Below are 288,358 nucleotides of genomic sequence, written 5' to 3' on the forward strand. Positions count from 1 at the left end.
TTCACTCCATTTTACAGGAGAATCTGAGGCACAGAGAGGTTAAGTTCCTTGCCTGAGGCCACACAGCTAGCAGGTGGCTGAGTCAGCAATCATTCCATATAATCTTTCAACATCAAAGAGGGCATGTGCCAGGGTTATATCAGGCAGCCAACCTTTGGTGTGATGATGATGTTTAAGAAGATGAAGAAAATGAAGACGCACTTACCAGGCACAAAGCTAGCTCAGAAAAGAGACACATGATAGGTAGCTAGCCGGCACATCATAAGCACCCAAAAAATCGTGGTTATTGTTCTTGCGCCAACAAACCTTAATCGTGCATGCCAGGCCCAGTACAAGCTTCTGGGGACACATACAAGAAGCAGGCTGATCTCTGCCACAGAAGGTGACAGCTACAAATGATGCCTTCCGCTCACATGGGACAAGAAGGTAAGAGTGATCTCATTAGCTAGGGCAAGCAACTCATTTAATAGTCCTTGAAAAGTTCAGAGAAGACCAGACCACCAAGGATCAAGCTTACCAGCCAGTCTCCTCTCCACACTGCTCGCTTGGCTGTTTATCTGTATTTCCTGAAGATGTGCCTGTTGACTGCACTGTATACCCAAATATTCATGTATGGCATCTGTCCAGCAATGTTGGCCAAATTAACTGAATAAATCACAGCATTGTGTATCCCTGGAATTTTTTTTTTTAAAGTATTATTGCTAAATGGTGGTGTATTTCCCAACATCTTGATAGGAGAGATTTATCGGACCAGATATACTAGTATTTGGGGTATGCAAATTTGGACATTTTACTGAAATTTATAAAGTCAGGGAATCTCGGGGTTGACCGGTACCTTCAAGTTGTTCTGGGTCAACAGTCGTCCAGGGGTCTGGATGTCCCCTACCTTGTTCCCGCTAAGTTCTAGAGAGCCTTGCTCTTAGTAAAGCTACACGTACTGTTTTCCGTATCAGCCACTTATTACTGCTGCTGTGAACTTCAGCTGTACATCTTGTGCTCTATCTTATCTAGAAAACTGGGAAGCTGCAGGAGATGACTCCAGGCTACAAAGTGAACATTGATCACATTCTCTTAAGATATGTATACTTTTCTAGCTAAAGTTTGTCAGTTTCGTTAATCTTTTCAAAGAACCACTTTGGTTTTATTGATTTTCTTCATTGTTTTTCTGTTCTCCATTTTATGTATTTCCACTCTAACCTTTATTATTTCCTTCTTTCTGCCTGCTTTAGGTTTAGATTGCTGTTCTTTTTTCAGTGCCTCAAGCTGGGGCGTTAGGCTGTTAATTTGAGATCTTTCTTCTCATATTATGTTTGGCATTTACGGCTATGCATTTATCTCTAAGCACGGCTTTAGCTGCATTCCATACATTTTGGTATGTTATGTGATTTCCTCATGACTCATTGCTTATTAAGGAGTATGTTGTTTGATTTCCACATAGTTTTTGATTTCCCAAATTTCTTTGTGTTATTGATTCCTAATTGTATTCCACTGTGGTGGTCAGAAAGCAGACATTGTATTACTTCAATCATTTTAACTGAACGAAGGTCGTTTTGTGATCTAGTGTATGGTTAATATTTGAGAAGGTCTTTTCTATATTCTGAAAAAAAATGCATATTCTTCTCTTGTTGGGTGCAACGTTCTACAGATGTCTATTAATTCTGACAGTTTTTACTTCATATGTTTTGGGGCTCTGTTTGCTCAGTGCTTATATTTATAATCGTTGTATCCTCCAGATGGACTGATCCTTTTATTGTTATAAAATGTTCCCCTTTATCTTTAATAACGTGTTTTTTTCAAGTTGTTTATTTTGAGAGCAAAAGAAAGAGAGAGAGAGAGAGCTCTGCATGTACAGGGGAAGGGCAGAGAGAGGGGGGTGGCGGAGAGAGAATCCCAAGCAGGCTCCGTGCTCAGCACAGAGCCTGATGTGGGGCTTGATCCCACCAAACGTGAGATCACGACCTAAGCCAAAATCCTAAGTGGGACGCTTTACTGACTGAGCCACCCAGGTGCCCTTGGTTTTTGTTTTAAAGTATTTTTTGTCCAACAGGAGCAAGGCTTCTGCAGTTCTCTTACGGTTACTGTCCGCATGGCACATCTCCCCCTCCTTCTACTTGCAGCCTATTTGTATCTGAATCTACGGGTTTTCTCCTAGAGACGAACGTACTTGGAGCTTGTATTTTCATCCAGCACAGTGATGTGTCCCTTGAATGAATTGTCGTCCAATGAAGATCCACTTGCATTTAATGTTAGCATAGAGATAATTGTATTCCTATGTGACAGTTTGCTTTTGTCTATTGCCTCATGTGCTTTTTGGTCCCCTGTTCCTCCTTCCTGCTTTCCTTTTGCAGTAAGTGAATATCAACTAGTATAACATTGGCACTCCTTCAATGATTTTTTCACTGTATTTTTTGAGTTGGTTTCTTAGTGGTTACTTTATTATTTTTTTGAATGTATGAAAACAAGTTTACTTATGACTATAGGTGGAAATTCTAGTAATATCCAGAAAACTGACCGTGAAATGGGACGGAAATACACCATGCCTTTCTGACTTCAGAGCCCATAATGCCTTCACCCCATTGGTTATGCAGAAATGGGTAGTAAGAGTATCACACACGCAGACACACACACACACACACACACACACACACACACACTTTGCCTTAGACCCATCCTGTTGTGACACTGATTAACATAGATCCATAAATACATTTCTCTAGTGCAAATGACATGAACGTGCAGGGGAAACAACAAGACTCTTAACACATTATCTCCAGCAAGTTCCCTAAGAAATTATTTAGATGGCGCATACCCACATTGAACTACATAGGACTCGATCTCCATTCAGCTCCTTTTCAATCCTTGTGATATTATCAAAGCAAAAGCCAGTTTAGTGCTATGAGTCTTTAACACCCTCTAACACTTGTTATAATCTCCCTTTAACAAAGACATAAGCTTGGAGCTTTGAAAGACATCTACCTGGACTTTTAAGCATTGTTTTGTTTTCCTTTCAATTATTTTGACAGTTACCTTGTATTTGTGATCAATAACACTGGTCTTAGTGGTTACTTTAGACTTTAGGTGCCTTATCAGTATCTTCTTCAGATTTATACCAACTTACTTCCAGTGAGATATAGACGCATGACTCCTGAATAGTTTTATTACTTTCCCTCCTTTTTTGATCTACAGTTATCACACATACTACGTATAGACATAGGTTAAAAATTCAATATTACAGGTGCACCTGGGTGGCTCAGTTTGTTAAGCATCAGACTTCAGCTCAGCTCATGATCTCGCAGTTCACGAGTTCGAGACCCACATCAAGCTCTGTGTTGACAACTCAGAGCCTACAGCCTGCTTCAGATTCTGTGTCTCCCTCTCTCTCTTCCCCTTCTCCCCTCACACACTCTCTCTCTCTCTATTAAAAATAAATAAACATGAAAAAAAATTTAAAGGAATTCAATATTACATGGCAAAATTACTGCTTTATAGGATTTCATGTTTTTTGAAGGAGCTGAGAGAAGCTGTGGTTCAAATGCCACAAACACTGTTCTTACAGATTTTTTTTTTTTAATTTATTTTTGGGACAGAGAGAGACAGAGCATGAACGGGGGAGGGGCAGAGAGAGAGGGAGACACAGAATCGGAAACAGGCTCCAGGCTCCGAGCCATCAGCCCAGAGCCTGACGCGGGGCTCGAACTCACGGACCGTGAGATCATGACCTGGCTGAAGTCGGACGCTTAACCGACTGCGCCACCCAGGCGCCCCCAGATTTTTTTAATTAAAGCTTATTTATTTGAGAGAGAGAGAGCATGAGTGGGGGAGGGACAGAGAGAGAGAGGGAGAGACAGAGAGTAGCCCAAGCAGGTTCCACGCTGTCAGCGCAAATCCTGACGCCAGACTCCATCCCACCAACTGTGAGATCATGACCTGAGCCGAAATCAAAAGTCAGATGCTTAACCAACTGAGCCACCCAGGCGCCCCGGTTCTTACAGATTTTTGATGGATTTTCTTGATTAAATTTTCTTCATTTGCTGCATGCCCTTGGAAGTATTTCAGAGATTTTAAATGGCTTGTGTTGTTCTTTATCCTTTTTTCCAGGTGTCCTTGTTCTGCAGAGGAACGAGCCCGTGCAGCTCCTCTGTGGCTGGCCTTGATGCGGAATGCTGAAGTCTATATGCTTTAATTTTTCATTTCTTTTTAAGGTATGCTTTCTATACACAAAGGACATCTTTCACGAGTGTTTAAATGGCCTGTGGCAGGGGGAAAGACTTTTCTTTATATTCACGGTGTCGCTGAACACGTGTGGAATGTGCATTTTGAGTTTGGTTGGTTAAGTGCTTGTATACAGCCTCCCCCTACATCAGGCAAGATCGGAGAGGATTCAACTGCTGCTTACACTATGGCAAGAAAAGTAAAAATTAACCAAGGGGAGCAAGGCAAAGGGAAAGTAAGAACTACTCAGAGGTACTTCCAATAATGGGATGAATTTTGTTAAGTGTTTCTACTTTCTTGACCGCTCTCCAGCGTAACGAGAAGCAGATACAAGTTTTTGAAGTGCCTGGTATCCATATGGGGACAAAACCTTATCCCCATGCCTGAGACTCACAACCTGAGGAGCACTTGGGTTCTCTGGGCTGTATTTCCCTGCAGCACTTAACCTATGCGATGAGCCATTCATTAGAGCAGTTTTTCAAGCCCTTTGTTTCTATGCAAATGTTCCTCCTGTCTTGTGCCAATATGTAGAAGTCTCCACACTTACAAATTCATGACCTATCTTGTTCTCAGAAATGTGGCACTAAAATTTATCATTGCATTATCCTGTGAGGATAATAACCAAAGTTGAAAATGTATGAGTAATTCATTTGGATTAATTTGGAAGAGCTTGTTCATGGCTGTGAACATATAGAAATATTTGATAGACCACTGAATCCCCTTCAGTCTAAATATTGTTGGTCCATAACACCAATCCTATGTCTTTTACTCTTGTTTTAAATTCTGTTGGGGTGCCTGGGTGGCTCCGTCGGTTAAGCATCCAGCTTCGGCTCAGGTCATGATCTCACGGTCCGTAGGTTCGAGCACCAGATCAGAGCCTGGAGCCTGCTTCAGATTCTGTGTCTCCCTCTCTCTCTGCCCCTCCTCTGTTCATGCTCTGTCTCTCAAAGATAAATAAACATTAATTTTTTTTTAATAAATAAGTAAATAAATTCTGTTGTTAAGAAAAAAATATTAAGTTCCCTCGCAAGGATCAGCTCTTTGGGACAGAGAGTTTACTTGTAGCCAAGTAAAGGTGATTACATCTCCAATGGGATTAAAAACCTTAGAGCTGCATTGTTCAGTTGTGGTAAAAGCTTCTGTCTACCAATATTTATTTCCAGCCCTCCCCCTTGCTAACAAAACTATGATTTTATTCAGGGTGGCAATTTGACCAGCTCCAGACAATGATTCATGATTGGTTTAGGCCAATTATGACAATCATTCATCTCTCCCACGTACCCTTTTTCCCAGACTCTTTTGCAACTATTTGACCCAGGTCTGGCCATGAGATGGTAGAGGGAAGGTACGGGAGGGCCCTTTAGGAAAGATTTTCCTCTGCTGTAAATGGAAATCCCTTTTTTCCTCAGGCTTCTTTTTCTTCCTATATCAAATGAAACTTTGACAGTTATTTTGCAACACTGAGGTATAAGCCTAAGGACAAAAAGCCGGCACCGCGAGGATTGGAAAGACAAGAGTCTGCATCCTTAATGACATTTTTTGAGCTTCTGTGCTAAACCTGGACCTTTATCTTTGCACTTATTATGTGAGCTGATTAAACCATTTTAGGGTTTAAGCCTCTTTTAGTCAGGTATTCTGTTGCTTGGAGCTTATAGCATTCCGAAGTAATACAGTGGTCCTACCAAGTGGTTACTAAAGTTTCGTGGTATACAGACAATTTTGCAAAGAAGTCAGAAGAATTAGAACCTAACCCCAATGTAGAATAGAATTGAAATAAAATGCTTGAGTGATTTAATCAGAGAGCTGTGTCACTAGTACTTTTCAGAATACAAGAACTGCATCGATGGTTCATTGAAACTCCAAATGCAGCCGTGCCATTGGGTTCCTACCCCCCCGGTTGCATCTAAATAGATGTGGCTGGGGCTCTGCAGGAGACCCCTGTCAGATTTGCTAGACACCTGCAAGAACCCCCATCCTGAGTGGATGTCACCAAATATTGATTGCTTTTAGAATGCGTAGCCTGCAATCCCTACTTAAAGCTCATCGGGAAGCATTTTCAGGCTCTTTCCTATCTCATTTTTGGAAGCAGGGGTCTACCCACTAAAACCCTTCACCCTGCATTTCCAGCCTTTCCTGGGCTCTGGGCTAGTCCACACCAAAGTAGTAAGAACCTGTGTGTGGACCTTGTGCCACCAGGGTTGTGTTGGTACACGCTTCACTTCTGTTTCTACCATAACAACCCATTAGGGGAGGCTAACCGAATGTATCTTTGTTACTATTTATAAACTAGTGGGTCTGTTCTCCATTTCCTTTTCCTAAATTCATCCGCTCACTCTTCTGCTCTTATTTAAATATAAGAGCAGAGCCCTCCAGAAGTTATTGGGCTCCTGTCTCCTATCAGGCTGACACCAAACCCTTATTAAGTAAGACACGTGGTTGTCTATTTTTATCCTATATGGTAACTGCGTTTAATTAGCATAGCACGTATTATATTGGTATATGGCTTAGAGTTTACCAGATGCTTTTATAATAAACTTTTTGTCATTTAGTGTCCTCGCAACTTTATGTGTTGGGTATTTTATTTTATTCCTCTGTTTAAAAACAGGGAAGTTGAGATCACGAGAGATTAAGTGACTTGGGTCACATGGTGATTCACAAAGAGACGTTCTCCAGGGAGGCTGAGTGGGATCAGGGAGGGAGCTATTCTGAAGACCAGAAGCAAATAGCAGCCAAGAAAGAACAGTATCGAATCCTGAGTTTCCACAGCCAGCGCACGATGGCAAAGGGACAGGGCAAGAGGCTGAGTGCCAAGGGGAGCAGGACAAGGCTGGGAAGCAAGATAACAGGGGGTAAAATAACATGATCTAGCTCTTGATGTGAACTGTAACTACAGAAAAGCATCTTGAGTGGTTCTGCATTCATCTATCTTGGGTTTTCAGTTCTGGAAGACAGGACCTTTGGGGTTTTTGATGCAAAAAGTTTCCAGAGATGAATATCACGTCTCACGTGGATTTTAGTCCCTTGGGTAGATCGCAAAAGCAAGAATGTTCCATGAAGGAAATCAAAGATGATTCTAAATAAACCCTGGAACTATAGTCATTCTTTTGGCAGTGTTGATACAGATGTAGTACAGGAAAACTATTTTGACCCCCACGTTTCAGACTAAGAAATCTAGACTCAGTTGACTAAGATTTTGCCTAAGTTCGTATGCCTTCTAATAGATACCTGGGTCAAATCCCAGACCTATGCTTTCCTATTCCATATGGAAGTGTATCTCAGTGATGGGGAATTTCTAGTGGCTTCCTTCCCTGCCCTACACTGTCCTTGGTACACTGATGGTTTGGTAGATGCAAATATGTGTAAACCCTAATCCCACCATTTATCAGCTGCCTGACTTGAGCAAATTATTTAACCACTCCGAGTCACAATTGGCCATTTAAAAAATGAGCATGTGAATCCTTGTCTTGCAAGGCTGTTGTGAGATTTCATAAGACAATGTGCAAAAAGAGCCTTGGGTAGTCTTTGGCACATGGGAATTGCTCAATAAATGCAACTTTAAGGTAGTGAACCCACATAAGATAACACTCTAAGGGTAAACTTCTTTTCTGTAAAAACTGTCATTGTCATATATCGAATTAACGTGTGCTAAGTAGCGAAGCAATTTGAGCCATCAACCCCACTCATAAGTGTTCGTTAAATCTCTGCTCTGTCTGGGGCTGTGTGTGTGTGTGTGTGCACATGCCTGGGTGGGTGTGGATGTGTGTGTACATGAGGGGATTGCAATATACAGCAGGTTTTAAGTAAATGATAACCATTCAAGGAGTTTCCAGCCTTGCTGAAGAGATAAAATTTGGACCTAAAAATTAGCAACAACAGGATCAGATATTTTTTAAATGAAAGATAAAAAGAATGAGAGTTGCAGGGGTGGGGGTGGGGGGTCAGCCCCAACTAGAGTGGTCCAGAAAAGCTTAACTGAAGATGTGGATTTGCACTCACTCTGGAAAGGAGGAAACTCAATAGGCAGAGAAGGGACAGAGAGTTACAATCATACCCTTTCAAAAAAGAGAAAAGGAATCCTAGATATCATTTTTCCTGCTGACTTTGGCAATCACTAATCCAGAAGCCAGGAAGTAAGGAGTGCCCGTGTCAGAGAGCTCGGAGACCTGTGTCAGCTCCACACTCTGCTGGCGGCTCTGTCCCCCCAGGCAAGAAAAGGATAGAGTCACAAGCAGCGGGGACCAGGGTGGAGGTTCTGCTGCCAGAGGCACCAGGTTGGCTGTGGCTCTGGGGCCAGTGACCCCATCAGTTGATGGCTGGCAGGCACCTTTCATAACGTGGACACCCAGGAAGCCTTAAAGGGCCTCCCTTCTGCAGAGAGCTGCGCCGCAGTGGGTGCCCTGGCCTCAATGCAGAAAGAGTTTCTAGCAGAAAGAGGGCTTGCCACTGCCTCTCCGTCAGAGCTCCTCTTGCCCCACAGTGTGAATGGCACGTGTGAGGGAGCAAACAAGAGGCAGATTTTCACACTCCCACAGTCTGGCTGCACAGTGATAACGACCCGTTGATGACATTATCCTTCTAGCCCTCAATCATCCTTATTGTATACTTTCAGTGCTCTAGAATTTGGAAATTTTACTAAAATTTCAACACAGGAAAATGACATTTATTCCAACTTTGAGAAACGGTATTAATAACGTTACTCCACACACGCATCTCTTTCCGTGGGCTCCCGTGGGCTCTCGGCGGAGCTCAGCCAAGTGTGGCTGTGGGGACCTGATTCCCTTGGGAATTCAAGAGTTCTGGAATGCTTTTGAGACACATACAAGGTGTGAGGGGCGCCTGGGTGGCTCAGTCGGCTGAGCGTCCGACTTAGGCTCAGGTCACGATCTCACGGTTCATGGGTTCAAGCCCCGCGTTGGGCTCCAGAGCCTCGAGCCTGGAGCCAGTTTCGGATTCTGTGTCTCCCTCTCTGTTTCCCCCTCCCCTGCTTGTGCTCTCTCTCTCTCTCTCTCTCTCTCAAAAATAAGTAAACATTAAAAAAATTTAAAAAAAAATAAAAGAAACAGATACAAGGTGTGATGGTTAGTTTTATGGGTCAACTTGGCTAGTCTACGGTGCCCAGTTGTTTGACCAAACACTAGTCTAGATGTCGCTGCGAAGGTATTTTGTAGATGTGGTCTAGATCTATAATCGGTTGAGTTTAAGTAAAGATGACCCTCAATGGTGTGGATGGGGCTCATCCAATCAGTTAAAGGCCTTAAGAGCAAAAACGGACATTTTCCTAAAGTGAAGGAATTCTGCCTCAAGGCTGCAAACTAAAAACTCTGCTTGCGTTTCCAGTCTGCTGCTCTACTCTACAGATTTTGGACTTGCTGGTCCCATAATCACCATTACCTAAAATATCATATATATGTATATGTGTATGTAGGTTCTGTTTCTCCAGAGTACCCTGACTTGTGACCTGGTAAATAATCTCCTGGGACCCAGGGAAAGGATAACCAGGAAAGATGAAAGGAGTCTGTGAGGAGGGGTGGCTGAGTCAGGTAAGAGAACTTCTGTTCTGCTCAGAGCACCTGGGCCTGGTGGTCTCCAAGCGCCCACAGCAAGAGAGGCTGAGACACGTCTACAAATGTTACACATCTGTGATCTTTTCACAAAAGATCGTTGATTTCTCATTTAATTGAGTTTTCCACTTTACGATATGACTGCCATGTCTATTTATGGTAACAAGTAGTAGGTAATGAAACGTTTCTTAGTTTCCATTCTACTAAACTGGATACTCAAAGCCATCATGGAAGTAGGTCCCTTCCCAAATTCTTACACCTGATTCTTCCACTTTGACAGGAACTGAGCTGCTAATCTGTCCCATGGGTTTCGGGCTGCCTCTCAATTTGAATATAATCTCCCCGATCCAACTCAGGACCAACTCTTTCCTCTCCTTCCTCCAACCTGCTGCGTGATTAATGAAAGGTCTTTATCTTTCTAATTCCAACTAATGGCTCACTGTTCATTTCTGTAGCGTTAGCCAAAAGAAACTACTGGTTGTGAAGGCTGCTCTGATATGCATCATCAGCCATTTCTCTTACATTTGAAATGTCTTCATTCCTGTAATAGTTTTGTGGCTGTAGCAGCTGTTGGACATTTTCTAGTTTTTGCAGAGCTTTGCAGCTGTGGAAAAATCTCCACTGAAGGTTCTACAGTTTAGTTTAATGCAGATGTCTGGACCTGGTGTGGTTAGTATAAAAATTCAATAGCAGGAGTAATTATTTTTTATTATTGCAATATACGGGAAGAAGATCCTGGCTTCCAAATTGGAAAGTCCCACAGTGAACCAATAAAGTTTCTACCTCTGACCTCCTCAAAGGCTGGGACAGGAAGGCTTGTGGTTTGGGGCCAAGGTCTGGGGGACTCAGAGTGCATGGTCTTGTCAAGATAAAGGCCCTGAAACCCCATGACCTGGGCTGGGAGAGGGAAGGGGAGCAGAGCTGAGGTCACCGTTGGCCTCCTCGTTCATGACTCCTGCGTGTCATCTGGGGCTGGCAACGGAGCCTCACACACAGCCCCGGCAGAGATGGTTATGTTTTTTCCTTTGTTTTTCCAGCCCCAACAAAAACATCTTCTGATCGAGACACTTGAGAGAGCTCCTTCACTTAGGAAATTTGTGACATCACACAGAGATTCATGTCTTGACCTCTTAAAAGGAATTAAAAATGTCCCAGGGTATTTTCACTAAATTGGCCTGGTTCAGGGACTTCCCATGCATCGGCCATTGGGGTGAACGGTGAGGGATGCCAAAGTCAGTGCTACCTTTCCTCCGGCCTCTCAGAGTTTTTCCGCAACAAATTGATAGGCTCTCACTGCCATGACTGGATGGCTCCATCACCTTTCACTCCCTGAGTGATGCAATCATGTGAAATGAGTTTTGACAGACAAGGTGTTGTCTCTGCCCCCAAGCTCACCTTTCCCCAGGTCTCCAGGTCAATAAGAGGTTGCCTTGAAATTTTCTTTTTTCTACTTTCTAAAATACTCTATGAAAAGCACAATTTTGTGTATATGACACCACGTGATAGTTAAACATTTTCTCGTCTTGCAACCACGACTCAGGGTGTGAAATGGCAATAGACTGAGGAACATGGTGGACACTCAGTGGGTCCCAGTAAATACTTGGTGACTGAAGGGTGGTTTTAGATATAAAGTCAAGGGCATCATGACATGGTATCATAGCAAAATGTGTCCTCACACCCAGGGGAAGAATGGGGTAGGGTCAAGGGAACCTGTGACCTGATGATCTGAGGACCCAACCTGAGGGAGTAACGAGACACTTAAGAGAAGAGATGACTGAGAGCATTTAGACCTTATACAACTTTCATGACAATTCCTCCAAGGAGTGACCACAGTGTTGCTTTTTCATAGAAACACCAAATTTGGAAAACAAACAAACGCAAAACCCTGCTGGGTTTTATGTGGTACCTCAGTATTCTCCTTTCTTATTTTTCTGTGAGACCAGTGAGAAGGAGGGACCTGGATTCTCCCAGTCCTGAGTGGCCACACTCAGCCTCTCCCACCATTCCTCCCCCCTTAAAGGGTTCCCTGGGTGCTTGGGACTAGAGACCACACGGCACACCCTTTGAGAAGCATGACACTGTCTTCACACACCCACTAAGATTGGGTGGGCAGCACCTGTCCTCCCCCTCGGGTTCCTGGTGAACGGCAGCTCCCTTACCCAGAGGAGTCCAGGCAGCTGCAGGGGACAGTGCAGTGGCTCCCTGTTCCCCACCAGTCCCGTGGTGATATCACACTGAGGGACATCAGTGTGGCTGGGAGTCGTGGCCAGTGTGGGGTTGAGAAGCAGGGGGAGAGGGAAGAGGAAACGGCATCTTTCTGCTGGACTTTTCCTCTTCACCTCTCTATTTCTCCTGGACCCTGAATGGCCTCTTCCTGGCTCAGGCCCTTAGCCCATGGATGCAGCCCCACAGAGGTCACCCATGCTGAAGCCCACAGTGCAGAGGGCCAGTTATAGATTCTAGGGCCTAGAATTCTTCTTCAAAGCTTGTGCTTCCCCATCATCCCCTGTTAGGCTGAATATGGGGTACAATTTGAGGGACCCCAAAAAGTTACCACCACCACCCAAGCTCCCTCTATAAATCACTGTACCTGTCTGAGGAAAGATAGTCATTACTTTGGAATAAGGCTTCTCTGTGGGTCGTCCCCCTTAAAATAGGACTACATTTTGTGAGGCAGGGCAGATAATTCATTGAACTACTTATACTTCATTTACCACAGATGAGCTGCTTAGAAACCTCGCAAAATGCCGAGAGGGGGCCTAAGGACAACAAAATTTTGGAAAGGGGAGTAAAGAGGAATAGCTCACAATATGGAGGATGGGTGCAGGGAAATGCCAAAACCAGAGTGATCCCAGGGAAGTGAGATTATTGGTTGCCTTGAAGGAGGGAGAATGAAGTAGGAGCAAGGATGTCTTTCAAGAAGGAGGGAGCATAGAAGAAGACAAAACAAACACCCCATCACACTTGTCCAGCACAGACCCCTTGGGAAAACTGACAATGGATAAAAACAATTCTGACCAGTCTACTTTCTTTGGGTCACTGTTAATGACCTTCGAGTCAACCCCCCTGAGGCCAACCCCTTCCCTTTCTTCACTGCCCTGAAAAGTCAGCCAGCAGATACAATTACTTTTGTTGAGTTTATATGAACAAAATAATTAAACAGACAGTTGATAAATGACTAATAAAAGTCATTGTCCCTGGATTTTATGTTTATTCATGCAGACAAATTCCAATCATTAAAACCAGCCTTTCCAACATCCCACTTTCCAGAAAGCATCCTTTGAGCTAGTAGACCACTAAAACAATTGACCAGGGTGGTCCCTTCTCCAGCCTAACAAAGCTTTGCCCACCCAATACAATTCCAGGATGAATCAACTGTGCTTTGCCCTTATCCGAGAGAGTGTGTGCAAATATCTGGTTAATGTCACAACATAAGCATTTTGAAATAACATTGACAGACCCTAGCTAGTTACTGGATGAATGTGAGGTTCCCCAGTTACTGCGGAGAACAAAGATCTTCTGAAGGCACAGGGGTGGGGGAGAAACAGAGAAAGAGAGAGAGAATACTTGTTCATATCTAACCTATGATCCACTAGCATGTCAACACAATGCAGAAACCACAGCACTTGGCTTTATCTTGTTAGTAATGTGAAGACTTACAGAGAAACCATGGGACACACATGTTCATAATGACCTCTACCATCTACTGAGCATTGTTATCTTCAAGATCTATGCTCAGGAGCTTACAAACACAATCTCGTTGAAGCATTGCTTGGATTCTGAACAGCCAATGCAATTATGACCAACGTTCTACAGATGAGGAAACTCCTTTCAGAGAGGCCAAGTTAATTTGCCCAGAGTCAGGATTGTAATTTGGGTGGGTCTGATTCCAAAATCTCAGCCTCCACCACCACCTCACACAACCTTTAACAATCTCTGTCAGTCACACATTCTCCCACATCCACCCTTGCCTTAGGGTAGCCCTAATAAGTCTCCAGCCCAAGTTAGGGTCTGCCTTTCCTAGTTACCAAGTAGCCCTCAGGGTTCGTTGCTTTAACACATCCTGTCGGTACCAAAAGTCTTAGGTGATTTTAATAGAAAACAATAAGACACTGAAAATTTACCTGCAATTGAATTAAACATAGAGAGCTGACATTTCCTTTCATTTATGTCAAGGATCAGACTTTCTTAAGTGTACTTGGCGACATAAGCACATCTTTTTTATTAGTCCTTTGAATCTGAACTCATTTAAAGTTTTAAAGTTTCATTGCATTTATTAGGTTTTAGCTTGAAATGTTGCTGGCCCATTAATCTGTCCCTAGAGTCCAGGTTTGACCACTGAAGCAAAAAGAACATTTAATAAAGAGCTTCCTGGAGGGCTTATGTGTGACTCACAGTGGTTGGATGATGGTTGTATAGTATTCTTGGATGTCAGTCACACTTTTGCCCCCATACCATTTGAGCTGCTAAATAAATGCTGTCTCCTCTTTGAATCACACTTCATTTAGTATCTAAAGTGTAACAGCAGCTTCATCTTATGTCTGTACCTTAAACTCTCATTCTATTTAAGTAATATCTCTTCAAATCATTATTAATTTTATGGTAGTCCAGCTTCTCGGGTCTGGCCAACCTATGATCTAGTGTTAGGACTAAGGGAAACATTCACCTCATCCTTGGAAACTCTATCAATGGGAAAATGAGGTCCTTCAGCTCATGCTAAAATCTCCACGGGAGCTGTTAGCAACACAAGGACTTTCTTGCCTGCCACACCCAAGAACAAAAACCCTAATAGATATATTTTATATCTATATCATGTTTAAAATCAACATTTACATATCATCTGTACATACTTGCAGAGTGTTTTCAACTCAGATTGGCTTTAAACTAATAGAGTTGCTTTAAAAGGACTACTTCTTGATTTTTTTTTTATTACATGCATTTCAAACATACACATAGAGGAACTTCTGTTTCTCGTCACACGAGAGTAAATGGTGCCAAACTTACCCTTTCACCATAAACAGTCATAATTCTGGACCAATATATGAGGACATTGATTTTAGGCACTGGACAGCCCGTACTGCAGAACTGGGATCCCTGAGAGAAGGAAAATACATGAGGTGAGCCCTACATTCATCACAGCTCTTTGAGGACAATTTCTTGACTAAAGTATCAGAAGGTAGAACTCAAACAGAGTAGGGCAGTCCTGCTGAGCTGAGAAAGCATAGTTTTGAGTGCAGGGCTCAGGATATCAAAGGGTAGGGGATTGCACTAAAGGAGGGGACAGATAGAAGCAGCAAGGGACAGAGGATTTGTGATGCTTCTCTGTGGGTCCTTAGTCAAAGGCTTACTGCACTTTTCTTCAAAGGGCCTAGTAGAGAGATCTAAACGTTTGAGAAAGGAACAGAGATACTAAAGATGTGCAGTTCTGGAAGATAGTGAAATTCTAGCCCAGGCAGTATAGACAATCCTCACTGATATCCCAGGTATTCAGTTGAGGCACCAGAGAGCCCATTCCTTAGGTGTAAGTACAACTCCAGAAATTAAAGGCCCCCTGTGCTGTATCACCCAAAATGTCCAGCATATTAACAAAAATTTTAAATATGTGAGAAGCAGAAAACTTTGACCCATAATCAAGAACAAAAATAGTAAACAGAAACAGACCCTGAAAAGACCCAGATGTTAGAATTAGCATAGAAGAACTTTACAACAGGCATTATAAATATGTTCAAAGTCTTCAAGGAAAATACAGTCTTAATGAGAAAGCAAATAGGGATTCTCAGCAGAGAAATTAAAGCTGTAAGAAAAAAACAAATGGAAATCCCAGAAATAAAAAACACAAAATCTAAAGTGAAAAAATTAATTTGATCAGATTAGATATGGCAGAAGAAATGGTGAGTGAACTCAAAAACAGATCTGTATAAATGATCCAATCTGAAAAACAGAGAAATGAGATCTAACCAAAACAAATGTTTTGGGACATTTGTCCCATCAAATGTGGGACATTGAGTAACAGTTCCTTGTTGTGTGTTACTTGTATGTAGTCAAGTCTCAGAAGAAGAGAAGAATGAAAATGGGAGCAGGAAAAGCATATTTGAAGAAAGTGTGATCAAAAGTTCCCCAGATTTGGCAAAAATACACCAACTTATGGAACTACCAAGTCCCAAAAACCAAACCATGGCAGATCATAGCCAAAATTCTGAAAATCAGGAGCTCCTAGGTAGCTCAGTTGGTTAAGCGTCCGACTTTAGCTCAGGTCATGTTCTCACAGCTCATTAGTTACATCCCTGCATCCAGTTCTCTGCTCTCAGCATACAGCCCACTTTGAATCCTCTGTCTCCCCTCTCTCTACCCCTCCCCACTATCTCTCAAAAATAAACATTTTTTTAAATTCTGAAAATCAAAGATAAAGAGAAAATTTTTAAATGGAGGGGAAAATAAAAGTGGAGCAAGAAAAAATGATCTATTGTATTCAGAGGAACAATAATTCAAATGATGGCTGCCTCATCACCAGAAATAATGAAGGCCAGAAGACAATGTGATCAAATCTTTAGATTTCTGAAACTTAGAAGAAGGAGGAGGAGGAGGGAGAGGAGAAGGAGGGGGAGGGGAAGAGGAAGGAGGAGGAGGAAGCATTTTCAAGTAATTGAAAGCTGAGGAAAATGTATTACCAGCAGACCTTCGTTACAATAAATAGCAAAAGGAGTTATTTAGTATGATGGGAATAATACCAGATGGAAACTCAGATCTACAAAAAATAGCTGAAGAACACAAGAAAGTTAAATACATGGATGAATACAAAAGATGGTTTTCTTTTCTTTTCTTAAGTTTTGTAACAGATAAATAACTGTTAAAGTACTAACATTGTAGGATGGGATTTATAACATATGTAAAGTAAAATATATGACTTAAACCCAATCGTATCAATAGTTACATCGAGTAAAAAGGACTAGACACTCCAATTAAAAGGCAGAAACTATAAAGTGAAACCCAGCTATCTTCTATTTGTAAGAGACATATTTTATTTATTTTTTACATTTATTTATTTATTTATTTTGAGAGACAGAGAGAGTGCGAGCAGGGGAGGGGCAGAAAAAGAGGAACAATCTCTGTGCTGACAGCGCAGGGCCATGTAGGGCCTCAAACTCATGAAACTGTAAGATCATGACCTGAGCCAAAATCAAGAGTTGGACGTTTGACTGAGCCACCCAGGTGCCCCAAGACACATTTTTAATATAAAGGCACAAAAGATGGAAAGGTAGACCAAGCAAATGGTAAGCACACAAAAAATTAGTATGGCTGTATTAATATTAGACAAAACGGACCTTAAGACAAGGAATATTAGCAAAACTAAAGAGCGACATTTCATGAAAATAAGAGTCCATTCAAAAGGAAGACACGCAAATACACACGTAAGCTATCTGTGCGTATATATGCATGTTTTTCCCTTTTAATTCCTAATTCCTTCTCCATTCCACCCTGCTTCAGAACCCTCATCTGCACTCCAGAGTGTGGAGATCTACAGTCTACATTTCTCAGACGCTCTTGCATCCAGGGTCCTTGCGGTGACCAAGGATTAGAACAATCTGATGTTCCTGAGTGACATTTGGAAGGCAGAAGTGAGGCTGAAGCTGTACATCAGTTGATACTGATAGTGAACTGCTAGTCAAAGAGGCACTTGGGTTTTTTAACACCCAAGTCACTAGACGTCGTAGTGTCTAGTGATTATCTTGAGTGTCCCCTGAAAAGGAATGAGACATCCCCTTTGCTACTGTGGATCCTGACAAGTACCGGAGGCAGTATACACATCACGTTTTCTGATTATGGTGGCCTCCTCCTCACAGTGACTCTTTATTGTGGAGCCCGTGGCTTCCTAATCATTGAAAAGTCGGTGCTGCGTTATGCCTTTGGGACACGTGCCTAAAAACTGAACATAAAATCTGTTTCTTCAGCACTCCCAGTGATTCTCTAAGCCAACTGCGGACCAGTAATAAGTTCGGTCCCATGTAAACCAACTAGCGAGGGGTCTATGTTCAGCAACCCAACCCTGACAGATACAGGTATGAACTTCTGGCCATGGTTATTGTGTTCATTCACTAAAATATTAGGGTTTGTTTGCTGCCACAGCATGCCCTATCTTTCTTATCCTGATAAATGCAGTGACTAAGCTGGCCTTGTAACCCATATCTGTCTAACGCTAAAGGTCTGCTCTTAACTACCCTCTAATGCTTACGGTTCTCTTGGAAGGACAGGATGCATATATAGTCATGAGAGATCGGATCACCATGCAAGATGGGAAGGAAGGGCTCAGATGGATGGTATGGACAGGGAGGCTATAGAAACACACACAAGCCACTCACAAGGAGTGGGGATGGTGAGGAGGGGCAAAGCAAGGACTGGGACTTCACACATCACGCAGGGAGGAGAGAAGCTAGAGCTCTGTGGTTCTGATGGAGTCCGATTTCCTGATCCGCCCCCGCCATCTCCCTGTGTGACAGTGACAAAGGACAAGCTGCATTCTACCAGAGCCACCGTTTGCAGCAGAAATCCAGGGACTGCTTGGCTCCTGCAGACCAATAAGTGGGTTATTGAGGGAAGATTGGGTGGGTGATCTCTGTGCACACCCACGGATGTGGTACACGGTTGCTGGAGCAGTTTTGTCTGGGGTCTCTTCTGGCAAATGAGTGTTAGCACATGTTACCCGCCTGTGCCCCCTCTGTTCCTTGAAGCTGCTTAGTCAGACCCATTAATGTACTAAATGATGGAGCCTCTGAGAAGAAATTACTTGGAAATACCAGTGTTTAGAAGGAAGGAGAATATTCGTTCAAAAGTATGCCTCTAGCGTTTTGTAGAATTGCTGCTCTTGTGAATTTCACTGTCACTAATTACTATCACTGGTGTGTTTCAGATGCTTGGAATAGAATCATCTTTTATTTTTAAAAAATCACGATAGGGGTGCCTAGGTGGCTCAGCCGGTTCAGCCTCTGACTTCAGTTCAGGTCATGATCTCATGGTCCGTGAGTTCGAGCCCCGCGTCAGGCTCTGTGCTGACTGCCCAGAGCCTGGAGCCCGCTTCGGATTCTGTGTCTCCCTCTCTGCCCCACCTCTGCTCGTGCTGTCTCTCTGTCTCTCAAAAATAAATAAACGTTAAAAAAAAATTTTTTTTAATCACAGTATATCATTGTTTGAAATAAATTATCAGTTTGCTGGTTCCTAGCTACTTATATTGAACAGTCATATAACCTATAAAAGATTCTGTTTCCTCAATGAGGGCATGGGAACAATATCTGATGATCAAGCCAGTTTATTTCTTCTATTTACATTCATTGAGGATCTACTCAATATTGTGAGACCCAGGAAATGTAAACACTGGTCCAAAGCAAATATTTGGCATTTTGCTTAGTGAACATAAACACCTGCTCTAACCCAAGGTAACTGTATCTATGATGGCCATTCCCAGTGGTGAGAAGGGTGAAGCCCATCCCTGGGCTGCTCCATGAACCAGGAGCCCAGGGGGCAGAAATAACTTCTCAGGAGCTCATCCCTTTCAGGGGAGAGAGGGATTCAGATCCTCAGAGGGGATAAATCCTCCATTTTTCAAGCTCTGTGCCTTACTCTTGCTCCATTTCAAAGGTTCGGATGGAAACCATGGGTAGTTTCAAGCAACTGGGCTTCAAGTCCTGCCAAAGACAAAGCATATTTACCCAGGAGAGGAAATAGGGGAGAAGTACAAGGAGCCAGCAAGATCAAATAAATCCCTCCTCTGCCCCTCATTTGTTTTGTGATTGCTTAAACAATCTCACTCAGCTTCAGCTTCCCCACCCATCAATTGAGCCTGATAAGAATTCTCGCCTCTGGGGAGTTTTTATGAGGCTTTGTGATAAAACATGCCGAAGTGCTTAGGGAGTTGCTAGTATGCAGCAAGTGCTCAATAAATCATTATTATTTTCATCATAAACTTTCATATAATTACCCACGTTTCACAGGTCCCTCCCATCTCGGCAAATTGCTATATTTCTGTGCCTGCTTCCTCATGCATATGCTGTTTCACTTTCCTTTAACCCCATAGATGGATTGTTCTCTGATGGGTCATGTGCTGTGGAGGACCCTGACATGGGCTTTCCGGAAGCGGTGCTGATTGCTCCTACCCCCCCTCACCCAGAGGCTTCTCCAGTAATCCCATAGCTACACACCAGCCCTCCTCTTGTGACTTGCCATCCCCGGCATCTCCAGCAACCTCCCACTGGCAATTTCAACACCAAGGGGTCCAGGACCACCTGGGCATCTCCACAGACTTCCCAAAGAGCCAGGGCTCCAGAAATGGAAGCTGCTCCTGGATGGCCATGGATGTTGCCAGAAGTTCAAGTGACTTACAGAGAGGCTACATCCTTCAGCCTACTTGCCCTCCAAGAATGATCATGATGAGTCAAAATGGGAGTGTAGGAGTCAGAGGACTGAGGCCACAGACACACCGTGCGCCGATAGGCAAGGGTTTGCCTTGGTTGAGCATCACACCTTTACCTGTACAGTGAAGGGCTGAACCTTTTGACTTGTAACTCATGGCCTAAAGTCAGCAACTTAGCCTCGGTCTGTCTATCTCTGTCTCTCCATGTTGCTTTGTCTCTCTCTTTTTCCCTCTCTCGGTTCTTTTTCCCATCTCTCTCTCTCTCTCTCTGCCTCCACCTCCCTCTTTCTTTCTGTATCAAAGTTCCTATAATTGTCAGGCCGTTGGGTGAAGACTGAAGTGGAGGCCTTGCCTACTTCTCAGGGTTAATCTGGAGTATTCCAGGCTCAGGGCAGTGGAGACAGAACAACTACTCAAGTATTTTGGCCTCTTGTCATTGAACCTCCAGACAGCATTTTGAAACCACTCTGACCCATCCGATCTTACTGCCATTCTGCCTACTTGAATGTGTTCATCTCCAGGGAACTGAGTTACAGAGTGGGGACTGTGACCGTGGAAATCTCTTTGCTGCCAATGGAGAGGCTTCTATTTGGAAAATCTTACTTATTCAACAGGAGATCTAGTTCAAAGTCAAGGGTATGAGAAAACACTCCGCAGGCAGGAGCGACTTCCTGGGAAGTCATAGGCTTTCAACCCTCCTCCTCCAGGTATCCAAGGCTGAGTGAGGGTTGGGGGGATAGCTAGGGGATCACCCTCGGCCCATACCTGGACCCTATCACATACACTCCCTATGTTGCTTCTCTCCAGGAAAAGAGGGCACAAGGCACCCCAAGGTAGCTTTGAGAGAAAGAAAGGTAACACCGTTGGTGGGGCTGCATGGGGGGGGACAGGTGCACAGAGTGAAGATGGTCATGTGACTTGGGCTATTTCAGAGTCACACAGAACCACCAACCCCACGTACTCCAGGTGTCTCCAACATCAGAGCTCAGACCCAGCTGCAGAACGCACCCAGGAAATGTGGAGTGGCCCCCTTCACGGCCTCCCAGGGCTAGACGATGGGCAGGATGACCCGTGGCCCTGCCGCAGGAATCTGCACAGCCTTGAGGAGATGTGTATTTCCTCCTTTATGCAGTTGGTTGAGCACACGGAGAGGCTAGGATGCAGGATGGGGTGCCACTCACCACCCCAAGGTGCACCCATGCCAATGCGTCCCTGGGGTTGTGTTTTCCTGGTTGAAGAATTCTTTCCCCTGGATCAGTGCTCACGGAAGATGCTCACAGCTTACAACAAAGGACAGTTCCTCTATAACTTGTGCACAGATCAAGAGAGAGAAACTTAGAAAAAAGAACGCAGTTCTGAACTAACTGGACTGAGACATCGCCAAGACAGAGAATGAATGCTGACCAGCCCAGGCCCAACTGAAAAACAACCTTGAGTCCTACGTGTCTGCCCTCATGCTGTATGTGAGATTCGAATGGAAATTATTGAGAATCTATGCAATCAATTGATCCTTGAATTTATGATTAAGACAAAACTGATAAAGGGGCGCCTGGGTGGCTCAGTTGGTTAAGCGTCCAACTTTGGCTCAGTTCGTGAGTTCCAGCCCCATGTCAGGCTCTGCGCTGACAGCTCGGAGCCTGGAGCCTATTTTGGCTTCTGTGTCTCCCTCTCTCTCTGCCCCTCCCCTGCTCATGCTCTGTCTCAAAAATAAATATTAAAAAAAAAAATTTAAAAAAAAAAGACAAAATTGATCGATATCAAAGAGAAGAAATACAGGGAAGTTCAAGAGCTCAGAATTTGGAGGCAATAAGGTACACCGGGACCTGTCCTCCTGCCCCCAGCCGCTGGGCTGGGGAGTGCAGCCTGGGGTAGATCTCTGCTCTGCATCTTTGTTGTGTGGATGTAAGAACATTACCTAACCTCACAGAGGCTGTGCATGGGACACAGCTCTCTAAAAATGTGCCAAGTCACAGTGAAAGCATTTGTAAAAACTGATACTTCACCAGATAATGTGGGGATAGTTTTGTCTTTATAACCACTAATTCCTTGAAGATACGTTTTTATAAGTTTTATGGATGAACTTAAGCAATGTTTATAAGTTATAGCAACAAACTTCCAAGGCAACCATGGTAAAATAAAATAATCCTATAAACTGCTATTTGCCATCATCTATCAGCTAAAATAATGGAATTTACAGCTGTCCTGAGTCTAACTACAGACTTTCCGTGTCCCCGTGCCTTTGTGAGAGAAAACATGGAAATGGCCAGGACAGAACCCGAGCTGGGTCTCAGCAGCACTAGGTAGGGTGGCCAATGGTCATCTGCATGGAGGTGTTCCACGGCCCAACGACTGCAAGTATCCGCTGGCCAGGATGAAGAACCCAACGTGTGCCAGGCCCTGTACCGACTCTTTTGTCCTGAATTCTTACACTCTCCTTAGAAGCCAACACTATTATTATGTTCATTTTACAGAGGAGAACACTGAAGCCCAGAAAGAATACGGGCCTTTCCCAAAGTCAGAGAACCCAGAGAACCCAGAGAAATGTGCCTGGCTGACCGCAGCCCGTGTTCCCAACCACGTCATCCGATACTCACAGGCCATGAGTGGAACTGAGATGCACCCAGACATTAGCATGAGAACCTGAGAGACGAGATGAAGACTCAGCCCATGGCTAGATCACCCACTCCCCTGCCTCTGGCCCGGACTTGACCATGGCCCCTTGTCAGCCCCCTCACTCTATCTGTATCATTGACCCCAAACCATCTTCTTAGTGCATTGAACTCAATGCTCCCCATTCGAGTTGTCTCCATGGACAGAGAGGGTTCATTTAATTAAGTCATGTTCTTGATTAGTTGGTCTCAGAACCCAGTCATGAACTTCAGCATTCATCAGTTGCTGAGTTATTCAGTTGGAAGTTGGAAGTTGCCCACACCTTCACCAGCAGCCTTTGAAGGAGCACTGAGTCCCACCTGCTTTGTTTGAAAAGCACTCACACAGTATTAACTTCTGCCCTAACCAGCAGCTGGGAAAGATCCTGATGCTAATTTTGCCAGTGACTGTGATGGATGGTGGCCTCAGCTCTCTCGATGGCAGGTGTCAAAATGACCCAATCCCGGCATGGCGGTGGGGTCGCTGGCCATGAAATCTTTCTGCTGTCCATCCCTATGTTCTTCTGTATATATTTCTGACTTACATTTCCAGTGGGTTTCATTAAGTATGTATCTCAGTGGCCTCGCAGAGTCTGTTAATATGATCACAGAAGTCATTTAAGGAAAGAAAAATGGAGGCAGAGAGAGAAAGCGAGTCCACAAAGCTGACGAGGGGCAGAGGCGAGAGGGCAGGCAGGCCCCCCACACCAGCTCAGCCAGGGCTTTTGGTTCAGATGAGCCCCGTGAAGCCCACCAACACTCCTATAAAAGGGTGTGGGGATCACTCCAACCATGGAGCATTGTGACAGTCATCCTTCTGAGAAGGAAGGATAATGCCATGGGGGTGACAGGAGAGTCTCTTAAGGAGACATCTGTTCATACAATGTTTCTCCCAACAGTCAGCAGGGCCTTGGATTTGGGGGAGGCTGGGCAGAGAGAAGGGGTGTTGAATGGAGGGAACGGTGGATACTTTCCAACCAAAAGAGTTCGCAGAGTCACAATGGCCTGGCGCATGATCTGCCTGGTGACCGTCCAGATGCTGAGAAGTCCCACAGGAAATAAGAATGGAAACATGAAGATAAATGCAAGCAGAAAATGAGGTCTAAAACTTGGAATATGACCAACAAGTGACTGGATGATTTGGGACTGTGTCCTAAATTCAGTGGGTTTTCTGGGAAGTGGATTAAGCAAAGGTGTGGAGATGTGGGCCGGCTCCAAGATGGCCCAGTGATCCCCCAACCCCCCCCCCCCCTGCCTCCCATGATATTCACACCCTGGCTCAATCCCCTCCCTTTGAGTGTGGGCTGGATTTAGTGAGTTCCTTCTAATGAATAGACTACAGCAAAAGTAATAGGAGGTCATTTCTGAGGTTAGGGTATAAAAAGACTGCGGTTTCCATGTCAGTTTCTCTGTCTCTCTTCTCTCCCTCCCTGAGAGAAGAGGAATAAGTTGCCATGCTGTAAACTGCCCTACGGAGAGACCCACATGGTAAGGACTGATGTGTTCCACCTCGGATGACTGTGGCCTCAGGAGAGACCCAGAGCCAGAACCACCTAGCTAAGCTGCTTCAGGATTTCTGACCCTCAGAAGCTATGAAATAATACATGTTTATTGTTTTCAACTGCTAGCTTTGGGGGTCATTTGTTATGCATCAGTAGAAAATACATGTCTATTACTTGTATGTTAAAAAAATGGCCCCGGCACGCTGTAACAAATGGAAACCACTGAGATGGTCACCTGGATGTGGCACGTGATGGTTAGCCTAGTAAGGAGGGGCGCCTGGGTGGCTCAGTCGGTTAAGCATCCGACTCTTACCTTCAGCTCAGGTCATGATCTCATGGTTGTAGGATAGAGCCCTGCTGTCCACGCAGAGCCTACTTGAGATTCTTTCCCCACCCTCCCATCGCTCTCTGCCCCTCCCCCGCTCTCTCTTTCTTTTTCAAAACAAATAATTAAAAACTTTCTTTTTTAAATTTTTTTTAAAGTTTATTTTTGAGAGAGAGAGAGACACACACAGAGCAGGGGAGGGGCAGAGAGACAGGGGCGGGGGGGAGACACAGAATCCGAAGCAGGCTCCAGGCTCTGAGCTGTCACCACAGAGCCCCATGAGGGGCTCAAACCCATGAACCGTGAGACCATGACTTGAGCGGAAGTCGGACGCCCAACCAAGTCACTCAGGTGCCCCTTTTGGTTTGTTTTTAATTTTTTTTAATGTTTAATAAATAAAAACTTTTAAAAAAATTAATGCTTGAAAAAAAAGCATCGCAAGAAGGAGGCATTCTAGAATAGTTAGGAGGAAGGGCAAAGCAAGCAGTGAGTTGCTTGCATGTGAGGAGTGAGGTAGGGAGAGGAGGCAGAGGTGGTGCCCTGGTTTCTGGCTTGAGCACCCCCCGTGGGCAGAGAGACCACTCACTGAGGCAGGGGCCCCGGCCAACCAGCAGGAGTGGGGCCGGGGGGCAGATGATGCACTCTGGCTGGGAAAGGTGGATTTGAAGATGCCTTAGGACATCCAGGTGGAGACACCGCAGAGGCAGCTGGAGATGGAAGCCAGTTATTCCAAAGGGATAACGGATACCTGGAGCGGTGGCCTTTGCCGTCGATGGCGTTTCGGCAGGAAGGGGGAGAGGGCCAGAGTACGGGCTCCGCGAAAGTTACTTCCTGTGCCTCCGGTCCCCAGTCTGAAAACAACAAATTTGTTGAGCGTGTAAGTTGGCTACCCTGTAAAGCACCTAGAACAGCACCAGGCATGTCATAAATATGCAAGAATGGCTATTGTCAACAGACATCCTTGGAGAAGAGCGAATGGCAGGATGGCCCAGGAACTGAACATAAGTCAGTTTCAGGCACATTCATTTTGTATTCGGTTTTCTCTCCTACAACATAGCTGTCCAGCTGTCAAGGGAAATCTGTGTCAGAAAACCTCAGATCTGTCTATGAAAGGACAATGTGAATGAACGATGCTAGAGCTTAGGCTTCAGGATCTAAGATGAATTCAATTCATTAGGAAAAAAAAAAAATCTCATCATGCTTTCCCTTCCAGAATGAAAAGTTCATTTTTTAAGGAGCTGTGAGTGAAGACCGGGGTGGGGGGAGTGGGGGGGGGGAGAGTTAACTGCCCTTGAAGCTTTCAGAGCAGTGCATTCAGGAACCTGAGATAAGACATTTTGACAGAGTCAGGCTGAGACCAGGACATTGCCTCACACACACCAAGTCCCAGAATGGAGCCTGCCTTCCTTCTTTTCTTCCTAATTAAGATGTGTCCAACGAGAGGCGGAGGGGCACGAATCCTGTCTCCAGCCACTCATGAATAGTACAAGCTGACACCAAACAAAATCTCAGTTGTGTTACCCAATTGTAATATCCTTTCTGCTTGCCTGTTGATCAGATCACCATCCCCGTAAGGGGCTCTTGGCCAAGCTGATGGATAACACAACAGCTTAATTACTCAACGTGGGGTTCCTTCAGAAACGTCTGCTTTGGGGCGCCTGGGTGGCTTAGTCGGTTAAGCATCGGACTACAACTCAGGTCATGATCTCACGGTTCAGGAGTTCAAGCCCCGCGTCGGACTCTGCACTGACAGCTCAGAGCCTGGAGCCTGCTTCCGATTCTGTGTCTCCCCCTCTCTTTGCCCCTCCCATGCTCATGCTCTGCCTCTCTCTGTCTCTCAATAATAAACGTTACAAAAAATTTTTTAAAAAAAGAAGGAAAAAAGAACCGTGTGCTTTGCTAAGCAGTAATGATGTCTCAAGGCTGGGAGTGGCACGAGTGAATGAATAAAGGAATAAAAGAGGTACTGTTGACCATGAAGGACGAAGCTGCCACAAGCCATCAGGACCATCCCCGAGGATCCCAAAGCGGACACACAGCGGCAGTCACTTTGAGATCATGCTGCTCGCTTGTCAGGATTCTTCTTTCGCATTCAGCAGATAACGCCCCAGCCCATCTGTCCGTGGGGGCACACAGAGTGCCTCCTTCGGGTTGGGTCCTGCGTTAGGGCCACAGAGACAAAGCAGAGCGTGACCGCCTCTACCCTCACAGAGCTCGGCTCCCACTTGCCGGTGGATTATTCAAATAACAGAGAAGAGGGAAACTGAAATGAAATATTATCACGAGGTAAAAGGAGCACATTAAGTTAAGCAGAAGTGGACGTGAGTGAGTGTTGTGGCCACACGGAGAAAGTTCTCCATGTGGAAGAGTGTGGGTTCTCCAGAAACAAAGCCAAGAGGATGTATATACACATACTACAGATTCCTTTTATTTATTTATTTTTACATTTTTGAAATACTCATTTCTTTTTGAGGGCGAGGGGTGGGGCAGAGAGAGAGGGAGACCCAGAATCCGAAGCAGGCTCCAGGCTCCGAGCTGTCGGCACAGAGCCCGACGTGGGGCTCGAACCCGCAAACCATGAGATCATGACTTGAGCCAAAACGGCTGCTTAACCCACTGAGCCACCCAGGTGCCCAGTACAGATTCATTTTAAGGAACTGGCCTACATACTCACGGGGCGGGTGGCAGGTCTGAAGTCAGCAGAATGGGCTGGCGGGCTGGAAACTCAGGCAAGGTTTCTGTGCTCCAGTCTTGAGACAGAATTGCTTCTTCTGGGCCCTCAGTCTTCACTCTTAAGGCCTTCAACTTGTTGGACAAGGCCCACCACGTTAGGGAGGGTAATTGGCTTACTAGAAGTCTGTTGATTACAAAATTTTAATCGCATCTAAGAAATAAATACCTTTGCGGCAATAGCAAAGATGTTTGACCAACATCTGGGCACTGTGGCCCGGCCACATACTATTCGACCTCCACAGTCGGGGAAGGCTTCCCAGAGAAGGTGCTTCTTCATCTTTGGGTGGGTGGCTTTGAGAGGGGATCCCAGGAAACACAGAGGAGGGAGGGAGAAGGCTCTTGAGGAAAGGGACAAGAGGCAATCAGGTGTGGTTGGTGAGCAGGCTGTCGCTGTGGGCAACTGGCTTGCAGTCCTGCTCGGGACCTTCCGTGGCTTCGGCCCCTGGAATTACAGCAAACTGGCAAGAGAGCGTGCGCAGCAAGACTCGGGGCCTCATCCTAAGCCTGAGCTCTGAGACAGGACTCCCAGGTGTCCACTGGAAAGACATATGGGGATGACGTTCCTGCCGAAGCATGTAAGTCCAACCTGGTGACATCCCCAGACCGCAGCTCCATAACTGTCCCGATCTGCCTGGCCTGCCCCGTGTGTGGGCAGAGCAAGGCCCCAGCGGGACTGGAGGAAGGGCCGGGCAGGGAGGCGGGAAGAGCCCGCACTCACAGGGGGGGCCCAGCAGCCCCCACAAGTGGGCCAAGGAGGTGGGCAAAGCTCTGGCATCACCAGCCAGCCACGCCCAGCTCTGCCATTGTGACCTTGGCAAACTAACCAACCTCTCTGAGCCTCGCTTTCTTTGTTCGTACGTGGGTGGATTTGAAAAATTAAGGAGCTCATGCATTTCAAGGGCTCAGAACACAGCTGAACTTCCAGCTGACCTTTGCCCTCCCACCGGCCCCGGCCACGCTGAGCAGTCTGGATTTGCTCCGTTTCCAAGGCAGAGACGCTCTGCTTTCTTTTCACAGGCTGTTAAGCATTCCAGCAGAGGAAGGAGGTCTGCACCGAGGGGTCGCGGCGACACAGCTGTGGGTCGCCAGAGCTGCCTCCCGCTCATGACTCACTTTCTCAAAGAAGACACGCCGGGGATGCCGACACTAAGGGGGAGGGTTTCTTCAATTCTCTAGAGTCAAGTGTTCTTGATGTAAATGTCTCGTAGCCCATTTCCCACATGATCAACCCACACAGTCTTATCTTCGAATGACTCAGGCCGTGGGTCCAGGAGCTGGCAGGCGTTTTTACAGTAACCTTCTCATGACCCCCATGTCCACTCTGTTGTCCGGGGACCGTACAGCTGCGTCTGGGCGCAGGAGGCGCCTCCGTCCGTCTGCAGCGACCACTGAGTCCTGTGCTCCGTACCCCCCCCCCCAGCCACGGCTTGCACACCGATCGTGCCCATCACAGGGCTCACACTGTCCCCGGGTTTGGCCTCTGCAGGGAATGCCCTGGCCAGCTGCCCCGCTCTGGAGCCATTAGCACACTTTTCTAGGAACTGCCGTCCTTCCTCGGTCGAGGCGGTGGCAGGGGTCTCCTACGAGTTGTAGTAATAATTTTAGCTAATATTTACTGAGAACTTACTCTGTGCCAGTCACAGTATATTCAGTAGCCCATCTAATCCCAGAAACTCTATGGGGTAGGTGCTATTCTTGGCCCCACCCGGCAGATGAGGAAACTGAGGCGGGATGGGTTTCGTAACATGGTAATGTATCATCAGGACGTGTTGGGCTCAGGGTCGGAGCCGGGAAGTCTCTCGTATCTGCCTCGCTATCTTTCCTCCTCTGTGTCTGCACATCCTGAACTCTCTCCAGCTGAAGTTCATTAAAGGTCAGTGGTGGGTCTGACCCAGCAGGGAAGGACGCCTCTGTCTGCATATTTAGAATTAAAACAAAGTGTGGGGTGGGGGGCAGAGACACCACCTGGCAGAATCGTGCTGTGCAGACAGGGACACGCATCTTCTCTACTCCCCGCTGAGTAGCTGAGGAAGTCCGCCTACCGGACAGTTGTGCAGACATGCGACCCCCACGGGGAAGAGCCCACATGGGAAGGCCAGTGGTGCTGGCTGCCGCCCTCCCTGGCCCAGCTGCACTGCCAGTCTCAGTCCCACGGGAGCCCCAGGATCGGGGCCACACGAATACCTTGACGGGCCCGAACCGGAGAAGACTGAGTACTCCCTGACTCTGCACTTAAGACACGAATAGTGCTCAAGTACTGGGGCGCCTGGGTGGCTCGGTCATTTAAGAGTCCAACTCGTGGTTTTGGCTCAGGCCATGATCTCACGGTTCATGAGTTCAAGCCCCACTTCGGGCTTTGTGCTGATGGTGTTGAGCCTGCTTGGGATTCTCACTCTCTCCCTCTCTCTCTCTGCCCCTCCCCTGCTCTCCTTCTCTCAAAATAAATAAATAAACTTAAAAAGAAAAAAAAAAAGAATACTCCTCAACTATAAACCAAGCACAAAGAAGTCCTGCAAAGTCATTATCCCACTAACTACTCTACCTTTTTTTTTTTTTTCAACGTTTATTTATTTTTGGGACAGAGAGAGACAGAGCATGAACGGGCGAGGGGCAGAGAGAGAGGGAGACACAGAATCGGAAACAGGCTCCAGGCTCTGAGCCATCAGCCCAGAGCCCGACGCGGGGCTCGAACCCACAGACCGCGAGATCGTGACCTGGCTGAAGTCGGACGCTTAACCGACTGCGCCACCCAGGCGCCCCTACCTTTTTTTTTTAATGTTTTCTTCTATTTATTTTGAGAGAGGGCGTGAGTGGGAGACGGGCGGAGAGAGGAGAGAGAGAATCCCAAGCAGGCTCCGTGCTGTCAGCGTGGAGCCTGACGTGGGGTTCCATCTCAGGAACCCTGGGATCGTGACCTGGGCCGAAATCAAGAGTCAGACGCTTAAGGGACTGAGCCACCCGGGCGCCCCACTACTTTACTTCTAAAAAATTGCATGTTAGATTTTTTTTTTTTAATTCTGTCTCTGCTTTGCTCATGCTGTTAGCACCTTCTTGCTCTTGGGCAGTTTTTCTCTGCTTGTATATTTGATAACAAATTCCGCTGCTTCTCTTAACGCAGCCCTTACTGCTTTTGGCCTCTTGTCTGAACTTCACGGGAGCCACTCAGCTACCACGGAAGGAGCGGACAGGCTGCTGTGTAGGCCCCCGTGCCAAGCTGGCTGTTATGCCCAGAATTCGTGATCCCCAAAGACCACCAGGGAGCTGAGTCCAATGCAAAAGCAAAGAGCCTTTATTCGAGCTAGCTCGAGCTCAATCCCCTACCTGCACCGACACAGCGGTGAGCTGCCGCGGAGAGAGAGCGAGTTTCAAAAGCACAAAGGTTTTATAGGGGTCTAGGGGCAGTTGGTGAGGTAATGGCTGTGGCCTCAGCAGATTGGCTGGGGAAGGATCAGAGTCCTGTTATGCAGGTCGCCAGGGCGTGTTTTGATCGGAAATTTGAACGGGTGAGCGGGAGGTTACTCAAGGGTAGGAGGCGTGGTCTGAGGTTTCTGCGATTTTCCCAGAAAGGGGGCATGTTGGGGACATAGTCACTCAAGGTGGAGGACACAGAACAAGATGGAGTCGGCCGGCGTAGGTCCGCTCTTTCACTGGCAAACACAGCAGCCATTTGCCAGGGTTATAAACGCATTTTGGGCTATGTTTTGGTCCATTACGGTGAGTCTCATTCCTTTTAGATGAACGTAGATCTTTTAAAAATGTGTTTTCCTTGGGACGCCTGGGTGGCTCAGTCAGTTGACTGTCAGACTTCCGGCTCGGGTCATGATCTTGTGGTTCATGAGTTCAAGCCCAGCATCAGGCTCGGTGCTGACAGCTCAGAGCCTGGAGTCTGCTCCAGATTCTCTCTCTCTCTCTCTCTCTCTCTCTCTCTCTCAAAAATAAATAAACATTAAAAAAAGTTTCAAAAATGTGTTTTTCTTAAGACCTATTCAATGGGAGTTTTTCATTATATTCGCATAGAAACTGGGAAAGAGAATGTAAACAGGAAGACGTTGTAAAGCAGAAACACCATCTATGCACATGTATGCGATTTCTCACAGATACTCTGAGGAAAGAGCAGGAAATGTCATGGCCATCCTTGCCTCCTGAGCAAATTTGCTGGTGCTACCAAAGGTACCAGTGAGGATTTTCTGCGGGGGCAGGACGGTGTGCCCATGTCACTTGACATGCACAGAGCATGAGGCTAGCCCTGTTTCAAAGGGATGAACTCAACCAGCGTCTCTGCATTCCTCTCCTGGGACCACTGTAACAAAGTGCCACAGCCTGGCTGGCAGACACAACAGAAATGTGTTCTCTCACTGGCCTGGAGGCCACAAGTGTGGAATCAAGGTGAGCTCAGGGCCATGCTCTCTTGAAATCTCCAGGGGAGAATCTGTCCCGTGCCTCTCTCTTGGCCTCTAGTGTTACCAGCAATCTTTGGTGGCCTTGGCTTGTAGACACATCGCTGCAACCGGTCATCATATCGTATTCACCCCTGTGTGTCCTCACGGTCTTCCTTCTGTGCATGTCTGTCTCTGTGTCTCTTCTCTTCTTATAAGGACATCAGTCACGTTGGATGAGAGCCCTTGCTAATGATCTCGTCTTAACGTAATCGCTTCTGCAAATCAGGTCACTTCACAGGTACAGGGGATTAGGACCTCAGTGTATCTCTTGGGGGGACAAAATTTAATTCATAGTAGTGTCCAAACAGCCCTCACCTTGCCCCCCAACTCCTACTGGAGCCCCAAGCCCCTCCTGTCCTGTTCTTGCATGGCTGTTCCCGCTGCCCTCACTCACCCGGCTGAACCAGTTAATGCCCAGGTTCTGTGGTCCCAGGCTCTGTCCTTTGAGCTTCTACCCATCCCAGACTCCACCCACTAGCCTTCAAGATGCTATGAGGGATGCTGGAAATCTCTTAAGGCTCAGTCTCACCGCTGGGTCATGCACTACCACTTTCCATACTTAATTTTTGTTGGTAAAGGTGGTCAGTGAGGGAGCCCCCACAGCCTTTTTTGTTGGTAAAGGTGGTCGGTGAGCGAGCCCCCACAGCCTGTGCGAGGCAGACCTCTTTGTTGGGGAGCATCTTCCCCAGGTGCAGACCCACTGTGCGTTCTTCCGTCCTGCACGGGTGTGCGCGCCAGCGGCCCCAGGCACGCCCCGGTTTTCTGTATTTCAGACAGACCTACAGGGGAGGTGTTGGGTCCTCAGCATGATCACGTGTGCACAGACCACGGACCCACGTCGGCTGAGGTTGGGTCTGCAATGTCTCAGCATCGTCCATCCAGGTCCTGTGTGAGCTGTGCCTTTCTCAGCCACCCTGAACCACGGAGGGGGTTGACATCTGTGACCCTGCTCCTGGCAGAGTAGACGCCTCCCCTTGAGGTGCCAGTGGCTGTCACTTGCTTGACAATGTTCTTGTCTGGCCTCTGAACCTTGAAGCGCATCAAAGGTACGGGATCTTTAACGGGACCTCGCAAAAGGTGCACAAGGACATATGTAGGTCCTGAAGTGTTTACTGGATCAATGAACAAGTGAATTGTTTCTCTGGGTGACATATCATACAATTTGATTTAATGCTCTCACTCAATGAACTATTTGGGCATCTTAGAGCCCATGGGTCTAGACTTCATTTTGCAAAAGGATTCCCTCAGGATTCATTGAACTTCAGATTTCCGGGTCTCACGTCGGAGAGTCTGGAGAAGCAGGGAGGGGGAGCCCAGGAAATGCCTTTAACAAGCTTCTGCACCGCCCCCCCTCCCAACCCCGCTCCCCCTCCCCCCTCCCAGGCAACACTCTGAGAGGCAGCCGTGCCGTACAGCCTGGGGAAGGTGAGCACATTTTGAACGTGTGACTTTACACACACACGCACACACACCACATTACACACACTTATACACATATATACACATACCACACACATGCACACACACAACGCTCATACATATACACATACACACACAACACACACACACACACCTCCTCTGTCAGTTTTGACAAAGTTGATTGACCCCTTCTTCTTTGAACATGTTCTGGCGTGTGTTACAATAATGGTTACTCTGTCCAAGTGTCCCAACGTGTCAGGGTGCTCGCAGTATTGAGACGTGCACATCATCACCAGTTCTGGAAGCTTGGCCTTACGACCACGGGGAACTCAGCTGCTTGGCTTTGGAGCAAGAAGAGAAAGCCAGGACGCCGAGGAAACGGCGCAGGGAAGATGAGCCTTGAAGATCTGCCCTGGAGGGGGCGTCCAGCCTCCCACACGGTGTCCACAGGCAGGTGGTGGTGCCAGCCTGGCCTCCACAGGTGGATGGTGACTGAGAAAAGGACAGCCACACGCCTTAGCATGAGTCACAGCACCGCGGCCACCAGGCCCAGAATTGCACGAGTCAAGATAGCACCACAGTCCATTTGAACAGCCCCTGAGGCCAGACAGTTGCTGGCCACACACACCTGCTTGTTCCTTTTCCCCTCACACTGACCAGGTCCGAAGACTTGCCCTGCTCATTGAGTTCTTCTTGGTGGGCGTCACTTTGGGGTAAAAATATATCCAGGAGCCCCCTGCAGTCTTCCCTGCAGTGAGTCCTGAAGACGACTGATGCCCTGGGCGCTGGGCGGGGGCCAGGCCACAGTGAAAGGAGCCACGCCTGCGTGTATATGGTGCATCCACACACACGTACACATATCCAGCTAGCACAGCTGTGAGATCAAATTTTCACGAGGGGAGCAGTTAGGAAGGAAAAATATCCCATGGTGAAAATAAGGTTGGAAATACTCTATTAATTCAGTTGATTCTCACAGCACCTCTATAAAGAGGGTACCGTTTGAACCTTCATCTGATAAATAAAAAAGCATCAGCACAGAGGAGTTAAGAACCTCACCGAGAGCCCGGCGAAACATCCCAGATGCAGACGCAGCCTGTGGGCCCCTGTGCGTCTCACCATGCTGGTGAGCGGTGGAGGGAACAGCAGGGTCACTGGAAGGCCCCCCGTGCTGCTCCAGCATCCGGGGGCCTAGTGTGCCTCTTTCTGATTTTATTCTTCCTTCACTCTGACACTCAGCAGATGCTGGGGCGTTTGGGGGGCTCAGTCCGTTAAGCGCCCGACTCTTGATTTCAGCTCAGGTGATGATCTCACGGTCCGTGGGTTTGAGCCCCACACGGGGCTCTGTGCTAACAGCTTGGAGCCTGCTTGGGATTCTCTCTGTCTCCCTCCCTGTCTTCCCTTACCCCGCTCGCACTCTCTGTCTCTCAAAATAAATACATACACATTTTGAAAAAAAGCCCGCATCACTTAGCACGAAGCTTTCTGCTCAGCACACCATTGCCTCCATCCGAGCTGCAGTGAACTTTTCCATTTTTGAACTACTGTCTCCAGTTTTGTCCCTGGTATGGGGAGCGAGGGTATTATAATTGGAATTGCTACCAAACTCTGTTTCTTTTTTTCCCTTCTGGGAAGGTTTCCTGCATAAATGATGTCTCAGAAAGTTCGTTTCCAGGGGCTTGTTTTCTTTAAAAAAAAAAAAAAAAAGCCTAGAGATTTTTCTGTGCAGACTTAACGTCTGAAACACACCCAGTCCCCTCTCCCGAATAGTTTCCTCTGTACGTTTCTCCATGTGGGTTTTATTTCCAGTGGAGCCAGTGTTGCCACAGGCCAGACGGGGCCCCTTCGGAGCCCATCCTAGAGGCCAGTGGTGTTTCTACAGGTTACAGACGCAGAGAGAAAGCACGTTCCCCACCCCAACCCTCGCTAGAGCTTTCTCCTTTCTCAGACAAATGAGGTTTTTACAGGTTCCCCCTCTTGCAAAAGACTTCTTGGATTCTCTGCTGCACACATGGAAGCTTCTGCACACAGCATGCATTTGCATCAGATCAAGCCCTGGGTCCCATGGAGCACAGCCACTGCGTGCCCACTGCTCTCCACTGACCTCCCTTCCCTGGGCTTCTTACCCGGCAGAAGAACCAGGTATGCTGTGTCAGCAAGAAAATGAACCTGGAATACGGGATGTAGAAAGCTTAATATGGGAGGCTGGAAGGAACAAGCACTTTATTTGCTTAAGGCAGCTTAGTTGCACCTGATATTAATAAATGAAATCAGGGCTGAACAGTATTTAAAACAACCATACAAATTGGAACATGTTCATCTAGTCAACAGAACACGAAGAAAATCCAGAAGTCGGCCGTAAATACACTGAGTAAACTCGGGCAGTTATTTCAATTCTCTTTTTGTAAGATATTCATGAAAATCAGATTTTTGGAGCATCTCCATGAGGTTTTACTTCTCGCATAGAACTTGTATTCCTTCTTCTGCGTCGTATCAGAAAATGACAGAAGGGCGGACCTCTCAAACAGAATTGGGTCTAAATTTTGCTTCCTGCTAAAAACTCTCGAGACTCCCAAAATGTATGCAAAGACCTCATTTACTAAAATAACAATAACTAACATTGTTTGAGTACGGGCCAGGCACTGGGCTAAGTGTTTAACGTAAATTATCTCCTCTAACCCTCACTTTATATTCTATCATCATATGTTATGATTTCCATTTTATGTGTGGGAAAACTGAGACCTGGAGAGGCCCCAGAACTTGCCAGGGTCACTCACGTGGTAGCTGGTGACACAGTTCAGCCTCAGCCTGGCAGTTGACTCCACAGCCTGTGATCCTATTTGCTAAGATAATCGGGTAACCCTCAGTTATCCAGGGGCTGATCATCTGGTGTCATCTTTTCTTTTTGTTCCGGATTTATTGATATGTAATTGACACACAACAGTGTCAGTTCAAGGCATACAACATGTTGGTTGACACACTTACATGTTGTAAAATGATTCCCACTATAATATTAGCCCCACGGACATCACTTCACATAATCACCATTTCTTTTGTATATTGAGAACACTGAAGACAACTTTCAGCTGGTATTAACTGTATTATTAACAGTATTATTAACTATAGTTACCGTGGTGTACATTAGAGACCCAGAACTTATTCCTCTCACAAATGGAACTTTGTACTCTTTGACCAACATCTCATTTCCCCACCTCCCAGCTCCTGGAAACTACTGCTCTCCTCTCCCTGTTTCTATGAATTCAGCTTGTTCAGATTCCACGTAAAAATGATGTCATACAGGGGCGCCTGGGTGGCTTAGTCGGTTAAGTGTCTGACTTAGGCTCAGGTCATGATCTCGCGGTCTGTGAGGTCAAGCCCCACGTTGGGCGCTGTGCTGACAGCTCAGAGCCTGAAGCCTGCTTCGGGTTCTCTGTCTCCCTCTTTCTCTGCCCCTCCCCTGCTCACACACTGTGTCTATCGTTCAATAATAAATAAACATTAAAACAAAAGTGATGTCATACAGCATGGTATCCATGTTGTCACAAGTGGCATGATTTTCTTCTTTTTGGTGGCTTAATACTCTTCCATTGTCTATATTTATATCTATATCCATATCTATATCTATACACACACACAGTATACTTCTTCATTCACTCATCTGTCGACAGACACTTAGGTCATTTCCAAGTCTTATTGTGAATAATGTTCCACTGAACATGATGGTACAACTATTTCTTTGCGCCCCTGGTTTCATTTCCTTTGCATCTGTGCCTGGTATTATCACTTATTATATGAGAAGCACATGCCAACAGTTTACACAAAGCAGAGACCGTAAAATCAGCTGTATTACAATTTCCTGTGAAAGGCACAGAAGTCATGTAGCATGAGGTCTTGGCCTCTCAGAAATCTTTAATCAGTTTGTATACAGTCAAGGCAGACAATTAATTAAACTGAGTTACAATTCAAGGTAGTGGATAATCTTCGTTGAAATCATGGCGTATTTTATCAAAGCTCAGAATTTTATCATAAAAGGACCAACATGAGTAATCACCATCTCAACACCCCCAAATCTCTTGTGTGATGAAGTCGTGCGGCTATTGCACGGAAGCTTCTATTTGAGCGTCTCGGGATCTTTGGAATTCTAGAGGAAAGGTGGGGACTAGCGGAGGGCACAGGGCAGGTGGACAGGGGCAGGAGGGGTCAAAGGTCAGGGAAGAAACATAAAGAGCCCCTGGCTGGTCCCAGCTTCCTCTGATCATGCCCCTCATCCGTGAACACCTTTACCACCCTTATATTTTTTTTTGCTTATTGAGGAAGGAGAGGTGGGAGAGGAGAAACTAGAAGGAAGTGAAAAAAGTATTAAGGAATAGATGAAGGGGAATTGACTGGAAGAGAAAAGGATTTAAATGGCCTTTGGCTCTCTGAAGGTGAGAAAGTGAAATAAAAACCACCGAAGAAGCCCCCTTCACTCTTAGCAATTTCAGGCAATGGCTTTATGACATTTGCTTCTGTGGAACAGAGAAAACAGGCAGAAGGAAATGAATAGATATTCCAAGGAATGCGATACGATGACCTCATATAATGAGGGCTGTGTGCTTTCCGACAATATGACACGTGCAAGATTAATCCATTTGGCCTCCCATTATTCCCATCAGGGATTCTCAGCACGGGATGTGCAGGCCTCAGATGGATCCAGAAACCTGAAAATTTTGCAAATTATTAAGTTGCTGTGATTTTTCTGGGGAATGGTTCTGGCATTTCCTTCAGCAGCTCAAGAGACTTCCCAACCCTGCCGATGAAGGCAGATTAAGAACTACAGATTCCAGCAGATCCATTTTAAAAGCTTGAGCTTTAAAGTTCTCACTTGGAAGGCGATTGTGATTCTGTCCTCAGGGTGCTTTGTCTATTAGAATAAAATGGTGATTTTATCCAACTTTCCAGAAGCCCCGATAAGGTATAGAGTCTTTTCCAGGCAAACATCCACACTCTTTAACGATCTCTCTTACGATAAGGTTTCAAGCTTTGTCACCATTCCCCGGTTGCTTCTGTATAGGCACTGGTCTGTCATACATATGGCGCCCACAAAGCGAGCATTATATTCTAGGACAAGTCTGACAAGCATAGGAAAGAGGATTACCAGACTGATTTTGGAAGCTGTGCTTCTGCTGATGCAACCTAAGATCACACAAACTTTTTCCATAGGTATACAACCCTTTGTCTTGCATCAAGTCTCTTTCACAAGTAAAACTTCTCTCTCTTTCCACGTGCAACCTCCGGACTCAATCACTTTCATGTCTCTTGGATTCACACAGCTGATTTTGAGACGACTAAAGGGCAGGATGTTGTGTTTATCTCTTTTAAAATGTATCTTCTTGTATTCAGTGATTGTTTAGAATATCAATATACTTCAGGATAATGATTTCTCATCCAGGGTATGGAGCTGTCCCTCCCAGCTTCATGCCCCTCGTGGGCTTGTTTGTCACAATCTCAGTGGCCTGTCCAAGTTCCTGGTTTCACATAAACCCAGAGAAGGAGACCAGGGACTAGCGGCAACTCCTATCCGATGCTGATTTAGTTTGATCAGTGAATCAGGGCTCTTTAGGTAGAACATGTTCAACCAGTCGACAATCCAGCTGACCATTAAAGCATCCTTCCTGCCCACATCTCTTCATCCTGGCAATTGGAATATCATAAAATCCTTTCCTAAGGATGTTGCTGGGTGCAGAGAGGGGGAATGGAGAAAGATGTCAAAAGATACAAAGCACCAGTTGTAATACAAATAAGCACTAGGGATGTCAATTACAACAAGATGACCACAGCTAATAGTGTTGTGTGATGATGTATGGAAGTTTTGAGAGAGTGACTCCCAAGAGTTCTCATCACAAGGAAAAACTTTTTTTTTTTTTTTGCTTTTTCTTCTTATGTGAGATGATGGATGTTCATTAAGCTCGTTGTGATCATCATTTCACAATATGTGTAAGTCCAACCATTATGCTGCACACTGGAAGCTTATACAGTGATGTATGTCGATTATATCTCAATAAAACTAGAAAAATAAAAATTGAAAAAGGAACTTACTGAGCCTTACTTACTCTTCTAACGTAACAGCATTCTTAGACTTTCCGGTTTGCCTTGTGAAAACTGTTACACGGAGAGAGACTCGGCTCAACAGGTAAAGCTGCTTGCTGGTGGAATGGAGGCTCCAGGGGGGTGATCTCTCTGCCATTGGAGGGTTTTTAATGTCTGACTGGTCATGGATCAGGAATAAAACAGGAAAGATTCAGGTATCACACAGGGATCTAATTCTGTAATCTGAGTTTTTTTAAGTCTATTTATTTATTTTGAGAAAGAGCGATTGGGGGAGAGGCAGAGAGAGAGAGGGAAAGAGAGAGAATCTCAAGTGGGCTCTGTGCTGACAGTGTGGGGCTCTATCCCATGATCCATGAGATCGTGACCTGAGCTGAAATCAAGAGTCAGATGCTTAACTGACTGAGCCACCCAGGCACCCCTAATTCTGTAAGCTGTATAGTAACTTGTAATTCTGAAATTTTTTACTGTAGACGACTTCTAGAGACGACTTCCAGCTTCAGGTGCAGCTCGCTTCAGGGCCCAGTGATGTCATTATGAGCTGTCTGCTTGTTTTGTGTGTTGGTCTCATGCTCGGCCCGTCTCTCCTTGCTATCATCAGAGGGCTATACCATCTGACCGAGCCTGTGTGCTCATACCCGCCACCCCAGAGGAGAAGAAAACCGCTGTGTTCCATCATTGCTAGCAAACAGCTTAACGCTTACACTGATTACACTGGACTGGGTCACATGTCCATCCCACAACATTCACTATGACCAAAGAGATGAGATATACTGTTCTGGTTATCTATTGTTATAGAACAAATCACTCCAAGCTTTGGGAACTAAAACAATTATCTCACTATTCTCATGATTTCAGTGGGTTAGGAATTTGGGTAAGCACAGCTGGGTGACTCTGGCTTGGGGTCACCGGTGGACTTGTAGTTGGATGTGCTAGAAGCTAGAACAGTGAGAGGAGGGGGCAGGGGTTCTGGGAGCTATCTGGGTATGCGTCTCTCTTTACGTGGTCTTGGAGCCTCTCTCCTGGGCCAGTTGGGCTTCCCCACATCATGGAGGTCTCAGGACTGTCTGACTGCTTACGCATCAATGTCCCAGGAAAATAATATGTATTTTCCCTTTCTATGGCCCAGCCTCAGAAATCACATAGTGTCACTTCACCCTCCACTGGTTGAAACACAAAAACCCTCCCAGGTTTAAGAGAAGGGCACATAGACTCAACCTCTTGATGGAAGGATGGCAAGGTTCCAGAACATCTAGAAGAACAGCCATCTCTGGAAAATAAAATTTGCCACATATACAGACAAGCTTAATCCAATCAAAACCCAGTCTTGAGCCGAGAACCCCATGGGTTTTGTTTTTGTTTTTGTTTTGAGTAGCTACAAAGACTTTATCAGACTATTTAAAATGTTGATATTTACACATCCGCATGTATAGATAAAATCGTTACATGGAATCCTCAGGTCATGGGGTACTAACATGGTCCACACATAAGCCTGGCAGGGCAACAAACAAGACCAGGCTTGGAGCCCTGGCGCTTTAAGGAACTGGATGTCCTCCCAAGGGCCTGAGAGGAGTAGGGCAAAGAGGAAAGGGTCACCTCAGGGGTTTGGTTTAACCCCACCCTCGCAGATCTCTAACTGAATCTCCTTTCCCACTCTCAGGGGAAACAGACCCATTTCCAGACCATATCCCTACTACATAATAGGCCCCCTCCCTAAAATCAATGTGGCAAACATACCCAATAATCTGCTGGAATAAGTCCTTATAAATATATTCATATCAGAGAAAACAAGGCACTCTGAGGGCATTGTAGCCCACTCTCCCACATGGACATCGTTCTAGACAGAAAGTAAAAATTGGCTAATTTCTCAAGTGAGTTAACTGAGTCACGTTAATGACATGGTCAGCAGTCGCCAAAGTAAACCTGGGTGTTATTGATAGAAAAGACGGACATGGACAGTGGCGAGGGACAGAAGAATCCCTCCCTTCTCAGTGACTGGGTGCTAAATAAAGGACAGGTAAGGAAGGGAGGAGGTCACCGTTGTCTGCATCCTTAATGTTCTCATGTATATATTTCTATAATTACTCTCTCATATGACTTAAATTTTGCAGAAAATATATTTTTAGCCAAAACTAAACACAAAAAGCTTACTTGTAAAAGGAAGACCTACACGTAATTAACTACAGCCACTCATTTAGCAGCAGTCCAACACATTAGGCTGAATTTCCTTTGTGCTGATTATAAAACAGATCAACAGTGGGGCGCCTGGGTGGCTCAGTCAGTTAAGCATCCAACTTCAGCTCAGGTCATGATCTCCCAGTTCGGTCCGTGAGTTCGAGCCCCACATTGGACTCTGTGCTGACAGCTCGGAGCCTGGAGCCTGCTTCAGATTCTGTGTCTCCTTCTCTCTCTGCGCCTCCTCAGCTCATCCTCTGTCTCTCTCCCAAAAATAAATACACATTAAAAAAAATAAAAATAAATAAAAAATAAATAAAACAGATCAACAGTGTTAACAGAGGTGAAAGCCAATTATCTATTTTTAGGGACATACACAAACAGTTTTAATGTTGTTGAGGGGCGAGGTGCTAATTACGAATATCTCTGAGAATCTGTTCAGTTGGCACTTTTGAGATTATAAAAGTTCTTTCCTCATCTTGTTGTAATATTATTAAATTCAAGTAAGGATTTAGTACATACATGAAAAATGTGTAGAAAATAAAGCCTTATTTCTCTTAAAATAGTCAATAACTCAGTATTTTTATGCTTTTGCCAAAGAGACATTGACCCTCTCCTATTAGAGCCAGGTTTTATATTGGTTCTAGTTGGGGAAACGTCTACCAAAACAATATGAAATTTATTACTATAAATTCACAACGGAAAGGTAAAAAAAAAAAAAAAAAAACTACTGTGTGTATATACAATTGTTGGTTTAAAGATTTCCTTTCATCCCACCCAGATTGGCGGAGGCCTTAATTAGAGCATTTCTGCTGTGAACCTCTCTTCTCTTTCTGAATAAATGCATTAAAAGCTTATTAAAATGAATTTCCCCCACCCTCTGACTCTGAGGGATGGCCAACTTCAGATAATCACCTGTTGATGGCTGCGGAATGTACAAGTCGGTGTTTCTCCCCTACATCTGCAGCCTGCCAGGACCAGCGATGGGGCTGAGCCCCTAAAAGGGGAGGATGCTCCTGCCCCTCCCCCCACCCCACCCCACCCCCGTCTGCACTCCCTGCACCCACCCCCTCACTTTCAAAGGCACTGTGCTCAGCTATCTGAAGGATCTGCCCCACCGTTCTGCTGTTGACGGCTCTGTGAGATTTCTGAGCAGCTCTCCTCACTCAGGCCCGCGCCAAGCCAACAACCCAACAAAGGAACGAGTTAAAAAGTTCAGTGTTCAGACAGTGATCCATTGTTTGGTCTGTTTGAATTCAAACAGCAGGCTTGCCTAATTCCCTTTTTTTTTTTTTTTTCCTAACTCATTGACCAAATTAGTCTATTATTTTAACATTGGATAGAATTTTTTGAGTCACCAAAACCTACTCCCGTTTTTAATTTTTTACTAGATACACTCATTCTTTGCCTATGAGCAGTATTTTACCAGCTTTCGATAACACGGCTTGTGCCCCGTTACCTGCAAAGGACGAGGGGAATATAGGAGCCTTGAGGACTGGCCCTGGCTCTCCTGCTCCCTCCCTTCTCCAACATCATGAGAGGGGCCAGCTTTGCCCGTTGCACCTCCCCCCACTCCCCATGCTCCATTGACCCGGGGAAACCTCACCCTGGCAAGCTTCCCTTCTCGCTCACCTTTTCTGACCTCTCCAGCTACCTGGGGGTTCCCAGTCCCTCCACTTCCCCCAAGTAATACACATACACATACATCCGGGTGACCACCCGACACAACTATCACCTGCACACCAGAGAGCTTTTTCGAGGCAGCTGGGGGCAGCTCAGTCCTGGGCTCCCCTCCCTGTACCTGGCCACTCTAACCCTTCGTTGCAGACCAGGCGCGGCTACTTACAAAAGACTGTCATATTGATGGCCGTGCTTGGACTTCACGGCGACCTTGTGAGATTGGCACGGCCAGAACCACTCTTCCATTTTACAGGACCCAAAATTGAGCCTCATCAAGATTAAGTGATTCGCCCCAAGGCGACCTACTGGGAAACGGCACAGGCCAGCCTCAAACCCAGGTCTTTCCATTAGGGCAAAGCTGTTCTGAAGGTGTGAGTAGCTCATGGCGTTTCACAAACCCGACCGTAAAGACCACCTCTGCTCCTCTGGTAGGAGATAGGGTCCCATAAACCTTAACCCCAGAGCAATTTCAAAGTTTAATCAAATGAAATATCACTGAGGCCATGTGCGTAAGGGATGGAACGTTGTGTCTGGAACGAACTGAGCTGACCTCTGCTTTGAGCTCTGCCGCAGATTAGCTGTGTGAGCTTGGCCGATCATTCACTCATTCATTCAACGAACACTTTTTTAATACCTTCCATGTGCCAGGCACAGTGCCAGGCTCGGAGGAAACAGGCGTCACATGTGATCAGGAGGACCCCAGTCTAGCGCAAGGAACAGACGGATGCCATGCAACGTGGCAAGAGGATCCCTAAATCTTTTTCAAATGCAGGAGCTGGGTTCGCTGGGCTCCAGGTATCTTTCTGCCCTCATCATTCTTCAGTTCTGTAATCACCCAGCCCGGCAAAACTTTCACGATTCTGAGGGGGTGAACGACACAGAAGATCGACCTTCATAAATAACCTAGATATTTCCCCTAAACTTCTCAATTAAAATACCACGATTGAGCAATTTACATTCCCTCTTTTATCTGCCCATTCAGTACTTTGGAGAAGGCTGATAAAGAACAGAAAAGTGACTCAAAGTCAGGTGACAGAAAGGCAACTAGACAGCATTTGGGGCCCAAGTGGCAAGCCGTAAGCATGGCCCTCGCGGCTTGGGAGGCTGTGACTTGATGGGAACCGCGCTTGGGCTCAGGGCCGCCTCCCAGCCACGCTCTCCCCTCGTGTTGTTGGCCTCGTCGTCAGCTCTGCTGTGTCTCCCTAGAAAGAAAAAGTCATAATTTCTGATTAGGCTCTAGATCCGCCCCCCACCTCATGCCCAAACATGCACACACACTAAGTTGAAAGGAATCACTGGCATGGGAACTGGCCCCATCTGTCCCTAAACCTTGACATTCAGTGGAGAGAGCAGGAAGGTGTCAGAAGCAAGGGATCAGCAGGTGGCTTGCTGCTGGGATGCAGGGCTGCGGGGCGGGGCCCTAACCCAGGGGACCACACGAGCTTCTCCCATCACACGGCACCCCTCCGCCAGAGCAGCAGTGAGTGGGGCAGAGGCTGGAGTAGCGGCCAGAGCCGCTCTGTGGGGAATGCACGAGGGAGTTTCACAGTCTCACTTGGGTCCCATGAGGTTGGCGTTTGTTCAAGGCCTCCAAGTCTGGATTCCCCAAATAGCTGGGAATATGCCGATTGACAGTTCACACGGGATGCCCTGAGTCCCCTCGCGGGTGCCGAGGTTTACATCACTGGGGTAAGACACTCACGTTCACCTGATAGGTGCCCCCCACCCCAACCCCCATCCCCACTGTACCAACCCCGCAGTCTGCTCCTCCCAGCCTATTCCTAGAAACAGTCTATTCCTGTACCTCGCCTGTGAATGCACCTGTCATATGCAAACTAACCAGTCCAGAACCTACCCTCACCTCACGTCCTCTGGCAGGTCTCACCTCCAGGGCCACTGTACCCCTGTTCTAATCAGCCCAGGGCCAGGTACCAGACAGCTAGGGAGAGCTCTGACACTCCAGAGCCTACTGAAATTATTTATTTTACTTTTCTTTTTATTAACTTTATTATTTTTTTTTTTAATTCAAACCAGTTAACATACCATGCAGTATTGGTTTCAGGAGTAGAACCCAGTGATTCATCACTTACATACAATACCCAGTGCTCAGCCCAACAAGTGCCCGCCTCAGTGCCCATCACCCATTTAGCTCATCCCCCCCACTCCCCACCCCCATCAACCCTCAGTTTGTTCTCTATATTTAAGAGTCTCTTATGGTTTGCCTCCCTCTCTGTTTTTATTTTTCTTTCCCTTCAATTATGTTCATCTGTTTACTTTCTTAAATTCCACATATGAGTGAAATCATATGATATTCGTCTTTCTCTGACTTATTTCACTTAGCATAATACAGTCTACTTCCATCCATGTTCTTGCAAATGGCAAGATTTCATTCTTTTTGATCGCCAAGTTGTATCCCATTGTGTGTGTGTGTATGTATATATGTGTGTGTGTGTGTGTGTGTGTGTGTGTGTGTGTATACACACATATATATACCACATCTTCTTTATCCATTCATCAGTCGATGGACATCGGGCTCTTTCCATAATTTGGCTATTGCTGATAGCACTGCTATAAACATTGGGGCGCATGTGCCCCTTTGAATCAGCATTTTTGTATCCTTTGGATAAATACCTAGTAGTGCAATTGCTGGGTCATAGGGTAGCTCTATTTTTTGTTTTTGGAGGAACCTCCATACCGTTTTCCAGAGTGGCTGCACCAGTTTGCATTCCCACCAGCAGTGCAAAAGTGTTCCCCTTTCTTTCCCACTGGAATTACTTTAACTGGCCAATCCTAAGCCTGCTTGCCCTACCTCACCCATTCGTTCCCACAGAAACTGCAGTAAAGTCTCCTGTCTGTGATTCCTTCACCCACTCTGCCTCCCGGCCGCCCCCCGGTGTTTCCCTGTGTGGCCCTCAGCAGCACAGCAAGCCTCTTGGGGACTATGAGCATAATGAACTATCTTGTTGGTGACAATCGTCTCCTTATCCGTGGCCTGACCATTCCCGGATAACAATAAAACCTACATGTTAAAATACCCTTTCTCATGGATAATCTCCGCCAGCAAAATCTTTCCTGATCTTTCCCCTAGCCAGCTTGTATGTATCTGTATCACAGCCGTTATGCTCACAGTCATCAACTCGCCCTGTCTGTGCAAAGGAGACAATAACAGAATGTGCTAGCACACGGTGGTGGTTACACAGATACACGCTGCAGGCCCTGGGCCCAGGGTTTGGCACGTGGTGAGCGTTCAGCGCATCTTAGGTCTGGTTGTCATTGTGATGAATGCGGCTTCCGTCTAAGTGACAGGCCACTTCTTACTCCAACCGCCACTAAATTTTCTGCCGCTGCTTTGAGCAATCCTCACTTCTGGGAATCCTCAGGCCTAAAGACAGGTGGGGAAGGAGCTGGCAGGGTCTAGTTTCCTGGGAGCTCAGGGAGCCTCAGGAGAAAGGACTCATCCTTCCTGGAGGAAGACACAGAAGACAAGCCTGTCCAGTAGCCGTATCTTGGCTGCTGAAGAGAAAAGGTGATTCTTTCCCTTTGCTTTGTCTCTGGCCCAACGTCCCATGGACTTACATCTGAATCCTGAGGAGAGAGGCTGTGGTAAAACCAAAATGAGCTGCCTTCTCCTAAAACTTCATACAACATCAGCACCCAGGGCAGCGAGCCTGACAGCTTACAGACAGTCGTAAACAGACATTGAACTCCAGCTGACGGTGTGCAGAGGGAGAAAGGGCGCTGGTGTTTGCAGCTGACTTTGAAATGCAAAGAGCCAGGTGGACTGGTGAACAGGTAGATGGAAAGAGAGGGAGAAAATGGTGAGGCCGAGTGGCACTGGGTGGACGTGCTCCTGAACTCCCTGGAGACCTGCCCCCTGCCTCATTTGGGGGACTTGGCAGATGTCCTGAATCTGCATTAAGAGAGCCACTGGGGGGCGCCGGGGGGCTCAGTGGGTTAAGCGTCTGACTTCGGCTGAGGTCATGATCTCACGGTTCATGAGTTTGAGCCCCGCGTCAGGCTCTGTGCTGACAGCTCACAGCCTGGAGCCTGTTCTGGATTCTGTCTCCCTTCTCTCTGCCCCTTCCCCGCTCACGCTCTGTCTCTGTCTCTCTCAAAAATAAATAAATATTTTTAAAAATTTTTGTTTTTTATTTTTTAAAAAAAAATTTTTTTTCAATGTTTTTATTTATTTTTGGGACAGAGAGAGACAGAGCATGAACGGGCGAGGGGCAGAGAGAGAGGGAGACACAGAATCGGAAACAGGCTCCAGGCTCTGAGCCATCAGCCCAGAGCCTGACGCGGGGCTCGAACTCACGGACCACGAGATCGTGACCTGGCTGAAGTCGGACGCTTAACCGACTGCACCACCCAGGCGCCCCCAAAATTTTTGTTTTTTAAAAGAGAGAGCCACCGGGGAGCGCCTGGGGGACTCAGTCAGTTAAGCATCTGACTCATGACTTCAGCTCAGGTCATGATCTCATTGTTTGTGAGATCAAACCCCATGTCAGGCTACGTGCTTACACTGCAGAACCTGCTTGGGATTCTCTCTCTCTCTCTCTCTCTCTCTCTCTCTTTCTCTCTCTCTCCTTCTCTCTCTGCCCCTCCCCTGCTCATGCTCTCCTCTCAAAATAAATAATAATAATAAATAATAAACAAACAAACAACAAAAAAAGAGAGAGAGAACCAATGGAACACTAGGTACAGCTGGAGATGCATGTAATTTTTAAACTATTATACAGATTTGTTTTGATCAGGAAATTTCAGATCCTGAACTATAATTACACGTGCAATTTTTCAAGATTATTCTCCCTTTTGTAAACTATTGCTTCCTCTGAGATAGCAGGGCTCAATAGTCTTCCTTTTTTTTAAGTTTATTCATTTATTTTGAGAGAGAGAGTAGGGGAGGGGCAGAGACAAAGACAGAGAATCCCAAGCAGGCTCCACACTACCAGCACAGAGCCAAACGTGGGGCTTGAATTCATGAACCATGAGATCACGATTTGAGCCAAAACCAAGAGCAGAACCCTTAACTGACTGAGCCCCTCAGGTGTCGCAGGGCTCATATTGTTTAACAAACATTTAGCAAAGGCAGAAAACACTGTAAGTTAAATGTTATCAAAGTTCTCTCCCAAACCAATAGCTATGATATCCTCCATGTTTTCAGTGATGAATGGGTTCCTACCCCAGGTAGCCCAACAATCTACGAAACTCCCCCAAACTGGGCCTTAGTCACTACACAACCGAGAAGCCACGTTTTAAACATGAAAGTGAGAACGACAGGGTGTGTTTTGCCAAATTACTGCCACGTAATCCCAGTTTTGTCTCCTAGCGGAAGCCAAGGAGTATGAAGTGGACCCCAAGAAGTCTGCTCACCCTACTCCCCATCCACGAGCAAAACCGCTCTGACGGTTTATGGAACCATCAGAATGTTTTCCAGATATTAAGTCTTCTTCTAACTTCTTTTTTCAAATCCAGGTGTGAGAGAGTCAGGAACATTAATGGAATCATCCCCACCCAGAACCACGCTTTTTTTTTTTTTTTTTTTAAAGATACCATTTAACGTTTATTTATTTTTGAGACAGAGAGAGACAGAGCATGAGCAGGGGAGGGGCAGAGAGAGAGGGAGACACAGAATCTGAAATGGGCTCCAGACTCTGAGCTGTCAGCACAAAGCCCGACGCGGGGCTCGAACTCACGGACCACGGACCGTGAGATCATGACCTGAGCTGAAGTCGGCCGCTTAACCGACTGAGCCACCCAGGCGCCCCAGAACCACACTTTAAATCGACATGAAAAAAATGTACGACTGGTCAACCTGTAAAAATTACCGGCAAAGACAGGGAACACTCATTTGCTTACCTCTGTCGCAGACGGGATACTGACACCTTAATGATTCTGCTCATTTGCAATAGGTCTCCTCAACTTGCCAACAGCCAACCCTACATCACAAGTCCCGCTAGAGATCGCTGGGGCTGGGTGGCATTCACAGAGACACACAGGCCCTTCCCAGCCAGGCTCACGGGACCCGACAGGTACAGGTTCTGCCTCAGCCCCGCCCCTGACATAGCCCCCTGCAGAGGTTTCCGGCTCGTAGTGGAGACAGACACGTGGGGGAGAGGAGATGAAAAGGAGAAGCAGGCACGTGGGACAGCATCCTGTGCACCTGACAATGGAAAGCACCGCATGGTAGGAACGGGGGCTCCCAGAGGTGGGAACATGGTTAAGGGAACACGGCAAGGTCACACACTTCACCCCCCTCCCCCACCACCACCATATTTCAGCTCATTGAACACAGTGCAGGTTCTCAGTGTTTGCTGGTGAGTTCGGGAGCAGGCTTCCCCAGAAGGTAGAGCCAGTGGTCAGTGCGTGTGATAAGAGAAGAGGCTCTAGTGGTGAGACCTGTCACCCTCACCCCACCCCCTCTTGAGTCCAACAACATCAATTTGCCACTGATGATCAACATTCTACACTTAGAGATTTATTCTTCTGACTTCAAGATTTATTCCCCTATTGTAATACCCATGATTGGAACATCAGTAATGATAGTTTATGGTTGAGTAGAAATGGATTCCCAAAAGCCATTCTTGAGAACACCTTATGATACAGGGGGAAAAGTAAAGAGCATAAACACGTTCAGAACCTGGTGTGGAGCCAATAGGCAGATGTGCTACAGGGTCTGGGAAAGGGGTGAAGACCTGGGAGATAGGATTCACCCAGCCTTGATGTCTCATCTAACGTCTTTATTGAAAATCTCACTTGAATTAAGGACAGAACTAATGAGCTCATGTTCATACAGAACACAAGAGTTCCTTTCCAGAGCATTCCCCCCTTTTTCCCCTTAACCCTGGCCAGAAACACATAAAAAGAAGATTTTGGCAAGAAATTAATGACTCTGCAAAGCTAATCTTCTCCCCCAGAGAGAAGCCAAAGGAAGGTGCCTGCTGAGGGGTGTCTGGGTCTCTACTTCAAAGCCAAGAAGCACCAAATGTGAGGGGCTGTCCAAGTCCCCCCAGGGCGGGCAGCAGGGGAAAACAGTCTTCAGGGGGCACTGCCTGGAAGGCAGGTCACTGAACCCAGTGGCCATGGATGAACATGAAAGCAGACTTGAATTTTGAAGGAGGGAAAAGACATACATGAATGTTGGGTCCAGAAAACGGAACAAGCAGTAAGAAGAGAGGCCAGGCCACCCCAGTGCTCCCAGAAGAAATGGAAGCAGCCAGTGGTGAGCCACCTGCCAAGTGCTTTAGGTGTGTCCTTGATCTTAATTCTCTAGCGACTCCGCGAGTCAGGGAAAACTGCCCCCTGATTTCACAGGTAAGAAGGCTGAGGCTCAGAGGTTCAGGGATTTGCCCGAGGCCACGCTGCTAAGGGTTTCACACAAATGAGGATGCACAATTTATTGCTCTTAGGAAAATATTATCCAAGGATTATGATTCCTTATTTTCCAGAGGTTGAGAATTCTTGCTCTGCAGCCAACCTATTAAGCATCTCATCTGAGCCTGCAAATCTGGAAAATCCTACTCTGGGTGATCTATTCACAGGAAGCACCAGGAACCAGAGCTACTTACACATGGACCTCGCTCCCCCTTCCTCAGCGCGGAGCCCCGGGGGGCAGGGGATTTATTCCACAGCAGGGGCAGCCACAACACCCCTCCCGTCCACCCCTCGCTCCCCTGGGCTGCAGCCTCAAGAGAGAAACCCCTCGTGCCTCCACGTGAAGTTTAGAAAGAGCTTACTGTCAGCCCTGGGACTCAGAGCATCGGGTTAATGCGGATCACACCTCATGAAAAGGCAGCATATGGGGCGCCTGGGCGGCTCAGTCGGTTAAGCACCCTACTTCAGCTCAGGTCACGATCTCATGGTCAGTGAGTTCGAGCCCCACATTGGGCTCTGTGCTGACAGCCAGAACCTGGAGGTTCAGATTCTGTGTCTCCCTCTCTCTTTCTGCCCCTCCTCCATTTGCACTCTCTCTCTCTCTCTCTCTCTCTCTCTCTCTCTCTCTCTTAAAAGTAAATAAACATTTTTAAAAAAAAGGAAAAGAAAAGGCAGCACAGAGATTTTGATAGAAAAGTAGATGGATGTTCCCTCCGTCCAGGACTTAAAAAAAAGAGAACCGCGATTCTACCTTAAAGATTCGAACATTATTAATACATCATGACCATGTGCTGAACACCCTCTGTGTGTCTGGAGTTTATATACATTTACACACGCGGTCAGGGCTGGCTCGGTGGGAGGCAACAGACGCCCATGCAGCACGCAAGCCCGAGGATAGCGGTCACAGGGGACTCAGGGCTCTGAAGACAGGAGACTGAGCCCGCCGAGGGGAATGGGAGGGCCGGTTCTGCACACCTGCTCTGTGGCCCAGCCTCCGCTGCCTGCCAGGAGCTCAAGCCCCTTCTTAGCTTCAGCTCAAACGTGACCGGTGCCTTGCACTCTGACCCTGGCCTTGACCTTCTGTTAACTGCAAACTCCAGGTTCCGGGGTTTCTGGGTTCCTCATCTGCAGAGAGAAAAGGAACAGCCTCACTGGAGCCTATGGGATGGAAGAGGATGGCAACAACACGTCGTGGTGCATTCGTGGCCACCCAGGACCAACCCTGTACCTGGCTTGTGGGCAAGTCCAGAGGAGGCAGTGTTGGTGGCAAGGTGCTCCAGAGCACATGTGTTAGCTGTTTTACCGGGCAGGCATTATTATCTTCATTTTGTGTATGAGGGGAAGGGCTGAAAACCATATGCCCACAGTCACACAGTTAGAAAGTGCAGAACTGAAATTAGAATTTAGGTCAGTTTATATGTTATCTATTGTTGCATGACAACCTAGCCCCAAACTTCGTGGCTTAAAACAAAAACCGTTTTGTTTGCCCACAGTCCCTGGGCTAGACAGGCGGGGCTCGGCTGGAATGCTTGTCCCTATCCCCCAGGGCACTGCATGGCTTCTGCAGGTGGCTTCAGGTTTGTGATGAGTGAGATCCAAGATGGCCTCACTCATAGGTCTGCCCTCAGCCTGGCCCTCGCTGCTCGAGGACCTTCATTCTCAATGGTCTCTCTTCTCTCATGGACTCTCATTCTCATGGACCCTCATTCTCCAGGATCTCTCTGCCTCATGTGGTTTCTCCAACAGGATAGAGGGACTTTCTGTGGCACCTCAGGGCTCCAAGAGAGCAAAAATGGAAACCAAAGGTAGACTAAAGCCTCACGAACTTTGAATGTGAAAACACATCGCTTCTTCAACTTCTGTTGGTCAGAGCAGAATGAGAGGCCATCCCAGACCCCAGGGGAGGGGCCTTGGACTCCACCTTTGGAGGAGAGGAGAGACAAAGTCACATGTCAACAAGGCCTAAGGACTGGCCAGGATTTTGATGGCCACCATGGAAACAACCTTCCACAGAACCCCAAGCCTGTGTACTTTGTACTATGCCAAGCACCCCAGGGTCTTTATGGCTGCCAATGCCCTCCTGATGTCATCCGAATCTCCTCCAGAGACAGCCTCTACCCGAGCCAGTGGCACAGGGCTGACGGTGGCACCTTGTTATTTAACAAGCTTGGTGTCCTCAGTGAGCCTGGTGCTCAGCTAGACGACAAGAAGGTACAAGCGAATCAGACCAGGCCCCTGCCGTTCCAGAATTGTTGTCTCCTGAGAGGAGAATGCCTTGTCCTCTGAGGAACTGAGTAATGTCCTGTCCCCTCTGGAGAACAATGAGAATGTCTGAAAGCAGAAAGCTCATGGGCTGCCAATTAACCGAGGTCTATTAAGCACCTTATTTTTCTAGGCATTCTGTCAGACTGGGGTACTCAGAGGCCTTAGAAAATAAAATGTTAAACTGGGAAGTTATTAAATTCATATTTTTTTAATGTGAAGTGATTAAAAGAAAAATCCCCTCCAGCTTTCAAGTTGGAAACATCCAGAAAGAGAGACGAGCAGCCGCAGCAGGAGAGCTTAGGGCGCTCCACGTTTGTCAAGGCAGACGCCAAAACCCAAACACAAAGAAACTCAGGAGGAATCCAGGCCGCCTTGGGAGCGGCAGGTGGTGGGAGCCCGTCCAGAGATTGCGAAGCTCCCCGGGGCCCTCACTCTGAGGAACCTAAATGTAGCCGCTGAGGTGAGGACAGCGCCGAGATGGCCGTGGCTCACACCTTGGCAGGCGGGGCGCTTCCCCATCTTCCACCCCTAGTCTAAGACCATCAGAGCATCTGGTCCCCCTGAAGCCCTCGGTCTCCAGGACAAACCATGTCCATGAAAACCCCGTGCTTTCCTCAGCCTTCCTGCTGCTTTACAAGGGCAAATCCTCCACCACCCCCAAGGTGGCTCTCCTCACACCCCCAACCATTACTGAGGCCCTAACTTGTGCCATCCGGGTGTGGCATAGCTCAGGGCCGTCCCAGCAATGCAGAAATACAGAGGTGTTGCTCTTGGGGAACTCACAGCCCAGCTCAAGATAGAAATATCAATTTCTCTGCGGGCACTGAAAAGCATCTAGAAGTTCACCATTTAGTGAGCCAGTAGTTTCTAGTTCCTTTTAACTTTTGGAACCTGCTGCTTTCTTGTGTGTGCATGAACGCACTGTGCTCTTGGGGGTTTTTTGTAGGTGGTAAATCATACCCTGAGGGCCAGGCCTTCTTTGTCTGTGGCTTGTAAAGGTGCCTGCAGGGCTGTGTGCTGCAGCCAAAAATACAATCAATAAATAATTTGCACCTCCAGCTGTGTGGAAACCAGGCTTGAGGAGCAAAGATGGGGATCTCATCGACCCTGGGGTTTGAAGATCTTATCTGATGCTGATGGCCTTTCCCAGAAGATGCCTTCCCATCCGGGCGCCCTTCATCCGCGGGTCTCCTCCCAGCCCCTACTCCGCCTCCCCTTACCTCCCTTCGCCCCACTCACCTTCAAATTTTCATCACCCGCCCCTCTTTCAGCTTGGATCTCCCTGAAGATATAAATGAACTCTCTTTAGGATAACAGTGGAAGGCCTTTCTTCATGACACTTCAAGCCTCAAGCCCAGTGGGCCTTTATTTAAAGCTCCAGAAGCTGATAAGGGCCTCCTGAGTCCTGAAAGCAGCTTGAGCACAGCCCAGAATCGTCTTCCTAGGATATTTTCCAGCCCCAAGTCAGATGCCTCTCCTGAGAGATTCGAGTTGCGAGGGTGAGTAATAAGCAAAGACTCCATCCTAAGTCATGCTGCTCTCATCGAGGACATTCCTGGACCCAACCTTCTAACAGTAAAATGCTTTTCCAATGGCAAATGCCTCCGACCAGACAGCCAAACAAAGCTGGTAAATCTTAGGGAGCTAAAAAATTATTTGAGTCAAAAAACCCAAATCAAACCAAACCAAAACAAAAGACGCTACCCAAAATAGCTTCAGTGTTTTCTTCTTTAGTTCTTTAGCAGCCCTGATCCCGCACAGATGATAAAATTCGTCTCTAATGCGTGTGAAGTGGTATTCACGGAGGTGAAGTCAGCCGATGATGCACTCCACAGGCATGCAGAGTAGAAACTGCAAAGCTCCATGGTGCTTCAGATACAAGGTCAAACACATAAGCTTCCTCCAGGGCCATAGGTCAGGTGTGGGACTTTGAGCACAGATGCCCTTCTCCAGCCAAGTCCAATCCTTGGACTTGGGGGAGGGGCATCGGAACTAAAGCCGGCTGACTGGGGGTAGTGCATGGAGTCTGCTTTTCAACCCCACCCCCGGGAGAGGCCCTAAGAGGATCCTGTCCCTGAATCGGAGTACTCATGGGAAATGTTGACCTCTAGGGACCAGACTTCTGTAGGAAGTCTTGAATGAAAATGCTTACAGTTGTCAGGTTGATGTGCTTGGAGGTCTGAGCTTGTGCTCAGAGGTCAAGGTAAGCACCTGTACCCAGACCCCGGGGGGAAGCCCCAGAGGTGGCTCTGTCGCCTGACTCACCTGGAGCCCACCCCCCCCACCCCCCCCACCCCCCCACCCCCCCGCTTCTCTCCCCGGGAGTGGAAGAAACAGAGAAGCTCAGAACTCATGGTTGGTGCCCCGGAGGTTAATCTTTTTTTTTTTTTTTTTTTTATCTCCAGGGGTGCCTGGGTGGCTCAGTCAGTTAAGCACCTGACTTCTGCTCAGGTCATGATCTCGCAGTTTGTGAGCTTGGGGCCCACGTCGGGCTCTGTGCTCACAGCTCAGAGCCTGGCACCTGCTTCGGATTATGTGTCCCCCTCTCTCTCTGCCCCTCCCCTGCTTGCACTCTGTCTCTCTCTCTCTCTCTCTCAAAAATAAATAAACATTAAAAAAAATTTTTTTTTAAAGTAAAAGAAAAATCTCCATTTGCCTTCTCTGGGCACGAAACTTTCTCATTTTTTTCCCACCTGTGCACCTGCCTTGTCTTCCATACTGAGGGAGATTCTCCATTTAGGTGGGACCTGCGGCCTCAAATGCTTTGATGTTCTTCCCCCAGAAGGTGAGGCCTCTCTTCCTGGGGCTTGTGGCAGCTCTGTGGCCACGCTGACTGATGGAAGGTGGTGGAAGGGGTGGAAGGGCCTCCAAGGCTGGGTGTAGAAGGTCTCATTTACCAGAACACACACTCTTTGAGCCCTGATTCCAAGTCACAGGTCTGGGCGCCTGGAGCCACCGTGCTTGGAGAAGCTCTGGTGAGGACCCCACTAAGCCCAGTCTTCGTGGCACCCCAGCCCCAGCTCAGACTCCAGACATGTGTGTGGAGAAGCCTCCAAATGACCCCCAGTGCAGTTACTTGGGTCCCCTCAGACATGCTGGTCTTCCCAGCTGAGGCTCAGACACTGTGGAGCAGAGATAAGTCTCCTTAATGTGCCACCTTTAAATCTCAGCCATAAAGAACCATAAGCATAATACAATGCTTCTTGTTCTCTGGCACGAGGCCATGGGGCACTTTGTTACGCAGCGCTAGATAACCGGAGCATGATCTAAGCTGCTTTTCTCACCCCAGCTCTCACACAGACTCATTAGGCTTCTATGGTTCAACCCACAGCATGCGTCTTTCACGTGCAGAGTGCTGTCATGTGAGGGGTTGCTGGAAAGGGGGTTAAAGCCCCGGTCCCGGCACCCAAGGGACATCCAATGGGTTGGAGAGACACTCCTCCACTCTTCCTGCATGTAAACAAGTAGAGGCTAAGCGGAGAGAGGTCTCTCCCGCCTCTGATCACAGGACAGCAGGGGACGCTAATCGCCCCATGTCCTGGGCAGGTGCACTACGAGGGGGCAAAATTCCCCCTGGGGTACAACGTGTGTCTCCTGAAGTTCGAAAGCTCTGTCCCTGGCAAGTGCCGCAAAGGGCCTGGGGTCTTCCGAAAGCCCTCAAGAAATAATCCTGACCGCTCAGTGGAAAGTACACAGCCCCTTCCCAGGTAGCAAAGACTGACTAATGGTGAGAAGAGGGGAAGACAGTGCTTGAAAGAGGCAGGAAAGAACACCATTGCGGGTGCCCCCTCGCAACACATGAAACATACGAAGATCGTATTTATGAATCACGACACCACAGCAGAGAACTCTGCCAGTCCCTCCTCGTGTCGTCTGGTCTACCCACGGTCCTGTCTCCCGGCACCTGCCTGCTTGGAGACGAACCCTGGGGGCACCGAGGACACAAGGAATCCAGACAACAGACACTCACGCAGGAGTTAAAGACCAAATTCCAGGGGCTGGAGTTCTCTGGCCAACAATGACTTCACATTCTTGGGAATAAACTATTGACCAGATGCATGAAGAGAAGATTCGTGTGCAAAAACAAGCACAGGCACAAAGCTAGTGTTCTGAACCAGAACGTCTTTCACAGACACGTCCACCCCGTGGGGCTAGGTTCCCAAGCAGGTTCCCCCAAAGCCCACTGAAGATCAGGACCGCACCTGCCTAATGGCCGTCGGGGGGAGCTTTGGATTCAGCCCAAAGACAGTGTATCTTCAGCAGATAACTTCCAGGAAGATAATACCTTTGGGTTCCACTCATTTGGAAGTCCATCTCAAATATGATCACTGTCTGGAAAACCAGCTTTCCCCTCCCCCCACCCTGGCAAATGTCCTTTCTATCTGTTTTAAATTTAAAAGAAAGAAATGTCCTAGAATATTTAGAAAGTATAATCCCCTACTCCCTTCCGTGGGAAACAAACCTGAAACATTTTGATTCTACATCTTGCATTGGCAGCTGTTGGCTACAGAAAAAGAAACCGAGGCAGCACTGAGGGGAGAAGCTGGATGAAAGCTGAGATGTTTACAGGTAAAGGTTGGGGTTTCCAGCAGTGAGCTTCTTGGGGGCAGAAGTGTGTCCTGTCCCCTTGTATCAATAGCATCATGTCGCCCAGCCCTAAGCAGGGATCCCAATAAGGACACGATGAGTGAATGAACTAATGAATGGATAGATAAAAAGCAAATGAATAGGGTGGCTCAGTTGGTTGAGCGTCCAACTTCGGCTCAGGTCATGATCTCACAGTCTGTGAGTTCGAGCCCCACGTCAGGCTCTGTGCTGACAGTTCAGAGCCTGGAGCCTGCTTTGGATTCTGTGTCTCCCTCTCTCTCTCTCTGCTCCTTCCCCATTCTCTCTCTCTCTCTCTCTCTCTCAAAAATAAACATTAAAAAAATAAAAATAATAATTATTATTATTACCCAGTGAAAAATCTTAGACTCCCCTCTGCCTCCTCCTCCCACCCCAAACCTCCACATCTAGTCAGATACTCAGGTCTCTTGATTTTTTTTTTTTTTCCCAAACCATCTCCTGTTCTGTCCCGTCCTTTCCATGCCTCTGTCACGATCCTGTCTCTGGCATTAACACCTCGCATGTGCGCCACTGCCCTACACAGAGCTCTGCAGCTGGAATCCCATCCCCAGTGGCTTCCACTCCTGTTCGTTACCCATTCAATGTTCTTCAAATTCCTGTGCTCACTTATCTTTCTGATCAACCTGTTTGTCCTGACCCTGTCCTTGCAAATTTGCCCACTGCCCCAATCCCCTGTAAGTGGCACGATTTCCCTCCCCTGTCTTTTGACGTGAAATCCACACTTCAACACTTAGCTCAGTCCCCGCCCCCCCTTGTGGAGCCTTTTGACTAGCACTGTGGAAGGAGTCACTCCCCTAAGGAACCTGATCCCCGAATACCTTTCCTTCCAGGATGGGTACGGTGCTCCCCACTGGCGGTCTTACGCTTCACCTCTTCTTTGAGCTTTTGGCCCTTTGTGTTCACTGTGATGATGTTGGTTACTCAGTCCTAGCTCAGGTCTTCTCTCCCTCAGATGCTGGCACCAGCCATGGTCATTGGCATCTCCTCTTCAAATGGTTAATGTCTTATGACTCACATTCCTCAGGGGTGTGCCCTTTATTAGATTACGTACCACATTGCATTAAAATGATCTGTTTCTGTTCTCCAATTTGATTAGAAGCTTCTAGATTACAATGATTCTTATTCATCTTTTTTAAAATGTTTACTTCATCTGAAGTCGGATGTTTAACCGACTGAGCCACCCAGGTGCCCCTGTCTTACTCATCTTTTTATCACCAGAACCTAGCATGTGAGCCAATAATATTTGTGAATTAATAACCACAGTGATGATGATAGCTACCCTTTGTCATTTACCCATTATGTACCACACTCCAGGCAGACAAGGTGCCCACTAATCCTCACAACCCATTGAGAATCAGGTGTCATTCTCTCCATGTTATAGATGAGAGACGCTGAGAGCTTAAATATGCGCCAAGTGCAGGTGGGGTTCCAATCCAGGCTGTTCAAGGTTACACCCATACTCTGTTTTCCTCCGCCCTACTTGTTCTTTCCACGCACAAAGCACACCAGCGTATTGCACTCGAGCAGAGGCACAAAGACCTGTAAGTGCTGATCACACCTGCCAACCTACTTGATTTGCAGGACACAGGAAAGAAATGGTTCGGTGCCACTGTCCTACAGACTTGTGCATTTGAAGTGACAAAAGGTCTTGCCATATGAAGGGTGATATTGTTGGTGAGCTAATACATAGGCAGGATATTTGATGTCTTTTACATTCATTGCCACCTGGTGATAAAAAAAAAACAAAACACAATGATAGGGATAAATTTCACCTCCTTTAAAATCGACCCAAAGTTTAAACTTACACCCAGACAGCTTCCTAATCCAGAGACATGTCCATTTTCAATTAGAATCTTAGCTTCTTTGTTGATACATAAATCTTTAGGGAAAATACTTAGCTGGCTCAGTTATATCTGGTTTAGTTTCATGTTCCTATCATCAAAGAGTAGTAAGAAACAAAGTCAAGGCCAGAAAATACAGAGAAAAATTAACATAAAAATAAATGTGAAGAAAATCTTTAAACAGCCAGTTTTGGTGTACATTTTCAGACAAACGTATATTTCAAAACAGCTGAACGGTTTCTTAACCAATAGCATAAGAGAAAGAAAGAAAGAAAGAAAGAGGTTATTGAATAATTTAGTATGTGTATACATTTTTGTCCTCTTCATATTCTAAAATACACTTAAGAAAAATGTGGTTTATTTTACTGGATTAACTTATCAGATAAGTGATTTAATAATGTTTATAAAACATATGCTTAAAGACCTGTCTGTTTCCATCAGCCTTTAAGCATACTGTATCCCTATTGCCAAGAATTATGTGTAAGTTTCTAATTTATTCAGCCAGAAGTGACAGAAGCCATTACTTGTTTTATATGCAAGGAATAGAACCTTTCTTTTTTTTTTTAGTTTTATTTATTTTTGAGACAGAGAGAGACAGAGCATGAACGAGGGAGGGTCAGAGAGAGAGAGGGAGGCACAGAATCGGAAGCAGGCTCCAGGCTCTGAGCCATCAGCCCAGAGCCCTACGCGGGGCTCGAACCCACGGACCGTGAGATTGTGACCTGAGCTGAAGTCAGACGCTTAACCGACTGAGCCACCCAGGTGCCCCTGCAAGGAATAGAACCTTAAAGGCTCTTGCCTATGTAGGGAAATAATGAAATAAACGTAGGGAAGAACGGAATCATTCTGTACGTATGGTGATAGATCACGAAAATATATTAGATGCACAAATCAGGGGCAAAATATTGAACGTTTCCCTTTATGCTGTGGTCTAGGCTAAATTCGGACAGCCTGGCCCCTACACCTGCCACCTGAATTGGGGTCAAGATCCACCTGCGCCCAGCGTAGGTACTTGCAGATAAGTACCACTGTTCAGCTCTGGAAGATGTTCAAATCACGACACTCTTCAAAACTTAATTACCTGATTCTGTTTGATGCACGGAGAGATGTGAGCACTGGCTAAAGTACTCGAATAAATACTCCCTAAGGTTCCTCCTAACCTGGCAGTGCTATGATTTATGCAGCCGAAACTCCCAACCCGCAAACAAGAATAAACTATGCATTTATGCCTTTTCCATGAACAGGGGGTCTGTGGCAAGTGTTGATATGAATACTGTATGCTTGTGTACACGCTCGCGTGTTTTTGAGGGCCTCCCGGACACGTCATTCCTAGAAACAAATGGCCGTGCGCTGAGATGGAGGTCACTTGTGTCCGTGTCAGCGGGGCCTGTCTGGTCTGGGCCCTGCAGCCAGAGATCCAGTAATTCGGGGAAAACTCTAGAGAGAACAAAAGGGACCCCGGGTTCCAAAGCAGGAAAGGAAAAAAGACAGAAGGGAGACTTTTCGGCAGCCTTACCTTAAGGAATAAATTCTAAGAGTCAGAAGAAAACCAAGGAGATTTTTCTCCTGGTTCAGAAGAGCGTGAAGGAAAGAAGCCCAGACCCAGAAGGCCTGAGAGAGCTTCCGCCTGAGTGGCGAGGGCGTCTCCACGGGAAAACTGCTTTCTGCTGGAACAGGGGTTCTCTTCCCACAGGCACAGGACCTGCCCTCTCTCTGCTCCCACTGAGCCAGCCCCTGACTCACACAGAGCTGACAAAGAGAGACCACCAGAGCTGAACGTTTACGCGGCTTGTAAAATGTGGACTGCCAAGGCAACCTGAACCACGCGGTAATTTTTCAAATTATGTTAATTGCAAAAAAAAAAAAAAAGAGGAAACAGCTCTCTGGCAGAGAGGAGAGGCCTCCCCCTTCCTGGGCTGCCTGCACAGACTTGGGCCCGTGGAACCTTCTCTCAGAACTGTAAACTGCAGTCCTGTCTGCCGTCCACCAGGTGCCCCGTTAGGTCAAGGCAGTGGGTGTCCTGTTCGTTGTTCCCAAGTGTGAGGCTCTGCCTGGTAGTTCGCAGAGTTGACGTGTCGATGCTATTGTGTAATCGAATCAATACAGACTTTAGAGAGAAAAAATACATTTTTAGGACGGAAAATTTTGAATGTAGACAAGAATAGAGAGAATATGTTAGTGACATATCCATGATCTGGTTTTAATAATTATCCCAGTTATTTTGCTGATCTTCCTTTGTTTTTCCTCACACCTCTCTGTGTCTCTGTCTCTGTCTCTGTCTCTCATACACACACACACACACACACACACACACACACACACCTTCTTCTGGACTATGTTAAATTGTGTCTCAGATATCATGTCATTTTGCTATAAATACTTGAGAAGGCATCTCTGATAACCTTGGTTTTCCACATGACCGTAAGACCTCTCAAAATTAACAAAGATGCCTTATAATCAGTTAGTGGCCGCTTGATTTCAAATTCCCTCAATTGTCCGACAAATGTCTTTTGACAGTCAGTATGTAGGAATGAGGATCCAAACCAGGCCCCGGGTTGCTATGGTTGCTAAGTCTCTTCCAGAAACTTCTTCCAGTTGCTCTTTCCCTGCGAGTTCTCGAAGTCCCAGTGTTGAAACCAGGGGGCAAAGCAGCAGAGAGAGAGCTAAGGCTGCCGGTCAGCTGTGCCTGCCAAGGGCTGCTGCTCCCCGCTCCCCGAGAGAGCAATTTCTGTCCACATTTCCTGTTGTCACCACTGACATCACAGAGATAGAGCTGAGGAAAGTTGCTTTCTCTGGAGCGCAGCATTTGTCCCCGGGCCCAGATGACCCTCTAGGCCTCTGAGCTATTTCTCCAAACAAGAAACAGAGGAAACCTCACCCCGACAAAGGCCAAGAAGAGAGTTCTTTGTATGTGGGGACGTTCAAGGCATCTCTCCAGCTCCTTTAAAATTTTATTTTCCCTTCACATCCAGATCCAGCCCAGGAAATAATTTATTCTGAAGTTGTTTAAAAGTTTCCAATTAAGAAATCTTGGAAAGTAGCTGACCTATATTTACTGTAACCATATTTTCCAAATAAAATTCCAGACACATGCTCTGATAAGTATGTATGCACTTACCACACTATTTAAAAATAAAGGCCATTGCTTTTTTTTTCCTGCTTAAAAAAAAAAATAATCCATGTTAATTTTAGAGATGAAAGAAAGGTCAAAGAAGAAACCAAGTATCTATAATCCTACCACCCAGAAATAACCACTATTAATCTTTTAATTCATTTTTCTCTTCGGTTTTTGTCAATAGCAGAAGATAATTTGTTACCAAGTTGAGTAATATCCCTATTATATATTATACATATATATGTGAAATTATATATATATATTATACACATATAACTGTATGTACAATATATATACATATAGGTATGAATTTACCAATTAAAGCTATGTCACAAGGATTCTCTCACATCATTGAAGATTCTGTATAAATCTTATTTTTAATAGCTGTAGAAGAGTCTATCTTTGCAAATGCCATAATTATTTTTACCCACTACACATATCATTGTAAATTTAAATTGCCCCAAGTTCTTCGCTAATGTTAAATATTTTGTTAAAAAATACTGTGATACGCATTCATATGTATGTTTGTTCACACTTCTGAAAATTTCATTGCGTAGCCAAGAAGCAGAAATACTGCATAGTGGGATAAAAACTTAAAATCTCTCCATAAACACCATCAACTTTTTTTAAGGAAACATTGTATACTTAACACCTGTTTCTGAAGGTTTCTGAAGGTACCCATGAGAAAATGTTTTAAATTAGTACTGTTCCAGAAAATGTGGAAGATTTTAAAAATATATTCATCAAGCACTTGTGTTAGAGATGCTGCTCTAAGTGCTATGTATCTGCTATCATTTAGTCTTTACAAAACCGCCATGAGAAAGGACAAGACACTATTAGGATTCCCATTTTTCACACACAGAAAACTTAGGTGACCAGCCCAACTTACATAGACAATTCCTCATAAAGCTAAAAGTGCCTGGTAAGGGGCGCCTGGGTGGCTCAGCCGGTTAAGTATCTGACTCTTGATTTCAGCTCAGGCCTTGATCTCAGGGTTCGTGGTATCAAGCCACAAGTCGGGCTCTGCACTGACAGCATGGAGCCTGCTTGGGATTCTCTCTCCCCATCTCTTTCTCTCTGCCCCTCCCCTGTTCGCTCTGTCCCTCGTTCAAAATAAATAAATAAACATTTTTAAAAGTGCGTGGTCAGACAGAGTCAATGTAGCATGGTTTCTTTTTTATTCTAACCGTTATGCCACTCCAGAGGCTTCTACAGCAAGGGTCCCAGCTGAGAGTTTGTAAGAGGAACACTAACCCACAGGAGAGGACCCATACCAACAAGTGCAGCCTTAGGACAGTCAGCTAATGCTGGCTCAGATCCCTGTGTGAGAGGCCAAGAACACTCCCTGGCCAATGCCATGCTCTACGCAATACTGGTAAGCTTGGGAATGACAAAGAGAAAAGACACTGTGGTGAGCCTGAAGGACGGACATGGTCATTCTTGAGTACATGTGAGACTCCAGGAGCCCCTCATGCAGAAGAATGGAATCTCGTGGAAGGAGGGCAAAGTACTATGGTCTCAGAAGCTTTACTAGTGGGCTCTAAGGACATAGTAATCCTGTTGAACCAAACATCACAATGTAGAGAAAGATGATTCTCATCTTTTCTTCTCACATTAGTTGATGTAGGGCTCCTCAGCATATTTTGCTGGCTCTTCAATGCCAAGGGCATTGTTTACAGCCCAAGAGATATATGGGGCCAAAACCCAGTCTTAGCTCCACTAGCCAATGAGGGCATCTGTGAGCTGTATCTGCCTCCCATTGTGTCTGTGACCTCATATGCTACTCCTCCTCCCCACCTGCTTTCACAGCTCGGGCAGCACTGCCCCCTTGCTGCCCCTCCAAGGACAGCACTCCAGCCTCAGGACTTTTGCTCTGGCTGCTCTCTCTGCTTGGAAAGCTTTGCCCCATCTCTCTCTTCACATCTTTCCCCAAATGTCATCTCCTCAATGACTGCCCTGTGAACAATTACAATTCCCAATACTCCCCAACCCCTCACCCAATGCTCTCTAGGGGGAAGGTGATTTTTGTTTGTTTTGTTTGCTGATCTCTTCCAAGTGCCTAGAACATTCCTGGCAAATAGCTCTCAATAAATATTTGTTGAATTGAATGAAATCACTAAATGGATGAACCGTGGAGATGACAGTCTTGCTGTGGATATTTTCACAGTGAGAACACTAAAAGCCTGAGAGGGAAAGTGACTTTATCCAAGCCACTGGTAGGGGTTCTTTCTCCAAAGTGCCCTCACTTCCACAACTGGCCCTGGAGTCATCCAACTCAACTCAAATAAAACCCTACTCCAATGAGGCCAATCCAGAGAGGCCCAGATCCAGTGAAAGCAATTGACAAAAGGTATGAATGATGACGAAGCATCACCCTTCCAGGGAGTAGGCTTCACATGAATCCCCAGTTGAGGGAAAACTTTTTTCTGGGCAGCAAGCAGACTACATACCTTCCCCTTTCCAGCCCTCTCAAGAGCAGCTGTCTAATAACAACAAAGCCACCAGGAAGCCAAGTCCCCAGAACCGACTTCATCTAATAGCTCAAGTCCATCCATGACCCATCCCTTCTTTTCTTTTCCAAGTAGCTGGACACTGCAAGAGATCATTCCCGGCAATGAGACAAAGTGAACTGCTCTAGGGGCTATTCAAACTACAGCTCATTACAAATGCCCGGTATCATAAACACTTCTCTGAAATATCTCCCTCTTCCCTTGCAAGCATGTGCAGAGAGCAAACACAGACAATACATAATTTTGGAGATTTATTTTTTCCATGATCTCTGCTCTCTTTTAACGAGCAATTTGTTGTATATGTTAGCTTGAAATAAAATAAAATAAAATCCTGGCGGTGATGATCAAAATCAAGAACCCCAAATGTAAAAGCTATCTCTTAATAAGTGTGTATTCTGGGATTTCAGATACAAGGTCCACAGGCCCTCAAAAGATCATTACATGAAATTCAGTGATCCGTGAGCCTCCTAAGGTTATATATGCACTTTTGTGGATATATGAAGATACATGCATTTATTGGTGATCTCTCATAAGATTCTCAAAGCGATGTTCCCCCAAATTGCTGAGAACCGTTGATTTTGACACAGTCAGAAGTGTTACCGCTCAAATGGGTGATGATCAAACTTGACTCCATGATGTGTGATGCAAAATTTGTGATTCCTAATTGTATTTGCAGCATTAATGCTTTCTCTTTTGGGGTGAGTACCATTATCAAGACACAATAACCTAGCTAAATAAACTCTTAGTTTGGAAACATAAACTGAGTGTAATAAATTAATTTCCTAAGTATTATTCCTTGCTGGTGAGAAGATTCTCACTCTGGTCTTTAACCACGTCTCCCTCTTTCTGTCTCACGTTTAACCTTGTGCAAAACACACTTTGCAAAGTAACTATTTTGAGCCACATTTTTCAGAGAGAGACCCTGAGACTCAGAGAGGTAAGCAGCTTTAAGGCCTCTTGGCTGGGAAATAGAGGAACCAGGACCTTAGCACAGACCCACTGGATCCTGAAGCTTGTGGGTTTTCCAACAAGGCAAACCACTATCTTGAAATTTATATTTTGTTTCCTGACATCAGGATTTTCGGATCTAGCTTTTCCTTTAATGCTGGGTGGTTACACCAGAATATTTTATACCAGCAATTACACTCACCAACGGTATCCGTGAAAGATTTTTAAATATTGGTAGCTCTGACATGGTGAAAGTCATCAAAACGTGTTTTCTCTGATTTTGGCTCTGAGTACTGAGTCAGCGGCAGTCTAAAATGCTGCAGGGACTCAGTGCAGAACTTCCCAAGAACCCTCCCCTTGCAGCCAAATGAAGCACCTTAATGTACACACGAGAACTTCCCTGAGTCCCGAGCAGCAAACTCTGTGCTACTCACTGCTTTGCTGAGAGAACAAAGGGGTGGCGATGTGTGGACACAAGGATTAGGGCCTCCCTCTCCTCCGTGGCAAATGGCATTTAAAGCAAATACACGAATATACACGTGTGTCACAATATGAAGGCTCCCTAGAAGAAAATTCTTGGGGAAGGAAAGGAGACAGTATTTATAGCTTGAAAACAGAGAGTGTTCAAAATGGGAAAATAAAGTACTTCTCTCATCACTACTGATGTGTTTTTTGGTGTCTGTCTTTAGCATACGTCTACGGGTCTTTGTGAGGCCCCATGGTAATCCCTCAATGATTCATGAACTACAAGTCCCCATCACAATTTCCAAGTCATTGGGAAGCATTTAATCCCCAGAAGTAGCGATTTTCTCATTTAGCAGGAGAGTGGAAGGAAGAGGGAAAGTTTGGCTGAGTGCAGAAGTCTAAGAATGCCCCAGCACACACAGGCTCCGGAGAAGGCTGCTTGATGGAGACATTGGAAAGCATGGCTCCCTCTCCCTCAGCCAATCAGTTTCCAACATAGCTTCCAAAAATATATCTTGTGTGTTTTCTGGCAGCTCCACTTCTAAGTTATTGGATTCTAGCACAGTCAGGTCAAATATCAGCGTGTGTCCTTACAAATGAGTCACCACCTCACAGACTGCCAACATCTCGAGTCCCCTCTTACTGTGTCATTGTGTCCCCACACACGTGCGAGTCCACACAAGGGCTGCCCTCCCTTAGCATGCCCACCCACCCCCATAGGGAACTTGCTTCTTCACACACATACAGGACTGTAGACATATGCTTGCCAATGACAACTCTTAGCCATGTTGATTTATGCTGGAGAAGTGTCATCTCTAAGTCGTCATCAAGTCTAACCAATAGTTCTCAGTGGAGGGACGCCACCCCCTAGGGAGCATTTTGGAAATCTGCGGGACCTTTTGATAATTACGAATCTTGGGTGTCACTGCATTAGTTGGTGGAGGCCAGGGAGGTATGAGCCAATTTTGTACCATTTTTCAATGTCCTACCAGATAGTTTTATAGGTGAAACATTTGTTTATAGCTTTCTGAGCCTGGAACCCCAATTTCACTTCTACATATAGTAGAAAGTGTGTTTGTAGTTTTAGCAGACACTGAATTTTCCAAGAATGCAACCGTTATATGATTCAAAGAGAAGATTGTACATTCTGTATTTGAAATTTTACCAAGGGTTATTCATCATTTTTGAAAAATCACAGTTCATCGCATGGCTGTCACTGATTCAACACTCCTGCGTAAGTGTGATGGCTTTGGTATAAGCACTAGTAACTCCTTATATGGGGTTGTGCCTGGTATTGTCCTACAAAGAGCAATGTCATTATGAGTTCCTGATATTGAACCATATTCAACCAGTCAGCATAAGAATAATGTGGGAGTTTTTAAAAATTACCAATATCCGGGCCACAATATCTAACCAATGAAATCAAAATCCAAAAATTAGGGCGCCTGGGTGGCTCAGTCTGTTAAACATCTGACTCTTGATCTCATAATCTCATGGTTTGTGAGATCGAGCCCTGGGTCGGGCTCTGGGCTGACAGCACAGAGCCTGCTTGGGATTCTCTCTCTCTCCCTCTCTCTCTGCTCCTACCCCGCTTACGTGCACTTGGGCGTGCTCTCTCTCTCTCTCAAAATAAATAAACTTAAAAAATATTTAAAACTTCTACTTTTGTCAAGATGGCAAACTGTCACCATTCAAATTTCCACTTCTTTTACTAGCACTCTTGATCTAGTCAAAATCAGACTTCATTAAGTCAAGTCCTCTGTATCTCCTCTGCTCTAAATTGCTTGCCACATCTCAGTGCCCAGGTTAGAGGCTGGAGTCAACCCCCTAAACAGCCTGGAAGAAGAAAGTATCCTCAGTCCTTTTAGAGGAAGCATCGATATTCTCAAGCATATCTTTCAATTTTCAATATTTTTTGAGAGCATGTTTCAATGTAAAATGAAGTATAAGCAAAAAACCTTAAATCTTTAGTCCAACAGAGACATTAAAAAAGATAAGTTACCACAGGGAGCTGAGGACTCAGGGACTCCGGATTGACTTTGAGAGGAGAGAGTTTCTGCAGAGCTCAGATGGTGGACAGCACGAAGGAAATCCGCTTGTGCAGCTGTCCAGCTAGCTCATGCGTGCACAGACACTGTGGTAGTATTTTCCTGGCACTCAGCAATTCATTCCCCAGATCTGAGAACATCATCTAAATCCTAATTGATGCTGTAGCTGCACTTAACCAGGAGACAAAGATGAGCCAAGGTCCCTGACGCGTTTGAATCACATATCATAATTGGAACAATATTTCGCATTCTTTTCTTCACTTTTTCTGATTTATTTCCCAACAGTATGAGAGACAGAGACAGATAGAAAGACACAGAGAGACAGAGACTATGATTTTTAGAGTCTGAGAGATCTGCACCTTCTAAGACCTGAGGAAGGACATACAGTCCGCTTTCTGCCTGGGGGGTAAGCAACACTCCTCACATAAAGAGGTGGCTTGCTACCCTGTCCCCCAGCACCTTCATCCACTCTGGGGGTGACATAGCTGCTATCTTCTGCATGGGTCCCTTTCCTTATAGCATGCCAATTTCTTCTACGATAGGTGTTGGCAAACTTTTCCTATAAAGGTCAAGATCGTAAGTATTGTAGATTTGTGGGCTGTCTCTTTCTTGTATTCTTTCTTTCATATATATATATATATTCATATATATATATATTTCTTTCATATATATATATATTTCTTTCATATATATATATATATATATATATATATATATATATATACACACACACACAACCTTTTAAAAATCTAAAACTCATTCCTAGCTCCAGAGATGCACAAAACAGACTGCAAGGGGAACTTGGCTGGGGACCCCAGCTCTTGATAAATGGATCTCAGGCAGGAGCTCACACTCCGTTAGTCTCAGGTCTATGTTCCCAGCTGAGGGGAATATGGAGGAGGGTAAGAAGAAGGTAGAGTAGGGAAGGACGGCCAGCAGAGCAGGGACAATATCTGGGGCCTTAACCTGGGCGGAGGGGTGGGGGGGCACTTACGTCTCACTTTTACACTTGACAGCTGCTTTAGTTTTTATTTGGATTTCCAGAGGGCAAGAGAAAGGTGTGCTGGGGGGAGAATCTCCATGCCTATCAGTCTCAGAGGCTGGGTAAGTTCTCCTATGAAAGAACCAAGCAGGAAAAAGATTTAGGTTCTCTCCACACAGGAATCCTTTCCTGTAATGCAAGCCACCACATGCACAGGGGCCACTGGGCCCTCTTCACCTTGTCCTCCAGAAGTGGGGCTCGGCGCCAGTACCAAAAAATGCTGCTTGTCTCACGGCACCTGCTATGAGTAATAAAGTCCTAGGTCTTGCACCTCGCTAGGACTGTGCCCTGAACAGACGAGCCTGCAGGAAAAGGTATCCGCTAAAGCATGCTGGGACATCTCGGGATAGTTTCACACCGATGAAAGCAATTTTATATATTTCTCAGGCCGTCTTCTTGGAAAGATTTGGAAGACTGGGAGACACTGAAAAGCAGGGTCTATACTTGGCTCACCTTTGTGTCTGACGCAGAGCCTAGAACAACGGCTGGTACATGATGGATATTTAGTAAATGTGGAGGGATGGAAGGAAGGAAGGAGGGAAGGAGAGCAGGAGGAATCGCCTTTTAAGAGGTTTCAGATTTTCTGCTTTTGATTTTCTGTGACTACTCAATGTTCCCCCAAACAGAGAGAAATCAGACATTTCTGTCACTTCAAAATAAAGAATGAACTGCTCCATGGTTCTCCTTACCCACAGCTTGAAGAGAAAATCCAGGACCGAACCAAAGCAATAAATAAAGACTGAAGGGGGTGAGGGATGGGGAAATATGTAGTATTTCAATATAGATTCCAAAAATGTGTACATGATTTGAGAAGAAATATCTAAGGAGCCAAACTGAACTGTTTAATGTGGGTTGTGTTATTAAAAGGGCTGATAAAGGCTCTCTTTGTAGTCCCCCAAATGAGTTATTTTGAGTGAGTCGCCATGGTGGTAGGCTCTGTGTGCATGACTAACGATAGAAAAAAGTAAACGGGGCCCCAGATGAAGTGTCAGTTATGAGGATGCTAACAGTAAAAGCCTGCCCCAGAGCAATGACACGTGCTTTGAAAACACTCCGGGAGCAAAAGGCACGCTTAGGGAACACGGGCTCCAAAGGAAGACCATTGGCGTCAGCATCGTGGAGTTATTTTCCCAGCAATTTTCAACAATCTATCACAGCCTGGAGGAAGGTCTCCAGTGTCATTGCTCACACAGTAAATTTGGTGAAAGGGGAAACAGGTGGACCTTGAACAGGCAAGTGTGGAGCATGGAGACTGAAACTTCATGGTAGTCACCGGACCAAATAAGATTGCAGCAGGCCACCGCCACCTTCTCCACTTCAAGGCACGTAGAGCAGAAATGCAGCATGTGTGGCTCTCGACTTTCAGGACATGTGACCAGGCCGATGGCTATCTGTCTGGTCATGGCGGCTAAGCTTCCTCCTCTGCACCTTCCTCATCAGTAAGTGGGATGGGCATGATAGATAACCCAGCTGGTCAGATAGAGCTCCGTCCTTGATCTCAGAGAGGTGGTCTATTGTCCGCAGTATTTTCCAAACACTAATTCACAGTTCAGTGCTGAGCAAACTCCGTGCCAATGTCCTGGGGTGCTCTTACAATTGTAAAAGTTAAAAATCCAGGTTTCTGACTCAGGCATGGCATTCAGGGATAGGTTGTTGTTGTTTTTGTTTTGTTTTGTTTTTAATTTTCCTAGTGATTCGTAGATGATCAAGTTTAAAAGTCACCGGTATAAACTTTCCACTTTGGAATTTAATTAGATTATCTTGCTATTCTTTTATATTATTACTGAATCTACTGCTACGTTGGAGCTACTCATGTAAAACTTGAGGGCTGTATTCCCCCACCTGCCTCAAACACTGACCAAATGAGTGAATGAGGATACATCCAGACTCAGAGGATCAAGAGGAAGGATATTTTTAACATGGTCTCCATATTACTGGGAAAAGAAACACAAATCCTCCTTTTGGGGAAAGCAGGGAGGGAGGGGGCAAGGGAGGAGAAAGAAGAAGGAGGAAAGGAGGTGGGGGAGGGAGAGGAAGGGAGGAAGGAAGGAAGAAATTACATAGACATTGACATAAAATGCCTTTGCTTCCGGGGAGCCATGTGATACATCTCTGACGAGCACCTCCTGGTCTAGCAAAGGCCTGTGAGCTCTCAGCATGAGGTTTACTGTGTGGATCCTGCCTCCTCTTGAACACACTGAACCTTTGACCCTATTAGGCATCTTTCCCCCCCAAATTTCCCTATTTGCGGGTTCTGCCGCCACTTCTCTTGGCAAACACACCCAAGGGAGGGCAGGACATCCTGGGTCCAGCCTTGTGCCCTTCCCTCCTCAGGCCCTACCACGTTCACCCTCTCTACCCGCCATGTCCTCTCACTCTCCAAGAACCCACCATCTCAGATCTCTCCTTGTCTTGACACAGATTCCAGCTCCTTCCTGGTTCTCTCTTTGTACTTCCCCGTTTCCCCGCAAGTGTCAACAGGTGTCATGACAACTGGGATTGGGGGGAAGTTCTGGCCAAATAAGTGGCAAAGGCCAGGTTAAGGAAAGTTAGGCAAGTTTCTTTCCTTCGGGATTTCTCAGAGCTTTAAATTTGCTAACGTGATGCGAACATTCCCTAAAGAGAAAAGCATTACTGGAGCTTGCCCCAAACACACTTGGCAATGACACCTATTATATGATGCATCTTCTTGGAGCACTCTTGTGCTTCTATCAACAAGTGTGTTTTGAGGACTTACTGTGTGTGCTCGGTGTACTCAGACATTGTAGTGAGCACTGAGCAAGACCCACATAATCTCTGCCCCATGGCACTTACTCACTGGGCACGTTTGGGGAGCACTCATCTGAAGGTCTTCCTCTTAGGTCTGCCTCCGGGTCCCTGTCCTTTTCCTCTTCTTACCTTCAGTTCTGCATCTGCTCTCGGTCTTTGAAGTCCTATGAGAAGCAGGGTCTTTTCCTGGCTGGGCTCCATTCTGTTCCCACACATTGAACTACTGGAAGAACCTTGGCCTCGGCCGCCATTCAACTTGCCACTTGAAGTAGTGTCACTTGGGCTCCACTGTGGGGTGTTTCCAACTAATCGTTTTTCTTGTCCTTTGCCACTTTCTCAGCCTCTTTGAGACAAGCTTCCCTTTCCATCAGCATACTCTGCCTCCTCAATTACAGCTGTCTTCTTTTCTTTTTACATCCTCTTGAGTTTGTGTGGGAAATGCTTCTGGCGAGCTGGGTCCACAGTTCTTCTACTCGGTCCATGTATCAGCTCCACTGAGAAGCATTCCTAGCCTCCCATCCCTGGCCTGCCCCATCCCTAGCCCATCCAGCTCGGCCTGGAATCCCTCCCCTGGCAGAGTCACTATATTCCCTGTTCAAAAGTTATATTTAGCTCCATGGTGAAAGTACTATTTCTTGCTCAGGAATATCCCTCCTAGTCATCTATAAGAAAAGAAACAAAACTTAATGCTCATGCCTATCCACAGGCCATTTCCTTATATCCACCCTCTGCCTGAGTCACCCACCCACTGCAGGCGGAGTCCACACCCTTGCCAGGACGCAACCCTGTTCTGGGAGCATGACTCCAGCCCACCTTCTTCATCCAGAGCAGCTCTGCTCCCCAGTCACAGTACATTAGCCCAGGAGTTAGGACCTGAGCAGAAAGCAGTCACCTGGGCTGGACACACGGGCAGTGAAGCACCTTTGACGTACTTGTTTCCAGCTTTTTGCCTCAATTTTTGTTCTATACTGAGAGCAGCAAGATGAACTGAAAGAGGAGATAATCTATCAGTTTTGGTTGGTGGGGGGGATGAGAAATAGGAAAGTGTCAAGAGCATATGAAAAGATGCTCAACATCACTCATCATCAGGGAAATGCAAACCAAAACCACAGTGAAACACTGCTTCACACCTGTCAGAATGGCTAACGTCAACAACACAAGAAACAAGTGTTTGTGAGGATGTGGAGAAAGGGGAACCCTCTCATACTGCTGGTGGAAATGCAAACTGGCACAGCCACTGTGGAAAACAGAATGAAGGTTCCTCAAAAATTAAAAATAGAACTACCATCTAATCCAGTAATTCCACTACTGGGTATTTACCCAAAGAAAACAAAAAACATGAACTCAAAAAGATATATTTACCCCTATGTGTTTTGTAGTGTTATTTACAGCAGCCAAGATCCAGAAGCAGCCCAAGTGTCCATTGATAGATGAAAGGACAAGGAAGATGTGGTCTCTCTCTCTCTCTCTCTCTCTCTCTCTCTCTCACACACACACACACACACGCACACGCACAGGAATATTACACAGCCATAAAAAGGATGAAATCTTGCCATTTGCAACAACTGGGATGGAGCCGAACGGTATTGTGCTAAGTGAAATAAGTCAGACAGAGAGAGACAAATGCCACATGATTTCACTCATACGTGGAATCTGAAAGACAAAACAAATGAATAAACAAACAAAAAACAGAATCAAACCTATAAATATAGAGAACAAACTGAGGGTTGCCAGAGAGAGGAAGGGGGGGAAGATGGGCAAAATGGGTGAAGGGGAGTGGGAGACCCAGGCTTGCAGTTATTAAATGAGTAAGTCGTGGGAGAAAAGGCACAGCATAGGACATACAGTCGATGATGTAATAGTAGCATATGGTGGCAGATGGTAGCTACAGTTGTCGTGAACACAGCATAACATATGGAGAAGTTGAATCACTGTGTTGTACACCTGAAACTAATATAACATTGTGTGTCAACTACACTCGAATAGAAAATCATTATAAAATAAAAAGAGAAAGAAAAGAAAAGTGTTAACAGGAGGAGGCAGGGCCTTGAAGGGCCAGGGTCAACGGCAGAGCAGCAGAAGTGGATCAAGAGTCAAGCTTTTTTTTTTGGCTTTTGAATTGTGTGTTTTGCTGAGAGGCAGCCCCTCCCCATTCAGTCTCCATAACGACAGCACTGGTAAAGTCGGCTAGGCCCGCATATACTTTGTGTGAGTGGTTATGTACTGGTTTTGTTTGCCTTGCTTTGTTACAACACAAAGGTAGTAGGTTTTTTAAATTTATTTATTTATTTATTTATTTATTTATTTATTTATTTATTTATTTTGAGAGACAGAGAAAGAGAGAGAGGGAAAGGGGAAGAGAGAGGGAGAGAGAGAATCCCAAGCAAGCTCCATGCCGCCACCATGGACACAGGGCTCAAACTCACAAACCTGTGAGGTCATGACCTGAGCCAAAACTAAGAGTTGAATGCTTAACTGGTAGAGCCCACCCAGGAGCCCCAAAGGTGGTAGTTTTTATGCCAGGATCAACTCTGCGTAGTGCAGAGTATTTTGTGAGAGGCACCTGAACCCCCTCAGGGATTCATAACAAGCTTCAGAACCAGGAGAACTGGGGCTCCAGTCATTTGTTCCAAGATTTCCAGGAGGTGTGAGACCAGAGATGACATTTATATTTGTGTACACTTATTAATTTACTCAACAAACTCTACAACAAGCAAAAGCTGGAAGTCTGTCTGGATATGGTAGGGTTACTTGAAAATATTTTTGCAGAAGGTGAGCTTTGTAGGAAAAAAGAAGTTAGGACTGCTTTCCAAAGATCAGGGATATTTCAAGATGGTGGACAAATGCTATCTATGAAATTCAGAGACAGAAACAAGCAGGCTGCATGAAGGCTGGTGACTTGTGTGGTAGGAATGGAAGCACTGAAGGAAGACTCTTCTCGCTGCTTTGAGTAACAGGCACTTATTGTTTGTCAGACAAGTGCCTTCTTTCTTCTGGGAACTATTTCCCACCACCCCACTTTCATCCACATATTTCCATAGCAATAATGTTTTCCGTAACCCACCTCTCCCCTGGTGTTGCAGCTGTTAGATGTGGAGCTCGGTCACTGGATGACTGTGGTTCCTACCATGTGGGTGCCAGTGCTCTGGCTTGCTGAGCAGAGGAGAATGTTGCATGATGGACAGGAAGGAGGGAGAGAGATTCTTGGTGGTTTCTAAGTCTCTGGGTTCTAGTTAATCCTGAGACCAAGCCATTTCCCTGTCCTTTGGCTTTAGACATCTCATCTTCCTAATTTAGGTAGTCAACATTTTCAGTATTCTATCTAGAATAAAGAAGTTCTGTCTAGCACAATCCATAAGAGCCCCTAGAGAAAAAAGCAGAAGAGCCTAGTGACAGCAGGAAGGCTGGCTGGGCAGCTTGTACAAATACTCCAAACTTGATGAGACAGAGATCTAGTCCATGGCTGTCACAATGGGAATGAGCAGATGCAAATGGCATTCTAGGTGACTGAGCTGCAGGAAGTGATGATAGAATACAGAGCTTCCCAGAATTTGGAGTGTTTGTCATAGTAACATTTTTCTGTGACACCTTTGTTGGCTACCGTGCTTTTATGGCAATAATGGGTATAACAGCTTCAATACTAGCCCAGTAGCTCCTAGGACAGGACGCGACCACAAAACATGTCAGAAAGCCAAGGGCATTAATGGAGACTCAGGGGAGCTATAACTTAACCCAAAGAAGAGACTTGATCCAGCCTTTCCAGAAAGGAAATTAAGCACTTCAGCTACCAACTCACCAGCAAGTCCTACTCTCCCCCAAATTAAAGGGCAGCTGCAACTCTACAGGAAGCACCAGGATCTGTTCCCCGGAGGCCCTCAGCTGGAGCTGAAGCATCTGGTCTCCAGGGAAGGCTGAAACTGAGAGGAAAGTCCTGGAGGAGCGCCAGGACAACAGGAGCCAAAAATGTGTCCAAATCCAGAGAAGCACCACCACTCACTAGACTATAGCCTGTGTTTTCTAACCACCTATACAAATATTTGTGGATCCCTCCCCTATGATCTAGACTGATGATAAGCTTTGGGGGAAATTTATAAGTTGTGATCTCACAAACTTTCCTTGAACCTATGTTTCCTTTAACTAAGACCCCTGACATTCATGATTACAAATGTAAGAGGGAGTCTCTTGGAACGACGATTCCTTCTGGGTCTTTTTTTAGAATAAAGGAAAGTTTATACAGAATGCTATCATTCCATGGCATATAATCTCACTATCCATCAGTAGCTCCAGGACCTCCAGAGAAAATGTGAATGCCTGACAGAAAGAATTCAATCTTCAAGCAGAAGTAAATTAGTTCTTTGACCTCCCAGCAATCAATTTCAAAGTATAGACATTTTAGTTCCTGCACTGTGAAGGATGGGGAGCAACCTGAGTCAGTCAGGATAGGCTAGATGTTATACTGCAGTGACAAAAGACACCAAAACCTTAAAAAACAGCTTAAACAAAGGTTCACTTCTTATTCGTGCTCCGTGTCTAACACAGACCAGGGTGGGGATCCCTGTGCTGCACACAGCCACCATCTCCCACTGCTGATGTAGAGCCAGAGACGTATGGAGACTATCTCAGAGTCTCTTCATGCTTCCGCCCAGAAGTACCCAGCTTCCTGTCAAGAGAGTTCAGTTCTGAATCCAGCTCTGCTGCTGATTTACTATCTAGTGTGACTATAAAGTAATTAAACAAAAAAAGAAACAGAGCGCAAACATTCAAATGACTCAGAGTAGTCAATGTGGGAAACTTTATTCCTTAGCAAGTCTGGAATCATCCAAGAGCCCAACTGTGGCATTATTCCCAATACTGTGACACTGTCCCCACGACATGGGCTGAAGGGAAACAGGGAGCTGAGGTCCCAGCTAATCCCCTCACCATGTATCCAGAGGGGAAGAGTGGAAAGGCAGCCACACTGTTGGGTCCCCAGACCCACATTGTTGGGTTACCGTGGTGAACACAAGCTTGTTCTGCTCTTGTTCTGCTTTTGTTTTGCTTCTTTCATTGTCTCTTTAAAGAGTGGTACAAGTTCTGTTTTCTCCTTTCTTTTTTTTTTTTCAATATATGAAATTTATTGTCAAATTGGTTTCCATACAATACCCAGTGCTCATCCCAAAAGGTGCCCTCCTCAATACCTATCACCCACCCTCCCCTCCCTCCCACCCCCAATCAACCCTCAGTTTGTTCTCAGTTTTTAACAGTCTCTTATGCTTTGGCTCTCTCCCACTCTAACCTCTTTTTTTTTTCCTTCCCCTCCCCCATGGGTTTCTGTTAAGTTTCTCAAGATCCACATAAGAGTGAAACCATATGGTATCTGTCTTTCTCTGTATGGCTTATTTCACTTAGCATCACACTCTCCAGTTCCATCCACGTTGCTACAAAAGACCATATTTCATTCTTTCTCATTGCCACATAGTATTCCATTGTGTATATAAACCACAATTTCTTTATCCATTCATCAGTTGATGGACATTTAGGCTCTTTCCATCATTTGGCTATTGTTGAGAGTGCTGCTATAAACATTGGGGTACAAGTGCCCCTATGCATCAGTACTCCTGTATCCCTTGGGTAAATTCCTAGCAGTGCTATTGCTGGGTCATAGGGTAGGTCTTCCTCCTAACTTTCAAAGGCAATTTCCCCCTGAGTTTTCTCTCTCTCTCTCTCTCTCTAAAATATTATCTGCTTTCCTGCAGTTCTGAGACTTAACAAAACTGTATCTAGGTGTGAGCCTTATTTCTTTCATTATGTTGGGCACTCATATACCTTTAATCTGGACAGTTGTGTTCTTCAGTTCTGGACATCTTTTCTTGATATTTTTTATTTATTTAATTTATTTCTTCTTTCCATTTAATCTGCTCACTCTTTCTGAAATGGCCATCATTTGGATCTTCTGACCCAATTCTCTATTTTTTTTCTCTTTTTCACTGCTCACTTTTCCTTTCCTTGTCTTTCTGTTTTATTTTTTGGATATTTGTCAGCTTTATCATCTGATTTTTTGTTTTATGCTACCATATGTTTAAGTGTCTAAATCCCTTTTCATATTGTGTCTGATTCTTTTCTATAGAATTTTATTCTTGCTCCATGTTCTGAAGTCATTTGTTACATTTGTTTTGTTTTGTTCAGTGGCACATCGTCTGTCCTTTCCGTTTCAATCTGTGTTGCTCAGTTAAAGGTTTTATATAAATTCTTGGTTATTCTTCACTGTTTATAGTTACAGATGAGACTCTAAAAGACATTCATTACAGAAGATTGGCTGTTTCACTGGATCCCTAAATGCCAGTATTTAAAATACAGTTGACCCTTGAACAACATGGGGGTTATGGGCACTGACTCCTCACCCAGTCAGAAATCCACATATAAATTTGACTCCTCAAAACTGAACTAACAACCTACTGTTGAAGGGAAGCCTTACAAATAATATAGAGTCAGCTAATACAATATTGTATGTTAAATGTATTACATAGTACATTCTTATAATAAAGTAAGCTGGAGAAAAGAAAACGTTATTTTAGAAATCATAAGGAAGAGAAAATATATTTACAGTACTCCACTATATTTTTTGAAAGCAAAAACAAAAACAAAACATGTAGCTCAAACCATGTTGTTCAAAGGTCAACTGTATTTCATATTGTACCAGTGTCCTTACAGAGAGTCCTCAAAGCTACTGTGTAAGTGTATAAGCCTGACTGTCAGTTCTGGGGACTGAAGGGGATTGGGAGTTCTATAAACTCAGTATGTTCATTTTTATTTCATCCTTTTTGAAAAAAATATATAATTTCATACCCTCATCCCTCAGCTATCCTCAGTGTCCCCAAATCTAGAGGCTATCTAGCTCAATATCCCCATAAAGTAAACCTCCCACCTTCTCCTGGAATCATGGGCAAACCCATGATTGCCTTGTGATACGGGGTGAACGAAACCATCTGAAGCCCTAATTCTCCTTTAGCTTTCCATCACTACTCCTGTTTTCAGCCAGAACTGCATCCCGACCTAATGCTCTAATTCCTGGGTTTTTCCAGGATTCTGTGACAAGAGAAATCTTGCTTTTTTTTCACTTTCCATCCAGAGACTTAAGTAGTAGCCATCTCTGGGATTTAAACATTTATTTGTCTCCATTCTTCTTTCCAGTTTCCAAAGTGCTAACTTCTAGACACAATCTCCCCTCCTTTTCTTTCAATTCTTGTGTATTTACAACATGTTATTCCTTTACTACCATTTTGGTGGGATTTCAGAAGGCAGAAAAGATAAGCAAAATGTTCAAACTTCTTTGTTTAACTGGAAGTCTGTTACAATCTATTTTTAGTGTTATATTACTGGATATTATGTAACTTAAATTATATCTGGGGGTGCCTGGGTGGCTGAATTGGTTGAGTGTCTGACTTTATCTCAGGTCATGATTTCACAGTTCATGAGGTCAAGCCCCTCATCAGGCCCTGTGCTGACAGCTTGGAGCCTGGAGCCTGCTTTGGATTCTTTGTCTCCCTCTCTCTCTCTCTCTCTCTCTCTCTCTGCCCCTTCCCTACTTGTGAGCTCTCTCTCTCTCCCTCCCACTCTTTCTCTCTCAAAAATAAATAAATAAACATTTTTTAAAAACTATATCTGAAACAAAATGAGAGGGAGAAAGGGCAATAGAGAAACAAAGGAAGAGGGAAAATAGGAGAGAATGAGAGAAAGGAGGGGAAGAGGAAAAATAGAGACAGGAGTGGATACAGGTTTGATCCAGGCTGCATTCATGCACCTTGCAGAAAAAGATGCTCAGGGTCACTCATGTGCAAGGAGGCATCATGGACCTAAGAAGGGTATTTGGTCCAGAGTAGATGTTCAACTGGCACATAGTGATACAGGGATAAAAAGTGAAAAGAGCCAGCCCAGCATTAGGTGCCATGTTAGTCTAGGTTCTCTGAAAAGCATATACTAAGATGGGATTAAACTTGCAAAAATATTACTACGGGACTGTGTGAAAAGGAGCAAGAAAGGAGCAGGGAAGGCTGAGAGCCACCACACCACAGCTACACTTGATCCCAAGTGAAGGAGGGAAGCAAGGAGGTTTCAGTGCAGGTGTCCAAGGACACTTTGCAAAGTCATCAGGGAGTCTTTGAGTCAAGGGCAGGTGATAAAGGAGTCCACACCTCCCAGAAAAAAATCTGTCTTAGCATCCCTACTGCAGTCACTGGGACAACCTAAGAGAAATAAGGCCTTGGCATAACCCCAGCATTGGAGCCCAAATGCAGTAGCGAGGCTCTCGACCCTGATGCTCTCTGTAGTAGTACATCTGCCAGGAACATTCTCACGGCCACCACAGATGCCGGTAAGGAAGGCTGGAATGCAAGGGTCCAGCCAGGGAAGCCACATGACCATCGTCATAACAATGATGGCCACCATTGACTAGGCACTGCCTGGGTGCCTGCACTTGTGTTAGGCACATTCCATACATGAATAATGTCTGTGGCCGATGACCCCATCGCCTGCTAAGAAGGGCAGATCCCAGAAGGATCTTTTTACAGGCAGAGTGGCAGGTGCAAAGATTCAAGATCGAAGAAGTCAAGAAACCCGAGTTACTCTGAGTCATAAAAGGGAAAAATGTGGAGACAACGAGAGGAATCCAGGAGGTAGCAAAGGCCAAGCCCAGCAAGGTTGCACAGACAGGTGTGGACAGAACTGAGAGGAAGGTGAGGCCATGGGAAGCCAGAGAAAAGCTGGAGAAAGAGGTGGGTAGCAAATACCCAATTTGGGACTTTGGTGGCTTGGTGGCATTACACACACTAAAGCTCTCTTTGATCTTCTTAAAACATTTTCATAAAGGGGCACCTGGGTGGCTCAGTCGGTGAAGCGTCCGACTTTGGTTCGGGTCATGATCTCACCACTCGTGAGTTCAAGCCCCACATCAGGCTCTGTGCTGACAGCTCAGAGTCTGGAGCCTGCTTCAGATTCTGTGTCTCCCTCTCTCTCTGTGCCTCCCCAACTCATGCTCTCTTTCTCTCAAAAATAAATACACGTTAAAATAAATAAATAAATAAATAAATAAATAAATAAATAAAATATTTTCGTAAAATCTGCACACTTGGACTTCCAGTTTGGGCAATACTTTCAACATAACACCTGAAACTGTTTTGTGTGATAAAATAATTTACATCATTCACAAATGGTTTATGGAACGGAATCTGATTTGGGAGATATGACAAAATGCTGGGTCCTATAATTCTAAGGACTGAATAAGAAGTTGAAAAAGAAACCCAGTCTTACAGACTTGGGCAACATCATAGGCACTTGGGAAATGCTATGGTTGGGTAGGTAGATATACAGGTACGTGTAGCTCATGACAGCCACATCCGATACCAGAAAGATTAATTCTAAGGACCCTCTTTACCCTAACCCTCCCCTGCTTATAGGTCAGAACCTAATGATTTGGAGCTGACCTTTACCTCAAATGGCTCAAAAACTATGTAAAACTAGTCTGCCAGTTCTCAACCATGAGAGGACACGGAGAAGGTGGGGCTGGTATTTCCCGTCCTGCGTGACAACAGAGACATTCTCACAGAAACAGTGTCCGCTAGGAGTTAGGAATCATTTCTTGTTGGTTTATTTTTGATGGGCATGCAGGCCAGTCAGAAAAACACAAAAGTGCTTACACATTTTTTTACAAAATGAACATATCTTGAGTGTAATTATAGATGTCTATAAATACATATCTACCCTTGTGATGTAGAAGACTTACTTTATTGTATAGAAATATATTTAAGGGCAAATATTCCTCAGTTATTAAAGCCTTAACATCTGAGGTATCTTTTAGAAGTAGTAATGAGACACAGCCCTGTCACTATTCACCCTGGAAACTCCATCAGAGGCCACAGCAGGAAGTTAGTGGACAGAACGAGAGACCGTGAGCTTTGGGAGTCACTTGTCACCAGACAGGATATTCATTTAACACTAATGGATAGCACACAGGAGCCTTCAATGGACATGAATGCACTGGCAGTGGCTGCTGAGCTCCACTTGGCTCTACCCTGGGGATCCAAGGAGGTTTAAGGATATAGGCTCCCTGGCCCCTCTGGGAGTGGGTCAGAGTGCCATGGAAGAGGGAGACAGCCAAGTGAGCATGTACCAGCACTGTGACGCATGACATACTAAAGAGCAAGTCCAATTTTTTTGGTGGATAAAACAGCAAAATAATTATTATTTTGGAAGGCTAATGTACATCAGATACTTATGCAATGAGCATACTGAGACCATTATCTAATTATCCTTAGAGCCTTCCGATCTAAGGACGGCGCCTCTAATACTTCTTGTTCCAGGCAAATGCTTGTGTAACTGAGACTTGTGTTTATTAAAGTTTCAAGCTGAGAACAATCATTGTGTAGAGGAACTTGGAAGACCCTTAACAACAACAACAACAAAAAATGCTATGGTTGTGCTAAAAATCACATCCCCTTCCACATGTTACCTTGGCTTGGCTTGGCTTTTGCTTTTTCATTGGGTTTTATTAACACCAGCCATGGCAACTTAATAATCTGGTTTGCCCTCCTTGTTCTTAACACTTCAGAGAGGCAAACAAAAGGTTTAGAAAGAAATTAACTAATTTTCTTGCAATGTCTTAATAAGTAGACTGGTCACATCTCACTCACTGCTTTTATGCTTACATGGGACTTCTCTTGCTAGACTAGTGAGTTGGAAATCTAATGCTCAATGTTGACTTTCTATAATCAGTTCCAACACAAAATACTTTAGAGGTTAAAAAGAATATTGGCCTCAAGACAGTCTAAAAACTGCCCTAGAAGGAAGCAGGCACAGAATGAACCAGGCAATACATACTATTTCTGTGTTCAGCTGTTTGAAAACTCTTCAAGTCTTACTCTGTGACATTTACAGACAGTTTCAAGAATGCTTAATAAAATAGGCTTTGAAAGTGTCTTTTCTTAATCTACAGTATCCATTTGTGCATCATCAGTGTATAATTATAGAGCAGTGCTGATGCTAAAAATATAGCAAAGGAGGTAAACTTCCTCTGTGGGCTCAATCAAGCTGGGTTATCCAGGGAAACAGTCCTGGAGAGACGGGGCTCTACCAACAGTGCTCAGACCCCTCCCTCTACAGAACTGGATCCCAGATAAATGGGATTTATGCTGCTTTTTTTTTTTTTTTTTTTTTTTTTTTAATGGCTGGGCTCTGGAAAGCAAGGGAAATCTCCAAGGACAGATTTTTTTTCAGTCTTTGAGCTGAAAGCAGAGCAGAGAGCCATGAGCTTCAAACAAATATATTAGGAATGGTCGACATGAGAGCCAATGGTAACATAACTCTACACTAAAAACCTGAACGGTGCACCTGTTGCTTAGGGAAAAGATGAACTTGGGAATCCCTGCAAGTCTGAAAACCTGAAGACGAACACTGACCTGGATCCTGGAAGAAGCAAATGCAAGTCACTAGAGGAACATCCCCAATGTGGGCTCTCAGGAGTCTCCGACATGAAAATCAAACAAATCCAGGCTCATAACAAAAGATCAAATTCACAAAGGAAAAGTCCTCATGAATGTGAGTTAACAGAAACAAAACCAGCATATTCAGGCTTACACCCAAGGACTTTAGATACTAAAATCATCACACATAGATAAATTCCATATCAAGTGTCTAAAGGAATAAAATACAGAATCACAAAAATGAAAGAGCAGCAGAAGATGATTAATAATGACCAGACAGACATTTTAGATATTTTAAAAATGAAAAATATGCTGTTGTAAAGAATAAATTGTGGTAGTCCTCACAAAGGTAACCACGAAAACCCGTTCAAACAAGCAAACGGGGTTCATGCCTATTCTTGCCAAGTAAGGGAGAGGGTGCTAAGAATAGGGTCTCAGCCATGTCTTGAGAAGTGAAGTCACAGAGGAATTTTATGGCACTGGCCTGTGTTAGGGTGAGAATGCAGCTGAATTGGGGTGAGCTTTCAAAAGCACCCAAGTAAGTAGTGAAATAGTCAAGGTTAGTCACTTTCGGTCAGCGGGGGGCACAGAGAAGGGTTTTCCCCAGGAGTTGTGTAGTGGGGCATGCTACAGTTGTAGCTTTCCAGAGCGGGTCGTGGCCACTCTGCATGCCTTCTGCTAGGGAAGGTTTTCATCCCTACATCCCTCCTCTATGTCCCTACAGTACTTTAAAAACAACTCTTTCACAGGATCTTTGACATTACCGTCAGGTTGCTCTATTTTTTGTACATGGCATATAACTTTGAAGATCGTAAGGCTTCAAAACATGCTTACAACAGAAAGAAAAGAATAAGGGAGGGAGGCAAAGAGTGAATACTGCACATACCTTATTCGTTGGGCTATCAGACCCCCAGGTCTGGTCTTGCAAGTCTTTGAAAGACTTGCACGTTCCATGAACACAAGGACTAGTAGAAATTCCAGGAGCTTACTTACTGTTCCTCATATGTAGTCAGTCAACATTTCTTCTTCGTCTTTTTTTTTATAAATGTTTAATTTATTTTTGAGAGAGAGCACAAGCAGGGAAGGAGCAGAGAGAACAGTGAACAGAGGATCTGAGGCAGTCCGTGCCCTGACAGCAGTGAACTCAATGTGGGGCTCAAACCCGCAAACCATGAGATCATGACCTGAGCCACCTAGGTGTCCCTGTAGTCACCATTTCTGACTACCCATCCATGAAACAAGAGTCTTGGGCACTATCAGATATTAGTTTCCCCAGAGTCTCCCTTCCTGATCTCTCATCTGAAAAAAGGCCGCCTCTGAAAGATGGTCAGCTGGGTAGAAAGAGAAAAAGCAAATGGACTCAATTATCACTTTGCCGGCCATGTTTCTGTCACAGAGCCCTAAGGAATGATGGTGGATCTTCACATAGAAAGCCAGAAAGGACCACAGTGAACTTCTAAGAATAATGGCCATTGCTTCACGCCTGCCTTCCATATCTCATGCAAATCTCCTTTGGCCAAATCTAACCCAGGAAAGGGAATTCAAGGAACCGTAGCTCCCAGCTTGACCAAGTTGGCCTGGAACAATCTAGCACAGCCAGCAATGGAGAACAGTTTCTGAATGAAAAAGTTCCTGGCTTGAATAAGACAGAGGAGAGGAAGCAGAGTTCATGGAAAGCTCATGGAGGAGGTGCAGTGTTCACTGAGGCTCAAAAGAAAAATATGATTTAGATATGGGGAAAAGAGAATGAGCAAATACTTCCTGTTTAAACACCTCCTTTATTCTGGTGTCAGCCCAGACCATGTACCACTTTCATGGAACATGGACAAGGAACCACAGGACGCTGGAGGTAGGATGTGGCCTAGAAACAGACAGAGGAAGAGCCTCATCCTAGCCTTGACTCCATCCTTGGGAAGGACTGGGCCAGGATCCTGCTGCCAAACCCATCAACTCACCCAAAGTGGTATAATAGGTCTACACAACAGCCTACACAACAGCCTTTGCATTCCACTGTTCCCATGTCTGCTCAAAGACCATTTGGCATGTCTCCTCCAGAACAGGAGCCTGCTTTGAAAAGAATGAATTCTGTCTGGTTGCTTTTTAAGGGCAAATTTTAAAATCAAGACAGCTCTGAAAACAAGTAGAGTTTTGTTCTTCGCTGACCTCAATGAGATGCTTGTTGGCTCCAGTGCCCAGCAGCCTGGCTTAGAGTTCTGTTGAGCCAGTGGCAACTCGCATGGAGTGAGCACTGCAGGAAGGGGTGCAATGCTGGTGAGTTTCTGCTGCAGTAGAGGAAAGGGTGCCCCATTGGAAGTGTTCCACCAGGGAAATGGCTTTGGTGCTGGCCCAGGGACTTATGATGGGGGGGGGGGGGATGGAGAAGGGGAGGGAACCTGTGGAAAACACTCACGGTGTTCAGAGGGGAAGCAGTTCAGAAAAGGAGGAGGTGGTAGCCAATGAAGAAATGGGCTCCCCCAGATGAGCTCCAATCCTCAACAAATGAAGTCACCCCTACTGCAATGGAGCCCAAATCTCAGGAGCCTGCAGGGTGGGAAGCTCTTTCAGATAGTTCTTTTGCTCCTGGCATCCTCTAAACCACATGTTCACTCACAGGAGGACTGAAAGGAAGGGTTTCTCCATGGGCTTGCACAAAAACAGGATAAGAATTCCTTTAAGCTGTTCTCAGTATTCAACGTTTCGATAACTTGCTTCAGCTCTGGGACACAAAACTGAAAGAAGACTCTTCACCTTGCTGATCCCACATGTACATTGACTGTGCACATGACAGAATATTGTAGCTATATTGCTACCTGGGGATTTTCGTGTTGATGTGCTTTTTAAATGGTGCCAAAGAATATCTAGGTGTTTCCTGTCCTGTTAGACCAGTAAGATCTGATTCATTTCCACTTCACAAAGGGCTCACTCTATCACAGGCTTGAGCAATCTATCTTTCCTCCCCACATCAAGGATATTGGATCAGCTTTTTCCTTCTCTTCTTTCGCTAAGGAAAATTGGGTTTTCATCAAATGGTTTTCCCATTTCTTTTTAAACAAACAGGGTAAATGGACTCCCAGGTTGGCCAGTGCATGGCCCTTCTGAGACACACATGATCCAGGGAAACCTGACCCCACAGCATTCCGCACCTTGCTATTGGAATGTTGAATGCTGTTGACAGGAAAGATACTCTTTCTTTCTACTCACCAAGAGGCTTTGATGTCCAAATCCCCATCACTCAGTCCTGGAGACTATCAGGCATGTGTGAGAGCACCAGACACAAATCTCTGAGGTCAGGGTCTTGTTTGCATTCAAGTACATGTGTCCCGTGGTCCCTGATGACCAGCATGTCCCTCTCTGCATGTGGGACCATCCTTGGCCTACAGCCCCTGCTATGTTCCGGACTCACTTCACACGCAGCTGGAGCACAAATGAGGAAGTCAATGCAATTTGGTATTTGGAGGCATGAGAAGGCGCCAATTTACATTTTCTGTTTGCATTTGCTCAGTGAGTTCATTCCTTCACCCACCGTTGGAGTGAAGAAAAACAATTCTTGGAGAAATCATTTGCCCAAAGTCTTCATTGTATTCCATGAGGTGCTCCCTCTTCTCAAGAGCAGAATGGCATTATGGAGGAAGGAATACAGTGGAGACAGGGAGCCAAGGCCCCTGTAGATGGTAGTCTTTAGCCCTCTGACGGGGCAGTTTCAACCCCCACCCTGCCCTGTTTCATGTTGTTTCCCATCCCACTATGCTTAACAAGTCCTGGTCCTCTCTCCAAGCTGCCTGAATTATATTTTTTAAATACAAGTGGAATTATGTCACTCTCCTGCTTAAGACCACCCTCTAGATTCCACTGTCCTTGGTTTAAAGAAGAGCTTTTTCTTGGACCCCCAGCCACCACCACCAGCTGTCTCTTTCCCCAGCCTCCCTCCCTCACCTATCACATGAACTTTCTTTGGTTCTCACATCCTATCATGGCCTTTCTCCCCTCTCAGCCTCACATATGCTACCCTCCTGCTGGGCTGTTGTCCCTTCTTTCTCCTCTTGTCAAACTGACAAATGCATTTGTCTAGAGAGGCCTTCACTGACCTCTCACCCTTCTAACCTCTAATGGCCCCCGCCATTACCAATGGTCCCTTTGCTATTCTGTCCCATAGGATTTCATGCCTGTCTTTCATGGAATTTATGACAACATTCAATGACATAGCTCATCTGCCTACTCAACACCTCCCAATAGCATTGGAAGCTTTAAGTGGCTAGAGATGGTGTCTATATTGTCCACCATAGTCTACCTAGTGCCTAGTACAATGCCCACCACTTTGAAGGGACTCCATTATCATTTGCTGAGGGAATGAACACAGGCATGGACAAATAATGAAGTCTGGATTTCAATACCCTGCAGGTGCCCTCTGGGCACCACACCTGGCCTTTCCTTCCCAGATTCAGTCATGGTGTTTGTGGTTATGTGAGCCCTGTCCACTCAGCCAGAAAATCTGGCCCTATCTTCCACCAGCAGCAAACAGTACGGGAAATCTCTGTATTTAGGAGCAAGGAACTCCAACTTCTCAACCAGATGCCTGAGTTACAGTTAATGTAACCAGTGTTAACCCTAGAAGGAACCTTGACAGCCATCTCTCCATCTCTCCTGCCCTCATTTACTGATGAGCAGAAAAACCATGGCGATAACAAAGGACATTATTGGATAACACTCTGGGGTCTAGACCCCAGGAAGTTTATACTGCAAATGAGCTGCTCAGTACCTCCCCCATGGCCAGTGCTGTCTCCTTCCCATCCTTGCAGTCAGCGTTCAGGACCCCCAGAGAAGGCTATTCTTATTTTCCAAGCCATTGTTCATGGTAAGCTCTGACCTTAGAATGACTTTGAGATATAGCAATTTAAGATGTAAAGCAATATTGATAGAGTCTAGCTAGACAGTGGTTTTTCTAACCCTCTTTGTGAAAACAATGTTTCCACTATTTCCATTCTAAATATTTCATTTTTGGAACATCGGTCCAACAAGAAAACACAAGGCTTGTTGTGTTAATAGGTGCGCCTGAACACACACTTGGGCAATCTGAGCATCTCTTGCGAGGAACTCCATGGGTCAGTGGGATATAATTTGGTTGAGGAAAAGAGAATCTCAGTGCCACAGCAAATGAATAAATAATTTGACGACCACAAAAGGAATGATTAGAATTTTCACCACAAGGCAAAAGAATTAATTGTTAAAATGTGCACAGGAAGGTGAGAGGATCCATTTTTAATAATAATGCTGTTCAGAAACAAATTTAATCTAACTACGCAACCTGAAATATTTTCATATGCAATAACAAAAATGAAGATTATTGGCTCCTCTTGGTCCTTAGGGATTATTTGTCTGTGAGCAGCATATGAAGAAAACTTTGGAACTGAATCCATATAACAGAAAACATCTGTTTGGGTATCTTTCAATTACAATATGTTACAGGGAGGAAATGGGATTGAGAAATACCAGTCTGACATGTAAACTGGCCATTTCTGACTTAAACATTTCATAGACTCCCTTGGCAGAAACACCTCTGGTGATCCTTTAAATTGATCTCTCTGCCTTTTGAAATTCTTAAAAGCGTTGGTCTCCCCATCTTCTTATGTGGTAAATAAAGTAACCAGACATACATACACACAAAGAATAATTGTGAGGGTAGGTTCAAAAACATTTCCCCATTAATATGTAAAAAGAGGGAGGAAATGAAAAGCCTGGATTGATAGCTGGAAAATCTTTGTCATAGAATGTGAGTCATTGATTTCAATGTTTCAGGTGGAGACTACACGGAGTGAAAGAAGGAAAGCTCACGTCTCCCATCTTTTAAAAACTCTGTGAGCTCACACTGCCTTCAGGCACTGTGCTCTCTCCTTGCCATCATGGCTCGACAAGCTCCCGGCCACACTTCCCCTGCTCCAGGCATTGGGCTCCACTTACTCAGGATCCACAGAAACTAGACTCTTCTCTGAAGTCTCCTACCACTACCAGTGGTGTCCTGATGGCCAGTAGGGTGCACATGATGTGCAATGCCCTTCTTTTTGGAAGTTGTTTCTCTGCCACTCCACCCCACTTGTAGATTCATGATTAGCCCTTCACCCCTTAAATAGTGTTTCCTCTGTCCTCAGCTTGGAAGCTATTAACACAAGTCTCACCCCACCCCTTGCATCTTCCCCTGCCCCTCCTGCTCCATTGGTCCAGGCCTTCATCTTTTCTGCCTGGACTCCCCGCCCACCTTGCACTCCCACCCCCCCACACTCCACCCTATCTCCTGATCGTGCCCCGGGTTGCTGCCAACCATCACCCTACAGGGAAAATCTGTTGTGTCACTTCTCCCCTGCCTTAAAATCCTCCAGTGGCTCCCCATAGCTCCCAGTTTACCCTGCCCAGTCAAGACCCTCCTGGCCAGGCCTGCCCCTGATCCTGCCCTTCCAGAAGGCCACCCTCTCTCCCGGTGCTCCTCACCAAAAGCAGCGGTGGCCTCAGCTACTGCCATTGGTCCAGCCTCTCCTCACTGCCTGGCATGCCCCTTCCCCTTCATCACTTCCCTCTTAGTCTTTAAACCTTGGCCTCCATGCCACCTTTCTCATCATCTCCAGTAGTGGCCCTTTGTGACTTCTTTCCATTTTGAATTGATCAGCCTTGCCCATGGTTTATCAATTTTACTCATCTTTTCAAAAAACACAACTTTTGGTTTTGGCTCTTCTGCTTGGCTTTTATTTCAGCATTTTCTGCCCTTGTTTTTATTGTTTTCTTTCTTCTCCTCTCTTTGCATTTGTTTTGTTTTTCTCTTTCTAATTTCTGGAGGTAAACACTTAGTTCCTGGAATGCTCTTCAGGCTGTATCTTTTCCTAGTACAACATTCTAAGGTGAACATTTCTCTTCAAGCATTGCTTTCACTACATCCCACATGTGTTTGAAAAATATGTTTTTTAAAAAACTATTTTGGTTGAGGTTCTTTTTGACTTGTGGATTATTAGATATTTTTCTTAATTTTTAAACATATGGTGATCTTCTAGTGACCTTTTTGCTTTTGAACTGTGGTCACATTACACCCTCTGTAATTCTCACCTTTTGAAGTTGTTGATTCTTGCTTTGTGGCCTCCTATGGGCTGAGTTTTTGTAATTCAATATATACTTGAAACTAGGTATATTCTCTCACCTCTCTTGGTGTGTCAGGTTTTTAACCATGTTTTTGAAATTTCTCCTAGACTTATAGATTTTTTGCCTGCTTGATCTATCAGTTCTGAGAGAGATCTGTTACAAAATTCCAGTATGACTGTGGATTTACCCAAACCTCCATCGAGTTCTTCTGGTCACTTTTTTTTCAAATATTTAAGGCCATATAATTAGATGCTTATAAATGCTAAGTTATTTTACATTCTTGATGGGTTGAATCCCTAATCAGTAAGAAGTAACTCTTAATCTCCAGTAATTCTTTTTCTTTCCTTTTTTTTTCTTTTTCTTTTTAACTTGCTTTAAGTTCAAGTTTGTCCGATATTAATACAGATTTACCAGCTTTCCTTTGGCCACTATTTACAGAGTTTAATGGTTTCCACTCTTTTATTTTCAAACTGTTTTTATTCTTATGCTTTAATTTGTGCCTTGAAAACAGAATATAATTTGACTTCAATTTGTAATCAAGCCAGAAAATCTTTGTCTTTTAACTGAAGTAATTAGTCTACCTTTATTGAATATAATTACAATATATTTGACTTTAAATCTACTATCTTACAATATGCTTTCTATTTGTCCCACTCACTCCATGCTCTTTTCCTCTCTTTTCTTGCCTTCTTTTGGATTGACTATTTTTTATCATTCCATTTTCTCAGTCTCTTTATTTAAAAGTTTTATACTTTTTATTTTTTAAAATTTTTTTTTCAAAAATTTATTTATTTTTGGGACAGAGAGAGACAGAGCATGAACGGGGGAGGGGCAGAGAGAGAGGGAGACACAGAATCGGAAACAGGCTCCAGGCTCTGAGCCATCAGCCCAGAGCCTGACGCGGGGCTCGAACTCACGGGCCGCGAGATCGTGACCTGGCTGAAGTCGGACGCTTAACCGACTGCGCCACCCAGGCGCCCCAAAAGTTTTATACTTTTTATTATGCTTTTAATGGTTACCTTGGAAATGACAACATGAGTTTTGGACTTAACAAAGTGTTTTGATAACTGGTATTTTTACCTCCTCTAGAGTACTATCAGGACCTTAGAACCCTTAGAATCCTTTTAATCCCTTCCAAACTTAAAACTTTTCATATCCTACATAGAAATAGATGATAGATAGATAGATAGATAGATAGATGATACATAGATAGATAGATAGATAGATAGATAGATGATAGATGGATGATAGATAGATATATAGATAGATAGATAGATAGATAGATAGATAGATAGATGATAGACGGATGATAGATAGATAATAACATACACACATATATATGGATCCCACAAATATTATTATTGTTTTATAAAATCCATGTCATTCGGATTTGCTCATATATTTATTTATTTATTCTCTTGAATCTCTAACCTTCCATCAAGGATTACTTTTTGCCTAATAAAGAACTCTCCTTAATGTTTCCTTCATTGACAATCTGTTGGTAACAACTCTTTCTGTTTCTGAGAATGTCTTAATTTCATCTTCATACTTGAAAGATACTTTTACTGACAGTCTATATTGGCAGTTTGATCTTTGTGTTTGGTTTTTCAGTATAGTGAAGATATTCCACTATCTTTTTTGACTTCCATCGTTGCTCCTGATAACTCAATTATCAGTACATTTACTGTACCTTTTAAAATAATCTTTTGGGGTCCCTGGGTGGCTCAGTCAGTTAAGCGTCCAACTCTTGATCTCAGCTCAGGTCTTGGTCTCAGGGTCATGAGTTCAAGCCCCACACTGGGCTCCTTGTGAAGCCTACATTAAAAAAAAAAAAAGTAACCTTTTTCTCTCTGGCAGTTTTAAGGATTTGTCTACAACAACACCATGATAGTTCCTTTATATTTATCCTGACTAAGATTCCTTGGGATTTTTTACATACATATTAATGTCTCTTGGGAAAATTGTCAGCAATTATTTTCATCAATTATTATTAATAAATATAATTTTGAGCAGTTATTTTATTCTTGAGGCTCTTGCTGCTACTTCTTCCAAAAGTCCAACTGGACATGTGTTGGACTTTCTAATTATACCCTCTCTTTGTATTATGTCTTCTCATTACCTTCTGCCTTTGTGTGCTTCATTTTGCGTATTTTCCTCTAACCTTACAGTTTACTAATTTTCTCTTCAACCCTATCTAATATGTCATTAAATCTATATATTGAGTTTTAACTAAGTTACTGGATTTTTAAGTTCTAGAGTTTATTTTGTTTTCATTTAAATCTGCTTTGCACTTTTTGTGGGTTCCGATAATCTGCCAAATTTTTCAAACTTATCCTTTCTCTTCTTAAAAATAGTAAATACAGTTGCTATAAAGTCTCTCACTGATCACTCCCATATCTGATATTCTTACAGGGGTGCGTGTTATTTCTCATTTTCACTGTTCTTTCTCACGGTTCTTTCTCAGGTGAGTGTGTACCTTCTGTGCCTAGTTCTTTGTTTTGTTGTTGTTGTTTTTACTGTACGCTTGACGTTGTACTTTTTAAATTATTAGTAGAAATATTTTAGAGCCAGAATTGTTACTTTTTAGATTTAATTTTTATTTGCCTCTGCCATGGCTTGAGGTGCTATCATTTCCTTATCCTTTATTCCAATTTCAGGACCCAAGATTTCTTGGTCCCCCAGATGACCCCGAACTGGGCCATAGTTCATGAGAGGGCTGTTTTACTTCTGTTTGACCCTCATCTCTAGGATGAACAGTGCTGCTGAGACTGAGACCAAAGAATGGCAGGTTTCTTTCCTGTGGGCTCGGGGCTCCGAACTCATGCCCCATCATCTCACAGGACTGGAAAGGTGCTGCTCACTCTCTTAACCATATTTCAGATTTTCATCTGTCCCTTGGTCAAAAGCAGGGGCAACATCACTTCTCAGATTTTCGTCTTCTCAGTCTTGACCCACTAACTCCTCATTATCTCATTCGCTCTTTAATGCTTTTGAGGAACGTTTTAAATGTCATTTAATTGTCTGGTGGTTATTTTCAGTGAGATTATTGGTATGAATTACCCCACCCCTGTCACCAACAGAATCTCTTTTGCCGTTTCAAGCAATGTTATTCATCTTTCCACCCTTGCTATGCGCTAGAGTATCGGGTGAAAGTGCTGGTCTGGCATACAATGCGGGTGTGGCCCCCTGAGGGTTAGAGGCAACTGTGGTCCAATATTGGATAAAAGTCTAGTGAAGAAGAAACTTGCAGCTTCTTCCACCCAACTTGCACTCCTTCCCCGGGCCCCACTCCTGTGTGCCACTTGTCCCTCAGCACTTTCCCTTGGCTCTCCCCTGCTCTCCCCTGCTCTCCCTTGTTCTTCCTGCCTCCTAAAACCAGTTCATCTACAAATGTCCCTTGAACCCATTCTCATTGTTTCATAGTTTCCATCTTAAAAAAAATCAAAAGTGATTCTTTTCCTATATGGATTCAAACGACTCTTAATTTCTTTTTCTAGAAAAGAAAGGTCCAATTGCATTAAACCAAGAGAGACTCTGAGAAACAATGTTAAAGGAGTGATTCATCATGCTGACATTAACTGGGAGGATGTCCAAAGCACACAGAAGAGTAAATACACTTAGAAAGATGATTTTTCATGTTTAAAATCATAATAATCATGTTTCCCATGTCCTCTTTGTTGAGGCTTAAAGTGTCAGGCTAAAAGTAATTAAGCTTTACACTCAATAAAAAAATGTATTCAGAAACTGTCATGTCTCAACTTTGTCTTTATTTTTATGTCTTTATAACCAGGACTGGCCTGTCATAAGACATGACGCTTCATTGCAAACATCTCCACTCCTCACCTCCTCATGTGCTCAGCAACCTTCTCAGTGGAGTAACTGTAAACTCCATTCTCATAAAAACCCCAAGGATGTAAACCCCGCAGGATTGAGTTTATTAAAGTAAAACCCGAAACAAAATCCCTACATTCTTCTCTTTTAGATCTATTCAAAAGAACCAATAGCCTTCACTCCCACAAACTGCCACAGTATTTCCATTCCAATGAAAACAAACAAGCTTTAACTGAAAAACCTACAGTCCGAGGCAAACAACAAGTCAGGTAATTTCCTTCAATAGGGACACAGACTTGTAAATAAAGAGGCAAAGCAGTACATTTCGAGGGACATTCTTCCCTCCTGTAACTTCCATCAGCTTTTCCCTCCATGTCCACCGACCCACATCATATCACCTCCTCCAGTCAATAAACAACCTCAGTAAAATGAGCTGTTGGCCATGGGCTTGTGTGTGTGTATAGACAGAGGAGTAGAGAGAGACAGAGAGATACAGAGATGAGATGGGGGAAGGGAAAGCAGTAAAGCACGTACAGTGAAGTGTTAATTCGGGGAATCTGGCTCATCCATGGAAGTTTTGTACTATTCTTGCGACTTTTCTATACATCAGAAACCATTTCAAGAAAGCAAGCAAGAACAAAAGCAACAACAAAAGATTCTGAGGCTTTGCTTTCAATTTGTGAGCTGGACAAACCCAATCTCCGCTCTCTAGCTCCTTTTTAAATAAGTGACCGCAAACAGCATCACGTCCTCAGGCAAGTTACAAAACAGTTGCCTGTGTCACAGGCTTCCTTTACTTCATCATCATCATTGTCCCTCCTGAAGTCTTCTCCTGGCCCTGTGATCAAACATGGATGTTTTTCAAGTGTCTGTCAGTGGGAGGTAAACAAATCATCTTTCCAGGTAGGGAGCTTCTGTGCCTGCTCCAATTACAGAGCAAAAGAAGTTGAGAATTGACAGTGATCTTGTAAAAGAAAAACCAAATCTCCTGAGAGCTCACCAGAAAACAAGGCATGTATTAGCCTCGCATTAATGTTCGATGGATACGTGTCAAGGGATGAAAAAAACATGAAATGTGCGTATATGCCCCAAATGTCACAGAGCACACAGATGTGTCCACACTGTGGCTTGGATCCTGTCCCCTCTGGCCTGATCTTGCTCGAGGTTGAGATCTTTTACCAGCTTCACTTCCTGATTCTGTTCTGTCCTGAGGCCACATTCATGTCCATGCTGGTCTGCTCCCTTTAGACCATGGGAACTTCAGGCACCTATCCTAACTCCAGAGAGAGTTCGGCTTCCTTCCTTGCAAATTCTCACATTTTAGTCTTTAATGCACAAAAACCTCTTAGCCTCAACTACAGACACTTCATAAACTTATTTTTGCCCCAGTTCTTTCTACTGCACAAATTCATCAACTACAAGACTTAACTGAGGTGGAATTGTCTCCAAGTCAAACACACTCAACGAAGTGCAAGATGCTTGCTAAGCCCTCTCGAAGTGGGTGGAGGAGTTATAGACCCTCCTGGGTTCAGAAAGGAAAAACCAGGGGCACCTGGGTGGCTCAGTCGGTGAAGCTTCCGACTTTGGCTCAGGTCACGATCTCACGGTTCATGGGTTCGGGCCCCGCATCGGGTTCTGTGCGGCGGACAGCTCAGAGCCTGGAGCCTGCTTCGGATCTGTGTTTGCCTCTCTCTCTGCCCTTCCCCTATTCACTCTCTGTCTCTCAAAAATAAATACATAAATGTAAAAAAAAAAATTTTTTTTTAAAGAAAGGAAAAACCATATCCTCCATGCTGAAGGCTCTTGGCAAGATTATTCCTTATTTTTCACACTTATTCTTTGCTTGCTTTCTGTCTTTCCTATGGCTGTGGTTAAAACCCAGCCACTCACTAAATAGTTACCTTACTGGACCTTTGAGGTTTCATATTTTATTTACTTACGTATGTGCGTTATAGTCATTCAGCAAAATGTTTCAAATGTCTGCAATACGGCTGGCATGAGGGGTGAAAATACAGGGGGATCAATCCTGGCAAGATATAGTTCCGGCTGACCACAGCATGTCTGGTCTTGGAAGTCAGTGCTTCAGGGAGTATTTGGTGGCCTATTGTGCATTAGCCTATGATAAGTATCAGCTCAAATAATGCTAATTAACCCTCTATGCCCACCGAACACAAGGTAGCTTTTTACATAATGAACAAAAAATGTAATGATCACCTACAAAGTGAAGGTCATTGTACCAACGACGCACAGGAATAGGGGATTTCAAACCATCTTGGAGGAGATAAGACGTTAACGTGTGAAAAAGTAATGAGCAATTTATGGACACCTATGATCCAGGAGCATCCACTTCTTTGAGACGAGCAAGCTGTGAAGACAATGCAGGTCTATGGGCAGAATTCCCGACACTGTCACCCCAACGTGGAAAAGGTTTCCAGCCAAATTTCCTCGTGTTCTTCAAATCACAGCACACAGGCACATTCTTCCCAAAGACACAGTGCACGGTGCTGGGCCCGCTCAAAATGGGCCGGACTCCTTTAGTAGGTCGGGAGGGATGTAGGAGCCCGTGCAGTGTGGCGAGGGACGGGGGGCTCTGAACTCCTGGAACAGCCCAGGGAGGCCCCTCGCAGGTCCACCGCCATCTGTGTGCCATGCTTTCCGGCCGCTGGGTGGGGCAGTTGAAGGAAGGGTCACTCATGGCCTCCCAGAGAGGTAAAGTCTCCAGATAAGGTGCCACACGCACTGTTGTGTTTTCTTCACTCTTGTCCCCACCGAAAGAAGCACCTGATGCCAGCTCGAGGCACTGCTTATTGCCACTAGTGTCCCCACGGTGCCATGTTACCTGGCTGCTGGCCCGATGGCCCTACCCAGGCTTCCGTGCCCACGATGGGCACATCCTCAGGCCTAGACCCCCGGCCGGACCACAGGGCACCGCGAGTAGCATGCCAGGCTGTGGCCAGTACAGTCCGTCCCTCTGGAGGAGCTGCTGTCACCAAGTCACTCCCTCCTCTCTTAGGATGAGTCTCTGCTGAGGACTTTTCCTGGTCCCCCAGTAAGCTCTCCTTGCTGGGCTCCAGACCTATCCAAACATTGGCTCCGGAGTGGAGACAGCTAAGGCTCCAAAGGGACCCTCTGCCTCACAGGCATTGGTAACAGCTCGTGACCCGGCCCTTGACCAGAAACCGCAGAGAGCCCAGCTGTGAGCATCAGGCACGCCAACGCCGGGCATATGTCGGGGAGGGCTGGGCCAAAGACACGCCTCGAGGAGCTCAGGTCCCCGTTCCTGTTGAAGAACCTCCTAGCCCAGATGATTTCCTGGACAAAGGGGTTCCGGGCCAAAACTTGACAACAAGCTGATGAAACTTCCTGCCGTGTCGAGACCTGGGCATGAGCTCCCCGAACCATGAGCCAGGCCGGGACTCTGGGAAGGAGAGAATGGAGCAAATAAACAAAGACTCGAGGTGCTTCCACCCTGTCAGGGAGGGCGCCTCCTGGGCCCTGCCATGGCCCAGGCGGGCGGGACATCGGAGCACGCGCAGGTGTAGAGGTCCGGATTTGCTGACCCAGGCTCAGGATCTGCCCCGGGAAGTGCCAGTGAGGCAGCTGCTGAGTGTGCATTTATGAGGCTGCCTGCCCCGCCTCAGACCATCTCTTTGGGGGCCTTCTTGGCCCCAGGCTGGAGCAGAAGGCAGGGGGCCAGTGCTCCCAGTCAGAGTAAGCCCGTTAAAGACCTTCGGGAGGGCGCCAGACTCCTTTGCGTGGTTCTTTTTCCTTTAGGAAAGCAGACTCTCTTGGAATAACTAAGCCAACGTGAGCTCCTGCTCCACCCTCCCGAGTCTGGCCAGGCATCCCAAGCCCCATGCCCACAGCTCTCTCCTTGACCATGACCTCATCCCCAAACACTGTGAGCCAGGCCTCCTGAGCAAGCGTGGCAGGATCGGAAAGGCGAGGAAAAGTTTCTGGAACGGGGAAAAGACTTCACGTGACAAGGGCACTCTCCTCCCTCGCGGGCCCCTCCAGGACACCTTGCCCTGCAGCATGAGGACCCTAACACCCCTCCTCCCGGGCAACAGCACAGCTGTACTGAGACGCCACAACAGGGAGCCCCAGCCTGGGTGCACCACCGTGGCACGGGGGAGCATGTTCATAACACAGATGCTCGAACATCCTACCCGCTGCCTGACCTACTTCATCGTAATCTCCCGCTGGGGGCTTGGGGCAGCGAAGAAGGCACACGCCGTTTTCAGAAGCCCCTCGAGTGACTTTTAGAAGCTCCCATATCGCCCCGGGGAAAGGCCTCTGGGCTGTGGCGTATAAAGTCTGCAGAATGTGAATAGACGCACCACACCTGCCCTCACGGAACTCTAGCCGTCCCCTGACTCCTGCCTGCACCACCTCACACAGAATGAGGCTTCTGAGAAGACGAGAAAGGTGGGGGGCGGTAGTGGCACAGGGCTTCACCCAGCTGCGGGCCCACGAATGGCACAGGACAGGCGTGGTCTGGAGGCGACGGCCAAGGAGGTAGAGCCACGGGGCCAGAGTTGCAGTGAGTGGCGAGGCTTCTTTCGGGTGGGAAGAGGGCCCCAGGAAGCTTCTGAGGTTGAGGACTCTCGCTGGGAGAAAGGCACCAGCCATACATGCTGCCCGGGGCCAGGCTGGGCCAGACTTCATCTTGAATGACACACTCTCCCAGCCACACAGCACGGGGACCCTGGAGTCCCAAGATTCACCCGCTCAGCCCAGCCCAGACCCACCCCTCCCTGCTCACCCATCCCCACCCCCACCCCCACCAGGACCAGGCGCCGAGGCCGCCACCCCACCGCAGGCGGGTTGCCTTCCACGGTCGGCCGCACTCCATCTGAGCTGCTGAGCCTCGTGGGGTCCTGAGAGGAAACGAAGGACTGCTGGGGCCAGCCTGTCCTGAAGCCCTCTTTCTGCTCCATCTAGCCATTACTAATGGACTAATCCTGAATCTTCTGCTTCTTCTGGGGCCATGACTGCTCCTCCCCTGTCCTAAGGGGTAAAACCAATCATAGTCTGAAGGGGGACAGTCTTATTCTGGACACATAGACAAGTCTGATAATTCAGAGTCTGTGTCCGATCCCACAGAGACTCAAATCATGGCTTTTGCTTGCAGGCTTTTGTGTGTACTAACCCCCTGAAGACTCACAGCGACACTCACGGTGGACACAACCGTCACTCTATCCATAGAGAAGGAGACGAGGGCTCAAGACTCAGCTGTTACAGGGTCCATGAAATGCCACCTCATAATATTGTTTGGAAAGTAGACGAGATGGGGAGAGGGATGAACAGGTGCAGCACAGGGAATTTTAAGAGCAGAGAAACTAGGACACCTGGGCGTCTGGCTCTTGGTTTCAGCTCAGGTCATGATCTCATAGTTGGTGGGTTCGAGCCCCATGCTGGGCTCTGTACTGACAGCATGGAGACTGCTTGGGACTCTCTCTGTCTCTGTCTCTGTCTCTGTCTCTCTCTCAATTAAAAAATAATAACAGAGAAACTATTCTATAAGACACTGTGGTAGGGGCACCTGGGTGGCTCAGTTGGTTAAGTGTCCAACTTCAGCTCAGGTCATGATCTCACAGTTTGAGTTCGAGCCCCACATCGGGCTCTGTGCTGACAGCTCAGAACCTGGAGCCTGCTTCGAATTCTGTGTCTTCCTTTCTCTCTCCTCCACTCATGCTCTGCCTCTCTCTCTCTCTCAAAAATAAATCAACATTAAAAAAAATTTTTTTAAGAAGAAAGAAAAAAGATACTGTGGTATATAGATTTGTCCAAACCCAAGGAACTTTAGGACATGGAGAGTGAACCCTAATGTAAACTCGGGACTTTAGTTGATAATAATGTATCAATATGGGCTCATCACTTGTAGCAGACTGACCACACCTAATGCAAGATGTTAATAACACAGGAAACTGTGGGGGGCGGGGTGACACATGGAGAACTCGTACTTCGTGCTCAGTCTTTCTATAAACTTAAAAATGTTCTTAAAGGGGCGCCTGGGTGGCGCAGTCGGTTAAGCGTCCGACTTCAGCCAGGTCACGATCTCGCGGTCCGTGAGTTCGAGCCCCGCGTCGGGCTCTGGGCTGATGGCTCAGAGCCTGGAGCCTGTTTCCGATTCTGTGACTCCCTCTCTCTCTGCCCCTCCCCCGTTCATGCTCTGTCTCTCTCTGTCCCAAAAATAAATAAACGTTGAAAAAAAAAATTTTTTTTTAAATGTTCTTAAAAAAAAAAAGCCTAGTTTTTTAAGTCAAATGAGATAACATGCATTTAAAGCACTTGCAAAGTGGCTGACATATTATCTGCTATAGTAATCACCATTTTCTGTCCTGGAACCCAGGCGGATCAGAAAAGCACCCTTCCCCCCAACAATCTAAAAATTAAAATAAACAAATAAACAGCAACAGCAAAAACAGAAACAGACTCATAAACACAGAGGGCAAACTGGTGGTTGCCAGAGGGGAGGGGGCTGGGGGGCTGGGCAAAATAGGTAAAGAGGATTGAGGGGTACAAACTTCTGGTTATAAAGTAAGTCACGGGGATGAAAAGTTTGGCGTAGTATATAGTAACAATATCGTAACAACTGCTGACAGGTGGTAGTTACACTTACTGTGGTGAGCAATGTGCAATGTATATAATCGTGGGATTGCCATGCTGTGCACCTGAGGCTATGTAACATTATATGCCAACCCTACTTCAATTAAAATAAAACATAAATAAAAAAACAGAATAAAAATAAATTACATATTTAATTTGAGAAAAAAAGAACAGTCCCACTCAGATTTTGTAGGCGATAAGAATGTTTCCTTGGGTCTATCATCTTTGGGAGAAGCCCTCCCTTTAGATACCACTGAAATTATGTGTCTGTGGCAGACAAATTTATAAAATTGCTAAGAATTCGCCAGACCCCCCCGTGTTTCTTGCCTACCAGCCATGTTGCTTGGTGAGAATGGGACATCCGAGCCCCAGCCACACAAAAGATTTGCTCAGATTCACTGTATCACTGTCCAAACTGAAATGCCCTCTCCTGACTTTATATCCTTGTGTTTTTAATTTTTTTTTTTACATTTTGTTTATTTTTGATAGACACAGAGAGACAGAGCACAAGTGGGGGAGGGGCAGAGAGAGTTGGAGACACAGAATCCGAAGCAGGCTCCGGGCTCCAAGCTGTCAGCACAGAGCCTGACACGGGGCTCGAACGCACAAACCGCGAGATCATGACCTGAGCCGAAGTCAGACGCTTAACCGACTGAGCCACCCAGGCGCCCCAATATCCTTGTGTTTTTAAAGATAGCCCTAGTCAGCGTTCTCCACAGATACAGAACCAAGAGGGTACGTATGTGAAGAGAGTTATTTTAAGGAATTGGCTCATCGATTGTGGGGGCTGATGAGCCTGAAATTTGTAGGGCAGACTGGTAGGCTGGAAACTCAGGCAGGGTTTCCATGGTATAGTCTTGAGGCAGAAATCCTCCCTCTTGCGGAAACCTTAGGTTTTATTCTTGGGCTCATGAAGCCTTCAACTGATTGGTTGAGGCCCACCCACATTATGGAGGGTAATTTTCTTTACTTAAAGTCAATTTACCCTAGATGTGAATCACATCTGCAAAATACCTGACAGCAACATCTAGGCTAACGTTTGGCACAACAACCAAGAATCATAGTCTGGCTAAGTTGATGTGAAATTTAACCACCACAGCTACTTTCCTAAACAAACAAGATGGAAATGGGTGTGTTTGGAAACTATTTCTATTTCAAATGCCCTTGGAGAAATGTACCTCAAAACGTTGTCATCTGACCTGCCAGGCTGATCCGTGGACTCTTTTGTGCTCCTCTTGGCTACCTCTCGAGAAAAGGACTGTGTCCCTTACCGTGGCCTGCCGCACCACACACGCATGGGGATCTGGAAGCAGGGGACGCAGAGCCCAGTTTAAGAACCTGCTCATGGCGCAGAAACGCTTGCCTGTGCGCATGATGTTGGGCACTCCTTGCAGCCACCGGTCGGAGCTCTGTCCTGTTGTCACCAGGCAACCTAATAGCAGACCCTGAGGAGATAGAGACACTCTCACCTTAGGTGGGAAGAGAGATGAGGTCCATCCCAGCACCAGAGGGCGACTCGACACCAGCTGGGACATGTTACTCCTGACAAGCACTTGGCCCTGGAACTCTCAGCACTGGTCAAGCAGGACAGAGAACGTCATTCCCTCCCTGGGCCCCCTGTGAGCCTCTATCAAAGACCTGACAGGAAACCAAGCGAGAAGCGTGCAGAAATGATCTCAGGTCGCTTTGTTCTAACGTTCTTTGCACTGTGCTCCTGAAGAATGTTGAGGAATATGCAGCTGCTGGAACATGGCCCCGGGGGTAGGTGGGATCTAGGAGGCCATGACTGTGCCAACATTTTGAGAACACTCAGCCAGGAAGAGCATCTCCACCAACAGGACCATCGGTAGGTGGGCAACCTAATGAGCAAAGACAACTCCAGAGACTGTTCCCAGGGGATCAAAATTGGTCAGGGGGTTCCAACACGCAGTGAAGCTGCCCTCTCCACCTCGGGCAGGCTAACATCCCCTCTCCCCAAGACAACAGGCTCCCTCCCAGAGGAAGGCTCTGCTTGGTGGCCCCCGGAGGACACTCCATCAGAGTGGTGGCTCTTTGGACATGAACAGGTCTTGTTGGGTCAGACACCAGTTACTGCTCCTGTCCCGCTGAGGGGTGGGAACACCCCGCTGTGGGCACTGAGCCTGCTCCGGGTGCAAATCCCCACACCGACAGCCAGAGAATGCCAAACATGAGCATCCAACAAATCCGGTTGGAGCAAGAGCCCGTATTGCCCATCCTCCAAAGGGTGGAAAATGCGAGCTCTCGGGCCAGGTTAACCAGAGAGATGAACCTTTCTAAGCACATTTCCTCAGCTGCCTGCCTACTTCAGTGAGGCCCGAAAGGCCAGGCAAACAGCGCACAGGAAGTGATTTGGGAAGATCACCGTATGTGGGAGAGAACCTTGAAACTAATGCAGGCAATGCAGGCTATCAACACATGGTCATCTTCACTAGACAGGGTAGGTTTAGGGTAACTGGGTGAATTGTTCCCTAAAGAGAAAAATTCAATTGAGATTATCTTCTTAGAGCACAAAAGCTATCTGGGCTCACAGTTGGCACATTTTTCAGATATTCTCGGTGCCATTAATGAGGGCTCTGCCAAAGCTGATCCACTTCTCCCAGCTTGCTCTCTGTAAGCTGTTTTAACTTTTTTTTAATGTTTATTTATTTTTGAGGGAGAGACAGAGCACAAGTGGGGGAGGGACAGAGAGAGAGAGGGAGACACAGAACCCGAAGCAGGCTCCAGGCTCCGAGCTGTCAGCCCAGAGCCCGACGCGGGGCTCGAACCCACGGACCGCGAGATCGTGACCTGAGCCGAAGTCGGACGCTCAACCGACTGAGCCACCCAGGCACTCCTAAGCTATATTATAAAGACCTCTTCTCTGCTAAACCAGCTACCTCTCTTCTTCAGCCACTTCTTCAGAAGTTTAAATCTCCTGCCGCTGTTTTCTCCTCTCTGGCATCCTCCGTACCTAAAATCTGCAGATTTTTCCTATCTTTTTACAAGGGCTTCATTGAAAAGAGGGGTACATTCCTGTAGCTCATCTGCCATAAAATATCACATCGATATGTTGTGCCTGTTTCTGATTCCGTGGTCTAGGTTTGGCTATTGCGTGGACTTTCAGGGAATTTCTGCTGGTGGGAGTGAGAGTGATCACGGGAAATAGTGCATAACCGAGACAGGAACCATCCCATCCGCATTCTCTCAGCTGGGAGAAGATGCCTCCGGAAAATGCCAGTCTCTAATGACATAGTCGAGAGGGCCTTACCTCCATAGCAAGAAGGCAGTGCTGCAGGAGTTAGAGCCCACTGACCCTGCCACTCAGCAAAACACCTCTTCCACGCATTCCTGCCTGATGCCCTTAGTCCGCCATCACTGATGCAGACAAGCACTTTCCCCTGGAACCTCTTTTCCTCACTTCCTGGTTGTTCCATTGACTCGGTTAATTTTTGCCAAGCACGTCCTACATGCTGCGAATCGTGCTATGGATCGTGGGTACAAAAATGAATAAGATAGGGTATTTGCTACCGTAGAATAAACATCGTAGCTGGGAAGACAGACAAATCAGCACATAATGTGGTCCTTGTGGGAGCACAGTGGTTGGAAAGTTCTACCTGGAGTGGCTGAGGAAGCCTTCAAAGAGAAATGTCCTTGAAGAATGAGTCAGACTGAACCAGGCAGGCAAAGCAAAGTAATAGTGAACAGAGACGGGGTTAGAGAAAGCCAAAGACCTTGAGAGATGCTCATATCACTGTGGTGTGAATTACAGTGCATAGTTTAATAGGAAATCTCCTGTAAGCAACAGAGTGCTGGGGGCTTCAGAAGTAGAAAGTTACATGTCAATAAACATGATGGGTAGAAACAGAAAACCATAAACTCCACATTCTCGCATTCAGCTTTGGTTATGAATATAGTCCAAAGCAAAGGCCACAAATTTCAACAGAACTTGAGAGAATGACAGAGCTGTTGTCACAGGTGTTTTGAAAATACGAAGCACTGAACTTGCCACCGCATCTTATGATAAAGTTACCCCAGAAGGTGAAGAACATTCACAAGTCAAACACTTCAAAGACACTCCAGGAAATAAACGCTAACCAGTTGGACAATTTCTTATTCTGCAGAGTGTCAAGCTGAATCGAGGCTGATTTGTTTGCTGGAAATTCTCCCGTGACAATCTGTTTGTAAATTCTAAAAGCCTTATCATCATCTCTTCTGGAATGTAACCCTTAAGCTCTAGGCTACGCTTGCCTTGCATAGTTCTTATGGAGAGCTGCTTTTCCTTGCTATTTTATTTGTTTAGCAAATTGTATTCATCATAAGATATTTGTTGTAGAGCATAAAATAATTTACTCATCTAAATTATAATGTACACATCAGTGCTGTGGTAATTAGATCACTCTCATGACCTCACTAATTTTATTCTGGAAAGCTCATCTGTATATAACTGGCTTGACTTTACTTATGCATCAGAAATTATTAGGAATCTATGTTGGCTTTCATTCTACAGGCTTGTTTGAGAAATACACTGGGCTCTGATCAGGGTCATTCTTTTGAAAACAATGCAAAGTGAGTTTTGCACAACACAACTATGTAAAAAGTTAAGATGAGGAGGGTCAGAGGCTAATTTAGCAAGCAACTCTGAATTACATAGGCTTCTTCCTAGCTGACACCTTCTTCTTATACACTGTTTGGCTCTGTCCAACACTCTTGACAGGTGCTTGCTCAGGACTTAGCTGCATGAGGATTAACCTTACTGTGGGAAGGGGGTTGTTTCTGAAGGTCTGTCCTTTGCCAACTCTGGCTGCTCAACCAGAGAAAAGAAGGTGGAAGTTCTTTGCATCACGAGGCAATACACCCATCTTGTTACTGCTAGATTCCCAACACCAGTAGCAGTGGCTGGCACAACGGAAGGTGTGCAATAAATATTTGTCGGTTGAATAAACCTGAATGAATAAACTAATTCCAACCTTCATTTTTCCTGTGGCATGTATCAAACTGTAGAAAATGTCTTGATTTCTTTTTATTCCATGACACACACAACCCCAGCCTGCCATGTTGAAAGAGCACTGTATAATGGAATTACCATCTCATTGGAAGAAGTGGAAACTTATAACTTACATAATCAAAAAATACCACCGTTATAACCAGTCATCTCCCTCATTTTACTGATAATGATAAACAACCCCAGAGAGAAGACACGGTTGCCTATGGCTTTCTTTTTCTCCATTCATGGAACATTTGCTGTGAGCCAGACACTAGGTCAAGTGCCAGGCCTGGCACAGAGGACAGACAAAGCCCCACCTTCACAGAGCTCACTGTCCAGTAAGGACAGAGGTTTTCAAGCAGTGATCCTCAAACCAGGCCAGGCAAAGCACACCAGGATCCCCTGGAAGCCTTATTAAAAGTAGAGAGTGGGGGTGCCTGGGAGGCTCAGTTAGTTGAGGATCTGGCTCTTGATTTCAGCTCAGATTGTGATCCCAGGGCCATGGGAGCTGAATGTGGAGCCTACTTAAGATTCTCTTTCTCTCTCTCTCTCTCTCTCTCTCTCTCTCTCTCTCTCTTTCTCCCTCTTCCCCTCTCCTGGGCTTGTACTCACTCACTGTCTCTAAAATAAAATTTTAAAAGAAAGTAGACAGTGCCCATCAATGAATGCCAAAGGTAGTGGGAGAAGGTGGTCAAGATTACAGGAACTAATACTGTCTCAATCTCTCTCTCTCTCTCTCTCTCTCTCTCTCTCTCTCTCTCTCTCTCTCCAAGATACTTATTAATTACAAAGGGTTAAATCACTTTACAGTTGAGAAACCTGGCAGGGACCACCTTACCCAATAACCAATGTTGCCAATGCCAGGGATGGAGCTAATCATTTGCAGGGGCCTCTAGACTTGATACATAGAGAAAGACACATCATCACTCCTGTGGTATGATGGATGGCCCAGAGAGCATAACCCAAATCCAGTCATGAGGAATCATCAGACACACCCAGACTGAGGGACATGTTGCAAAATCACTGACCTGTACTCTTTAAAAATACCAATATTGTGAAAAGTAAACAAAGCCTCAGGAACTGTTCCAGGTTAAGAGAGGCTAACATGATATGGCAATGGAATGCAGAACCGTGGATTTACTTTCTCTATAAAGAATATTGTTGGACCATTGGGCAAATCTGAATAAAGTTTTAAATTAAACAATAGTGTATTGATGTTAATTTTCTGGTTTTGATTATTATATTGTATATTTATGAGGTAAGTCTTAGATTTTAGGAAACGGATATTTAAGGGTAATGAGGCATCATGTCTCATGTCTGTAACTTTCTCTTAAATGGTTCAGAAAAGACTTAAACATGCATAAGCATATATGTGTGCGTGTGTGTGTGTGTGTTGAGAGAATGTAAACACTTAGGTCACCTAGGTGAGGTTATTCAGGAATTCTTCATATGATTCTTACATTTTTTCCATGACTTTTAAATTATTGTCAATTTTTAAAATTTAAATAGAGATACTTGGGCTCTCCCCCAGGAAATTTCGATTCAGTAGACTTGGGATGAGTGTAGGTGTTTTTATTTTTTTTTTATTTTTTTTTCAACGTTTATTTATTTTGGGGACAGAGAGAGACAGAGCATAAACGGGGGAGGGGCAGAGAGAGAGGGAGACACAGAATCGGAAACAGGCTCCAGGCTCTGAGCCATCAGCCCAGAGCCTGACGCGGGGCTCGAACTCACGGACCGCAAGATCGTGACCTGGCTGAAGTCGGACGCTTAACCGACTGCGCCACCCAGGCGCCCCTAGGTGTTTTTATTTTTAATAAGCACTCAGGTAATTCTGATGCAGCTTACCTTAAGAAAGGGAATTGGGAAACAGCATGCACTGAGAGTTGCCTAGAACCACATAGCTATTCAGGGACAAAGCCAAGACCAGACTATATCTTCCCTTCCCATCCAGGCTTCCTTCCACCATATTGTACTTCCTTAAATTAACACTAGGCACACATTTAAGATTATTTCAGCCAATAGGCATCAACAACACATTGTTCTCTCAAGGCTATCTCCTTGAAAATGGCTCCGGCTGTGGGAATAGTGGGCAGTGAGGACGCTCCAAAGGCAGAAGAGGAGGTGAGGAGCTTCTGACTGCCTGGGTCCAGCTCACAGGTCAACCAACAGTCATGTCCTCATAATGACCTTCTCCAACAGGAGGTCAGAGCTCATACCTGCAGACGGCTACTTATTCACTGCAGTGAAAAATAGACACCAAACCAGGGGCGTCCATGAGGCCACACTAGCCTGAAACAGCAGTTATTTTCCCAGTGATCTGTGAGGTAAAGTCTGTCTGCATGTGTGTGTGTGTGTGTGTGTGTGTGTGTGTGTGTGTACCAGAAATTCTTGAATTCAGAAACATCACTATGTACTAGGCCTGTACAAAGAAAAAGCAGCCTACCAAACACCTTGTCTTGGAACCCAAATTCTCAGGTTCACATTTCACTGGAAAAAGAAAAAGAAAAAGAAAAAGAAACGATTGGAGTCTCATCAACTCCAGGAGGACTCTGCCTCCATCTGTATAAAATATGATTCAAAGATCACTAGAATCTTCAATTCTTAGATTGGAAGGCTCTTTCTAAAAGAACCTGGTTCCAAATATCACCCATTTTTATAAACAGATAGAACTGTTCTGGGAATTGATTAACTTCTCACTCTTGGGGTTGAGTAGAAGACAAGAGTTCTAACATCAACCCTGCCCAGTATGATCTCAAATGCGACTTCCTGGAAAGAAACATAAAGTAGCCATTGACAAACTAATAGGATATTTTCTTCATCCTAAAAAAACAAAACAAAACAAAAAGAGTATGATTGTTTTTGAATCTGGATATCCTAACCAGTCCAGGGTGAGTGATTCAAATGCTGTGAAATCTATTTATGGTCAGTGATGACAAGCGAAGAAGACAATGGTTATTTGAAGAAGTAGAGAAAAAACAAGTAATTTCCCTTGGGAGCAAGGGAACAGGATGACATGGTGGGGATTTGTTATTTCCCCCATGAGCAGGCACTTTCCTTTTAAAGACCAGAGGAGGGAGAAGAGCATCTTCCCATAGCCTCATCCATAGGAATGGGAGGCACCTGCCATTTGTCTGGGAGGTCAAGAAATGGGTGCCTCTGGTGTAGGAGGGAGACAGTGCAGCCACTGGCATGCATCCCCTGCCTCATTCCACTCCTCTTCTGATCCAAATAACCTCCGATGCAGGGAAAGAGCAAAGGAACAGGCCCAGAAACTTGCTGAAGTGACTGAGTTATAACTTTAGTTGAGAAGAACCTCAGCTCATCATGCATGCATTACAGAAAGTGCAGGAACTAAGGCCTTGGCAAGAGCCAATGCACAAGCACAGCAATGATCCCAGAACAACCGGGGGAAAGCACCCCAGTCTGGAGTGACCTCCCACTGCACCCAGTGAGGACTGGGGACCCTGCACGGACAGCTGACCTGACCTTCAGGATCTTGTAGACATTAGTGCAGAGATGGCCACTCTTAGACACACACCCTAAATCCCTGCATGAAATCATCACTCTTATTCTTGTTTTCAAAGGGAAAATTCTCTCTCTGAGTGGGAATCTTTGCCAAATTGCTTAGTTACCAAGTATGTGTTTGCAGTTGTATTTACAAACTAGGTCCTTCCCTTCCCTTCCCTGTTTTCATCACCAGAAACCCTATTGGTCTACTTCCCTGGGCCTGGCTTTGAGATCAGGCTGCCAGAGGCACTCCTAGGTAAGAGCTGCACCAGGAGAGCTTTTCTTCTCTCACAGGCCACTGTCTCGTTCGGCAGGAGAGTTAACTTCTCTCAAACTGGGCTCCATCTCACCAACAGACTCATATTGATCACCTACTATGTGTTGGACACTCTGCTATGCACTTAGGGGATACCTAGACAACATGCAGCCAGTCCTTGCTACATGCGAGGCTCGGTTCCAGTGACTTGATGTATCTTCATTTATTCAATCCTCACAATTATCCTATGGAGGAAATATTAATGCTTCCATTTTACAGAAGAGCAAACAGAGGCACAGAGCACTTTAGTGACATGAGCAATGTCACACTGTACTAAGTGTTGGAGGCAAGACTTGACCCTCAGAGCTCACACTCCCAACCACTGCGCTGTAATGAGACCTCACAGTCCAGTAGTGGAACATGCCTGTAGGTCACCAGTGCAGGGCAGTGTGCCAGGTGCCATCCTAGAGATGGACTCAGGGAACCATGAGCCACAGGGTCCAACTTTACCCGCAATCCTCTGCATTGAATAAACCATATTCCAGTTTGTGTCACTGGCCCTGAAGCCCCAGAACCAACATGGCGGCATCCCAGATGTGCCCCAGGGCTCCAGACCAGCTTATGGAATAAAGCGGTGAGTGAGTGAGAAATGGCCTCCGCTCTGGATGCTGTGTGGACATCAGCATTCATCTGGCCACTGCTTGTGTGGGTTGCTGCAGCAGGGGCCACGCCATCTAGCAGAGATGCCTTTAAGGACACAGCCCCAGACACCCCATTGCCCCCGAGGAGATTTTTGGCTCCCTGTTAAGTGGCTCTGTGGGGTCCTGGAAGTCAGACAGGGGAGCAGCAGGAGAGTCTGGTGGGGATACTCAGGGTAGCAGCCCTCCCGCCAGCCCCCACAAACAAACAAACAAACAAAAACAAAAGGTGGAGAACAGGGGCATCTATGTGGCTCAGTTGGTTAAGCATCTGACTTTGGCTCAGGTCATGATCTCACAGTTCATGAGTTTGGGCCCTGCGTTGGGCTCTGTGCTGACAGCAGGGAGCCTGGGGCCTGCTTCTGATTCTGGGTCTCCCTCTCTCTCTGCCTCTCCACCTCTCACGTTCTGTCTGTCTCTCTCTCTTTCTCACAAAAATAAATAGACATTAAAAATTTTTTTAAAGGTGGAGAGCAAATCAAATTAAATTAAATTCTTTTTTTTTTTTAATTTTTTTTTTCAACGTTTATTTATTTTTGGGACAGAGAGAGACAGAGCATGAACGGGGGAGGGGCAGAGAGAGAGGGAGACACAGAATCGGAAACAGGCTCCAGGCTCTGAGCCATCAGCCCAGAGCCTGACGCGGGGCTCGAACTCCCGGACCGCGAGATCGTGACCTGGCTGAAGTCGGACGCTTAACCGACTGCGCCACCCAGGCGCCCCAAAATAAATTCTTAATCTAGCTAAAGGTCAATAACATCTGTAGTCATCTGAGACTCTTGTAATTTTGTTAGCTTGTCTTGTTTTAATCTCATTCATTTATTTTCAGACTGCCTTCTGGGGGCTGTGTAAATTCTATCTCCAGAGACAGAAATCACAGAATTTCCAAGTTAGAAGGGATATTTGAGCATTTGGTACAATTCTCCCATTTTACAGATGATGACACGAAGGCCCAGGGAGGTTTGGTGACAAATTCAAGGTCACTTCTATCAAAATAGGGGAGGAATTAAAATACCTCTGCTGTCTTGCAGTTTAAACAAACCTGTATTTCTCAAACACTCAGGAATCTAGTACCTAACGTCATGGCTATTTTTGTAGTAAACATAATATGCCCAGAGACAAATTTCTGAAAATTCTATACTCGGTTCAGTAGTTTTAATCAAAATGTCCCATTCTCTTCTGCCTTCCTAGTAATCGTTTCTTTATTTGCTTCTGTGACTCTTTCACACTCAGGTATTTTTTACTGCCTTTTATTATCATAAAAGAGTCCCATCCAATTCTAAATGCATCTACTGTCATTGTCAGGGTCTACTGCTAACCATCCTATGACTGGAAGGTCTCACAGCGCCACCTCTGGACTGTAGCATGTGTATCAAGAGGGCATGAGGCACCAACTTTTTTTTTTTTTTTAACTTGTTTTTTTTATTTTTTTTTTAATTTACATCCAAATTAGTTAGCGTATAGTGCAACAGTGATTTCAGGAGTAGATTCCTTAGTGCCCCTTACGCATTTAGCCCATCCCCCCTCTCACAACTCCTCCAGTAACCCTCAGTTTGTTCTCCATATTTATGAGTCTATTCTGTTTTGTCCCCCTCCCTGTTTTTATATTATTTTTATTTCCCTTCCCTTATGTTCATCTGTTTTGTCTCTTAAAGTCTTCATATGAGTGAATTCATATGATTTTTGTCTTTCTCTGACTAATTTTGCTTAGCATAATACCCTCCAGTTCCATCCACGTAGTTGCAAATGGCAAGATTCCATTTTTTTGATTGCCAAGTAATACTCCATTGTATATGTATACCACATCTTCTTTATCAATTCATCCATCGATGGACATTTGGGCTCTTTCCATACTTTGGTTATTGTCAATACGGCTGCTATAAACATGGGGGTGCATGTGTCCCTTCAAAACAGCACACCTGTATCCCTTGGATAAATGTGTGGCACCAACTTTTATAGTGATTTGGATAAAAAGCTGAACTGGCAGAAGAGTAAATATGATTACACATTCTTCATTAGCCTTCCTTGTTCATTGCTAAGAATAATGTTGAAATAAAGTTGTTTAGGTTAGGAAGTTGTTTGTGAATGAATGCTCGGCATCTCCCTTTTGAAGTTTCCTCTCCCAGCATTCACAGATGGTGTGTGATCTTCCACCTTGCTGACTAATCATGAGTAATACAGTAAAGCAAGTGCTGTCCAACTAGAAAGACATCTGAGGACATGACAGTGTAAAGTCTCCACTGCCAACAGCTCCAAAGGAAGTTGTTTCCATCACTGTGGCTCTTCATTAAGAGGGACAGAAAGAACCTGTAGCCTGAGGTCCTGAAAGGGAGTTCCAGAAACCTTGTGATTGGCTGCAAATGTCTGTGTCTGTCTATTTTTTTCTTGTTTATTTATTTATTTTTGAGAGAGAGATAGAGAAAGTGCAAGCAGGGTAGGGGCAGAGAGAGAGGGAGAGAGAGAATACCAAGCAGGCTCCATGATGTCAATGCAGAACCTGATGCGGGGCTTGAGCCCACAAACCATGAGATCATGCACGACCTGAGCTGAAATCAAGAGGTGGCCACTTAACCGACTGAGCTACCCAGGTGCCCCTGTGTCTATTTTTAATAAACTTTTCAAAGACATGTGACCCCAGAATATTTTTAACTCAACTGTGGGAGAGGATGAGAAACCATGGAAAGATTTTAAAGGACAAGTGCAGCCTGGTCGTTTCTCGAATCTCTGCAGTGACAGGGTGGAGAACAGCCCCCAGGTGACTATGGCTGAAGGCAGGAAACCCGTGACAAGGGTAATGAAGGGCACTGGAGGGCAAGCACTCAGACTCACACAGCCTGTAGGGTGAAGAGCAGGGGCAGAACCATGAGGTTTGGGGAGCTACATAGAAGAGTTTAGAAACTGACTGGGTGTGGGGTGGGAGAGACAGACAAGAATCTGGCATGATCCCCTAGATTTCCAGCCTGGGCAAGGCACATGACAGTGTCACCAAATGAAGCAGGATTACAGCAGAAGGAGAAACCATTTTGAAGTAAAGATGATGAACTCAGCTTTAGACACTTTGCACTTCACTTTCTTGTGGGGAAAGGTGCTCTGAGATGGCTAAAAATGCATCCAAAGCTTGGGGTGGGGGGAAGATCATGGACATAGCCAGAAAATGCCATTAACATTTATTTAGATGCCAGTTAAAATGCAGCAGTAAGATCATCTAGGGAGGAAACATGGCAGGAGAATAGAGAGAGGTGGGAGACAAAAGCCTGTGACACACCAACATTTGAAGAGCAGAGAGAAGAGGGGACCATGGAGATGTGGGAGGAAACAGCCTAGGAGGCTGAAGGAAGATCATCAGGGTACAAAGGAAGTCGGTCTTGTAAGACAAGGACTGGAAACTCTTCATTGGATTTTGCAGATGGAAAGTCACAGGTTAGCTCAGCTGGAATACTTCCACCGTCTTGATTCAGATGGAAGAAAAATGGCTCTGGCTTTTCAAATGTTTGAAAGGTAATGAAGAAGCAGTTAGCGTCTTGATTCCATGCAGGCAGCTATAACCAAATACCACAGACACAAACAGAAATTTCCTTCTCAAGCTCTGGGGGCTGGAAGCCCAAGATCAAGGCAAGGGCAGGTCTGGTGCCTGCAGAACCCACTTTGAGATACAGATGGCCAACTTTTTGCAGCACGTCCATAAAGTAGAAGCAGGAGGAGGCTGTGGGGATTCTTAGGAACACTAATTGTGTTCCTGAGACTCTGCCCTCACAACCTAAGCACCTCCCAAAGGCCATCCTCCTAATACCCTCACACTGGGGGTTAGGTTTCAACCCATGAATGGGGGAGACACAAACATTCAGACCACAGAAGTGAGCACAAATTAGCAGGCAGAGACTGTGAGGTAAAAGGACAGAGGGAGAGTGGTAGCTACAGATCGTGCCACAGAGACATTTTGGGTCTGCGCTCCACACAGAGACCAGAGAGTGTTTGTACCTGAGGGGAGTGGTGAGCAGATAGGGATGTGCAAATGTGGGAAAGAGGGTGAAGCCTGAAGACAGGACTCTGAGGAGACAGTGACATTTGTAGCATAGGTCCATTTCCTTTTTCTTTGTTCTTTTATATGCATTTTAAGTATACAATTTGATTTGATTTATGTATACATTGTAATCAATCACTACAACCAAGCTAATTAACACATCCATCACCACACAGAGTTACCATGTGTGCATGTGTGTGTGTGTGTGTGTACAGTAAGAATACTTAGATCTACCCTCTCAGCAAATTTCAAGTGTCCAGGACACTACTGTAACCTACTGTCACCATGCTGCACACTAGTCTCCAGAAGATAGTTGTGCTGTATAACTAAAACTTTGTGCCCCTTGGCCAACATCTCCCATTTCCCCCTCACACCAGTCCAGGTAACCTGAACATCTTCTTTATCCATCCATCAGTGGGCATTTGGGGTGTTTCCATTATCTTGGCTTTTGAGAAAACCACTGAAATGAACATGGGAGAGCAGGTATCTCTTTGAGATCCTGTCCAATTCTTTTGGATAAATACCCCAAAGTAGGATAATTTGACCAGATAGTTCTTTTTTTTTTTTTTAGTTTTTTGAAGAACCTCCATATTGTTGCCATAATGGCTGTACCAACTTACATTCCCAACAACAGTGTGCACAGACCAATTTCCCTGATGAACATGGATGCAAAAATTCTCCACAAGTCAACCGGATCCAACAATACATTAAAAGAATTATCCACCATGATCAACTGGGATTTATACCTGGGATGCAGGGCTGGTTCAGTATCCACAAGTCAATGTGATACATCACATTCGTAAAAAAAAAAAAAAAAAGAATACGAACCACATGATCCTCCCAATAGATGCAGAGAAAGCACTTGACAAAATACAGCATCCTTTCTTGATAAAAACCCTCAAGAAAGTAGGGATAGAAAGATCATACATCAAGATCATAAAAGCCATATATGAAAGACCCACTGCTAATATCAACAGGGGAAAAGTGAGAGCTTTCTCCCTATGGTCAGGAACGTGACAGAGATGTCCACTCTTGCCACAGTTTTTCAACATAGTATTGGAAGTCTTAGCTTCAGCAATCAGAAAACACAAAGAAATAAAAGGCATCCAAATCAGCAAGGAGGAAGTCAAACATTCACTCTTCATAGATGATGTGATAAAAGATATGGAAAACCCAAAGTTCCACAAAAAAAATGTTAGAACCAATCCATGAATTCAGGAAAGTCACAGGATATAAAATCAATGTACAGAAATCTGTTGCATTTCTATACACCGATAATGAAGCAGCAGAGAAATCAAGGAATCGATCCCATTTACAATTGCACCAAAAACCATAAAATACCTAACAATAAACTTAACCCAAGAGGTGAAAAATCTATACACTGAAAATAACAGAACACTTATGAAAGAAATTGAAGAAGACACAAAAAAATGGAAAAATATTCCATGCTCCTGGATAGGAAGAACAAATATTGCCAAAATGTCGATACTACCCAAAGCAATTTACATTTCCAATGCAATCCTTATCAAAATAACACCAGCATTCTTCACAGAGCTAGAACAAACAATCCAAAAATTTGTATGGAACCAGAAAAGACCCCAAATAGCCAAAGCAGTCCTGAAAAAGAAAACCAAACCTGGAGGAATCACAATTCTGGACTTCAAGATGTATTACAAAGTTGTAATCATCAAGACAGTATGGTACTGGCACAAAAACAGACACATAGATCAATGCAACAGAATAGAGAACCCAGAAATGGACCCACAAACAGATGGCCAACTAATCTTTGACAAAGCAGGAAAGAATATCCAATATATAAAGACAGTCTCCTCAGTAAATGGTGTTGGGAAAACTGTACAGCAACATGCAGAAGAATGAACCTGGACCACTTTCTTACACCATACACAAAAATAAACCCAAAATGGATGAAAGACCTAAACATAAGACAGGAAACCATCAAAATCCTAGAGGAGAAAGCAGGCAAAAACCTCGTTGCCCTCCGCTGCAGCAACTTCTTACTCCAACATGTTCTCCAGAAACAAAAGCCAAAATGAACTATTGGGACCTCATCAAGATAAAAAGCTTTTGCATGGCTAGGGAAACAATCAGCAAAATTAAAAGGCAACCAATGTAATGGGAGAAGATTTTGCAAATGACATATCAGATAAAGGGATAGTATTCAAAATCTATAAAGAACTTATCAAACTCAACACCCAAAAAACAATCCTGTGAAGAAATGGGCAAAAGACATGAATAGACACTTCCCCAAAGAAGACATCTAGATGGCCAACAGACACATGAAAAGATGCTCAACATCACTCATCATCAGGGAAATACAAATCAAAACTACAATGAGATACCACCTCACACCTGTCAGAATAGCTAACATTAACAACTCAGGCAACAGCAGATGTTGGCGAGGATGCAGAGAAAGAGGATCTCTTTTGCACTGCTGGTGGGAATACAAACTGGTGCCCCCACTCTGGAAAACAGTATGGAGGTTCCTCCAAAAATTAAAAATAGAACTATCTTATGACCCAGCAATTGCACTACTAGGTATTTATCCAAGGGATACAGGTACACTGTTTTGAAGGGACATGTGCACCCCAATGTTTATAGCAGTGCTATGGACAATAGCCAAAGTATGGAAAGAGCCCAAATGTCCATCAACAGGTGAATGGATAAAGAAGATGTGGCACACACACACACACACACACACACACACACACACACACACAATGGAGTATTACAAGGAAATCAAAAAGAATGAAATATGGCCATTTGCAACAATGTGGATGGAACTACAGTGTATTATGCTAAGCAAAATTAGAGAAAAATAAATACCATCTGACTTCACCCATATGTGGAATTTAAGATACAAAACAGATGAACCTAAAGAAAGGGAAATAATATAAAAAGCAAAAATAATACAAAAACAGGGAGGAGGACAAAACATAACAGACTCTTAAATACAGAGAACAAACTGAGGCTTGCTGGAGGGGTTTGGGTGGTGGGATGGGCTAAATGGGCAAGGGACATTTTGGAGGGTACTTGTTGGGATGAGCACTGGGTGTTATATGTAGGGGATGAATCGCTGGATTCTACTCCTGAAATCATTATTGCACTATATGCTAACTAACTTGGATATAAATTAAAATTAATTAATTAAAACAGTGTGTGAGAGTTCTAATTTTTCCATGTCCCTGTCAACACTTAACATCCATGTTTTTTTTTAAATAACAGCCATCTTAACAGAAGTCAGGTTGTTACTGAACCTATGTTCAGCTGCCCATCATTCAAAAGGTCGATACTCAAGGATAAGTTTTTTTTTTTTTCTGGTAGAAAGTTTTATTTTTTTTAATTTTTTTCAATATATGAAATTTATTGTCAAATTGGTTTCCATACAACACCCAGTGCTCATCCCAAAAGGTGCCCTCCTCACTACCCATCACCCACCCTCTCCTCCCTCCCACCCCCCATCAACCCTCTGTTTGTTCTCAGTTTTTAAGAGTCTCTTATGCTTTGGCTCTCTCCCACTCTAACCTCTTTTTTTTTTTCCTTCCCCTCCCCCATGGGTTTCTGTTAAGTTTCTCAGGATCCACATAAGAGTGAAAACATACGGTATCTGTCTTTCTCTGTATGGCTTATTTCACTTAGCATCACACTCTCCAGTTCCATCCACGTTGCTACAAAGGGCCATATTTCATTCTTTCTCATTGCCACGTAGTACTCCATTGTGTATATAAACCACAATTTCTTTATCCTTTCATCAGTTGATGGACATTTAGGCTCTTTCCATCATTTGGCTATTGTTGAGAGTGCTGCTATAAACATTGGGGTACAAGTGCCCCTATGCATCAGTACTCCTGTATCCCTTGGGTAAATTCCTAGCAGTGCTATTGCTGGTCATACGGTAGGTCTATTTTTAATTTTCTGAGGAACCTCCACACTGTTTTCCAGAGTGGCTGCACCAATTTGCATTCCCACCAACAGTGCAAGAGGGTTCCCGTTTCTCCACATTCAAGGGATAAGTTTTGATTGGAAAGGAATATGAGCTTTATTCAGGAGGCCAGCCATCTGGGGAGAAAGTGGACTCTTGTCCAAAGGCCAGTTCCAAGTTTTCTGCCTGGCCCAGAGATTTTTAAAGGGGTTTAATCAGTTAAGGGAGTGCAGTAGTTTGTGACATTTCTTGACTGCGTGCACAATCGATGGTGCCAGCTACAGAGTTATCTCAGTGCTTGGTTGTTGTGCAAGACGTTCTAGTTCCTTGGTGCTCGGGGGAGAGGGATGTTGTGCAAGGTCTGGTTCCTTGGTACCAGAGGTTGTGCAAGAGTACTCTGTTCTTTCTGCAAAGGAGGGCAAGGTCTACAGATGCACAAAGTGGGGTCAGTAAAGTCATTTGTTGTGACCCTAAAAAAGAAAAACATTATGCTAACAGATTGCTAGGTTACTCAGAAGCTGAGGTGACTTCAAATAGACCTGCTGGACTCTGTGGCCTGGGAATGTTCTGGTCCTCCATTCTCCAAGGCCTGGGGTCTGCAAATCTCAAAGAAAGTAAATTAGATCCAGGGCCTTGGATCAGTAAGCAAGGAGAGTGTTACCTGAAACAAATTAACCCTTTAGACCAGCTGGTGTACTGTTAAAGGTGATATATCACTGTGGTTTTGATTTGGTGTCTCCTGATGATTAGTGATGCTGAGCACCTTTTCATGTGCCTGTTGGCCATTAGATGTCTTCTTTGGCAAAATAGGTCAGTTTTCAATGGGAGCTGGGCAGTTCCAGAACCAAGTAGAGCTTTAGAGTAAAGCCTCCTAACCTCTTCAGTTGATGGACAGAGCTCAGGGACAGTAAGGATCTGGGTTACCCGAATGGACTAAGACACTCACTATTTCTTCAAGGAGAGCTCTTCTTCCTCCAGGAGAGAACTACTACTCCAACTCTGGTTCTCATACTCCTGGAAATAAGCATCTGATTTTGCTGGTGGTATGTTTCATGGGGCTGCAGTTGGCTGACAACCATATACCTCTGCATCCAAAGCTGAGTTATCCACACACTCCCCAGATCACTCCCCAGAGAACACGGTCAGCAGTGCCTGCCAGGGGCCAGCCCCACAATTAGCATTGTTTCATTTCTTTGTCATTGACCTGGAAGAAGGAGTGAAGGATCCACCCATCTAGCTTGGTGGATGTTGCCGTGTGACGCAGGGGAGCTAACATCTTGGAAGAGAGATGCAGAATTCGGTCACTTGGATGAGTTGGACAATGGTTCAAAGGGGGAAAAAAGATAAAGTTCACCAGGAATTATGTTAAAAAAAAGTAGCACCACATTTGCACAAAGGAAAAGGACTCAACAGGTATAGCTCTGCATCAAAAAATACAACTATGAAGAAATTGGCTGCTTTCAAAAGCCAGAAAATTTTGTTTTCTATTGCCATCTGTGTTGATCTCATAATCCCTACAGTATTAGATCTTAGATCTTTGCATTTGTAAAAAACTGAGCTGAAAAGCATCAAGAAGGAGGGAAAAAAATGAAAGGAGATGGAAACTATATCCTACCAAGAAAAGATAAAGAATAGAAGGGTAAAAAGGGTTGAGAAATATCGTGACCATCCCACAATGTTTTTAAGAAAAATCTATGATGGGAATGTATCAATAAATGAACTTAATGCCTTAAAGTGCTCTTTTACAGTATTCAAAGAATAAGTATTAAGGATACCAACTTGTTCTTCACTTTCTAAAGAAATTGATGAAGCCAGCAGCGACATCTGGAGAGCAATCTGGTAATATGTTTCAAAAGGCTTAAAAATATTAATATTCTTGACCCCAAACTTCCATTTGTAGGATTTCATGAAAAACCTCATTTATAATTTCTATTCCTTTTATTTAATGGTTCTGTGACATTGGATATCCCTGAGCCTAATGGATCTTCCTGATCCATTAAATGGGCAAATAATACCAAATCACAAATTGTGTTCAGAAATAATCAAAGTAATATAGGTCCTTCGCTTAGCTAAAAAATAGTAAGTGTTAGCAAGTAGTTGTTTGCAAGTTTATTCTGGTAGGTGTAAATGGAGAAAATAGCATCCGACAATTAGATAATAGGTCATTGGTTAAATACATCTATCGTATACATACCATAATAACTATTCAACTGCTAAAATAACATCATAAAAGATTTAAAAGGTGAAAAGTTCATGATATATTTGTTTGTGCTTTCTAGGACAATCCCAACATATCTTGAGATATGTAAATTTATAAATCGATCTGAAAGCAATACGACAAAATTTCCTCGTAGGGTGTTTATGAGTGGTACAGTAACAGGTGAACTTTTTCATCTTTATGTTTTTCTATATTTCCTCAATTATCTATGATGAACAAAACTTACAAATGAAATATTCTATTTAAAATTTCGGTTTAGAGAATCAGCTGGCCTTCGTGGTATTATTAAACTAGCATAACTCTGTTTAAAAATTCCCTAAACAGTCTTCAAAATAATCTCTAGGAAGAGGCTCAAGTTACCTTCAGAAATAATTTCTGGAAGACTGTGCAAGTTTATAAAGCTTGCAGATGAGCGCTGTTAGTGGCTAGAAACTGATGACAATGGTTTACACATGTGTGTCACCAGCTGCACTTCCCAGAAACTTAACCTTTGGAGGGGAAAGGAGGTTACAGACGCCTGTGAATTCCTCATGAAACCTCCAGACCGTCTTTCCAGGAAAATACACATTTCCTATATACACTTGAAATGTGGGGTTCTGCTTCAGAGGATACAAGGACTCCCTGCCATTCAGCCCACCAGTAACTATGAGGGAAATGCCAAGGTGAGATGCTCCCTTCAGTTTAAGAATAAAGTGGAAAACCACTTTCTTCTTGCTTCGGAGAATAACACAGGAACTTAGCATAAAGAAGTAGCTAATGACCAGCCGGCTCTTTTCACTTCCCAAAGAGAACAAAAGAGAGATGTAGAATGGGCTGGACCTTGTAGGTGACCTGTTAAAGATGCTAATTCAAATTAGTTTGACTAATCTAAGCATAGGGAGTAAACCTCCTATAATTGAGTTAGGGGACAGGAGTCACTGGTACTTGTAGCTCCCAGCAGATTGATAGACTATAAGTATAGATATAGTAAGATGAAATAGACTATAGAGCTATAGACTAAGATCAATTGAATTTTTGCTCTGAGACTAAATGGTAGATCCGTTTTGGATTTGGTTGTTCTAGATATTTACTGTGTTTTAGTGAGAGACGCACAGAAGCTGATAGAGTTAGGAGTTAATCTCTTCTAAAAGCTTTCCATAAGATTATCTTCTCCACTCTTTAATGTTTGGGTTTTTTCAATAGAGTTTTCATTTTATAAGTGTGGTTTGGTAAATTCATGGGTACTTCTGCATATGAGCCCTTGTATGAGCCCTTGTAGCTCATACAAGGGCTCTGATGTATGCTCTGAAGGGGCTCTGATGGCCATTGTTCACACCGTGGCAAAGTCCCAGCACTGTGGAGAGAGGGCACCTGCCGCAGGGACACAGGTGACAGACGCAGCTTCAAGTCTGAAAGACACGGATTCGGAGCTGAGTGACAGCCAATGTCCCACGTTGATTTAGACGCTTGTCTTCATGAGGCTTCACCATGAAACTTGCATGTTTGTGACTATGTTGGTGTACCCTGTCTCTTTGCTCTGTGAGTGGTTAGCCGGGTACTATACTTGTGCTTAAAGCCTACAGGGAGGCTGGTGAATGGCCAACTAGGGAGCTCTCTGAATATTTCTGTGAAAGAGACAGAGGAGAAGCACTTCTGGAAAAATTGCCACATACAGCTTAGTTGCCAAAGAAACAGTGCAACACAAGACAAAGACCAGAAGACAGAAAGGAAGAGAGTCGGTGACCTACTGCGCCAGCTCTAAATCTTCCATCATGAGCCACCTGCCTTACTGGGATCGTGACCTGAGGTCATGGCCTCCCTGCATCCGTGCGCACCCACAGCGCCTCATGAATGACCTCCCATGCGTCAGGGGAGTTGACTGAAGGTCACTGGCGGGCTGATTCTGAGCCTGACCCATAGAGTGGTGTGACTGGGGACACAGTCAGGACTATGACCCCAGGTGAACAAGAGGCCGCAGGGAAGTTCAGTGGGAGCACAGAGGCTAGAGGGGCAGGTGAGCTAATCCATGGAATTCAAGGAGTACAGCAGTGCTGCTCAGGATCAGAACTCATATAGCATCGGGCTGGCACACAGGCTGGTGAGGCCCATGCATCATCAGACAATAATTCTCTGGGGGCGCCTGGGTGGCTCAGTCAGTTAAGCGTCCTACTCTTTACAGCTCTTTTTTTTTTTTTTAACGTTTATTTATTTTTGGGACAGAGAGAGACAGAGCATGAACGGGGGAGGGGCAGAGAGAGAGAGGGAGACACAGAATCGGAAACAGGCTCCAGGCTCTGAGCCATCAGCCCAGGGCCCGACACGGGGCTCGAACTCACGGACCGCAAGATCGTGACCTGGCTGAAGTCGGACGCTTAACTGACTGCGCCACCCAGGCGCCCCAAGCGTCCTACTCTTAATTTCAGCTCAGGTCATGATCTCATGGTTTGAGTTTGAGCCCCGCATCAGGCCCCGAGTTGACAGTGCAGAGACTGCTTGAGATTCTCTCTCTCTCAAAATAAACAAATAAACTTTAAAAAAGAAAAGGAAAGAATTCTCTTTATATGTTTATAATACGGGCTATAACGGTAGCTGCAGCATATTACTTTCAGAGCACACTTGGCCCATTGCAAGGGTGGCTATAAATCAATGCAGGACTCAAGGTACAAATGGCTGGGAAGACAGCCTCGTCTGCCAGACAAAGAGGAATAAATCATCAAACTTGGCTGGTCTGGAATTGGAATTAAATGTGCAAAGGGTCCCCAGGATTCCAATAGAAGTAGGACTCCTCGTAACAAAAGGCCGAGAGATGGGAAAGGAAGCCTTGAGGCTCTGGGAAGGCATTGCCCAACCCTCTCACAACACTAACACTAATGCATATTGAGCGCTTACTCCCTGACCCTGGCATTGATAACCTAATCCTCCCCACAATAAGCAAGGTCTGTTGGGATTCCCATTTTATAGATGAGGTAGCTGATCCTCAGGGAGTAGTCTGTGGTGACTTCCCTAGAAAGAAGTAAAATCGGGATCTGAATCCAAGTAACCTGACTCTAGAACTCGATGTTCTTATTTTTCTGCCCCACTTTACTGAGAGATGATTGGCAAATATAGTTGTATATTTTCAAGGTGTACAACTTGATTTAACATGCACGTGCTTTGTGAAATGGTTACCACAATCAAGTTAACACACCTATCACCTCACATAGTTACCATTCTGTGTGTGCGAGGACACTTAAAATCTACCCTCTAAGCAACTTTCAAGGGCACAGTACAGTATTATCAACTGTGGTCACCGTGCTGTCTCTTGGAACCCAGAATTCGTTCATCTTATAACTGAAGTTTGATGTTTTTAATAACTCCACCCTATGTCCCCTTTCGAGGGTCCCCCGCATCACCTCCTCTCCATTTCAATCACTTCTGAAGTGAGCCCAGGGGCTGCTTGCCCTGGAGAAGCAATTTTTGGCGTAAATGGCAACATCTGGCTTATGCCCCACCCTCTCCTCCCGCTCTCTCTGAACGCTGACTCTGGCTTCACCCGCCTCCAGGGAGCTGCTTCTGCCCTTGTTCAGAGGGTACAACAGGTATAAGAGAAGGGTAGGATTAGACTCAAGTTTATTTTTTGCTGTTAAAAAGAAGATCAAGGGCACCAGGGTAGCTCAGTCAGCTGAGCAACCCACTTCGGTTCAGACCATGATCTCATGGTTCTTGGGTTCAAGCCCCGCATCAGGCTCACTGCTGTCAGCGGGGAGCTTGCTTCAGATCCTCTGTCCCCCTCTCTCTCCGCCCCTCTCCTGCTTGCGCTCCTTCTCGCAAAAATAAATAAACCTAGGGGTACCTGGGTGGCTCAGTGAGCCAAGCGTCCGACTTGAGCTCAGGTCACGATCTTGCGGTTTATGAATTCGAGCCCCACGTCAGGCTCTGTGCTTGGAGCCTGGAGCCTGCTTCTGATTCTGTGTCTCCCTGTCTCTCTGTTCCTCCCCTGTTCACTCTCTCTCTGTCTCAAAAATAAACATTAAAAAAAAAAGAATGACCACAATCAAAATAACAAAACCCTCTCCTGATTCGCTCAAAAAGAAGGAAGTGAGGCAAAACCTCTCAGAGCAGATATAAAAAAAATAAGGCTGCAGAAGAGGCAAAGAAATGGAAATTTGTTGTGGGCACTGATCTGTAGTAATGGGCCCGCACGTTTGTTATGGCAGTCGCAGGGAGATACAGAAAAGGAGGTTTGAAGAAAGGATCAGTGGCTTCTTTTTGTATAGTGTTTATTGCTGATCCAGCCAAGTATCAGGAGAGACAAAAATCCAAAATACTTTCCATGGCTGCAGTACCTACCCTGCCTTATCAGAGGCAGATGAGCTCCATCATTTCCAGAAAAAACACATCATCCTCAGCACCCACTCAGGGACCAAACCACATCCAATTCAGTAAGAGTAACCTTACCCTGGGCTGTGCACGCTTGAATGCAGTTGGTGGTTACACAGCTCACTCCAGACAACTTCTGCTGCATCAAACATTCATTTCTTGCAAAGCATTCACCCAAGTGCATTGTGTAGTCTTTTACAAGGACAATAATTGCCAGGCCCACCATCTTCCAAACAAGTATGAGGCAGTTTAAAGAACTCTGTGCTGGGAACCATCAACTCTAATCTTATCAGAGCCCCTGGACTTTCACTCATCACTTTGCTGACAAAGAGCCAAAGACCCAATTGGAAAGGTAGGTTTCCCAACCAATATATCTAAAATAGGACACTCTTCTCAAAAAAAAAAAAAAAAAACAAAAAAACAGGACTTCCTATTTATCATGGAACTACTTTCATGTTTTAAATAGGTCCATATTACTTGGCAAGAACTAAGAATTTCGTGTTCCTCTAAAAATGGAACTTTCCAATAAATAAATAAATAAAAATGAAACTTTCCATGGTATATCCGCTACAGGGATAAATCTTCTCTACAGGCAAATTTAGCAATGAAATATGTAGAGGGCTGAACATCCAGATGTGCCAGGTCGTAATGCTTGTTGCACAAATAGCCCAGTGCCTCCATTTCTCTCTTCAGAAAATAAGGTTGTTACCACCTCACCAGCCTCATTGTTATCTCTAGTTTTAGACCCCAAAAAATGCTAATGTTGCTTTGTAGAAAGTAAATTGTGATGAAAAAATCTCAGCAATAGATAGTAAAAAAGATACATTACCAAGACTCATGCAGCCATACCTAGTTTGTCTCACTCAACATCAGAATCATGGACACTATCAAGGAAAATGACAAAGCATGGTCCCTGAACATGTCTTTGGACTCCACTTCAGCCCCCATAAAAGGACATAGCCTACAGCTGCCACATCTTAAAAGTCATAATTTCACATATTGATTTGCTTGAGGAGATCCCATGGATGGGATGGGAGAGACTCAGCATCTTGCCATGTGATGATGGTAAACTCTGTGGGTACAGATACGGGACATTATGGCTGTCACATAATTCCTTCTCAGTGCCTGCAACTGGCTGCCTTTTTCTGCTTGTATTCCAATTATATCTCTTTCTTTGTTGGCCTTAAAGTACCTACCTACCCCATTTCCTTTGCAAATCTGTTCTGCACTGCTTTTGATTTGCTCTCACCCTTTCGAGTGTGGAAACATGATCCTTCCGACTCCTTCATATGAACAAGAAGTCAGACCCTCTCCCCCACAGACTCCTCCCTCACTTTCCTCAGGGCCCTCTACAAGTATGCCCTGTACAAATGGATTGATTTCAGGAAGATGATCAGACTCACAACTGAAAACGCTGTCTCTGAAATGTATCATGGAAAGTAGTTGTTAGGTTTGATTCTGAATCAGCTTGTTATAGAAAATAGTGAGAGTTATTCTCTTCTTCTTTGAAAAAGTATGAATAACCAAACCCTAGTCAGGGCCTTGAGCACAGTCAGAGCTAAGAAATCTTTGTGTGCACAACATGTGCCAGTTAAAGGTCAGGCATAGGAGAACACCTCTGTCTAGCATTGTCAACTAGTAATTTGACCATTAGATTCTCACTCATGCTTCTGTTGTGTGCTTTTCAAGTTTGCATGAAATAATCTTTATTGTTCTACTCTGCTGTAAACTCCTTCAAGGAAGTTTTCTATTCTCCACAGTACCTAGTATACATCTTTGCAGATAGTATAAAATGAGCAAATTTAATAAACACATTAATAATCAATGCAGATAGGAGATTCTTTGGGGAATAGTAATTTTGTAAAATTATATGTATAACAAAGGGACACGTTTCAACTTAAACCAGGTTAAACCAACTTTGCCATGGAACTAAAACAGACCTCTGTTTTACCAATTTGCTAGTATTCATGTCTTTGGGATATATGAGCCTCCAATCTCCAACCAGAAGATACTTATAACATTTCCAGAAAATTCTCCGATTAATTTTAAGACCTTGAGCTAATGTCAGCCCCAGCTGCATGATCATACACATACAACAGAGACTGAGAAGTGCCTTCCAGTAGCCATTAGCCTCTTCTTCCCAAGAAGGACCCCAAGTTTTCATTGGGATTGTTGATTCTCGGGCTGCTCCAGCAGCTAGAGGTGGGCATGCGACTAACTTTTAGTCAATGAAATATGGGTAGAATATTGTGTGTGACTCCTGGAAAGTGTCATTAGTAGGAAGGGGCTAGCCTTTCTCCTTCCTCCTTCCCGCCATTTGGAAAAAAAGAGTTGGTGGCTGGAGCTGGTGATATCGGACCATGAAGTCACCTTGGATATGACAACCACGTATGGTAAAACAACAATACAGAAGGTGATAGATAGGATTGCTGACACCACAGGGCCACCAAACCAGCACAGGAGTGCCAACATCCAGACTTCATTTACATGAAATATAAAAACTTCTGCTTTATTTAAAGTTCTATGGTGGGGGGTGGGGGTGGGGGCGGTTCTCTGTTGACCCAAGACAAACCTAATCCAAACCAAACTCAACCTGACATAAGAACCCCTACAGCCTTGCATCATGCTCTTTAAATTGGGGGAAATGTAGTGATACAGATTACCCTTAATGAGTCCACTTGGGGAGATGCCACCAATTCCAGCAGTTGAAGAGAATCCAAGGCCACAGAGTCTAGCCTCAGGTCGAAATAATTTCTAGCATGTTTTATGGCATATATTACAAACTGACTCAATTCAACCCTAAGCTGACCCCCATATGGAAACTCCCTTCCTTTTACAAGCGGCCCACATCCTTCTGATGCTGGGTGAGATTGCTGGCCCCCCCCAACCGCCATTCATCCTTGCCCATTTTCCATGTGTGATGAAGGGGGCGGTGGGGGGGGGGGGTCATTGCAGACAACCTCTCTGATCCACAGTCGCGGGCACATTCAGGTCCTTTCCCTCGTGCCTCTGCTGGGGACTTGTCCCCTGCCCATCTCAGTACCTGAAACATCATCTCCCATGAACGAAGCTGCCTGAAGGGGGAATAAATGAGTCAATATCTCATGACCAAACTCCCAAACAGTCACAGGCCAGACAGAAATCCTTGCTGAGATTAGCGAGAGGGAAAACTGGAAAATGAGTCCCCGGCCACGCTCAGACCCTCTCATCACATGGTACCTTCACAGGGTGTCAGGGCTCACGACCTTCAGAAAACACACTTGAACTGCCTGGAATCACTGGCCAACATTTTTGTCCAAAATAGTTTAGACCCGCGTATCAGCTGCAGCAAAGCTCCTTATCTTCTTCAAAAACAAAAAATAACAACAAAAACCTCCACGTTGCATGATTTTTCACATTTATCAAGCCCCTCAGGCACCAACCAACCAACTTTTGAGTTAACCTGGTGCCCTCCGGGTTACTAACACCACCAGTTGATTATTCACAAACAAAATCATTTTAGAATACTGTGCAGCTGTTAGGACGCGTGAAAATACACCCTAACCTCCTCCCCCACACTCACAAATAAGAAAACTCTAACCAATTAGGCAAACTCTACTCCTAAACAGAGTGTCTGTCCCGAGTCCCAGCTTCCTTCTAAACCTCCTAAGCAGTGTCTGTCATCTCTCACCAAGAACAGGGCCCATCTATGACTTACATGCTCTTCCCCCATCCTCCTGAAGTTCCCACTCAGGGCCAAGGTGTCCAAGGACAGGCCAGCTCAGGTGGGCCCAGTGGCTCTCATCCCCCTATTGCTGAAATGATACCCCCTTTCTAGTATGTCCCTCTGCCTTCCTCTCTTTGCCTGTCTGCCCCTTCTCAGAGAACTTCCCAGCCTTAATCTCCCCTCTGTGCATTTGGAAACTCTCCGTAAGAAGATGAGGTTGTGTGAGCTACACCAGGGCAAGGAAATGGGAAGATCTCACTTTCATCGACCACTGAGTATCTCCACATAGTACATTTTTTTGCCCATAGTACATTTTCTCATCTAATACAGCTAATCAGAGTGGTTTATATCAATATTCCCATTTGAGAAACCTGAGGCTCTGAGTGTCTAGGAAACTTTCCCAAGGTCATAACACAAGCTCAAGTTGGCATTCAAATCCAAGCTTGTATGATCTCAAAGCCCATCTGGAATAGTACATCTCTAATACACACATTAGAAATAATTAATATTTAATAGCTTCCTAAAAATACAATTTCTTTTTCCCTGCATCCATGGATTTAAGGCAGTGAGAGAAGTCGTTTGGCTAAGCTGGAAAGGATGGAGAGTTGGCTTGGGGGAGGTATTTTTTTACCTGAATCTCCTTAAGAGAGTAGGATGTCAATTTTCAGGACTTAAGAAAGAAGCATTTAAACCCTAATATCATCTTGAAATAATTAAGCGTTTCATTAAGGTCCCACAGAGTCCAAAGTTTAGCTTTGGAACAACACAACCAAAGAAGAAGTTAAGTAATAGTATGAATAATGTAAGGAAACATTTTGTAAGATGAATATATAAAATAAAGTTTGGCAATATAAAGTCTCCACTTAAGACTTATTGTGCCAGCACAGCCTTAGCGACATCTGCTTCAACGCATACTTCAGTTTCTAGAACTGCCAACTTTCTCTAATATCAGCACGTAAGGGAAAGGAAAAGAAAACTTGCTTTCTCATATTGCCGTCTTTGTTTAAAGGAAATGAAAGGAGGGTTAACCTAGGTGAACATCTCGAAGATTCTTATTACATCTGTGGAAAAGGGAGCAGAATTGTCAAGAAATGGACTTATGTCAAGCTGGGAGGTCTGCAGGCAGTAGTGACTGTGGGTCTATTCTTAGCAGTTAAAGTCACTGCTTATCTTTTTTAGATATATTTGTCATCTTTGGCGTTCAGTACAGTTGCCAAGTTCCACGAGGATGCTCAAGCATCCAGTCCTGGGATGGATGGGAGCAAAGGGCCTCTCTGTTGTAGGAGAGTGATCTCCCAGCCCCGCCCCGTAACCCCCAAGGCCTTCAACAGACACCGAAAATACATAAATTCCATTTCCGTATGTGGCTTGGAATGCTCATTGTCATCACGCTATTGTGTCTGCCCTAAGTATTTGTGCTCTGGGAAAGGGATCGCTTACAGCTCCTAAGGATGCAAGGAGACCCCCAGACTTTTCTCACTTCCCGTTTCTATTATCACCTCCGTTTCCCTCCCATCTGAGAAGCTTCAGGACCGCAGGAAGTCTGTAAGTGAACCTGTCTCCAGTGAACAAGGGAGAATTCAGGTGATCCCAACCTGAGGCACAGAGAGGGCATCCAGACAGGGCAGCACCCAGTGCTCACGCTTGCTTCCTCCTCACCATGTGGGGCTACGGTTCTCGCCGGTGTTGCCCAGGAGGAGAGAATGAAGGTGAGGGCAGCCTTCATTTGAAGTGGCCAGGTGATGCTACCGTTAGTCCTGAGGTTCCAGAAACTCTTAACTCGGTTCAGCCCGCCCACCAGACTCCAAAACTGTCAGCTCCTGAACTGCACCAGGCTGCTTGCTCCCCACGTTCTTCCTCAACAAGTAAATGAAGGTCAATTTCATCATTATTTCAAACACACAGAAAAGTACAAAGGATACTCGAACAAACACCCATGTGCCCATCACCCAGATTTTTTAAGTGTTGAGGACACAGAAATATCTGGGCTGGTGAGCATTCCAGAACAGCTTGGCAAGTCACCCCTGCCCCTGTTTTGCTTCCGTGTCTGTGTTGTGACGTTCAGGGCTTGTGTCCCATGTGTCAGCTGAGACGTGTAAACAGCCCGTGTAATTCGTAGAGCAGATGAGCAGTGCTGTGTGACCACGGGCTGTTCTGCTCGAACAGGGCTCCTCCTCTTCACACCCAGAATATAGCTGGTGCATCAGGGGTTTCAGGCCCTAAAGAGGTGCCTCTCGTGCTGCACATGTATCATAAATGTTTCCTAGTCCAATGCTCACAATTATCCTCATTTAGAACCAGAAGAAATCCCAAGACCCATCCAATTCAACCCCTTTATTTCACAGATGGCAAAAATCAAGGCTCAAAGGGGTTCAGTAGGGTGCACAGGTCACACAAACACTCGATAGAATCTGGGCTGGAACCCCGTTCTCTGTCAGATCCCTCAGCACAGCGGGTTTTCCATCAGCCTCCCAGAACCGCTTTCCCAAAAAATACAGCGCAATGCATGTGGCCTTGCTGGAGCCATTGGCCAGGTGAACCCAGAGAGCAATGTACCTGGTGGTCGATGTCCTGCCTCTCCTTACAGTGTTCATCTCCTTGTGTGCAGGTTCTGAGGACCCAAGCTCTCTTCTGGTGGCCCAGAACACCACCCTCTGTGACTTATTCCCTGGGCTTGTCCCATTTACCCCTTGAACCCCACACTAAGCCCCATTCCCACTACCCTTATCTGTTCCTGGCTAATCTAAGCAAGGAGCTCTCCCTAAGGATATTGCTCTATTTGGCTGGTGGCCCATTGTGGCCCTCAGATCCCACTGCATTAACACAACTCCCAGCACTTGATGCAAATCTCCTCCTACCATCTTTGGACCAGGATTCATTGATTGGGCCTTCTCCATTCTCTTCCCTCCACGATCACATTGTAGAGACTAAGTTTAGGAATTCCCTGAGCTTGCACCAATGGGTTAACAAGGCAGGAAGGAACAGGAAGCCACAGGATGAAAGCATCCAAGATTAGGCAACCAGGATTAGATATTCAGAGTGGAAGCTCCCCAGTTTAGTACAATAGCAGAAAGCTGCTTTCACAGGAGAGAAGGGCCAAAATAGGTAAACAGGTAAACAGGACCAAAGACCACAGCAGGGCGAAGTTGCCTGCAGCAGAGCTAATTAGCAAAAGAAAGGTGCCTTGTGGACCCCTGAGGTAGCATTCTCTGTTTTACCCCCTAGGCAAGGCAAGATAAACAGACAGGGCTCCTCGTGCCTGCTGTAAGCAACCATCTGCTGGTGGAAGGATTTGTTTTGTATTGACTCAAACTTCTAACACCACATATTCTTGAAACCCCCTTTCCCTCACACACATGAGTTAATGTCCACAGTTTGATTGTCTCTTTGTGCACATCCATCAAGCCTGTAAGCCTTCTGATCCTAATGAAAACAGAGCAAGGACGCTTACTGGGGAGGGGGTGGGGGGCTCTTGTCTCCTCTCGCACATTAGCCTTTCTATGACCGCTCTCTTGCTGGACAAAAGAGAACTCCAGACCCAGAGTCTACGACATCAAATAACATAAGGGCAATGGCCAAGCTGCTAAAACATAAAGGTATTATATGAGAATAGACAAGGAAAAGACCTGGGTCACCCACCAGCAGAATAATCTAACACTGAAAAATAAATGGGCTCTAAGTATCATCCTTCTCTTGAACATATTTCCAAGTGACTTAATCTCCCAAACATTCAGTCAAGGCAGTGAAACGGAACCCTGAGATACCAAGAAGGCTTTCACGCCCACATTTTTATGTCAGGAGCAAAAAAAAGGCATCTGGACTTCTAGTTACCTGTGGTCTTAACGCTTGACATGAATCCAAAGTGCATTTCCCAGATGCCTCCCTGAGAGGCCCCAGTCCCCGCTTTCATGCATAATCCCTCCTCAGAATGGGTTCAGTGCCTGGTGTCTCCAGAGCCTAGAAGACGTGAAGGAGCCAGAGTCTCGGCCCAGAAAGCACTCAGAGATTTCCCATCAGACTTCCCGGAGGAACTCCAAGAGACCTGAATCTCCTGCAGCCTCCGAATCTGGCTTTAGGCTACTGGTTTCAGATGGACTCTGTATTAAAGCAGCTGAATGCAAAAATCCCCTTTACCTTTATAATGCGAAGACTCTGGGATTCCAAGGTCACTTTTCGGCAGAGATGGGGTTTCCCTCAGTTGGGCCAATGGGCTCTAGAGAAGTCCTCACTGACCCAAGGAAGCCCTCCCTGGTCCACCTCGCCTTAGTTCTTGAATCCTGGCAGTTGGGCATGAGAGAAGAAAACATCTTCAAGTTTCTCAGAAGACCCCACTGAAATTGACATCTCCCACCACTAGACTAGGACAGCTTTGGGACCAGGCTGGCCTCTACTCCTCTATGAATGCCACAGGGACAGAAGCACAGCTCCTGAATCATTCACTCAACCCTCCTCAGAGAAGCTGATTCAGAGTTAACACTGTCTCTGGAATTTTCTACGTCTTCACAGCCTACCAAGCTACTTCACCCCTTCAGGACGTTGTTTCCACCTGTGAAATAGGAAAACAGACTTTCTTACCGCATGCGGATGCTTGCAAAGAGTACCTGAGAAAATATATGTAATCTCCTAGCACTGTGCCTGGGACACTGTAAGCGAACAATACATGCTGTTATTCACCAGTGGGCCTCACAGAAGGACGAGGACAAGGATAATATTGGGAACTGTATGGCCCAACACCCCATCTAACACAGGAGAAAACAGGGCCAGAAAGATCAATTATTCTCCCAGCTTCGTGCCACTGGTCAGCGCAGAACACAGATCAGAATCTGCATCCATAGCCCACATCCCACTGGATGTTCTCACATGCCCTTACAGCCAGCAGACAGTTTTCTTTCTTAGCTTGTCCCTTTTCTTGATGGCCACAAAGCCACCTTGAATGTTTACTTATGGTGTTTTTTTCCTCATTAAATGAAAACCAGCACACTCTGGAGTGCCCATTCACTTTCCGGAGCAAGCCATCTGACTTGAGATGCCTTTCACACAAGTATTTCCATAGACTTAGCATAAATCAGTCTTTCCTTCCCTTTCTTTCTTTTTCCAGCCCTTTGGATACCCAACAGAGTCTCATCTAAAACTTCCTTTGGAAATCCAAATGCTCAGAATGATTCATGTCAGAGAGTTTTCCGCTCACCTTCTCCTGAATCAGAGCCTCCCTGCTGACAACTCACGTGTCCATGAGAGGGAAGTGGTGTGGGCCTGGCCGCCAGAAGTCACCTCGGGTCCAGAAACTACTGCAGGGCCATGGCTTGTGGCTCCAGTTAAGGGGAAACAACTCACACAAAGAACATCTTACAGCTGAGCTTAAGAAATGTGGTTTCTGCTCTGGAAATGAATTTGATAAATGGGTTTTCTTACTAAGATTCTCACCCAGCTACCCTAATGTTTCTTGCCATCAGACACGTTTTCAGTATCCCTTGATCCTGGGTGAGTTAAATTCAAGGATTCCCAAAATAAATTTGCCCAATTCTTGGGTGAAAAATGGACTTAGAGGTGGTGCCACAACTTATCAAATAGAAATTCTATTTTCAAAGTCATTTTAATGCAACATATATTTATGGAGTGCTTTCTGAGTACAGGGCTTGGGCCAGGCATTTTCATATACATATACCGCACAACCCCCAGTGAATAGATTTTGTTCTGTTTCAGTGATTATTTCAGGAAGACAAAAGTGAACAGTGGGGACAGCCCAGGGTGAGAGGCAAATATATATATATATATATATATATATATATATATATATATATATGGGGGTGTGTGTGTATGTGTGTGTGTGTGTGTGTATGTGTGTTTGTCATTAATTCAGTAAAGAATTCATACCTTTCTCTACTTATATGATCTATAAAGAATAAATGTGCCATTAGTGGAACTAACAATCCATGTAGTTTTATGTAAGGTGGGTTGATTAAAGTGATTTTATTCTGAGAAGTTAAATTTATGATAAGCCTTTAGTTACTATTTTTTATTTACATTATCCTTTAGGAAGCAAGGTGTGTGGTAGAAACTCAGAGGGGTTACCTGTGATTCATTGAGATTTTCAGATTTTAGCAGTCTGTTCAGTGTTCAAGACACAGCAGGGTCCAGGAAGGGGTCTTCTTAGGGTGAATGTCAGACACGACTGAATGCAGAACACACACAAATGCCCCCATTCCCGCGGGGTGTCTCCATGGAGGGCTGATTATGTCCCTGGAGTGCTGGTCTCACACGGTGACACCAAATTGTGAAATCCCAGATAGATGAAGTGTGGGTCGACATCTGCTCTGTCAATTAAAAACAGCCCAAGAAAATTATCATTCTTCTTGCTGGGTAATTTATAGCACTCTCTCTGATCTTCTGCCCTGGGAACCATGTGCTCCAAGACATCTTCCATTGGGATGAAAACACTCGGCTACAGTAAAGCCTTGTTTACATTACTGTTTATTGAGACGACTTGGGGCCTCCTGCTAGTCCAAGCTGGTGGATTTCAGCAGGGTTTTATCAGTGCTGGGAAAGCTGGCTCTCTGGCCTTGCCATGGTAAATAAGGAGGCATCTCTGTATCATGAGGTCATGAGTTAGTCCTTTTGGTAATTTTCCTGCACACAGTTGAATTCTCTGGGGGGGTTCAGTAGCCATGGTTAGCTTCTCCTTCCCTCCACCCCAACAACATGCTCATTTATTCAAGATAGTGTGTCTACCCCCACCGACACCCCATTGCATAGGCTAATTTTTGATACTAAGTTAAATAAAGCATAAAAAGAAAGCAAACGTCCTGGTACAGATGGACTGAAAGAGGGGAAATATTTGAAAGTCTTTTCAAGGGATTATTCCACTGCTTCCCACCAGTAGTGCTGTGGTGGAAGCTGCCCGTGAGTTAAGTATGCGTGTGTGAACTTAGCTTTGATGTTATTTCTGCCATGTGGGCGCAGCAAGCAGTGCACTTGCTTTGGAGGTATCTAGGACTGAATCCTCCTCAGCGGCCATGGTGAAGACAGGAAGGCACCCGGCACTTTCCTGCATACCATTGGTTTCTGCTGCATGTTTTCCCACAGGAGAAAAATGGCAGCTCCGTTTCTCATTGTAGATATTACCCACCTGGTATCTAATGACTCTCGAGAGTGAAGTCATGGAGGAGAGTCAGCTGCCCTTCGGTGATCAGCTCTGGAATTGCGCTGAGACCCAGACCTCAGGCAGAAGATAACCCTTATCACCTGCCACGACAGGATCTATCTGAGCTGTTGGCCAGTCTCTCTGTGTCTGGTGGCCTGGCATCAAGGTCTGAGACAGCTGGAGCAACCACACTATCTACCTTACAGGGCCAGGCCCATCCAGCAAACCAGATACAGCAGGGGGCCAACCAGCCCGCTCTGTCCCCACCCTGCCCCCCTAGTGGTGGAGAATCTCTCAGCATTTCTTGCTCTACAGGCTTCCTTCTCATAGACTCTATTCAAATCGTCCTGTATATAAAATACAACACAATTGATGGGGCTCTTTATTAATCACTACTTAATGCTGCCATGTACCTGAGTCACCTTGATCAGACCGTGTGATCCCAAATCTCTCAGCCACACATTTATAAATTGTTGGAAAGCCATTCTTAGAAAGCAATCTCACTTGCAGTTAAACATATTTCAGCTAATAAAGGGCAAGGGGAATTCAGGAATGCCAGATGTGGGGCGCAAGCTGGAGTTTTAAGTAGAAAGATCAGTGTAGACACTATGAGAAAGTGACATTTAAGGAAAGACTATACTCCACCACAGTAAATATTGCAAGACACCAACATGAGTCAGACATAACATCTGAGTTTAAGAAGTTTGTCATCTAATGATGGAAAATGCTCAGGAAGAGACACAACAGACTGAAGTCATTAAAGACTGATGGGAAAATGTACATAAATAACAATGAAAGAAAAAGCATGCTAATTCTAATGACATACATATACATAAATAGCATTGGTGGGTCTCAGAATGAAGACAAAGGGGTGAGAAAGGGCAGTTATCTATACCAGAAGTTTGATGAGGAAGGAAGGAGAGCGCTGAGCAGCCAGCATGACAGGGACGCTCTCAGAGAAGCAGGTGTCTAATGATGAGAAGAGCTGAGCGTGTGTGAAGGTCGGGGGAGGTGAGAAGAAGACTCCATAAGGTCAGTGGAGAGAACCCACTGTCGAGGATGACAGAGGAGTTCCTGAGGAAGTGAGGAAGGGCAGACCAAATGGAAATATTGTCCCTGGAGGTGAGGCAGAGTTTTGTCTCTGAGATGCATGGGAAGCACAACTGAAGTAAGGATCCAGAGAAAGGTTGTGATGGAGAGGAGGAAGGGGATTCAGATGCCCACATCAATTTCCTCTAAAAAGTGGGAAGTAAGGTCATTTGCCAAGAGTAAGTAGAGATGAAGGTTAAGGATTTGGCAGGTCAGAAGAGATTTAGAATAAACACATCGACAAAACATGCTTATGGGTCAGATAAAGATAAATAAAAAGGAACATGGAATATCAACAGTTGGAACCAAGAAATCCTAATGCAGGAGTTTCCTCAAGGTGTTTAGCTACCTGGGACACAGAAGATGTACCAAGGACAAGAGAACCAGGGGTGTGGACGTGAGAGAACAAAGAAGATGGAGAGAGCTACTTCATAGCTCATGGGCCACACGGGGCATTCAATAGGACTGTTAGCAATCCTACAGCGTATCCGTTAAAAATCAGTATGTCATCATGAACAAACAAATGAAATTATTGGGAAAATAGTTCAAATTTGGCTGTAATGCCAGAAAGTTTGGCCTGGCCCACTTAATTTAATTTGGTCCTGGGGTTCCATGATAGTAAAATAAAATAGGAGAAATTCTCCCTATTTGCTATTCAAAGAACCTTTAAAGTAATTCATGTATCATTTTTTCAGTTGTCTGATGACATTTACACCTCAACTTTTTAATTCATAGTCAGCTAAGCAGGAACAAGACCAAATTGCATGGTTCTGAAGAAAATAACATAAGCTTATAAACTGTGTCTCCATAAAGTACAGCGCTGGACAAATTCCTCCTAAATAATTCAGGCTATATGTTCCACCATGCACACCTCCTACATAACCCAATACAAATACATACACCCAAGCTCTATGTTTTGAAATACGTCAGTATTGACACAATATTGCCTGTTCATTTTAATGCTTTATCTTCCTGCAACTGTGTTTCTTACATAAGACATTTGGGGTTCCCCAAAATAATGCTATTAAAATGATTCACCTATGTATTCAAAATAAACTCTTCTCTGTACTTGGGCAAAGGGGACATGTTAGCCAACGTGTATTCGAATGACTACCAAAGAGTTCCGGGCTGTGCATGAACCAAGCGAGGTCAGACAGAGAATTGTGACCTGGAAGGCCTGGGATCCCCTGAGGGCCAGGGAGAGATGTGGGGATGGTGAGAATGAAGAGTCATTCTGTGGGGGTGAGGAAGGCCAGGGAGGACACCGGAAGTAAGAATCTCCAGGAAGGGAATCTCCAGGAAGGGAAGACCCAAGTTCACATGCAGTATAACTCCTAATAATAATGGGCTCCAAGTGTGAATGAGACAGCTGACCTGGACTGAAGTTCAAGGTCACTGGGAACCAGAAGGCTGAATTGCTGTGTGTCTAGATTTCTTTCTCCAATCGATCCTTCTTAAAATCACCAGGGTCATCTCCTCAACCGCAAAATCTGAACCCAACTATTACGTGTTTTGTAAATGCCATCCAGGCTACTTATTCCAACCCATAAATGCTTGCTCACTCTTCAAGCCTCTGCTCAAATGTTAACTTCTTTTGAGGAGCCTTACTGGGTAAAACCTGGCATTTGTTTCCCACCATCCCATACCACTGTGCACAAGTGTCAGTAACATTCATTGCTCTGCATCACAAATTCCACATAATCCAGTCTCTTCTAAAATACAAGATCTTTAAGGACAAAGAGTCAATTTATTCATGTCTATATCCGGGTGCCTAACACAGAGACTGGCACATTGTTTGTGCTCAACTAATTAATATGTAAGAGTAGGAGGTTTTTAAACAGGGATAAACTGTTGAATCTTCTGGAGAGACTTTTGAAAATGCAGAATTGTTGGCCCTTCTCAAGACCTAATGCATCCAATCTCTAAGGCTACATTTGGGCATTGGATTCTGGAGAAGCTTCCTCAGATGAGTCAGAGGCTGCCCATGGCATAAAGCCTCTGCCCTGGAGATACTCCTCCAGATTCTATGCACTCACGCTACTAACATCACTCACGGAATCTGGAGGCAGGAGGTCACTGTGAAAATCCCATGCTCCAGAGCCAGGTAAATCTGAATTCAATTCATAGCCTTAGTCTGTGAGTTCATTGACAACCAACCATGAGAACTTGGGCAAGTCCCTATACCTCCCTGATCCTCAACTCAGAGGGTGGTTGTAAAAATGAAATGAGACCATGCATAGTACATAGTAGATAGGCAAGCTGGTACTGATTATGTCTGGTAATGAATCAAAGCCTTGGGCATACTCTTTACATTTTACCCTGTCTATTATAATAATGATGATCTTTTGCATATTTGCAGAGCTAATTATTCTTCCCACAAAACTTTCTCATTGTCCATATCACGTAGACCTCTTAGTAACTCTAAAAGAGGGGCAGAGAATGTCTTGTTTGCTCACTTTATAGATGCAAGACTTGCATTTCATGGCAGTCTAAAGATTAGCCATGAGCACATCTGAATGCCCAAGCTAGAACAAACACCTTCCTGTTCTTCTCACTTGACTACCACTGTCCTTCCCCAGGCAGTCACACAGGTGTGCAGTGAGCTGGTTAGAGGCCCCAAGTAAACAGCCATTCATTTAGTCATAATCTTCTCAGGGTAAGAGGAAAGCAGCATGCCAGAAGAGGCGAAGAGAATGCCACATGCTAAGATGCAGAGGCAGGAAAGAAACGGGTGTGTCTGAAGAACAAGCTCATGGTTGATTCTGATGAGTAAGAGAACATGCTGGAAGGGATATTCTGGCCAGATCATAAGGACCACGTCATAAGGGGCTCTGAATGACATTTACACTTTATTTGCTTGGCGATCCAGTTGCTGAAGATTGGTAGCAGGAAAAATGATAGCTTCAACACTCTAGCCCTGGCTTTCTGAATGGATTAAAATGGGGGTAATGATGATGATGATGATGATGATACTAAAAACAAAATACTCAGTAAGACACTTCCCCAAGTGTTTTATAAGAATTCATTAAAAAAAAAAGAAAGCTCAGAGATAGAGAAAACAGATTGGTGGCTGCCAGAGACAAGAGGTGGGGAGGTAGAAGGAATGGGTAAAGAGGATCAAAAGGTACATGCTTCCAGTTATAAAATAAATAAGTCATGAGGATGTAATGTACTGATGGTGACTATAGTTAAGAAGACTGTATTACATGTCAGGAAGTTGCTAAGAGAGAAGATCTTTAGACTTCTCATCACAAGAAAAAGTGCATAACTATGTGAGGGGACAGATGTTAACTGTGGTGGTCATCTCACAATGTACACAAATGTCAAATCATTATGTTGTACACCTGAAACTAATATGATGCTATATGTCAATTACACCTCAATTTAAAAAAAATAACTCATTCAATCCTCACACCCACTCTTAGGGCAGGTCCTATCATTTTCTTCATTTACGGGTAAGAGAACTGGGATGAAGAGATGATAACGAACATCCCACGACCACATAGCTGGTAAGTGGTGGAGCTGGATTTGCTGGAGGTCTGGCCTGATGCACAAAGCTCTGGATCATTTCACAAGTGGTTCCTCCCAAGACACGAGAAAGCAGGCAGAGCATTTGGGAGTTGGCACAGCGGGGATGAAAAGGAAGGGAAAGAAAGCCTGGCTGAGAGCAAATAAATGTGTAGCCACCATGGGAAACAGTATGGAGGGTCCTCAAAAGATTACAAATAGAACTACCCTGTGATCCAATAATTCCACTACCGCGTATTTACCCGAAGAAAACAAAAACACTAATTTGAAAAGATACATGCAACCTCATGGTTTCGGAGGCAGTTATTTACAATAGCTGAGATATGGAAGCAGCCCAAGTGTCCGTCGACTGACGACTGGATAAAGAAGATGTGGTATGTGCACAATGGAATATTATTCAGCCATCAAAAAAAATGGGATCTGGCCATGTGTGATGACATGGATGGAGCTACAGAGGATTATGCTAAGTGAAATAAGTCAGTCAGAGAAAGAAAAATACCATTGTATTTCACTCATGTGTGGAATTTAAGAAACAAAACAGATGAACAAAGGAAAAACAAGAGACAAATCAAGAAACACACTCTTAACTATAGAGAACAAACTGATGGTTATAAGAAGAGAGGCGGGTGGGTGGAACAAGTAAAGTAGGTTTATGAGTGCACATATCATGATGAGCACTGAGTAACATACAGAAATGTTGTACACCTTAAACTAATATAACACTGTATGTTAACTATACTGGATTTAAATTTTTTTAAAGAACAAATAAATGTGAGCTTTTAATATAATTTAGTATTTGTAGAAGTCTACCTGCCAGCTGGATCAAAGACATCTTTTATTGAACAGCTTTATAAATAGAAGGATGGTTGGTAAGAATGACTCATTTTCATCTTCATGCATGTTTTTCAGGCAAGGAAATACTCACAGATGTTTTAAGAATTTCCTTCTATCTGTGGAGCCCATTATTTGGTCTTATGGGACCAATGCCTCACAGAAACCAAATAATTAATGGCTCAAGCAAAGAGACCACAGGAAGGACAGGCACCCAGGTTGTGTTTGCTGTGCACCTCCTTCATCTTCTGAGGCCATGCTTTCTAGAAGACACTTGGCAATAAAAGACAGAAGAATATAAAGATTGGAAGATTAAGGAGAGGGATCAAGAGGAAAAACAGAACCAAAACACTTGAGCTATCTTTGAAAATGACCAGAAATCTAAAAACATCAAACATTTTCAAACTTGCAACTGAAATGGAAAAAAGGATAGTGATAAATGAAAGCACACCCAAAGCATTGCCTAAGCTGTCCTGGGTGTCCTCCTGCAAGAGTGCTAGAAGTCTCTGTGCCAAGAGAAAAGCCCCATCTGGATTCTTTGGAGACGTCCCTCACTGACCTCACACTCTTTCACTGAGTTCATCTTGGATGGCTCCATGGATAAGCAGATCATGTTGGATGCCCTGATTTTCATATCTGCCCTTGCTTTCTGACTTCTCTTTGCATAATCTTCAGAGTAATTTCAGTTCCAAACTTTGCTGAAAGACTATTTCCAGGGCAGTCCGTTCTGATTGTTCATCTGTAGACTCTGCAGAAGTCACTCCTTCCAGGAGTTTTATACTCCTCATAGGTAGCTGTGAGGGAGACTGGCTGGTTGTTCTCCCAGATGTTTTCCTTTAACTCCGGGGCACCCAGCTACGGCATTTCCCAGCCTCCTTTGCTGTTGGGGCACCCATGGGGCAGAGCTCTAGGCCAAGACCATGGGCAGAATGATGTTCACTATTTTCAGGCTGGTCTATAACACAGCGAGTCTTCTGCTTCAGTCATGCTGAGTTTGAGGTGCCATTGAGACATCAGACCTGTGGGTTTGAAGGTCATGAGAAAAGCCTGCAGAATCACTGACAGAGATACAATTACCCAGAGACTGGAGAATGAGAAACAACCAAGGGCAGATCCATAAAGACCAGTAGCACTTACCAAGTAAGACTATCCCAAGAAGCTGGAGATTCTTTCTAAGAAGGAAAGAGAAAAAGAAAAGCAGGATGAAATACTCATGAAAATTAAGGAGGGAAAGAGTTTCCAGGAGGCAGGAACCAATAGTGACCATTGCAAGTTCACTGCAAGTTCAATAAAATGAAGAAAAAGAATGTCATGTTTTCCAATGTCGAGGTCTTTATAGCATTTGCCAGCTTCTGGTGGGGGGGTGGGAAACGAGGGTCTGGGGTAGCATAGAACACAGTCTCCAAGCATTTGAGGACTGAATGAGAAAGCAGAAGTGTAGACAGGGAGTGTAGCCTCATGATGTTTATGAGGGAAAGGAAGACAGAAGAAGACAGCAAAAGACGGAAGAAACATAGCAATAGGAAGACAAAGTAATTTTGAAAATGGATCTTCGTTGCCTTTCTAATTTTGTATGTGGGCAGGGGAGTGGATAGATATAGAAAGAGTGAAAGAGAACACACATAGAAATAAAATCCAAAAAAAACCACAATTATTTTCTAGTGGTAAGTTTATATGTGGGTTTTATTTTTCTTCACAATTTTGTTTATTTTCCAAATTCTCTACAGAGAATACTGCATTACATTTGTTACAGTAAAGGGATTTTGGTTTGGGATTTTTTTTAAGTTTATTTATTTATTTTGAGAGAGAGAGAGAGTGTGTGTGTGTGTGTGTGTGCGCGCGCGCGCGCGCGCGCGCACAGAGGAGGGGCAGAGAGAAAAGGAGAGAGAGAGAGAATCCCAAGTGGGGTCTACACTGTCAGCACAGAGCCCGACCCAGGGCTCAATCCCACAAACCATTAGATCATGACCTGAGCTGAAAACAAGAGTCGGCTGCTTAAATGACTGATGCACCCAGGTGCCCCAAGTTTGGTTTGGGTTTTTAATGCAAGAGACTTGAGCATGTTTATAAGCAAAAGACCAAAGAGCAAGTGGGAAGGAGAAGGGGCAGTTTGTGAAGCAAAGCTCTGAGTTACTGGGGAAAGTTCTCATCTGCTAGTTTATTTTCTCACAGCCACAGATGAGGAAGAAACAGGGAGGCAAGGGCTGAGGAGCTCAGAGCTAGAAGTGGAGGGAGCTGAACCACATGGTCCTATCTCCCCTCACTATCACCACCACCACCAGAAACCCTTGTCTAGGCTATCCTACCATTTCCTCCCAGGGCAGTGCCCTTGCTCAGAAGCTGTCCTTCTTCCTTCCTTCTGTCAGAAGTTAACATTCCTTTTTATCCCTATGTGACCCCACTCCAAGGTGACGTCATTACCTAGCCCTGCAGTGGAAAGCATTCCATGAATTAACTCACATATAAAGCTGACAGTGAACAATGGCTAATACTTGTCCTGCCTACTGATGAGAAGGACAAATCACCCAGGGCCATGAGAAGTTTCATTTTAATACAAGACTTTTAGAGCCACGTGTTTTAATCAACGGGTGGACATTTCCAACTCTGTGGCCCTTGGGCAAGAGAGTCTTCCCGCCCCCCCCCCCCCCCCCCCCCCCCCGCACTGGAAGCAAAGGGTTGTTCCAATTTTCTTTAAACCCACCATCTAGAGGCACCTGGGTGGCTCAGTAAGTTAGGTTAAGCTGCCGATTCTTGATTTCTGCTCAGGTCATGATCTAAAGATTCATGAGTTCGAGCCCCATGTCAGGCTCTGTGCTGACAGTGCAGAGCCTACTTGGGATTCTCTCTTTCCCTCTTTCTCTCTCTGCCTCTCTCTCTCTCTGTCTCTCTCTGTCTCTGTCTCTCTCTCTCTCTTACTCTCTAAAAATAAGTAAATAAACTTTAATAAAATAAAATAAAATAAAATAAAATAAAATAAAATAAAATAAAATAAAATAAACTCACTATCTAGGTAAAGAGGCAGCTTGTCTCCATGGGGGGACAGCCACATTGACAGGGGTGTTCTAAATGCTCACCTGTTATAAATCACTTTAACTAACAGAATGATAAATAATGGCATAATAAAAAAAAAAGGCTGTATGCATCAAATATGCCTTTCAAAGATCAGGCTAAAATAAAAAATTTAAAAAAAGGAGAGTTTGCTAGCAGCAGACCCTCACTAAAGGAAATCCTTAAGCATTTATTTCAGGAAAAAAGGATATTATCCCAGATGGAAAGAATGAGACACAGAAAGAAATTAAAAACAAAGAAAGGGGAAAATATGTGGGTAAGTCTAAGAAAACACTGATATATAAAATAAGGAGAATGAGATAATAATAATAATGTTCTTGGGGAACAATAGAAATACACAACAACAGCACCATGTTAGAAGCCGTGATTGAAACGGAAGTGTTTTAAGGATTTCATGCTATTTGCAAAGAGAGTTTAAACCTATTAACTTTATAGTTTGATAAGCTATGCATGTTAAATTTCTGTAGTAGCTATGAAAAGAATAAAAATGAAATGCATGAAGTTTAAACTACTATAGAAAAGAAATGACATGAGAAAAACTAACCCATCAATACAAATGAAGACAAGATAGGAAAAGGAATATGGAAATGGTAGAACAAGCAGAAATCACAAAACAATATAATAATATGGGAACCATAAACACAAACATTTCATTAATTACAATAAATGTAAGCAATAATTTCCCCAGTTAAAAGACAATAATTAAAGAGACATTTTTAAAGAAATACATTAAAAACATATGGATACAAGAAATCAACAATAAAAGAAAAGGATAAAAATATATATACAGGGAAATGCCAGTTTAAAAATAACTATTGCACTTGTAATGATTTTAGGAAAAACTGGATTTTAAAGCAAAAAAAGCATTGTAGAGATAGAGAGGGTCATTACATGATAAAAAGTTTAATTTGATAGAAAGTTAAAACAATTCTAGACTATTATGTGTCTAATTACCAGGCCTCAAAATACATAAAGCAAAAATAGAACATGTAAATATACCATCATTGTAATAGTTTTTTTCATATAACACTCTCAGAAATTGTGAGCCCAAGCGTTCAAAAAATTAGCAAAGACATACAATATTTGAAAATAAAACAATTAAAAGTTTTACCTAATTGGCATAAAAAAAGACACATAGATTAATGGAATAGAACAGAAAACCCAGAAATAAACCCACAAGTATATGGTCAATTAATCTTTGATGAGGGAGGAATGAATATCCGATGAGAAAAAGACAGTCTCTTCAACAAATGGTGTTGGGAAAACTGGACAGCTACATGCCAAAGAAGGAACCTGGACCATTTTCTTATACCATACATAAAAATAAACTCAAAAAGAATGAAAGATCTAACAGTGAGACAGGAAACCATCAAAATCCTTGAAGGAAACACAGGCAATAATCTCTCTGACATCAGCTGTAGCAACATTTTTCTAGATATGCCTCCTGAGGCAAGGGAAATAAAAACAAAAACAAACTATTGGGACCTCATCAAAATAGAGAGCTTCTGCACAGTGAAGGAAACAATCAACAGAACTGCAAGACAACCTACTGAATGGGAGGAGATATTTGCAAATGATATATCTGATAAAGGGTGAGTCTCCAAAATATATAAAGAACTGATACAACCCAATACCCCAAAACAACCCAATTAAAAAATGGGCAGAAGACATTTCTCCAAAGAAAACATCCAGATGGCCAACAGACACATGAAAAGATGCTCAAAGTCACTCATCATCAGGGAGATGCAAATCAAAACTACAATGAAATATCAACTCACACCTGTCAGAATGGTTAAAATCAACAACACAAGAAACAGAAAGTATTGACAAGGTTGTGGGGAAAAACTTCTTGTACTGTTGGTGGGAATGTAAATTGGTGTAGCCGCGATGGGAAACAACATGGAGCTTCCTCAAAAAGTTAAAAATAAAACTACCCTATGATCCCATAATCACAATACTGGGTATTTAGCAAAAAAAAATACAAAACCACTAATTCAGAGGGATATATGCACCCCAATGTTTATAGCAGCATTTTTTATAATAGCCAAATCATGGAAACTTCCTAAGTGTCCACCAATAGATGAATGGATAATGAAGATATGGTATGTACACAATGGAATATTATTCATCCATAAAGAAGAATGCGATCTTGTCACTTGCGACAACATGGATGCAACTAGAGAGTATAATGCTGAGTGAAAAACAAGTCAGTCATAGAAAGATAAACACGATATGAGTTGACTCATAGGTGGAATTTAAGGAAAAAAAAAAACAAATGATCAAAGGGAAAAAGAGAGAGAGACAAACCAAGAAACAGACTTTTAATTATGGAGAACAAACAGATGGTTACCAGTGGGGAGGTGGGTGGGGGGATGGGGGAAATAGGGAGTGGGGATTATATAGTACATTTATCATAATGAAAAAAATCTAATAAAATGATTAAAAATTTTTTACCTAATGAAGAGATAGCTGAGAGTATTTATAAATACTGACATATACTATGCCATATAACAGGTTTCAACATATTTTAAAGGAATTGGTATTATACAGAACATATTTTGTAACAATGCTCCAAGTAAAACTCAGTAACAAAAACATCACTGAAATTGCTGTGTATTTGAATTAAGAAACTCTTTTAAATAATTTATAGATCAATAAATCAGGGGCATGTAGGTGGCTCAGTCGGTTAAGCATCTGACTTAGGCTCAGGTCATGCTCTCAGGTTCGTGGGTTCGAGCCCCGCGTCGGGCTCTGTGCTGACAGCTCAGAGCCTGGAACCGGCTTCGGATTCTGTGTCTCCCTCTCTATCTGCCCCTCCCCTCTGTGTACTCTGCCTCTCTCTCTCAAAAATAAATAAAACATTAAAATGTTTTTTAATCAAAATAAAAATTATTTCACTGAAAGGTAAATGAAATTACTACCAATGAAAATATACCAGTGTTTTCAGGATACAGCTGAAGAAGAGTTTAGATGGAAATTCGTGGCCTTAAACGTTTCGATTAATAAAAAAGAAAGGGCAAAAATTAAGGATGCACGCACATATCTCCAGAAGCAGGAAAAGAACGGCCAAAGAAACTCAAATTCAATAGAAAAGAGAAAACAACAAAAATAAGAAGAAAAAAACTATGAAACTACTGAGAAGAACACGAGGGAGAGCAACAAAGTGCTTTGTAAACACTAATAAAATGACCGAATTTGAATAAGATTCATAAAGAAAAAAGACAGATCATACACACCATTAGGGCTTAGCTTCAAGCACTGCCAATATTAAAAAACATAAGAGAATATTTGGAACAATTTTTAGGGACAAAATTGTACAAATAAAATTTGTAGCATAAATGAAATAGTCAAACTCCTAGAAAATTATTACTTACCAAAACCAAGTTAAAAAAAAAAAAAAAAAAAAAACCTAGAGGGGCACGTGGATGGCTCAGTCAGTTAAATGTCTGACTTCAGCTCAGTCCATGATCCTGTGGTCCATGAGTTCGAGCCCCACATCGGGCTTTGTGCTGACAGCTCAGAGCCTGGAGCCTGCTTCCAATTTTGTGTCTCCCTCTCTCTCTGGCCCTCCCCAGCTCACGATCTGTCTCTCTTTCTATATCTCAAAATAAATAAACGTTTAAAAAAAAAACCAAACTAGAATAACTTGCTAGTCCAATAAGCATTAAAGAAATGGATTCAACAGTTCATTCAAAGAACAGATAATTACATCTTTGTACGAACTATTCTAGAATACAGAAAATAAGGGAATACCTCTCAACTCGTTGTGTGAAGTCATGCAACGCGGGTAGGTGAAAGAGGCAGAAAGAGAGAGAAGTTAGGCAGTGCAGCTTGTGATCCATAAAGGGTCTGTCATAAATACAGAGAACAAACTGCTGGTGGCACAGGGGAAGGGGGATGGGCAAAGTGGATGCAGGGGAGAGGGAGGAACAGGTTTCCAGTTACAGACTCAGTAAGTCCCGGGAATAAGACAGCATAGCAAATATAGTCAGTGGTATTATAAGGGCGCAGATGGTGACAGAAGGTAACTACGCTTGTGGTGAGCACAGCATCGCGTACAGAGTTGTTGAGTCACTATGTTGTACGCCTGAAACCAGTATAACGTCATGTGCCAACTACACTCAAATAAAAAAAAAAAATTAAAAATAAATAAACGGAAAAGAAGAAGATGAAGGGGCCTGGGGTTAAACCAACTGAGTTTGAATCCTAGCTCTGGTCACTTACAAGCTAATCTTATGTGTAAAATTACTACTTGAGACCAACATACGTTGTAGATTTTTTTTTGTGAGTTATCACAAGGGACTTAGAAAACGAAGCATCTGGGGTGCCTGGGTGGCGCAGTCGGTTAAGCGTCCGACTTCAGCCAGGTCACGATCTCGCGGTCCGGGAGTTCGAGCCCCGCGTCGGGCTCTGGGCTGATGGCTCAGAGCCTGGAGCCTGTTTCCGATTCTGTGTCTCCCTCTCTCTCTGCCCCTCCCCCATTCATGCTCTGTCTCTCTCTGTCCCAAAAAAAATAAATAAACGTTGAAAAAAAAAAAAAAAACAAAGCATCTGGGGCACCTGGGTGGCTCAGTAGGTTAAGTGTCCAACTCATGATTTCGGCTCAGGTCGTGATCTCACAGTCCTCAAGTTCGAGTCCCATGTTGGGCTCTGTGCTGACAGTATGGAGCCTGCTTGGGACTCTCTTTCTCTTCTCTTTGCCCCTCCCCGGCTTGTGCGTGCATGCACACTCTCACTCACTCTCTCTCTCTCTCTCTCTCTCTCTCTCAAAATAAATAAATTAATTTAAAAAAAGAAAAAGAAAAAGAAGCATCCAACAATATATTGCTGCTGCTAATGTTGTTGTATGTATAAATAATATAATGATCTAACTAGCTTTGTTCTAGAAATCCATGGTTGACCTAACATTAGCACATCGATTAATGTAACTCACCACATTAACAGCTTAAAGGAGAAAATCATACATTAGTCTTAATAAATGTACAGAAACCTTCTGACAATAATCCACATTCTTTCATGATTTAAAAATATCTCTTAGGGAACTTGGAACAGAGTATTTCCTTACTCTGCCGAACAGTATCAGAAACAACAGAAGGCTCATTTTTAATGTCAAAACAGCAGAATTTCTTTCAAGATCAAAAATGAGATCTAAATCCTAGGTCCACTGGGAAAATAACACTTCTGGAAAACTGACCACTGCTTTGCCCCATGTCACCGTGGATTCTCAGAAATGGGCCCCGATTGCTGTCAGTTCCTTGCCCCTTCTGGGCAGACACGCATGGAGCCAGGCTGGAGGGTAAAATCCCTGGTGTGAATGGAACCAGACCTCGTTTTAGGACCTGACGGTCAGGATTAGCTCCAGCTGGGGTCTTCTGGGGACACTGAGGCCTGCGAGGTTTGTGCCTTGCCATTTCCACCATGCTCACGCATTAGCTTCCATTTAAGGGAAATGAGAAAGCAAATCACCAGGACCTAAAAGCGCTTTGTTCACATGTCGGGATGTAAAATGACTTAGTTTTGTTGAAAAGAAACTTGAATACTTACAAAGAACAAAGTAAACAAAGCATCTTGGTGAGTTGACTCATCAGCTGGAGGCAGCTCCCAAGTAAGATAAAACTTGTCCACGTTGTGGTCTCCATCAAGTGCAAAGGTTTTTTGTTTTTCGTTTTTTTAACTTTTTCTATTGCATATTCCCCTTGTTAAATTGTTCTGTAAGATACAGTGTTCACCCACCTGAAATATAAACTACTTCTACTGGAATGGACATCCAAGCTGGATAGAGAAGCTTATTCTAAGTAATTACGTGGCAGTTGGAAATAGTGTAGGAAATAGGGATCATTTATAAACAGTGCTTACTGAATAATCAGATAGAGTAGCCACGTCTGTCATCTCCCCCGAGCAGTGACTTCAGTGAGAGCACTTCCAGACAGTTGCAAATCCTAAAACTCAGTGCAAATCTATGCAATCCCAAGGGAAAGTGGAAAGTTGGAGGGGTCCTCTGTTCCACACCATTTATCACCAGACATCTGTATCCTCTCTCCCCAGGGCTACTCTGCTCTGGAGTGTCCCATTTGGGACATGGTCATTTTTAACAAGGCTCAGGATGCCTGTCCTGTTACACCCGAAGACCACGCCTTTCCGAGGTCCTGCTATCTTCCTAGGGCGCTGTCAGGAACTCCGAGATCTCCCCCTACTTTCATTCCAGGGCAACGTCCACTTCTATTTCTCCAAAGTAAACTGCTTCTTTCCTCAATCCTGTTCTTCCCTCTTGTTCTTGCCCCAGTGGATATTAACAGCCTATTAAGCCCAGGTTCTTAACCATTACTACCTCCAAAACACAAGTTGCCATACCCTCAAGGGGAAAGAGAATTTAATTTTTAAAATCCCCTAGGAGGTAAAGAGAAATATTTATGTCCCACCCTTCTAGCACATCAAAGAATGAACAACAAAAACAAAACAAAACAAAACAAAACTGTCTCAGTTCCTATTAAAACAGTCCACCCTTGGGGCGCCTGGGTGGCTCAGTCAGTTAAGCGGCTGACTTAGGCTCAGGTCATGCTCTCAGGTTCGTGGGATCGAGCCCCACGTCAGACTCTGTGCTGACAGCTCAGAGCCTGGAACCTGCTTCGGATTCTGTGTCTCCTTCCCTCTCTGCCCCCCCCCCGCCCCCCCCCCCCGCCATCTCTCTCAAAAATAAATAAAATATGTAAAAAAAAAAAAGAAAAACCAGTCCACCCTTCCTTCGCTATCACTCTATGGTCATGAATATTTACTGATATCAGTCGTACAGGAGCCACAGGCAATTGTACCTTCCTGATGGTGGAGTGACCACAGGGAGGGCGTGGTGATCGAGTGCTTGAGGCAGGGACAACTTCATGTCCTGTGGCTGTGTGCTAAGGAAGCCTGGAAAGGCAAGTGGGCAAGGGGTAGATTCTACAAAAATCATACTAAACAGAGTTTTGTAAACTTGCTTCCACTTGAAATATATTGCGGGCATTTTCCCATCATTAAATAATCTTTGACATTACTTTCAGCGGCCACTGAATAATGCACACACGTGCATAGCTTAATCTGTTACCAGACAAGGGCTTATTGTAAGATACTTTCATTGTTTCTTATTTTTGGCTATTATATGTAATGCTTCAGGGTTCATCCTTGTGAATAAATATCCTTGCACCCTTGATGTTTCATGTGGATGCATTCCTGGAAGTAAAATTGCCAGGCCAGAGGATGTACCATTAAAAAAAAATATATGTACCATTAAAAAAAGAAAATGGAGCAAAACTGACAAACGTTACCCCTCAAAGGCTTGTGCCAATTTCCAATTCTACTCTCAAAAGAGGACACTAGGGGCTCCTGGGTGGCTCAGTCAGTTAAGCGTCCAACTCTTGGTTTCAACTCAGGTCATGATCTCACAGCTTATGGGATCGAGCCCCACGTCAGGCTCAATGGCACAGGGAGCCTGCTTGGGATTCTCTGTCTCCCTCTCTCTCTGCCTCTCCCCTGCTCACTCATTTAAAAAAAAAAAAAAAAAAAAAAAAAAAAGGATGCTAGACTGCAGTCCTCAAAAGGCAATGTCTCTGTGCCCATGACCTCAGTCCTCAGTCTGGTGAGACTTTCCTTCAAAGATTATTATCGTACCACAGCCTTTCATGTTTTCAGATGTCATTGGTTTCTTCGTTTCCAGATTGGAAGTACTCTGCTGAAACAATTTTGGAGTCTGCTAAATGCTGATGAACTGATATATACCACGCACTTTCACTCAAATCAATAATGAAAGCTAGCCTGTATGTATCAGATACTTCACACCAGGTCTCATTCTGAGCACCACATATGTGTATACAGAAGTCTTCCCAACTCAGTCAAGCAGGTGCTATTATTCTTTTACAGCTGAGGAATCTGAGACACAAAGAGGAAATAGCTGAGCTGACAATAAAACCCAGGCGTTCTGGCTCTAGAGTCCAGAGTCCTACCACTATATTATACTGCCTCTCTCAAAACTAGCTGTAAATTGTCCTCTTAGAAATAACACAAACAACCTTTTTGACTGATTATCTCCTAAATATTGAGGGTGCAAAAATTTATCCAAAGGAGAAGTATAATATGCTATCCAGACATCCCAGTCCAAAAGTTCTTCTTGCCAGTGTGCCCACTGGCTAGGCTCTGTCCAGATTTCAGGTTAGTGCTCTGAATTTTACGCTTTGATTTAAACACATACTCCATCCAGATAGCTTTTAAGCTTAGGTAACCATAAGAGTCTTGCCCTTTCTCCAAATGCACTGGCAATGGTCTTCGATGTGGTTAGTGTATATCGGCCAAGCTAAGGAAGGTGAAGGTAACCCCAAGCTGTTCTAGGGCATAGTTGGCCTGGTTCCTTTTATATCTATGGAGGGCATTTCTCTGCATATCAAAGGCAAGACTATATCTGGGAGAGTCAGGGGTTCCTTGTCTATGGTATTGGTTCCAAAGAAAATATAATCACCATGAAATAAAGGCATATTGATCAAGACTCAGCAGGTTTGGAGGGTCTGGTAAGAACTGTTAGGCAGGATTTGTCCTGGGACAGCCCTTAAAACATCTGACTTGGAGGGGCAACTGGATGGCTCAGTCAGCTAAGCGTCCAACTCCAGCTCAAGTCATGACCTCATGGTTCGTGGGTTCAAGCCCCACGTTAGGCTCTGTGCTGACAGTTCAGAGCCTGGAGCCTGCTTCAGATTCTGTGTCTCCCTCTTTCTCTGCCCCTCCTCTGCTCACTTGCTCTCTCTCTCTCTCTCTCTCTCTCTCTCTCCCTCTCAAAAATAAACATTGAAAAACAATTTTTTTTAAATCTGACTTGGATGTTACTCAAAGAAAGGAAACATTTCTGCAGTAAGCACCAAGTGACTTTAAGGGAAAGTTCTAAGCCCTGGAGAGACAAGAAACCTGTGGTCAAATGCATCATTTGCCTCTAAAAGTGAGCACCGGGGGCAAAGAATCTTGGAGGCATTGATGCACAAAATCCTAACAAGGAGGTCTTTGCCTTCACAGGAGGTCAATCAACTATCCCTCAAAAGTGAGGAAAGAAGCTTAGGCTGAGGCAGATCAGTCTTCATTTCCAGTATTATCTTTCCTGGCCCTGCTCGGGTGTAATCAGATGGGAGAAGGGCAAGCACAGAGATTGCACAGTAGAGGCCAAGAGAAGAAACTGACACCTAACACCATCTGGTAGTGTTGAGCCCCTGGAATTTTGGGTCAGACTTGAGTAAAAATGACAAAGTGATTCCTTTTGAGATTAGCCAGCAGTCAGGACGACAGGCCATAGGTTCGTTTTGCATCAGTTGCTCAGACACCTGCCAGTCAGCACCCTCCTTCACTTGCAAGTGTCCCAGTTTGGCTGACAAATTACACTATCAGACTTGAGGTTCCAGTCAAGATGGAGTAGCCCCGTTCCTTGTTAATCTTCCCTCCTACAACTCAAAACCCCTGGATATAATACAACAAACAAACATAGAAGGACTGAATGGTAGAAAGAAGAAAGAAAGCTGGCTGGGGACCTCAGGACTTGAGGAACAGCAAAAAGGTCATTTCTCTAGGTTTCTTTTAGCCTCCTATATATCTTGGATGGATGCTAGAGGAGCCCTGAACTTCCATCAGCTACAAGGCAGGCTGAGGCAAGCTAAGGCAGGGCCCTCTAGCACTTTGCTGGGGTGATGTCAGTGAGTCCGAGGGGAGCAGAACATCCACTCCCTTCTGAATCTGTATACTATACTCCAAGAGGGTGGCTGACTGCAAAAACAGAAGATTAAATGACATCCAGAGTCTCACAACATATTACTCAAAGTGTCTAAGACACAATCAAAAATCACTTGCCATGGTCTGTGCGGAACTGGGGTACAGGTCACTCACTGCCCTTGACCTAAGACAGTTTTCAACATCTGTGTCACCTTGGCGTTGGCACCCATTGATTTCCTTTTCTCATTTAAGTGGAGATCTTCCAGTTTCCTGGTGTGATGATGATTTTCGTCTGTATCCTGGACACTTTGGGTACCGTGGTGCCAAGCACGTGTGATCTCGGAAACCCCTGAAGGTTCTGTCAGTGCCCACACCACACTCCCCATGGAAGATGTGTCATCACTTCCCCACAGCACTCACAAGGAAAGACCCATCAATCCTCTCATGACATTTTCGAAGTGGGGAGATCGCATTGATTGGGATCGTCTGTTTTTCCCCCTCCAATGAGTGTCAAATGCCATAAGGAAAAACCTAAGAAAAAATAACTTTAAATTCCCCCAAGCTTCTCAAGTTTGAAACACACACTTCCCAAAGGAAAGCCTCCTGTTTTCTTGTTTCCATACCTCCAACCTATAAAGCAGGGAAAACACAGCCTCTGCCAGGCCTTCTGCTAAGAGCTATTTATTATGACAGAGCCAGTTGTCACTGTCCACATGAAGTCATCTGGGCCTGAGCATGTTAGGCGCCTGGCTTAGAAGGCCATGTCATTCCTTGAGCTATGGAATATTGTTTTGGCAAAAAACAGCTAGCTGTATGCTCTCACCCTTAGGAAACCATCCAATAGCTCCCCTCATCCAGTTCATCAGAAGCACGCCATCTCTGAAACACGCTCCCCTAGCCCTGGATATTCTCTGCAGACACATTCTCCTTTTTCGGGGGGAGAGGGGTTGGCGCACCTCTCGAAGGAGCAGAGAGGTGTCATGGTGACTAGAGCCATGATGAAGAAACATCCGTCTGTACAGCTATTTGCAGTAAAAGTCTAAGGCCCCAGCTGGCGTCCTTCAGAAGCAGAAGGGGAGAGTGAACGTGAGGTGTTCTCAGGAGCCCGGGACTCTGAAACCTTTCCCAAGTAGAAAGGCCTGTGTGCATCCTGCCAGCTCGTACTTTTTCAGCTGATTCCACTTGAGAGCAAACTTTCCAGAGAAACTGGAAAAACACATCTTAGAGATAAATCAACATCAGTTCCAACTTTTTGTTTCAGTTGTTTTGCTTCATGCTCTGCCCTTGTTCATGATTGTGCTGCAACGGCCCTCCTGCCTGCTGCATGTTCTCTTAGGTCAAACGATGAGGTATGCCCCAGAGAGCTAACTTTTCACCTGGGTGGTCTGTTATAAAATAAGGTTCCTGTGAGAGAATCCTAGGATTTTAGAGTGGAAAGAAACTTAGTTATCAACTACTCCAACATGCTCCTCTTATTGATGATGAGGCCCAAAGAGGTTAAGTAACTTGTGCAAGCGTGCATAGCAATCCGACTGCAGAGTCAGAGATGGTGCAGGGTCTCCAGAAGGTGCAGGACCCTTTCTGCCTCCACATGGTAAACCCTTAGATTCTCCAGTTTGGGGTTGATCTTGATTTCAAAATGGATTGCAAATATTTTCACTGTAAATGGAGATAGCTAAAAACAGTTTAAACCTCTGGGTACTTGTCTAAAATTTTCTACTTCCTGGGATCAAATAATACACTATTTTCCAATTTAAGCCCTCAAAATTTAAAGAATGCCTAACCTAATCTTATTCAACTGAACCAAAGGATTGCAGACTTTGAGATGTTTAGAATAGTATTTCAAGTCAATTTCTGGTTTGAGTTTAGCATCGTAAGTAAACATGTCATGTTTGTCATCCCCTTTGATGTATCTGGAGCCTGGGATTTATAGTCATAAACTATTCACCCAGTACGTCATCCTCATAACAGGAATCAATCAAATCATCATGGTAAAGATGGGATTGGTATGTCAGATATACTGATGACATTCTAGGCCAATAACACAAAGCCAAGAAAGCAATTACTAGATAGGACATATGTTCAAACTAATGTAGAACATTCTCAAACAATACATAGGCAGCATTCGATTGTGTGTGTTTTCCATGAAGCAGTAATTGGTCAACACCTATACTAATAGCTTTCATATTTCTTAAAGAATATGTTCTTTAGATAAAGGCAAACTGCTCATTGAATAAAATCTTCCATTGAATCTATATTTTGGAGACACTACGTGTCCTAGACTTGCTTTCTGAGATGTTGGTATCTCTAGCTGGTTGAATGATGGCCCCCCAGAATCTGTAATATGTGACCTTATTTGAAAAGAGAGTCTTTGCAGATGCGATTAAATTCAGGATCTCAGGATTATCTCTTCAACTTATCTCTTCAGATATCTCTTGATATCTGGATGGGTCCTAACTCCAATGATGTGCTCTTATGAGAAGAGAAGAAGACACATATGTGAGAGAGAAGACAGAAGAGAAGCTCATGAGAAGTCAGACGTGGAGATTGGAGTAATACTGCAGTAAATTAAGGAATGCTTGGAGCCACCAGGAGTTAAAAGACGCGTGGAAAAATTTCCCCCAGAGCTCAAAGGAAGCATAGCCCTGTAGACATCTTGATTTTGGCCCGGTGACACTGCTTTCAGACTTCTGGCTCCCAGAACAGTGAGAAAATAAATTGCCTTGGCTTGTGACCACATCACTCCAATCTCTGCCCCCATGGTCACATCATCTTCTCCTCTGGGTGTATGTCTAAACCTCCTCTGCCCCTCACCAATAAGGACACTTATGATGGCATTTGGGACTCACCCAGATTACCCAGGATAATCTCTTTATATCAAGATTATTAATTTAATCATACCTACAAAGACCCTTTTTCCAGGTTCCAGAGATTAAAACTTACTCTCTTGGGGGAGGGCCATTAATCCACATCCTACACCCACAAATCTCATTGGCTTAACACAACAAATACCAACATAAACAGGTGACCTTCTCCATCTTGTGGTACGCCATCCCGAACACATGACTGTGGAGGGCATAGCAGCAAGGGAAGAAGAGCGATGGGAAAGGATCCCAGGCTCTCATTTACCTTGGCCTGAAACCAGCTCACATCAGTTCTGCTTATAGTCCATTGGCCAGAGCTAGTCATATGGACCCAACCCAAATATAAGGAAAGCTGGCATATGTAAGGGGGACAATGGATATTTGATGGGCACTAACTGTCTTTGCAACATGCTGAAAGAGGTCATACAATTACAGGGGACCTGTACTATGGGAGACAGCTACTGCTTCTGTCACCCAACACTGTTCCCCACCTCATCCACTCTTCCATCCCCCTCCTTTGCAGAACCCTCCCCATGCCATGTGCCTCTAGTCTCAAAGGTGGCAGCATTACCCAATCTGTCCAATCAAAGTCTTAATGTGGGATTTTCCATTTCAATACTAAGAGGAAAAGGTATCCCTTCCTTTGCCAAGGTGGTACAATGCAATTGTAACTACCCAGAGTTAGATCAAAGGCCATACGTAAAGAGCACAATCCTCTAACAAATCACCCTCAGCTCAGATGCCAGCTACAAGTTGGGGGTCCCCAGGGAAGTCATACTTCTGACCCACTGCTATAAATTCAGGGATTCCCACTACCTCCTCAGGTTTGGTAATTCACTAGAATGACTCTTAGAACTTGGGAAAACATGATACAGGTTTATTATAGTACAAAGATAACAGCACCAGACAAATAAGGAGACACACAGAATGATATCTGGGAGGGTTCCAAATGCAAAGCTCCCATGTCCTCAGGATGTGTCACTCTCTCAGCACACTGATGTATGAATACCAGAGTTTTACTGGGGTTTCATTCTGTAGGTATGATTGATGGGGTCATTGGCCTTGTGATTGAACTGTCTCCACCCTCCTTCCTTCTGCAGGAAGTCGGGCTAATACCACCTGGCTCACAGCCCCAACCCTCTAACCGCACAGTCGACCTTTCTGGCATAGCTGGCACTCTCCAGAAACTGTCTAGGGGCTGACCATGAGTCACCTCACTAGTATAAACTCAGGTGTGGTCCAAGCAACCCACACCAATTACAAAGACATTCCTAACACTTGGGAAATTCCAAGAGGTTAGAGGCTTTCTTTCAGGAACCATGGACAAAGGCCTGCCAAATTCAGCATACAACAGCTGGGATGATAGCAGTCTGTAGCTGTGTGCTACCAGATCTCTGTCTCTATTCATTCCCTCTGTCCACCCCCATCACCTACCACATAGAGGAAAAGCCCTGTAATAAGAGAATAAAACCAACACAAAGAGAGAAGGTGAGATGAGAGATGGAGAGTGAGAACAAGCCGTGACAACATGGTTTGATTCCTTCAGTGCAGCCCTGTCTTTCCCAAGTACAGATGTCAGTAAACCCCAGCTCTTGCGTGAGCCACATGGACTTAAATTCCCGTCAATTGGAACCCAAAGAAGCTAATACCTCTGCCCTCTAGGAGCACACTATTTGATCGAGGGGTGAGATATACAAATGAAAAATTAAATAACAATTGCCAGGCAATAATTTAAGAACAACCACACAACCATTTGAGTAAGTAGCAAACTCAGAAGACAGAACTATTCTTCCCAAGGAAGTTTCCACAGCTAGGACGCTCACCTGTACTCCCGTTCTCATTTATTCAGCAATGTGCCAGTGCTTGGGATGTCGGGACACAGTCACTATGAAATATATCTAAGAGCTCAAGGAACACAAGGAAGACAGTTGAATCTTATTTTATACCTTAAGGTGTTTCCCATTATCTTCAAGGGAGGGGGAGTCCAGAAGAATAAACGGAGTCACAAAATTCTGAAAATACATATTGATTTTAAAACTGAAAACCGTGGGTACTTGGGTGGCTCAGGCAGTTAAGCATCGGACTTAGCGCAAATCATGACCTCACGATTTTTTGATCTTGAGCCCTGCATTGGGCTCTCTGCTGTCAGTGCTGAGACTGCTTCAGATCCTCTGTTACCATCTCTCTTGTTCCTCCCCTGCTATCTCTCTCTCTGCCCCTCCATGCTGCTCGTGCTTTCTCTCTCTCTCTCAAAAATAAACATCTTAAAAACCTGAAAACCAGCATTAAATTTCAATCACTGTTTAAAAATATTAATTTCTATCCTCCCCCCCCCCCCCCAGACTACAAGGTATATTTCAATCAAGGAAAGGTGGAGAATGATGATGGCGAATTACGCAAGTGACAACTTCCACTTCTGAAAGGGTTGGAAATCACTACTTTATACAAAATGTGTGTTTCTGAGAATCTCTGTGACCCTCCATGATTCGGTTCCTATTTTAGCATTGATTACAGGGACCACTTCAGAGCAACAGTTCACTCCATCTTACCTGGCAATCAGCTACCTGTGATCTCCCCACCAGCCCCTGCTGGGCCAGTAAGTAAAGCAAAAGCAAGTACTGACTCGGCATTGCTTCTCCAAAAAGCATGTCTAGTGGCATCAGCTGAATCCTGTCTGTGGTGGGCATGACCCACGTAGACAGCCTAGCAGACCCCCATGTCGGTCCCATGTCACTCTTGTATAGAAAACTTCCTTCCATGGAGGTAAATCATCAGCTTCAGTGGGAGTTGGCAGGATTCAGAGGCAAGCTCTACCCCCTACAACAGTTCACAGAGCCTTGACAAGGACCTTGGTCCTCAGGGTCCTTAAACCTGAGAAACTAGACAGGATCCAAAATCCCTGGAGGGCAGGAGGGAGTGGGGCTGATAGCTGACAGGCTCAGAGACGGCGTTTAGCATCTGGCAAAATTATCTGTTGAATGAACCCTCCTACTGCACACTGGGATGTCCTTTTGGAGTGCAAAGGATCCCTCATGCGCCTGGGATTTGGTAAATTCTGAATGCTGGGAATAATATGCCCCACATCGACCCAGCTAATGTTTCAATAAGCCAGAAACTGGTTTCCAGGGTGATGATGTGCTTCCAACACTGTGGTTTAGAAAACTGGAACTTCAGAACATTACCAACAGCACCTGGGAGTGCCAGCCAATGACAGTCTGTCCAGGGGTGGGGCCAGCCAAGGCTTGAGAAGTGAGGATAGTAACTACCATTTATTTGTGCCTGCGATGTGCCAGGTCCTGTGTTAAGGATTGTATAAAGGTGATCTCTTTAATTCTCATGATGACCTTACATGCTAAATACTGTTATTCCCATTTTACTGATGAGAAACTGAGGCTGAGTGATGTCACCGAACTGATTAGTGGGACTAGAATACAAAATCCTGTCTAGCTCCAAACCCTACATTCCAAATGCCTGTTTCTATGTAGCAAGCACTGCTGATTGTCTTCTAATTGTCATTCCCCACCTCTTCATACAAATAAAATCTTATAAAATTGTACACGTAAGGACAATAAAGAAAAGTAAGCAAAGGACATGGATGGAGACTGATGGATGAGGAGGGTGGTCAGCACACACTTTGAGCAGATGCAAGAGGGACATGAGCAGTGAGCCACATGAATGCCTGGGAGAAGCATCCAAAGCAAAGGGAAGAGTAAGTGCCAAGATTTAAAAGGGGCACCTGGGGAATCGCAAGGAGGTGGATGCAGTCTGAAGGAGGCAAATGAAGAGAAAGCAGTAAGGGCTGTGGTCAGAGGTGGGTGGGTGGGAATGAGGTAGGGCCTTGCAGACTGCTATAAGGACTCTGGCTATGGATCTGAGTGAGACCGAAGCCACTGGAGGGCTTTGAGAGGGAAAATGGCATGTGTCACCACATTGTAACACCCCCACTGCTGAAGAGGAGGGAGAATAGAATCACAGAGACCAGCTGGGAGGCCACAGCCACATCCTGGTGAGAATAGGTAATGGCTTGAACTGAGCCAATCAGAAGCTGTCAAGATCCGGATATAATTTGAAGATTTGCTGGTACTTGGGAGATGTTGGAGAAAGTGTTAAGAACTCCAGGGTTTGGGAGTAGAAGAAATGAAAAAATGGACTTGCCATTTGCTGAGGTAGGACAGCTGGAGGAAGAGCAGGTTTGGGGCAAAGAAGAAGTTTAAAATGCCAATTAGACACTCCACTCAAGCAGGAATTGTGGATTTATGAGTCTAGAGTTTGGTGGAGAGTCCCAAGTTGGAGGTCTAAACCCAGGAGTCATTAGCACATAAGTGATATTTAAAGCCATGAGATAGGATGAGATCACCAAAAGAGAGGACATGGGTAGAAAAGAAAGGTCTGAGGACTAACCCAACTTATGTCAATGTTTGAAGTCCAAGAAAGCAGAAGAACCCCAAAAAAGAGACTGAGAAGAAATATCAGTGCTATAGGAAGGGAATGAAATCAAAGTAAAAAGTGTTTCAAGGCAAAAATAGTGATCAGTTATGTCAAATGCTGCTAAGGAATCAAGAAAGGAAAAATATCCACTGTAACTGTCAACACTTCTGGGACCTTGATGAGAGTAGATTCAGAGTAAAGGGCATGAAACTCTGATTGTGCTCAACATCATTACTCACCAGGGAAATGCAGATCAGTGCCACAATGAGACATCACATCACATCTGTTAGAATGGGTAGAATCAAAAAGACAAGAAATAAGTGCCAGGCAGGATGAAGAGAAGAGGGAACCCCTGGGCACTGTTGGTGGGAACATAATTGGTGCAGCCACTATGGAAAATAGTATGAAGGTTCCTCAAAAAATTAAAAATAGAACTACCATATGACCCACCAATTTTACTTCTGGGTATTGACTCAAAGAAAATGAAAACACTAACTCAAAAAGATCTATGTTTATCACGTTCATTGCGGCATTGTTTACGATACCCAAGAGGTGGAAGTAACCCAACTGTCCATCATCAGATGAATGGGTAAAGATAGTGTGGTATAGAGATATTCAATGGAATATTATCCCACCATAAAAAATGAAATCCTGTGGGAATGCAAGCTGGTGCAGCCACTCTGGAAAACAGTATGGAGGTTCCTCAAAAAAACTGAAAATAGAACTACCCTACGACCCAGCAATTGCACTACTAGGCATTTATCCAAAGGATACAGGTGTACCGTTTCGAAGGGACACATGCACCCCCATGTTCATAGCAGCACTACCAACAATAGCCAAAGTATGGAAAGAGCCCAAATGTCCATCGATGGATGAATGGATAAAGAAGGTGTGGTATATCTATACAATGGAGTATATCAAAAAGAATGAAATCTTGCCATTTGCAACTACATGGATGGAACTGGAGGGTATTATGCTAAGTGAAAGTAGTCAGTCAGAGAAAGACAAATAACATATGACTTCACTCATATGAGGACTTGAAGAGACAAAATAGATGAACATAAGGGAAGGGAAACAAAAATAACATAAAAACAGGGAGGGGGACAAAACATAAGAGGCTCTTAAATATGGAGAACAAACAGAGGGTTACTGGAGGGGCTGTGGGAGGGGGGATGGGCTAAATGAGTAAGGGGCACTAAGGAACCTGCTCCTGAAATCATTGTTGCACTATATGCTAACTAATTAGGTTGTAAATTTAAAAAATAAAATTATAATTTAAAAAAAGGAAATCCTGTCAGTTTTGACAATATGGATGGACCTTGAGAGCATTACGCTAAGTGAAGTAAGTCAGACACAGAAAGATAAGTACTGTGTCATCTCATTTACATGTAGAGTCTAAAAAAAAAAACCAAATTCACAGCAAAGAGAACAGATTGGTGGTCGCCAGAAGCAGAGGGTATAGGGTGGGCAAAATGAGTGAAGGTAGTCAAAAGGTACAAACTTCCAATTATAAAATAAGTAAGTCCTGGGGATGTAATGTACAACAGGGTGACCATAGGTAATACTGTATTGCCTATTTGAAAGTTGCCGAGAGAGTAAATCTTAAAAGTTCTCACTAGAAAAAAAAAAAAAAAAAGTTCTCATTAGAAGAAAAAAATGTATACATATGTGTGGTGCTGAATGTTAACTAGATTTATTGAGGTGATCATTTCCCAATATATACAAATATTGAATCATTGTGTTGTACACCTGAAACTAACATGCTGTATGCTGACTGTAATTCACTTTTTTTGCATCAGGAATCTCTAAGAGTTTGAGGGGTTGTGATCCATAAACCATAGATGAAAACCAAATATATATGAGAAACATATTTTGGTCATCTGAATGGCCAAATACATAAATTCATTATAAATCACAGTATCACAGAAATGAAAATCTACATATTAGCTTCAAGCCACATATTTCTCTCAGACTATCCTAAGCATTAAGTTAGAAGGCCATGGGATGGGATGCCTGGGTGGCTCAGTCGATTAAGCATCTGACTCTTGATTTTGGCTCAGGTTATGATCTCAGGATTGTGAGGTCGAGCCCCATGTTGGGCTCCACACTGGGCATGGAACTCACTTAAGATCCTCTCTCCATCTGTCTCTGTGCCTTCCCTGCTTGTGTGTTCTCTCTCTCTCTCTCTCAAAAGAAGAAGAAGAAGGAGATGAAGGAGGAGGAGGAGGAAGAGAAGGAAGGAAGGAAGGAAGGAAGGAAGGAAGGAAGGAACAAAGGAAGGGAGGGAGGGAGGGAGGGAGGGAGGGAGGGAGGGAGGGAGGGAGGAAGGGAAAGAAAAGAAAGAATGCCATGGTAAATTGTTTGACCTCGAGAACAAAAGGTTAGAGGGAGAGGAACTTCTTAAAGGACCAGCTTCAGCACGTACAGTCTCTCCACAGATTGAGCCCTTACCCCCATCTTATCAGGCAATGATGATTTATTAGACTCACCTCCTTGGCTTCAGTGTAGTGCCACTAATGATTGATTGAGGGAGTCAGTCAGTGCATGCCTATGTTGGGTGATGGGTTAGCTGGCTGTTAAAAGGATCTTCTTTGTAAAACAACACAAAAGAATGGTTTGAAAATGCCTACAGAAATTTGTACAGATAACAGAAAGTGATTCTGACACTTACGGTACCACACAGATGGCAGGTGGAGCCAGGCAAGTGGGGATCAGAATTTTCAGATAGAGCGGAGAACTGTCATTTATTTTCAAGTGGAAAAGAGAAAATTATCTGAAAAAGGTGAGATTCAGTTTGATCTTCATTTTGCCTTACTAATAAAGAGTAACTCTCAAAGTTGACCAGTGAGCAGACTTTATTTATATTCTGAATGGTAATAGTACTCCAAATAATCCTCTGACTTAACAAGTACAAAGCAAACAGATTTGAAAAACAATCCAGAATAGATTACTGCTATGAAATATAAGTTTGAAAGTTAAATAGAAAGAGTTGATCTTTGAGGTGCCTGGGTGGCTCAGACACTTAAGCGTCTGACTCTTGGTTTCCACTCAGGTCATGATCTTGCGTCCGTGGGTTCGAGCCCTGCGTCAGGCTCCACACTGACAAAGGAGAACCTGCTTGGGTCGGTCTCTCTCTCTCTCTGTCGGTCTCTCTCTCTCTCTCTCTCTCTCTCCCTTCCTCATGTGCTCGCTCTCTCTCTCTCTCAAAATAAATAAATAAACTTAAAAAAAAGAGTTGGTCATGGAAATAGTACGTTTTTGGCTTTAAACGTTTTATGTGGCAAATTTCAAAAGTATAATACTATATAATTTCAACAGTATAGTTATAACAATATAATGAATCTTCCATGTCCCCATCACCCAGCTTCAACAATTGTCAGCACAAGCTGGTCTTGATCTACATGCCCATCCCAGACACCCCGTCAGTTCACCTACAAATCCTTCAGTGTGTATTTCACAAAGATCAGGAGTTGGGATTTTTTGGTTTATCATAACCACAATACTATCATCACACCTAAAAATCAACCATTCTTTAATACCACAGTTTCTGTCTGAATTGAGCATAAATATTTTGATGAGCTCTACATAAGTAATTTAAAACATTTTCTTGTAAAATATTTTTAAATTAGGGCGCCTGGATGGCCCAGTCATTTTTGCATCCAACTCTTGATTTCAGCTCAGGTCATGATCCCACGGGGTCATAGGATCAAGCTCCATATCAGGCTCTGTGTTGGGTGTGGAGCCTGCTTATGATTCTCTCTCCCTCTGCCCCTCTCCCCTGCTCACACACTCTCTCTCTCAAATAAAAATAAAATATTTTTAAATTAAAATGAATATAAACATTATGTATAACTATAAATATACAATGAAGTAGAATGTAAAATTTACACAAACTTTTCTGGTTTGTCTTACTTTTAAAAATTTCTTTGGGGCACCTGGGTGGCTCAGTCGGTTAAGTGTCCGACTTCAGCTCAGGTCATGATCTTGTGGTTTGTGAGTTAGAGCCCCATGCCGGGCTCTGTGTTGACAGCTCAGAGCCTGGAGCCTGCTTCGGATTCTGTGTCTCCCTCTCTCCCTGCCCCTCCCCTGTTCATGCTCTGTCTCTCTCTGTCTCTTAATAATAAATGTTTAAAAAAAATTTTTTTTAATTTCTTCAAACATACATATGTAGAATTTTACATAAATATATAAATATGGTAATATATAAACTGTTCATTTTGTTTTCTTAGACCCCTTTTACACACAGAACCACACATACTGGCAATCTCTTGATCTAGTATCTGCTTTCTTAATTTTTTTCTCTAAATTTATACTGGCCCCCTAAGCATTATAGATTATGCAGTAAACAATAAACTCCCTGTGCTATTTGAGCTTACATTCTTGAGTTACATTTTACTTATACATAGAAAAATATACCATAGACATAAACTGTGAATATATTATACAGTTTCCAGATTCCTGATTTTCTCACTCATCACTATCAAATCTACTGGTATAGGTCTCTTCATCCACTTTAATGCTTGCATAATACTTCAGTCTATCCCATAAACTGTTTGACTACTTCTCTGGTAGTATTTCCTTTGTTTACCTTTTTTTTTTTTTTTTTTTTTTTTTGCCACTATAGACATCCTTACACATATGTTATCATTCCCTGGTGCTTTTGTTTCTACAGATTCTATAGAAGTACAATTGTGGGGTCTGGATATGTGTGTTCATATCCAGAGTATATAAAGATTTGTTAGGGAGGGGAAAAGCCATGATAAAGGAGGGATGCAAAGAGAGACAGAATTAGTCAGTCAGAGAAAGACAAAAATCATATGACTTCACTCATATGAGGACTTTAAGAGACAAAACAGATGAAATAAGGGAAGGAAAACAAAAATAATATAAAACCAGGGAGGGGGACAAAACAGAAGAGACTCAAAAATATGGAGAACAAACTGAGGGTTGCTAGAGGGTTGTGGGAGGGGGGATGGGCTAAATGGGTAAGGGGCACTACGGAATCTACTCCTGAAATCATTGTTGCACTATGTGCTAACTAATTTGGATATAAATTTAAAAAAATAAAAAATAAAACAAGTTTAAAAAAAAAGAGAGAGGGGCGCCTGGGTGGCACAGTCGGTTAAGCGTCCGACTTCAGCCAGGTCACGATCTCGCGGTCCGTGAGTTCGAGCCCCGCGTCAGGCTCTGGGCTGATGGCTCAGAGCCTGGAGCCTGTTTCTGATTCTGTGTCTCCCTCTCTCTCTGCCCCTCCCCCGTTCATGCTCTGTCTCTCTCTGTCCCAAAAATAAATAAACATTGAAAAAAAAAATTTTTTTTAAAAAGAGAGAGACAGACAGACAGACATGCAGAACCCATGGGAAGAATGTCAAGGAGGTTAGATGATCAGCTGTGTGGAGTCCACAGCAGGGCCGACTCTTTCCTAATTCCTTTTACCTAGAAACACTTAGAAAAATATTTTTCTCTCTATCCTTAGAGTTCTGCAGTATTACTAGAAAACACCTGGACACAGGCTTTTTCTTAACAAATCAGCCTCAAACCTGGTTAACTCTTTTAAAAAGGCAGACTTTTAAGAAAAAGAGAAGACGGGCCATAGACTGAGAGAAAACATTCGCAAAATACATATCTGATAAAAGACTGTTATAGAAAATATACAAAGAACTTTGAAACTCACCACTACATATTTTAAAATGGGCTGAAGAGGGGCGCCTGGGTGGCTCAGTCGGTTCAGCGGCCGACTCGGCTCAGGTCATGATCTCGCGGTCCGTGAGTTCGAGCCCTGCGTCAGGCTCTGTGCTGACAGCTCAGAGCCTGGAGCCTGCTTTGGATTCTGTGTCTCCCTCTCTCTGACCCTCCCCTGTTCATGGTCTGTCTCTCCCTGTCTCAAAAATAAATAAAACGTTAAAAAAAAAAAATTTAAAAAAAAATGGGCCAAAGATCTGAACAGACACCTCACTAAAGAAGATATGCAAATGGCAGACAAGCATATGAAAAGATGCTCCACAAGATATGCCATCAGGGAGATGCAACTTAAAACAACGACGACATACATTACACACCTAGTAGAATCTCCAAAATCTGGAACAATAGCGACAACAAATGCTGGCAAGGATGTGGAGCAGCAGGAACTCTTGTTCACCGCTGGGGGGCACGCAACATGGTGCGGCGACGTTGGAAAACAATTGGGCAGTTTCTTACAAAACTAAGCACACTCTTGCCATACAATTCAGCAAGTACACTCCTTCATATTTACCCAAGTGAATTAAAAAATTATCTCCACATAAAAACCTGCACTCAGATATCTATGGGAGTTCTTATTCACCTCTGTCAAAACTTGGAAACAACTAAGATGTGTTTAGTAAGTGAACGGATACATAAACATGGTATGTCCAGGCAATGAAATATCACTCAGTGCTGAAAAGACATGAGACATCAAGCCAGAAAAAAAATCATAGAAGAACTTTAAATGCATAATACTAAGTGAAAAAAAACAATCTGAAAAGGCTACATATGATATGATTCCAACTATAAGACATTTTGGAAAAGGCAAAACTATGGAGACAATAAAAAGGTCAGTGGTTGCAAGAGATTGGTAGGGGATGAATAGGCAGAACACAGAGGGTTTGTAGGGCAGTGACTCTACCCCATATGGTACTGTAATGATGGATACAAATCATTGTGCATTTTTCCAAACCCATGGAATGTACATCACCACAAGTGAAACCCAATGTGAACTATGGACTTTGGCTGGTAATGAGATTTCAGTGTAGATTCTGTGTAACCAATGGACATTCTGGTGGGGGATGTTGATGGTCAGGAGGCTCTGGAATTGGAGGGGAGTTGGTCTATGGGAACTCTGTGCTTTTTGCTCAACTTTGCTGTAAAACTAAAACTACTCTAAAGATAAAATCTATTAAAATTTGTACAAAGAAACAGGCTTGGGTTTTCTTCAGTTCAGGGAAGTCTTCTGTTATCGTTAGTATAATAGTCACCCCTCTTCTGTGGCTCCTTTCCCTCTTTCTACCCCCACTAATCACAATCCAAGGTTTTAGGACCTTCCAAGTTTCTTAGCCTTTGCCATTTGCTTTCTATCTCTTATCTTTGCTCTATGTCAAGATATTTCTTGTCTTTGATTTTCCTAGGATGCCAGTTCAGATCTCCATGATGATTTTCTCCGCCTTCAGTTAATCTCTTGAATTGTATTTGGTTAGAAAATTATGATTTTTAGCCCCAGAAATTCTTTTCATGCCATATTTAAATTTCCTTCAATACTCTGATTTTTTTTTTATTTAAAATTGTTTTGCATCTCCTCCAACAGCTCTGTTTTGTCGTGTCTTCCCCTCTCTAGAGCAAGGCTCTGAGAGGGGATATTGTTTTTCATTGTTGGCTCCTGGTTTCATGTACCTTGATATCAGGTGCACTCTCACCTGTGGGGTCCAGGTCACAAAAGCAGAGGTGGTCAGTCTCTGCTTAGGTGAAGTCCTCCACATCCAGGGTCAAAGGCAGGAAAGACCCACCCCACCCATTCAGTTGCCTCTTGGCCTCTTCAGGTCAAGGAGCTCAGGCACACACACATAGAACTTATGTGAGCCTTACTCCTGGGGTTCCTCAGAGCCTAAAGTCCCTTGCACCCAACTCCTCACTAAGCACACTAGTCATTTGCCTCAGAAGAAGGGCAAGGAGACTAGAGTGGGAGCAGAGGGTGAGGGAGCTATATTTATTGGGGGTCTTCCCAGAGTGCCAGGATGAACCCTCAGACAAACATGACTTCAAATGCAAGTCCAGGCAAAGCACAACATCAGGAAGCCCCCAAGCGTTCTGGTGGCACACATTGTTTCCTCTCTACTGTTGATGGTGTTTGACTGGAAGCAGTTGAGAATAATGGAGCCAGTGAACCCTGAAAGAAGAGGGAAGTGAGAATACTCAGATACACTGAAACAGATGCTTGAAAAACAAAGGTCTCTAAAAGGAATTCTCAGAATATGACTACCTGGCTCAACTTCCCTTAGCTAGTCACACAGATTGGTATATGTGTTAGCCTGCTTGGGCTGCTGTAACACAATAACAGCCTGGGCCGCTTTTGAACAAACATTTATTTCTCACCATTCTCGAGTCTGAGAATTCCAAATCAAGGTACTAGCCACTTCAGTTCCTGTGAGAGCCCTCTTCCTGGCTTGCAGATGGCTGCCTTCTCACTGTGTGCTCACATGGCAGACCGAGAAATCTTTCTCTCTTCCTCCTTGTATAAGCCACTAATGTCATCATGAGGGCCCCAATCTCATGACCTCACCTAATCCTAATTACTGCCAAAGGGCATCATCTCCAAATGCCATCCCACTGGGTATTAGGGCTATAATACATGAATGGGGGGGGGGGGGCACAATTCAATGCCCAGCAATGTACTGCAGCTAACTGCTATATAACAAACTCTCAACTTTCAGTGGCTTAATGTGATAGAAACTTATCTTTCACTTATATAAAATCTAATTGAAAGTGAGGTGTGCTTCACATAGACATTTAGGGCCTGAGGCCAACAGAGTCTCTGCTGTCTTCAACAGGTGATTCCCAAGGTCATTTGAGGAGTCAGCATCAGTCAGCAGAAAGGAGGAAAGATCAGGTTCTTGAACGGGAGGTTTTTCTGGAACAGTCCTGGAAATGATTCACATTAATTCCACTCACATTCCATTGGCCAGAACTCAGTCATGTGGCCTTACCTTTGCAAGACAGACTGGACCTATAGTCTGGCTGTACACCCAGGAAGAAATGCAGTCTAACTACACCTAGGTGCAAGTTTGGTGATACCTGGCACATTTTCCCAGAAAGCCCTATTCATGAAGGTATTGTAAATGTAACCCACTAAGATTTGCTTTCCCAAACTGTATTTATTACCCAGACCTCCAAAATTAATGTATGATTACTCAGATTTGGACTTGTAACAGAACATATATGTTTTGTAAGTTTCCTCATTGTAGTCAACTTCAAGGTAAGTCTTCAATTTATAAAACGAATGCAACGAAAATCCTAAATAATAAGTGTTTTCAACAAGTAGGGTATCACTTATGGGGCTTATTATTAAAAATTTAATAATGTACAATGGGCCTCTGGGTATATTGTATCACTATCAAAAGGAAGAAAATTAGATCTACCATAGCGGCACTTCAAGCAGCCAACTTTTCCAAGAAAGTGCAGCAGGACAATCCTCACTGGAGGAAGTAGACCAAAGGCATTGACTTATGTCAGATTCAGCAGGTCAGCAGCCTTGTTGTCTTTTGACCCCAGGTGCATGTGGACAGCATTTCAGGGCCCTTTTCTAGTAGACAAGCTGGTAGATCTACATATAAAGACTGTATGCCAGGGAGTCACCCCTCATATCATGCCTTTCAGTGGGGCCCAGTAGGGGATCTGGATCTCATCTCTAGATTTTATCCTCAAGATGGCCCTCAAACCCGCCTCTTCTCCCCATCTCCACTCTGTCATCTTTGTTCCAGTCACCATCATCTCACCTCTCCCCTGGACCACACGTTGGCCTTCCAAATAGTCCCCTACATCCATTCTGCCTTCTTCTGATCCATTCCACGTCCCCCGATTAAAATACTGCCACTATTGCCCACTGCTCTTAGAAAGCAAAACTCCCAACATGGCCCATCAGCGCCTGCATAGCTCCTTCCAATGTGTAGCCCCATCTCCCTCCACAGCTCCATGGGCTCCAGCCACCCTGGCCCTCTCTGTCCTTTGTACACCCCACATGCTCTTCCCTTTACCTGGTACATTTCTCCCTCCATCTTGCCTCCTGGCCTCTGCTTGAACCTCATCTTCTGGTAGAACCTTCCTAACATCTTTGAGTAGGTGTAGGGGATCAGAATTTGCCACCCCAAAATATGTCTCTTTGGCATAAGGATTATTTTAGGCTGATTATTTTTAAGAAACTGAAAACACATTAGAAACTCTGAAAAACAAGTCAAATAAGTCAAAATTACCCTTTCATAAGGGATATTTATGTGTGTAAGAGGAATCTCCCTGCTGTCCCTAAAACTCCTATCAGTGGAGAATATAACAACTTAGATCTGCATAGCAACCTTGCCCTTGTTTACTGTGCTTTCCCTGTTCATCTGGTCACCTCCCATTACCACTCTCAACCCCCAATCTTTTGTCTTCAGCTGAAGATAATATTTAAGGTGATGGCTTTGGCCATTTTGGAGAGTTTTTCTGCGTCTCTCCCCATGTATATGTAGGGAAAGAAAAATTCTTCTTCTACCCTTCAAGGTCTTCCAACTGGACTAACAATTAAATTTACAAAAGATGTACTAACAGGAGAATAAAACATTTTATTACATGCACACCAAGGCCCAATGAAATTGAGCCCTAAAGATATGACCAAAGCAGGCAGTTTTTATATATTTTAAACAAAGACACAATACATTTGTGAATAACTAACAGGATAAAGAAAAGAGGTATTTGGGAGCTTTAACTTGTGGGGAATTCTAAGCAGACTTAGGCTGAGGTAGTCGATGAGAAAACAATAAGATCTGTTTCTATAGCTTTCTTGGTTTTAAGGTCCCCATCTCTGGTGGTAAGGGTGTCTTTTTACTTCTAAGTGCAGGGAGGTTATTTTTCATATGGGAGATTTGCTTCCTGCTTTCAGGGGGAGGAGGATCTGAGTATCCCTGCATCCGGCTGTTTCTTAAGTAACTTTTATTTAAAATAATCAGTGAGCCAAGGGGGACACCTTTTGGGGCAGCCTGCCCTTGGACCCCACGTATACATGTTACTATACATGTTTTCTCCTGTAAATCTTGTATCAATTTAATTGTCAGACCAGCTAAAGAACCTGGAAGGAAGAAGGCAAAACTTCTTCCCCTACATGTAACTTACGGGCTCCCTCATAGGTTCTATTACATGGCGCATGACTCCTTCGCCACCCACATTGCTTTGGGTCATGTTGGGTAGACACTGGAATTTCCACTACCTCTATGGAGAGTAAGTTCCAAGTAGGAATTGGGCCACCACTGCCGGGCAAGTGGTCTGGCACAGAACAGGTAATTAGTAAGTACGTCCTGAAAAACTGAAATAAAGACATGCATATGAATAGTTCTCTGCCATTTACAAAGTGCTTTTGCATAAAGTATGTCATGTGGCCTTCACAACTTTACTTTCAAGCTGATTTTAGCACTTCCTTTCCACAGATGAGAAAGCTTAGTTTTGTTTTACTCCCCTGTGGGTTTTTAAAATATTATATTATTGTTATTCCTGCTCTTACTGTTATTTGTCTTTATCTTCTTTGGATTTGCTCTGTTGCTCTTTTCCTTACTTCTTAAGTTGAAACTCAGCTCACTGATTTATTAAACTTTTTTCTGTATACATTTAAAGCCAAAAGTTTCCCTATATACATAGTGTTTTGGCTACATCCCATAATTTTTGATAGTGGCTTTATTGTTATTCAGCTCAAAATATTTTTTTAAATGTTTTAATGTTTATTTACTTTTGAGAGAGACAGAGACAGAATCTGAGCTGGTAAGAGGCAGAGAGAGGGAGACACAGAATCCGAAGCGGGCTCCAGGCTCCCAGCTGTCAGCACAAAACCCAACATACGGCTTGAACCCACGAACCGCGAGATCATGACTGATGAGGGAGTGTGGGGCAAGCTGAGGGCAAAATACAGACTGGCACCCCCCCGCCAGGGTGGAATATGTGTGCTATTTCTCGGACACTCCTGGCTGCCCAAGAACAAAGGAAAGGGGCTTAAGTGCTTGCCGTGGTGATGTGGGAAACTAAAGCAAATGAAAAATTAAATTCCCTACTGCCCACAGCCTACGGAAAAGTCCTTGAAACCGGCAGAGTGAACTCACTCTAGGAGCTCAGCTGCCTCGATGCTGACACTTTGCTATGGGCGGAAGAGAATCTTAATCTAACATTATCCCAACCTTGAGGACCCTGTAAGTCACTTCCTTTACCTCAACTGTCCCAAAATATATGTTGGCAATCATACTCCAAGCTTATGGCCCCCTGATACACATCTAAAGGGTCTCATGACTGAGGTTTTATTAAATGGTAGTAAATGGAGTTTCCCTAGCAACAACTAACCCCTCAAGGTCCTGGAAACCTTGCTTCCAAAATACCTTAGAGACTTACTCTATCCCTGACCCCCTCCCAACCTGAGGGTATATAATGAGTTACCCGTCAGGACCCCAGTGCAGCTCTTTCTGCCCACGTGTCCTGTCCCCTTGCTTTAACAAAATCACTGTTTTACACCAAAGACACCTTCAAGAATTCTTTCTTGGCCACTGGCTCCAGACCACCCCACCATCACCCCAAAACTTCATCAATGACCTGAGCTGAAGTCGGATGCTTAATGGACTGAACTATCCAGGTGCCCCTCAGCTCAAAATATTTAAATTCCTCATTATGAGATTTTCTTTGACCTTTGAATCATTTTGAAGTATTTGTTTAATTTTTTACAATACTTATATAACACATTTTGGATATCTTTTTAGTTGTTTCTCTTAAATTTTGTTGTATTTTGGTCAGACTTTTTATCATTGATGACGCCAATTCTTTGCTTCTGTTGAGATTTCCTTTATGGTCCAAGATGTGACTAGCTATTTTTAAATATCCCTTGAGTGTTTGAACCCTGAAAGTTACACCCGGGAAGACCCAGGTTGACAGGGACAACATGGGAGAAGGGGCCTCTGAACCTCTCTCAGGAGGGACAGGGGTGGCAGTGAGACAGGGCTGAGGCAGTAGAGGATCTTCAGGGCATTGTAAAGTGTCTAGAGACAAAATTACACATCCCACTGTGTCATTTCTATTGTTTCTAATTAATTCCATGAATCTGGCAGGGTCTTTGAGGTTACTTTGAAAGGAAGCATTGGACAAGTGGGTGGTTTTCTCCTTTCATTGTTGGGTGACTAATGGAGCAATCTTGTTTTGCTTTCTGGCATGGATTCTGTGAACATTTTAGGAAAGAATAGAGACCTTTTCATATAACCCCGAGCCTCTGTTTTTAAATTCCTCAGGAGCTCCCAGGAGGAAGGCACCACGGCAGCTCTCCTCCACCCAAGCAAGAAAACAAGAACTCTGCGCGCTGGACACAAGCACCCCCGTAAAATGGAGATCTTAACCTTATTCATGATTTTTAAAGCATGATCTTAAAAATCCTCAGAAAACAGAGCTAATGGACCATGTGGTTCACCTTCATCATTAGAAGAAATACCAAAAAGGAGCATCTTTTGACAAAAAACCCTTTGAGTTTTGGGGGCTTCATAGCACTGGTGTGGGGTGGGGGGCGCTTCTCTGGTGGATCCTGCTGTGGGACTGCCGAGCTTCCAGACACACATGATGACATCATGGAAGATCCAGCCAAGAGGAAGCAGAAATACCACCCAAATACCCTGGCATCAGGCTGGGTAGACTTTCAAATGCCAAGCGATGATTGAGGCAGGATCACCAGAGTTCCCAGAACCTCACTCACCCTCATGATTGGGGGTGCAAAACAACCTGTGGGTCAGGAAGGACACATGTGCTCATATCACAGTAAGAATTATGTTTAATCATTCAGAGCTGTAATAACGTCATGATTACTAAAAGCAGGGTTCAAATCAAATGAACCCACTGCTGTAGAAACCATATCTGCTGGCTGAAATACCCTTTTAAGTTATCAGTTTCTAATTTAGCATTACTTCTTCCCCAAATCACTCAAGTTGGAAGTTTGATTTTGGCTAATCAGTAACTTCCAAAGGAATTATGGGCATAATGCCCTTATTTTCCAAAAATGCCCTGACACACCCCACGTGTCATTCAATCAACAAACATTTTTGCACACATCCACCCTACCTAGGAGACTGAGCCAAGGACAGAGTGATGTAAACAAAATATAAACACATGAAAATTTCAGTAACAATGCCAAACAATGAACACTGGAGTTTGCAATAAGAAGTCTATATTTTGGAAGGGAGGGAGGGAGGGAGGGAGGGAAGGAAGGAAGGAAGGAAGGGAGGGGAGAAAGAAAGAAGAAGGAAGAAAATAATCTATGTTCAATTCGCGAATAGAGCTGGAAAAGATACAGCCTTGAGTTCAGTGTGGGAAGTCAGCAATGTTGCCTGGAGTGGTCGAAAGTCTTTAGAGACAGGTGAGTCTTGATAGGAGTTGTAAAATAAAAACAAAAACAAAAACAAAAAAGAATTTGGAAAATCAGAAAGGCTAGTAAAAGACATTCCAGGACCAAAAAAAAAAAAAATGATGTGAATAAAGTTGAGATATTTGAACAGTGCCGATTAAGTTTCTTTTTTTTTTTTTTTAACATTTATTTATTTTTTGGGACAGAGAGAGACAGAGCATGAACAGGGGAGGGGCAGAGAGAGAGAGGGAGACACAGAATCGGAAGCAGGTTCCAGGCTCTGAGCCATCAGCCCAGAGCCCGACACGGGGCTCGAACTCACAGACCGCGAGATCATGACCTGGCTGAAGTCGGACGCTTAACCGACTGCGCCACCCAGGCGCCCCTTAAGTTTCTTAAAGGTAAGTTTCATCACCTGATACCAGAGCCAACCAGTGATGAAATTAATACGTAGGAAGAGTTTATCTGCTGCCCTACCACCTGGCCTCTCTGTTTCGCTGCCCCAGCTTCCCAGCATGCAGAACCAGGTACGGAATTTGCGGAGCCCAATATAACATGAAAATCAGAGCTCCAGTGGAGAGGGTAAGTAAGTCTCCCTTTCTTTGCAACCCCAAGAGATTGCAACCTTTATGCAGAAATGTACTGGGTCCCTGGACCAAGCAATAAGAGGCTCCACCCCAATTGGGTGTAGCAAGCCCAGGGAAGGATGGCCACTGCCTTGCCCAGTCTGAGGGACTGAAGATGTAAAGGGCAGCAGCAGAACAAGAGCTTCCATATCCTATGCCCCAGGACACAGGAGGCTCCAGGAGGCAGGGTGCAGGCGACTACAAAGGTGTCTTAAGGAGGCAGTGGGAGGCCTCTGCACATGCTCCATCATCCCATGGGATTTCACTTAAATAACATAAACTCAAATAAAATGATTAAGAATGTCAAGATGGTGGGGCACCCGGGTGGCTCAGTCAGTTGAGCATCCGACTTCAGCTCAGGTCACGATCTCACAGTTTGTGAGTTCGAGCCCCGCGTCGGGCTCTGTGCTTACAGCTCAGAGCCTGGAACCTGCTTCAGATTCTGTGTCTCCCTCTCTCTCTCTGCCCCTTCCCCACTCATGCTCTGTCTCTCTCTGTCTTAAAAATAAGTAAAACATTAAAAAAAAATTTTTTTTAAGAAAAGAATTTCAAGCTGGCAACCACAGAGCAAGGATCTCTGAGGGCCAGGCCCCATGTGACTGCACAGGTCTCCGGTCCACGAAGCCAGCCAATCTTGCACTTTCTTGAATTTTCTGTCCACTCCCCACCCAAAGTTTCTAAACTAATCACATTCTAAACTAATCTGAAAAGCTCCTGCCGATCTTTTATGAGCAGGGTCCCCACCTGTGCTTACGCTACATTCACCATGGGAATCAGACCTGCCCAAGGGTGTCTGCAAAATCAAAAGCAACTTTTCCCAGAGTCTTCCCCAGAGAGAATGAAGAACCTGCTAGAAAAGAACATTTCTTGGAGAGCTGGGTGGTCCAGCAGCAACGCACTAATTTCTGGGAAGAGGGATCCCTACCATCAGTGCCAATGCGTTTGCCTGCAGCATCCACACTGACCAGGGAAGGCTCAGACAATTATTCTTGCTCAAACTTAGGTCACCCTGAGAGTTCCAAGCAGCTGGGTGACACCTTGAAGGGAGCCGGAGTTCCCACAAGTTCACTGGGTCCCACAAGTGACCAGGGTCAGAGAAATAGAGTTGGTAGTGAAACAATGACCTTACTCTCACCCCTGGCTTGTGTGTCCGGGGGTTTCTGGAATTCTAGCTCACCCACATGCCACTTCACGTTGGCTTTCTGGAGGCAAAAGTCTTCTAACATAGAGGGATGACCATTTATGGGACCTCAAGGCATTATTGCAGTTTGGACAGGAGGATCATCTTTTTAAATAAACTTTTATACTCCATCATATTATAGCAGAAGGAGGTTCCGGGGAGAGCAAGGTTGATGCTATATGACACAGAGATACATCATCACCCAGGTGCAATTCCTCTCTCCGTCACAGAAGAAGAAACTACAGGACAGTCAGCCAAAGACGGTGGGGGGTCAAACTGCCTTTTCAACACACGACACAGGTGGGTTCTGGTCATCCCCCTCTCCTCCAGACACGACCAGAACGGTGGCTCTCTCTGCCCGGCTGGCCACATCCTGTCGCTCTGTAAGTAATAAGCCTCTGTTTGATGATGACAGACAACATCAAATGCTTTTCATACATCATCAAGTGATTTAATGTGCAAAGGCTGTGCTGATAACATCAAACCTCAGCTCGATCTCTCACAATTCAAGTAACTTTGAGAATTTTCCCATTTCTGTGCCTCTCCTTTTATGCCACCTGCCGGAACAAAAGGCCAACTATCATATTTGGAACAAAGAGTCCTTGAGAAAGGAGTATCAGTCTTTTTCAGGTACTTCTGTCACGTCATTCAGTTATTGGTGGATTGCTCCATTTTAAAGCAATATTTCATATCTCCCAAGAAAAATGTTCATCATACCCGAGAGAGTTCTAGAATTCAACTGTGTGTTTCAGTCATCCAGACAGAAGAACTGGAGGCCCAGGAGCTTCCTCAAAGGGGAACAGAGTCCTGATTCATGAGTCTGGGGTCACCCGACACAGTTCCAAGAGTACCTAGAAACATGTCTGAAGTTCCACAGAGGCCGGGTCCTCCCTGAGAGGCTCTGAGGGCTGAAGTCCCTTCAGGGACAACAAGTACCATTCACCCATGAAAACAATACCTCAAGTTTTCCACAGCAGGAATAAGACACAACTGCGACATGCAAATTATGCTCTAGGTTGTTGCAAAGACCTCTGACTAACCTTGAAAATACACAAAAGATACATATGGGCCAAAGAATGCATCCTATTCCTGAATTAACCAAATAGTCTACAGTTGAGTCTCTCATCCAAACCTGCCACTAGTCCTTTAATCTCACAACAGAAAGTTTTTCTGAAGGCAATTTGAAATCATACAGTATTTTTTGGCTAATTTTTTTTTCTAACTTTTTATTTGAAAATGTTTATGCCTAGAGTAAGATGACAGAATTGATGCAGTGAACACCTTACACTTTCCACCTAGAAGTACCGACTGCTAACACATGGTCACTTTTGTTTGATCCAGCGGTATTTAACCAGGTAGTCACCCTTGGAAAGGGTGAAATGAGCCTCCCTTTCACCAAGACACTCTTGTTTCATCTGAGAGCAGATATTTGCCTCCATTAGGGGCAGTAAGATGTGGATGGGCCTCTCCCCAGTGGGGTTGGACTGCTCTTAATGAATTCAGAAGCAAGGGAGATTAGTTGAGGAAAAGCAGGAATTGCACTTATGCTTGCATACTTAAGAAAAGGTAGGGGCACCTGGGTGGCTTAGTCAGTTAAGCATCCGACTTGGGCTCAGGTCATGATCTTTTGATTTGTGGGTTCGAGCCCCACGTCGGGCTCTGTGCTGACAGCTCAGAGCCTGGAGCCTGCTTCGGATTCTGTGTCTCCCTCTCTCTTTGCCCTTCTTTCCCTGCTCATGCTCCTTCTCTTTCCCACAAAAATAAACGTTAAAAAAAAAAAAAGATTTTTAAAAAAAGAAAATGTCAATAAATTCAGCAAATATAAAGTTTCTTTTCATTTACTGGTGTCCGTTATAAAAGCAAAACACTTCTTTAAGTATTTTCAAGGATCATACATTCATTCACCAAAAATACATGAAGCTCCTGCTCTGGGGGTGCCGGGCATTATGCTGGACACTGGGGACACAGCAGTGCACAGAGGAGGCACAGATCTCACAAGCTCCCCCTAGAGGGGGCGAGGACAAACAACGAACTAGTACAGAAATATCCCATCAGGGATCACATTAAGTGTATAGACTGCTTTGGTAGTATAGACATTTTAACAATGTTTGTTCTTCCCATCCATGAACATGGAATGTTTTTCCATTTCTTTGTGTCCTCTTCAATTTTTTTCAAAAGTGTTCTATAGTTTTCAGAGTACAGATCTTTTCCCTTTTCGTTAGGTTTATTTCTAGGTATCTTATTGTTTTGGGTGCAATTGCAAATGGGATCGATTTCTTGATTTCTCTTTCTGCTGCTTCATTATTGGTGTATAGAAATGCAACAGATTTGTGTACGTTGACTTTATAGCCTGTGACTTTGCTGAATTCAAGTATTCTAGTTCTAGCAATTTTTGGTGGTGTCTTTCAGATTTTCTACATACAGTATCATGTCGTCTGCAAATAGTGAAAGTTTGACTTCTTCCTTGCTGCTTTGGATGCTTTTTTCTTTTTTCTTTCTTTTTGTCTGATTTTGAGACTAAGACTTCCAGTACTATGTTAAATAGTAATGGTGAAAGTGGACATCCCTGTCTTGTTCCTGACCATAGGGGAAAAGCTCTCAGTTTTTCCCCTTTGAAGATGTTATTAGCTATGGGTCTTTCATTTATGGTTTTTATGACATTGAGGTATGTTCCCTTTAACCCTACTTTGTGAAGGGCTTTTATGAAGAATGGATGCTGTATGGGGAACCCGGGTGGCTCAGTCGGTTGAGTGACCGACTTTGGGTCAGGTCATGATTTCACAATTTGTGAGTTCAAGCCTGGCATCAGACTCTATGCTGACAGCTCAGATCCTGGAGCCTCCTTCTGATTCTCTGTCCCTCTCTCTCTCCCCCTCTCCCTCCCTCCCTCTCTCTCTCAAAAATAAATAAACATTAAAAAAAAAAAAGAATGGATGCCGTATGTTTTCAAATGCTTTTATGCATCTATTGAGAGGAACGTATGGTTCTTACACTTTCATTAATGTGGTGTATCATGTTGATTGATTTGCAGATATTGAACCACCCCCATCCCAGGAATAAATCCCACTTGAAATACCACCAGCACTTTTCACAGAGCTAGATCAAACAATCCTAAAATTTGTATGGAACCACAAAAGAGCACAAATAGCTAAAGTAATCCTGAAAAAAAACAAAACTGGAAGCATCACAATCCCAGGCTTCAAGCTGTATTACAAAGCTGCAGTCATCAAGACAGTATGGCACTGGCACAAAAACAGACACACAGATCAATGGAACAGAATAGAAACCCCCAAAATGGACCCACAACCAAATGGTCAATTAATCTTCAACAAAGCAGAAAAGAATATCCAATGGAAAAAAGTCTCCTCAACAAATGGGTGTTGGGAAAACTTGTCAGCAACATGCAGAAGAATGAAATTGGACCACTTTCTTACACAATACACAAAAATAAATTCAAAATGGATGAAAGACCTAAATTTGAAATAGGAAATCATCAAATCCTAGAGGAGAACACAGACAGTAACCTCTTTGACCTTGGCCAGAACAACTTCATACCAGACACATCACCAGAGGCAAGGGAAATAAAAGCAAAACTCAACAATTGGGACTTCATCAAGATAAAAAGCTTCTGCACAGTGAAGGAAACAATCAACAAAACTAAAAGGCAGCCTATGGAATGGGAGAAAATATTTGTAAATGACATAGCTGATAAAAGGTTAGTGTACAAAATCTATAAATAACATATCAAACTCAACACCCAAAAAAACAAATAATCCAGTGAAGGAATGCGCAGAAGACATGAATAGATACTTTTCCAAAGAAGACATCCAAATAGCTAACAGACCCATGAAAAGATGCTCAACATCACCCAACATCAGGGAAATACAAATTAAAACCATGGTGAGATACCATCTCACACCCATCAGAATGGCTAAAATTAAGAACTCAGACAACAGATGTTGGCAAAGATGCAGAGAAAGGGGAACCCTCTTGCACTGTTGGTGGGAACGCAAACTGGTGCAGCCACTCTGGAAAACAGTATGGAGTTTCCTCAAAAAGTTAAAAATAGAACTACCCTATTACCCAGCAATTGCATTACTAGGGATCTACCCAAAGGATACAAAAATTCAGATTTGAAGGGGCACACGCACCCCAGGCTAAATAGTAGCATTATCAACAATAGCCAAACTATAGAAAGAATCCAAATGTCCATCAACTGATGAATGGATAAAGAAGATGTTCGGGGCACCTGGGTGGCTCAGTCGGTTGAGCCTCCGACTTCAGCTCAGGTCGTGATCTTATGGTTTACAGCTTCAAGCCCCACGTTGGGCTCTGTGCTGACAGCTCGGAGCCTGGGGCCTGCTTCGGATTCTGTGTCTGCCTCTCACTCTGCCCCTCCCGCCCCCCCCCCCATGCTCTGTCTCTCTCTCTCTTCAAAAATAAATAAACATCAAAAAAAATTTTTTTAAGAAATTTAAAAAAAAAAGATGTGGTATAGGGGTACCTGGGTGGCCCAGTGGGTTAAGCATCCGACTCTTGATTTCAACTCAGGTCATGATCTCACAATTAGTGAGTTCAAGCCCCACAATGGGCTCAGGGCTGACGGTGAAGAGCCTGCTTGGGATCCTCTCTTTCCCTCTCTCTCAAAAATAAATAAACATTTTTGAAAAAAGGTAAGTAAGGGGCACTTGAGTGGCTCAGTCAGTTAAGCATCCAACTTCAGCCCAGGTCATGATCTCATGGTTCATGGGTTCAAGCCCCATGTTGGGCTCTGTGCTGACAGCTCAGAGCCTGGAGCCTGCTTTGGATTCTGTGTCTCCCTCTCTCTCTGCTTCTCCCCAACTTGTGCTCTGTCTTTCTCTCTCTGTCTCTCTCTCCCTCTCAAAAATAAACATTAAAAAGTTAAAATGTAAATTTAAAAAAGGTGTGGTATATATATATATGTGATGAAATATCACTCAGCCATCAAAAAGAATGAACTTTTGTCATTTGTGACGTCATTAATGGAGCTAGAGTGTATCATGCTTAGTGAAATCAGTCAGTCAGAGAAAGACAAATACCATATGACTTCACTCATATGTGGAATTTAAGAAACAAAACAGATGAACATATAAGAAGGTAGGGGGAAGAGAAGAGAGGGAAATGAACCACAAGAGACTCTTAATGACAGAGAACAAACTAAGGGTTGATGGAGGGAGGTGGGTAGGGGGATGGGCAGGATAGATCATGGGGACTAAGGAGGGCACTTGGGATGAGCACTGGGTGTTGTATGTAAGTGATGAATCACTGAATTCCACTCCTGAAACCAATGTTGCACTGTATGTTAGCTAACTAGAATTTACATAAAAATTAAAAAGAAGAAAAGAAATGTCACATCAGGGCAAGTGGTCTGGAGGGAATGAAACGGGGTAACATGCAGGGCGAGGTTAGTGACTGCAGCTGATTCCTTTGGGGCCACAGAAACAGCAAGTGCAAGGATCCCATGTGAGCAGATCAGGTCACAGATGCAAAGAGGTTGCCTGTGCTGAAGAAAAGGAACAAAAGGGAAGGATAAGAGATGAGGTCAGAGTTCTTAGTGCCAGGTATGTGAGGATGCCTTGACCCTGATGCAGAGTTTGGACTTTATACTAAATTCAGGGGGAAGTCAGTAGAGGTTTTTATACAGAAGAAGGGCATGATCTGAATTAGGTTTCAAAAGGTGCGTCCGGCCACTGCATGGAAAGGTGATTACAGGGCTTGTACTCACGTCCTAAAGCCGCGGTAGCAAAGTTCCACAAAGTGGGGGGCTTCAAACAGCAGAAACTGATTGTCTCACAGTGCCAGAGACCGGAGGTCCCAAATCTAGGTGTTGACAGGGCCACACTCCCTCTGAAGGCTCTAGGGGATGATCTCTCTTTTTTTTCCAGTTGCATGGTCTCAATTTATTAGGTGTTTGTTCTTCTGCAGACCTCGGCTCAAAAGGTTGTGATTTTAACTTTGTTTATGGCACATTATCATTACTGGTCCGTGCAGTGTATCTAATTATTAACAACGTTTTACGTAGCACTTTACAGTGGAAGGATGCGTCTACATCCATAAATTATGGCAAGATGGGATGTTCCCGTTGATGCTAATTACTAGGACAGAATTCCAGCCACATTGAACACAATATTGAAAGACTCAACTACATTTTCTTACTTTCTTTTTTTATATACAAAATGTAGGTCTTTTTTAAAGTTTTTTGTTAATTCCAGTTGGTTAACAGTGTTATATTAGTTTCAGGTGTACTGATATATATTTATATATTAGTTTCAGGTGTACTGATGTTATATGCGTTTCAGGTGTGCAATATACTGATTCAGCAATACCAGGGGAGGGTCTTCTTCAACTTCCACTCCCGGTGGGCCCGGTGTTCCTGAGTTTATGACATCACTCCAAGATCTGCCCCCATCTTCACATGGTGTCTTCTGTGTGTGTGTGTGTGTGTGTGTGTGTGTGTGTGTGTGTGTGTGTGTGTGTCCTCTGATAAAGACACCAGAGGAGACCAGACTGGATTGGGGCCAGCCCTGAGGATGTCATCTTAACTTCATTGCACCTACAAAGACCCTATTTCTAAGTAGGGCACATTCAAAATTCCCAGGGGTTAGGACTTCAACATATTTTGGGGCGGGGAGCACAGTTCTACCCACAGCAGGGGCACAGGAATAGGGGCAGGGGCTGTTTGGGGCACCTGCAGGGTGCAGGCAGCGGAGTTGGCTTGGGGAACGCAGAGCGAAAATGCAAGAATGCAGGTAAGATTTGGGTTATGTTTTGTAGCTCTACCCACAGACTTATGGGGGTGAAGGTGAGCAAACATCAAGTGTGACTTCCAGAATTTTGGAGAGTCCAACTGGGAAGATGGGAAAGTTAAAAGATCAAGTCATGAGGGCAAACCAGTAGCTGCATTAAGAATGTGTTCCATCGGAGATACTTCTCGAAGTGCACATAGAACTGCCAAGAAAGCACTAGGGTACAACCTGCTGGATATCAGGTGACAGATCAGAACTGGACATTTGAATTTGGAAACAAGCAGCATATGGATCCTCATTTGAAACTGAACTTCATCGCTAATAAGGCCGTTGACATTTTGAATGAGGGAATAATTTTCAAATAAATGATAAAGACTATTTTAATCATCTCTTATGTTTCCAGAGAGTCATGACTTGAGGCTGCACGTTGCCGGAGCGCTTCTGGAGGTCATCTGCTGATGGCGGAGTTCACATGGGGAGTCTCAGGAAGTGAGGCGGGCTGTGTTGCTGGCTTTGTCATCCACGGACTTCCAAACCCTGGAATTGGGTTATCAGTTAAGGATCGGTAATCTCTCGGGACGCCTGGATGGCTCAGTCGGTTAAGCGTCTGACTTCAGCTCAGGTCCTGATCTCGCGGTCCGTGGGTTTGAGCCCCGTGTCGGGCTCTGTGCTGAGGCTCAGAGCCTGTGCTCAGAGCCTGGAGCCTGTTTCAGATTCTGCGTCTCCCTCTCTCTGACCCTCCCCCGTTCATGCTCTGTCTCTCTCTGTCTCAAAAATAAATAAACATTAAAAAAAAAAAAAAAGGATCGGTAATCTTGTCTGATGTGACAAAATGTTTCCGTATTTTGAACAACTGTTCTTAAATCCAAAATAAACCTATAATTGAAAGTATGGCTCCCTTTTTTGATGTTCCCTCACGGCTTTTAAGCCTCCCACCTCCCCACTGCCCCCCATCTCCGCCCACACCTGAGGGAGCTGGCCTGCTTGGCCCTGGTGGGAGAGTCAAACCTTCACCCCAGCTGTCCCCTTAACTGTCATGAGCCCTAAGCCAGGCCCTCCCTCTTCTCTCCAGACATTTCAGGCAAGCAAGGGGAGACTGCCAGCTCTCTCCAGAAGCCTCCAGACGTGTGTGATCAACGTTTCATATACCCTCTTGGTGTCAGTGTGGCATCATCCGCCGTCTTGGCATCCATATCAAATTTTGGGTAGGAGGCCGTCCCACTTCTTCAAAGTGGCTGTAAACAAAACCCAGGACTCAGTCATAAAGTGCTGTTTAGGAAAGAAAAGAAAGGCTTAGCGCTGCAATCGAAAAGATGAAAAGCAGTTTGGAGGACTGATGAACAGGGACCCATAAAACAGCTGATCCCGGACAGAGGCACCCCTCAGCCCCCTTCTCGAAGGAGCAATGGGGTGCCATCTCCCCCAGAGCCGCGCCAGCGAAGCAGAAGCATGACTTGAGGCCGGCTGGGGGCAATTCTCCCCCACCACAATTAGGATGCTAAACGGGAAAGAGAAATGTTAGTACATTACAGAAACTCGTCCCCGTGGGAGCCAGAGGCTGGGTCGGGGAGGACAGGAGACGGAGGAAGGGCTGGGAAGCAGGGGCCAAGGTGGAAGGTAGGCAACAGCACCCTCCAAGTTGCCAGAGAACAAGTGCAGCTGCGCTTTGAATAGCGGCTTCTCCAAACCACGCCCATTTTCAGGGTCAGCCCTCTTCGGTCCACAGTCCGGGTTGTCGGATTCTACACCCTGCTTTGTCCTTGTCTGGAGGGGGCGCCGTGGCCTGGCCTGTGGGAAGGCCTGGTGCGTGAGTCTCTGCAGAGGAGGTGAGCAAGCACGCCCTTGGTGCGCGGGGGGGGGGGGGGGGGGGGGGCGGTTGGCGAGCTCTGGCTCTGGGTGACACCGCCGACAGCAGTGGGGGAGGCACCGCACCCCTACAGCTGGCGTGGAGACTCGTCTAACACCCCGCCTTCTCGGTTTCTCCTCCATGAAAACGAGGTTAGGTGGATGATTGCCGAGGTCTGAAATCACCACGGTTTTAATTCCGTCTCTAAGCCTAAGGCAGCAGGCTCCGCAATTAGAAAGGGAATGGGGCGGGGTGCCCCGGTGGCTCAGTTGGTTAAGCATCTGACTTCGGCTCAGGTCATGATCTCCTGGTTTGTGTGGGTTCCCAGGAGGGGCTCTGTGCTGACAGCTCAGAGCCTAGAGCCTGCTTCAGATTCTGTGTCTCCCGTTCTGCCCCTTCCCCACTCACTTTCTCTCTCTCTCTCTCTCTCAAAAATAAACATTAAAAAAAGAATTTTTTTTTTTTTTAAAGAAAGGGGGCATGGGGCAGGGAGGGCACGTGGCCAAAATCAATTCTTCTCCAGCACGGACTTTTTTTTTTTTTTTTTTTTTTGAGAGAGAGAGAGAGAGAGAGAGAGAGAGAGAGAGAGAGAGAATATGCTGGGGGAGGGGCAGAGAGGGAGAGAGAATCCCAAGCAGGCTCTGAGCTGTAAGCAAAGCACCAGATGCAGGGTTAGATCCCACCAACCCTGGGATCAGGACCCCAGCGAAAATCAAGCACCACTTGGGGTCCCTGGGTGGCTCAGTTAAGCATCTCACTCTTGGTATCAGCTCAGATCATGATCTTGTGGTTTGTGAGATCTAGCCTGCAAAGGGCTTTGTGCTGACAGTGTGGAACCTGCTTGGGATTCTCTGCCTCTCATTCTGTCTCTGTCTCTCTTTCTCTCTCTGTCTCAAAATAAATAAATAAACTTAAAAAAAAAAAAAAGAGCCAATTAACTGACTGAGCCACCCAGGCACCCCGACTTTTGTTTTTTAAACCTGTGAATCCATCTCAGTGAGACTCCAAGTCTCCCACCCTATGAGACCCCCCCAGTAAACCCTGGGGGGGGGGGCACAGACACTGTTACTTCCAGGGCTGGCAGTGGATGGGGCCACTTCTGGTCTTGCCCCACACACCCCTTGGGAAAGCACCAGTCCCGAAACGGCTGGGAAACAGCTCGGTCCTTCCAGCTCCAGGGTATGTTGCTCAGGGTTTCTCCACACCGGTGGCCAAAGGCACTGAGCCCTGTCCCACAGGTTCCCATGGCCACTCCCCTCCAAAAGGAGACAGGAACAGGACAAGGGAGGCCTCGAGGCCTGCTGCAGCCACCGGCCCGAAGCCCAGGCCAGGCCACAAGATGCGCACCAGGGAAGGAAGGGCTGGTGTCCTCCCCACTCTGAAGGCTTGCAAGCAGCTCCTGAGAGCTACTGGGAGTGAAACGAAGAACACTTTGAAGAATACGTTTTTTAATGTTTTTTCCATCATGCCACTGGCTAGCAGGCCACCTGGAACATCTGGTTCTAGCTCTGAAACCGTCGTGGAAAACACTGTGGCCAACGTTCTGTTCCCGGAGCTCTCGCTCAGGCCACCCCCTCACCTCTGGGACCACGTGAAAACCAAGACAAAGGTGGCTGGCCCGCTGGTGAAAACCCAGCTGGGTTCTAAGACTCTGCACTTAATTCACATCTAAGTGGCGTTCAGTTACACCAGGAAATAGACAAGTTTGCCTCCTTGACATTATGGGTTTCTCTCCTTCATGCCGAATGTCATACACCTTGTCCCTGAGCCATGCTGACCTCCCTAGTGATGGGTATAGTGCTGTGGAATTAGCTTTCCCTCCATCTTTGCAGTAGAGAGGCCTTCCCCCTCCCCAGTTTTTAAACCCTTTCATCCCCTCCTGTCATAAAGGTCTTCATCCACCTAGAATAGGGTGACAGGCCTGGGAAGCTGAAAGACGCCATGCCTGGCTGAGAGAGAAATGACACTGTCATTTCCAGTTGTAAAGTATGCCCACGGGATTAGTACTTCCCTCCTGCTGTTTACATAACGTTATGAAACAGTCACATACAGAAAGGGCGCTTAGTGTCCAGGAAGAGTGAGAAGGTCCCTCTGGCTTCTTATCTCTGGTAAGAAGTTCCCCTTCCAGCAAGATTGGCCCCCCAAAACACGTGTGCACGTATGCGTGCACACACACACACACACACACACACACACACACACACACACCCCACTTTGACACACACATCAGTCAGGAAAAGAAGTCCATGCCCTGGACGTGAGTGGTAACAGCAAAACATTCAGCAACAAACGATGGCGGCCACTCCGATTTGTTCTGGGTATCACCAGCTTGTCATATTGGTTGATTTCCACTCTGGTTCCAGATTCTTCACCTTGGTCCACATCTTTCCTTCCCCTCCACATGTCCTACCCCAAGCCCTAAGACCCATACCCAAAAGTGCCCTCTGATGGATATCAGTGCATTTCTCTTTAAAAAAAAAAAAAAAAACAGTATTACTGGGTGTCCCACATATTTGGGACCAATTCTTCTAGGAAAACAGCAGTCATCCCAAGAACAGTAACAACAACAAAAATCAATGAACAATGCCATTTAGACTTGCAAATTGGTGATAACCTTCGCTTTTGCAGAGTCTTTAAGTCACATCAAAATATACCATCACTTAATTCTTACAACTATTGCCAACCCCATTTCAAGGATGGGAATATTGAGACAATAGTGAATATAACTGTATAGCTGCAAAGATTTGTCCAGTGTGAGTGTAAGACTGTGTTCCAGCCATCCGACTTTCTACACCTGTAAACCAGTGCACTACAAACAGAGGCTGATATCACCCATCACATGCTGTCTAACCCACACACCTAAGAAGAGTTATAATATAATGAAGGAAAACTTTTATTTGCTGAACAGCTGGAGCCAGAATTCTCTGGAGGGAGGAAAGTACCCTGACATGTTGCTTCGAGTGGAAGGTGAAATATGTGCATGGTATAACCTGAACCACCGACAGATGTTGTGCCGGAGGAGAAGGGAGGAACCAGAAGTGCTTTGCTCCTGTCCAGGGGAGGAGAGACAAGAAGAAGGGAGGATGTCAGGAGGAGGGAGAGGAGGGCAGTGATGTGGCACAGGGGTTGAGGCAAGCCTGCGTGGAGCAGAGCCATGAGAAACCCCTGTCTCTGGTGGCTGAATGGGCTCTAATGATAAATATGTCCAGGGGCTCCCGGGTGGCTCAGTCAGTTGAGCATCCAACTCTTGATTTCGGCTGAGGCCCTGATCTCACAGTCTGTGAGTTTGAGCCCCATATCGGGCTCTGTGCTGACAGTGCGGAGTCTGCTTGGGATTCTCTCTCTCCCTCTCTCTCTGCCCCTCCCCCATTGGTGTTCTCTCATTCTCTCTCCCTCTCTTTCTGCCCCTATCCCACTGGTGTTCTCTCTCTCTCTCTCTCTCTCTCTCTCTCTCTCTCTGCCCTCCCTAGCTCATGCTTTCTCGCTCTCAAATAAATAAACATTAAAAAATAAAAAATTTAAGGGGCGCCTGGGTGGCGCAGTCGGTTAAGCGTCCGACTTCAGCCAGGTCACGATCTCGCGGCCCGTGAGTTCGAGCCCCGCGTCAGGCTCTGGGCTGATGGCTCAGAGCCTGGAGCCTGTTTCCGATTCTGTGTCTCCCTCTCTCTCTGCCCCTCCCCCGTTCATGCTCTGTCTCTCTCTGTCCCAAAAATAAATAAATGTTGAAAAAAAAAATTTTTTTTTAAAAATAAAAAATTTAAAAATTTTTAAAAAGTAAAAAAATAAATATGTCCAATGTGATTTCTAGGTTCACTGCTGTGGTTCTAAGATTAAAATTTACATGAATGTTTCAAATGTTACTTCCTTTCTTTCTTATATCACCTCTCCCCTGACTTTCTAATCCCATTCACCCTTGATGGTGCACACTTGAATTTGCCAAATAGGGTAGCTCTGTCTTTCCTGGTGTGAAACTTGGTCTGTTTCACCTTACAACCGTCTCTTTACAAATCTTTCCTCACCCCCGCCCCCCGTCTCCTCACTTTCTCCCTAGTGGCATCTCGCAGGTGTGTGTATGAGTGTGTATGTGTGTGGGTGTGTGTTTATGTGAGTGTGCATATGTGTGAGTGTATGTGTGTGACTGTCAGTGTGTGTACTGTGTGTGAGTGTGTGTTTCTGCAGGTGGGTGTGTGTTTTTGTATGTGAGTGTGTATGTGTGAGTGTGTTTCTGCAGGTGTGAGTGTGTGTGTGTGTGTGTGTTTCTGTAGGTGGGCACATTTCTGTATGTGAGTGTATGTGAATATGTGTTTCTGTATGTGAGTGTGTATGTGTGTGACTGTCAGTGTGTGTGTGTGAGTGTGTTTATGTGGGTGTGGGTGTGTGTTTCTGTATGTGAGTGTGTGTGTGTGTGTCTTAAGTGGATGGGAACACCTGTTCTGGTCATCATCGCTGCTACGCTGATGTCTCAATGACATGCTTCTACCCCCACCAGCAGCTTCTCAGAGTTCTTAGTGTCTGATGCACGTGGTGAAATCTCGAGCTGGATGGGGCTGATTGGCTGGCAGGGGCACCGCCGGACCTGCCCATCAAGTTCTCTCCTCTTTAACCTCCCTAACGAACCTCCTTGGAAGCCTTCCATTGCCTCCAGAATCATGAAAGAGCACGAATGAAGACCAAACAAAGGTTGAATACCAACCCCAGGAAAATGAACCCCGAACGGTCCCCTGTTACTAAGTGTGGTGTAACAGCCCCCACCGGCAAGGGATGAAACTAAACGCAAGTAAATGACTAGCGGGTCTTGGTGTAAGTGTCTGTTCGGCTGAGCCCTGAAGTACGGGAGGTGCTTCCTATCGTGAACCCTTTGAGCTTGGAGGCTGTCCTCTCGGTAGAGTTACAAAGACACTCGTCTCAGCGGATTAAGATTCCACGTGTTCCACCCTAAGATGTAATCTCAGCTAGAAACCGGAGCTTGGACATCTATCACTCTGCAAGCCCAGAATGAGAGTCTATTGCCAAAACCCTGGTTGGGTTTTCCAGAGAGAGCCCGTTTGAAGATTTATGGATGCCTCATCTTCCTCTGATCGCCTCCTAGCCTCTTCCCCACTTCACTTCTCCAGGTCCTTCCAAAAAGGAGAAAATGACCAGAGCGAGCCTACTCATGTCTTACCCAGAGCAGGCCTGTAGTAAATGTTTGTGGCTAATAAATATGCTGAAACCTGCCACCCTGGGCCAATCTCCCCCTCATCAGAACCAGGGGAAGAAAAGCGGAAAGTACTAACTTTAAGGTATACAAGCAGTGCTGTGCAGCAACAAAGCATAGTTTCTTTGTTCGTTATCTCTGTGTTACCGAGGAGAGTATGCACGCTCAGAGAGGCTCTTTAACAAGTGCATGAGCACAGCAGTGGGAAGGCTGTGGTTCCCTAAGTGTTCTGACCCAGCAGCTTATGCTATTTCCATACTATCCATCACTCTGCATGTATTTGACTCTGAGGCAAATGAGAACAGAAGACATTTTGTACAGACTGCTTTATCAGGTTGAGGAAGTCTCCTTCTGTTCCTAGTTAACTGAGAGATTTTATCATAAGGGGATATTGAATTTGGCAAATGCTCTTGACAATATGGTTTAGTTTTTGGTATGCGTGTGTGTGTGTGTGTGTGTGTGTGTGTGTGTGTGTGTGTTAGTTTGTTAACATGGTGAATTACATATGTTAATTTGCAAGTGTTAAACCAACTTTGCATTCCTGGGATAAATATAGTATATTCCTGGCCATGATATATTATTGTTTATATATTGTTGTATACAATTTGCTCTAAGTTTAAGAATTTTTACAACTATCCCCATGATGTTAGCCTGTAGATTTCTTTCCTTATAATGTCTTTGTCCGCTTTTTTTTTTTTATCATTTACCCATAATGTTCGGGGCACCTGGGTGGGTCAGTCAGTTGAGCTCCCAACTTTGGCTAAGGTCATGATCTCGTGGTCCATATGTTTGCGCCCCGCATCAGGCTCGCTGCTGTCAGCGAGGAGCCGGCTTCCGATCCTCTATCCTCCTCTCTCTCTGCCCTTGCCCAACCGTGCTCTCCCTCAAAAATAAGTAAAACATTTTTTAAAAAAGAGATAATGTTAGTGGGGCGCCTGGGTGGCTCAGTTGGTTAAGCATCCGACTTCGGCTCAGGTCATGACCTCACGGTCCGTGAGTTCGAGCCCCGCGTTGGGCTCTGTGCTGACAGCTCAGAGCCTGGAGCCTGTTTCAGATTTGTGTCTCCCTCTCTCTGACCCTCCTCCGTTCATGCTTTGTCTCTCTCTGTCTCAAAAATAAATAAACGTTAAAAAAAAATTTTTAAAAAAAGAGATAATGTTAGCTTCATAAAATGGCTTACAAAGTATCCCCTTTTCTTCAATTATCCACAAGAGTTTGGGTAAAATTGATGTAAGTTTTTCCTTAAATGTCTGGTATGATTCATCAGTGAAAGCATTTGGGTTGGAAGTTTTCTTTGTGGGAAGATTTAAAACTATAAAATCAATGTTTAGTTTTAATAGGACTTTTAGGTCTATCTCTTTTTGAGTGAGTTTTAGTAGTTTATATCTTTCAAGGAATGTGTCCATTTCATTTAAGTTGCCAAATTTATTAAAATAAAATTTGTTCAGAATAGTCGTTTATTATCCCTTAATATCTGTAGGATCTGTGATGATATCATGTCTCTCATTTTTTTTAAGTTTGTTTACTTATTTTGAGAGAGTGCAAGAGAACAGGGGAGGGGCAGAGAGAGCGAAAGACTGAATCCCAAGAAGGCTGTGCGCTATCTGCGAAGAGACCAATGCGGGGCTTGAATTCACAAACTGTGAGTTCATGACCGGAGCCAAGATCAAGGGTCAGATGCTTAACCGACTGAGCCACCCAGGTGCCCCAACTCTTGTAAACTCCTAAGGGATAAGAGCACAAAGAGCATCTTTTGTTCTAATGAGTGACTCTAGTGGGCTCCTGGATGGGGGCTGGTCACCAGAAAGACCAAGCCATCGGAAATTCCAGCCCACCTTTCACTCTCCTGAGGGGAAAGAAGGGCTAAAAACGTAGTTCATAATTGACCATGCCTACTTGAGGAAGCCTCCCTAAAATCCCAATAGTGCGGTGTTCAGGAGGCTTCTAGGTTGGTGAACATATCCACACTAGGAGGGTGATGCCCCCCAACTCTGCGGGAATAGAAGCTTCTGCACCGAGGACCCTCCCAGACCTTGCCCTATGTACGTCTTCTCTGTGTTCCTTTATCACATCCTTTGATAAACTGGTAAATGGAAATAAGTGTTTCCCTGAGTTGTGTGAGCTGCGTTAGTAAACCAATTGAACCTGAACTACCAATCTGTAACCAAACTAGACAGAAGTTTGGGATGACCTGGGGACCTACTGCTTGCATTTGGCACCTGAAGTGGCGGGGGCGGGGGGCGCAACTTGTGGGACTGAGCCCTTACCTGTAGAATCCGACGCTTTCTCCGGGCTGATGGTGTCAGAATTGAGTTAAACTGTAGGTCACCCCGCTGGTGTCACAGAGGATCGCTTGGTGTGGGGAAGAGCCTCCACACACTTGATAACCCAAAGTGTCAGAAGTGAAGTGTGCCGTGCGGGTGGTCAAGGAGATGTGCAGGAAAGCCACACACAGGCGGCAAAACCAAGCCTTTCCCTGCACACTATAGTCTTTGACTCCACCTCGAAGTGGGGTCCCACCCTCCCCGTCCCCACTTCAATTAGGGTAAATAGAGATGGGACTAACCCTATTCTCCCACCCCACTCTACCCCAACAGGAGTACTTGTCCCACCTTTCTGTAAGACTCTGCTTCCTGCTAACTTTTCAGACCCGCATCACACTCTGCATACCAGATACTTATTGCCCTGGCACTGGTCTGGCCTTCAGAGATATTGATTGGACCACCCGCGGTATAGTTACATCTTTAAATTCTATAACTTTAAAAATCAGGAGTTTTTTTTACATTCAACATATCGATTCTCAGCCTCTCCTGAAAAACCAGAAGCTATGACAACACTGCATTGGCCTTTCTCAATGGCAGCTCCCTTCAAATGAGCCCTCGTGTCCAGGTGGCCACAGCCTCCACCTGTTGGCTTCGCTCACATAATTTACTGCTTGGTCCACATAGGCATTTGATATTGCCACAGATGGAAACTTGTGCAGGATAAATATGGGCAGACACTTTTTTTCCCCTCTCTGTGGAAGTCACAAACATAATGTCCAGATGGAAGAATCATTTTCAAGACAGCAAGAGTATTAAACATTTGTACTAAATTATGACCTGTAATGACACTGCATTGAGAAATACAACTTTAAAGCCTTTTCCTCGAGGCTCCTCACCTGCCTTAATTCTAAGAACTATGATTCAGTCTTGTGTTTATTCTTCAGGGTTTTTTTACTCTTAAAAGATTTGTTTTAAAACACTTACATACTGACACACGTTTTTGGCCACAGTATTGTCATTCTCTGCTTTTAAATCAAAATGGTATGGAAAGTACACCACAAGAAAATTTTGAACCTTAAGAAAATGCACACTTTAGCACATGTTTTCAATTACGTTGGAATGAATCTGAAGCTATGGAGACCCAGCTTGGCACAGTGAACAAGTGGCCTGGTGGCCATCCTCACATCTTTCATCATGTGATGTGCACGAGCCTTCCAAACAGAGCTTTCCGAAGTCAGCCTCCAAGTGTTATCTGGCCCAACCCAGACCTTTTAGGAAAAGAGGAAGATATGTATTATCCACCCCTCGAGCTCATACACCAGTGAGTAAATCAGGACATGAGATTCTGACGTTTCATTTGTCCTGAACACTGCATCTCAGAGATGCCAGCCTGCCTTCCCACCGTCTTCCAAGTTTCATTCTCCATTTGAAACAGAAAAGCCAGTTAGGGTAAAACTTTGTTTTTCTCCACATGTTGGCTTAGAAGATGATTTGCTCTGAATGCTCACCTGGGTTGAGTGAGTCTTCTGTGAGTCAGAATCGGCACAGTATTATTTTATGGCCAAATGTCATATTTCTTTGATGGCAAGAGGGTTCCAAGGGTCAACACTAGCTTCAGGGAAACTTGATTAGTCCAGGACGGGTCTAATTCACATGGATCAGGTAGATTCCAAAGAGTCACTCCTTTCTTTTTGGTTTTTTTTTTTTTTTAATTTTTTTTTTTTTGACATTTGTCTTTCAGAGACAGAGACAGAGCATGAGCGGGGGGAGAGGCAGAAAGAGAGGGAGACACAGAATCCGAAGCAGGTTCCAGGCTCTGAGCTGTCAGTGCAGCTCTCACAAACCGTGAGATCATGATCTGAGCTGAAGTCGGATGCTTAACTGATTGAGCCACCCAGGCATCCCAAAGAGTCACTCCTTTCAGCGAAAGGCCTCCCAACCATTTCTTAAGAGGCAGACGGTTCCACAGAAGTGCTCATGCACAGAGCCAAGGAGGAAAAACCAAGAGTGAAGGCCCAGTTGCCAACCCAGTTTTCGATTCATCCATCTTAATATTCGCTTACTTAGAGTAGTATTTCACTTGAAGAAAACTCTGATGGATAAAAAGTTTGAAAACCACAGCTTAAGGACATTTGGGCAACCTTTGTTTTATTAAGTAGCACACATGATCTACTATAACTATCCCTCACTCTCCAGAGCTATTTGCTTCCTGAACTTAGTATCAGGAATCCAGATAGACACAAAGGCCACTTCTATTGGGTGACCACTACAAGGCTCACGTTGGCAAGCTGGCATTGAATCTTCACTTACTGCTATAATTTTGAGCCTTTCATGTTTTCATCACTAAACCTCAATCATGAAGATTAGGAAGGATTACTGACATCAGAAAAAGGATGTGACCAGACTCCACACATTTGACTCATGTTCAAGTCACATCTAATGCTCAGACCCCCTCAGATCATCATTCTTTTTTTTTTTATTTAAATTCACATTAGTTAACATATAGTATAATATTAGTTTCAGGAGTAGAATTTAGTGATTCATCACTTACATACAACATTCAGTGCTCATCCCAACAACTATCCTTCTTAATACCCATCACCCATTTAAGTCCATCCCCTCACCCACTTCCCCTCCAGCAACCCTCAATTTTTTCTCTGTATTTAAGAGTCTATAACTTATGCTTTGCCTCTCTGTTTTTGTCTTATTTTTCTTTCGCTTCCCCTATGTGCCTCTGATTGTTTCTTAAATTCCACATTTGAGTGAAATCATAATATTTGTCTTTCTCTGACTGACTTATTTCACTTAGCAAAATACACTCTAGTGCCATCCACATTGTTGCAAATGGCAAGATTTCATTCTTTGTGCTGGCTAATAGTCCATTGTATATATACACCACATCTTCTTTATGCACTCATCAGTCAATAAACATTTGGGCTCTTTCCATAATTTGGCTATTGTTAATAGTGCTGCTATTGCTGTGCATGTGCCCCTTCGAATCAGCATTTTTGTATCCCTTGGATAAATACCTAGCAGTGCAATTGCTGGGTCATAGGGTAGTTCTATTTTTAATTTTTGGAGGAACCTCCATACTGTTTTCCAGAGTGGTTGCATCAGTTTGCATTCCCGCCAGTGGTACAAAAAGTTCCCCTTTCTCTGCATCCTCACCAACATCTGTTGCTTCCTGATTTGTTCATTTTAGCCATTCTGGAATGTGTGAGATAACATCTTATCATGGTTTTTATTTGTATTTCCCTGATGATGAGTGATGTTGAGCATCTTTTCATGTGTCTGTTGGCCATCCGGATGTCTTCTTTGGAAAAATGTCTATTCACGCCTTCTGCCCATTTCTTAATTAGATTACTTGTTTTTGGGGTGTTGAGTTTGATAAGTTCTTTATAGATTTTGGATACTAACCCTTTATCCGATATGTCATCAAATCATCATTCTAATGAAGAAAATGTTAACAACATTCACATACCTTTGGATTTCTGAGCATGTCTGTGACCCACAATTAAAAACACAGAAACCGGGGCGCCTGGGTGGCTCAGTCAGTTAACTGTCCGACTTCGGCTCAGGTCATGATCTCACAAATGTGAGTTCAAGCCCTGCATTGGGCTCTGCACTGGCAGCTCAGAGCCTGGAGCCTGCTTTGGATTCTGTGTCTCCCTCTCTCTGTGTTCCTCCCCTGCTTGCACTCTCTCACTCTCTCTCTCTCTCTCTCTCTCTCTCTCTCAAAAATAAATAAAGATTAAAAAAAACACACACACAGAAACGCTTGGTTACCCCTGAGTTGAGAAATTGGCTTACCTGCTATAAATGTGAACCCTCACACAAGCTCACCCAATAAGCCATTTGGACCACTAGCACCGTAGGTAAGAGGGTGTGGCAACAAGCTGAGCTCAGGTCCTCAGGGAATGGGATATCTCAGGCCAATGGGTCCCCACTATCCATGTAAGCCTACATCCATGTTTCCCAAGACTAAAACTAGAATTCATGATCAAACATGCTTCGGGGAACATTTACACCAAATCTTTAAAATGAGAACTGTTTTAGAATGTCCTGATTGCAGACTTGCCAAAAGCCCTGAGTCTCTGTGTGGAAGCCAGAAGAGAAACAAAGCAGGAAGGGGGGGCCTGGGAGCTGGGCAGGCCCATACTTGGCCTCCCCCTTTGTTCATCGTGAGCCCCAAGTTTCACAACCGCTTCTCACAGGTGGTGAAACAGAAGCCCAGGAGGTTACTGCACAGGTGTTGGCTAAGTTGGGAGCTTGCTCAGGACCATGAGCAGGAACTTGTGTTTGGAGCCAGTTCTTAAAACTCTTCCACAACCCAGAAAATTCTATGTGGTTTTTCTTTGGAAACAAAATCAATATTTCTCACTCTGCTTTCCTTTTACCAAACATACAGGTTTCTTTTGAACATCTGCAATCTCACCCAATGCTGGTTAAACATTATTAAGTATTTTCAGATCAACTTCACCAGACACTCCCCATACGCCAGCACGAAGCAAGACCATGCACATGAGGTGGGTTGAGAGGGGCACAGGAGCACATAGGAGCTCAGGAGAAACTGAGACCCAGGGGGTGAACACTGCCAGGATGACCGCGGTGGGAAGGAAAGGTCATGGGCAAAGGAAAGCCCTTTCCCCTATCCTCCGCCAGTCACCAATTTCAACTTATGTTTGAGGTTGTTCATGCTTTTATTATCATTATAGACAAACAAGTAAAGATTGCATCCTTGAATCCGATTCATTTCACCCTTGACAATTAGTTTCTCCTTCTGGGAGTAGACATGAGCGTCACAGCATCTACAACTGGGACTGTGGGGTGGATGTCTGTGTTGAACTAGAGAATAGTCAGGTAGCATGACTTTCTTAAGTCATTACATGGAGTTGTCAAACTTTGTCACTAAGGAGGGGCACCTGGGTGGCTCAATCAGTTGGGTGTCCGACTTTGGCTCAGGTCATGATCTCACTGCTTGTGGGTTCGAGCCCCACGTCAGGCTCTGTGCTGACAGCTCAGAGCCTGGAGCCTGCTTCTGATTCTGTGTCTCCTCCTCTCTCTGCCCCTCCCATGCTTGTGCTCTGTCTCTCTCTGTCTCTCAATAATGAATAAATGTTAAAAAAAAAAAAATTTTTTTTAAAAAACTTTGGCACTAAGGAAACTAAGATTTTGGTGAAAGTCCAAGGGAGAAAAAACATCAAAATGTAAAAATTCAATTTTTCCTTTTTTCTCCCATTTTATGAAATCATTTGTTTTCTCTCTTTTTGTCTTTCATTCTGGGATCATTTATTTAATCACCATGTACCCCCCACCCCCATGGCGAAGCCAGAAAACTACAGAATCTAGCATGAGGGTGGGAGTTGACATATAATTTCCAGACATCCATGCTGGACCCAGAAAGGCTGCCAATATGTCTAATTGCCCCATAAGTCATATTTATGAAGCCCTGAACCCTTATTTCCCATATCCAGAAAGTGAATTTTGTCAAGAAAATCTTTCCAATACCATCATTAATTCTCTTCTCCAGTTTAGCCAAACACTAAACTCACAAGGTTAAGGGCTGAGTCTCAGGGGCTGGCAATGGATGAAGAAAACAACTTAAAAATTGGTAGAGAGAAAGAGGGTCCACTTCTCATCAGCCCCAGGCTCTCAGGCACACAGCCATTGGGTCACAAAGGGACACAGCTGAGTGTTGTTAATGGTCAAAGGGAAAACAGAGCAGAGGAAATGAAATTAAAGCAACCAAAGTATTATCACTGTATATAATCACATGAAACTTAGGGAGATATGCTCTCTTTCCTGATTGTGTTAAGTGAAATGCTTCTGTAGCTAATGTTGCATTTGCTTTCTTCATTTCCTTTTTCCTGTTGGTATTTCGATTCTCTGGATTAACGTAGGGGTGCTAGACCAGTGCCATGGAGCCAAATAAGCATGTATATTGGGTGCCAGAAAAGGTTAAACATTAGTTCATGACTTCACAAATATTAGCATCCTAATTTTAAAATAGGGAAGGTAGAGAAGGAGATAAGTGCATCAGAGGCTTCCACTTGTTCCAGAAGAAAAACTGGGGAAATAAGGATGAGGATGAGGGTGTAGACACTACAGCGACACGCTCCAGGGCACGTTGTTCTCTGTGCGTCACCCAGCCAGTGGCAGGCGGCCAACTGCTCCTTTCATGGGATCCTCCACCTGCCTAGGCGGGGCCAATGCATTTCATCCAGAGTAGCATCTTCTCCCAGGAAGTGCAAACAAACAAGCAACGATTGCTTACCCTTTCAAAGTATGGACAAAGAAAAATACACAGTGGACACAGAGACACTGCACATGAAAGCCAGATTTTTGCGTCTTTTGCTAAGACTGTTTAAAAGATGATACGATCTCCATATTGTATATTAATGAGCACTTGGCTTTCAGTATTGTTTCCATTCTTATAACACCAGCTCCAGACCTGTGAGCTTCTGATCCCAGAGGGGCTGTGGAGCTACCACCTTCAGGCAGGAAATCCTCACATCTATAGGCCTAATAATGAAAGTAAATAAATTGAGGGGCACCTGGGTGGCTCAATAGGCTAAGCATCCGACTTTGGCTCAGGTCATGATCTCGCTGTTTGTGAGTTCGAGCCCCACATTCAGCTCTGTGCTGACAACTCAGAGTCTGGAGCCTGCTTTCGATTCTGTGTCTCCCCATCTCTCAGCCCCTCCCCCGCTCATGCTCTGTGTCTCTCTGTCTCTCAATAATAAATAAACGTTAAAAAAAAAACTTAAGTAAATAAATTGATACCATGTACCACTTTTTCAAGTGTTTTTAAATGCTTTATAAATAACAAAATACAAGTTTGTAGAAGCATTGCCAAATCCATGCCAGCCTTTACATTTATGTATTTGTCAGTGATTTGACATAAAAACTGTAACTATCATAAAGCAGATTCACTGGGAGTCTCACGTTTATTTTCTTTCAACTTCATTCTGATTCTGAGGTCCCATCCCTATGGACAAGAAATTCAAGCTGTTTTTCTCTGGGTTCCCCTCACCCACAATGCAAAGCTAGTGTTATATCATCAATTCTCATCCATTCTCTCCAGTCATTTCGTGAAGTATAGAAATCTTCAGTGAACCTGGGGGTCAGCTACTTGGGACCCAGTCCCGCTGATGCAACTAACTCACAGCTTCTGAGGGCTGGCACCTGTCGGGACCAGGACAGAGGCTTCAAATAAGAAGGAAGTAAAATGTATAAGGGAACAAACTCAGTATTTCTATCAATTATCCCTACTATCATCTTGTATCAATAGGTCTAGTTAGGAGACAGAAATCACACAATAATTTTAACAGGGAGACTTTAATATAAAGAATTATATAACCATAACAGGGAGCTGACTGTCAAGGGATAAAAAGAACTCTAGAGGATATCCAAGAGATGAAGGAGAATGCTCAACAAAAGAACACACTTGAAAAAGAGATCACCACCCACCCCCGTTTCTAAGGCTGGCATTCAGATCTCATTGAAAAGGTGTGATTGAAGCCCACTGGGTAGTGGGGAAATTCTCCAGGAGGACCTGAGCCAGAACTGATCCACAGTGGCTGGCCAAAGGTTGGAAGGCAGGGTAACATGGGCTGGGACTAGCCAGCAGAAAACACCCCACCAGTGTATAGGAGGCTCAAGGCCGAGAAGACAACCTCTAGGGTACCTGTGAGGCTCCCTGAGAATCTACTGGGACAGATGCTACTGAAACAGTGGAGGGGGCACCTGGGTGGCTCAGTCGGTTAAGCATCTGACTCTGAGTTTCAGCTCAGGTCCTGATCTCACAGTTTAGTGGGCTCGAGTCCCAGGTCAGGCTCTGTGCTGGCAGCACAGAACTTGCTTGGGATTCTCTCTCTCCCTCTCTCTCTGCCCCTCCCCCACTCGTGCTGTCTCTGTCTCTCTCAAAATAAATAAATAAACTTAAAAAAAAAAAAAAGAAATTCAGTGGAGGGGAGTACCACTGGGTGTCCACCACTCGTGCCACTGACTACCACAGTAGCACTTAAAAAACAAGCAACAAAGCACAGAATCACACCAGTATGGGAAGTGATGCCCATGTCCCTTTATTTGCTTGCAATGCCCCCACCTCAGCTGCCTTGTGCTGTGACGGTGCCCCAATCGTTCGGAGGCAAAATGAAGCAGGATGCTTCACCACCCACTAGAGTTCGTGTGGGCGAGATTACTGGAGAGATTCCATGGTTCTCCATTCCTTAAGGGACTGTTAGTAAAACAGATTCCAGGACCCAGAGATTTAACCAAGGAGACAAATCACAGCATGTATGATGAAACCCAGAAGTGCTTCTCCCCTCCTGTGATGCCAAGTTTCCAGCCTTGCCTGCCCCTTCTGCAGACTCAGGCAAACATACGTGCACCAGCCTCTCCCATTGGCAGTCTGTCAATATGCCCAATCTCCAGCATGGTCACAGCTCTATCCCAAGAGGCTCCTCATCGGTGGGGTCTCCATGAAGGGGCTGAAAGTAGTGGTCTTGCTTCCCTCACCCCACCCCACAGTCCTGGCCAGTAGCCCTCTCTACATTCTCTGATGAATAAAGGAAAGATCGTCTCAATATTGTATAAAGCACCATGCAAATGCAGCTGTAAGTTAGGTCCCCAACCCTATGCCCTTCTAGCTTAATGGCTATCCTAGGCTCATCCTTAGAAAATTCAGGCATCACTGCCTCCAAGAATTCCCACCCACCAGAGAGGCTTCAGTGGGGCCTGTCTAACCTGGGTGATGATAGACTTGGAGGGACACATCTCAGTCCTCACAGATTGGAGCTAAGAACCCTCCAGCACCCACAGCTGGGTGTCCTGCCATCCCATTACCAGACACTTTCTGAGCAAGCAGGGAGCCAGGAAAGCAGCGCCTTCCGAACTCGCTCCTCCCTTCCGCTCTTTCCAAGGCGAGCTTTCTAATGAAAAGAATTTATGATAGTAAAGAGCTGGAAAATTATGAATATTTGAAAGATAAGAATTTTAAAAGAGTTGCTCAGATCTGAATTTCCATTTGGCATGATCAGAGATGTACTCTCTCTATAGAGCAGGAGGAATTTGGGGAAAATGTTGTCTGGCTTTGATCCAAAATGAAGACCTGATTTTTTTGGAGAGGTTTTTGGTTAAATTTGAATGGGTTTTGGTTGGTTTGATCCTTTTTTTTTTTTTTTTAGGGAGTGGATTTTTTGGCTCATTGGTTGGTTGGCATTTTAAATCATGGGGACTAGTTTAGTTTTGAAAGACAACTTTGCCCATAGGTGCTGACTTAAAAATACAAACTCAGTGACTCAGAACTCAGAGGCCAGAAAGGAATAGAAAATGTCCAAACATCTTTCAGTGTTCTTGGACACACATTAAGGGATTATTTCCCCTTAAAGTAATCTAAAAAAAAAAAACCAAAAAAGAAAAGGAAGGCAGGTAGGCAGGAAGGCAGGAAGAAAAAGGAAGAAAATAAAGAAAAAATTGGTTCTTAGAGTTCCTTTTTGGACAGGGGTAAAAAGACCTCTTAAAAACATTACTAATATATATATATATATCCCAAAAACATAAACAGATGTTAGAGGAGGATTAAGAATTTAGCACAATTTGCTGTTTTAAAACCTCAGCTCTGTAGAGATCTCTCCTAAAAAGAAATAAATATCTAAAGAAAGAAGTAAGGAATTGGGGGTAAATTTGGAAAGGACAGTTGGGTGGTATGGCCAGAACATTAAGGTGAAGGCAGAGCTTTTTCTAAACACAGAGAAAAGGCTTAGCATTGTGGTTATAGTCAGCAAAGAAATAAGAGCACAGCTGTTAACATTCAGATTTGAAACATATGACTGCTTTGGGATTTATTTTTTATTGGACTTTGCAAATTGCTAAAGCCAGGCCCAATAACCATTCTCCTTGGCAATGATTTTCTTCTGTTCTTAGAATGCACCTCTTTGGGAGTGGCAATCAGCAGCCACTTCTGACCCTAGAGAAGCCTCAACAAAGTGGTCACCTTCTGGAAGTGGGGAACAGCTTCATGGCCCCAAGGACAATACAGTGGATCAAGCATTTAGCTAGAAAACCAAGTTTATTGGTCCATTCGTCCAAATTCTTCTACTGAGGCTGAGTGAAACAGGGGGGCATAGCGGTTCCTACCCCCTAGGGTTGAGAATTAAATGGGCGGACAGTTGTACAGCACACAGCTGTGTGCCTGGCACACAGTAGGCACTCTCTTTGGGTTCGCTCTGACCTTACCCAGCATGCCTGGGCACCCTACTTTAAAACTCCATGAAATCAGGGCACCTGGATGGGTCAGTCAGTTAAGCAATCCAACTCGATTTGGGCTCAGGTCATGATCTCACGGTTCACGGTTTCGAACCCCATGTCGGGTTCTGCACCGGTATCACAGAGCCTCCTTAGGATTCTGTCTCCCCACCCCCTGCCCCATCCTCTTTCTCTCAAAGATAAATAAGTAAACAACAACACCAACAAAATAACCCCATGAAATCACTCTCAGCATTTTCTAACGCTTCTACAAAGGTGGACAATTCCAGCAACCAGAGGCTACAAGATTCCATCATTCTGCTGTTATATCTCCCATATGAAAGTGAGAAATCTGTTATAAAGACTTTAAAGCATCTTAGATGTACACATAACTCTAAACAAATCGCCCAGAAGAAACACAAGCAACTGTCATGTAAGTTTTTCCTAAATCTCATCACATCAATCTCAAGCATCAAAAGGGGAAGCACTTTTTTTCTCAAAGAAAATAGCTTCTTTAAAACAAGACCTCATCAAAAGTCTCCTATTTTAATTCCTAATAAAGAAAATAAAAACAGTACACTCTTCTCTTTTTTTACTTTTATTTACTTTTGAGAGACAGAGAGTGCTAGCAGGGGAGGGGCAGAGAGAGAGGGAGACACAGAATCTTAAACAGGCTCCAGGTTCTGAGCTGTCAGCACAGAGCCCAATGCGGGGCCCGAACCCATGAACCATGAGATCATGACTTGGACTGAAGTCAGACTTTTAACCGACTGAGCCACCCAGGTCTCCCCAGTAAACTCTTCTTTGAAGCCATTCAACAGAACAAGGGAGGGCATCAGAAAGATGTGTTCTTTGCCTTTTGTACAAGTGTCTTCTATCTGTTTGCCCAAGGAAATAATTTCTCCCATGGGCCATCAACCTGCTTTGAGAGAATGCATAGGAAAGAAAAAAATACAACAAGCTTGAAACAAGACAAGTAACATAGTAATGCAAATATTTCAGAGCGCCTGGATGGCCCAGTTTGTTAAGCATCCGACTTCAGCTCAGGTCACAATCTCCTGCTTCATGAGTTCAAGCCCCACATCAGGCTTGCTGCTGTCAGCACGGATCCTCTGTCCCCGTCTCTCTATGCCCCTCCCTGGCTCGTGCTTGCTCACTCGCTCTCTCGCTCTCTCTCTCTCTCTCTCTCTCAAAAATAAATAAATAAACATTTTTTAAAGTTTCAAAAATACATGTATTTCATACTCTGTTGTACAAAAAGCAATATTGTATCTAGACAAGAGGTTTTTCCTCACTTCACTTCCTCCCCCTGATATAATAGGGGTACAGTGTTTCCATTCAAGGTCCACAAAGTAATCAACCATCAGATTGTCAAGTTCTTCACCAACGTGTGTAGACAGATGACATAAGAGCATGAGAAATGCTGTACGGACAAAGAGACGTCTTAGCCAAGTCACTGCTCCTCAGACCCTCTGCTTCTTGCTGTCTTTAATCTTTCCCCTCTTTGCAAATACTCATCTTAAGTAACTAATCTAAAACATGGGAAAACATGCATGCATACTTCCAGCTTCTATAGTATTTGCGATAGAAAAAAACCCAAAATAATCTAAACACACAAAAGTAGAAGAATATTTAAATTATGGGATACCAACCCAATAGATTACTATGCAAACACTTTAAACAATGGTGATAAAGACCATGGAAAGTGGAAAAATCAGAGCATCTGCTATCTTGAGCTGTCAGGTCCCCCTAAGGTCTGGATACACAGGCAAATTAACATGGCAAGTAACTTATTGATATTACATTGCAATACACCACACATGAAATTGCATCATGTGTTATATTCAGTGTCATTTCTCTTAATGCAATTCACAGACAAATTGCAACGGACAAAGTGCATTAGGGCAGCATTTCATCCAGCCCCTGTGCCTGCATCACTGATGCGTTGCTTCAGATGATCTGTGTCTCTGATTTTCACTGACTAAACCCGTGCTTTTAACATAATATCCCAGAGGAAGTAATCAGGGCATTCAGATCTAGCAAGCATGTGGCCCTCTCCTCTTGGCCGCATCACCCACTCTGGTTTGGGAAATTAATCTTCTTACCACTTTGGTGTAATGGGGTGATATGTTCTTCTGTTGGAACCACTCAGTGACCTTCCCCAACCTTTAAGTGCATACATTAATGATCAACCACTTAAAAGTGGCCGAATATGTCAGACAGCTGCTTGTGTTAGCAGACTTTATTGGTGTCCCATCTGTGGACCCGGGTATTCTGGGCATGGGCTGAGCATTCTTTCAGGTGTCTCTTTGCTTGAGGGATCAAAAGCCTCCTGGGAAAAGACTCCTCTTCAAGATGAAAGGGATAGGTGTTTAGAAGCTTGGATTAAGATTAAAGGGAGGCACAATTATGAGGACCTATCTCCCTGTTCCCCGAAGGGCTCCTTAAGAGCAGGCTTTCCTGGGTTCTAAAGAGTTCAGAGCTGTAAATAAATTGACTAAGTTTTATGTATGTTTTTATTGGGGGTTTTTTTTGTGGGTTTTTTTTTAAGTTTATTTATTTATTGAGAGAGAGAGAGGGAGAGAGAATCCCAAGCAGGGGGCTCAAACCCATGAACGGTATGATCGTGACCTGAGCCAAAATCAAGAATCAGACACTTAGCTGACTGAGCCACCCAGGTGCCCCCAAAATTGAGGAAGTTTTATCCTGGGAAGACATTGTGACCCTGCCATGCTGTCACATGTTAATCATGTAGCATGCGTTGCCTGACTATAACGACACCAAGACCTATCACCCCTGTAGCTATGGCCCCAAATGTTCTGAAGTCATGAAAACTTAAAAGCACAAAGAGCATTTGACTGGCAGAATCTTAAGAGAATCATATTATGAGTGTCAAGAAATATGTGTGATTCTCCTCCATAATTTATGAACTCCAAAATCACAAGTTCCTATCCCTTCTAGCACATACCATCTTCAGCTCAACATACACTGTGGCCCCAGGCTGACTGGGTGTTGGAAGGGGTGGACTGAATCTTACAGACAACATGGCCATATGACTTATCACCCAAATCAGGAAACCTCTGAGGTTGTAAAGGAGCACTATCAGAATTATGCCAGGACAGCAGGTATAAACCAGGACTGTCCCAGGCAAACTGGCATCTGATCACCTATGAAAGAAGGTGAGAGAGAACATTTGTGTCTCTAACTTCAGCTTTTTGCTCCAATCAACTTTTTATCCCATCAGATGTTCCTGCTCTTGTAGGTACATCTTTGGCCACTCAAAGCAAAAATCCAGGCTTTTCTAGGCATTTTGATGAACCTGCCAAAACTAGAAAGTCCTAAGTAATAATCCTATCTATGTTTACCCTTGACCTTTCCTACATGTACCCTTACTTCACAGAGATTCAGAGAGACATGTTTCCTAAAAGAATCCAAGTGGCGGGGCACCTGGGTGGCGCAGTCGGTTAAGCGTCCGACTTCAGCCAGGTCACGACCTCGTGGTCCGTGAGTTCGAGCCCCGCGTCGGGCTCTGGGCTGATGGCTCAGAGCCTGGAGCCTGTTTCCGATTCTGTGTCTCCCTCTCTCTCTGCCCCTCGCCCGTTCATGCTCTGTCTCTCTCTGTCCCAAAAATAAATAAACGTTGAAAAAAAATTAAAAAAAAAAAAAAAAAGAATCCAAGTGGCTAGCCATTCAAAACAGCCCTACCTTACAGAGCTGCCTCTTGTTGGTCCAAAAATAATAATTATCATTATTACATGAAAGACACACTTCTAAGTATTGGGTGACATCGCTGTTAAAAACACAGGACCAGCACCCAGCTCAGAGGATCTTACATGAAATGAGGGAGGCAGACAATGAATAAATAAGCATATAGATCACTGCGGGTCTACCCGACAAAGGTATCACCTGAAGGGTGGGTGGGGGAAGAGTCTACTCCAGTGAGAGAGGTCCGGGAAGGCAACTCAGAGAAGTGGCATTCCATCTGACTGCAGGACAGACACTGGCCAGTGTGACAAGACCCATTCACAGATCAACATCAATTTCTTTTCTGGCCCCACACTACCTTTCCCTGTTTCCTCCCAGTTGGTGAAGATCACGTGTGTCAATGGTAGTGGAAAGGACCCCTTTATGGCTTTCTCATGAAATAGAATGAATACAGATGAAAAGCACACTCGAGAAATCATGGGAAATGGAATTATCACCATCAGTCAGCATAAGGCAGCCCCGGGGTGCCTGAATGACCCATTCCTGAGTGTGGTTTTAATCACAGACAAGGTTTTGTGCTCCTCGCGCAGTCCTGGGTGCGGGGACTGGCGGAGTCTGTACCCAGAGAATTCCAGAGGACAGGCACACTCGCCGGGCTTAGCTGACCACCGTGTTTTCTCAGGGCAGCTTGGAGCTCATGTTTACGCCAAAGTCAGCCTGAAAGGCAGAGCCCATCATGTTCCTGGCATCATTCCTAGACCCTGGTGGTCGCCTGTCCCACTGACAGATCCGTTCTGTGGTTAGGTTACTCCCTCGTTCAGTGTCTGTTGCCCCCGCTGGCAGCATCACACTGTGATTTCTGACCCCACTCTTCTTGACTAACCAGAATAATCGAAGCCTCTCTCTTCCAAGCACAAGCCACAAGGCACTGTCAGCATCAAGCTGCTGCTTATCATAAGCTTTCCCTATCCCTCTTGCTCTCCAAACTCCAGATCAGGATCCCTGCCCTCCTCTCCACATTCTGCAACATGTGACTTTCAGAAACGTTAAAAAAAAAAAAAGTCTGCCGAGGGCCCTGCAAGAGCCAAAGGAAATGGAATAATGAAGTATGTCCCACTATTCAGCCTGGGTTTGTTACCACACCCAAATGTGGTTTTGCCTTTTACACTATTTAGATCATATTGTTGACTCATGTTCCATAAGAACACATTGATTTACCCATGGAGCCTCTTCTATTCACCACTGCCCTTCTTACTCACCATCCCTCCTTTTCTCTCCAGGAACCTCCTGCCCAAAGCCAGTTTTCCTAAGGGCACATTTGATTGGACTATTGTTCACAGTTAATACACTTAATTGTCCTTTATTAACTCTCCTTTGATTGCTTTCAGATGTTTTCTTCTACTTGTCAAGACAGGTGATACATTTTTCATTCCTCTTTTACATATTAAAATACTGCTATTGGCCATATCATTTGGATCCTCAATAGATTTTTATTTCAGGTATTCTTACCACTTGACATCCAGGTAACGTCTGGTAACAATTAGCAAACTCGTAAACAGCACTTATTATATTCCAGGCACTGTTCTAAGTATATTACATTCACCAACTCATCAAATCCCCAACACCCTAACAAGTAGGTATTAAAACTATTTACAGATGAAGAAATGGAATCACAGGATTAAGTAACTCACTCTGTGTCACACAGTTAATAGTGCTAAGCCCGTAACATTTCTTCCTCAGCTCTCACACGTAAGAGTAAAATTTCACCTTGTTTTTGTTCATGTTTAATTACCATCAAATTCCTATCTATCTCTATTCTAAAACAGGAGAATTTAAAGTGAATTTAAAGAGAATTCAAAGCATTCTAAGGTCACTGTCTTTTCAAGAGTAGAAAAGAGACATTTATTAGCTTTAGATATTGTTAGAAATATTAAAATTAGAAAAATATATATATGTAAATAGAAACCAAATAAATAATTTCCAAATCAGTAAAGGAACAAGACAGAAAATGTTAAAAGAGAGAGAGAAAGAGAAGAAAGGAAAAAAAGGAAAAACATCTCTACTTCAACAGAATGTGGTAAAGAAAAAATGAGAACCAAAGAAAAACATGGTGGATATAAAATGAAATGATAGAAAGAAGTCCAAATATAGAGTAACTATAATAAATATAAATGTATTTGACTCCCCAATTAAAAGACAAACTCTCAGATTTATTTCTTTATGTTTTGACTATCTAGTCTTTCACTTGAAAGTTTGGCATTGAAAAGATGAATATTGCCAGTTTAGCAATATTAATTTGTTCAAATAAAATTAAAGAAAAAAATATGAATGAAGAGAAAGGCAGAGATTACTTAATAATAAAAGGGATAAACAACCAATAAGATGTAAAAATCATTAATTTGCTTTACCTAACAAAATTCCCTTCAAATATATGTTTGTGCTTTTGTGCTCTTATTATACTTAATGTAACAGTTTCTGATGGCTATGTGTTAAAAAAAAAAAAAACCAAAATTATCAGAATTAAAAGGAGAAATTGACAGGGGTGCCCGGGTGGTTCAGTTAGTTAAGCATCCAACTCTTGGTTTCGGCTCAGATCATGATCTCATGGTTCGTGAGTTCAAGCCCGCTCATGAGCCTGCTTGGGATTCTCTCTCTCTCTGACTCTCTACCCCTCCCCCACTGGTGTGCACTCTCTCTCTCAAAATAAACTTTAAAAAAAAAGGAGAAATTGACAAATCCACCATTATAATGAGGGTTTTTTTTTAACACATAGCCATCAGAAATTGTTACATCAAGTATAATAAGAGCACAAGTGATTAAAGCAATGCAATCAAGCAGCTTGATCTTCATCCCAGTAAACAGATAATATACAATCTTTTATGAAAACAAAGCAATTCTCAACACGCTCCAAAATATTCGTATCATGAAAACCAGGATCTGTGATCACAGTGCAATACAATTGGAAATAGCACATTTTTTAATTGAAAAAATTAAAAATATCCTTGGAAATTAAAAGGTAGATTTCTGTAAAAATTCATGGGTTAAGGTTAAGGAAAAACTCACATGAAAGTTCCAAAATACTTAGAACAAGCGACAGAAGAACTACATATCAACATCTATTGGATGCAGCTAAAACAGGAAGCAAATTTTTAAAAAATGCAAGAATTAATGAAATAAATTTCAGGTCGAGAAGCTAGAACCTATAGTTACAGAGAACAAACCGATGGTTGCCAAAGGAGAGAGGGTGGGGGATGGGCACAGTGGGTGAAGGGGAGTGGAAGATACAGGCTTCCAGTTATGGAATGAAAAAGTCACAGGAATAAAAGACACAGCATGGGTGATATAGCCAATGGCATTGTAATAGCAATGTAAAGTGACAGATGGTGAGCACAGCATCACGTATAAACTTGTTGAACCACTATGCCATGCACCTGAAACTAACATAACGTTGTGTGTTCACTATACTCAAATAAAAATAAACAAGGAAATAAAGAAATACTAAATCAATGCAAAAAAAAAAAAAGAAGCTAGAACCTATAAATAGAGAGAACTATGAAATGAAAAACTAAATACATGCAGTGTCTTGTATGTTAATTATACCTCAGTAGAACTGTTCTAAGAAGTTTATGGTTGGTGCACAAATTGATACAAGGTTCAATGAATCAGAAAGAGAGCCCAGAAATTGATCTGTTTGTATCTGGAAACTTGGTGGATGACAGGATAGCAATATCAACCAGTGGAGAACTGATGAACCACCCAGTAAAGAGTATTAGAGCAGTTGACTATCAATATTAAAAAGTTAAATTAGCACACTTACTGTGATAAGAACTGAGTCATGTACAGAATTGTTGGAATCACTAATATCACACTGTATGTTAATTATACTTCAATAAAAAAAAAAGTTAAATGTGATGCATACCTCCAAAATCAACATCAGATTGATCAAAGGCCCAAATGTGGAAAGAAGCAAAATGTCTTAAAATTATTAGGAAAAAGTATAAGAATATATTTATGACTTCACGGTAGTAAGGTTCTCCTAAACGTGACACAGAAAGCATGAATGAGAAAGGAGAATGTCCGACTCTGTCAAATTAAAACTTCAGTTTTTCAGGAGATGCCACAAACAGAATTAAGAGAGAAGTCACAGACTGGAAAAAGTCTTTGCCCTACATAGAACGAACTAAGGATTAATTTCCAAATACGATACTTTTTAAAAACTTACAAATCTAAGAAAACCACACCCCCCAAAAACACGCAAAGGCAAGGTCCATGCAGTTCTCAGAGAAAGGAATCCAAACAGCCAATAAATTAATTGGAGAAAGAAAAAAAAAAGTGCTCAATCCCACTGGTGATCAGAAGAGTCCAAATCAAGTTAGAGACAGCACTTTTTACCCGTCAAACTAGCAAAAAATTAAGATGAATGTATCCAGAGTAGGAGACAATTGCTTTGGAGAGTAAGCTGGCACTCACTATCTAATAAAATTGAAAATGGTTTTATCTTAGGACCCAGAAATCGTATTGGGGAGCGGGGAGTGATGACAGTCCAGTGAGTTTGCACCATCTGCATTCCCTGGGAGATCTAGACTTTCTGCCCAGGCTCCAAACTACGGGCGACTGGTTACGTCACTGCGCTAAGGAAGGAGACAGGGCCAGGATGGGGTCACACAGGAGAGGATGAAATGCAAACCCACTCTGTCATTGTTCCCACAGCTGCTACTTGCTCATCCCCGTTGCCTCTTTGGAACCTGGACGCCATGCGTGCCTCTCTTCCTGCCATGCTCTGGCCCGCGTGTCTAGGCCTGCCCTCTCCGTGTTTGTCACTGTGGCCACCATGCTGCTCAGCCCTGTCAGAAGGTAGTGAGACTAAGCTCAAGATGTTAACGACAGGCCTGGCAGCACACCTGGTCGGGTGAAACTAGGGGAGACGGCCTTCCTCCTCACCCACAGAACTAAACAGCTTTCCCCCAAGAAAAGAAACAATCCAACTTCTCCATTTGTAGAAAACAGCAAAGAAGCTCCATCAGTCTGTGGCACGGAGCATGCCGGTCTCATGTGAAAATGAGAACGACCCACCCTCACGACAGCCGAGAGTTGGAGATGTTTCCTAGTCAGCGAGGCGGGCCCGGGCCAGTGTATCCACACATGTCACCGGATAGCCCTTGGTGTGGCTTGATGTGGGTGTGGGATGAAGCAGAGCCCACAGCCCTGACCTCACCTGTGCCCTGTCACGGCCCGCAACCACCCCAGACAGCCCCCTATTTCAAGGAGAGGGATGCCGACGCCTTCACCATCCTGTAATGTAGGACACAAGATCACAACCATCCCCGGGCACTCAGCACTGCCAAACAGATTGCCTTTAAATGTTTGTTTCACACTTATGTATTGATTTTGTATCAGTGAAAGTGTATATATATAAACAGACTCGTTACTAATGCATTGCCACAGGCCAACCCAGAGTCAACGTTTTGGGGGAAAAATAAATTGGCAATTTTCCCACTTTTCTGCAGTTCTTTTTCTCTCTCTGGTTTTCCTTTGGGACTTTCAGGATTAGAGGATTTCAAAAGGCAAACAGACGGGTTCTGACTTAGGATAGTATAACCGGTTCCTGGTAACAGAACAAGTGCATCAGCATTTCTGCTAGCCTTGACTTTCAGCTGGTAACCTCTAGAGCCTCTGGAGCACCCCCACGTCGCAAAAGTACGGGGACGGCCGGTGTTTCTGGGCTTCCTGCTCCACTCCCACACCACCTTGCTCCAGGGCACTTTCCACTTGGGGAGCAGAACCAACATGTCTCGTTCGAGAAGGACACACCTGTCCTTAAAATGACCTGCATTCCCGCTTCACCCTAGTGATGGTGCAGTGCTCTCTACGATCAAATCTCTGCCCAGGCGACCTACCCATAACTTCACCTCTTCTTTTAGTCTGAACCTTCCAACACTGTCATGTCAGGCTCGAGCATGAGCAGGCATGACTGCCAGATTGAGGGCCTCCAGGAGCACACAGGTTGCCATGTCCAAATGTAAGAGCCCCCTGTGGGCGGACAAGGCTCAGCGCTGCACCACAGAGTAGCTGACCTCAGCCCTGCTCACCCCTCGACTGGGCACCTTTGGGACATGCAGGAACTTCACCATTTTCCAGGGTATGTCTGGCCAGAACCCCTTCCTTGGCTGTAAGGCCATCTGTCAGCCCAGTTTTTCCCAACCTTCTTATCACCACCATCCTTCTCCCCAGAAGCCATTTTAGGCATTTTGTTCCTAATCGCCCCCTTGCATAAAGTTTTAATACCACAGATATACTATACATCTCTTCGTGGACTGAGGCCGTTTGGAGGGCCATAGACCATTGCAATATCTAAGGCTTTTTTGCCTCCCAAGAACAAGCATTTGTGATATCCTCTCCCTGTCACCCCCTACCCCCACCCCCACTGAAAATGTATATATTAGCTGTGACTGCAGTAGAGTCTATCCTCTGTCACCAGAGGAATCTACCTGCCCAGGGAGGGTAGAACCAGCTCGTCAACAACACTGAAATGACCTGTTTCTCACACCAGTCCCAAGCTCACTCCCCTCCAGGCTGCCCTGCACAGGGCACCGACCCTCACCCCCTGCCCTCTGCCCACGTTCTCGGTACCCTCGCTAACCTCCACTCTTCACCCAGTTTCCTTTTCTTTCCATGTGCTGCTTCCTGTGTGTAGGAGAGAGATTCAGCCCACAAGGGAATTTCATAATATTTGAATATTTGGTAAAGCAAAAACCTCCTTTGTCTCTAAGCTGGCAAATTGATCCAGCAGCAAATGTATTCGTTTCTTTATATATTGGTTCAGTTAATCAATCAATTAACATAAGGAGAGGGCTCTGTGAGTTGGATGAACAAGAAGCAACCCTGAAGTGCAGGACGTGAAGGGTGAGGAGCACAGTGACTCCCAGAAAGAGCTGATGTTTGGCCAGTCCTTCGGGAGCAAACATGACCTGGTCTGGAGAGTCAGAGGGACATTTGTGCAAAGACCAGGAGGACAGATGGAGCATTATCGACAGGCTTGGGAAACTGTGCCAGAGTTCAGTTGCTAGAGGGCAAGCAGAGGGCATGGAGAGCAGGGTGAGCGAGGAAAGCAGAGAAGAGGCTGAGAGAGGGAGTGTCAAGTCAGTGTGTGCTCTTGTATGGATATAGAAAATATGTGTGTAGCTCCCAGAGAGAAAGGATACTTCAGGCTGTGCCCACATGGGAGACTGCAGGAGTTAAGGAGGGTCTAGCAGTGGGTGGGGAGAGGTGGGGGGAGAGACAGAGAGAGAAGGAGGGAAAGAGATGGCCCATCAAGTTCAGGTGGAGCAGGATGGGCTGAACAGGAGAACTAGAACCAGAATCCACACAGACTCATGGGAAGGATGAAGGCTGAGGTTCTAGGCATAAGCACACTATCTAATTTTAATTACTTCTGGAAGTCACAAAGGCATATGCAGGTTTGAAAGTGAAAAATGAACCCACCAAGAATTTTAAAGGTAAGACATGACTACTCTAGCCAAAGGTCTAAGTTAAATCTAAAACATCTAGTATCTAAGCAGCGACCATGCAGGACAATCCAACCTCAATACTGGAACAGAACCAGCAGCAAGAATAACTAGATAGTGAGCTCATGAACTTCTGACTTACAGTTTTCTGCATTTTCCTCATTGGACACAGGACTTCCAAGAATCTGTGATGGGAGTCAGCCAACAGATGGGGCCAGGTGGATGCAGATTCCCAGGTTAAGAAGGGAGCTGGACAGAACACTGTTATCAGGAGAGAAAAATATCAATGCAGACAGAATAACTTACCTCTGACCTGAGTGTGTTCATTTTTATTTTACCTGGTTATGTCAAGTTCAAAGCATATAAACCCTTCGCAACAATTCTCCAATTCTGGAGTTATCACTATAGGATTCCAACAAATGAGATACTGACTAAGGGAATTGATTTTAATATAAGAAGTGCAACCATGCTGAAAGAACATCCACCCCAGCTAAGATAGTGAGAAAGAACATAGTTTGAAGTCAGTCGAGAAGGAAAAGGCAACCACTTGACAGTGAACACTGGTAACAACAAAACATATGCACGCAATAAAGTCTTGAGTGATCCGAGTAATGGACAAAAAGATCACAGATTAACCCAAATTAGTCACACTGTGGTACAAAATGGATATATGAAACAAATGATTATTTAAATTTAAATTCTTCACAAAAATTAACTCAAAATAGACCCTAGACCTAAAGGTAAAATGCAAAACTACAAAACTTCTAGAAGAAAATATAGAATGGAATGTACGTGACCTTTGATTTGGCAATGACTCTTTGGGTATAATACCAAAAGCACCATCCATAAAATAAAAATTAATAAGTCAGACTCATTAAAATTTGAAAATGTCTGCTCTAGGAAAGACAATGTTAAAAGAGTGAGAAGACAAGCCACAGGCTGGGAGAAAATATTTGCAAAACACATATCTGATAACGAAGTTGAACCAAACATGTATAAAGAACTTTTTAAAAAAAATTTTTTTTAGATTATTTATTTATTTTGAGAGAGTGCAAGTGGGGGAAGAGGAGAGAGAGAGGGAGAGAGAGAATCCCAACCAGGCTCCATGCTGTCAGCCCACAACCTCACACGGGGCTCGATCCCACAAACTGTGAGATCATGACCTGAGCCACAACCAAGAGTCAAACACTCATATGACTGAGCCATCCAGCCGCCCCTACAAATAACTTTTAAAACTCACAGTAAGAAAAAAAAATCCAACTGAAAAACACACAAAAGATCTGAACAGACACTTCACTGAAGTAAATATACAGATGGAACACTGCAGATGAGCATATTCTAGTAAAAGAAAAATTGACATATTCAGGTCAGAGGTAATTCCTTCTGTCTGCACTGATGTTTTCCATTCCTGATGCAATGATGGGATATGAAAAGATGCTCAAGATCACTGGTATTAAAACAGTACAATAATGAGATGCCACCACACACTAATTAAAATGATCAAAATCCAGAGTTAAAATGGTGGAGCAGTGGGAGGACCCTATCCTTGCATCATCCCTCAAACACAGCTAGATAAATATCAAATCATTCCCAACCCCCAAGAAATCAATCTGAATGCTGAAAGGACAAACTGCAGAACTAGAGGGAGAAAAGAAGCCACATTGTAGAAGATAGGAGCTGTGGAGACATAATTCTGGAAGAAAAGAATCATGGATGCTGCAGAGCGGAGGGACCTTTGATCTTGGAGTCAAAAGGGAGACAGAGAGAGAGAACAAAGAGAAAGCAGCACGCAGGGGACTGCACAAGAGAAACACTTCTCCCAAAACCATTGACTGGGAAAATGAGAGCAACTGATTACCACAAAGTTTTACAGGCAGTGGAGTCCAAAGTCTGAAGTTTTAGAAGTATGCACCACCACCATGTGGCGCCTGGTGGCCACACCAGTGATCCCGTGGAAAAGGAGGACAGGGGCCCAGGAGCAGACAGAGTGGTTTGAGGATCCTCTGGGTCGCACTAGGAGAGCAGTTCCCCCTTCTTGGAGTGCATTTGGGAGAGGTGGCATGGCCTCTCTGGGAACAAAAGAGCTGGTGAGTGTCACGTGCTGCCCCGTTCATTAGCATAGGAATAGAGACACCGGCTGAGGGCAGAAAACCTTGGTGCTGACCTTTTGCCTCACTTTACCATAAACTCCCGGGGGACTGTGTGATGGTTTTTCTGGGACTAACTGGCACCAGCCACAGCGTGGGGAGACCTTCCCTCAGAGGATCAGTGTGGGTCCTCGCCATGCCAGGTCCCTAAAATTTGGAGTTTTGAAACGCAGCCACACATCTGGGATAAAACACAGGAGTACTACGCTGCCTCAGAGGCATACAGCTCAGACACAGACAGAGTGATGGCAGGGATCTGACAGAAGCTGGGGACACAAGAGGGGAGATCGTTCACTCTTCTGTGAGGGTTTCCTAAACAGTAGCCAGTGTGAACTCCCTGCTTAGGAGACAAGAGAGTAGGGCCACACCATTTCTGCTCGCGACCCCTGCCCATCAGCACTCACAGACCTCAGTGAGCAGCATAGCACCCCCAGTGGAGGTTTGAGCTGCTTACACCAAGCCCCACCCCTCTACACTCTGCAGGTGCATCTTTACTAGGGAAACTCAGCCTGAGAATCAGCATAGCAGGCCCTCCCTCAGAAGACCAACACAAACGCCTCACAGGCACCAAGTCTACTGATCATAGAGTGGTACAAAGCTTTAACTCTAGGGGGAATGGGATCTAGCCTCTTTGTTTTTTTTTTTTTTAATGTTTATTTATTTTTGAAGGAGAGAGAGACAGAGCACGAGTGGAGGAGGGGCAGAAAGGAAGGAGACACAGAATCCAAAGCAGGCTCCAGGAGCTGAAGTGTCAGCACAGAGCCTGACAAGAGGCTCAAACTCACGAGCCGTGAGATCATGACCTGAGCCAAAGTCAGACGCTCAACCGACTAAAGACACCCAGGCACCCCAGATCTAGACTCTTTTAACAAACAGACCAAAATACACCTAGTTAAAACTCACCACACACTGGACAAGATACAAACACTCCCCACTGCAGGCCAGGAGAAACTCTGCAGAGGACTGACCTAAGGGAAAGAGCAGCCAAGACACCACAGCAGGCTGCACACTCTGAAACACTTTCTGAAGCTCCAGGCCCTGGACAGTATAGGACCTCTTCTTTTTTTTTTTTTTTTTTTTTTTTAAATTTTTTTTTTCAACGTTTATTTATTTTTGGGACAGAGAGAGACATAGCATGAATGGGGGAGGGGCAGAGAGAGAGTGAGACACAGAATCGGAAACAGGCTCCAGGCTCTGGCCATCAGCCCAGAGCCCGACGCGGGGCTCGAACTCACGGACCGCGAGATCGTGACCTGGCTGAAGTCGGACGCTTAACCGACTGTGCCACCCAGGCGCCCCGGACCTCTTCTTAATATAGCCATATTCTCAGGAAGAGAAAGGATAACAGGCTTTCCTAAAACACACACACACACACACACACACACACACACACACAGTGACCTAGACAAAATGACAAAACAGAGTAATTTACCCCAAAAGAAAGAATAAGAAAAGGTCACGGCAAGAGATTTAATCAAAGCAGATAAAAGTAATATGCCTGAACCAGAATTTAAAACAGCAATCATAAGGATACTATCTGGGCTTGAAAAACCATAGAAGACACTAGAGGATCCCTTACTGCAGAGATAAAAGAATGAAAAACTAGTCAGGCTGAAATTTTTTTTTAAAATGCTATTGCCAAGATGCAAAACCAACTGGATATAATGACAACAAGGATGGACAATGTCGAGGAATAAATCAGTGATATAGAAGATAAAATTAGGGAAAATAATGAAGCTGAAGTGAAGAGGGAAAGAAAAGTATTACAACACAAATGTAGACTTAGGGAACTCAGCAATTCCATAAAGCATAAAAACATTCATATCATAGGAGTCCCAGGAGAACAAAAGAGAGCAAAGGGGGCAGAAGATTTACGTGAGCAAATTATAGCTGAAAACTTCCCTAATCTAGGGAAGGAAACATATATCAAAATCCAAGAGGCATAACTCCCAACAAAATCAACAAAAGCCAGCCAACACCAACACATATCATGGTAAAATTTACAAAATACACAGACAAGGAAAGAATCCTGAAACAAGCAAGGGGAAAAATGTCCTTAATCTACAAGGGAAGAGAAATCAGGTTTTCAGATCTCTCCACAAGAACTTGGCAGGCCCAGAAGGAGATGGCATGATATATTCAATGTGCTGAATGCAAAAAGTATGCAGCCAAGAATACTTTATCCAGCAAGGCTATCATTCAGAGTAGAAGGAGAGATAAAGAATCTCCCAGACAAACAAAAACTAGAGAAGTTCAGCCCTGGAAAAAATATTAAAATTTCTTTCCCACAAAGACTAGAAAGGAACAGGGAACATCATCAGAAACACCAACTTTACAGGTAACACAATGGCACTAAATTCATATCGTTCAATAATCACTCTGAATGTAAATGGACTAAATGCTCCAATCAAAAGACATACAGTATCAGGGGCACATGGGTGGCTCAATCAATTGAGCATCAGACTCTTGATTTCAGCTCAGATCATGATTTCATAGCATGTGGGTTCAAGCCCCACATCAGGCTCCACACTAACAGCACAGAGTCTGCTTGGGATTCTCCCTCTCTCTTCCTCTCTCTCCCTCTGCCCCTTCCCTAGTGTCTGTCTGTCTGTCTCTCCCTCTTTCTGTCAAAATAAATAAATTTTTAAAAAAAGACATAGGGCATCAGAATGGATTTAAAAAAAAAAAAGACCCCTCTGTATCATACCAATAAAAGACTCATTTTAGACCTAAAGATACCTGCAAATGGAAAGTGAGGGGACTCTATCTATCATGGTAATGGATGTCAAAAGAAAGCCAGAGTAGCCATACTTAGATTAGACAAACTAAATTTTAAAACAAAGACTATAACAAGAGATGAAGAGAGACACTATATCATAAGGGGTCTATACAACGAGAAGACCTAAAAATTGTAAATTTTTATACCCTCAACTTAAAAGCACCTAAATATATAAATCAGTTAGAAACAAACATAAAGAAACTCATCAATAATAGTACAATTAATAGTAGGGAACTTTAACACCCCACTTACAACAATGTACAGATCATCTAGGCAGAAAATCAACAAGGAACATTTCATCCTAAAGCAGCAGAATACACATTCTTTTTGAGTGCACACAGAACATTCTCCAGAATAGATCACATACTGGGACACAAATTAGGCCTCAACCAGTACAAAAAGACTGAGCTCATATGGTGCATATTTTCAGACCACAACACTATGAAACTTGAAGTCAACCACAAGAAAAAAATTGGAAATTAGATAACACCACAAAAATACGAACAATTATAAGAGAATATTATGAAACATTATACACCAACAAACTGGGCAAACTGGAAGATATGGATAAATTCCTCAACACATACAAACTACCAAAACTGAAACAGGAAGAAACAGAAAATTTGAACAGACCCATATCTGGCAAAGAAATTGTATCAGGTAATCAAAAGTCTCTCAATAAATAAAAGTCCAGGGCCAGATGACTTCCCAGGGGAATTCTAGCAGACATTTATTTATTTTTTATAGATGGTTTTTAATGTTTGTTTTTGAGAGAGAGAGACAGAGCATGAGCAGGGGAGGGGCAGAGAGAGAGGGAACACAGAATCTGAAGCAGGCTCTAGGCTCTGAGCTAGAGCCCAACACGGGGCTCGAACCCACAAACTGAAATCATGATCTGAGCCAAAGTCGGACACTTAACTGACCCAGGCACCCCTACCAGACATTTAAAGAAGAGTTAGTATCATAATTAATTAATTAATTAATTAATTAAATAAAGAAGAGTTAGTATCTATTCTTCTCAAAATATTCCAAAAAATAGAAATTGAAGGATGACTTCTAAATTCATTCCATGAGGCCAGTATTACCTCAATACCAAAATCAAAGACCTCACTAAAAAGGAGAATCACAGGCCAATATACGTGATGAAAACACACACAAAAATTCTCAACAAGGTACTAACAAATCAAAGCCAACAGTGTATTAAAAGAATTATTCACCACAATTAAGTGGGATTTATTCCTGGGCTGCAGGAATGATTAAATATTTGCAAGTCAATCAATATGATACACCATATTAATAAATGTTTGTTTATTTATTTTGAGAGAGAGAGAGCACCTTCAGGCAGGGGAGGGGCAGAGAAAGAGAGAGAATCACAAGCAAGGGCTTGATTTCATGACTATGAGGTCACAACCTGAGCCAATATCAAGAGTCAGACACTTAAATGACTGAGCCACCCAGGCACCCTCTGATGCACCACATTAATAAAAGAAAGGGTAAGAACCATATAATCCTCTCAATAGATGCAGAAAAAGCCTTTGACAAAATACAGCATCCATTCTTGATAAAAACCCTCCACAAAGTAAGGATAGAGGGAACATATTTCAACATCATAAAGGCCATCTACAAGAGACCCACAGCTAATACCCTCAATGGGGGAAAACTGAGAGCTTTTACTCTACAGTCAGGAACAAGACAGGGATGTCCATTCTCACCATTGTTATTTAACATAGTATTGCAAGTCCTAGCCTCAGGAATCAGACAACAACAAGAAATAAAAGGCATCCAAATCAGCAAGGAAGAAGTCAAACTTTCACTATTTGCAGATGACATGATACTCTGTATAGGAAACCTGAAAGTCTCCACCAAAAATTCCTAGAACTGATACATGAATTCAGCAAAGTCACAGGATACCAAATCAATGTAAAGATATCTGTTGCATTTCTATACACCAATAATGAAGCAGCAGAAAGAGAAATCAAGGAATTGATCCCATTAACAACTGCACCAAAAAACCGTAAGATACCTAGGAGTAAACCTAACCAAAGAGGTAAAAGATCTGTGCCCTAAAATCTATAAAATACTTATGAAAGAAAATGAAGATGACACGGAGAAATGGAAAAACATTCCATGCTCATAGATTGGAAGAACAAATCTTGTTAAAATGTCAATACTACCCAAAGCAATCTACACATTTAAAGCAATTCCTATCAAAACAACACCCCGGGATTTTTCACAGAGCTAGAATTAACAATCCTAAAATTTGTATGGAATCACAAAAGATCACGAGTAGCTAAAGCAATGCTGAAGAAGAAAAACAAAATGGGAGGCATCACAATTCCGAACTTCAAGTTATATCATAAAGCTGTAGTCTTCAAGACAGTATAGTACTGGGACAAAAACAGACACATAGATCAATAGAACAGAATAGAAAATTCAGAAATAGATCCACAGCTATATGGTCAACTCATCTTTGACAAAACAAGAAAGAATAGCCAATGGAAAAAAGACAGTCTCTTCAACAAATAGTATTGGGAAAACTGGACAGCAACATTCAGAAGAATGAAACGGGATCACTTTCCTACACGATACACAAAAATAAATTCAAAATGGGTGAAAGACCTAAATTTGAGACAGGAAACCATCACAATCTTAGAGGAGAACACAGGCAGCAACCTCTTTGACCTCAGCCATAGCAACTTCTTACTAGACACATCTCCAGAGGCAAAGGAAACAAAAGCAAAAATGAACCATTGGGATTTCATCAAGATAAAAAGCTTCTACACAGTAAAGGAAACAGTCAACAAAACTAAAAGGCAGCCTATGGAATAGAAGATATTTGCAAATAACATATCTGAAAGAGAGTTAACATCCAAAATCTGTAAAGAACTCACCAAACTCAACACCCAAAAAACAAATAATCCAGTGAAGAAATAGGCAGGAGACATGAATAAACATTTTTCCAAAGAAGACATCCAGATGGCCAACAGACACACAAAAAGATGCTCAACACCACTCATCATCAGGTAAATACAAATCAAAACTACAGTGAGATACCACCTCACACCTGTCAGAATGGCTAAAATTAACAACACAAGAAACAACAGATGTTGGCGAGGATGTGGAGAAAGGAAAACTGTCTTACAATGTTGGTGGGAATGAAAACTGGAGCAGCCACCCTGGGAAACAGTGTGGTCTCCTCAAAAAGCTAAAAATGGAACTACCATATGACCCAGTCATTGCACCACTAGGCATTTACTCAAAGGATACAAAAATACTGATTCAAAGAGGCACATGCACCCCAATATTTATGGCAGCACTATCCGCAATAGCCAAGTTATGGAAAGAGCCCAAATTTCCATCAATGAATGAATGGATAAAGAAGATGTGGTGTGTATATATACCAGAATCAATCAGCCATCAAAAAGAATGAAATCTTGCCATTTACAAAGACATGGATGGAGCTGGAAGGTATTATGTTAAGCGAAATAAGTCAATCAGAGAAAGACAAATACCATATGATTTCACTAATATGTGGAATTTAAGAAACAAAACAGATGAATATAGGGGAAGGGGAAAAAAGAGATGTAAGCAAAATATAAGAGACTCTTAACTATAGAGAACAAACTGAGGGTTGCAGGAGGGGAAGTGGGCAGTGCATGGGCTAAATGGATGATGAGGATTAAGGAGGGCACCTGTTGGGTTGTGCACTGGTTGTTATATGTAAGTGACAAATTCTGCTACTGAAACCAATATGACACTATATGTTAAGTAAAGAGAATTTAAATAAAATTTGGGGGGGAAATGGTCACAATCCAACACACGGACACCACCAAGTGCTAGTGAGGATGTGGAGCAATAGAAACTCTCATTCACGTCGGTGGGTGGGCAAAATGGTGCATTTACTTTGGAAGACAATCTGACAGTTTCTGACAAGGTAAACAGTCTTACCAATGGATCCAACAGTTACGCCCCTAGGTATTTACCCAGCTGATTTGAAAACGTGTATCCAGATAAGAGCCTACAAATGAACATTATAGAAGTTTTGTGCAACCAAGATGTGCTTCAATAGGCAAATGGGTAGACAAACTTTGGCACATCCATACAATAAAATATTACTCAGCAGTGAAAAGAAATGAGTTATCAAGCCACAGAAAGACATAAAGGAAATTTAAATGCATATTGAAAACTGAAAGAAACCATTCTGGAAAGGCTATATACCATATGATTCCATTTATACAACATTCTGGAAAAGGCAAATATGTAGACACATTTAAAGGATTGGTGGTTACCATGGGGCACCTGGAGGGCTCAGTCAGTTAAGCATCCAGCTTCAGCTCAGGTCATGATCTCACAGTCTGTGGGTTTGATCCCCATTTCAGGCTCCATGCTGACATCTCAGAGCCTGGAGCCTGCTTCAGATTCTGTGTCTCCCTCTCTCTGCCCCTCCCATGCTCATAATTTGTGTGTGTGTGTGTTTCTCTCTCTCAAAATAAATAAACATTCTAAAATAATAAATAAATAAATAAATAAATAAATAAATAAATAAATAAATAAGAGATTAGTGGTTATCAAGGGTTCAGGCGGAGGAGTGGGGATGAAAAGGTGGAGCACAGGGGGGTTTTAGGATGGTGAAACTATTCTACATGACACTGTGCATTTGTCAAAGCCCAAAAGACCGTACAGCACAAAAATTGAGACTTAATGTATGTGCATTTTAAAAAATCACTTAGGAAGTCAGAGACCTAACCCCAGAGATCTGGGAATGTGACCCTACCTGGAAATAGCGTCTTTGCGGATGTAATCAAGTTAACACAAGGTCCTACTGTAGTAGAGTGGGCTCTGAAACCCATCTGACTGGTGTCCTTCTAAGAAGAGACGGACACACACAGGGAGAAGATGTGATGACAGGGGCAGAGATTGGCATAACGCTGCCACAAGACAAGGAGTGCCAGGGATTGTCAGGCACCACCAGAAGCTGGAGGAGACAGAAAAGGATCCTTCCTTAGAGGCTGCAGAGGGAGCCTGGCCCTAACAACACCTTGATTTCAGACTTGAAGGCTTCAGAGCTGTGAGACAATGAATATCCATTGCTTTAAGCCACACACTTTGTGGTATTGTGTTACAGCCTCCCAGGAAACCAACACACCCCCTCTGTTACCTGGCTTGAGATAGAAGCCATCACCCCACCCTTCCCAGCAGAGAAAGAAAAACACCACAGCGCTGTGACAGCTCTCTGCAGAAAAACCCTCCTTTTCCTCACCTCTTGCACCTCGATTCCATTCTAGGCTGGAGGCGTGTGGTTCACTAACACACAACTCACCTGGGGCCATTCCCTTTGCGAGTCTCACACACAAAGCGCCCCTCGTTTCAAAGCATGGGGCACCTGGGCTTTGTTTTGGCTTTGGGAGCCCCTGCTGAAACTGAGGTTTTTAAAGTTCCTTTTTAACATCTTGCTGCATGTTATATTTGATTCGGTCTCTCCTATTCACTGGATTTCTTCTTTGCCTCTTAATTCAATCAGAATCTTTGGGCCAGAATATAGCACATATTTCCTGCACGGTGTCATGCTGTGGTCTGCTCCCTAATGTCCACAGCTGAAGCCACATGAACCCCATCAGGACCCGAAGCCCCACTCCAAACTCCGCTCCAGAGAAAGGCAACAACATCAAAAGGGCTCTGGCGAGATAGCCCATCTGCTCCACGTTAAGTCGGTTTCCTCACTTATTCTTGGTATCCTTGGGATTCTGAAACTGAGACATAAAACTTCCTATGCCCAGCACCTTTAGAGACAAAACTCCTCTCCCAGCACACAGGCTCGCCAACTTGCAATGACTGCATTCTTGGCTCTGACCCCAGCCCCGTGAGATTAGGTTCCAACTATCTCTGCTCAATCCTTAACTCACCCTTTGAAGAGAAAGCCTGGCTATTGGATCAGGTCTGTACCTATTGCTAAGGAATAGCATTCATATCTCACCTACCTTTCTCTCTTCCCTCCCCACCCATTGTGGCCCATGTCAGAGAACACAGGACACCATACCTCCCTCCTGCTGGATGTGAATAGACAAGCATGAACACTCAACTGAGCTGTGACCAAACCACAGCTACTCAGAAAATGAGCCTTTACGTGAAGGTGATACTGAGATGTCAGAGTAGACAGATAGAAAATATCTAGACCCTTGGGGCACCTGCATGGCTCAGTCAGTTAAGCATCTGACTCTTGATTGTGGCTCAGGTCGTGATCTCACAGTTCGTGAGATGAAGCCCCGTGTCGGGCTTTGTGCTGACAGTGTGGAGCCTGCTTGGATTCTCTCTCTCCCTTGCTCTCTGCCCCTCCCCTACTCACACACTCTCCCTCTCAAAATAAATAAGCAATAAAAAAAAAAAACAACCTGGATCTTTGAAGACCACATGAGCCACTGGATCAACCAGCCCTGAAATCCACCGTATCTTCAGACTTCTGTTCATTAGTCGCCCAATGTTCTCATCAGTTAGCCAGTATGAGTCAGGATTCTTTTTTCTCTGCAACTAAAACACCCTATTGGATCCACCCTCAACTTGGACCAACAATCAGACTTATGGCTCCGCACACTTGTCACCAGATGTTCAACTCAGTGTGCGTGTTTGTCTACACATCTATCTAAACACCTTGAAAAACATAAAATGCCAATTGGAACTTCTAGCATGAGGGCCACCTAGGTGGCTCAGTCGGTTAAGCATCTGACTCTTGATTTCAGCTCAGGTCACGATCTCACAGTTTTTGAGTTTTATCCCTGCATCAGGCTCTGCACTGATAGTGTGAAACCTGCATGGAGTTGTCTCTCTCTCTCTCTCTCTCTCTCTCTCTCTCTCTCTCTCTCTCTCTTTCCTTAACCTACTCTTTCTCTCAAAATAAATAAACTTAAAAAAAATGAAATCTTAAAAAAAAAGAAACTTCTAAAATGAATTTTTGTATTTGCACACTCTACAATGTGTCAGTGAATCAAATAGCGACAGATACAATAAATACGTCATAACCGCAAGAGTTGTGTGCAACACACAAATATAGATTACTTAACATAATCTTAACTAGAGAAAAAAAATTAGTGTTTTATGTCATGAATAATGATACTTTACCAAAATTACTTTAATGGTATCTGGCATTAAAATGTAAATGCTTTTGTGTAAAGTTTTAAGATGGGGTTTTAAATGCCATCCTAGGGGCAACTGGGTGGCTCAGTCGGTTAAGTGTCCGACTTCAGCTCAGGTCATGATCTCGCGGTTCATGAGTTCAAGCCCCGCATTGGGGCTCTGCGCTGACAGCTCAGAGCCTGGAGCCTGTTTCAGATTCTGTGTCTCCCTCTCTCTCTGCCCCTCCCCTGTTCATGTTCTGTCTCTCTCTGTCTCAAAAATAAATAAAAACGTTAAAAAAAATTAAAAAATAAATGCCATCCTAATAACCATTAGGATCCCAATAAAAATAATGAGCAAAAGTTGTAAGCAAACATGACACTGAAGCTATCACAACGGCCAACATTCTGTATGAGTAAATATGTCTATTAAGTCTGCTATGCTATGGCCAGCATAGGGCTAATGCCAAACATCTGATGGCAAACTGAAAATAATCAAATGACAATGGGTGTCTCCAAATAGTCACGGATTTAGACTATGAAATAGAATTTTACATATTAACATTTTTATTCTATGGTCTAACTGTAATACAGCTTTGTTCTTTATCGAAGTCAAAATTAAATTTTAACACTGAATCTTAACATTCGTATATTTCACTAATTAAGAGCTAATGTATTTATTTGCAAACCACTGGAATTGCTTCTCTGATAGAACTAGAAAGTAAAACTGGGAATTGAATCTGGTCCCTACACTTTTTGTTAATATGGTCACCAAAACCCTGAAGCTCTCCTACATTTTCAAGCCAATGATTCCACGTTAATGTCACAATTTGGTTTTGAAACAAATGCGTTTCAAATGTTCACAGATGTTAGAGCTCAAAAACTCACATTTAAGGCACATACATTCTTCGGCAGTAGTAAAGAGTATACTGGACTTTTGAAGAATTTACAAAACACCCCAGAAAACATTTGTATAAAGAAAAAAAAGTAACTTGACATCTTAACTGAAGTCAGCCTCATGACAATCACAAAAAAACTAAACACAGATAATTAAGCCATTTATTATCATCCAAATAAACACCAGTAAGGTTTAGATAAACTAATGAATAGTCTAAAACATAACACAATGGTGAACACCATCTCCAAACGCAATTTTAAAATATTTTACTTAAGTGGAAAATAAAAAGCAACACTCTTGGCATTTGCCCAAGACATGCATTCTCAAATTCTTGTATTTATTTACTAGAACCATACAGTATCTTTCATCTTAAGAATTCCAACTTAATGCTAAGAATCTTGAAAATAACCAGAGGCAAGCACACTGCTTAATTGTCCTCAGACATCCCCATAAGAAATTATGTACCCATCAAAATTTAAGGACTAGCTTAAAATAAACAATTACACTTACATAATAACTTCTCTCCCTCCCTCCCACCCTCCTTCTCTCTCTCTCTCTGTCTCCCACACACACAAATACACAACCCCCCAACCTTCCCCACCAATACACACACACACACACACACACAGAAAGAAAAAGTACCAAATTGATTATTTGGGTCTGAATGAATTAATAGTAAGTAACTATTTAGTCTAAAGTTTTTAAGCCATAGTCTTCTGATCTATAATTGGTCACCCTTCATTTTTTTCTACACAAATTAGTAAATTATTAACTGTTTTCATTTCAGTTGTAATGCAAAAAAAATTAATGTAAGCACTTTCTCAATTGGAGTGTCTGCTTTATGTCCAAGGACACAAGGGGACTTCGCCCTGCCGTTAGGCTCATCAATTACATAGTCATTGAGTGATACCACTTTAACAGATAAATGAAGCATTTTTAACCCAGTCAAGGTAAAGGGTGAATTGCATTGCAGATGGCAGAAGAGATATATATCTTGCCATATTCTGAGTAAGAAGAATGTTAGGAGAACTGCATCGCCTTAGGGAATGGTGTGCAAATCTGCCAAGGGAAACACAGGAAGAGGGTGCAGGGCAGTATTTATGGGGAGGCACGATGTAGGTTCGCTGATGTGGTTCCTTTGAATTATATCAGCTTCATAGTTATGTTTGCATTAAGTGATGTGTTTATTTGGTTTTATAGTTGTGTAAGATCCATAGAGGTAGAAATTTTTATATAGATTTGTATTTCTACATATATGAATACGTAAAAGTTGAGGCCCCTGGGTGGCTCGTCAGTTAAGCATCTGACTTCATGAAGCTCAGGTCATGATCCCACCGTTCATGAGTTTGAGCCCCGCATTGGGCTCTGTGCTGACAGCTTGGAGCCTGGAGCCTACTCCGGATTCTGTGTCTCCCTCTTTCTCTCTGCCCTTTCCCCAAGCATGCTCACTTGCTCACTTGCTCTCTCTCACTCAAAAACAAATCAACGTTAAGAAAAAAATGTTTTCAAGAATCATTTAAGTTAAAAAAAAAAAAAAAACACGTAACTGAGTCTCCTGAATCCTTTCATTTACATACATACACACACACACACACAAATGGGTTTTCGTATCAAATCTTACCATTCCCCTGAGATCTTCTTGTGTGACTTACCAACAAACTGGCAGAGAGGAAACATTTCAGACAATTGCTACATTATGACAAAAGCTGAGCCCCATGGCCCACATCTTGTTGGCACAAAATTCAGTCTTGCAACATATTCTTAAACAGATAGAGTTTATCCAATAATATAATTGCCCGTGGCTCTGAGAACACAGGTTTCATGTATGGCTCTAGCATTATGGCAGCAAAGAAAAATAGAAATTATCACACTGATCCAATGTATTCACTCATCAAACCAATATTTATAAGTATACAGGGCTTCATAGTGAATGCTGGAGATGCAATGCTGATTTTTAAAACAGCACCATGACCCTTGCCTTCATGGAGCTTATGGTCTAGTGGAGGAAACTGTTACTAACCAAACGATCGTGCAAAGACAGTAAAAACCGCTGATGGTGTGTGCTCTGAAGTCACCCCCTGCCGTGAGGAAGGTGTACAGATAAGCAAGTAAGTTTTCATCAACCTAATATTCTGTTGCCAAAAGGGCCCTTGCTTTGACCTGAAAGTGGATGTAGACCAGCTTTCTGGCTGTCAGCACAAAGAACACGGCCTTGGAAGTCACACAAGTCACATTTTTCACAGTCTTATCTGAAAACCAACGAGCTACTTAGGAACATAGCAGACCTAATACTGCAATTTGAAGAAAAAAATTCCAGTTCATATACCAGAAGGAGGAGGAAGAGAAGAGGAAGAGGAAGGAGAAAAGGAAGGAGAAGAAAGGAAAAAGGAGAGAGGAAGGAAGGAAGGAAAGGAGGGAGGAAGGAAGGGAGAGAGGGAAGGAGGAAAGAAAGAAGGAAGGGAGGAAAGGAAGGAGACAGCAAGAAAGAAGAACAGAAAAGAGGACGCCTGGCTGGCTTGGTCAGTAGAATGCGTGACTCTTGATGTAAGTTTGAGCCCCACGTTGGATATAGAGATTATTTACAAATAAAATCTTAAGGGGCACCTGAGTGTCTCAGTCAGTTAAGCTTTGGACTTCAGCTCACGTTATGACCTGGTGGTTCATGAGTTCGAGGCCCCCATCAGACTGTCTGCTGTCAGCACAGCACCTGCTTCAGATCCTCTGTTCCCCACCCCCTCTCTCTCTGCCCCTCCCCTGCTCCCTCTCTCTCCTAAAAATAAACATTTAAAAATTAATTAATTTATTTATTTTTAAAAAAATTTAAAAAGAGGAGGGGGGGAGGAAGAAAACAGTGAGACACAAGTTGAACAACATATTCCTCGCCCACACCCCCCAGTGGCTCTCATCATATTCAGGGCAAAAGCCAAAGTCCCTCCAGAGGCCAACAAGCCTAAGTAAACGATGCCCCAACTCCAGCCTCATTACCCCCTGCTACCCCCTTGCTCTCCAGCCACATTGTTCTCCTGGCCATTCCCAGAGCACACCAGGAACTCACACCCACACGAAGGCTTCAGTGGGGTGCTCTTCTCCTAAGCATCTGTACCCCTCACCCCTACTTCCTTCAAGGGTTCACTCAAGAGACACCTTCCCAGTGAGGCCCACTATGACCACATTCTTAAATGCACCACCTTCCCCCACATTCTTATTCTGTTTCCATAGCACCCTCCCCTTCTAATGTACTAAATAATTTACTTTTTTGTGCTTTGTTCATTGCTCCACCACCAGCAATAAGAATTGTGCCTGGCAAGAATATCAACAAATACTTGTCCAATAAACCAATGAATGAACATCTTGGCAAATCCCTACCACGGTATCACAAGGGAACTCTGTCATAACGTTACCCCTGTGAATGCTAACAATAGTTCTCCAATGTGCAGTTAATAATTATGTCAAAAGTTTTAAGTAGTTGTTTTCTTTTTTGAGAGCAAGCATGAGCAAGGGAGGGGCAGAGAGAGTGGGGAGACAGGGGAGAGAATCCCAATCAGGCTGTCGATGTCAGCACAGAGCCTGACTCGGGGCTCAGTCCCACAAACCATGAGATCATGACCTGAGCTGAGATCAAGAGTCGGACATTTAACTGACTGAGCCACCCAAACGCCCCAAAGTTTCAAGCAGCTTTTAAATATATATATTGCACAGTCATGATGGCCCAGGCACTGTGCCAAAGGCTGCAGGTCAATTATTTAATTGTTGCCACAACTCTGTCAGAGGCAATCTTCCCCTATATTACAGATAAGGAAGCTGAGACCTGGGGAGATCAGGTTATTTGGCAGTGGTCACACAGGTGGCAAGAGGAAGAGCCAGGGTTAAAGCAGGATTCAAGTCAAGAACATCTGTATCCAATGCCCAAGCTTTCAACCACTGTCTTGTCCCGCTCACCTGTTCAGCTAAGAAGGTCTACAGAAGACTGAAATATTGCAGTGCACATGAGCAGCGATCCAATCATCTGCCTCATCCATGAACAATTCTAGACAACAGGGGACTGCATCACCTTTGTTATAATTATTATCATAATGACAAGGAGGAGGAAGCAGGTGATGGCTAGGGATCAGAGCCTATCACTCATGACGGATCTCCATGTGATGTACTAAGCACTCATGCTTCACATAAATGTCCATAAATATTATTTCTTGATTTTTATAAATATCAGTCAGCAGAGAGTTTGGGGTTTTACTCTGACAACTATCTAAAGTGTAAATTACATACTGCAAAGTACAGGCAGGGCCACACCCCTTCATCATCCAGTGGGTTTAAGTAGGATTTGTAGAATAAACTACAATGTACCTGAACAGAAGGCGGTTCACTCCACAGGAAAGAGGCCCGGGGTCATCATTTTCCCCACAGGACACTTTCTGGGTCCCACACACAGACAAATGGACCGTTGAAGTCCAAGTTGTGGGGCATTAAGGATACCCACAATAATTCTCACCAGGTAAGTGTTTTTAAATGAATCTTACCAATGATATTTGTAGCCATTGTTTAAAAAAAAAAAAAAACAAAAAAACACAAAAACAAAAAAACTTAGTAAAGGGCCAGAAATGTCTTGAAACATTTTAAGCTCAAGTAGCTTAAATAAATGGAATGGACTATTGTAGAGTGGTTAAAAATAAGCTTTTAAAATGGCAGTTTGGCTTTTCCGGGGCATGTGGGTGACTCAGTCGGTTAAGCACTCTTCATTTTGGCTCAGGTCATGATCTCACGGTTTGTGAGTTCAAGTCCCGCTGACGGCATAGAGCCTGCTTGGGATTTTTTCTCTGCCCCCCTGCCCACCCCTTCCCCACTCAAGCTTGCAATCTCTCTCTCTCAAAATAAATAAACTTTAAGAAATATTTAAAAATAAATTAAATTAAATTAAATTAAATTAAATTAAATGACAGTTTGGGTTTTCAAAGAGACTCTTCTGTTCTGCTCTCTGACGATAATTAGATGTCTATCTATTAAGGCAACTTCTACTTCTTGATAATAAAGCCAGGTCATCAACATATGGGATAATGCTTTCTATTCTGTTTTCCGCAACCAAAAACATATGCCATGTAAACTGAGTAAAATGCCAGACTAAAATGTGAGGAGACAATAGCTAAAAGGAAAGAGCTGTTGAAGGCGCCCCTGTTTACTTAGGTTGATCATGAGGCAAGTGTCAAGCCCTGTGACAAGCTCTAGGGACACAGAATAGATGAAGGTCAATTCACACCCTGGAAAAAACTTGACGCCTCTTGGAGACACAGACCTAGAAGCCAATTATTATGATGTACGCCAGTACGTTCCAGAACAGAGGTGGGAGCAGATAGGGTGCGAAGGCCTGACCACTTTGGCCTGGGGGCATCAGGAAGAGGCACCGTTTGACCGAATCATAGAGACTAAGTGGATTCTGCCAGGAAGAGAAAGAGGTGGAAGGAAGCAGCCGAATATTTAAAGAAACAGGAATTGAGAGTTATGACCTACAGAACTGTGATCACCTTCCGGAGGGAAGAAACTCCTTGGCAAGAGGTGAGGGAGAAATAAAACCAGTAGTCAACATCGTGGGTGACACCCACACGCGGTTTCCCTTGACTTCCCTTGGGGTCCTCTTTAAAATGCCTGAAAACTGTGCATGGCACCTTGAACCTAAATGAGTCAGAACAAAAGATTTGGGGAAAAAAACATGACACAGGACCTTTTGCCTAAAGGAAATTTTTTTTCAAGGGGTGTCAAAGATGTGAACGGAAACCATGAATTCAAAGGGCAGAGCACAGAATCTCGTGGCGGGCAAAGTCAGAAATCTTTACAAGACGGTGCATACAGGCTAAAGACTCTAGTCCAAGTCTATTGGACTCCAATAGTCCAAGGCTATTGAAGTACAAAGCAAAGAGAAGGGTGTTTTTCCCACGATGACCATTTGCACAGGGTCCATGATGTGAGGGCTTCTACTTACACACCAAGGCAGTATCTAAGGCAGGTTCTAAGCAGCCTTCATTCTGGATTGTCAGAGGCCAGAGCCAAGAACAGCCGTCTGATCACATGACCTATGCAGATCCATAGGGACCAAAGCTCCGAAGAGCCCCACACTGTGTTTCACGCTGTGGTGTCACCCCTCGAAATTCTTGATAGTCTTGTTTTTAATTTGTGTTTTGGAAATGAAGTCTAACAGGACCACAGAGCTTAGAATAAGCAGAAGAGATATGCGCAAAGCATGTCCATCATTCTCTAACGGCCCCTTCGCCCCCTTCATGTGAAGCATCCGCCAAGCTCCATGAGCACAGATTCCCACGGAACCCTTGGAGTTCAGTTAGACTCAAAGCCAGCACAAGGGAAACATGTTCTGTCTGTGATTGACAGGCTCTGAGAGCCACACTTTCCATTTGGACTAGAACTTGCTCCCCGTGTAAAGAAGACATGGTGTTCTAAGAAATACAAGACCAGGGGCGCCTGGCTGGCTCAGTTGGTTAAGCATCTGACTTCGGCTCAGGTCATGATCTCACAGTTCATGAGTTCGAGCCCCGCATCGGACTCTGTGCTGACAGCTTAGAGCCTGGAGCCTGCTTCAAATTCTATGTCTCCCTCTCTGCTCCTCCCCGGCTCATGCTCTGTCTCTCTCTCCTTCAAAAATAAATAAAAAATTTAAAAAAAAGAAATATAAGACCATATTCGTTCTTACTCTTGTTATACTGTATTAGCCAACCAACTTTGAAAATAGTGACCTAGAAGGAAAAGGAAAGAGATGGCAATTGCCAGGGAGAAAGAAATATTCTTCTGTCCAAGATGCTTCTACTTGAAGAATGAAATTTACGTGAGGCAGATTAAGAGAAGAAAAACGAAGATTAATTCCATGCGCATGGAGGCCCAGTAATAAAATGGAGACCTAAAGAGTTGACCAAGACAGACAGCTTTTACACTTTTTAGACAGAGACAATAAATCTGTGAGGAGTTAACAGGACAAGGAAAACAACTTGCAGAGCTTCAATTAGTAAGGAATTCTCAACAGAATTTGGGCCAGGGTAGTAATGAGTAGGAAGTCACAAGAGTACATTACAGCCTTCTTGGCTCGAAATTCCCCGTCTCTGGTGATGGGATGTCTCTCCCTCCTGGGACAGGGAAGGCACCTTTCACATGGGAGATTTGTTTCCTGCTGTCAGGGGGACAGAAGGGTCTGAGGGTCCTCGCACTGGCCATCTCTCACATAACTTGGATTTAAAATAATCTATAAGCCACACTGGCCCATCTCGAGGAGGCCTGCCCCTGGCTCCCACACAATTTATAGCTCTTTCCCCTAAGACCTTCCTTGCTCATCGGTGAGCCTAACCCGAGCAGACAGTGTTGGTAGAACGCATGCACGTCAGGAGGAGAAATAAAAACAGTTAAGTCAATTTTGTGCAGTCTTACAGCCGTTCTGGTAAAAACAAAATGCACGTGCCTGTACAAAATATGTATTGTGTCATTCTAGGTGATTCCACACACAAATTAAATGCTTTTATATCTGTACTAAAAACAAGCATTACACAATATAAAAATGACTAGTAAAAATTCATGCTAATAATTTAAATTTTTAATTATTCTTTCCTTAGAGTGACATTGACTAGCAAATAAGAAAACATCATGACAGGTTGAGAGAGACTGTGGAAAATAGGAAAAAGCTTTATATTTCAGTGCCTTAAACAGTACTTTTTTTCTTTTTTGAACAAGCAACATCACATTTTCCTTTAGCACTGGGACCCACAAATTAGTCAGCTCTGATGTGAACTCCTAGTTTTTAGTCTATATAGATACAGAAAAAATTATAGATGTGTCTGACATATGTACGTAGGTATTTTCATATATGTGTGTATATGTGTGTGAACATGTATGTAACTATGTGTGTGTAAATGTGTGTGCACATCTGTGTGTATCTAGGTGTATATGCATGTATGTATATGGATGTATCTATGTGTATATCTATATGCATATGTGTGTTTATTTATGTGTGTGTACATACTCACATCATATTTACATATTCCTTAGCCCTGTCCAACAAAAAGACCTGGGAGTGGGGTGCTTCGGCTCAGGTCATGATCTCACAATTTGTGACTTTGAGGGCCCCCCATCAGGATCTCGACTGTCAGCACAGAGCCTGCTTCAGATCCTCTGTTCCCCCCTCTCTGCCCCTTCTCTGCTTATTCTCTCTCTCAAAATAAATAAATAAACTTAAAAGAAGAAAAAGAAAAAGAAGACAACCTGAGAGCAATGACACTCTAAAAACAATGAGCTCATCTGGCTCCTAGATCTGGCTTCTAAATGCCATTCTCCACTAAAGAACCCAAAGAACTCTTAGAAGAAATGGCAGATTAGGGGGCAAGGAAAGTACAATATAAACTTTGCACATGTTGTGCCAGAAATTGATGATGGGGTGTGTCAAAAGGATGCAGAAGACACCCTGAAGTGGTTCTCGCTGACTAAATCTGAAAAAAATAGCCCATTGAATAAAATAACAATTCATCAGTCTACACTGGTATAAACAAATGAGTAACTGGAAAATTTGATGATGAACATGCAATTTACATAGTCTCAAAGTACCTCTTCCCCAAAGTCTTGTTAGTTACAAAGGGAAAAAGAGTATCTTTCCAATGGAGGTGCCTGCCAGACACCACGGTAATCAAGTGCTCAAAGGGAATAGTAGCTAACCCATAGCGGTACAAACTGAAACCCTGTGCCACCTGATAGGATGTGGTGACAAGAACACATACCACTTCCGAGCTTTTCCTGCCAAACATGCATATATTGAGTCTAATATAAGGAAAGAGATGTACTGAGGGACATTCTACAAAGTCACACCTGTAATCTCAAAAGTGCCAATGTTGGGGCGCCTGGGTGGCTCAGTCGGTTGAGCGTCCGACTTCAACTCAGGTCATGATCTCACACTGCATGAGTTCGAGCCCCGCATCGGGCTCTGTGCTGCCAGCTCGGAGCCTGGAGCCTGCTTCGGATTCTGTGTCTCCCCCTCTCCCTGCCCCTCCCCTGCTCATGCTCTATCTCTGTTTCAAAAATAAATAAAAAACATTTTTTAAAAAAGTGTCAATATTATAGAAGACAAAGAAGGACTGTGGAACATTCCAAGCTTTAAAGATATTAGAAGACACATAACTAAATACAGTGGTAATTCTGGACTGGATCCCTCTCCTGTAAAGGGCATTATTGGGACAATGTGTAAAACTTGAAGGGTAGGTGAGAATCACAAAACAGTAATGTACGGTTGTTAATTTCCTGACTTCGAAGGCTCTCTAGTGACTATGTACAAGAATGTCCTTGTTTGCAGGAAATACAGATAAAATATTCTGTGGTGATAGGACATCATATTGGCAACTGACTTTCAAAAGATTCTGAAAAAAACAAGTTTCTATAATTGTGACTTTTATGTAAATTGAGATTGTTTCAAAAGAAAAAGGTTAAAATGAAAAAAAGTAAAAGATTGTTCTCAAGTGAACAAAACAAAAAAGTCTTGTCCTCCTTTAATACTATTCCAACACCCTGAACCCACTCAGGTTTTACAGAAATCCTGCTTTTAGGAGAGTGCATGGGAAGGAGAAAAGTGTGGCAATACTGCCACCTACTGGTCTTAGAGCAAATATATTTCGGGTGATGGGGGCGGGGTGGAGGTGGAGGGGAGGCCATCCTGAGGTATCCCCTGCACTGGGAAGAATAGAGCTTTTTATAGGGATTGACTTTTATTCATTTTTTTAAATATAATATATTGTCAAATTGGCTAACACACAGTGTGTAAAGTGTGCTCTTGGGTTTTGGGGTAGATTCCCATGGTTCATTGCTTACATACGACACCCAGTGCTCATCCCAACAAGTGCCCTCCTCAATGCCCATCACCTGTTTCCCCTCTCCCCACCCCCCAGCCCGCCATCCACTCTCAGTTTGTTCTCTGTATTTCAGAGTGTCTTATGGTTTGCCTCCCTTCCTTTCTGTTTGTAACTATTTTTTCCCCTCCCCCCCCCACGGTCTTCTGTTAAGTTTCTCAAGATCCACATATGAGTGAAAACATATGATATCTGTCTTTCTCTGACTGACTTATTTCACTCAGCATAATACCTTCCAGCTCCATCCACGTTGCTGCAAATGGCAGGATTTCATTCTTTGTCATTGCCAAGTAGTGTATCATTGTATATATAAACCACATCTTCTTTATCCATTCGTCAGTTCATGGACATTTAGGCTCTTTCCAAAATTTGGCTATTGTGGAAAGTGCTGCTATAAACACTGGGGTGCAGGTGCCCCTATGCATCCGCACTCCTGTATCACACCTAGGGATTAACTTTTAAAAACTGTCAGAGACCTAAGGAAACAGGTCACTGCATCTTGAGGCCTGCCCAAGAATCCAATCTGACACTCGGAGCTGGTGGCAGATGGCTCTTTGTGTTTCAGATGAGCCCAGGGCATAGTCTGGACTGAGTTTAAGAGGAAGGGATATATTTATGGGGTACGATAAAGACGCAAAACTTCATTCCCCAGCGGGCTTGGAGTCGGTGAATCCTCTGGGAAAAAGAAGAAATAAGAGAACTGGCCCAGGGATAAGGTACCAGGCCAGGACCCTGGGAGAGAGACAGCTAGCAAGATCTAAACTGGCTCATAGGGCAGCTCTATGGGAATTGAGAAGACACAGCTTCCAGGACAGGAAAAGGCTGGATCTCAGCCCACACTCACCCTCCCGGCCTGACATCCAGCTTGCCGATCATACACAGGGGCTCCAGCTACTGCTAAGATTCTCCCCCACGGTGGGGTGAACACTGAACCACCTAAAAGTTATTTGTTAGTCTTTTGAAATTCCATTTCTACAAAACTAAATAGTCTCACTATGTGATCTAGCAATCGCTCTCCTTGGTATTTGCCCAAATGAGCTGAAAGCCTGTATTTACACAAAAACCTATGCAAAGATATCTCCAGCAGCTTTATTCATGACGGCCAAAACTTACAGGCAACCAAGATAAATTGTGGTACAGTCACACAATGGAATATTATTCAGTACTTAAAAAGAGATGATCTATCAAGACATGAAAAGATGTGGAGGAACCTTAAATGCATCTTACTAAATGTAAGAAGCCAATCAGAAAAGGCTACTACATTCTGTATCATGCCAAGTATATGATATTCTAGAAAAGGCAAAACTATGGAGAGAGTGAAAAAAAAAAAAAACCTCAGTGGTTGCCAGAGGTTTGTGGGGATATGGAGGACTTTCAGGACAGTGAATCTATTTTGTATGATACAAAATATGAGGCACCTGGGTTAAGCATCTGACTTCAGCTCAGATCATGATCTCACATGGTTTGTGGGTTCAAGCCCCGAGTCTGGCTCTGTGCTGACAGCTCAGAGCCTGGAGCCTGCTTCGGATTCTGTGTCTCCCTCTCTCTCTGCCACTTGCCCTCTCGCTCTTTCTCTCTCTCAAAAATAAATAAACATTTTAAAAAATTATTTTGTTTGATACTCTAATGGTAGATGCATATCATTATATATTTATCAAAACCCATAGAATATGCAACACTGAGAGCTAACTCTAATATAAACTGAGGACTTCGGGTGAATATGACTTGTCCATATAAGTTCACTGAACATAACAAGTGTACCTCTCTGGTGAGGCATGTTGATGGTGGGGAGGCGGGAGGAGTCGGGGAGGGTGGGTAAATGGGAAATCTCCATATTTTCTGCTCAGTTTTGCTGTTAATCTAAAACTGCTCTGAAACACAAAGTCTAGGGGAGCCTGGGTGGCTCAGTCGGTTGGGCGTCTGACTTCGGCTCAGGTCATGATCTCACAGTTCGTGGGTTCGAGCCCTACATTGGGCTCTGTGCTGACAGCTCAGAGCCTGGAGCCTGTTTCAGATTCTGTGTGTGTGTGTCTCTCTCTCTGCCCCTCCCCCACTCGTGCTCTGCCTCAAAAATAAACATTAAAAATTTTTTAATAAAATACAAGTTCTATTTTTCAAAATTCTCTCTTTATCACCAATAACCATAACGACAACTGAATATAGTCAAAATAAAGAGAGTAAGACATACAATTGCCCACACCCTTTCAGCACTGAAAGTGTCACAAATTCATGTGTTTGAGGGGGGAAAAAACGAACGCCTTACAAGTATTCAATTAAAACAAATTTTAAGATGAATTTCATCTATTTCTTACCTCTGTAATCAAGAAATATGCAAGAAATCTTATACTTAGTAAGGGGAGAAAAAAAAAGACTAGAAAAACAAGTAAAGCTTGTGCTTAGTTAAAACCTCAAAAGGTTGGAAATTCTCCAGGTTAAATTCTTTAAGTGCAAACATTCCTTAAACATTCCTTAAATTCCTTTAAGTGCAAACATTCCAGGTGTTTGGGTATGAGAAGGTTTTGTTGTCTTGAGGTTAAAAATGTAAGTGTATTTCCTTTGCCTTATTTCTTGCATCATTAAGGACTTGACCTGTTTATGAGCCTGTAGTATTATGAGCCATACAAAGATTCATCTCTCACCCAGAATTCTGAGGTCCTGGGGGAAAAGGAAGAAGAACTTACAGAGTTAGACTGCTGTGGACTGAACTATGTTCCCCTCAAAGTTCCTCTGTTGGAGTCCTAACCCTCAGTGTGACTGTGTCTGGAGATAGGGTCTTTAGAAGGTAACTGAGGTTAAACGAGGTCATAAGCATAAGAATGAGGTCATAGGCATAAGAATAGCACCCTAATTGGATAGGATTGGACCCTTACAAGAAGGGGAAGAGATGGGAGGGGGTGGAGGATATGCAAAATAGGTGAAGTGGAGGAAGAGGTAAAAACTTCCAGTTATAAAATAAATCATGGGGATGATAAGTACTGCATCGGGAGTATAGTCAATATCATAGCATTTTGTATGGTGACAGGTGGTAACTACACTTATCATGGTGAGCACGTCACAATGCACGTAACTGTCGAATCATGATATTGTACACCTGAAACCAACATAATGTTCTATGTCAACTATACTTCAGTTTAAAATAAAGTAAAATAAAATAAAATAAAATAAAATAAAATAAAATAAAATAAAATAAAATAAAGTAAAGTAAAATAAAATAAAATAAGGGCACCTGGCTGGCCTAGTGGGAAGAGCATGCAACTCTTGATCTCAGGGTCATAAGTTTGAGCCCCACGTTGGGTGTAGAGATTACTTCAATATGTAAACAAACTTTTTAAAAAGAATGTAAGAAAGGTTTAATATAGGGACATTTCTGGGGTGCCTGGGTGGCTCAATCTGTTAAGTGTCTGACTCCAGCTCATGTAATGATCTCACGATTCATGGGTTCAAGCCCCACATCAGACTCTGCACTGACAGTGCAGAGCCTGCTTGGGATTCCTCTCTCTCCCCTCTCTCAACCCCTCCCCCTCTCAAGCTAGTGCTCTCTCTCTCTCTCTCTCTCAAAATAAATAAACTTAAAAAAATAAAACAAAATAAAATAGGAACATTTCTTTAAAAATAAGAATAAAATAAAGCATATATAAATAAAATATCACACCAACCTAAATGAATATTAATCAAGATATTATATTTGCTTTGCACTTAGTTCATGAGGATCACAAACCAACAGGGACCACAGAGAATTTCTAGTCTGGGGGGTTTCAAGCTGCATTGTGAGGACCCCCTCAGGGCCTGTCACATGATAAGGGAGTTATTTATTGAGCACCAACTATGTGCTAGACACGGGGCCCAGCGATTCAGCTACTATTAGCACACAAGACCCCTGCCTTCTTGAAGCTTAGGTTCTAATGGGGAGAGGCAAGTAACAAACAAGTAAAAAAATAGACAATCACAGACTCTCCTGGGAAGGAAATACGTTTAAATAGGATGGTTGGAGGCCTGTCTGAGGAAGTATGGCCCTGTTGGAAGAGAGGAATAACTTCCCTGTTGTGGGAACAGCAGGCACAAAGTCCCAAAGGCCCAGAAGAACTGAGAGGGGTCTGAGAAATGGTGAACCCGACACCCCAAGTGCAGGGAGTGGGCAGGAGAGGGATGAGAGGTAAGGTTCAAAACCAGGGAAGAGGCTGACCATACAAAGCCTTGAAGGTCTTAGGAAGAATTTTGGACTTTGTTCTAAGAGCGAAGGAACGACATTTCAGTTTTCAGCAGAAGAACGTGTCCTTCTGGGATTATTCTAGTTGCTACGTGGGAATAAGTTATAGGGGTGCAAGAGTGGAATCGGAGAACCCCCTTGGGAAGCTCTTGGAGAAAATGCTGGGGAGAGAGAAGAGACATGAGAAGGAAGAAGAAAGCACAAGACTTTCTGAGAAACTGGACAACAAGATGGAGAAGATTAAGAGTAACTAAGGGTCTGGATTCAAGCCATCAGGTGTTCCACTTAGTGAGGGGAGAAGGGCTTAGAAACGAGAGGACTTGGGAGTGGGCAGAACTCGGAGCTTTCCTTAGAGTACGTTGGTTTTGAGCTGCCTCTTGGTGGCTCACATGGCACAGCCAGTGAGCGAGTGGGAACTGTGTCCCCCAAGTCCGGAGAGCAGAGCAGAGCCAGAACTGACACAGAGCAGAGCGTCAGCTCACGACAACTGTCCTGCTCAACTTGCCTAGGCAGAATAAGTAATGAAACAAAAGTTACATAGGGTAATTTTAATGAATTTTCAGTTCACAGAAGCAGTAAACCCAGGCACTGGCTTCAGGCACCACCAGGTTCAGAAACACGACAGTGACACTGACAGTGACAATGGACCTCTGCCTCTGTCTCCATGGCTTGGCTCTCCCTGCCTCACTCACTGTCTTAATTCTACAACCAGCTTGTTCCACTGTAGAGGGCAAGGTGCCACCACCTTACAGGCTTTCCCAAACAGGAGTCCGAAGAAGAGGAAAAACCACTTTTCCCACTGTCCGTATGCTGAGGCTTAGAAAGATTCTCACTGACCTAGTTTGAGTCATGAAACCATCCCTGAACTGATTCTGCACCCAAAAATGGAGAACTTGACCCGCCTGATTCGTGCCCCCACCTTGTGGGCCAAATTGGGGAGGAAGGGAGGCAGAGCACAGGAATAGACACTTACCGAGCCCTGATGAGTGAAAAGAAGTTGTTCCCCAGAGAATAATAGGATACTATCAGGCAGAAGGGGAAAACCATTGGGTTAGTAGTATTAGTTGCTATAATAAACAAATCACAACATTTCTGTGCCTTTCCACATTTTTTAAAAAATATTTATTTAGTTTTGGGAGAGTGCAAGCAGGGGAGGGGCAGAGAGAGGGGGACAGAGGATCCAAAGCAGTCTCTGTGCTGAGAGGCAGACAGCAGCGAGCTTGATGTGGGGCTCGAACTCATGAACCACAAGATCATGACCAGAGCCAAAGTCGGATGCTCAACCAACTGAGCCACCCAGGTGCCTCTGTGCCTTTCCACATTAAAATGCTAGTTCTTGCTCCCATAATCTGGGTATTCTTGGTCATGCAGCCTCTTGGTCATGCAGCTCTCTTTGAAGCAATAATTCAAGGACACAGATTTTTTTTTCTCCTATGTCTACACCATCTTCAGCAAGTGACTTCCAAAATAGTAGCATTCATGTTCAGCAAGCCAGCAGAAGGGACACAAGAAGATTAGGAAGCCTTGCCCACTTCATAAGCCTTGCCCACTTCATAAGCCTTGCCCGCTTCATAACCACCTCTGGTCACCATCTAGAAGCAACCACGTGGCCCTGTCATTACATAAGGAAGGCTTGGGAAAGTGGCGCCAGCCGACTGGCCACTCCCCAGCGACAGTTGTACACTGTGGGAGGAAAGTCTAGACCTTAGGTGGGCAGAGGCCACATCTGCACAGAGGCTGAGAGGCAGAGGCAGCCGATACCCCCCCTCACACAGCCCTGCAGCAGTCCTGCGCTGGGGCAACAGGGTAGTGTGTGCTCCAGTCCATGCTTCTCTAGGCTCGTCTGTCTGTCACAAAGGGGCTCCGTTCCTGGCTCTCGACCCAAAGTCACCTGATAAACTTTTACAAATAAACCCTTGCCCAAACCATTGGAGTCAGAGCCTTCCATGGGTGCAGCCTGGGCATTATTACTTTCCTAACATTCCCCTGGGGTGACTCAAAAGTACGGCCTGGATTGAGAACCATTTCACTGAAATAAAGGAAAGACATTTAATAGTTTTAAGAAGTAAAGAGAGGAACCAAGTGTCTTAAAAATCCAGTCTTGAAAATTTGAGAGAAGAACTCTGATTAGCCCATCTGGAGACAAGGGGCCATCAGGAGACCATGGACCATCCCTGGAGGATGAGTTCATGAAGAACAGGTCAAGCAAAACCACAAATGTTCCCCTCAGTGTTCAGCACACATCGGGCGTGGTGTTGGATCATCGGAGCGGTGGGGCAGAAGCCCAGATGTGGCAGCGTGATCAGCAAAGAAGTAGGAAAACACTGCCAGTACCACACGTTCAAGGAGTTTGGCTGGGAAGGGGAGATGAGACATAGGAGACTCTTCCCAGAAGATCTAAGATGATGCATAAAGAAAACTGGCAGAACAGCCTCTCCACGGCTAAATGTTAAGAAGAGGCCACATCAAAGAGGGTAGGAAGGGTGGAGACATGACTGGAACTAAATGGACCTGCAGGACTGTCTGCAGAAGGGGAGGACTGGCAGGTGTGGAGAAGGGAGAGAAATGGACCCTCACACCAGGCGCCCCAGGCCCCCAGAGCATCTGACTTTGAGAAACAGAGGGGCCAAATTTCACAATCAGTGGGACTTAACACCTAGAACTTAAAATATCAGCTGGGCTCGGCGATGGAGAGCTGACAGGGTGAGAGGAGGCTGAGACCTCACCCTTAAAGAGCCAGCACAACAAACAGCCCTGAGGAGATACAGCATAAAAGCAGCAATGTGAAAAATGCCTGGGGTATATGGGAGGGAGAGTCGTGCGCTGGAGGGGCAGAGATCTTTAGGAGACTTCTTCCAGGGACAAAGGAGTTGGCCGGCACCATTTCCTTACCCTGGCCCCCAGCCTAGATACACAGACACCTGTGGGAACCAACCCACTAAAACACTCTCCACCTAACTCTGCTAACAGCGTGCCTGCCCCACATGCTTCTTCAGATCTACACCCTGCAACGGGCCAGCCGGGGCAGGAGTCTGGGGCAGCTACAGGTCGCCTCCCATGGAAGACCTGCACAAACCTTGCTAACACTGCACACCCCACCCCGATGTTCTCCTGCAGACCTGCCTCCGCTAATATGCCCCCGGCTGGCGCCCATCCAAAACAGTGCCACAAGCCTGGCAGTGTGCAAGCAGCCCCCACAGAGGCCAACACCCCTCCAAGTGACTCTTGCCGCAGGGAGAGGGGAAGATAACCACACACACCAGTCTGAGTTTGGCCCCAGCAGTCTACTGGGGGTAGACATCTGATCTACTGCAGGCTCCGCCCACCAATGAAAACTTCTCAGGAGACAACACAGGGCAGGTGCCCTGAAGTTTGGTGCTGCTACATCTCTGGTAAATGCCCGGTCTGACTCAACTCCAGCCCAACATGGCCCCAGCTCAGCAAACTAACACCACAGGGAGCGAACACTGCCCACAGCAAAGAGAGCCATTACAGAAGACTGACTGAAAGCAAAAGTGGCTCAGCCACAACAGCAGGGCACACATATCCCACATAGGACACACCCCTGAAGTGCCAGGTTCTGGTAAACAGGGGACATCGCACTGCAGGGGCACCACAGAGCCTCTTCTTCATAAGGCCGCTACCTTCTAGAACAAGAGATATGGCCAACTTTCACAACACAGAGAAACAGACACAGAGAGTTAAACAAAATAAGGAGACAGAGGAATATATCCCAAATGAAAGAACAGGTCAGGGGCACCTGGGTGGCTCAGTCAGTTAAGCATCCAACTCTTGATGTTGGCTCAGCTCATGATCTCATAATTCATGAGTTCAAACTGCACGTTGGGCTCTGTGCTGACAGTGCAGAGCCTACTTGGGATTCTCTCTCTCTCTGTCCCTGCCCCCCCACACTCATATTCATTCTCTCTCTCAAAATAAATAAATTAACTTTGAAAGCATGAAAGAAAATCACAGCAAGAGACCTAAAGTAAACATAAATAAGTAATATGCCTGATACATAATTTAAAGTAATAGTCATAAAGATACTCACTGGACTTGAGAATAGAATGGAGGACCTCAGTGAGACCCTCAACAAAGAGAAGACATAGAAAAGAACCAATCTGAGATGAAGAACTCAATAACTGATATTAAAAATATACTAGATGGAATGAATAAACGAGAGGAAGCAGAACAGATCAGGGAACCTGGAAGACAGAGTAACGGAAAACAATCAAGATGAACAGGAGAGAGAGAAAAAAACAATAACAATAAATGAAAATAGACTTAAGGAACCCAGTGGCATCATCAAGTGCAATAACATTTGCATTACAGGAGTCCCAGAAGCAGAAAGGAGAGAAAAAAGGGCAGAAAATATATTTGAAGAAATAATTGCTGAAAACTCCCTGAATCTGAGGAAGGAAATAGAAATCCAGATTCAAGAGCACAGAGGGCCCCCAACAAAATCAACCCAAAGAGGACCACACCAAGAAACATAGTAATTTAAGCGGCAAAATGTGGTTAGAAAGAGAGAATTTTAAAAGCATCAGGAGAGGGGCGCCTGAGTGGCTCAGTCGGTTAAGCATCCGACTTCGGCTCAGGTCATGATCTCACCGTTCGTGAGTTCGAGCCCTGCGTCGGGCTCTGTGCTGACAGCTCGGAGCCTGGAGCCTGCTTCGGATTCTGTGTCTCCCTCTCTTTCTGTCCCTCCCCTGCTCATGCTCTGTCTCTCTCTGTCTCAAAAATAAATAAAACATTAAAAAAAAATTTTTAAAAAAAGCATCAGGAGAAAAGAAAACAGTTGCACACAAGGGAAAACCCATAAGGCTATCAGCTGATTTTTCAGCAGAAACTTTGCAGGCTAGAAGAGAATGGCATGATATATTCAAAGTGCTGAATGGGAAAAATCTGCAACAAAGAATACTCAATCCACCAAGGCTATCATTCAGAATAGGAGAGATAAAGAGTTTCCCAAACAAAAGTCAAAAGAATTCATCACCACCAAACCAGCCCTACAAGAAATGTCAAAGGGTCTCTTTGAGTAGAAAGGAAAGACCATAAGTAGGAGTAACAAATGTGGAAGCACAAAAAGCAGTAAAATTAAGTATATCTACAAAAATCAGTCAAGGGATTCACAAAATAAAAGGATGTAAAGTATGACACCTATACCTAAAACATGGAGGGGAAAGGAGTAAAGAATGGGTTCAAATTTAAGCAATCATGAACTTAGTATAAACTGCTATATGCATAAGATGTTATATATGAGCCTAATGTTCAAAATTCAAAATAATTCAAAAACCAGCAATATATGTGCAAAAAATAAAAAGAAAGGAATCTAAGTATATCACTAAAGAAAGCCAGTAAACCATGAGAAAAAATAGCAAGAGAAGGAAGTAACAGAGAACTACAAAAACAACCAAAAAACAACTAATAAGATGTCAATAAGTACATCCTTATTAATAATTACTCTGAATATAAGTGTACTAAACTATAAGTGTTCAATCAAAAGACATAGGGTGACGGACAGGATAAAACAGCTGCCAGGAGGAGTCTCATTTCAGACCTAAAGACACAGGCAAATTAAAAGTGAAGGGATGGACAATAGTTTCAAACAGAGAGGGAGGCAAACCATAAGAGATTCTTGAATGCAGAGAACAAAAAGGGTTGATGAGGGAGGGGGGAAGTGGGTGATGGGCGTTGAGGAGGGCACTTGTTGGGATGAGCACTGGCTGTTGTATATAAGCAATAAATCACGGGAATCTACCCCCAAAAACCAAGAGCACGCTGTATACACTGTATGTTAGCTAACTTGACAATGAATTATATACAAAAAGTTAAATACATACATACATACATACATAAAAGTGAAGGGATGCAAAAGCATGTATCATGCAAATGAAAATGAAAAGAAAGAGCAGCGGTATTTTTGTCAGACAAAATAGACTTTAAAACGACTGTAACAAGAGACAAAGAAGGGCACTCCCTAATGACAAAGGGGACAATCCATCAAGAAGATATAACAATTGTAAATACTTATGCACCCAACATGGAAAAACCCAAATACATAAAGCAGGTAATAACAAACATGAAGGAAGTAATCAATAGTAATACTACAATAGCAGGGGAGTTTGACACCCCACATAAAAACAGCGGCTTTGAATGACACGTTGGACCAGATAGATCTAACAGATATATTCAGAACATTCCATCCTAAAACAGCAGGATATACATTCTAAGTGCATGTGGAACATTCTCCAGAATAGATCCCATATTAGGCCACAAAATAAGTCTCAACAAATTCAAGAAGACTGAAGTCACACATACCATGTATCTTTTCCAACCACAATTCTGTAAAACTAGAAATCAATTACAAGAAAAACTCTGGAAACAGCACAGGTACATAAAATAATATGCTACTAAACAATTAATAGGTCGACCAAGAAATCAAAGAGAAAATCCAAAAATAATGGAGACAAGTGACAATGAAAACACAATGGTCCAAAATCTTGGGATGCAGCAAAAGCTGTTCTAAAAGGGAAGTTTATAGCAATACAGGCCACCCTCTAGAAGAAAAAAAAAAAAAAAAAAAAATCTCAGGTAAACAACCTAACTTTACACCTAAAGGACGTAGAAAAACAAGAACAAACAAAACCCAAAACCAGTAGAAGGAAGGAAATAATAAAGATTAGAGCAGAAATAAATGAAAAAGAAACTAAAAAAACAATAGAACAGATCCATGAAACCAGCAGCTGGTTCTTTGAAAAGATCAATAAAATTGATAAAACTCTAACCAGATTCATCAACAAAAAGGTGGGGGGGGGGGGGGGGACTCAAATAAACAAAATCAGAAATGAAAGAGGAATGGGGCACCTGGGTGGCTCAGTCAGTTAAGCGTCTGACTTTGGCTCAGGTCATGATCTCACGGCTCGTGAGTTCGAGCCCCGCATCAGGCTCTGTGCTGACAACTCAGAGCCTGGAGCCTGCTTCAGATTCTGTGTCCCTCTCTCACTCTGCCCCTCCCCTGCTCATTCTCCCTCTCTCTCTCTATCTCTGTCTCTCATAAATAACATTAAAAATTTAAAAAAAGAAATGAAAAAGGATAAACAACCAACACCACAGAAATACAAAGGATTATAAGAGAATATTGTGAAAAATTACATGCCAGTAAAGTGGACAACCTAAAAGAAATGGATAAATTCCCAGAAACATATAATTTCCCAAAACTGAATCAGGAAGAAATAGAAAATTTGAACAGATCAATTACAACAATGAAATTGAATCAGTAATCAAAAAACTCCAAACAAGCAAAATTTCAGGAACAGATAGCTTCACAGGTGAATTCTACCAAACATTTAAAGAAGAGTTAATACCTATTCTTCTCAAACTATTTGCAAAAGTAGAAAAGAAAGAAAAACTTCCACATTTGTTCTATAAATTCAATATTATCCTGATACCAAAACCAGATAAAGACAGTAGGAAAAAAAGAGGCCAGTATCTCTGATGAACATAGATCCAAATGTCCTCAACAAAATATTAACAAACTGAACCCAACAGTACATTTCAAAAAATCACTCCCCATGATCAACTGGGATTTATTCATGGGATACAAGGGTGGTTAGACACAAATCCATCAACATGATACATCACATCAAGAAGAGAAAGGTTAAAAGCCATATGATAATTTCAATAGTTGAACTTGGGGAGCGAGAAGCCACAGGAAGGGAGGTGCTTTTGCAGGCAGAGAGAAGATGGAGGCGGGGGGGTAGAATATGGGAAAAGCATCCCTCCCCAAAAGCACCTGGAGAGAAAGTGGAAATTTGGAAACAGCCACAGGGACTGTGAAAGGGAGAAAGGCAAAAGGAGAGGGTTTCAATTCCATTAAGACTGTAAACAAGGGGGGCACAAAGGCTGCAACTCCGCAGCTCCCTACCTTGTGGTGTTCTGGTGGGAAGGGCGAATCCCCAGGAGCAGAGTGGGGTCCGGGAGGTTCTTGGGCCACACGGGGAGAAGCGGTCCCACTGCTGGAAGGACATTTGGTGGAGACTGTTGAAGCCACCTGGTCCCAGCAGACCCCGGAAGGCAGCCACATTCGCTGGTGCCCGAACAAGGTCCTTAAGGGTAAAGCCTGGTTTCAGATGTGTGTTGTGATTTCCCACAATCCCCTGAAACGCTGCTGCTACACTGTCTCGCGAACTTTTTCTGGGGCGGGCTGGCACCTGGCCGCAGTCTTGGGGGCACTGGCAGCAGCAAGGGTCCAGCGGCAGTTCCTGGGTGCCGCAGACATTCAGCCGTTGCTCGTTGGGCCAGTGCTGGGTGACACCCTCCCTCGGAGGGGCGGAACAGGTCAAAGCCGCAGTCCTTCGGAAGTAAGGAGCCGGGGAAAACAGCCACATCTGAGACAAAACTCGGGAGATAAGTATGCCTGGGGCTCGGTCACAGACAGTGAAGAAGCGCGGAGTGGACGAAAGCTGAAGACAGAGGACAGGTGCGCGACTCCTGATCTGGGAGAACAGAGCTCTGAAATTAGAGACTGGGGAGCTGGGTGACTCCATTTTGACCGCTCCCGCGCATGCGCATACGCGCCTACGAGCACAGCAACACAACATCCTAGTAGGCTAGCAGCGCCCTCTAGTGGAGAACGGAGCCTTTACACTAAGCCCCGCCCAACCGGGCCAACCTCTCTCTTCAAGAACACAAGTCTCACCGCCTACTTAGCTTATGGACTATAAAGCGGTACATAGTCTGACCTCTAGGGGAAAACGAAGTAATTTCAGTCCTATTTCAATCTGTTAAGAGGTCCATCTATTCAATTTTCTTTCTTTTTTTTACCTCTTGTTCACTTCTTTCCTTTTTCTTGAATACAGAAAGAAAAAAAAATCATTTTTATTTTCAATTTTTATTAAAAATATTTTTCTTTATTTTTTACTATATTTTTTACTTTTGTGTAAATTTTTTCAAATTCTATCTTACTTCCATCATTTTATTTTAGTCTACTTCAGTGTATTTACCTTTTCAAATTTTCAAACGATTTCTTTTTTTTTCTTTTTTCTTTTTCATTTCTTGTTCTCAAATGCAGAAAGACAAAAACTTCATTTTTACTTTCAATTCCTATTAAAAATTTTTTTCTTTAATTTTTTTCACTATATTTTTTGCTTTTATGTAAATTTTTTCAAATTCTATTTTACTTCCATCATTCTATTTTAGTCTACTACAGTGTATTCACTTTTTCATATTTTCAAACGATTTTTTTTCTCTTTTTTCTTTTTCATTTCTTTTTCTTGAATACAGAGAAAAATTCATTTTTATTTTTAATTTTTATTAAAAATATTTTTCTTTGATTATTTTCTACTATATTCTTCACTTTTGTGTAAATTTTTTCAAATTCTATTTTACTCCCATCATCTCATTTTAGTCTACTTCAATGTATTCATTTTTTCAAATTCTCAAACGATTTCCTTCCCCCCCCCTTCTTTTCTCTAATCTGTTAAACCACTTTCAACACCCAGACCAAAACACACCTAGGATCTAGCATCACTTATTAGTGTGTGTGTGTGTGTGTGTGTGTGTGTGTGTGTGTAATTTTTTAATTTTAATATTTTTTTAATTTTAATTTTTTTAATTTTAATTTTTCTACCTCATTACTTCCTTTTCTCCCTTCAAAATGACAAAATGAAGGAATTCACCCCAAAAGAAAGAGCATGAAGAAACGACAGCCAGGGATTTAACCAACACAGATACAAGCAAGATGTCTGAACCAGAATTTAGAATCACGATAATAAATGCTGGAGTCAAAAATAGATTAGAATCCCTTTCTGCAGAGATAAAAAGAAGTAAAAAATAGTCAGAATGAAATTAAAAATGCTCTAAATGAGCTGCAATCACGGATGGATGCAGTGGTGGCAAGGATGGATGAGGCAGAACAGAGAATCAGCGATATAGAGGACAAACTTACAGAGAATAAGGAAGCAGAAAAAAAGAGGGAGATTAAGGCAAAAGAGCATGATTTAAGAATTAGAGAAATCAGTGACTCATTAAAAAGGAACAACATCAGGATCATAGGGGTCCCAGAAGAGGAAGAGAGAGAGATAGGGGTAGAAGGGTTATGTGAGCAAATCATAGTGGAAAACTTTCCTATCCTGGGGAAAGACATAGACATCAAAATCCAGGAAGCACAGAGGACCCCCATTAGATTCAACAAAAACCGACCATCAACAAGGCATATCATAGTCAAATTCACAAAATACTCAGGCAAGGAGAGACTTATGAATGCAGCAAGGGAAAAAAAGTTCCTAACCTACAAGGGAAGACAGATTGGGTTTGCAGCAGACCTATCCACAGAAACTTGGCAGGCCAGAAAGGAGTGGCGGGATATATTCAGTGTGCTGAATCAGAAAAATATGCAGCCAAGAAGTCTTTATCTAGCAAGGCTGTCATTCAAAATAGAAGGAGAGATAAAAAGTTTCCCAGACAAACAAAAATTAAAGGAGTTTGTGACCACTAAACCAGCCCTGCAAGAAATTGTAAGGGGGACTCCCTGAGGGGAGAAAAGATGAATATATATATATATATATATATATATATATATATATATACCAAAAGCAACAAAGATTAGAAAGGACCAGAGAACACCACCAGAAACTCCAACTCTACAAGCATCATAATGGCAATAAATTCATATCTTTCAGTACTCACTCTAAATGTCAATGGACCCAATGCTCCAATCAAATGACATAGGGTAACAGAATGGATAAGAAAACAAGATCCATCTATATGATGTTTACAAGAGACCCACTTTAGACCTAAAGATACCTTCAGATTGAAAATAAGGGGATGGAGAACCATCTGTCATGCTAATGACCAACAAAAGAAAGCCAGAATAGCCATACTTATATCAGACAATCTAGACTTTAAAATAAAGACTGTATCAAGAGATGCATAAGGGCATTATATCATAACCAAGAGGTCTATCCACCAAGAAGACCTAACAACTGTAAACATTTATGCACCAAATATGGAACACCCAAATATATAAATCAATCACAAACATAAATAAATTCATCAATAGTAATACCATAATAGTAGGAGACTTCAGCACCCCATTCACAGCAATGGAGAGATCATCGAATCAAAAAATCAACAAGGAAACAATGACTTTGAATGACACAGTGGACCAGATGGACTTAACAGATATATTCAGAACATTTCATCCTAAAGCAGCAGAATATACATTCTTCTCCAGTGCACATGGAACATTCTCCAGAATAGACCATATACTGGGATACAAATCAGCCCTAAGTAAGTACAAAAAGATCAAGATCATACCGTGCATATTTTCAGACCACAATGCTATAAAACTTGAAATCAACCACAAGAAAAAATTTGGAAAGGTAACAAATACTTGGAGACTGAAGAACATCCTACTGAAGAATGAATGGGCTAACCAAGCAGTTAAAGAGGAAATTAAAAAGTATATGGAAGTCAATGAAAATGATAACACCCACAACCCAAAACCTCTGGGATGCAGCAAAGGCAGTCATAAGAGGAAAGTATATAGCAATCCAGGCCTTCCTAAAGAAGGAAGAAAGATCTCAGATACACAACCTAATCTTACGCCTTAAGGAGCTGGAAAAAGAACAGCAAATAAAACCCAAAAACAGCAGAAGACAGGAAATAATAAAGATTAGAGCAGAAATTAATGCTATCGGAAAAACACACACACACACAAAAAGTAGAACAGATCAATGAAACCAGAAGCTGGCTCTTTGAAAGAATTAACAAAATTGATAAACCACTATCTAGTTTGATCAAAAAGAAAAAGGAAAGGACCCAAGTAAATAAAATCAAGAATGAAAGAGGAGAGATCACAACGAACACAGCAGAAATAAAAACAATAATAACAGAATATTATGAGCAATTATATGCCAATAAAATGGGCAATCTGGAAGAAATGGACACATTCCTAGAAACATATACACTACCAAAACTGAAACAGGAAGAAATAGAAAATTTGAACAAACCCATAACCAGTAAGGAAATCGAATTAGTAATCAAAAATCTGCCAAAAAACAAGAGTCCAGGGCCAGATGGCTTCCCAGGGGAATCCTACCAAACATTTAAGGACGAGTTAACACCTATTCTCTTGAAAGTGTTCCAAAAAATAGAAATGGAAGGAAAACTTCCAAACTCTTTCTATGAAGCCAGCATTACCTTGATTCCAAAACCAGACAGAGAACCCACTAAAAAGGAGAACTATAGACCAATTTCCCTGATGAACATGGATGCAAAAATCCTCAACAAGACACTAGCCAACCGGATCCAACAATACATTAAAAAAATTATTCACCACGACCAAGTGAGATTTATACCTGGGATGCAGGGCTGGTTCAATATCTGCAAAACAATTAATGTGATTCATCACATCAATAAAAGAAAGGACAAGAACCATATGATCCTCTCAATAGATGCAGAGAAAGCATTTGACAAAATACAGCATCCTTTTTTGATCAAAACCCTCAAGAAGGTAGGGATAGAAGGAGCATACCTCGAGATCATAAAAGCCATATATGAACGACCCAATGCTAATATCATCCTCGATGGGGAAAAACTGAGAGCTTTCCCCCTAATGTCAGGAACAAGACAGGGATGTCCACTGTCGCCACTGTTATTCAACGTAGGATTGGAAGTCTTAGCCTCTGCAATCAGACAACACAAAGAAATAAAAGGCATCCAAACTGGCCAGGAGGAGGTCAAACTTACACTCTTCGCAAATGACATAATACATGATACTCATGATACTGCTAGAATTGATTCATGAATTCAGTAAAGTTGCAGGATATAAAATCAATGCACAGAAATCGGTTGCATTCCTATATACCAACAATGAAGCAACAGAAAGAGAAATCAAGGAATCGATCCCATTTACAGTTGCACAAAAAAAAACATAAAATACCTAAGAATAAATCTAAACAAAGAAGTGAAAAATCTATACACTGAAAACTATAGAAAGCTGATGAAAGAAATTGAAGAAGACACAAAAAAAAAAAAAAAATGGAAAAAGATTCCATGCTCCTGGATAGGAAGAACAAATATTGTTAAAATGTCAATACTACCCAAAGCAATCTACATATTCAATGCAATCCCTATCAAAATAACACCACATTCTTCACAGAGCTAAAACAAATAATCCTAAAATTTGTATGGAATCAGAAAAGACCCTGAATAGCCAAAGCAATGTTGAAAAAGAAAACCAAAGGAGGAGGCATCACAATCCCAGACTTCAAGCTATACTACAAAGCTGTAATCATCAAGACAGTATGGTACTGGCACAAGAACAGACACTCAGAACAATAGAACAGAATAGAGAACCCAGAAATGCACCCACAAACGTATGGCCAACTAATCTTTGACAAAGCAGGAAAAGAATATCCAATGGAATACAGACAGTCTCTTCAGCAAGTGGTGCTGGGAAAACTGGACAGCGACATGCAGAAAAATGAACCTGGACCATTTTCTTACACCATACACAAAAATAAACTCAAAATGGATGAAGACCTCAATGTAAGACAGGAAGCCATCAAAATCCTCAAGGAGAAAGCAGGCAAAACCTCTTTGATCTTGGCCGCAGCAACTTCTTACTCAACACGTCTCCGGAGGCAAGGGAAACAAAAGCAAAAATGAACTACTGGGACCTCATCAAAATAAGAAGCTTCTACACAGTGAAGGAAACAATCAGCAAAACTAAAAGGCAACTGACAGAATGGGAGAAGATATTTGCAAATGACTTCAGATGAAGGGTTAGTATCCAAAATCTATAAACAACTTATCAAACTCAACACCCAAAATACAAATAATCCAGTAAAGAAATGGGCAAAAGACATGAATAGACACTTCTCCAAAGAAGACATCCAGATGGCCAACCGACACATGAAAAAATGCTCAACATCACTCATCATCAGGGAAATACAAATCAAAACCACAATGAGATACCACCTGACACCTGTCAGAATGGCTAATGTTAACAACTCAGGCAACAACAGATGTTGGCGAGGATGCGGAGAAAGAGGATCTCTTTTGCATTGTTGGTGGCAATGCAAGATGGTGCAGCCACTCTGGAAAACAGTCTGGAGGTTCCTCAAAAAAATCAAAAATAGAACTATCCTACAACCCAGCAACTGCACTACTAGGCATTTATCCACAAGATAGGGATGTGCTGTTTCAAAGGGACACATGCACCCCCATGTTTATAGCAGCACTATCAACAATAGCCAAATGTCCATCGATGGATGAATGGATAAAGAAAATGTGGTATAGGGGCGCCTGGGTGGCGCAGTCGGTTAAGCGTCAGACTTCAGCCAGGTCACGATCTCGCGGTCCGGGAGTTCGAGCCCCGCGTCGGGTTCTGGGCTGATGGCTCGGAGCCTGGAGCCTGTTTCCGATTCTGTGTCTCCCTCTCTCTCTGCCCCTTCCCCGTTCATGCTCTGTCTCTCTCTGTCCCAAAAATAAATAAATGTTGAAAAAATAAAAATAAAAAAAATAAAAAAAAAAAGAAAAAAAAAAAAAAAAAGAAAATGTGGTATATACAATGGAGTATTACTCGGCAATCAAAAAGAATGAAATCTTGCCATTTGCAGCTATATGGATGGACCTGGAGGGTATTATGCTAAGTGAAATTAGTCAGTCAGAGAAAGACAAATATCATATGACTTCACTCATATGAGGACTTGAAGAGACAAAACAGATGAACATGAAGTAAGGGAAACAAAAATAATATAAAAACAGGGAGGGGGACAAAACAGAAGAGACTCATAAATATGGAGAACAAACTGAGGGTTACAAGAGGGGTTGTGGGAGGGAGGATGGGCTAAATGGGTAGGGGCACTAAGGAATCTACTCCTGAAATCATTGTTGAGCTATATGCTAACTAATTTGGATGTAAATTTAAAAAAATAAAAAATAAAACAAGTTATAAAAAATTAATTAAAAATATATAAAATAAAAAATAAAAAATAATTTTTAAAGAATAAGACAAGTGTTCAATCTTGCCACTTTAATTCAACATAGTACTGGAAGTCCTAAGCTACAGTAATCAGATAAGAAAAAGAAATAAAAGACATCCAAATTGGTAAGGAGGAAGTAAAACTTTCGCTATTTGCAGATGACATGATAATATATATAGAAAACCTAGAGAGACTAGAGACCACAAAAGACCCAAAATTGCCAAAACAATCTTGATCAAGAACAAAACTGGAGGTATCACAATCCCTGTTCAAGATATACTACAAAGCTGTAGTAATCCAAACAGTATGGTACTGACACAAAAATAGACAAATAGATCAATAAAACACAATAGAGAGCCGGGAAATAAACCCACAATGATAGGGCCAATTAGTTTTTGACAAAGGAGTCAAGAATACGCAATGGGAAAAAGATAGTCTCTTCAACAAATGCTGTTGGGAAAACTGGACAGCTACATGCAAAAGAATGAGACTGGACCACTTTCTTACATCACACACAAAAATAAACTCAGAGTGGATTAAGGACCTAAATGTGAGACCTGAAATCATAAAAATCTTACAAGAGACATCAGGCAGTAATTTCTCTGACATCAGCCATAGCAACCTCTTTATAAATATGTCTCCTGAGGCAAGGGAAACAAAAGCAAAAATAAACTATTGGGACTTCATCAAAATAAAAACTTCTGCACAGCAAAGGAAATAATCAACAAAACTACAAGACAACCTACCGAGAGAAGATATTTGCAAATGGCATATCCAATAAAAGGTTAGTATCCAAAATATATAAAGAACTTATACAATTCAATACCCAAAAAGCTCACAGTCCAATTAAAAAATGGGCAGAAGACATGAACAGACATTTCCCCAAAGGAGACATACAGATGGCCAACAGACACATGAAAAGATGCTCAACGTCACTCACCATCAAGGAAATGCAAATCAAAACCACAGTATCACCTCACATCTGTCAGAATTGCTAAAACCAAAACCTCAAGAGGGGCGCCTGGGTGGCTTAGTCATTTAGGTGTCCAACTTTTTATTTCAGCTCAGGTCATCAGCTCACGGTTCATGAGTTCGAGCCCCAAGATCCCTCCTTTTTTTTTTTTTTTTTTTTTTTAATCTTTGCCAGAATTTAACACGGGTTCACGAAGAATTTCACAAGGCAATGGCATATAGGATAATATCTCCTAATAAGGCAATAGAGAAGTAACAGGGGCGCTTGGGTGGCACAGGGTAAGTGCCTGACTCTTGGTTTCGGCTCAGGGCACGACCTCATGGCTTCGTGGGTTCGAGCGCTGCATCAGGCTCTGTGCTGACAGTGTGGAGCCTGCTTGGGATTCTCTCTCTCCCTCTCTCTGTGCTCCTCCCCCACTCACGCTGTCTCTCTCTCTCCCTCTCTCTCTCAGATAAATAAAAGAAAAATAACATATTCCTAATCAATGATAGATTAATCACACTGTTCCTGGCCAGGGGAGATAAAAGGAATAAAGGCCAAATTTAGTTGAGGTGCACTTCATACGAGTTGGCACTCAGGAGACAGCTTAGCCAAGTGAACCGCTCCATAAAAATGTTAGTGGAGACCAGAGGCTAAAAGACTCGCTGTTTTTTTTCCTCCCGGCATCGTTCCTGAGCCCCGGTGAAAGATGGAGCCACAATGAACAACACCAGCAAGGCTTCTATTGTCCGAGAACCCTTGTTCAAGGGACATAAGCTGGATGGATGCCCTTTGCAAATGACATGACCATTTCATATCCTCAGTATTCATTCATCCACCGGAAGTTTGGTCAGTACACAGATAAATCCCTCAAATGCTAGAGTTGGCACCTAAGATGCTCTCTCCAAACCCATCGTTCCACATCAGAGGGACAGGACCCAAAGCAGGCAGGCTGACCAGTATCACACAGCTGACCTGAGTCAAAGCACCAGGACCGGGACCCGGGCCTGCCGGGACCTGACTCATTGTTCTCCCGGGGCCGTGGGCGAAAGCGACAGGGAGACGAGCAAGCATAAGGCCTTTGCGGTCACAGCAGCTCTGCCTTCAAACGTCCTTCTGGGTTTTGATAGGTGAACTTGCAGAGGTGACCTGAACCTTGCAAATACATGTATTTACGAGGCCTGTATTAAATCACACCATTTGGGTTTTTTTTCACCAAGATCTTTATTTTTTATTACTTTTATATATATATATATATATAAATTGGTTTCCATTCAACACCCAGTGCTCATCCCAACAGGTGCCCTCCTCAATGCCCACCACCCACTCTCCCCTCCACACCACTTAATAAAAATATTTGAAAATGGGCCTAGAATTGTGTGCTGAGTCACAAAGACACGAACAAGAATCTTCTGTCCCTGGCCTTCCTGGAGCTTGTGCTTTAGTGGGGGCCGAGACAAAGCTAGAATTACCGCTGTGTCAAGACGAGCACGGAGAGCGACAGTGGGACTCAGAACCGCACATCCTTTCCTTTCCACAGTCTGAGGTCTTAGTCTTTTTAATATGTTCCAGAAGAATCTTGAGAACTGCACCTGTTCTCAAGCACACACAGAAGAGCAGAGACTTCACCCAACACAGGTGCACCTCACTTCCCTTTCCGAGATTATCCTTCAAACAGTCCAGGGAAAGATTCATGAGGTAAGCTCATACCCAATACGAGAGTGGATAAAATATCACCAGCCCAGAATTTTATGGAAAAAAAAGAAGTAAACAGCCAATTATCACAAGATGTGCTGTATGTAGTTAGGGCAATATTCTACATCTGGTTAGTGTTCAAAGATGTTGCGACTTTATGATTTAGCATAGAAAATACTATGCTGTTGGGGCGCCTGGGTGGCTCAGTTGGTTGAGCATCTGACTCTTGATTTTGGCTCAGGTCATGACACCAGGGTCATGGGATCAAGCCCCGTGTTGGGCTCCACACTGAGCAAGGAGCCTGCTTAAGATACTCTCTCCGGGGCACCTGGGTGCCTCAGTTGGTTAAGCTGCTCTGACTTCTGCTCAGGTAATGATCTCATGGTTTACGAGTTTGAGCCCCGCATCAGGCTCTGTGCAGACAGCTCAGAGCCTGGAGCCTGCTTCAGATTCTGTGTCTCCCTCTCTCTCTGCCCCTCCCCCACTAGAACTGTCTCTAAAATAAATAAACCTTAAAAAATTAAAAAAAAAAAAAAAAGATTCTCTCCCCCCACCCACTCTGCCCCTGTCCTGACTCACGCTCTAAAATAAAAAATAAATGAAATAAAAACACTATGCTATTATCAGATGTTACTACAGATACGACTGGAGAGAGTTCATATGCCTTCTGGGTTTTAAGAATGCTTAAAATGCTACCTAACATTTACTATCCCTTTCCCACAGAAAAGCAGTAAAAATGACAAAGCATTACAGGATTACTAATGTTTTAACACACATGCATAATGCAGACCTTTTTTGATGGTTGGTAGATTCTTTTATTAACAATCAAAAAGCTTCACACTTACAATAGGAAAATAAGTGTTTCTCTATCGATTAATTAAATGAAAAGTATCCAGGACTTTATAGGATTTCTGATGTGTGCCAGGTTTGATGCGTACCTAAGAAAACAGGACATTAGCTTGCCAAAATCATTAGGTATGACTGAAAATGAGAAGCAGTAATTTATAAAACATTTACCTAATAGCTTTCCCAAACAGTAGCTCCCCTGAAATCAAAACAGGAAATAGAATTTGTATTCAGACTTAGTTCGAGAGAGGACTCACAACACCAATCAATCTTAATTTTATGGTTCCGGTGGTACTTTTTTTAAAGGTATTCACCAGAAACTCAAATCTCATTTTAAGATCATGAATTTGAGGTGTGCAGTAAAACTGTAATTTCTCAACATCAAAGTTTAATTATTACACAATGGTTCAAGCAGCAGATTCTACCTCAGGCAGTATTTGCCTTGTGTCCTGTTGTCCTTCAGTACTAATCACGCTATGGCGTTTGAAGCACATTTACAACTAGAGCAGGCACTGCTGATTCGGCCACAAAAATCCCTCTTGGATGAACAACACTCGGGTTTATTTCAGAAGCAGCCGCTTTTACCTTTTTTATTTATTTCCACAATGAAAAACCGGGCTAAACAAAATCTTAAAGTCTCATTTTCCACTGGATGATTAAAATCTTTATCTGTAATTTACCTTACTTAGTCTCTTAAAATCTGATGGGGAGGAGAAACCGAAGCCTTAGAGAACAGTGTGCTGTCGCTCACTCCCTCAACGGAAAATCGAGGCAAAAATAGAGCCCCATAGAAATTTCAACATTGAATTTTTTTGAAATGCTAAAGCTTAGTAAAAGTCAAAAGGCACTGTATGAATCAGTAGTCTCTGCGTATCTTTGTTAGTTCAATACAAACCATGATCTGCCAGACTATATTCAAAAGCCCATCTTTCAAAAAGTTCTACTTTTCTACATGGTCCATTTAAACAGAGTCACTGCCTTGTTTATATATACGTGTGTGCATACATATGTGTGTATATATCTATATAGGCATGCATGTGTATATATGTATATATGTAAGCAGTAATCACATGACTCCCATCTGTGCTCCAGGAAAGTGACTTTACTGTGGGAGAAAGCATGGCAATCTTCGTCTCCAAAGTGTTTTCAATCCACAGGCACACAAAGAGCTACCACTGGTCTCATCAACACTGCTGACAATTCAGAAAGCCTAAGTACTTTCTACTTGAATTCTAAAACAAAAGCGCCTTAAATTAAAATTTTTTTTAACTTCAGTCTTCAATATTGAAACTGCTAAGTTACTCCATTTTTCCAAGCCAAAAAAAAAAAAAAAATAGAATAAATTTTGAGGGAAAAAATAATACACTAACTTAGGAAAACATTCTGTTACTGAATAGGTTTGAGAAAAAACCTATATAGAAAAAATATTCCAACAGAAGGCAAAACCTATGTGGGTTGTTCACCACATTATTTGAATAAGTAACAATTAGAAACCAATGAAATATTCAGTATCAGAAATGTAAAATAAATTAGGAAGTGTCCAATTGATGAATTATACAGCCAGTAAAAATAAAGAAAATAATGAAACATGGAATGCATGACAATGTTAAGCCAAATTACAGAAAGGATCCCTGCTACATTTAAACAGTCCCACCTGCAAAAGCTAACCAGGAACATAATTTGACATGTTGGGTCACTGGAGTATAGGTATCGTTTGCCTTTACTGAAAGGACGAAACAATATAAAGTTTCTATAGTGACTGTACATTTTTTAAAAGAAAAGATAAAAAATGATAGAGTAACTCAAAAACAAGTCTTCGAAAAGAAATGTTCCTGGATGGGGACACGCTGCTGACCACATCCAGAAACCAACTCCTTTGCCTCTGTGGGCAGGCAGCACCTGATTCAGGCTGGTTCCCCCCACCCCAAGCGATGCTCATGAACAGGACTGGAAGGCGGGGGCAAGTGCCCCGCCAGAATGATCTGTGGCCCCATTCCCAACATTCATTTTATCAACAAGGCCCAAATCTGCCCATTTTGAGCATGTACACAACACATATTTCCGTCTGATGACAAAATTTCACACACAAGTCCTCCTATTTCTCCCAACAGAAAAATTCAAATGCACGACTATTTCCTTGTCATAATAAAGCAATTCTCAACTAGCAATCAAGTTATATTTTTTAAAAGACAAAATGGTGTTAACCCTGTGTAACATATGACCAAAAATAATTAAAGGCCAATGGGTGATATCTACCAGAAGTACTAGTAGACAGAAGATTACTTACAAAAAGAGTTTTCAATAGAAACACTGAACGTTTCCCTTGGGAAATAAATTTAATCTTCTATAAACAACTGGGGCAAAGGACCAGGTTTTCTACAACTGCAATACAATAGGGTCAAAAGGCTTCTCCAGCGGCCCTAAGGGCTGAGATATTTTTGATGGCTTTATGACGACAATTATAACCTCCTAGCTATTTCAGCTCTTGAAGAAAATGTTCAATCAAGACTAAATCATACAAAGCACTTACTGTTTTCCGTTGCCCAATAATAAAATTTGAAAACAGGAAGTTCATGGCATTAAATCATGTTTATCAAATACTTGAAGAACCTACATTAAGAAATGCTACTATAGAGCAGCTTACTGGTATACTACGGTACTCTGCACTGCTATGAAAATAGTCGTAAAAAGCTTATTCTGCTCAGTGTAATGATGTTTTACTTTTTGCAAGCCATGTATCTCTCAGTTACGTTCTCCCAGTTGATTACATTCCAAATAGCTTTTAGATAATCCGGTCTGACATTTTTATACTGAAGGTAATAAGCATGCTCCCACACATCAATCCCCAGCAGTGGAATAAGACCTATTGGAAAGAAGAGGGGGAAAAAAGCAAAAACTGTGAATTTCAATCTGAAATATTATTGTCTCTTCTCGATTATCCTATGCACACCAAATTACCCAAATTACCCTTTGCAAACTTCCCATCCATTTTTCAGCTTCTTTTACAGACAGAAAATTTGCCTAAGAATAAATACCCTATAAAAAATTTGAAGCTTTACTCTTCGAAAAATTTTTTTTAATGTTTATTTATTTTTGAGAGAGAGGTAGGGGGAAGGGCAGAGAGAAAGGGAGACAGGGGATCCGAAGTGGACTCTGTACTGACAGCAGTGAGCCCCACGCAGGTCTTGAACTCACAAACTGTGAGATCATGACCTGAGCTGAAGTCGGATGCTTAATCGACTGAGCCACCCAGGCGCCCTTAAACTTTACTCTTTGGAAGAAAACGTGATAAATAGCAAAAAATTTTTTAAAGACTTGGGAAAATTAAGTACAGTATTTTAACAGCAATGCTTAAAATACCAACAAATCTATCCATGAGGCAATTCTTGGGGCTATCGGTAAGGATGCCATGTTTATGGGGTGGTTGAGCACCTTCCGAAGGTCCCGAGCAGTCAGGGGAGTTTTAGGAAAACTGCTCTGCTCCCAAGGCTAATAATGTCAGTCTTAGAGAATACAAAGCATTTATGAGACATTTATAGAAACAACAGCTAACAAGGAAAACTGAATAGGACTAAAGAAAAAGACAATTCTTAGAAATGAAATAGTATATGCAAAGAATTACTTATATTTATGCAACATTCATTTTCAAAAACTCTCCAACTGAATGACAGCCTTCTCTAGGAAAACAATGATCAACCAGTAGGTCTTGATCAGTGGTGAGGTATGTCATTCATCATTCATTATGAGTAATTAAGGTAACAAAGTTTATAAATGACTTCTCCCCTACATAAATTGCCATGACTTCCACTTATTTTCATTCCAGTGGGCTTTCTTCAAGTGGAAGGGAAGCAGGTGTAGCCAGGATTTACCTAGAAATTAGCCTTTTCGGCCAGGTGCCTTCAAAGATATACCCGACTCTCTAGTCGGTGCTCACAAATCTTCTGTAGGTTTTACAAATTCTGTGGCATCTCTTTCCCAAAAGAGCCGTTCAGATTTTGGCTAAATCTGAATATACCCAGGAAAGTGAGTCATGTAAGCAAGTCTGCAGACGTGTGTAGAGGTAGAAAATGTGGCTGAGAGGCGCCTGGGTGCTTTGGCTGGTTAAGCGTCAAGACTCTTGGTTTTAGCCCAGGTCATGATCTCCTGGTCGTGAGATGCAGCCCCGCCCGAGTCGGGCTCTGTGCTAGGCTTGGAGCCTGCTTGGGATCCTCCCTCTCTCTCCGCCCCTCCCTCTCTCTCTCACAAAATAAATAAACCTAAATAAGTTAAGTATCTTTAAAAAAAAAGGTAAAGAAAAGAAAACGTGGCTGAGAACTACTTCTGATTGCCGTTAAGATGTCACTGTAGGTCTTGGGGTGCCTGGCTGGCTCAGTGAGTTAAACATCTGACTTCAGCTCAGGTCATGATCTCACGGTTTGTGGGTTCAAGCCTTGCATCAGGCTCTGTGCTGACAGCTCAGAGCCTGGAGCCTGCTTCGTATTCTGTGTCTCCCTCTCTCAAAAATAAATAAACATTAAAAAATAAATTAAAAAACAAAAAAGACATCACTGTAGGTGCATTACATCTGAAGATCAATGTCTCAGGACTATCTCCTATAGACATTCTAATTCAATCTGGCTCAACATGAAAAAGGAATTGGTGAAGCCAGCCTGGAGCCTCTAAGCCAAATATTTTCCTGGACCAAATCCCCCAAAAGGCAGAAGTCCGGAAACCTGAGCTCTAGTCCCAGTTTGACCACAGGTGCTCAGCAGACAGGCTGCGTCCCAGGGCTGAAGTTGGACTCAGCTTATAGGTCTTTTCCTCTTTTGTGGTGTTTATCCAACTTCAGCGCATGCAATTATGTAAGCTGACATGAATTCTGTCCAATGAAGCAGAGTTTATGTTTAAAACATTTTTTGTTAGGGGCACCTGGGGTCTGGGTGGCTCAGTCGGTTGAACGTCTGACTTCAGCTCAGGTCATGATCTTGTGGTCTGTGGGTTCCAGCCCCACACCGGGCTCTGTGCTGACAGCTCGGAGCCTGGAGCCTACTTCGGATTCTGTGTCTCCCTCTCTCCCTGCCCCCGCCCCCCCCCCCCCCACTCACACTCTGTCTCTCTCTCCTTCAAAAATAAATAAACATTAAAAAAATGTTTTGATAAAAAAAAAACATTTTTTGTTAATGTATCTGTAAAATTACATGCGCTAATGTTACAAAACATCAAGGACTTTTAGAGCATTTCTGCTTACACGAGGCTCTGAGTATCATCTGTTAAGATTTAGTACATGCTCACGATAGGTTTAACCACTGCTCGTGTTCCTTATTTCAAGGTAAATGCTTTACAGTGAACCATTTCCCACTAATGAATGTGAAATAATCTTCAAAGCTAACCTGTTGTTCCTTCCAGGGGATCCTGGTTAAAACAAGCAGCAATCTGCAAGCGTCCCTGTTCCTTATTGAAACCAAGCCAACCCCAACCTGAGCCTTGGACGCCAACAGATACAGTGGTCAACTTCTCTTTAAATTTGTCGAAGGAACCAAAATCACGTTTGATGGCTTCCAGCAATTCCCCTATTCAAAAAACAAATCCAAAAATACCCACAAGTGAACAGACTGCAACAATTACAATCAAGAATTCTATTCCATATATTAAAATATTCTTGTCGTATGGCACCAGAAACAACTGGACGAGCTCATAGGGAAGACGTAACATAACCCAGTGAGCCTAGTTAGCACCGTTACTCCTGCCCTCACCCTGGCATCACAAGATCTCACGATTTTAATTCACATGTTTATTACTGAACCAAGTTAGAGCAAGTTCTTCCTTCGCTGTGCTATTTCCATCAGAAAAGGAGTAATTTTTTCATTAGCTTCCCCCCCCCCCCCCTTTTACAGAAAACTTTTACTTTGATTTCTACTCTACCTACTCTGTCTCGATTTGGGAATAGTAAAATTTGATGGCTGTTATTTGGTTCTTCCCCACGGCAGCTGAGATCTTTCTTATCACAATTATATAATTTTAAGAAGAGTAATTTTGTCTTTTATCACCGAACTGAGGGTACACTGTAAGAGCTACAGCCCTTTTGTTCTCTGGCAACGTAGAATATAATTCTAGATGGAGCACATCAACTAAATCAAGTAGGCTAAAAATATCGCTTCTCTTATCCCACTGAGTTAAAAGTAATTATCGGCATGCCAGGTGGCTCAGTCATTTAAGTGTCTGACTCTTGATCTCAGCCCAGGTCTTGATCTCAGGATCGTGAGTTCAAGCCCCGCAATTGGAGCCTACTTAAAAAAATTAAAAATTCAAAAATAAAATTATCTATTATAAGCACAAATGACAGAATAAAGTGGTACAGACAACCCAAACTGGCAAAGTACCACTGGCTGAATATGGGCATATCTGACATTCTGCTAACTCACCAAACGTCAACAGTATTACATCACCGTCTCCACACCTAACTCAGGAAAAAAAAAAAAAAAAAAAGAATGTCCAGCTTCCCGTGCCGACTTCCCCATTCACCTTTACTTCCAAATGAGACTGCTTATCACAAGTACATGAGATGCTCACCATACACCAATTAAAAACGAACAAACCCACAGAAACTTAAGGTGTGCACCAGAAGCCCAAGGAGAGCTCTACTTATGCCCCGCACCTTCCCTGGGGTGAGGAGGCTAATTAAAGTCGTCTGGGCCTCCACGCAGGACACGGGTAAGTCAGTAAACCAGCCAGAGTGAGCAAGGCCATTGGCTCTGTACTCCCCTCGCTACCTGCACGTGTCCTGGAAAACCCAATTTCCTGGGACAACTGACTCTTTATCAGCTGGGGAGAGTAGTAAAATAATAGCAAAAAGCACTATTCGAAGCATTTTACAACTGATAACTTACTTAATGTTCAAAACGGATCTATTATTATCCCTGTACCTTACAGATGAAGGAAGTACAGAATGATCAAGTGTCTTACCCCACCCAGGGCACTCACTTCTTCTAAAAACTGTTTCCTGGTCTTGTTCTAATGTAAAATACAGTACATTTCGACAAAAGTTGACACCATATCTGCCACTGTGTGTGTGTGTATGTGTGTATAAAATCTGAAGACACAATAACTCCCTGAATATATTCTCCGTTCCTACATACGTCCCTTTGAAAGTCACACCTTCGTTGTACTCCTTGCTAGGAAAAATATGCCACTGTGACACCCCAGAGAGAATTAACGTAAGAAAAGCAACAGCCATTCCTATCATGCACAAATGTAGCTAAGACTGCACCAATATCTACCAACCTTTGGGCTCTCCACCACCCTTAGGGCTCAGGTTCGTCCAGAAGATGGAATGATTGATATGGCCTCCACCATTGAACTTCAGCCCAGGCTGAAGAGCTACCTGAGTTGTAACGTCACCTGAAATGTAAAGATGCAAACATATTCTTTAAAATTCTTTCTTTTCAAACGTTCTATGCACCATTTGCTCTCTTTGTAAAACATCAGGTAGTTGTACTTGCTTATCTGTAACATCCCTATAGGTCCTAAAATCCCACAATTTCAAGATTCTACAAAAAAAAAAAAAAAAAAAAAAGATTTACTTAAAAATTATTTGTTCCAGTGGATTGTCAATTTCAATTAGTAACGTGAACAACTAATGAGAGGTCCGGCATCAGGGGCAAAGCTAGTAGAAAATTCTTTCCTGAGCTTCAAAGAAGTGAAAGTTTTCTTGGATAGAAAAGATTTCAGAGGCGCCTGGATGGCTCAGTCAGTTGAGCATCTGACTCTTGATTTTAGCTCAGGGCATGATCCCAGGGTCATAGGATCGAGCCCCGTGTCCGACGCTCAGTGTGGCGCCTGCTTAAGATCCTTAAGTCTCTCTCTCTCTCTGCCACTCCCCCACTCACTTTCTCTAAAATGAAAAAAAAAAAAAATTATAAAAAAAACATTTCAGCAATAACAAAGAGAACAATAGAAAATAGTGGAAGGTTGAAATGTGTGCTTTCACAGACTAAATAGTAAATTTTCAGGGGCGCCTGGCTGGCTGAGTCGGTAGAGCATGTAACTCTTGGGTCTCAGGGTTGTGAGTTTGAGCCCCTCATTGGAGGTAGAGATTACTTAAAATAAACAAGTAGATAGACTTTTTTTTTTAATGGTACATTTTCAGCTCTCATTTTCTAGATAGACAACTATTCATTGGAAAATAGTTCAATGTTACATTAACAAAAAATTCAGCATATTCAAAACTGAACTCGAGAATTTCAATCCCAAAGTTACTCTCCAATGGCCTTCCTCATCACAGCAAGTGCCAGCTATTTTTCACAGGGCATTTCTGATAACTTGTCCTTTCTTACTCCTTACTCCTTTCCTCACATATAGCCCACCAACATACTCACCAGCAAGGCCAGCTCTCCCTTTAAAAAAGATCCATGGGGCCCCTGGGTGGCTCAGTTGGTTGAGCGACCGACTTCGGCTGAGGTCATGATCTCACAGTCCGTGAGCTCGAGCCCCGTGTCGGGCTCTATGCTGCCAGCTCAGAGCCTGGAGCCTGCTTCTGATTCTGTGTCTCCCTCTCTCTGACCCTCCCCCGTTCATGCTCTGTCTCTCTGTCTCAAAAATAAATAAACGTTAAAAAAAAAAAATAGAAAAAAAAAAAAAAAGATCCAGAATCTGACCCCCTCTTGCTAACCTGTGGTACAGACCAGCAGCGTCACCTGCCTGCATCTGAGCCACCACCCCGCCCTGGTCTCCGGCTTCCACATGTGCCCCCCACACTCTGTTCCCAATAGTGGCCGGAGGGCTCCTCTACACCCCAAAGTGAGTGCAGCATCCTTGCGCCAGACCCCTCCAAAGGCTGTTCCTCTCACTCGATGAACCCCAAGTCCCTGCAACTGGCTTCAGAGGGGCAAATCATCTGATCCTCTGTGTCTCCTCGCTGGCCCAGCTCTGGCCACACTGGTCTCCCTGCACGTACAACAGGGGCTCGGCATGCGCCCAGCTTACGGCTTCCACTGATGGCGGCTGCCCGTCCCGCAACACCCTTCCTGAAGATAGGCTCGTGGTTTGTTCCCACATCTCTCCTTCAGGCCTCCGCTGAAACGTCACCCTCATCAGGGAAGCCTTCTCAAACCACAAGAGAAAATGGGCACTTCCCCACCACTTCCCCAACCTGTTTTGCTCGAGAGGACTTAAGACCCCTGGCATACTACATATTTATTTACTCATTCATCTGTCTCCCCACCAGAATGAAAGCTCCAATAACAACAAGGAATTCTTTGCACTGCTGTATCCCAGGGGCTGCTAGATTGCCTCCTACATACCAGGCACTTGATGAATGTTTGTTGATTGACTAGATAATTGAATATATTAAATGTAGCTTTTATGGAAGAAAAATTAATTCTCTGCTATCTGTACTTAAAAAAAAAAAGTCACATTTGAAGACTTTTTCTACCTTGCTGAACAAGTAGGCAAAATAAAATATTCTTTTCCAGGCCTTCAAGAAACTAAGATTAACTATTAGGAAAAATGGGAATTCCCTTGTTCAAGAAGTCCTGAGTGCTTATGGGACGCCTGGGTGGCTCAGTCAGTTAAGCGGCCGACTTCACCTCAGGTCATGATCTCGAGGTCCGTGAGTTCGAGCCCTGCGTCGGGCTCTGTGCTGACAGCTCAGAGCCTGGAGCCTGTTTCAGATTCTGTGTCTCCCTCTCTCTGACCCTCCCCCATTCATGCTCTGTCTCTGTCTCAAAAATAAATAAATGTTAAAAAAAAAAAAAAAAAAAAAAGAAGTCCTGAGTGCTTATTATTCACCAGACATTAAGAGGCAAAGTGGAAGATACACAGAACCACTGAGGACTCTGTGCTTAGGAAGTTTACATGACAGAAAAGGTTCTCTAATCTGCTCTTTGGGCACATCTCAAAAAGGAGGAGAGGGCCGAGTGATACCAGAATACACAGATAATCTTGGAGAGCTGTTTTAAGATGCCAACTTCTCGTTGTTGTTGTTATGTTTGCAAAATAATTTTCTTACAGATCAGTGTCTTAGTAATTATTCTAGGAAAGTCATCCTAAATATAAATGTTTGTATATTTATATATTTCTATATACATATACATACACATGTGTATACACACATATATACATGCGCGCACACACGTTTTATATATATTTATATACATGCATACATACATATACACATATATATGCATATATACATATATAAACACGTGTGTGTGTGTGCGCGCGTGCGTATAGTTTTAGTTTTAGAGAAAAGAGCCCAAATGGGGGAGAGGCTCAGGGGAGAGGGTCAGAGGGAGAGAGAATCCCAAGTAGGCTCCATGCTCAGTCTGGAGCCCGACACAGGGTTTGATTCCACAACCCTGGGATCATGACTCAAACCAAAATCAAGAATCAGATGCTCAACCGACTGAGCCACCCAGGAGCCCCTATATTGTTTTCTAATAAATCAACAGTAACTAAATTTTTCTAATGGGAAAGAAACATGCTTATTAAAAACTAACTTAATAATTGCAATCTCTTACAGTTTAATCATTTTTAAGTTTTAATAGAAATTTGGGGAGCACCTGGCTGGCTTAGTCGGTAGAATATACGACTCTTGATCTCAGGGTTGTGAGTTTGAGCCCCACATTGGGCATAGAGCTTGCATTAAAAAATAATAATGATGATAACAGAAATTTGGGAGGCTTTAATATCTGCTTTTAAGAATACTTTTAAGTTCAACATTTTCTTTGGTTTCCATTTTTTTTCCTGTAAAATACAATAAAAGTTAAATACTTCTGTTTGAAAAGTATTTATTTACTTCCTTATAATGAGATGGACGATGTTATTTCACTTACATTACTGCCCCAAATTTTCAAACATCAAAATTTAACCCTTCAATAGTCTTTAAAATATTTTTTTTAAATAAATAAAAGAAAAAGGCTCTGCAGGTACTTAGTAACTTATAGGCAACCTAGCACAACATAATGTAAAGCTTTTTTTTTTCAGTAGCTTCTGTTACACAAGTAAAGATGTGATTGCGCAAGGAAAGGATTGAAATTCAAGTTGTTTTTAAAATATTGAAGAGAAAGGTTCAAGTTGTCAGATGTTGTCACGCAGGAAACAATTTCACAATCGGGATATTCCCCACCTTGTCATCATTACCACATCTTTCCCGAATTTGTTATTTTCTAAAACCCCGAACCTTTTCCCGAACAAGTACCAAACTTTTTCCCCATGCTCCAGGTTCCTGTCACAAATCTTCCAGAATGTGGCAATTTCCTCTTGTTTCTGTTTAGCCAATTACTTCATCCACAACCGGGCTGAAATACTACACTTTCCCGCTAGATGCCCCCATTCAACAAGCTGCCACTGTCTGAAATTTACCCCACAAATTTCAGAGGGCTGGACGTCATCAAAAATATGCTTAAGAAAAAAAATTACGTTTTGAACTGTGCAGCGTATTAAGCAATACATACAATTATTTTCCTCCTGCAAGCCACTGATCGATAGACTGCAAAGTGCAATACTATTTTGTACAGAGACAGTAAAACACGGCGTTTTCGTACACATCCCCAGACCCAGACCCACAAAGTCCGCACACGACTGGTTTTGTCGACTGAGCTCTTTAAAAACTGAAGTGTGACGTCCATATGATAGTGTTACGCTGAATTCTAAAGTATTAGTAAATAACCACAAGCCTGTTTCAGTTTCCCACAAAATGGGCACCTTCCTTGTGAAGTCTGACCCCTGGTTGAGTTCAAGAGCGCGTGGAGCGGCCCCACGGAACCGAGGGGCACCGCGTCGCCGTCACGTTTCCCCGCGCGGTTTCTCACCGGCGGGCGGCCTGGCACCTACCCTTCTCCAGCGCCTCTTGATACCGCTCCTCGAGGACGTTCAGGTTGTTCACGTAGGTCGCGTGGTGCTTGCTGTGGTGCAGCTGCATGATCTGGGCGTTGATGTGAGGCTCCAGGGCGCCATAATCGTACGGCAAGTCGGGGAGGCTGTGCTTCTGCCTGGAACCCAGAGCCCCCAGCGCCGGCACCAGCGTCCTGCTCGAGCTGGAAAGAGAGCAGACACACACACCGATTCGCTCACGTGTCTACGCAGACAGGGCTGTGGACGTCCCGGCGCATCTGGGCCTTTCTATCGCTTGCTCGCTCGCCCTCCACATTCTCTGAAGCATTAAACGGCGCCGCGGCAGCACCCGGACGCGCTCAGAAGCCACCTGCCCTCTGGCAGGGACGCCCGCGGCGTCCCCGCCACGCCGCGTCCGCGTAGGTACCCGGGAGCCGCCGCGCCAGCGCGGGTACGGAGGGAGCGGGGCCGCTGGAGGAGGCCGCCCGCACCCCTCGCCCTCGGGGCCGTGACCCGTCCCCGCTGCTACGCGCCGCTCGGGCGCCTCACCTGAGCGCTGCCCGGGACAACATAGTGAGCGATGCCGCTGGTCGCTTTCCTGAATTCGAGTCACCGCGCCGACCCACCGGCGTACACTGACCCGCGTCCCCGGCGGCGCCGCAAGGACACCGCCGTCCTCCACGGGCTCCGCCCCCTGCGCCCGCCGCTCCCACACCGGGGGGTGGGGAACGCTCAGCGCGCCGTCTCCGCTGCCGGCGTCAGCCCGCCCCCTTTGGGGGCGCAGGGGACCCGAGAAAGAGGCACATGAGGGACCTTATTCAGGGAGTCAGAAGAACCGCAGCGCCCACCTGCCCGCTTCTGTGCGTGTGGCCAAAAGAAAGGCCATGCTTCCCCCCCCCTCCACGGTGTAAGATGGTACGACCTGAAGCCCCGCCCCTCGGAGGTCCGCGGGGAGGGCCTTGGCTGGTGGGGCCGGTGCTTCCCCGCCTCTTCGCTGCTGCCGGCACGCCGGGGTCGGCCTGCGGTCCGGCGACCTCCTCGGAGCGAAAGCTGCGGTTTCCCTGCGAGCTGGTTTGCGCGCCCTAGCGGGCCAGGATCCCTCAGTGAGGAGGGTCCTGGGCGCTGATAAGGTGTAGCAACAATGCTCCTCTAACCACTGCCAGGAGTGACCTTGCTTTTCTAATGAACTTGACCTTCGGGCCGGAGCCAAGCCCAGGGCCGTCTGATAATAGTGTTACTAAACACGATGTGCCAGGGACTACGCAGCAGTGTTTATATACATTGATCTTTATTTCACTCCTGGGTGACCCCAGGCGACAGAAATGAGCTCACTAAATTTTAGCAGGTTGCCCTGAGCACACAGTTAATAAGTAAAATAGCGGATTAGAACCGAAAGTCCAAACTTTCTTGATTACTAAGCCTTAGCAGTCAGGTCCTGAGTGTGTGTGTTGGGGATGACTTCCATGAACCAACTGCTCCGGAGAGTATTTTAAAAAGTACAAGAGGAAGGATTCTTTCGTGCTGTTTCTTACAGTGTAATGAGCTGTACTAATGCTTTCTCAACAATTAAAAAAACAATCCTGAATTGTGTGAATCCTCCCTGTATAGAAGTTAGGAAAGCTTTACACTATTATTGATCTATGTTGGGTCCTTATTGAATAGAATAATATAAAAGGAACCATAAAGTAGGTGCTGCATAGATTTTCAGCTACTCTCTTCCACCCCTAGCCCCACCCCTCCACAAGGATGACTAGCATTTGGGTTGGGGAATAGTAAACAAGAACCACTGAGCTGACTTCCCAGCAAGAGGCCTGGGGCATGCTGACAGGAAACCAAGAGTATACGACCTGGTAAAGGAGGAAAATCACGTTGGGGGCAAGTTGTGCATGTCCTTAAAATCCAAACATATGGTTGGATAGAGGAAAGCAAGAAGCATTTTAGTTGAAGTGAGACACATTGAAAGCAGTTTTTCAGTCAGGGAGTCTGACATCGTTACCATGAGGGGCAAGCTAGTTAGAACAGTATTGCTTGCGGGGCACCTGGGTGGCTCAGACGGTTAAGCATCTGACTCTAGATTTCGGCTCAGGTCATGATCTCCTGGGTTTGTGGGATCGAACCCCATGGGGGACTCTTTGCTGACCGTGTGGAGCCTGCTTGGGATTCCCTTTCTCCCCACCCCTCCCCTGCTTGTGAGCTTTCTCTCTGTTAAATTGACCACCTCGGGGAAATGCCCTTTTGAACAAGCAACAATTGGAGGGTAAGGTAGTGACAATAACAGTCCCATAGAAGCATCTCTAACATCATATCTGTAACAGCTCCATCCTTCCAGAAAACAACTCGGACTGTGAGAGTATCTACATCGACACCAAGGATTTGGGGGATACTGGAGGTTAAGAGAAGTCTTTTACCTTCTTTGACTGCCACACCCAATAAACAGGCCTCTTTTTTTCTTTTTTAGTTGGCCACTATATGAAGTATTCAGTATTGGCCCAAGGAGTTAGATTACAATTGACTGGATTCTGTCCCCAATTCCTCCAGCCAGCTCAGGATGTCATCTGCCACATAGGCATCATAATTGTGCATTCCCCTTGAATAAACTTCCCAAGACTACTTCACAGCCATCCTAAGACCTACGACGGTTTAGACTGACATATTGGCTGGAGGAGACAAAATACGGGTTGAGATAACATCATTTTGAGCCAGTTATTAATTGCATTCATATTCTAGTGACTGAGTGTCTCAAACACAGGAAAGCATATTCATTCCCTCATGTAAAAGCGATCCGGAGTAGGTAAACCAGGGTTGGGATGACAGTGCCATGAAATTATCAAGGACCCAAGCTCTTCTGTCCTCAGAGTCGCTTCATGATCCATAACAGCCTCTACAGCACCAACCATCTCACCTCCTTCCCATGAAGAGGGAAGGACAAAAGGCTGGGCCCCCACTCTCTCCCTTTTAAGGATCCTTGTGGTAGATTCACCCAACAAATTCCACTCAATTTAGGTGCAAGGCTACGCTTAGCTACCGAGGAGGCTGGGAAATGTAGTCATTAAGCTGTGCACATTTCCAGTCTGAAAAATGTGAAATTCGAGAACGAAAGGGAAAATGAGTAGTGGATTGGCAAATAGTCACTCTGCCAGATATCTTTATATAAGGCGTTATTTCCACGTGCTTGGATACAAACCCTGGCTGTTCGTGGAATGACCTGAGCCACATTCTTTTTTTGTTTTTTTTTTTCCTCTTTTACTCTATACCCCTCGTATTGCAAATCCTACCCAGGCAGGAAACTAAGTGAGAATTGCTGTACAACCTTTCCCTTCGCGTAGCTGGGATTGCTAATAGGACCAAAGGTAGTACTTAAATTGCTAAAATAAAATCAATGATCCAGGCTAAAAGGGAAAGTGATGGTAGAGATGTAGCATCATTAACAAAGGTTTTGAAGTGAGCTTCCCCTCATCCCCATATCTTCAGGCTAATTATAATTAGATTGCACGCTCAAAGAACACATTAACTACTGGAAAAGGAGAAGAGGAACTTGTTTCAGAATGAAAGTGTTTTTATTGAACAAGGCATGTATGTAGTGGGTTGATCCTATCCATAAAGGGAGAAGGGAACCAACCTTAACGAGCAGACCCTCATCATGTGCTAGGTACTAGGTCAAAGGCTCTACGTCACCTCTTAATTTACACATCTCTGTGCAGTGGCTTATTATGCCTCTTTTCGTGAAGACAGTAAGTGATGTGCCCGAGTCACGCACACAGCGAGCTGAGCTTTGAATGTACTATGTTGCTCTCTTTTGTTAACCCTGACATGCTCTGCACACCTTAACAGTGCCCCACCCCCTCCCACATTCCTTGCGCCAATAAAATTGAGCTCAATCCTATCTTGCTTATGTGTGGCCCACGTTTTGAAACTTCCCCCTCCCGTGCTTCTTCAGGACATATTCCTGTCTTCTCAACTCCTGATTATCTCCAGACTCATCTTTTGCCTATAACTCAGGTCATAATTCTTGGACCTGAAGCCTGACACATAATATTAACCATCACACCAGGCAAAACACAACATAGCCAACGCATTCTATGTAAGGAGTGAGTTGGTCTGTCAATCATTATACCACATAGATCCAATTAATATCCCCAGATTATCATGGAGTAAAATTGAATTCATGGGCACAGTTCTAAGAATAATTCTCAAGAGCTACCCAAGATGAATTGACTCACATCACTGAGGGCAATGACCAAGAAGCATAAGGATCTGAGACTGGCTACACATCCTGGCCAGCGTATGCCAGGGACTACACCCCGCGGCGGGGAACCAGAGTAGGTGTGCAGGAGGCTTGGCCTCATACACCACAGAGGTTCATGCCAGAACCTCTGGAAGATTCCTGTCTACTGGGAATAGTATGAACTTTGGGGCCCATCTCAGGCATGTCCCATAAGACTAGCCATCCTGGCCTCCATCCCCCCTCCCCCCACTCTGGTATTGGCTTACATCTTCACTGGCCCTTTTGTGGGGAAATAGCATAAAATTGTGGAAAACAAGCCCACAAGTGTCTCCATCCTAAGAATATTAATTTAGTTTAAGCAACTACTCAGCTATACATTGATACAAGATATTCTGGTTGGTTATAAAAGAAGGCTGATCAATTACTCCTGTCCAGGGTTTGAAGAGTATCCTCTCAGTGATATACAAACCAAAAGCTCTCTTAATCTCAACACTAACCCTGAACACTCAACTCTCCCCTGAGCAGACATCTTAGTTTTGTCCTAGACCTGTTTAGTACTTAATCCAGTTGTTAGGGATTACCCCCAGTGCCTTGTAATGTGACTGTATTTGAAGATAAGGACTTTATTTTTTTTTTAATGCTTATTTATCTTTGAGAGAGAGAGACAGAGAGCATGAGCATGGAAGGGGTAGAGAGAGAGAGACACAGAATCCGAAGCACACTTCAGGCTCTGAGCTGTCAGCACAGAGCCAGTCGTGGGGCTCAAACTCACAAACGGTGAGATCATGACCTGAGCCAAAATCAGAAGTTCAACTGACTGAGTCACCCAGGTACCCTGGAGACAGAGTCTTCAAAAAGGTGTTCAAATTAAAATGAGTATTAGGGGCACCTGGGGGGTTCAGATGGTTGGGCATCAGACTTCAGCTCAGGGCATGATCTCATGGTTCGTGAATTCGAGCAGCACATCAGGTAAGCTTGAGCCCCACGTCAGGTGAGCACAAGCCCTCTTTTCTCTCTCCCTTTCTCTGCCCCTTGTGGGATTCTCTCTCTCTCTGCCCTCACTCACTTGTGCCCTCTCTCTCAAAATAAAATAAAATAAAATGAGAATATTAGGGGTACCTGGGTGGCTCAGTCGGTTAAGCATCCGACTTCAGCGCAGGTCATGATCTCAAGACTCTTGAGTTAAACCCTGCATCAGGCTCTCTGCTGTCAGCTCAGAGCCTGCTTCAGATCCTCTCTCTCTGCCCATCCCCTGCTTGCACTCACATTAATAAATACATAAATAAATAAATAAATAAATAAATAAATGTAAAAAGTGAGAGCATTAGGGTGGGCCCTAAATCAGTGTGACAGGTGTCCTTATAAGGAGATAAAGACCATCACACAAAGGCTGAGAGGAAACCATCTGTAAGCCGAGGAAACAGACCTAAGGAGAAATCAATCTGCTGACGGCTTAATCTCAGACTCCCAGCCTCCAGTACCGTGAGAAAATAGATTTCTGTTGTTGAAGTTAGCCAGTCTACGGTATTTTGCTTTACCAACCCAAGCAAACCAATAGGGCAGTCCACCGCCTTCCATAATCCAATCTGGTTATCAAACTGTCAGCCACTGTTGAGTTTGTAATCACAATCAGAGGGTCTCCTTCCCACCTGGGACTCCTCCTACCACACTCCCCTCCCCTTCCCCCCACTTCTTCAGAAGGCTCGCTGGCACTCGCCTGCAGGGATGGAAAGGGGAGTCTATGTCCAGGAGGGATGGCGCCTGCATTGGGTGTCATGTGGCCCCACCAGTTCCAGCCACAGTCTGGGTTGAGACTGGTCTGGTTCAACTTCATTTTAATAGCCCCACATATGTACAAGCGCTTTTGTGCAAGTGACGTATCTGGCTCAGCTTCACCCCAGCTGGCTCTCTGTCATGTAGACCCCCTGCCCCTGCCCGGGTGTGGCCATGCTTCTGTTTGGCCCCCCTGCCGCTTTTCTGGATGAATGTTCATTGATCAACATGCAGCCATGAGGGCATCGTGGTTCATGCTTCCTCGCCATGCTCCCTTTAAGGCTAGTTGGTTGGTGGGGCGCCTGGGTGGCTCAGTCGGCTGAGCCTCCAACTTCGGCTCAGGTCATGATTTCACAGTCTGTAAGTTCGAGCCCCACATCAGGCTCTGTGCTGACAGCTCAGAGCCCGGAGCCTACTTCAGGTTCTGTGTCTCCCTCTCTCTCTGACCCTCCCCCATTCATGCTCTGTCTCTCTCTGTCTCAAAAAACATTTTAAAAAGTTTTTTTTTTTTTAAAGGCTAGTTGGTTGGTGACTCCACCTTCCGAAATATCCTGACAAAAAGTGGGTTCCAGTGCCAAAGTTCACTCCCAATGTTCCACGACCCCCCTTCTCTGAGGGAAGAGCAAAATGGGAAAGGGGCAAGCCCAACACTGTTAAATTCCAGAACAGCTCTTCCTTTCAATCCCCCTCCTGTATTTCCCCGTGGAAAAAGCTGCCAAACCCGCACAGCCTGCTCACAACACGAGCCTCTCCACCTCTACCTTCGATCCAGGCGTTAGAGAATTCATAAACTTTAGTGGCAGCTGATTCCATCAGTTGGAGTTGGAGTGTGAATGAGAAAGGATTTCAGGGATGCCTGGGTGGCTCAGTCCGTTAAGCGTCCGACTTCGGCTCAGGTCATGATCTCACAGTTTGTGGGTTGGAGCCCCTCATCGGGCTCTGCGCTGACAGCTCAGAGCCTGGAACCTGCTTCGGATTCTGTGGCTCCCTTTCTCTCTGCCCCTCCCCCCCTCAAAAATAAATGAACATTAATAAAATTTTTAATTAAAAAAAAAGAAAGGATTTCAACTGGTGCTTTAACCTTCTTGTTCTGTTGTTATTCTTTAAACAATGATGCACCTATGTGCTCAACTCGTTAAGAGGTGGTTAAAACCAGCCACCATCCTTACCCTCAGGAGCTTCGTCACAGACCTGGAGAGCCTGTCACTCAGGAAAGATTGTGGCTTCTGAGTGCTGATGGGAAGGCCCGAGGCTGCCACAACACTGGAGTCTGGGGTCAAAGGCCAGAACTCACAGAGCAGGGGCTCTTACCCCAGCACCGCTGACATTTTGGACCAGATGACTCTTTCAGGGTTTGCCTTGCACATTGTAGGATATTTATCCAACCCCTGCCACTACTCACTGGATGCCAGTAGCACGCACCCCACTCCAGCTGTGACAACCAAAAAATGTCTCAAACATTGCCAAACGTCCCCTGGGGGCCAAATCATCTCCAGTTGAGAACCACTGCCCTAAAGGTAAAGCTATCACAAAAGTGTCAAACCAGGTGAGTTAGTCAGCAAAGGACAGCAGACCAAGGAAGGCATAGTCGAGGGCCAATGCTTTTGCTGTTTCCAGCAGAATACAGAAGTTTTTATACACAGTCCACATCAACTGCTTTCCAGATTAACAGACGTCTTTGCATTCCTCTGCAGAGCATAGTGACAGATGCCCATAGACTATGCACGATCAGGGTCAGACCACTCACTGCTGCCCCAGGTTGGATGCTTGGGTTGGATGCCTACCAAGAGTCAGGTGTGTTTCTTCCCCCAAACAGGTTTATGCCTAGTTTTACTTATTCACTAGTTACTGAAATTATATTACTAAAAAAAATTTTCTTTTAGGTAGGCTCTATGCCCAACGTGGGGCTCAAACTCATAACCCGGGGATCAAGAGTCACACACTCTACTGACTGAGCCAGCCGGGCACCCCAAAATTACGTGATTTGATTAAGTAGTTGTATAAACTGATAAAATGTGAGAAAGGAAGTTATTTTAATGAAAACTAAAGGGACTACTTTGTTAAGTTTCAATAAAGGTGATGCACTAAAAATAATCGCTGTTCAATTAGATGTGAGCAAGACAAATATAGAAAATTGGGAAAGCCACTGAACATTGAAAGGATCAGATTGCTTTGCAGACATGTTCAAGTTCCCACTCCACTCCAGAGAATTGTACACAGATATCGTAGACAGTGCATTATTAGTGTGGTCATGGGTAGCTCCGGTCATTTTCTGGCTTTTCATCTGAAAAGTTTTGAATGGATATACATTGGCACATTTTAAGTTAAAAGGCATTGTTTAAGGTAAGTATGCGACATTTCATTCTGGCCCCAACTGTTGTCTCTTAGTGCTAAATGAAAAGCAAACATCTCTGTGTAAGCACTTTGGAAGCTGTGTTTAAATGACTGGTCTTTGGACACAATGTCTATTTTTATTAAAATTTGACTGGGTGGCTCGGTTGGTTGAGTGTCAGATTCCTGGTTTTGCTTTGGGTCACAATCCCAGGGTCAATCCCAGGACTGAGCACTGCATTGGGCTCCACACTGGGCAGGGGGCCTGCTTGGGATTCTCTCTCTCTCTCTCTCTCTCTCTCTCTCTCTCTCTCCCCCCCCCACCTGTCTTCCCCACCTCTGTACCCATTGTCTCCATCTCTCTCCCTAAACATTTGAATTAAATAAATAAATAAAATGTGACTTTCCACTGGCCTAGTTTTAGTTGGGGTTCAGCATAAAACAGACATTTGGTTTTCTTTTCTTAAGCTTCCCTGGAACACGATGCTGTCTTTCTGCTTCTTGACTGAGGTCTGGGTGAGAAACTATCAGTGACAGACAATATCCCAAAACCACAAGAGACAGTGTCCAACAACTGCCAGGCAAGGCAGTAATAGTCAAGGAAGACCCCCCACAGGCCCTCCCCCCCTTCACACACACACCACCAGCATGAACAGTAACCCCCACACCTCCTCTCTCCTGCAGCTCAGTCCCTGGGAAGTCAGAAACCAGGGTTAACAAGCTAAGAGAAGAGGAGCCAGAGAATAAGGCCTGAGACTGGAAGAGCCAATCAGCTTCCCCCTCCTCCTCCCACTGCGGACTGCTGGCTTGCTTTAGGCCTGCACTAAGGGAGCTCTTAGCTTTTGGTCCCTGTCAGAGATATATACATAGGACTGGGCATTTAAGACTGAGCCTGTGTTCCAACTTAAAGTGATTATATGACTTTTATTACTTACAATTAAAAAAAAAGGATGGTGTCTGGGTGGCTCAGTCAGTTAAGCGTCCAACTCCTGATTTCAGCTCAAGTCATGATCTCATGGTTCCTGAGTTCGAGCCCCACATCAGGCTCTGCGGGGACAGTGAGGAGCCTGCTTGGGATTCTCTGCCCCGCCCACCCCCCCAATAAATAAATGAACTTAAGAAAAAAAAAAGGTCATGGGACCAGCATTTTGGTCCAGGGCCAAAGAAAAAACTGAGCTCAGCAGGCCAATGTAATGACACAGTGGATGACAAAGGGGACTCACTGTCTAATCACATGCCACAAGTCACTGCTACCCAATGTGACAGCGACACAGCAAGTCTGTGTCTACAAGAAATTCTCCCAGATTTCTGGTGTTTGGGTAGCACTTCTTCATATTTCTAGCAGCAGTGTGGATTTTTTGTCCCCATGACTGTTCCATGGGTCATTTCAGTGGGGATCCTAGAGGCAGTCTGTGCCCACACCACCACCTTGTCCAGGGGTGCCCACGTCTAATCAGCCCACATGTGACTTTAAATTTAGAAAGTAGTATGGAGGGGCACCTGGGTGGCTCGGTCAGTTAAGCGCCTGACTTCGGCTCAGGTCATGATCTCACACTCTGTGAGTTTGAGCTCTGCGTCAGGCTCTGTGCTGACAGCTCAGAGCCTGGAACCTGCTTTGGGTTCTGTGTCTCCCTCTCTCTGCTCCTTTCCTGCTCGTGCTCTGTCTCTCTGTCTCTCAAAAATAAATAAACATTAAAAAAAAAAAAAGTAGAATGGAAAGTTACCACTTAGGTTCTTTGACACATTTTAGGGCATCCGGAGCTGTTTTCAAATGTTTCTTGAAATTCCTTTAGAAGAGTAATAGTTGAGAGTAACACTAGCTGCTCTGACAGGTGAACTCCCACTTCTCCAGGGTTTCTGTCACAGCCCAGTGTGCGTGTTCCCCACCTTCCCTCCACCAGCTGACCGCCGGCCTGGGCCCGGCCTGGACATGCCAGACAGCCCCCTGCCCACACATCGTTATGTGGAACTCAGCCATGTGGCCACATCTGACCGCAAGACAAGTGAGGCCATGTAGATCGCTTCTGTGACCAAGAAGAAGAGGAAATAGGCCTGGTGAATGGGGTCACACACACGCGCGCACACACATACACACACACTGAAGAGTCCTATACCTGGTCATTGTAATAAGTGTTAAGATGTAAATTAATACTCACAGGAGACCAAGAAATGTGATGACATAATTCTATCAGTCACTTTCTAAACAATTTAGGCATGCAATAAATGCACACTTTTGCTGAATGCCTAATAGGTTTCGACCAATTGTTGATCGAAGACAAATATAGCATCCTCTCAGAATGGACTTTTGGAACTCAAGAACTGATCTGAAGTTTTATCTGAAACAAATAAAATGATTCTCTAAAACATTTAATAGTAGTTTATTTTTTTTTCATTTTTTAAATTAGAAATGAGACAACTTTTTATCATTTTTTCATTTCATTTTTTTGAAAGAGAGAAAGAGTGCAAGCACAAGGAAGGGAGGGGCAGAAGGAGAGAGAGACGGGGAGAGAGAGAGAGAGAGAGAGAGAGAGAGAGAGAGAGAATCCCAAGCAGGCACCATGCTCAGCGAGGCGCCAGATGCGGAGCTCGACCCAGCGACCATGAGACCATGACCTGAGCCAAAATCCAGAGTCGGGTGCTCAACCAACTGAGCTACCCAAGGCATCCCAATTTTAATTTTTTTTCTATGCATTACTCAGCGCACATCCCAGCAAGTGTATTTTTAGTCCCTTTTATTTAACTTAATTTTAAATACCTGATATCATAACAATTTCTTAGCATGTCATTACTGCTGAGGTCACTGCTGCACCTCATAAGAACTCTCATGATCAGTTGAAGCATACATGTGGATTTATCATGGCAAGGGTCAAATGCCTTGTTGACAGCTCAGAGCCTGGAGCCTGCTTCAGATTCTGTGTCTCCCTCTCTCTCTGCGCCTCCCCCACTTGCACTCTGTCTGTCCCTCTCTAAAATAAATACACATGATAAAAAAATTTTTTAAGCTAAATACATTTGAAGATAGGTTGAAGTTCATGAGAATGTTAAATATTATATAGATAACTTTAGGAAGACCCTTATATTATTTTGAGTCAATAAATGTTTATAAGAATTTAACTGATATTAAACAGAAGAGAGATGTATTTAGCTGTTTAAAAAGGTTTTGCATAAGGAATATACATTGATAAAACTGAGAGAATTTCAGTGACCACAGAACCTAAGATGTTCGTGCCGTGCTACATCTAATGACTATTGAAACTAATCTGAGGGGGCCTAGGTGGCTCATTCAGTTAAGCGTCTGACTTCGGCTCAGGTCATGATCTCATGGTCCATATGTTCAAGCCCCACATCGGACTCTGTGCTGAGAGTGTGGAGCCTGCTTGGGATTCTCTGTCTCTCCCTCTCTCTCTCTCTCTCTGCCCTTCCTCCACTCATGCTCTTCCTCTTTTTCTCTCTCAAAAAGAAATAAACACTAAAAAAAGAGAAAATAATCTGAACAGCGCACCTTGATCATATGACCGACATTGTCACCCCAGTTGAATATGACATAACTTAAGCTATTACACAATCACTTGGGTAGCACAAGGCCAGGGATGGCCCAAATGACAACAAGGTGAGCACTTGACTCCAGCTTTCCAAAGGCCAAGGCTGAACTCTCATACATTGTGGATTTTGGAAAAATACCTAGGTCAAAGCTACACCACGGTTTATCCTTTAAAAACTTATTAAATATTTATTATCTTTGTAATGTCTTCTAGTAAGATTCCTATACAAAAAAAACAAGTACGATTTTCTGCTGTGATTTATCCTGAGTATCTTACTCCTTCCCTGTTTTCAATGTCCGCCCACGAACAATTCCTGGCCCCTGCCAGTCCCTTCTAGGGGCTGAATCCCCTTCTCTGCATCTGGGCGTCTGCCTGGGCTCCTACTTGGATTATAATTAGCACCTCTGCCCCAAGGCTCCTCTTCTGTCCTGCATCATCATCCACCTCTGGGACTCCTTCAAGGTGGAGCCCTGCTCAGAGAATGGACCTCTGAAAACATCTGTTTACCCAAACACATCTAAGTTTCCCATGCCTTCTGGACATGACCTTGGATAGCCAGGTTTTCCTTATTCAGAAAGAGTATGTGGCTACTGCAGCCCCTTTTAGATTGCCTCCTGCCCAAATCTGCCCTCATTATCATTCGGCTGTTCCTCTGTCTGGGCAGAAGCATTACTGGAACTTACTGGATCATTTGGCTAGATTAAGCATGTATTTCCTAGGCAACAAGAACAAAATCCCCCTCCAGGGTGCCTAAGCTTTCCCCTGCTGAGAGTGGGACTCCTTCTGTTCGGCTCAAGGGTCTACAGGCATAAAATAAGGGTGTCCCAAAGAGGGGACATTACTTTTATCATAATATCAGGCTGAGGAGATTAAACATACTTTAAGTTACATTCTCTGCTATAGTTGTATCTTTATTCTGCTAAAGTTTTCTATTTTTGTATACGTTCCTAAAGGAAGCCTGTTGTGTATGTTTTAAGAGAGTGGACTCTGAGATCAGCTTCAACTTTGTACAAGCTGAAGCTTGACCTCTTCTTATCAGTGTTACTTAACCTCTCTGTGTCTCCGATGTCCCACCTGCCAAATGAGACTAATACAAGACCTTACTTCCCTAGATGTCAGTTTGTGAGAACTAATGAAACAATGTATGTAAAGCATTCAGCGAAGTGTTAACCATCATGTTCCTTCTCTCTTTCTCTCCATAACTTTCTCCATATTCTTTTTCCTCTCCAGAAACCCAGGGCCTCAGTTATCCCTGAGTCCCCCACTGTGTGATACATCTCACACAGAATTTTCCCTCCTCAAGAGGGATGAGCCCAGCTTTGATCTGGAACATTCTAGCACATTCCATTTGGACTTCATCAACCCCTTTTCCTGACTGTACACCACCCCCTCTTTCCCCAGGCTGAGCCTGGGAATCATCTTCTGAGAGTCCACATTGATTTGGCTTTGACCAAGGGTTTGGGAGCACAGCATTTAGATTGTTCGCTTTGATTTCATCACTAGGTGGTGCTCTTTCCCAGCGTACTATAAAGCACTTCCTGTTTTGCAATTTGTTGAAAAGGTGTAACAACTGATTCAGAGTGCCCAGGTTGTGAGAAACTCCTGCCCCCAGTGTCTCCCCAGTTAACCACATCCTGCCTCAGCGACCAGGACGACGTTTTGATGTGTAGCCTTCGCTGGCATGGGTGGAGGACTTGGCTGGAGACAGTGGTTACTGTCTTAAGATTTTCTGTCTTGTTGAGCTGCTCTTTCTTTCTTGGTCCTTTGGTGATAGGGAGCAGGCTTTTCTTGGGCGGAGGGGGGGCAGGGAGCATGTTTTGTCTGTGCCTGTTTCTGTTTCCAGATTGTCTGCTTTTGATGTTTGTGACGGCAAAAAGCAAGCCCAGGGAATGTACCTTCCTGTTGTCCCCGGGTCCTGAAGTCAGTGTGCCTTCTCGTGCTTGTGTCTCTCATAGGTAACATCCAGAATTTCTTTTGATGTGCTTAGTGAAGGGAACGCAGAATGGTATGTCTGCTCCTTTCCCCCCAAAGTGGAAATCTCCCAGAGTTGCTGTGTGGAAGACGGTTTTGATGGGTGGCAGGGGACCAACTAGGAAGCTGTTTTCCATGAGAAAGTATAAAGAGCTGGATGTGGGCAGTAGCAGTGGGCACAGATGAGTGGGATAGAGAAAAATACTTAAGAGGTTAATAAAGGCAGGAAAGAGCAATGAAAATAAGTTTAATGTTGCTCCTGACAGACATCTGTAACAGGTGGTCAGGTCAGCATGGTGTCCGAAACAATTGCTCTTTTCTGGCAGAAGTACAGGTTCCAGTTGTCAGGAGTGAGTTGGGCACATGATTTTTGGATGGACAGTCTCCCCAGCTAGTGGTCTGTGGGGAACAAAAGGCTGTCCTTTTTAAAAACTAGAGGTTTCATTGAGTGTTTGACCCAACAGAACTTAACTGTTGTACCCACCCGTTGGTTGGGGAGCGGCAAAGGAAAAACAGAATGGTATTTTTGAAAAGTTCTGAAAAATAAGGTTCTCCATACGTATTCTGCATATTGAATGTACCTAGGTCTGTGTCTTACAAAGTTTGGGTTTCTGGAAGTAAATAATGGTATGTAAATTTCTGCTTTATCACACCACTAAGCAAAGAGGGCCATAATTGTAACTTTATGTAAACAACAATAAAGCAAAATGGTACAGGAAGTACAATTATTCGACGCATGGGTTCAGTTAAGGAAACACAACTCATGTATTGAGACTGTAAGTATTCAACACTCTGCAGGTGGAAGATTTCATTCTATTTCCACCCCCTCCTCCCTCAAAAAGAAACCTGGCTTACTTGGTATCTTTCCATTTTCTTTAACCTGCTTATTGTGTAAATATTCTTTTTCCCTAACTGAGTGAGTCAGAATGTGTTTGGTGATGGGTTAACAGGAACCCTGATGGACAGGGCTTAAAATATAACGACATTTCTATTTTACTTCATAAAAAGCCCAACATTTGGCAGTCCCTGGATTCATCTGGAAGCTTGACAGTGTCATCCAGGATCCAGGGACTTTTTACTCCCTACTCTGTATTCTCAGCAGGCTGGCTTCTGTTTTCCCATTTGGTACTTCCTGATCATGAGACGGTTTCTATAGGTGCAAACATCACAGTCTCTCCCAGACTGCTAAGAGGAAGGGAGGGCAAAACGCACTTTCTCCTCATGTGCATCTCCCTTATCGGGAAGGAAAATCTTTCTCAGAAGCCCTGGGGGGGGGGGGGGGGAGGGGGGGGATTTCCTCTGCTCCTGGCCAGAACTGGTCAACTGGCCAATTCTGCCTGCAAGAAAACAGGGTGTCATGATTTGGTAAAGATTCCAATACCCGCAATTGACCAAGGCTCTCATCAGGAGATTCCTGCACATACGGGGCGGGGGGTGGGGGGGGGGGATTGGAAATATAGAAGGGGAACTTCCAGTCATCACACAAATAGAGAGATACTATTGGCATTTAGTGGGTTGGTCTTGGGATGCTGAATGTCCTAAGATACACAGAACACTTTTTCTAATGTTTATTTATTCATTTTAAGAGGGGGGCACAGAGGGACAAAGAGGGATAGAGAGAATCCCAAGCAGGCTCCCTGCTGTCAGCACAGAGCCCAATGCAGGGCTCGAACTCACGTACCGTGAGATCATGACCTGAGCTGAAAGCAAGAGTCGGACACTTAAATGACTGAGCCACCCAGGTGTCCCAAACACTTTTACACTCAAAAAAGAGTCATCCTACCCAAAATATCAATAGCACTCCTGTTAAGAAACATTGGCTCATACCAGCCGTAATTCATCCCCTGGGCTGAAGATATTATGACTCAAACAGCATCAGGAAACCATAAAGTGCCAAGAAGAGGAACATGGCTCCCAGCAGTGTGTGCCATGGCACCCTGGTGGAAATTGGAAGCAGTACAGTGATGCTTAGTCATGTGTGCACACTGAATCCTTTTCAGAAAGCTCTGTTATTTTCACTAAAAGGGTGACAAGGAAAAAAATTGCAGAGATCATGGTAGGAAAATTATCTCTGAGGTCTGCCCTTATTTTATTTTATTTTTAATAAAGGGATTTCCCAGTAACTAGACAAGCCTGTTTCCAAGAACAAGTAATTCTGAGTTCCCCACACCTCTATCATCTCTGTTCCCTGCCCCCACCAAGGATTCAGAATAATTGAAACCCCAC

The 288,358-nt window shown here is 44.0% G+C and overlaps 1 protein-coding gene and 2 long non-coding RNA genes across 6 annotated transcripts; 1 reads left to right on the top strand and 2 right to left on the bottom strand.

Annotated features, from left to right (window-relative positions):
* Positions 1–37,117: 37,117 nt before the first annotated feature.
* Positions 37,118–231,061, bottom strand: LOC125165425 (uncharacterized). 4 transcript variants are annotated; one of them, XR_007152099.1, is made up of 9 exons: positions 230,967–231,061; positions 215,124–215,242; positions 142,596–142,630; positions 142,018–142,477; positions 134,942–135,183; positions 133,004–134,248; positions 43,815–44,382; positions 39,331–39,485; positions 37,118–38,953 (listed from the first exon to the last, which is right to left on the bottom strand). It is a non-coding gene; the product is annotated as an uncharacterized LOC125165425 (long non-coding RNA). The 4 variants fall into 4 exon arrangements; XR_007152100.1 differs by lacking the exons at positions 133,004–134,248; positions 134,942–135,183; positions 142,018–142,477; ... (1 more) ...; positions 215,124–215,242; positions 230,967–231,061 and adding exons at positions 51,530–51,679; positions 51,783–51,944; positions 52,381–54,014; XR_007152097.1 differs by lacking the exons at positions 133,004–134,248; positions 134,942–135,183; positions 142,018–142,477; ... (1 more) ...; positions 215,124–215,242; positions 230,967–231,061 and adding exons at positions 51,530–51,679; positions 51,783–54,014.
* LOC125165426 (uncharacterized) lies at positions 88,403–94,715 on the top strand. The gene is made up of 2 exons (XR_007152101.1): positions 88,403–88,488; positions 94,546–94,715. It is a non-coding gene; the product is annotated as an uncharacterized LOC125165426 (long non-coding RNA).
* Positions 231,062–260,424: 29,363 nt separating the features above from the next.
* On the bottom strand, positions 260,425–272,976 carry SOD2 (superoxide dismutase 2). The gene is made up of 5 exons (XM_047860076.1): positions 272,840–272,976; positions 272,291–272,493; positions 267,740–267,856; positions 265,849–266,028; positions 260,425–263,342 (listed from the first exon to the last, which is right to left on the bottom strand). Exons 1-5 carry the CDS (start codon positions 272,860–272,862, stop codon positions 263,197–263,199), a joined length of 669 nt encoding a protein of 222 aa, XP_047716032.1. The 5' UTR covers positions 272,863–272,976; the 3' UTR covers positions 260,425–263,196.
* Between the last annotated feature and the right edge of the window lie 15,382 nt (positions 272,977–288,358).

The sequence above is a fragment of the Prionailurus viverrinus genome, chromosome B2 (assembly GCF_022837055.1).
Source record: "Prionailurus viverrinus isolate Anna chromosome B2, UM_Priviv_1.0, whole genome shotgun sequence".
NCBI lineage: Eukaryota > Metazoa > Chordata > Mammalia > Carnivora > Felidae > Prionailurus > Prionailurus viverrinus.

Coding starts and splice junctions, on each gene's coding strand:
- SOD2 (XM_047860076.1), bottom strand. CDS start 272,862: ATGTTGTCCCGGGCAGCGCTCAG. Junction 266,029..267,739: donor GGGTGGTGGAGAGCCCAAAG/GTTGGTAGATAT, acceptor TTTTTTGAATAG/GGGAATTGCTGGAAGCCATC. Junction 263,343..265,848: donor TCCCCTGGAAGGAACAACAG/GTTAGCTTTGAA, acceptor TCTTTCCAATAG/GTCTTATTCCACTGCTGGGG.